At 38.8% G+C, this 235,634-nt stretch overlaps 6 protein-coding genes across 12 annotated transcripts; 2 read left to right on the top strand and 4 right to left on the bottom strand.

Moving 5' to 3' along the window:
* Positions 1-678: 678 nt before the first annotated feature.
* bcl2b (BCL2 apoptosis regulator b) lies at positions 679-35,747 on the bottom strand. The gene is made up of 2 exons (XM_041803129.1): positions 34,675-35,747; positions 679-3,951 (listed from the first exon to the last, which is right to left on the bottom strand). Exons 1-2 carry the CDS (start codon positions 35,221-35,223, stop codon positions 3,814-3,816), a joined length of 687 nt encoding a protein of 228 aa, XP_041659063.1. The 5' UTR covers positions 35,224-35,747; the 3' UTR covers positions 679-3,813.
* Positions 35,748-36,951: 1,204 nt separating this feature from the next.
* On the bottom strand, positions 36,952-47,715 carry kdsr (3-ketodihydrosphingosine reductase). The gene is made up of 10 exons (XM_041803829.1): positions 47,264-47,715; positions 46,633-46,722; positions 45,012-45,068; positions 44,834-44,899; positions 44,644-44,739; positions 42,905-43,096; positions 41,977-42,060; positions 41,803-41,886; positions 41,602-41,703; positions 36,952-39,480 (listed from the first exon to the last, which is right to left on the bottom strand). Exons 1-10 carry the CDS (start codon positions 47,450-47,452, stop codon positions 39,361-39,363), a joined length of 1,080 nt encoding a protein of 359 aa, XP_041659763.1. The 5' UTR covers positions 47,453-47,715; the 3' UTR covers positions 36,952-39,360.
* A 297-nt stretch (positions 47,716-48,012) lies between these two features.
* Positions 48,013-61,658, bottom strand: vps4b (vacuolar protein sorting 4 homolog B). 2 transcript variants are annotated; one of them, XM_041803863.1, is made up of 13 exons: positions 61,279-61,658; positions 58,831-58,942; positions 58,489-58,589; positions 53,459-53,570; positions 53,012-53,162; positions 52,823-52,881; positions 52,541-52,660; positions 52,239-52,395; positions 51,979-52,127; positions 50,142-50,223; positions 49,839-50,058; positions 49,599-49,739; positions 48,013-49,516 (listed from the first exon to the last, which is right to left on the bottom strand). In XM_041803863.1, exons 1-13 carry the CDS (start codon positions 61,297-61,299, stop codon positions 49,415-49,417), a joined length of 1,527 nt encoding a protein of 508 aa, XP_041659797.1. In that variant the 5' UTR covers positions 61,300-61,658; the 3' UTR covers positions 48,013-49,414. The 2 variants fall into 2 exon arrangements, with proteins under 2 accessions (XP_041659797.1, XP_041659798.1); XM_041803864.1 differs by lacking the exons at positions 58,489-58,589; positions 58,831-58,942; positions 61,279-61,658 and adding an exon at positions 54,450-54,670.
* A 1,265-nt stretch (positions 61,659-62,923) lies between these two features.
* LOC121520525 (laminin subunit alpha-3-like) lies at positions 62,924-161,641 on the top strand. 3 transcript variants are annotated; one of them, XM_041804013.1, is made up of 77 exons: positions 62,924-63,388; positions 63,867-64,019; positions 88,409-88,526; positions 93,235-93,353; positions 93,437-93,607; positions 95,316-95,416; positions 98,168-98,283; positions 99,017-99,135; positions 99,521-99,611; positions 101,607-101,735; positions 105,881-105,934; positions 106,063-106,110; positions 107,213-107,347; positions 110,301-110,435; positions 110,836-110,970; positions 111,250-111,302; positions 111,687-111,786; positions 113,593-113,645; positions 113,794-113,899; positions 114,107-114,206; positions 114,329-114,485; positions 115,254-115,392; positions 115,621-115,763; positions 115,923-116,026; positions 117,619-117,775; positions 118,077-118,240; positions 118,328-118,436; positions 118,520-118,617; positions 119,450-119,651; positions 121,591-121,717; positions 121,962-122,110; positions 123,789-123,904; positions 124,096-124,307; positions 124,392-124,596; positions 127,567-127,711; positions 127,820-127,960; positions 128,265-128,426; positions 131,055-131,156; positions 131,255-131,338; positions 131,995-132,225; positions 137,002-137,115; positions 137,602-137,720; positions 137,813-137,893; positions 138,845-138,945; positions 139,043-139,096; positions 139,195-139,346; positions 140,724-140,834; positions 140,927-141,038; positions 141,172-141,336; positions 141,421-141,617; positions 141,825-141,941; positions 142,167-142,321; positions 142,473-142,614; positions 142,716-142,815; positions 142,897-143,013; positions 143,125-143,295; positions 143,837-143,988; positions 144,098-144,289; positions 144,396-144,544; positions 144,667-144,829; positions 145,978-146,105; positions 146,209-146,353; positions 146,889-146,984; positions 147,099-147,250; positions 147,347-147,464; positions 147,561-147,701; positions 150,045-150,175; positions 150,377-150,511; positions 150,601-150,721; positions 155,539-155,672; positions 155,853-156,033; positions 156,148-156,306; positions 156,391-156,556; positions 157,357-157,511; positions 157,739-157,832; positions 157,926-158,045; positions 159,178-161,641. In XM_041804013.1, exons 1-77 carry the CDS (start codon positions 63,140-63,142, stop codon positions 159,318-159,320), a joined length of 10,215 nt encoding a protein of 3,404 aa, XP_041659947.1. In that variant the 5' UTR covers positions 62,924-63,139; the 3' UTR covers positions 159,321-161,641. The 3 variants fall into 3 exon arrangements, with proteins under 3 accessions (XP_041659947.1, XP_041659948.1, XP_041659949.1); XM_041804014.1 differs by lacking the exon at positions 127,820-127,960; XM_041804015.1 differs by lacking the exons at positions 155,539-155,672; positions 155,853-156,033; positions 156,148-156,306; ... (3 more) ...; positions 157,926-158,045; positions 159,178-161,641 and adding an exon at positions 150,971-151,403.
* Positions 161,642-162,563: 922 nt separating this feature from the next.
* LOC121520593 (tetratricopeptide repeat protein 39C-like) lies at positions 162,564-180,959 on the top strand. The gene is made up of 14 exons (XM_041804118.1): positions 162,564-162,970; positions 166,216-166,264; positions 170,284-170,412; positions 170,496-170,610; positions 170,761-171,163; positions 175,661-175,829; positions 175,934-176,027; positions 176,109-176,216; positions 176,302-176,411; positions 176,500-176,623; positions 176,718-176,815; positions 176,931-177,035; positions 177,138-177,176; positions 180,198-180,959. The coding sequence occupies exons 1-14, from the start codon at positions 162,825-162,827 to the stop codon at positions 180,285-180,287; spliced, it is 1,779 nt and encodes a 592-aa protein (XP_041660052.1). The 5' UTR covers positions 162,564-162,824; the 3' UTR covers positions 180,288-180,959.
* A 4,244-nt stretch (positions 180,960-185,203) lies between these two features.
* LOC121520728 (oxysterol-binding protein-related protein 1-like) lies at positions 185,204-219,112 on the bottom strand. Of its 4 annotated transcripts, none has more exons than XM_041804320.1 (28): positions 218,980-219,112; positions 218,245-218,390; positions 216,310-216,395; positions 216,145-216,219; positions 215,843-215,954; positions 215,680-215,765; positions 215,100-215,244; positions 214,091-214,158; positions 212,477-212,521; positions 212,110-212,183; positions 211,827-211,890; positions 211,620-211,721; positions 211,399-211,515; positions 211,197-211,275; positions 210,680-210,786; positions 197,977-198,145; positions 194,959-195,154; positions 192,617-192,692; positions 190,487-190,621; positions 190,296-190,393; positions 189,993-190,175; positions 189,804-189,911; positions 189,423-189,512; positions 189,124-189,250; positions 188,907-189,023; positions 186,910-187,033; positions 186,730-186,820; positions 185,204-186,329 (listed from the first exon to the last, which is right to left on the bottom strand). In XM_041804320.1, exons 2-28 carry the CDS (start codon positions 218,369-218,371, stop codon positions 186,227-186,229), a joined length of 2,904 nt encoding a protein of 967 aa, XP_041660254.1. In that variant the 5' UTR covers positions 218,372-218,390; positions 218,980-219,112; the 3' UTR covers positions 185,204-186,226. The 4 variants fall into 4 exon arrangements, with proteins under 4 accessions (XP_041660254.1, XP_041660255.1, XP_041660252.1 ...); XM_041804321.1 differs by lacking the exon at positions 218,980-219,112 and adding an exon at positions 218,570-218,766 and having other exon boundaries at positions 214,091-214,095; XM_041804318.1 differs by lacking the exon at positions 218,980-219,112 and adding an exon at positions 218,570-218,766.
* Between the last annotated feature and the right edge of the window lie 16,522 nt (positions 219,113-235,634).

Raw genomic sequence — 235,634 nt, forward strand, 5'->3', positions numbered from 1 at the left:
CTGAGGTGCTGGTAGCCTAATGGTTATGTCCAGACACCTCAGGTACAGAGGCTGCTTTTCTTCAAGTGGGAAACCAAGATTTAAATCCAGCTTCGGCCTCTTCCCTGCATCTCACTCTCTACACTTCCTGATTCTACCAACTTTGTATCTGAATAAATACAAACAAGCCCCAAAATAAATCTGGCAGTGGTCATTTCTATTATAAGACCCGTGCAGCTCTGTTTTCAGCACAAAGCTTCCTGACAGAAAAAAAAAAAAAACACGCCCTCAGCACCAGCTATTTTCCTCTGACTTTAAAAACAGCACTACGCTCATCATTGTCACTTCTCCCTCGCTGACCACTCAAATTCAAGAAAAGGCATGACCTCTGATGCCAACTGACAAGAAAGTTAGAGGTGAAACTGATGTGGCTCGTCTTTTCAAGTGAATAATTTCCAGGTCTACTACTGCTGCAAATGTCACAGGATCCCTTTACATCAGGGGTGTCCAAACTATGGCCCAGGGACCGAAAGTGGCCCGCAGCACACTTTTGATTGGCCCACAACAAATTCTAGAGATAAAATTAAATATGGCCCACATTGTGCTTAACTGCATTGTACTTCTTGTTTTCAGCACAAGGCAGTGCTACCATGTTAAATCTGTAAACAAACATTTTGACAAGAAGGTATCTTGATTAATCACATCTTGATGGATTATCACAGCAAACAGCAGCACCAATAACTTTTCAGTAGCAGAGCCAGTGGTAGCCAGGGCTAAATGGGGCCCCCTGAAATCTGACTGGCTCCCCAAAATCCTGAAAATAGCTATTTATCCTGTGAGCCATAAACTAGCCATTTAGGCCTACTTATTCGCTAAACATGTATTAACTTACATTGGATTAGTCTTACTAACTTTAAAATCCTCATGGCATGGGGTATGAAAGTGGCCCCACCATCCTAATATATTTCTGTATGTGGCCCTCTGTGGGAAAAGTTTGGACATTGTTTTCATGTTTTCTTGAAAATATTACAGAATATTACATTATCTATGTAGCTACATGGATAATGTAGCTTCGTAGCTATGATATCTTTGAGCTAGATTAGCTTAAGCTCACATACCTCAAAGAAATCTTGGCTACCTTGGCTTATCTTGTACATTAATTACATAGCTAGCGTAGCTATGGTAGCTTAAGCTAAAGCTAACAAAGCTAAAGTGAGCCACTGTTCGTGTAACTACTATAAAACATAACTTAATTATATATAATGTAACCCCAGATTAGCCCTTTTACTCTGTTTAATTCATAAAATGTTTTGTCATCTGTAATGTTTGAAATCAGGTAGGAGATAATATTTTCCCATTTCTACTTTGACCTCATTGAGCAACCAGTCATCTTTTTTTAACATGAAAAACATTCATAAAGAAAATAGCAGGACATTGCTCGTTATCACAGAAAAATGAGGACATTAAATGCATTACTGCATGTCCACTTAGGGCTTCCGTACCAAGAACAGCACACACTGTGGGTTGTTCTCATGACAATAGGTTGGTTTATGGCGATAGCTGAGACAAGGTTTAAATCTGGCAGGTGGATATTTTACAGAAAAGCACTGAGTTATCATCAGAGCACGATGTTGACAGAAGTTAAGCTGATATATTACATTAACACTAGACAAACCTTCACTGAACAGACTCAGCCAGGTGAAGCAACATGTATTCTTGTTAAGCTACTTTTTTTTAAATTAAAGATAAACACAAGTTAACTTTGGTTTCCAGCTCTCTAGATCTATACTGTAAATCTGTGGCAGTTTAAGCTGTAAGTAAAAGTTAAAAATCGACAGTATAGCAGCCTTAAGCCAATACGACACATAAATTCACTTTTTAAACATTTTTCTTGTTATCATAGCAGCCAGGAAGAAAATGTAGTTACAGTGTGATTCCATAGAATAGAAAAAGTGGAAATTAACTTTCATCAAAAAATCTGTGATCTGGTACCTCTCAATAAATAGAAAAGCAACTTTATCAATGTTATTTGTAATCTTCTAGCCTATTCTGTTATAAATACAGTTACACACAGTGGGTATTCATGTGTGAGACAGCATCTTTCATCCATGCAACAAAGAAGGTGAAGATTTTAAATGACAGAAAAGAAAGAAAACCACTTTTCCAACTTTGCTATGTACTGAATTCAACAAGATATTTTGGAAGCTGCGTGTGTGCATCCCCAAAATTTTAATCCATCTGTAACACAAGACAAACATCGATAAAAACAGGCTGAGAGGACCGAATCGATGACGGGATGCATCAGCAGAGAAGGAGAAGAGGGACATCTCAGGTTCCAGCACCTGGGACACGCAGGCATCAGTCCCGAAAAAAATGAAAGTCCTGCTGCCGTGGTATTCCTCTCAGCCATCCGTGGCCAGGCGAGGTCTTCTCAGTCCACGTCAACACGAGTCTTTGTTGGAGTGGATTCTAGCATTACGGAGGCACTGTGAGGCCTCAGGGACACGTTTTGACAACCCTCAGTGAGCTTGAACAATCCGACGATGAATGGACCGAGTTAAGAATTTAAATCGCTGCAGCAGAGGTAGAAACAAGAAAAGAATGGATGGTTTTAGAGCTGCTTGGTGCTGATATGTGAAGCATGGTGATGCTTTTAAAGGGGAGTTATTTTAGGCGTTTGCGTCACTTTTTCTCCTGGAATGCATTATTTAAATCTCTCTCGGGGGTCTTTCTTAAAGAGCAGAGCGCAATCTGTTCTTCTATCTTAGATTTTTGTGCCGTGCTCAACTTTACTAGTACTTTACGGAAGCCTCAAAAGGACATGCACCATACATTTTATTTCACTGTTTTCCTAGGATAAAGATTAAATTATTATCAATGGAAATATCAACCTAAATTTGCTTGTTCCAGAAAACTGAGTTAAATAAAATGCATGGATGCATGTCCTTTAGGGTTCCCGTAGTTCTTTGCATCACCTTTACACAGTGAGCATCTTCCTCTGCATCTGTCCTGGAAAACCCCCTGATTTCTAAAGGAAAACCACACAATTTAGGGTTCGCTGCAACAGTCATAACCAGCATAGGAGTGTTCTGAAAACGTCAGTCTTCCTCTACATAATAAAGTCCATGCTTGGTGCATATAATGGTGCTGTGTGTTCAGAGTTCACTGAAGCTGTCTGAAGCAGCAGACATATAACGTGCTGGTCTTAGCGAGACGTTTCCATTATACATTCTGAGCAGCTGTTCTGTGGAGGAAGTCCTTTGAAGGACGGCTGCAGGGGTGGGGGGGCTGGGGGGGGGTAACTGGAGTCAGTCACAGTTCAAATGGGGCTCTTCACCCTAACAAGCAGGGGCGGGGCCGTGGCCGCGTCCTCGCCGGTGTGGGCCGTCATTGCCCCTACACGCCCCCCCCACCATCATCAAGGCCTCAAAAATAGAGGCCCCGCATGAGCTCTGACACATGCAAGGACTAAGCTAACACTCAACAGTCATGCTAAAACGAGTACAGAAGCAGGCAGAACAAAAAAAAAAAATCCTCCTTTCTCTTCACTTGTTCTCAGCTTAGTGCGATTACATCTAAAGCCACCCCTCTTTTCCAGGACGTCCTTTGCTCGATTCAAACCGTGCATCAGGCTGTTTTTGATTTGTGTCTGTTTTGACAGGGGGGAAGCGAGAAAGAAGGAGTTTTTCTGAGGCTTTGAAGAGAGCCAGATTCAGAGGATTCTGAAGGTTGTCTCTGAGGGGTCAGGGGCGTCTTTAAAAGGAGAAACAGGAGGCACGGGAAAAGAGGGAGGCGGAGGAATAAAGTCTTGCTGGTAGAAATAAAGGGGTTTGTTCATTTCTGTGTAAGGTATGCTCCAATGGTGAGGCTAGCCGCCCCGAGCGCTGCAAGACCAAAGACCGTCTTAATGGAGGGCCAGGAGCAGCTGAAGACCGAGTCCCTCTGTCTGTCGTACAGCTCCACAAAGGCATCCTGAAAGAGAGAGAGAGACAGAGACAGGGTTAATTTATCAGAGAATATGCCTTTACTTTTGTTTGCATTCTTCTCCCAGTTGGTTATCTGACAGGCGGAGTCTACAGGAAAACAGCAAAGAGGATTTGGCTGGAAATGTACATGATGTGAATCTTCAAAAAGAAAGACACTGTTATATAACTTGTTGAAGGCCGAAACACACGGGTAATGAAAGTTCATCAACCTTACTCCAAAATTACACTTTAAAGTAGGCGTCTATGAACTCTATCAGGAACCACTTTGACTTGTGGATGAACACAATAATTTCCTCCTTTGAATATAGCAGCAAGATCACAGTGTTCTTAAAAATCCGTCTTACAATCAAAGTCAGTAAAAGCTTGACATTGAAAAACCCAGAAAGTCCTGCTTTTGTTCTAGAGCAAAATTGTGGTTTGTCCTTTGCAGGCTACTGTAGAAAAATGATGGTGCAAAATGCCATACATGTAGCAGAAGAGTACATATTCTATCTATGAAAATAAAATTTTACAGTAACAATTCATTTCTTAAACACTACTGGAAATAAATATCAGGCACAAAAATATACAATGGCTACAAAGGTATTCATCCATTGGATGTTTTACCATTTTATTGATTTAATAAATAAATCATGGTCATTATAATTTGATGCCTTTTTTTGTCAAAAAAGCACTAGAAGACCCTGTAAAGTGTAAAGTTTTTGTCTTAACACACTAGATTTGTTGGAATATGGTTGCCGTAAACATGTAAAAACACTGAGATCTACATGTGAATGAATTCTGGATTTGAAAGTTTGAAAGTTTTTCACCTCTTTTCTGGCTGGGTTCAATTTTGGCGGGGCAAATAAGTGGGCTCATGATGTCACAAGCCCACAGTGGAGAATAACCCCGCCCCTTTAACACTACAATATAAAATCACAGAGTACATCTCAGTACAGTCTGTTTTTAGCTGATGTCATGTCCTTTATTGAAAGATAACAGTCAGTTAAATGCTGTTTTTTGTTCATTGTGAGGTAAATTTGCCAAATCTATCAGCCATAGTGGTCTAGGGATCATTTAAGGCAGGGGTGTCAAACTCAGTCACAGCAGGGGCTGGATTCTGGATTCAGGTCTAACCTGAGGGCCTAACAGGGTCACCTTTTCAACCATAAACTGTCAACCTCTTTTCACCAGTAATAAATTTTGGAAAAAAAAACAAAAACAAAAACAAAAAAAAACAAAAAAAAACAAAAAACAAACTTAGCACTGATGAGAAATGATTTTGACATTTAAAAAGTTAAAAAGATAAGTTTAAAGGCTCACAATCTGAGAAAAGTAAATTTATTAGTCCAAAAAGGTCAAGAACCAAGAAGAAATTGGAATTGGAAGATAATGTTTTTTTATGGCAAATATATTAGAAAGAAAGTCAAAATCATGAGTTTAAAAGGTCAAAATTTGAAATAAAATTTGTAATCATGATATAAAAGTCAAAATATAATTTGAAATGCTCAAAGTGTTCCCACATTCCTGACTTCTTATCTAAATATTTTTACTCCCCACTTTTTCAGATTTTATAATTTAACAAGGGTATCTTAAAGTTTACATTTTCATACTTGAGGAAATCTGCAGACCTTATACTGAAGGGCCAGTTATAACAAAAATATGAGATAATCTTGTGGGCCAGATTTAACTGTTCAACGGACCAGATTTGGCCCCCGGGCCTTAAGATTGACAACCCTGGTTTAAAGTATCATAACAGGAATTTGAGCCAGGAAACGGACTTTGTCTCTTCTCTGGCACAGAGCCAGGCAGCTACACTCTGATCACAAGGTAAACATTCAAATTGTAAGATTTTTAAAATTTGAGAGGATCATATTTCTCCTGAGTGGGCGAGGCTTCAGCTCATTCAACAGACATACCCACACCATCCTGAAGCAAATTTAACTGCCTCATTTTTCATGATTATGAAGCTTATTTTTATAAACTTGGCAATGTTTTATTGGACTGAAATTTGATTTAGGGGTTTATAACACAGTGACCTGTCATACAACAAACCTAAATTCAGATTTAGTTTCACTTTAAAGGGTCTTAGGGTTAGGGTTAGGGAGTGAGTACCTTTCATAGGCACAGTACATCTGCCACTTCATCTCAAAAATCTTAGACAAAGGACAATTGAATATTAATAAACGCTAAGAGCACCTAAAAACATGTCTTCCACTGTCTTGAAGTATCATTTCAAATTTCCAGGGCTGAGATCTCAAAATCAAGGGAATAAACTTTAACTACCAGCAAGGCTGAGCACCACTTGGGGTAAGTGAGAAAACATGATTTTCTCATTTGTGTGAAATAACCCTTTAAAATTCAAATCCCTTGACTTCCACCAAATCTAAGTGGAAATAGAGTGTTATTACACAGTCTCTACAAGTTAATGTTCATCAGCTCTCACACCATCCTACGCACAACCTCAGACGCCCTTCACGCAGAGACACCTCACTCAGACACTAAATAAACATGGGAATCACAACTAAAATAGAGCCCATTCACAGCTGCACGCTGACTGATTTTTGTGTGTTTTTTTTTAGCGTGTGGACGAGTGTTGTAGGCATAAATGTATGAATGTGACTCTGAGGAGCTCTGCTGCTGCCAACAGGAGTTTTAAAAGGAGTCTGTTACAAATTCAGCCTGTACGTTAGACTGCTGAGCAAATACCAGGGCTGTGTCTGTGACGAGGAAATACAGACATCTGCTCATGAGCATGAGCAGTGACAGCAGGAACAGCTGGACAGGAAGTCTTGGCGCTAAGCTTCACACTCACACACACACACACACACACACTCAAATTAGATTATGTGGAACCAAACAAGAATAGAAGCTTGAGTGTATTTTAGATGGGTTTAATATTTGATGTATGATGGTTTCCTTTTGAATATCAAGTCTCTTAGCTAACTGCATTAGTAGCAGTGTTGTTAAGAGCCACATTCGATCCCTTTGATGCCTCTGTTATGAGCTGTAACATGAACTATCAGTGAACAATAGTGAATTGTTAAGTTTAATTTACTACAACATTACTGTGTCAGCTCCCTCAAGGACTGATTATAGTTCTATTTTAATGCATCCTGACTTAACTCAGTTTACCTACAGTAATTATGTTGTGTGAAATTCTAACTGGAATACACACATTCAAATTGACCTTGAGCAAGAAGAAGCAAAACTGGGTCATTTATCCTTCCACAAGTGTCATATTTTAATACACATTTTCCTTTTATCAAACAAAAGCCCACAGAGGACTAAAAAAAAGGAGACATCCATTCTGAAGCGCTGCGGGGAGACAAAAGTATTTCCTGTTTCCCTCTCCTCCCTTTCCGTCCTGCTGCATTCCTGAGGCTGGGGGGTTAGCCCGTGACACAGAGCAGGAAGGATCAGCAGATTTCTCCCACTTTAGGCCCTCTGGTGTCTAAACAGTGTACTCCTAAATCAGCCAGCAATATCTTTAACCACATGGCATTTCCTTTGTTGCAGCTGAGATTTTTTAATTAGCAACGGCTAAAATAAGTACACGGCAATTCTAGCAGCTCTGTGAGACTGAAGTCATCACTACACATGGCTGTTCTCTTCTAACATGCTTACAGTGGCAACGCTGACATTTAAATCCTATAGGAAGATACAATAGTTGTCATTTTTCACCACCATAGCTTGTCATATTAGCATGCTAACATCAGCTAATTCGCTCCAAACACAAATCTCAGCTGAGACTGACTGGTTCATTGTAAGTTTTACATGATTTCAAAGCCTTTGTAATGTTTACTAAGGATCATGAAGAAGTATGAATGATGGGCTTCATGCCAAATTTAACATAACTGATTTATGTTCTTTTTATAATTTACCCAAACCACAAATATTAAAGCTCCTGTTGTGAGTTTTTAGTCTGTTATGAAACTGACTAATATTTATACTGATGTCTCTGTATGACCTAAAAAGCAAACTAGACAATCAGCGCTGAGATTGATCATTTCTATATAGTCATTTTAATGCCTGAATCAGCTGCCGTGGGGTAGGTGTCAGACAGTCATAATAGGTTGTAACAGACAGACTTTTTACAATTTTCCATGACTAAGAATCTCCTATAGTCTTTGGGTAGTGACTAAAATGATAAGATTGTGGATAAAAGCAGCTGAAATGAGAATGGAGAAAGTGTGGGAGCTAGAAATAGAGCCGCTGCACCTTCACATGTAAATGAGGCAGTTGAGAGAATTTGAGCATCTGATTAGAATTCTACTGTGGAGGTTTGAGGAGCATCCAACTAGGAGGGTGTACCCAGAAGTCGCTGGTGGGTTTATGGCCTTGTCCACACAGAGACAAAAATTATATATTTTTGTTTAGTTTTGAAAACGTTAAACACAGGATCATTTAGGAAAGCTAAAATTAAGCACAGAACCACTTAAAACAACTGAAATCGCTGTAGTATATATGCCAGGCCTGTAAGTGGCACTGTAACACTGCCATGGAAAATAGAGAAGAAGATTACAGAGCATGCGTATAAAGCTTTTGCGCCGTACACAAGAACGAGTGGATCTAAGAACGTCTGGTGTATACTGTTCTCAGTGGTGGTAAAGGAGTGTCAGATTTAGCAGTAAAAGACATAATAAGCTCAGTAGCTTCTGCAGCATGAACACAACCCTGTAATCTGCCATTGTTGTTTTGGCCGGACCCGTGCATGCGGCTTAAGTGGGCTATGCTACGTATGACGTAATTATTTCAAGAAAGATGGGGTTGGCTGTCCACATAGAGACGAAACGGTAGGTGTATACAGATTAGTATACACTAATCTAAGATGTAATAAAATATACTATTCAATATGATGCAATATAATATCATACCATACCATATGATATGTTAAGGTATGATAAGATATGATAAAATATGTTGAACCAAAGTCAGGGGCATATTTTACAGTATTAAAAAGAAAATAAAACACTGATCTGAGTAGGAATTTTGTTGCAATCTGTTGGTTATTTACATACTTAAATGTGGAACAAACAAGTGGATCTACTGTCAGCACAATTCATTTATTTCAGTATGGCTCATACTGTGAGCAGAAAGCTTCTTTTTCAGTTTGATCTCAGACAACATCGAACAAGGCCCGTCTTTTAGGAAGGTTATACCCTCTAATCCTTCCCAGGTATTAATTAGAGAACAAGCTCCTCAGTCAGACCTCCAGCTGAGAGGAATGTGTCAGCTGGCAAAAACACAGACTCCATCTTTTTTCCACCTACACCAGGAAAATCACAGTTTGCTGAGGCAACAGCAAATGCATGTGACTGACCGCCAGCAAGGCTCTTAGAAATGGCAAACTCATGATGTGTGTCCTCAATATGTCCCAGACAGTCGGCATAGATTATCATCTATTTAAGTCTGAAACAAAAGCGGGCCAATTACAGTAAGAGGTTTTCAAGAGCGGTGATGGATGTTTAAAAGAATCCCACAAGGGCACGGACGGTAATAACTCCAGAGTGACCCAGGGGAGAGCCGGGAAGCGGAGATAGAGGAGGGAGGGAGGGTGTCAGGTGGATATCATGAGACTGAGGCATGTTCCACTTCAGCTCAGGGAACTTTTTCACCCACATATAAGCAAGCAGTGCTGCCACTACTATGTGAAAATGGTGAAAAACAAACCCTAATACTTATTTTTTACATCCTGTCCTCCTCCTTTTTCTGTGTTGACTTTTATTATGAAAAAGGAAAATAATAATAAGCAGCTGACAAAGGAGGACAGAGAAGGTTGACAGGGGAAGGAAAGGACAATTCATCACATCAACAAAAGACTCTATAATCCTCAAAAACTCATCTCATTGCCTGAAGCAAACCACCTGCCACCGACAGCAGGTGTGCATCTGGGAAATAAAGTCCAGGCTGCAGTTCTCTACAGTATTCATTCTTTGGATCAATGGCTTTATAAAGGTCACAGCCGCCCTACAGAAGCTGAGAATCAGATGGGAAAATGCCTAGCTGGGTTTACAGACTCTGTTTCCTTCGTTTTTACAGCACACAATGAATCCCTTAGAGACACACACATTCAGAGTAACGACTGAATAGTGAGGACTTGAGAGGATCCAGCACTCAGTCATGGGGTGGCAACTTTCTGCTCGAGTGTCATGGTTACCCGCGCTGGAAGCTTCACACATGATTTGCTTTTCCCACCGGTGGGAGAGAGACTGTCCTCGACCCCTGTTTTCGTTTTCGAATGATTTAGACCTCTGGGTTTTTGCTCAGCGTCTTCCTCATGGACACAAAGAGATCGTCTTCCTCCGGTGGCCTTATGCTATCTTTAAGACAACAGGAAATACCAAACATTTGCCAGTTCCTTTGGGTATCCCTGCACAAATGGGAATGATCCCTGGACTTGTGTGGAAGATAATGAGTCATCTTCTGCGCTTGGCTAACTACATTAAAACCCCAAGCTGCTCTTTTGATAAAAACAGAGAAATGATTAGGCTGTCATCTCTGTTTTGGGACAGTTCTGTGGGTAATTGCGGGCAGACTGAGACTGAGAGAAAGGGATGTGGGTTAAAGTTCAACTTGTAATTAAAGTGCTTTTTGTGTCTCTGCTGCTACATTCACCTCTGAACCAAGCCTCTCCTCACGCTCTGTTTATTTTCTAAACACTTGCATAGTAACGCACTGATAATATTGCATACGCCGCTGCTGCCGCCCTTCTTTGATTTCCTAATGAGCATCTTGCAGACTTCTAGGCAGGTAATTAAAGTCAAACAAAACTCTCATTTCACGAGCCGAAGGGGAGTAATGGGAGAAAAAAATGCAAGGAAGGCATTAATGTCCTGTGCAATCGATCTGTTTTTAATGCAGATGAAAAAAAAAAAAAACCTTTCCAGACACAATAGGTGAGACGACAGTTAAGCTCTTGTCTGGAAGCAAGGTCAGGCTCGAGCAAGTCTCTTGAGTGTCATCCATTGACCTGCCTGGCAAAAAAATGAGATGACGGAGGAGTTTGTTGGCTTTCTCATTATCCGGTGAATCCCCTTGTGTCAGCAATGCCAAACAGCTTGGAGATGAGGACACTGAGCCCTTCACTACACAGGGACAATAATGCAATCCTCGGAAACAACAACCTCGCAGCTAAGTGACAACAAACTGGTCAGAGAGCAACACATTTGGGAAATGCACCCAACTAGTACCTTTAATTTAAATCAAATACACATAAAACTCAAACACTGAGGTCAAGGCAGAAAAACAATAGTTTGTTATGACTGCCACCAGAAGGACAATTGTCGACTTTGTTTTTATTAAACAAACTAAACTAAACACCAAACAAGAGTCAATGGCAGAATAAGCTGTTTGGTATTGGCAGAGAAGATTTGGCAAATTTTTCATGGGTGCAACCCACATACTCAGCTCTGCTGCTCATCCCACAAATTCATGTTCCTTACAAATGTGGCATCATTTTAAAGGGAAATAAACAGGCTTTCCAACGGTATAAGATTTATTGCCAAGAAGCATTGTTACAACAAAGAAATAATCTACCAAACACAAATTTCTTTACTTTTTGTTCTAAGTTTATATCATGGCTTAATAAATTAGCTTTGGGCATACTGGAAGGAATTATCTTAACCTCACGACACAGCCAAGCTAGCTGCTTCATCATGTTGTCAGTTTTGTAATGCTAAAATTACCTCGCTGTTAGTTGAAAACCGACAACAATAATTAGCTTACTCAAAGAAAGCAAATATATAATAGTTGTAAGCTGTTATTTCTCTCATCTTCTCAACAGTCAAATTATAGTTTCGTTTAACATTAAGGGGAAGCTTTGAACTGTTTTCAACATTTTTAAATCAAACAGAAGGAGAAAACCAGTTTAGCTCTGTGAAGGTAAGTGATCTCAGTGTAACTTATCAGCATGCTATCAAGCTAGCTCTTCAGAGGTAAGTGAGTCCAAGACATAAGTTTATCAATCTCAGAAAAAAAAAAAGTCAAGCATGACAACTCACAGAAGGCTTATTGCCCTCTTTGTGTTGTTATTAGCCTAAACACACTAAATACAAATACCAAGTTTTATTAAGGAGTTTTAAGCATGTATTTATAACCTTAAAACCTAGCTAAGCTCTCACATTTTCAGTGCGATAATGCTAAAATTAGTGAGAGGGGTCTCAGAACGTACATGTCTGACAGCTCCTCTTACAGAGAGTTGAGACGCCATCTGTGTTAGAACAGAAAGATATGCTAAAACTTTCTGAACAAAATTGAATTAAACGTCTGTTTAGGGTTATGGTTAGGGTAAAGTAAGGGTTAGGAAAAGTAAGAAGTTAAAATTCGCCATGCAAAACTTGATAAAATGTTTAGAATAAACAGTCTGCTTGCAGGAAAGAAGTTTGTAAAATATTCAAACGCAGCAAACATAGCTTATGTAGATATTAGCTGCATATGCTATGTCGATAACACAGCTACATAGCTAATGTAGCTAATGAGGCTTGAGCTAAGCTCACAAAGCAGCTACGTTGCTACCTTACATAGCTATGTATTCTTTGTCTATGTTTGCTAGAGCTCACATTGCTAAACCTTAGCCACTGGCCTCTGTTATAACATTAATCACATAGCTAGTGTAGCTATGTTAGCCTTAGCTAGAGCTAGCAAAGCTAGAGTGAGCCACCATTTGTGTGTCTACTTCTAAAATGGGTCTGTACATAATCAAACATGGCTAAGACATCTGAGCTTGTTCTCTGTTTTATTTAGGGAAAGTTGCTTTGTCTGTAATGTTTGCAGTGTGGTTATTTCCTGAATGTAACTGCCAGACTGCATTTAGGAATAAAGTTTGATTTAAAAAATTAGCGAGCCCACCTTTTTCTTGTACACTTAAATTTGGTTAACTTGCAGGAAGCTAAAAGAGTTACAGCCTGCTGCTTCTCCAAAACTATCAAACCATACTTTAATATTTTTGTTTAATTAACAACAAAGAAAGAAGTTAAATCATTTTCAAAATGTAGCTACAAATGTTCTCTTTGTTTTAACTGTTTGGACACTGATACTCAGGAAGGTATCACTTCAACTAGAAGCCAGTTAGCTTAGCATAAGGCTCTTAACAGGAGAAAGCTAGCACAACTCTTTCATTGTTAGCATTTTGAATATCAGTTATTAATAGTATATATTATATATATTCAGCTAGCTAGCTCATCATTTGTTTAATAGTCCCAGAAGATTAATTGTCACACATGGGTGCCCGATTTAGGCATAGAGCACACCTTGTGTTTTTGTTAAACAAACTACATGTTTTACTAGGAACATTTTAGGCATGCTGGAAGATAGTTTATGACTTAGCCAAGCTAGGTTTTCTCTCATGTTTTCAGTCTTGTAGTCCCGTATTTAGCTACTTAGCCTAGCTGCTATTTGTACACTAATATTTAGTTAATAAAGACAGCTAATAGTTGAAGCCGTGATGATGATGATGAAGCAAATGATTCTCTCATTTGCCTGTTAGTCTATACCTTTAAGACCTCTTTTAAAATTAAGGACAAATAGTGTCAAATCATTTCCAGTATTTCTAATTTGAACCGCTTTGGGTTTAGTGCACTGTTTGGATAATTGTTAGTTGTTTACTATGTTAACTTGGGGTACTGAAACCTTGTTAACTTGGCGTTAGTCATTTCCTGGCATGTGAACACCAGAACCATTAGATAACTAAGGAAATAACTAGCATGAAAAAATACAGCCATTGAGTGCAATACTGGTCCTCTCTGAATAGCCTATATGTTTAAATAGAAAGAGAGAGCTAAAGCTTGGAGACATTAAACCACTCCTGAAACCTCACAGTCCTGATGAATGACATTCAAACAAAAGTGTGATTTCCATTTTTACAGGATAGACCCACCATAAGTGGCTTTAATGAAATTTCATTGACATTTAACATCTTTTTAAAAGACCAGGCTTTTTAGATAGTTCTATAAATTCACCTATTAAAATAACACTCACTTTTATTGCCAGACAAGTAGGAACTTTATAGTAATTTCTGTCTGCTTAATAAAAAGGGAACACAGAGAAAGTCCTGACTTGAATCACAAGAAACGAGAAACCCTTTTTAATTTTCTTTCCCTTTGGTTTTTTATAGGAGGCTCAGGTTTCATATTTGTTCATGTACATTCATTGAATTCGACTGTAAAGGGAGAAACAGCTTTGACGATGGTGGATGCTACCCTAAAGGCTCATAAATATTCAAATTTGCGTCAGCGGCGGCAGCATTTGTGTGTTTACAAAACAGTGCGCTCTCCCGTGGGAGTCAGCCTGCTCTGCTGGAACAAGAAACGTGATCGCCAGTAAATCACCCACACTCCTCATGACACTCTGCGTATTTTTATTGTCTCCATTTTTCATTGTCTGAAGCAGCAGATAAATGAGGACTGTAACTTTACACAGGAGACTTTGGTTTCTTTGGAAATGAATTACGCTCTGCTTGTTTTTTTTTTATCCCATCAAGGAGGAGGAAGAGAACCACTGAAGTTAAACCATCCAATTTGTGCAGTTTTTCTGAGAGTACAAACATTTTTTCAGATGACAAACATATCTGATCTATTTACTTAACCTTGGCTGAGCACGTATTTAATCCTTGCAGGGCCATTCTTCTTGTTGAGACTATTGATTCGTATTGACCAGCTTTGATCATGAAATGAAGCACTAGGTGACCTTGCAGCTTCTGCAGACTGTGCTTGCTATCCTTGTACTTGCTCTCTCTCCTCTCTGCACACCTTACTGCCGCTTGGAGTGTATCATTTACAATCTCTCACTTCTGCATGCAGAGCGAAGAGACATCAAAGCAAAGAGAAAGCCGCAGAGAGACGATCCTTTTCTCTCACAATAAATCTCAGTCAATATCTTCCTTTTATTCTTTCACACAAGCCAGTGCTCTGATTTTGACCTTGAAATCTATTTCAGCTTGGACAATTGATCCAAAATCCTTCACAGTTGCCCAAAAAGTGGCACAATAGCTTCTTCAAATAGATACAGTGCGGCTGAGAAAGGATGTCTACTTCGCCTGGGGACTTCTACACAGAGCCCATCCGGCCCTCAGCGGAGGTGGAAGTGACAATAGTAAAACAGGACAGAAGAGGCAAGCCAGTTGAGCTGCTATAAATATAAAGAAGCTTCATCTTTGCCATTGGTTCAGGGCTGCACAGCCTTATAAAACAACTCATCTTAGATGCCTGGCCTTGCTTTAAAAGGCCACCAATGACGTGTTAGAGCAGAGGTAGAGAAAGGAAAAAAGGGTGGCTGAGTCATCATGCACACTTGTGGAGGCCGGTGTGTTTGGAGTGCATTAAAACCTGGCTTGAGTGGCTTCCCAGTAAAGACAGGATGTCTGCCACTTGGACGTCTAATAGCGCTGTGTTCTCTCAGCGTATTACATTAACTGTTCCAGTGACGTGTTTGTGGCTTCAAATATCCATGTAAGCGTGTGAAAGCCAAAAAAATGGATGCTTTTTCTGAGATGATCATGTGAAAATCTCCATCTAGGGATTTTCTGTTTAAAATCTGCATGCAGGAATGCAAGAACACTCCTATAAAGAGCCATTTGGTGATTTTAAGTATTGTCTTTGACATTTAAAATACGTCAAAGCACTCAGAAGGAGATAAAGGCAAAGCCATGTTCCACATTCACTCTGCAGTTTAGGTTAATGATTGAACAGAAATGGAAAACTTTCACATTCAAGCAGCTTTAAATCAGCCCAGGATGGCTGTGCACAAGAACCTAATCATTTCTTATTTGGATAAACAAAAGAGCGTGGGATCCCCCTCATTGCCAAACCGCTCTGCCTGATTGGTCCAGATAGAAATCTCTTGATACAGACCGTGGGAAAAGCAAGATATCCCAGGTGGCCTGTTGCTTCTCCTGTGACAAACATAGCCCATGGGAGAGGCTCATTTCCTGAGACAAGGGTGGCACGGGGCCTCAAGCCTTAAAAGTCATATCCACTGACCCCTACAGACCTTGAGACCACACAACCGCAGGCTCAAATGCAGTAGAGCTGAAAATAGAGCGGCTGATCAGAGCCAAAACGACTACTGTATGTGCGGTAATGAATGGGATGTGTGGGAACACCATCTGCAGCTTACTTCATGTGCAGTCTAATTGTTCTGGATGTGAAATGAAGTCACTTTATTTTGTTTTTTCTTGAAACAAAGCATTCAGCTATTCTGTTGCGTCAATGTGCTTTTTGTTTCAGGCCCTCATGTAACCGAATGACACAACCCCGATGTTCAAAGAGCTACTTTTTCAGGCAGCAATGACTGGATAGTCTTTGCAAAAGGGCTCGACATTTCAGTAACTGTTAAGTCACTTCCTGTGCCAGATGCTGTGGGGATGACATCAGCGTCTGGTTTTAAGACTATGGCTGCTCTGTGACAGCTCCAAGTATGGTTAAATCACAGAATCTGTGCGGGTAACTAGGGAAAGACTAGAGGCAAGCCAAATATGTAGTCATACTAATACCGTGGAGAAAGGGCGGGAGGGGGAGCAGCAGCAGAGCGCCACAGTTGGTTAGACACTGTAACTAAGAGATTTCTGTTTGTTTTGAACCATTAACTGACTCCTAAATCCTTGCTCCAAGTCTGAGAGGAGGCAAACTGTAACAAAAGGGTGAGTTTATGATCAGAAAAACAGGAATGTTATGATTTTTTCCTTTGATGAAACCCCTGTAATTTTGGAAGCAGAGCCAAACAAATCAAGCGTAATAGAGAATTAAACATGTCAGTAAGGCAGAAAGTATTACAACATCAAAGCCAGACGCCTCTCGTACTCTCCTCTTTCAAACAGGAGACGTCTTGTAAGGTTGGCGGCTGAATAAAGCTTGCCAGTTTTGGCAACAAGATATTGGAGCAGTTTACGTGATTGGAGCACACAGGGACCAGGTTTCAGGTTCAGCAGTGCTCTCCATGTTGCCCATGTAAATGAGAGAGGCCACAGTCTGGGACAGTGCGCCCTGTGTGCAGAGCGGAGGAACATCCAGGAGCTCGGATGTCCAATAATGTCAGAGAAAACAATCATCTGTTTGTGGTGCGGCTCCCTGAGGAATACCTTTGAAGTGGGGACAGGAGGAGGCACAATGAAAAGTCAAAGTGAGGGCAAATACCACCAGTGATGGATAACTGTTCATGTAATGAAACGTGCTGTGACTGGCTTTGAGTTCGTTATGAAAAATACAAAAAAAAAAAACTCTTTAATGTCACAGTATAAAAGAAGATTTCTACAATTTGATGTCAATTTGACAAAAATATTTAATGTAAAATAAGTGACTTAAATGAATATAAAATATTTACTGCATAATTAATCACCCCCTGACCTAATTCAATAGAGGTCCAGCCAATTGGTGCTAATACTCTCACACTTAGTGAAATGGGGATCACCTGAGCACAGTGAATGTGTCTTGAGTGATTGTAACCTGTGTCTGGAAGGTCCAGTCACTGGTCAATCAGTATTCATAGCTACCATTACACCATGAAGCCAAAGAACAAGCAACTCCGAGAAAAGTTTATTGGAAAGTATAAGTCAGAGGATGGATAAAAAAAATGCCTAAGCTGGGCATCCCCAAGAATTCAGCTAAATCCATCACCAAGAAATGGAATTAATATGACAAGTGTAATTCTGCCTAGATCAGGCCGTCCTCACAAACCGAGTGATCATGCAAGAAGGAGACTATTGAGAGAGGCCATCAAGAAACCAATGACTATTCTGAAGGAGTTACAAGCTTCAGCGGCTGAGATTGGAGAGACTCTTCATACAACTGTTGCCCTGGTTCTTCCCCGGTCAAAGCTTTATGAGAGAGTGACAAAGAGAAAGCATCAAATTAAATATTGACTAGAGTCCCCAAAAGGCATGAGGGAGACTTCATGGTCAAGTGAAAAAAAATTCTTTGCTCTGATGAGACCAAACAATGCACATCACCACAAACACACCATCCCCACTGGGAAGCTGGTGACAGCATCATGCTGTGGGGATGCTTCTCAGCAGCTGTCCCTGGAAGGCTTGTAAAGGTAATGCAGCAAAAGATATAAAAATCCTGGAGGACAATCCTATTCAGCCAGCAAGAGAACAATGAGGAGATTTATTTTCCAGCAAGAAACTGGTCTGAAGCATACTGTGAAAGCTACACAGAAATGGTTTAAGACAACAAGGTGAATGTTCTGGAGTGGCCGAGTCACAGGCAATCCAATAGAGAATCTTTTGGCTGGACATGAAAAGTGTTGTTCACACACCTCATCTCCACCACTTTAGTTCTTCTTCGTTAGCTAGAGGTAGGTTAGAGGCAGTATTTCCATTATGGTGATCACCAATGTTTGGCTTCATAATGTCTCTTCAGAAACCTATCAGGATGTCAGGGATACTACATTCAAACAGTCAGTAACACCACTCACACTGCCATAGCAAGGCGCAAATCCACATCCTTGTGAATTCCTACCAAAAGTATAAATGAAAAATGACATAAATGCCTAATTGTATGATGAAGTGAATATGCTAGCATTAGCGGTAGCAACATCAGGGTTACAGAGATAAAATGGGATTGGTGAAGCACTGTGGTTTTGTATGTCTGCTAATCCCTCCAATGTGTATTTTAGCACAGCACTGTCATGAAGCCCTGACGTTAGTTTTGGGACATACTGTATACGCATATTGAGTTTGCAATGGCTTGATATTAGGTATCCCTTTGTGCACTACAGGAGTGTAAGAGCTTGGCATAGTAAGGAATGGTCTATGATCATTTATGGTCACTTCCTCAGATCAGATTGACAATGTGGTTATTCAAAAACGTGTGCTTTGACCCGTGGTAATGACTGATATTACCACATTTAATAAACGTGAGTGTTTAAAAGTTGTTGGTTTTAATCTGCACGTGTGAAGAATGAACATACAACTTCTGCGTGAAACATCTGATCGGTCGAGTAGCATCACATGTAGATACCACAAAGCCAAGAGAAGAATGACTAGAGCATGGGCGTTTAATGTAGACATACTGTAGTTGATACTTGACAATGGTTACAATGGTGGAGTGTTAAAGGGCCGTGTCTGACCAAAATGACTCAAAATAAGCCACAAAGTGGGTAAAGCTGCAGTCATGTGCTCCATTTAGCTGACTGTGAGAGCATGCTAAGATGAACAAAGCCACACATGTGCATATTATGACAAGGTGACACATGTATAAGAGGTCTAGTAGGGGCTGGAGCACTGTGAGTGAGGGCCAGCTGGAGGGTGGGGTAGGGTGGTAATCATGCTTGAGCATGGTGCAAAGCAACTGGGTGTAGTGTTAGTTTGTATTAGTTTGAATTTAAACATTTTAACTGAAAATATATGATAATCTCATGAAATCATACATTTTTAAAGTTAAAACTTGTGATTCCTAATCTTTGTCTGTTTACAAAAAGCAGCTCCTGTTCCTGTTTGGGTATGAGTAATTGACAGTAACACCAAGAAGGCATGATCTTTCTTACTTCCTAAAATAAAAGTCTCTGATTTAAAACACCTAAATTTGTCCTTGCACATTAGCTTGGAACAGATTGTGTCATGCTGGAAGACAAATACGGAAAGAAAAGTCAAGGCTGACATTGTGTAACATGTGACCAAACTTCTCTGTCCTGCCTGGAAGATGAGGTCATTTAAGACAAGAGAAGTGGGGGAAGGGGCACAATATTTATTCTCAAACAGTAACTTCCGGCTGAGGAATCATAAATCCACAGTTGTGTTCACTTGTCGTCTGTATTAATCCCAAGAATGAACCCAGACGTCCTCCTCCTCCCCCTTGTCTCTCCTTTCTCCTCTCAGGCTGGGAACACTGGGGAAAAGTTCAACGACCTCTCTCTCAGGCAACCAGCTGATTTTCATCCAGGGGGGAGAGGAATGAGAGGAATGCATTGATGTGCTGAGACAAACAACTGCACTGTGTGAGCCAGAGAGAGGCCAGATATGAGGAGGAATGAACCTCGAGATAACCAAGTGGACTGAATAGGAGTACGGCTCTGCTGCGGACTTTCATTATGTAATGTAATAACTACACTAACTCCTTTTTAGAGATAGATGGATGCAATTAAAGCCCAATCAAGCAGCTTCTATTCCTGGTCCTTTATTTAATCTTTGATTTGAGTTCATGGTCATTCACAGAGAGTTTTTTTGTTGAAGCATGTTGGCTCACTCAAAGCTGTGTGACCTTCTCTGTCTGTATGCAGAGAGAGCAAAGGGAAACAAGCACAGGCTACCTGATGAATGATAATAAGTCTGCCTATTGTGACGCTGAAGGTCTGCAGTGAAAATGTGCAGAAAGCTAATAAGGCATGGCAGTGTCATAATAGAGGAGAGGGATTTTTTAACGTTTTCTCTGTGGAATAATCCCAGAAAATGTCTTCATTGGTATTCAGGGACAGAGTGGCCTTGGCTCTGCTGCGCAGGGAACATGCTGCATTAAATAAAGGCCTGAATCATACAGGAAATATGTGGTTTTACTGTAAATTCTTGTCTCTTTGACTTATTTTGTGCTATGTGATGCCCATGTGAAGGTTTCATGAGCACATTCCTCCTCTTTTCTAAGTCAGCAGATGGATCAGCTGAGAATCAGATGATAGTTGAGTCAGATGACTTTAACAGACAGCTTTATCCAACTTTGCTCTATAAACTTCTACAGAGTGAGCTTACTCCAATTCCACTAAACTCCTAACAGCATGAACTCCAATTAAACCCAAACCAGTTGCTCTACTTGCTCCATTTTGCTTTGGTCTCTCAACCCTGGTGGCCCATGCACACTTTGCCAACCATCCATTCTCTTTTTTCCAGCAATTACCGCGCTCATCTCAACCTCGCTGCAGCCCATGTGGTGGTAAAAAGTACCGGACTGCCTGCTTTTTTGAGCCGTCTCCACTTGCTTGGCCTTCAATCTCCTCCTCCTAAACCCTGTTAGCCTCACCTTCTGATCAAAGACACCTTGTGAAGTCCAGGAATATTTTTTTTAACCCGTGCTACGTCCTCCCTGGAGTGCAGGAATTTGGCCTTGCATTAATTCCAATCTGGAAACATTGAAGGTCAAAGTGGGTCTGAGTGGTTGCCATGATGGACTAGGCGGTATCAGAAAATGAGTTTGCAAAGCTTGCTGATAATTCAGCGCTGCGATAATCAAAGGTCAACTATATGTAGATTAAAGTAAAGTAAATGCATACTTAATGGGCTCTTTCTTTCACAGCTTTTCACTGCCAAGAGCAGCAAAATTTGAAAGATAAATGAAACACTTTATAGGTCAATTTGCAGAGTTAATTAAATGTCTGGTTGTTAAATTTGCCCACATGAGACTCGTCTAGACATGTCACACTCCTCTATAAAGAAAAAATGACGCCCGACATAACTGAATCCAGGCTTTGTGAAATTTGCTCTAAAATGATTGAACATACATGGGAATAACAATGTCAAAAAATACCACAAAACATCGCAAAAGAAAGGGAATCACTGTCAGGTGTCTGTTTTCAATTCTCCATGTTTTCTTTGAAGTATCCGTCATTATTTGAAGTTGTAATGACAGCCCTACAACCAATTAAAAGTAGCACACCTCCACATACGACCCAGTGAAATTGATGTAATATAACACCGTGTTATAACCGCTCCTGCCGGCAAGCCTCTCCTGTCAGAAGGAGCGTGTAGTTGTAGTCCTCTGAAAACAGCAGGGGTTGCATACATATATACAGCCACAAAGTGTCTGCTCCCTGACAGATTTTGGTTGTAGATCTGGGCAGGTGTTGAAAGTTCACGATGGTTAAGTTTCACGAAACGCTGATCACTGCTCTGGAACTCAGTGTAACTGCAGGAATGTACCCTGGCAGAGCTTTAATCTTCAAACACCAGGGTCGTATCGTTCTCTCTGCACTTCAAACCCAATCAGTTGCCATCAAAGGTGACTGCCAGCAGGGTGGTGCTGGGCGAGAGCTCCCAGTGTGACACACACGTACCCCAGTTGAGAGTCGTCAGCATAAAAGTGCTAAAACATCTTGCCAAGGTCTTTCCATGGAGACGCTTTCTCCTTCAGGATGAATTTCAATAAGTCTTTACAGCCACCGCTTCACTGCATTAATTGAGTCTTTGCTCAAAGTTACCGACACAAACACTCGATCAATACAACATAGTCAAAAGGATATTTGAGCGATGGCTGACCTCACTCAGTGTCCACTGGAACAGATCAGATTTCCAGAGCTCTGTTTGCTCTGCTGGCAAAAAATCACATTGGGGAGGGGGTCAAGAGAATAATTTAGCCCAGACCCCCATGGACGGGGCAGAGAAATCTATTTACGCAGTTGTCATTTTTTGGAAGGGCATGTACTCAGCAAAAGCCAATAATGGCCTGCTGTTTGTTAATGGCCAGTGCTGTGGCTAGTTGCATCGGGAAATCCCAACAGAAATGGTTGTGCTGTGTGTAGATGTTTGTGTGTTGAGGCTGAATGGCACGACTAACAGGAAGCAAGGCACCCCGGGGCCATCTGCTCCCTGCCATGGCTCACATGTCACCCTGTGACAACACAGCATTATTGATTCACACCACCACATCCGCTTCTGTGTGTACATGCTGATGTGCCACGCTATTGTGTGTATGCATATGCCTGTGAATGTGTACACAGCCATTTTGTGGACAGCAAATAACTGATTTGCACCAGTACATCCGCTTCTGTGTTTGCCTGTCTGCGTGTGCACATGGACTCTATAAACTGTGAAGGGTCGGGCCACACAAATCATAAAAGATATTTTGCCATGCAGATAGTTTCCTATTTGAAAGGTTGGTTTGGTGACAGACTTTAACATACATTAACTGTTGAAGCCGTATGCTTTACAAGGCATTTTAGGGTCTTTTGGTTCATTTTTTATTGGCTCAAGGACCCACATGTGATTTTTTTACCTCCCTCCAAAAATGTTCCATACAGATGCTTCATACAGGGCATATAAAAAGTATTCACCCCCTTGGATTCTTTACACTTTCACTGATTTTACAAATCAATCACAGTAACCGCCTTTAAGTGACTCAACAGAGGTCCTGAGAAGGAGTCCTAGTAGTCTAACAATTAGTAAAATTGGGGTCACCTGAGTGCAGTGAATGTTTTTCAAGTGACTGTAGTATAAAAAACACCTGTGTCTGGAAGCTCCATTCACTGGTTAATCAGTATAGCTACCATTACACTAAAAAGAAAAAAGAACATTGAAAAGAATTAGTCAGAGGATGGATACAAATTATTTTTTTCAAGGCACTGAACATCCCTCAGAGTTCAGTTATATCCATCATCAAGAAAGGGAAGGAATATGGCACATGCTTAAATCTGCATAGAGGCCGTCCTCACAAACTGAGTGATGGTACAAGAGCGAGACTAGTGAGAGAGGCCACCAAGACACCTATGGCTACTCTGAAGGAGTTATAAGCTTAAGCAGCTGAGATGGGAGAGACTAGAGTTCACCAAAAGGCATGTGGGAGACTCACGATGAAATGGAAGAAAGTTCTTTGGCCAATTGGACAAGGCGCTGTGTTTGGCAAACTCCAGACACTGCACATCACCACAAACACACCATCCCCACTGTGAAGCACGGTGGTGGCAGCATCATGCTGTGAGGATGCTTCTACGCTGCCAGCCCTGGAATGCTTGTAAAGGTAAAGAGAAAATCCTGAAGGACAATCTTATTCAGTCTGCAAGAGAACTATGGCTTAGTAGAAGATTTATTTCTTCTTATTTAAAATCAATAAAAAGATAAAACATCCAAGGGGTGAATACTTTTGTAGGTGCTATATTTGAAAAGTTGCTTTTGCAGTCTTAATATTTGCAGTTGATTTTGCCTAATGCTTTTCATTGTTTTGGTATCCTTCCATCATACACTTAAAATATCATATGCTAGATGAATAATGCAAAGTAAAGAATTAAGTCAATGACAAGCTGGTGCACACTGTATTCACTCACAATCATCAGTGAATACAGGAAACAATATGGCATAAGCAACTAGTTTGATTTCTTCAAAAGTAGCCACACAATTGGTCAATCTTTTGTTGCTGTTTAGTTTACCACCACAATCCCAAAACACGAGAGAAAAGTAAATATGTTAATCATCTGCACAGAAACAATGCTGTCAGAGCTGTCAACCATAAAGTGAAAACAGAAAACTTGTTTTCAGGATCTGGTAACCTCTAACAACTGTTAAGGTTATGCCATGCAAGCAACAGGCTCTCTCTCTCTGTGAACAAGAAAGTCATTTCAGAGACACTCCCATATGCATTTAAAACAGCAGTGGCTATTGCTGCTCGAGAAATTAATTGAGAATATTAAATCTCTTTTAAACCCTTTTGGGGGCTTGTCCCAAAAATATCTACAGTAGCGAGACAATGAGAGGAACCGTTTAACCTTGCCCTATATTGATATTCCACGCGGCTCACGAGGGTGTGCCCGGTGGCAAAGTCAACTAGCGTCTCAGGAGCCTCCTCATTATCGGGCTCCCACCATGACAGGAAAGGTAGAGAACTCTTTTATCTGCCGTCTCAAATGGTTCATTAGGACTTTTTTTTCCTCATGCAGATTGGTGGCTGGGTTTTGTGATGTGAACTCTATGATAACACAGAAGCAAACAGGACAGGGATTTACGAGCAACATGACAATTAGAGGACCACACAGGAGCTGTGATGGCAACACTTCTATATTTAGAGGCCCTCTCATGTGTCCCTGCATTTTTCAGGAATCAGGAGCGTTACCTGACACTCAAAGCCAGCTCTCAGGGTATTAGCATGTTGTTTTTTGAAGGATCGGGCATGTGGATGTGTGTAAATGAGCAGGTCTTTGATGGGGAAAAGGAAGGAGGGAAAAGAGGAGGGCAGCCAATGAGGTTCTTCTTGAGAGACATCCATTTAGTGTCCGAGTTTATCCACTCCATATATTATTCATCAATGTGTGTTCTGACGGGGGTAGTGGTGCTTTTAAACAGCTCAGGCATGTGTCTCTTATGAAACAGGAAAACAACAGGTTAAGGTGATCACTGATTTGAACACAGCAGCAAAAAGCAATGCAATCAAAAGGCAGAATTCAGAACCACTAATCTGTAGTCTCACATGGGCCTTAAAGGCCTACACATGGAGTTTTTACAAAGTACACAAACAAAACCCACACGCAGACACGTCAGAAGCAAACAGCCTACAGTGTTCCCTCAATGAAGCCTGAACTCAGCTGACATGATCGTCTGACAACAAATTCACACACACCCTTCTTAGGCTGAGCAGGAAAGAAACACCCAGGTCGTCTCCATTATTTATTTACAGCCACTGTTCCCCAGCAGACATTCCTCCAGCTCTCCTAAGGAGGACCAGAAATACACGTACAGGACAGGGTGGAGGGTCCTTTGGGAGAAGCGAGGTCAGGGAACAGGCACAGCACTCACAAAACACCACAATTATTCTCTGGAAATGTAACAGATCTGTGTTTCTCTGTATTGTGAGTCTAGTGTGTTCATGAAATGCTCGGCATGTGTGGAATGGTAAAGATGGTGTAAACATGACATAAAAAGAGAGGGTGTCATGTCAGGCTGAAAACACATCAAACTGAGCATCTGACCTCACATTCCCAGTCAAAAATATGAACAAAAAAAAACCCTCTTTGTTTGCATGAATGGAGCTTTTTGAAAGACAGTGTCTTCATGATATCAGCCTTTTCTATAATTAACACTGACAGCGTGTCTACAGGATGAGGATCCACTTGATTTATTGTCAGAAAATACAAGGAATGCATCTCCAATTTTGAATATAGAAGTAAATTATTCATTGTGGTGTATGCAGCAGCAACAAAACCCTTACGTTTGTTGTTCAGTTTTAAAGGGTGAAAACTGAACTCATAATACTTGACCTTTCTTTGAGGAAATATGACTAGCTGTTTGTGAGAGTGGCCACTGATGTTAAAATGGACTTTTTTCTTTTACAAATGCAGTGAGGAGTAGCAGCTGTAAGTGAATCTACATGTTGTGGTCTTAAAAGCTAAAAACATGCAGGTGAGCAGGCATCAAGAGATGCATTTTCTAAACATGCATGAGCCATTTATGCCTTTTACATATGCAACAACTACTATAACACATGGCTTTCCTTACACATCCACTGTCAGCCAAACATCTACACAATTACTTATTTCCTTACTGTTGACTTAGTTTGACTTACGAGTCACAATTTGCTTTCCCTGTACATTTTAGATTTATGTCAACAATGCATCATCTAAAAATAATTCAGTCAGGACCACTTATTAATTAGCATTTACTGAGTTATTTATAGTTATGGAGCACATGTACCTGCTCTTCCTATGCCAATAAGCAAGAGCAGAGCAGGCATCAGTGACAACAGAATGACATTGACTAAGTCAGAAGCACAATAAAGGAGGAGCTGGGATGGAGGAGGGTTAAGAGAGCAATGATGCCATCCACAATGGATAGTTAGATTCCATACTCACATTATAATTTAGCTCTCTACAGTCATACAACAACCCAAAAATAACTTTTCACACATCAGCATGCTAGCAGGCTTTAATTAGCATTAGCACTTTACTGCCTTATAAACTGCACCACCATGTTAACATGTTACATTAAGATGCTTAACATTGTGAACGAAGACAAACTTGCTAATCACCTGCATGCACACTTTGCATCTAGCATTCCACAGCCTCTTCAGCACCACTATTTAACTCTTAAACATTTGCAATTTAGCATAGCAACAAGGCTATGGACATCATCTTACAGCATCTACCAACAAGATGCTGGCAGACATTTAACTGTTGACAGCCTTATTAAGTAGCTAGCATTGCTGTGTCATCTCTTATGTACTAAGCAGACAAGAGAAAAAAAGGAGTTCAATAAAAAGCAGTTCTCTTGAACTCTCAAACAGAAGGATCAGGTGTCTTAGAAATTCTGCTAGCCAGGTGGCCTATTTCTCTGTATATCACAGGTTTATGTGTGTGTAAGAGGGTGTGTGTTGAGGACAATGTAACTTGATTTGGGTTGGGTCTATCCTGTGGGGGATCCCTTGAGCACAGTCTACAGTTCCACGGGTGGGACCCGCATGTTGGCTCTGCACAGCGAGCATCTGGCTGCACCTCTTCTTCCTCGTTGAGGTTGAGTGGATGTGGGACAGCGAGGAAGTCATTAATCTCCATATAGGTGACATGTCGGCGGCGGAGAGGAGGAAAAAAAGCCAAACAAACTCCCTCACAAAGGAGGCACATGCAGTCATTCTTAGGGAAGAAATCCCAAAGAGATCTCACTTACATCCAATTTGTGTCTCCTACATGTAAAATTGATCTATGAAACACAACTCAGTGCAAAGAAGAGTGTTCGTGGCTATTTTTTCTTCAGTTTTGAGCTGTTATTCCAACAAAAAGCAGTCTGTGTTGACAGTGAAAGGAATGCTATGTTTGTGGACACATGCTTTTCCAATGTAAAGAGCTCTATTAAGTCATGATTGATTCACCCCTCCTGAGCCACAAATCTTCTCTTTGCTGCGCAGCATGCCATCACAGTTGTTTCCTTTTTTCATCTGTTGATTTGTTGTTGTTAATCAGTCTGGCCTGACAAAATTAGAGAGTGGGATGAACTCCTCTTCTTGTTTCCAGCAATCAGAGGCAGAAATGATTACATGTGCAAAAAGCAGTTAGGGGGTTTTCCCTCCCACCCATGATTTTAAAACAAAGAAATAACATCATTTCACTGGAGATGTGAAAATATCTGTTGGACATCTTGACAGCAATGTTATCGCCTGATGTGGATTCTCAGCTCTGTAATGGAGATTGCACAGCACAAAGGAGCTCAGTGTGGAGAGAAGCAGCCAAGATTTCCCCCTGTACTGTACCCCCTTTTTGCTACGCAGGCCTCAGTTGCTCACCATCTGCCGCTGTGTTTACACCCATCAGCACAGCAACTGTAATCTCAGAAATATTTCCTACAGACACAGGCAGCTCAGGGCCGTAACTCTCTAAACCAGCCGACATGAATACTGTCTTTCAGGAACAGGCCCCAAGTCTCTCTGCTATGTGGGTGTCTGAGATGCTCCGAGTACAAAGACCTTTGTTTCAAATACTCAGTCCTGTTAGTGGAAAGAAAAAAGATTTAATCTTGTTTTATAGTTTAGGAAGCATACTTTTAGGGCCTATATGAAGAGAAAAATTCTCAGTGTCTTAATCACTGCCCATATTGTCACGGCTTTCCACGACATTAACATGCATTCAGAAAGTATTCAGACCCCTTTACTTTTTTCAATCTGTTATGTTGCAGCCTGATGCTACAGTAAAAAAAAAAAAACACTTTTGTTCTCATTAATCTACACTCAATACCCTATCATGACAAAGTGAAAACAGAATTTTAGAAATTTTTACAATTTATTAAAAAATAAAAACTGAAATATCACATTTACGTAAGTATTCAGACACTTTTCATTCAGATCTGGTTCCTCCCATTTCTTTTGGTCTTTGCTGAGATTTTTCTACACCTTGACTGGCGTCCACCTGTGGTAAATTAAACTGATTGGACATGATTTGGAAATGCATACACCTTAGTGTGAACTGCTGTGCTAGACTATGTCCATTCTAATATACAGTTTATAGGAGCTTTTCCATATATTTGGTACCAGCTTGATATTGCTGTGCTAGGCCCTTCATTTTCCATTATTATATATACACTGACAGTCCCTCCTCAGTGTAGGTGGGGTTGTCATAAGCAGACTGCTATGATGTCATGCTATGATTTCATACAGAAAGAATAGACAACAGTGAGGGGAAAATGTACCTAGTTAACAGTATGTGGCTTTTTTTGTCACAGCAATAAAACTTGTTTTGTTGCAGAGATGGTTGCAAGCAGCATAGGTGGAGCAAGGGGGTTGCTTACAGGGCCTAAACCCTGAATCTTTTCTCAAAAGAGATAGGTTAATAAAAAGTATGTTGCTGTAGAGTGTTATAAATGATGAATGCAAAAAAACAGATGACAATAAATGAGTGGACCCTGTTAATTGCAACGTATAAATGTTCTTGTAGCAAAACTGAAAATGAATCAAACTTCATTTAACTGAAGAGCTTATACATACACTGCATTATACTGCATTAAATACTAACATTTTCTGCATTTTTATAAATAAATGTCTTGAGCCCAGCATTTTGCTTTGAAGGTCCTTTTTTAACATGAATAGTGTTAATTATTTTGCACTTAATTCCTACCGTTTAATTAAAATAAATTAACATCTGACAATTTTCACCCATTTAAGGTGGCAGAAAAGAAAAGTAATGATATTTTAGAGAGGTTTTAGAATAAATGATGTTGACTGTAAAGGATTGGCTGTTAAGGAGGCATTATCAGTATATAGTTGCATTTAAAATTGCTTGGAAATACTATGTTTTAACTGTCTTCTGAGCAATTTTTTGTTTTTTTTTCTTATTACATATAGTTGTCAAATATCTATTTAGAGTCTTCAAATGGAAATTTCTAGTCAAAAAACATTGCTAAACAGCTAAAGTTGGTATCATGTTACAGGTCTTTCTTTAATAAATAAGAATGTGTCAAGGGGGAAAAATGGATGTGAAGAATCCCATGGCAGTGATCACCTTGAGCCCCAAAATTGCTGAGTGTGCCACTGTAAGGCTGTACAGGGCTTAATGCTAATGTATGTTTGCTAACAGGATGTTTAGCAGGTACATTTACCACGTCTGTGATCCAAATGCAACCTATAAGCATGCTAACATTTCAACTTAGAGGTAAACACAAAGCACACCTGATGGGATGGAATCTGTTTTGTGAAAAGGGGCCCCATGACACCAAATCAGTGCTGTCATGGGCCCTCATCAGTGGAGCCAATCTTAGTGGATTTTCAAGTTTATTAAGATCATAAATTGACAAATAGCTAAGCAAAATGGAAACATCAATGTCTGTACATAATCCTATCAAATCCAACCAACACTTGTTGAGCTATTGCAGTGAACTCTCTCACCATCCAATCTGAAGCTGTTCCCTTTCCAAAGTTGTGAAACTGTTTTCCTCTTTGAGCACATTTTGGCATTTTGCTGCGTGCCGCCCCCTCAGCCAGCCAAATGTCTGAGGTCAACTATGTAATTTCACACGTCAGCCGCTGTCTGCCACTTTGTTCAATCACTTGGTATTTAGTGCACGCGCCTGTAAATAAACACAGGTGCACCGCAAAAGTCCCCCGGCGAGTTCAATTTCTGCCACCACAAAGGATGAATTTATACAAGTGTGTGTCCAGGACGGTGAAAAGGACAGTGTTCTACATCCCAGTAATCAGTGCAGAATGGGAGCTATTTCTACCCCAGCAAGGTTTCACAAATACAGTCAGTGCTTTGTTATTTTTACAGAGCAGATAGTTTGTTTAACTAAAAGTATATTTGACTCACAGGTGATGCCTAGACTCAACAACAATTAGTGGGCATTCCTATTTTTGGGCTGAAATTGTCTGGAAAAACAACAGGAAACAGAGGGGAGCTGATAGAGAGCTGTTTCCACACCACTTTAGCATGTCAAAGTGTCAGTGATAGGTTGATTAGCCCACAGCTTTGTTTTTAAGGGGGTTAAAAACACAAGAATCCCCTTAGGCACACAAAAACACATGGAAAGTGTGAATGACTACAAACCTAACTTGCTTAAACCAGTATTAAACATCAAATTACAGACTGTTCCTTCACAAAACAAAGACAGGCAATTATCCATATTCTGGACAGTGGATTTAATATCTATGACCTTACTGTGGGAGGAGCCAAACTGGATGTAGACCATCAATTGCTTAGAGCTTTATCAGATAAACTTAGTCTTTGCCATTGAGAACAGCTGGAAAAAAAGACCCTTTATAGAACCAATTCATCTATAGTTATCAGCTAAAAGACTGTGAATAAAAAACAATCAAAATTTGGTTCCCCATTTTCAGGACATAATCAGGTCCCTTAAATGTAGATAAGGCTTTGAATCTTTCATTTTTATTAACCCTGTATGGGTCAAGGAACAATATATGTGTCACTTTGGTAGACTTCCTTTGTGGCCTCCCTCTGTGATAAAGTAGAACCAGAATGATTGTTCTCAGCCAACCAGTGGAGATCAGTCAGTGTCACAGAATGTGACATCACAGCATCTGACCAATTAGCAGTGGCCCAGAGCGCCTCAGACTTGCCGTTTCACACAGAACTTCCGAAATGCTGCATTGCACTTCTTTTTGTCCCAAAAAAAGGTCCCTAAAATCTTAACTAACCATTATAAGTTGATGAAACTCACACATTATAAAGGTGAATAGTAGTGCTTAACGTCTTGATGGCAATTGTTTGCGTAAGATTTCAAGCAATTACTGAAATATTTGAGTGAAAAATGGAGGAACCATATTTGGACATATGCCTGTTTATGGTTGTAAGATGTTGTCTATACTAAGACATATGGCCAATTCATCTAGCAACCATACTAAGGGGAATTAATTGAAAAATAACTCAATATATATATGATAGTACTCTATAGTAGTGGTTCTGCACTCTTAGAAATTCCCCCATTAAAAAATGGAGAACAACTGGCTGTAGGATTGCCAGGAAGTTACTGTAAAATTAACAGTATGTTGCTGTAGCTGAAATTTACAGTTAGTTACTGTTTTTTATAAATACAGCAAAAAGCTGTTATTTTAAACCTTAACAGGAAGATACTGTTGAAAAGATTACCAGTTTTTTTATGTTTATTTACACTTTTTCTTGAGAGGTATATTTGCAGATTTTTACTGTGAATTATACCAAAATACTACACCTTTGCTGTGAATTAATTTCCTTCTAGCAAAACTGACAAACTAAAAAAGCACTCAGAGAACGCAGACCTCCACCATTTTCCCTATCTCCTAATAGTGAAGAATCCTTTAAAAATTCCTGGATCCGCCCCCATGTGCCCCCCACCACCGCATTTGCAAATAACTCCCTCCCCGCTGGGGTGGACACATGGTGAAGCAAAGCATTGGCTTCGCTCTGGATGGATAGTCATGGTGGAAGCATTGCCTGCAGGTGCCAACAGATGCACTGACAGTCTCACCCATGGTCTCACTGGACAACTGGAAGTCATGGCAGAGGGTGAATATTCCTCTATTCCTCTCAGCATTGTGAGTATTCTCACTACAATTCGCTGTGTTTCTCTCTGTTACACTCCAACTCGTCTCCTCAACTGGGCGTGCGTCTTTCAAACTCTATAAACCCCAAAACTTTGACGAAAAACACACCCAAAATGCTGCTGTGATATAAGTTACTCATGTCCGCCATCTCCTGGTGTAAAGTGGTAACAGCGCAGACCTCTGCCATCAGCCCTATCTCCCAATAGTACAGAATCCTTTAAAAAATTCCTGGATCCAGGCGGTGATCCGGATCACTCCCAAATTCTAATCAGTTCTTCCTTATGCCATTTCTGTCATTTCCTGAAAATTTCATCAAAATCCGTCCATAACTTATTGAGTTATGTTGCTAACAAACAAACCAACAAACACACAAATGCTGCCGATCACATAACCTCCTTGGCAGAGGTAATAATACATTAAATGAACTATCTGCCCCCCCCCCTTCATCTTTTAATCTGGCCCCCAAAATGTTATGAAATTAAGAAAATGATCAGAAATCAGTCAATTTAAAATTTTGAATTTCAAAGTATTTCAATGAGTACCCTATAAAGGGTTTATGGATAATGTGACATTAGATTTGGTCCAAAGTTTTGATAATGGTATGATATGTGGAAAACTCCACTTGTCTCTAAAATATTAGCTGCAATTTAGAGGTTAATGAGGAAATGTCTGATAGGAAATCTCAGCAACTTGGGGTTTGGATTAACACATTTAAGAAAAGATCTGAACAAAATCCAAAAAACTTTTAGCTGCTTTTTTATGGCAACAAACCATCCCATACTCTATAGTGCTTATGAGGCTCTTTATCTCACAGTGTAGCCACAAATAACTCAGGGGGAACCACCTTTCTGGCAAACATTCAACGATTTTCCGGCATTTCAGACTTGCCAAGAGGTCGAAAAAGGAGAAGCTGTTTTCCCAAAAACCCCACAGCACAAATAAAGCTCTATGTCTGCCGTGTCAGTTACTAAATGTCAGGTAATAACTGAAACACACACCTCAGGAAAGTCCCCACCTAATGGTTATTCAAATGATTGTATAAATAAACAGCAGTGTCAGTTAGACCTCAATCTGTTTCTGCTGAAGTGAAAAAACATCCCTGATATTAAGTCAGATTAGCCAGCCCAAGTGTATTCTCTATTTAATTAAATAAGAGCCTCAATAATATGAAAATTTCCTTAAGTGCAGCAGGCAGAAATCCACCAAAATGACCCAAAATGGAAACATACGCTTTCAAATAATCCTAAATAATCCCCTGGATTAAAAGACTCTTCTCTCTCTGTTTAGTGGGTGCCCAGGAGCCCAGATACAGCTATCTCCACCCAGCTGGAAAACACAGACTATGATGACCTACATTATTGTACAGACTACTGGCACAGGCTCCAGAGACCTGGAGCAGGGATCTCTGCAGCCCAGAACGTGTCAGCTTCAAGGCACAGGTCTCAAAATGCAGACAAAAGAGTCCCAAACTAAATGCACACACAGAGGGCTGCGTGTACAACACAGCGGATTCAGATTAGTGCTCTGTGTTCCTGCAGGGCCCTCCCTCTGTTGCCTGCCTTTGATATGTGGCACAACCTGCCACCTCCAGGGGCAGGGCACACTCAAGGGGAATGTTAAATGGTCCTTCCCTTTGAGATGAAATGTTCAATATGAATCATTGATGGCACCCCCCCACCCCAAACTCTGATAGCTTCCGGCTAAGATAACCTGGCAATACAAATGTTATGCCCTCATTAAGGGCCTCTTTGCTAATTAGAGGCTAATTCATGGAAGACTGCTGAAGCTGAAAGAGGAAGAGGTTATAACACATGATGCACTTTTTATTTTCAACTTTCATTTCTTTATATTAAACGTCATGTGTGGGTTTATGTAAAGGCATAGTGTAGACGCCATTCTGCATTAGTACCTTGCGTTAACGTGTCATATTAATGTGCAGAAATGGCCCTGATACCTGCCCACCTATGCCCAGAGGCCTAAACACATTAATTCAATAGTTTTCTGTTTGCTGACATGTGCCTGACCTCCTCCATCCTGCTGCATCCACAGCCTAATGAGTCACATCACAGCAGCACTAGAGAATAAAGCTTTAAATAGAGGTAAATGATGACGCTGCTTTAGTTTTTCCTCAGTATGATGCATGAAATACTGTTTTTGAACACTTTAGTTCCTTGGATTTACAGTTTGCTCTCCCCTCCACCTCATGTCAGCAGCCACTTGCTCTCCACTTAGACAGGGGCAGGGCTTATTCAGAGCGTCGGGAGGTGTGTGAGAAAAAGCTCTCTGATTGGTTGAAGTAGTTTAACAGCCACAGGAAACATCCAATCTGAAGAGCTAAATTTAAGGCCGTCTATCTCGACAGTTACTCTGTCGTGCGTAAAGGGAACATCAAGAGGAATATTTTAATACTCAACTGCTGCTGTGGCTTAGGGGTTGTATTCAGTAAAATCACTTCAGAATGCGTATTCAGGTCGAACTAATACATTTGTACCCAAATTGAGTGTACTGATTGCGCATCTTCAATCAGACCAATGGAGGACTTTTGCGCCCCCATGGCACACAGCTGCTAAAGCAGATGGAATCAGACCTACCCATCCACCGTTATCCTCTATCCAGCTGTTGAGAGGTCCATTCAAATACTCCGTCATCCACTCCGCGATGTTATCCACCTGCGATGACATCTCCTCCTTCGACGCGCACTCCACGCACACCGTGCCCCCGAACTCGAAAAAGGCGATAATCCGGCCCCAGTTTACCCCATCCCGGAACAGTTCGTCTATCACCTCTGCGAACCTCCTCTGCGCCGTGGTGGAGGTGAGATACAGCTGCCGGGACATCTCCGTGAAGTCCGGCTGGTACAGTCTCTCAAGTTCATCTCCAGCCTCGCGTAGGACTCTGTGGATGGCCGCGTGTGGGTCGGACTGTGGGGTGCGTTTGCAGAGGTGGGGGATGCGCTCACGGTCAGGCCCGGAGCTCGCTTCACGGCACCGGCGGACCAAAGCCGGTGGAGGAGCAACTAATGACCCGTTATTAGCAGCATCTTCGTCCTGGTCATCGTCGAACCCCCACTCGTAGCCTCTTTTGGAGAGTTTATGACAGATATACTTTTCCACAATGTTGCGATTATACTCGTTCGCCATCCCGGCTCTATTTGGCACTCTGTATGGTGAGATATTATCTTAAATATCATGCATTTTGAGCGAATTTGTGCACCGTACACTGCACAGCGCAGGCGGATCCAAAACTCGTTTAGTCAAACGTATCGAGTAATCCCACAGAGGGAGCAAAAGCTTCGCGAGTTGAAGAAAAATCAAGAAAAAAAACGCATTACAATGCTTCAAAAGTCTCCCAATATTGATTCAGTGTCAGCTGCAATCTTCATTTTACCGAATCCTGTAAGGGATATTGGCGACCTTCTCTTTGCATAGAAATCCAATATGCGGAAGAGGCTTGAGTAGTGTTGATCTGTTCCTGACGTGGATGTGCTGCGAAAAAACATGAATGAAGGCCTAAGTTGTACGCGCCGGAAGGAGCTTCAAACGCCGCAAACTGATTTAGCAGCGTTTACGCTCAACCAGGCACGGGCTGTGAGCCAGACAAGGTCGGACTGAGTCCTCTTCCACGATTGCTCTTCATATCCTCTCTTCAGCAGCTCCCTGCCCACCGCCGCCACTGGGCCGCACAGCTCATGAGGTATTTGTGACGTCAACCACGCAAAGTATTTCCTTTGGCTGCGCTCGGAGACTCCTAGTGCACACAGAGAACTGCACTGAAAACCATTCAACCTTTATGTCATGATTGCGTGTTCAAAGAATCGATTTTATAACGGACATCCAGAAAAGTTTAGCCATGTTTATTTCCAATACATGCAGAGAAAGCCTTCAGAGGATCCTGCCTGGTTCATAAGAGCACAGGGGCATCCCAGTCTGCAGAGGGGCTGCTTTGATGTGGTTCAGCCACCCCCTTGTGGATGGAGATTCAACCTTAATGTACAGAAAGAATACATGAAGTTTCCTTTATTCTTAGTTTTAATTTCCAGTATCCTGTTTTTATTCGGCATTATTTCTCTGATGGGAGCACATGCCTCAAATCCTATATTCTTCAAATCTGAGCTACTGTTTTGGAAAGATGAGATTGAATCTCAAACAGAATATTTCAATTCCCAAAGCTCGCTTGCATTCACATGAAGTTGCATACATTATTTCACACAGAAACATAATTATTTCACAAAAAAATAATACCCCCCTTTAGAACTGACTTTTTTGTGGAGCAATTGCACAAACCACTGTTGTGCAATGATGTACTTCAACTTTCAAATGACCACAGCTTGTAAAATTAAGTTAAAACTGAGGTTTATCTTTACATTTGCCATAGAGACGTTGCTTATGTTTGGAGAAAGAAGACGTATCACCCAAACAACACTGTCCCCACAGTGAAACACGTCAGTGGGAGAATTATGCCGAGGATGTTTCTGGAACTGAGAAAATTGTAAAGGTGGAAGGAATAATAAAGACAGGATATGTAAAGATTTATAAAGAAAAACTCATTGCTTTGTCGTCCAACACGACAACAACCCAAAACATATGTTGAAGAATTACATCTAGAAAACCAAAGTGAACGCCACTGACTGGCTGCACAAAGCCCTGACTTAAATCCCATTGAAAATCTGCAGGGTGAACTGAAGATCAAGGTCCATGCCAGATCAGGAGAAGCTTGAGAGAAAGAAGATTGGGCTGGGATTCCTCAAGAGACGCATCTGAGACTTGAGGGCAAAATTATTAGCCCCATCTGTATGATAACAAGGCTGTAAATAAAAGACAATTAATGTAGCACATTTCAACACCCAAAGTGAAAGTTTGAGACAAAACTTTGACTTTCTTCCACAGGTATTTATTTAGTATATCATGTAAGAAAATAAGACAAAGAGATGTTCCACTTCTCACATTTTCTCTCAATGGCACACAAGGTGAAGGTGTTAAGTTTTTTGGCAGAAAAGAAAAACAAGAAAAGAATGAAAAAAGAGTGAAATTTGACTTTCATGTTCAATACTCAAGAACTTAAGCATCTGATGATGATGACACCACAAATCAGGGGAAATAGCGTGACTATTACAGAACTTTTATCTTGACGTCATGTTGAACAAACTGTAAGCATAGGCTTCATTTGCATAGCTTGAAGATTGAATCAAAATGTTAGAACAGAACTGCTTTCATATGGGCTACATTTTCTATCAACAGTGTTGCTACCTCAAGATAAAAGAGAACTTTTGATGACAGTAAATGTACAATAAAGAAAAGCTCTTGAGTGCAGGAAGGTGTGCCTTTAACCAATATCAAATGAGAACATCATCAAACATGAGTCATCCATTCTCACTTTCATATCTTGGATTTGAATAAGGCTTCATTTTGTCATACAAAGACTGGAAAATGACAAAAATACACAAGAACATCTGGCATTTTACACTCAAAGACTAAGTAGTAAATTAACTGGTAAACAACATGTGGGTAAAGCCACATTTTTTTCTGTGGACAGGTCCATTCTTGTAGCATTAGCTTTATCAGTAGTCACATCTTAAGGCTTAGAATGGGTCCCCACACTGCTCCACAGCTTCAACAAACTAACTATGCGATCAATGAATGGAGCAGCAACATTGAAATAAATCTCAAAGAAATGCATTGCATCTACAGAAAATTGTCTTAACACATTTTGGCATTCAAATATTGGCATATTTAAAAATAATATTCCTATGTTCTGATTTGTACGCTTTGTATTAAAGTACATTCTCCCCGTTTGCGATGGACCAAAGGAAGACTTGAAAAAGTCAACACTGTACTTTTTTTCTAACCTCTTTATGAAAAATACGACAAATACAAGACTCTTCAAGGCTTAACAGACATCAGGAGGGATTCAGTATTGTCATAAAGGAGCTACAAAGTCCTGACTGTATATAACAGCAGGTCACAAGCACACAAGTCCCTCTATTGTTTTGGCCTTTATTGTAAAACAATTCTCTAGCGCCCCCACTAGACCTACAGTGACATGACTCGAACCAGCAAGTCCTGCCCTGCCCTGACTTACACCACCCCCGGCAGATTCTGGATCCCACTTGGATCTTGACTGGGGTGGCTTAATATGTGCACTGACACGTAAAACTGCATGTTAAAAAAATACACTTCCTTTCAAGTGTCCAAACTTGGTCAAATTCACAGGTTTGAAGTGAAATTTCCTGTGCTGATTTTATGTTTCTCCCATGTTTTTTCATGGCTTCAACCCATAGTACCTGCTTCCCTTTCTCATTGGAATAAAATTGGATTTTGAGAAAATAATTTGGTGTTTTCATTCCCGAGACGATAAAATCTAATGGCTTTTTTTCTCCCCAGGGATTGGCTCAGTCACAGCATACACACAAACACACAATCCTTTTACCTAGGGCACCCAAACGTCTTCGCCCCAACGCTGCGCCAAAGATTTTGAATATTATCTTACTGGAATTCAGTTTTTCTGTTAGTTAAACCTCACACATGCTCTCTTTATCACTTACTGAAGAGTTCTGTCATGACACATCTTGACTTGGTTCACACACACACAGCACAAAAACAACATTCTACACAAAACACAAGTAGCTGGAAACATGTAGGTCACTCAGTCAAACAGGAAGGTGCTTTGCCCGCAAAGACTTGTGGTATGAAAAAGGTAGAAAGGAAGGGGCCTTGTTTAGTGACATTCTTTCAAGGTGGACCTAGTATTGAAATACATGTAACAATATGAGATAAGCTAAGAGTTACCATTCTGGTTTCACTTCAGCCCCAGTGGGAAGGAACTCTGAGCCATATTTAGCACAACCGGTCAGACAGGCTACCTGCTGCTTCCTCTCTCTGACTAAAAAAAAAAAGACACTACATGTAAAGGTAGGAGGGCCTCTACACAGCAAAGCATTCCTACTTTATATCAGGCTATGAGATGTTTAGTCTGCCCTCTTCCTCTTAAATCAAACCGAACCCCACTGTAAGAAGTAGTTGGGCACATCAAACCTGAAATACTCCGAGAGGGAAAATAAAATAAAAATGAAATCTGTGGAGAAGCTACATGACCAGACGAACAAAGAGTAAACATCTGCCACTTTCTTTCATTCCACCTGTTAGGCTGATATCAGAAATGCACTCAAAGCTTTTTCAGTCTACGGTTGTGCACTAGTACACCTGGAGGAGAGGAAGTGATTGTGGGTAGGGGTTGTGGGTGAAGGGGAAGGGGCTGTGTGTGGCAGGGTAAGGCTGCTGTTACTCCCTCTTGTCAGCTGCTTTCGACTGCTCCCTCTGAATCATGCAGCGGCGCACGATGCTGTCAAAACTCCCCAGGTAGAAGAGGGCGATGGTTCGAAATAATCCCATGGTGACAATCTGATAAAGGATCAAATGAGGTAGGTAAGGTAGGTTCAGTTTACCACAGAGTGCCATTTATATATTAGGCATTACAACAAAAAGCATATAATGTTAGGGCAATTAAAGATATCACACTGAGCACAAACAAGCCATTAAAATCTGGAATATTTTTAAATACAGACAAAAAATAATAATTTAATAAATCTACATTAAACAAAGTTAAATTAAAATACAAAATACATTTAAATATCCTCTAGATCAGCAATTTCAGATCTGAAAATCTTCATTCAACCGTAACATCTTATCTTTATTTCCTAAAGAGAGGATTTCAAAGAAAATTCCCAATTTTCAGAGACATGATTGCCATAAGAAATTATTGGCATAGTCATTAAGTACAATTAATGAGCTACCGCCGTTTACTTTGTCTAAACAGGCAAATGGAAAGTCATCTATGTTTTCTTTCCAAATGTTAATCTCTTAAACTGATGTTATGACTCCATAAACCCTTTCCTCAACATTAATGTAGCATAGTCAAAGGACTACTGAAGCATCACCATTTAATTCAGCGCCAGTCATGATGAAAAGGCAGCATGCAAGTTAAATCTTTGGGTTGTGTTTTGTTACTTCTTCGACGTTAAAAAGCATTTTGATATGTCATCAAGTTAAAAAATGGTTTTAATTTTCAAAATTATATCAGTGGTTTTTCATATAAGGTAGGAGGTCTCTCACAGCCCACCACTGGGCCCTGGTCCATACTTTGGGAAGCACCGGTCTGATTGGGCCATTTGTTCAGCAGGCCTCACAGGTATAGTTCCTTGAAGTTTAAAGTAAAGGTTATAATAGCTTTGGATTTTTCTTTAGTTTTTATTTTCACTCAGTTTTAACTGTTGGTTAAAAATTTAATTTTAGTTTTAATTTGTTTTAGTGTTCGTTTTTTTGGCAATATGGCATACTTGTCAAGGATGAGACCCCAAAGGGCTTTTCACTTTTCATTTTATTGATTCAACTTTGACGTTTGTATAAAACTAATTGCCATTGCCATTGTGTTAAAGTCTTCTTCAATCCAATCAGGCAATTTTCACTCTCCAGGCTTGGGTGTTCAAGTCAGTCAGTCAACTGCTGTCAAAGAAATAAACAACAGAGACTGTGTGGCTAATTTTAGTTTATTTTAGCCAGTTTTGTAAGCACAGAATTAAGTTTTAGTTCGTTTCAATTTTTATTTGGTTTCAGTGAACTAAAACAATATTTGCATTTTAATTGTAGTTATTTAGTTAGTTAGTTTTGGTTAGCTACAATAACATTGGTCCCTGTTCACAGGGTCTTACATTCCTGACAAACACAGACTCACTTACGGATCTAGCCTCCTCAAAACTGATTTTGTAAAAAAATCTAAACCAGAACATCTTCCTTTCTCAAAGATTTATTCTGAGGCTTTTTGGGGCTAATTTGGTAAAGGCAGGTAGTGAGTAGCATCAGAAATCTAGGAGAGAGAAGGGAATACCATGTGGAAAAGAGGCCACAAGTCAGACTCACACCCTGGCTGCTCCCTTGAAAGACTAGTTTCTGTATAAGGGGTACAACCTAACCACTAGGCCATTTGCACCTCGAGAACACCTTGTTGTTCCTGTAGCAGCAACAGTAAAAAGTTTATCTTGTGATGAATGCTTCTTGCCAGTAGCAATGAACTAACATGCTTTTATCAAGGGCTCACCAATACTGGAAAGATTGTGATTGACAAGTGGGTTCAGTTTTAATCAAACGACACAGAAGTAGCAGCATGATTTCTTTCATATTATGTGCTACTATAGTCCTGTGATGAGACAGCTGAGGATGCACACGACTATAAACCAATGCATCACTCAGCCCTATGGTTACCAATTCCACTTGAGCTACTTGACTACAAAGTTCTCCATTCCCTACAGACATAGTCACCCCCTGGTCTTGCATTAGTCAAACGGATTTTGTATAACAATCCATATCAGTGTCTCTCTTAGGATTTAGGCTGCACCGTGTCAGCACGGCCCTAAGCTGCCCCAGAGGCCCATGCAGAGGTGCTGTGGTGGTAAAGTCCAAATTGAGCTTTGAATAAATCACACTACAAAACTTCTTCCTTCATAACAATTTAGTGCATGTTTTTACCTGCTGGAGACCCTCTGTGATGGAGGTGACAGGTGACATTCCACATGTGAGAGCTGAAAGCATGTACCCATCTGGTCCCACAGAGCTGTTGAAGTTCCCCTGCTACAAAAACCAAAGAGAGATTAACAAAACCTTCCAAAATCACTTATATACTGTTTAAGTCTAGACAAGAAGCAGTGTAGGTCAGAGTTAGGGTTTTACCACTGCATCTCGAACGATGATTTTGGCCACTTGGTCTGGCTGGCAAACTCCAGATGTTTCAGAGATTAATTTAGTCTCTAGAGGCTGTTTAGGAACAGAATAAAGGGAAAAATTGGCTTTAAATGGAGAAATGAATTGGGATAAATTACAGCATTATGTCATGGATATGTTTACCTTTGTCTTGTTTTCTTCAGCCAATCCTGGAGTGTCTGTGTCAGGAGGGTAGGCCACAGTCACATAAATGTTGTATGGCTTTATCTGGAGTTAAGAGAACAGATGCACTTACTGAGCACAAAGTCCTACCAATCATGCATTAAAGGAGACATATACCATTTTAAGACAAGCTTAAATTGGTCTGAGGCCCCTAAAAACATGCCTGTGAAGTTTGGTGCTGAAAAAACACTCCAGTATAGGATTTTTGTACGTTTAAAACCCCCTCTGTTTCAGCCCTTCTCAGAACGAGCCGTTTCTGTGTCTGTGGCTTTAAATGGTAATTGGCTGTTTGACTCTGCCCCTGACCACACCCCTCTCAGGAAATGGATGCAGTACTCCTGTTACTACAGACATTTTTATCCAAAAGTTAGAACTTGACTGGGATTTGAACCATGAACCTCCCAGACTGTAGTCAGCAGGATAACCCACTGAGCTATACAGCATCTCAGCTGGTAGTGGAGAGGATCAGTAGAGGAGGGCAGAACTTTCCTCCAAGTGGGGGAGGGCAGACCAAACCTGGGGGCGGGTGCTTACGCTCCTGGTGAGGTCACCAGGAGCTAAATCTGAGAACAGCTTGTTTCAGCGCACATTTTCTGAAAGGTAGAGAAAGAGAGGGGGAGAGGGAATGGATTTTTCTGGTATTTGAGGGGCTTGTGGACAGACCAGGGGCACATATTTGTGTTAGAAAAGCCTGAAAAAGTGATTTTTGCATAATATGTCTCCTTTAACAAGAATTCCCAAGTGCAAAATTGTGGACAAATATGAAAGTTAAAAGCTATGTTGTTTTCACTCAATGCATTATAAAGGTAGTGTTTTTTCTGTTTATTTGTTTTAGATGCAATAAAGATTTGCAAAATATGGATTGACACACAAGAGGCTAAATTCTCACCTCCATCTGCAGTGACTCTGCTAAGCCACGCAGGGCAAACTTGGATGGGGAGTATGCCGTGTATCCAAACAGTCCGATCTGACCTGCTTGTGAGGACACAAACATGATGCGACCCATTCTTCGCTCCTTCATGGTGGTAATGACCGCTCGTGTTGGGTAAACGCTGCCCAGGTAGTTCACTTCCATCAGTTTCTGTTGGAATTGAGATAAAATTTTCACATAATATTATCACTTCGTCATTTGTCAGTGGTACATCAAGGCAGAACATTTTATAATGTACTTTCTGATACACAAAGTGAATTATTTCAGGACTTATTTTCTTTTAAACCTTGATGATTACAGCTCATGAAAAATCAAACACCCCATACGGGGGAATAAAGGGCTGACCTCCATAGGCCCAGCCAAACTGGGGGCCCAACACACATACATTAATATGATCATAAACCAAAACTGTGGCGTGCCCATTCTCTGGGATTGTGGGCGGGCCTGCCTCAAAATATTAGCATATTGAATAAAAGTCCAATTTCTTATCTGTTATTTCAGCCCTGAAAAGAGCTCTAATCAGCTACTTGACTTACAACACCTTTAAAGGTTTCACGAACCTTTAATTTCTTACTCAGTCCAGTACACCCAACCACAATCATGGGGAATACTAACTTAAAATTGTCTATAACAGCCTTTCTCTGCCTTCTGGCATTGTGTGGAGTGCCTTTAAAACACTTCAAATTTCCTTTTCCTGATATCATGTCAGCATCAGAGTCAGCAAATGAATTGGCTTACAACAGTGCACTCTGCAAGAATCACCCAACAGGTATGTTAAAACGCATCAAAGTGTTTCTAAAGGCCTCAACGCCATTTCTTGAAACTATAGGCTTTTTAATTATTTAAAGAGATTGCTTTTGGGATTACCACCCAAAATCCTCAGTTGTCATAGGAACATTTACTGTTCCTTTTATTATCAGTTCAAGTTGACTGAGGTGACTAGAGATTTTTCAAATTTTGTCAACGTTAAAAACACTGGTCTTGAAGACAATCATTTCCCCCCTTCACAAGGAAGGTAAGTCACAGAAGGTCACTGATGAAAGACCAGGCTGTGCTCAGAGTGCTGTATCAAAGAATACTTATGGAAAATTGACTGGAAGAGAAAAGGTTGGAAAGAAAAGCTGCACAAGCAACAGGGTTGAGCTCAGCCTTCAGCAGATTGTCAACCAAAGCAGATTCAAGAACTTAGGAGAGCTTCAAAAGGACTGGAATGAGGCTGGAGTCAGTGGATCAAGAGCCACCATACACAGGTGGTATCTAGGAAATGGGATTAAAGTATCATGTTCCTGGTGTCGAACCACTGAAAGTCTGTATTTCTGTTTAATAAATCCTTTTAGTTTGTTGTAATGTTCTATTTTTTTTAGATAGCAGATTTTTAATTTCCATGAGCTGTAAGCTGTAATAATCAAGATTAAAACAGAAAATCTTGAAAAATTTGTACTTTGTAATGAATTAAAACTATATGGAAGTGTCAATTTGGCAGAAAAATATTACCTTTTTCCATGATATTATAATTCTTTAGATGCACCTGTACATGCTGATTAGATTGTCTTCTTTTATATCTGCCACATTTAAATTTATCCAGTGTATATAGTAGAACTGAAAATTATTTGTTAAAACAATTAAAGTACATTTAAATCAAAAATTCTGAACATAAACCTAACTGTGACTATGTTTTAGATACACAAAATACCTACTTTAAAACGGTCCACCTCCACATCCTCAAACTTTCCAGAAATAGAGGTTCCAGCGCAGTTCACTAACATGTCAACAGGTCCTAGCTTCTCTTGAGCCTGCAGGACAGGAAAAAAAGCCACTTTAACCCTTCAGCACTAAATTATTAAAGGGATCTAAGGTGCTCCATAGTTGCCAAGAGGGTAACCTTACCTGTTTAATCACACTTTCCACCTGGCTATAATCACTGGAAACATCCACTGATATGCAGAGAACCACCTGAGTGACAAAGTCACATTAACCAGTTCAATTAAATGGATGAACACATACAGTCATAACAGGAGCTAAAAGACAGCATCTGAGGAAAAATACTTTAATACTAAACACAAACCTGCTTGTCATTGATGGCAAATTTCTCCACTTCTTTCTTTGCTTGAAGCAATTTAGCCTAAGATCAAAAGAAAATGTTTGATGTAGTGTCACCAATTTACATATTTAAAGTTAACTGGAAACAAGTCAAAAACTTTGAACACTTGTGCATACATGTACTTGATTTAATACCAAAGGATGTACACTGCATGCAGAGAGAAATCAGAACCCTTTCACTTTTTTCAGTTGGAGCCTGATGCTACAGTCTAAAAAAATCATTTTATTCATACTAATCTATACTCAGTACCCAATCATGACAAAGTAAAAACAGAATTAAAAAAATGGAAATTAATTAAAATAAAAACAGCAATATGATAATGTCACAAGCATTTGGATCCTTTGCAAAACACCTAAAATTTAGCTCAGGTGTCTCCCATTTCTCTCAATCTTTGCTGAATGCTTCTATTCCTTGACTGGAGCCCACCTATGGTAAATAAATGGATTGGGCATGATTTGAAAAGGCATACACCTCTCTAAAGAAAAACTCACAGCCGACAATAAATCAGATCAGAGCCAAATCCAAGCCATGAGGTCAAAGGAATTGTCTGCAGAGCTCAGAGACAGAGTTGTTGCAAGGCACAGATCTAGAGAAGGCCTTAGTAAGAGAGGTAACCAAGCCAAGTGGGCTTTCATGCGTTTTGCAATTGGGGGGGCTTCAGTCTAGCCATGCTCCCATAAGACCAGGTTGGTGAAGGGCTGTAGAGGTTGTTGTCCTTTTGGAACTTGCCCCATCTCTGGAGCCATCGAGTTCTTGGTCACCTCTTTTCCTAAGGCCCTTCTCCCTGATTGCTTAGTTTTGCTGGGTGACCACCTCTTGGAAGACTCCTGGTTGTGCCAAACTTCTTCTATTTGAGAATCATGGAGACCATTGTGCACTTGAGAACTTTCAGTGCAGCAGATATTTTTGTAGCTTCCCCTAGATCTGTGAATTGCACCAATCCTGTCTCTGGGCTCTGCAGGCAGTTCCTTTGATCTTATGACTTGTTTTATGATCTGATATGCACTGTCAGCTGTGAGGCCATCTATAGAGAGGTGTGTGCCTTTCAAAATCATCCATCCATCTATCATCATCCGCTTATCTGGGGTCGGGTTGCGGTGACAGCAGGTGAAGCACATCAACCCACACCTCCCTCTCTCCCACATCTTCCAGTTCCTCCTGAGGGATTCCAAGGGACTCCCAGGCCAACTGGGAGGAGACACTGAGGCAGACCCAGAGCTTGCTGGAGGGATAATCTATCCTATCTGGCCTGGAAGTGCCTTTCAATTTCATGTCCAATTAATTTAATTTATCACAGGTGGACTCCAGTCAAGGTGTAGAAACAACTCAGCAACAACTGGTAGAAATGGGAGCCACCTGAGCTAAATTTTGAATCTAATTTGCATTATCTTTTTAAATTTTGTTTTCACTTGTCATGATGGGGGCATTGATTGCAGATCAATGAGATTAAAAATGTATTTTTATCTGTAGCATGAGGCTGCAACAAAAGAAAACTGAAAAAAGTTAGGAGGGTCTGAATACTTTCTGATGCACAGGAGGAGCATATTCACCAACAAATGATTGGTTTACTATGGATTATGCTGACCTCATCCCGAGCAACCAACGTGATGAATGCTCCTTGTCTGTAGCACTCAACTGCAATGCTTTTACCAATCCCACTTGAGCCACCTGTCACCTGAAAATCCAAAAGGGAGAGATCAAAATGCCAAATTTGGAAATAATGAGGATTGTAATTTGAGATGACGTTGGAACTGTACTATATTTAATTGTAAGTTTCCTAAATCAAATGATGGCTAAACAATGATGCCTGCTAGTAACAGAAACAGAACATTTAAAAAGGTATAACTTTAAACAACTCGGACAATAATGAACTTCTTTATTTAGTACCTTGTAACTTTTGTATAGTAATTCCAACAATAAAAAAATAAACAGCAAAACATTTTAAGAGGCTGTTGAGGCCTTGGGGTTAATATAGGTTAACGGTAACAGTAACGTTACAAGTTAACGTTTACTAATGTGGGCGTGACACTGCTTAAAATTTGACAGTTGGTCGCCGTTACATCTGTGGAACTCCATAAAAAACCTTAAGAGCTCAACATTGATTTTTAACGTTAACTCAGCCAGCTTTATACCTCAAGTTAGCTTTAAGGCTATCGTTAATATAACAGCAAGTTTTGCTACAAGAGCAGTTTACGTTAGCACTCTGGTGCACTTACCACGACGTGGGCCCCGTTGAGTTTAAGAGGTTTGGGGCTTATGAGAGGCGATATCATGTATAACAGTAACACAAAGGCAACAATGAAGGCGGCAACTACAAGGAGCATGATGAATGGCAGAAGAAGCCACCAGGAATTGATAAAAAGCCAATCCGCGATCGTTGAGCTCAACCCTTCTTCAGAGGACATGGGTAAAATCTGGCAGTCGTTAGCTTGTTTGCTAACTAGCAGGCCAGCGTCTGGGGTCCGATAACGGAGCTACAAGGCAGACGACGGTCCTGAAAGGGGGTGGCGAAACACAGAGGGTGGAGGAGGAGCTGTTCCAGGGTCTGGCAGAGAACGAAAGCTGTTGAACGGTCAGGTTAAAATACGGCGGTGGACCTTGGCTCCCCGTGACAAAGCAGTCTGCATAAACCAAAACAAATCGAACTGTGCACTCTAAACGGACACTTAACGGCCGTACTTGGTACTTGTAGTTACCGAGGCTAAAGCGTTCCATTGGAAAACATACCCTGGTAGACACAGCATTAACAACAACTCCCATAATGCAGTACTCCCCCGCCCTCATCGTCGCATCCGTTTCCAGTTAGCCACACACCTTCTGCCCACACCCACCCAACCGGCTACTTGGTATGTTGACAATTTAAGACTTTAAACATTTTTATTTACACTTCTGTTGATGAGCTTACACCTCTGATGTAAATAGCTTTTCACTGTAGTGGCTTTGCTTCAAAATAAAAGCACACAACTTTTTATTATGTAGCTACAACTTTTATTTACATTACAGAAATGGAAAACAGAATCGTATGACTGGGCGACCTTTTACACAAAATAAAATGCTGTTGTGTATATGTAAAGACATTTACAGAAAAGAAAAAAAATCTTCCCCAACAAAACTTGGACAGTTTTCACACCTTATGAATAGAAGAGTACAGCTGTATACAGTCTCTTTGAGAGCTTACATGAAATGTGCAAGTATTATACATGACTTAGGTGTAGTGACAAAGCACTGGTTACATATGCAGTATAATCGATTTAGAAATAAGCACATAAAAAGAATCTTGCAAGCTTTTCTAGAAGGCACATGATGCACACTGCCACTTATGGCTACATATATAGCTCATGCTTGGAGATGCATTCCTATGTAGTAGAAGTATACAAGAAGATGATCCCTTTACATGAGCCAACAGTATTCCCACTTCAACACCTCAGTTTTGTTTTCATAAACTTTGCAATGTGACTTTATCTTTATATAAGGCTTAGTTTTTTGCAGTTTGTATATTAAGTATTAATCAGCAAAGCCTTGGGATAGTAACAAAAAGTATATGAAAAGTAGATTGCAGAAGAAAACTGTGAGCTAAGAAAGAATGGTATTCAAAGCTATTGGGTCCTTGTAAAGTTATGTTGGTCTGGCACCATTGGTGATCAACCCTTGAAGACAATTTTTAATTCTAACGACTGAGTCCACAAATACAATGGTCATTTAGAAAGAAACTGAGTGAAGAACCCTAATTTACACAGGTCCTGTGATGCAGCTCTCATCCTGAGAATTTGAATGTCTTCCACATCAAGACATTAATGACATTTCATGCCTGCTGATCCTATGAAGTCAGCTTCACTCCTCTCCAGCCCAATTTTAACATTCCACAAAGAACAGTATACATTATAAAATGCTTGTTTCTATAATTTCTAAGTGATATGTTACTTGCCGAGCAAGACTTATTCTGGCTGGAAGAGAAAGACACAACAGCTAATCCTCATCTTAAATTATCTCAATTCCAATATCTGACTTGCATTGAATGTTGTGTGTTTCTGCCATAAGTTTCTGTACGTCCCTTGGGTATTCTACTCATCCAAACCTTTGGTCTTTAGTGCATACGTCAAACTTAATTCCCTCTATCATAGTGATATTTTAAAGGTCAGCTGCTGATGGAAAGTCTTTCAGTCTTTGGACAATGGTAAATATCTAATAAAACAGGTCCTCAACCTCGTGTGTGGTTATCAAATTGGCAAAACAGAGCAGTAATCTTGCCTATGTTTGATAAACCATCAGGCCTGGTGAATGATTACAATAAGACAGAGAGAGAGAAAAAAAAAAGAGAGACAATCAGAATTCCTTTGCTTTGGTTTGGTTTGGCTCAGCGATCCCACCTAACCCTCCTGTCCAAAGTCGTCTGTGAATTTTTTCAGTTTCTCGAGATCTTGTTCATTGACCGTTGGCTTTGTGTTGCCCAGAGACCTCATCATGTCAGACTGTATAGAAGGAAAAAAATGATGAGAAAGGCAAGGATTGTCCATACATTTGTGGAACCACTCCTTATTTTTACATCCTTACCGTGCATACAACAGGCTCCATTAACTTTTCCCCAGGGACCTCCATCCATGTCATTTCCATTGCGTTGGGATCTCCAGGTGAGCAGGGAGTCAAAAGGTCATCTACAATAATGTTGGGGTCACCCCTTGATGGACCTCGTACCTTTTTAAATTTACATTACGAAAAAAAAATACACACATTTTTCACACTGGACTTGAACTGGACAGAAACAGTTCTTGTAAAAAAAAAAAAAAAACCTACCCGTTTGAAGTGGGTTGCTGACTGGACCTTTCGCACAGGCTGCATCAAAGCATCTCTGACAACGATACTGATATCAGCTCCTGAGTACCCGTCTGTCCTCTTTCCCAGACTGACAAAGTCAGATTCTGTGAGACTGTTGGGGGTCGAGCCTAGGTGGAGCTTGAACATGAAGCTGCGAGCATGCTCTTCAGGCAGCGGGATGTAGATCCTCTTCTCGAATCTTGCAGATTATAAATAGTGTATTGTGAGGAAAAATGAGTGACGATATATATTAGAGAAATGTTACCAAGTAGTAAGAGTTACCTTCTCCTGATGGCTGAGTCAAGGGTCCATGGGATGTTTGTTGCCCCAAGAACTAGAATTCCATCATTGTCTACCCCAACACCTGCAAAACAAATAATAAAAACACTAAATAGACAACTAAATACTTTACATCAAGACAACTGCAATTCCTGGCACATGATGGCATCTTGGGTTTACTATACACAAGTGACCTTATGTTACATGGTTTTAGTTGATGGACTTGACTATTTTCCCATAACTTTTAAGGCTGCTGCTATTGCCTACAGGTGTTTTCACACTGCATTTCCTTTACAGTACCTAGTGAAACTCCATTATAACTATATCCAAGGCAATTTGTTCCGATTCCACAACAGCATAGTCTTGTTATCCTCATTTGATAATTCACATAGTGCTACAACACTGCAGGAGCATGGGAGACAACAGCTCCAATAGCTCTACATACACCCAAGCCTAACATATACTTACACACCATGATGCACCCCATTACAACTCCGTATTATCCAAAGCCAAGGCAAAATATTACAGGGAGGTAGATATGCCTTAAATTGGTACTGTAAAGTCAGCTGTTTCTCAAAGTCCAAGATCCCTTCACTGTAGGAAGGATCCTCCTGAGTCAGGTCCCTCGGAGGCGAGACCAGAATCCTCCCTGGCAACTCTTGAATGCACATTTGGAACAGGCTAGTGAGTGTGCGTGATTATGTCATTGGAACAGTCACGCACATACACATTGGGGTGGCAGAAATCAAAATGCGCCAACTTATATGCTGTCACATCATCATATAATCATAACCCAGCTTCCTCCCGATAATGATCTATTTATTTATTTTTTGAAGAGGAGGGAAACAGTGCACATTGGATTGTGGGTAATTCCTGCGGAGGATATATATGTGCATCTTTGGAAAGTCTCTGTTTGAAGGACTCAGTCCTTGGAAAAAGTCCAACTTCTGTTTATAGGTGTGACCAGCCTCAGCACGCTGTAAAGTTTGATTCTCATCTGAGCAGAAACAAGGTCCCACGTGACTCAGTGTTTATGTGGTATTTAAATGGTTAACTTATCAGTTACTGATCAGTGAACAGGGAGAAATAGATGAAAAGTCTGCCCTCTGCCTACCTCTGTTGTAAATCACATGACTACGAAAAGAAATATTCTAAAGGTTTTCTATTCAAATTACAGATATTCAGAGCAACTAAGAAGCCCTGCCAATCCAGTGTCAGTAGCTGTTACTTGATATGCTAATAAAAGTGAATTCTACCTTTTTTACTTGATGTCCTCTGCTTTGTTTACAACATTTTCAAAAAGATATTAGGATGTAGGAAGGGAATATAATACATTTCCATATAGGAGTGCATGAAACTTGCATTTTAAAGCAGACCAAATACTACTTGAAACCTCAGATTGGCTTTTCATCAGTATTTAGCAGGACTTTTAACTTAAACCCACAATATTTAATGCTAATGACCCAGTCAGCAATTTTCACTGCGTTATGGTGATACAGAAGCACAAGAAGCACCATGTGTAAACAAAGAGTTTGAGCCTCATATACATACACATGTAGAGTCACTCCATCCTGCAGGCTCTGATGTGCTAGTTACTTTTTTGCTGCTGTTCCTCATCTGTCACTAACTCCAGGTCAGTGGAGGATCATTTTTACAGTAACATTATGCTTCACTGGCTTGTAGAAGAGGCATAAAAGGGGGAAAAATAGTTCCATCCTTCACTGGCGATGTAGAAAATGGTTATTGTGAAACAATTTAAAGCTTAGGACAGTTTCAAATAAAATCCTAAGTAAATACATTTATTTTAATTCACTATAACATTCAGTAATCAATAACTTACCTTGCATCTGAACCAGGAACTCTGTCTTGATACGTCGAGCAGCCTCACTCTCATTCTCACTTCTGGAGCCACAGAGGGAGTCGATCTCATCAATGAAGATGATAGAGGGCTTGTGCTCCCTTGCGAGGCTAAAAAGGTTCTTCACCAACCTGCGCGGCAACAAGAAAGTGTCAGAGATATTTCATAGTAACATGCTCCTGGCTGCAGAATATCTTATTTTATGTTGAACCTGTCTTTGTTGAGCTGTTAATATAACTTACTTCTCACTTTCTCCCAGCCATTTGGAGACAAGGTCAGATGAGGAGATGGAGAAGAAGGTGGAGTTGTTTGCCTCTGTGGCGACAGCTTTGGCCAGATAAGATTTTCCTGTACCTGGAGGTCCAAATAGCAAGATCCCCCTCCATGGTGTTCTCTTCCCTGCCAGCCAAACAAGAAGGTAAGAGGTCTTGGTTTCAAATGATATTGGAAATCAACCAACTGCCTCCTTACATATCTGTCCCATGCATGAAGGATGTTTACATGTTAAGCATTTTAGGAAAAAAATGGAAACAAAATTAAGTACCTGTGAAAAGGTGGGGGAATTTGATTGGAAGAATAACAGCTTCTTTGAGAGCCTCTTTGGCTCCCTCTAAACCAGCGACATCACTCCACTTGATGTTTGGTTTCTCCATGACAATTGCACCTTAAAAAGATTGATCTGATTTTACTGAGGAGACTAAATAACGTCTGTATAACAAGTTTGATTTTTACAACTCACAAGAAGTCAGCAAATAGTATTACAAGCTTAGATTTAAACAATAAAATGTCTATTGAGGATGTGATAGCTAAAAGCAACATCACAAACCTGAGAGTTGGTTTTGGAACTTCTTTTTCTCTGGATCATCTCCTTCATCACTTTCATTCCTGGATATCAAAAAATTCAAAACAATGATTGATTTTGTCCTCACAGTCAGAAAAAATCAGCGGTTTTAATCCAGGACTGAATGGCATCACATGCACAGATTTAACCCCACTGCCCCACCCTCAAACACACCCTTTGTCATCAGACTGTGACTCTTTGACAGGCTTAGCGGGAGGACCTTTCTCTTTCTTCTTTAGATACTCCTTCAACTTCTCTGCTCTTTCCAAATATTCGATGCATTTTGCCCGAATGCTCTGTTTTGCTTTCTCACCCTGGGCTTCATCTGTCAGGAAAAAGCACAAAAATGTAAAACTTAATTTCAAACTTGAGTATTTATTGCCAAAAGGGACACAATCTAATTTGATGTTTACCAAACAGTTTGCAACATTATTCTTGCTATCATCACTGTAATGACTATAAACAGCACAGCTTACAAAATGTTTTCAGAGATATAAAGTCACTTCTAGTCAAGCCTGCAACAAGTATGTCAATAAGGATTATTATCAGGTTGTGATTCCTTCTGGGGCAAACAGATGTGATAATCAGACAGTAGTGTCAGTGTTGTGCATTACGCCTTACATTTGACCACATGGAGAAAGTATTGAACTGCAGATTGGTACAAATGCAGAGCTTCCTCGTAGTTCTGAGCTTTATCCTCCTGAGCTGCCTTGCTGGCAAGATCAATTGCTTTCTGAAAGACAGACACATAGAATGGTGTTGGTCATACTTGCACGTGTGGGTGGCAGAAAGAGAAAACAAACACCAAACAGGGTGATGGCAGTGTCCGGATGAATGATTGCAGCTTCTCAAAAATAAAAAGCAAATGAAAACAAAAAAATTAACAGAGGTAAGAAATCTGGGATGTACATTTGAGGCAAGCTCTCTTTAAACTATATCTACTGTAATCCACACAGTGTTACATCATATTTAATGGTGTATTTGCTCTATGTGGGGGTGACATTTCACATGACAGGGGCCTAAACCTGACTTCACATGTACTTTCTTTCACTTCCTTTTGGCAAGTAAAGCTGTAATAAACGTAGTTAACTTTAACATAAGTCGTGGTTGTAACGCACTGAGTACCGAACGTCACAATTAAAACTTCTCTTTCTTTTTGAAGTGGTTTGTTTTAAAGCCAGATCACACCAGATAGCGCGTTAGCGACATTAATCCCATCAGCTGCCTTGTTCGTCATTACGTGCTCATACAACACAGTGATTGACGAATTTCACAGCATGTAATCTACATGTACGATGGAAGGTACCAACCATTATGTTACATAATCTGTAGTACACCATGACACTTCTGGTAGACTTTTAGCAGACACAAACACACGGCCGATCAATGCTGAAGTTAGCTGCGTTAGCTGACAATGCTAATTAGCAGCTAATGTTAGAAGTGACACTGTAACACCGTAAAAGCATTTAAGTCGAGAAGAATCCAGAAAAAGTAAGTTAAAGTGTTGACTGATAACTTTTTGAGAATTCCCTTTAAATTCTGTTCAGAGACGTCAACAACTGTCAACTTCTGTACTCGTTTCAGCCAGCTTTAGGGTTGGTCCTCAACTTACCTGTAAATTATTGTTGGTAGCCATAAGGCCCGATCAGTCGTCCAACAATCGAAAAGGAAACAACAGCGCCGCGGGCAAACAACTTTTAAACAAACTGTTTCAGAATTAAATCTTAAAATTAGACTTTCTGCGAGACCATCGATGTTTTACAAGGCTTGTTTTCGTTTCTTGGATCGCTCCGAATACGACCGAGGAAGGAACTTCCGCATTGAAAAGTCGATACTTGCGTGTACGGAATGCGGTGACGTCAAGACGTATGCAAGATACAGCTCAGGGCATAGACTCGCAGATGAGGTTTTATTAACAGTCAATCGATAAAGCAAAGGGCCGACTTTTTAATTTTTAAAGATTGTATATCTAACACTACGACAAAAAATAAATTAGACTACTCTGTAATTCGATCGATAATATGTTAAATTCACTCTGAGAGCAGAGGACCTGCTACTGTCAAGGACTGTTTAGATCAGCGGTTCTCAGCTGGTCAGTTCCTGATGTACTATGGTCTTATTGGATGTACACACCAAGACAAAATTGTTCGTACCCTTCTGTTAAAAAAAAGAAAAACCCACAATGGTCACTGAATTAACTTGAAACTGATAGAAGCAGCCTACTATACGTAAACATTTATTGAAAATTAACTAATGAAAATCAGACATTGATCTTGAATTGTGGTTCATCAGAATCATTAAAAAAACTAATGAAACTGGTCCAGACAAAACTGATAGTACCCTTAACTTAACATGTCTTTCACAACCTTTTGAGGCAATCATTACAATCAAGGGATTTCTGTAACTCTCAATGAAACTTCTGCACTTATCGACAGATACTTTAGTCCACTCCTTATGAGCAAACTGCTCTAGCTGTCTCAGGTTTGAAGCGTGCCTTTTCTAGACTGCATGTTTCTGCTTTTTCCACAGATATTAAATTGGATTTAAATCAGGGCTCATAGAAGGCCACTTCAGAATAACCCAATGCTTTGTTCTCAGCCATTCTCAGGATGTGTGTTTTGGATCATTATCCTGTTGGAGGACCCATGACCTGACCTGTGACTGAGAGCAAGCTTTCCGACACTGGGCAGCACATTTCGCTCCAGAATGCCTTTACAGTCTTGAGATTTCATTGTACCTTGCACAAATTCAAGACACCATGTGCCAGATGCAGCAGAGCAGCCCCAGAACGTAATAGAGCCTCCTCCATTTTTCACAGTAGGTATAGTGTTCTTTTCTTTGTATGCTGTATTTTTGTGTCCGTGAACATAGGGCTGATGTGACTTGACAAAAAGCTCCAGTTTTATCTCATCTGTCCAAAGGACATTCCCCCAGAAGCTTTGTAGCTTGTCAATATACATTTTGGAAAAATTCCAGTCTTACTCTTTATGATTTTCAGTCAACAGTGGAGTCTTCCTCAATCATTCTCCATTCAGTCTGACTCAAACAGGGACGGATGGTGGGTTCTGACACTGATATACCTTGGAACTTGAGTTAACCTCTAATTTCTTTTGAAGTTGTTCTGGGCTCTTTGGTCAACATTCGTATTATCTCTTTCTTGAATTTGTTATCAATTTTCCTCTCGCCATGGCCAGGGAGGTTGGCTACAGTCCTGCGGACCTTAAACTTCTGAATAATATGTGCAGCTGTAAACACAGAAACATCAACCTGCTTGGGTATGGTCTTTCAGCTTTTACCTTTAAGATGCTTGTCTATAATTGTCTTTCTGATGTTCTGGGACAACTCTCTCCTTAGCTTTTAGTGATCCATATTCAGTGTGGTACACACCATGATACCAAACAGCACATTACAACTTTTCCCCCTTCAGACTGACTGATTACTAGTTTAAAGACACCTGTGCTACTAATTACAGGACACACCTTGGTTTAAAATGTTCCTGTGGTAAAATTATTTTTCATCTTTTTGAGGGGTACCATCAATTTTGTCCAGGTCAGTTTAATTAGTTTTTTTTCAATGATTCCAATGAACCACAATTCAAAGGCAATGCCTGGTTTCACATTAGTTGATTTTCACTACATTTTTATTTATTATTACTTTTGTCATTTCAAGTTATTTCAGTAACCACTGTGGGTTTTAATGGAAGCGTACTAACAACTTTTTCCATGTGTGTTCATCGATACATTTTATTTTACTCTGATTTTCCATTGAATTTTTTTTTTTTTTTTTTTGCAATATCTAGACTCATATCACGCCTTTTCTGGGGGGAAACAAAACTGATTTTGTCATTTAATGTGTTAATTGCTCAAAATATCAAGAAAACAACCATCATGGAGAACAGAGGTAAATACAATGTATTCATTCATGTTAATTTAAGGTTTCTATAACCTCAAGCATGTTTCATTCTTTAATTCAGTAATTTTTTGTTCCATAAATGATATAAGCTTTGATATTCTTTGTGAAATTAATTTAAGTTGTTGAAAATGTCCAGAGTTTTGGTCTCTACTGCTCATTTTCTGAGGCTTGACCTGACAGAATAACTGTTTTAGATCACTTTAACTGTTGGATCGCACAAAACTTTCTGCAACTAAATAATTCAAAATCTGAAATTATATTATTCAGTCCACAACAGCAACCTTGGTCACTGTGTTTTGAATATCAAACCTCAAGCCTCATTCATTATATTACATTACATTACATTACATAACATTATATTATCTTATTCTGTATTTTATAATATTAAATAATATAATAAAATATTATATTATCTTAATATTATATAATATAAATATTATATTATATTAGGCTTCTCATTGGTGTTAACAGACACCACATCACCTCAATTTAGCTTCCCTACATTGGCTCTCAGTTAATTTAAAACTGATTTTAAGATTTTACTAATTACTTTTAATGCATGTATGGGTCTGGCTTCAAGCTAATATCTGAATTATTAACCCCCTGTGAGCCAGCCCGCAGCCTTAAATCCTTGAGTTGGGGCCTCCTTTTGCTCCACAGTGAAGACTTAAAACCCAAGGTTATCAAGCATTTTCCATCAGGGCCCCTTGACTTTGGAATGACCTATCTGAGGATATACATCATGCAGAATCAGTAGCATCTTTAAAATCACTTTCCAAACTCATTTTTTACAGACTTGCTTTTATGTGATGTCTTCTTATTTTGTTTTTATCTTCTATCTTCCTGAATCTAGGCATACTTCAACTCCTCTTAATATTTTACTTGCGTTTGTTCCTTGTTAATCTCAATTTATTTCATGTCCTATTGGCTATGTTTTAATTGTTATTGCCATCCTCTCCCAATTTTTGTATCTCTTTTACTGTTTTACTTCTCAATACCTTTGCTATTATATTTATTAATTTTACTGACTTTATGTTTATAGACCTATTTTATTTGGATTTTTCCCTTTATATTTGACCAATTTACTGACTTCTCTTGTGAAATTGTATTGCCTTTTACTGATTTTATCTTTCTTTTTCATTGTATTTATCTTTGTTTCTCTTCTAATTTTCCACATCTTCTTAGTTTTGGTCCTCTCAGTCTCTACCTGTACTGATGTTGTTTGTGTCATTATTCTGCTATCATTGTCTTTTGTTGGGTTCTGTTACTTTATTCCTCTGTTTGCTTTTTCACATGTCAATGTTCTTTGAAAACCCTTGTTTTTAAAAGTGCAATTCAATTAAAGTTATTATCATCATAAAATGAAAAACTGTGTGTGGTGCTTTGGACAGCTAATTTGAGATTGACGAACGGCTTTTCTTACATTTGCCTTCTGGTTGTGACGTATTTCTTAATAGAAAACCTATGGGTCATACACCCAAATTAAATTTGTTGAGCCTCTAAAAGTGTTAAATTAAAAACATAATACCAGATTATAGATGCACTGTTATTATCCTCATTTTGAAATGAAGCATTAGCTATGACACACTGGAATTAGCTCTTCAATTTAAAAATATCTTGAATGACTTTTAAAATGTCCGGTTCAGCTTATCAACTCCATCTGGAACCTTTTTTAATAGGACAAAAACTAATTATAATTATTTGTGGAAAAATCATATATATTTCATTCTTATTGCAACCTCTTTCTTGTCTAGGTACTCTTGTAGTTCCTCCACTCTGTCCAGGTATTGTTTGCATTTATCTCTGAGCTTCTGGTTGCCATCTTTACCCTGTGGTTCACCTGTTGAGATGAAGAGCACTCATTAACATCATTCTGCAACATAATTATTGTCAAGACCTTTTATAAACTATTGTAGCAAGTTATGAGTGCACAAGTTTAGGCTGTCACATACACAGATAAAAACATATTAGTTACTACTAATCAATACAGACTGTTAGGATGACAGGAAAGGCCCAATTTATTTTCCATAATGTTTAAGAGTGAATCTTGGGAGCATTTTCCTCTAGCCATGGTGACGTACGTTTTATAATATGGAGGAAATATTTGACAGCATGCTGGTAGGAGAGGATGGCCTCTTCATAGTTCCCAGCCTCATCTTCCTGTGAAGCCTTCTGTGCCACTGCAATAGCTTTCTAAAAAGACAGAAAAATTAATCAATAGGTCAGATACCTTTGGAAATCATGTTTGTACAAAAACTCCCAAAATACAGGATCCTCAAACTTAGCGAGATTACATTACTTCAGACACTTACAGACATAAATTGCAGCCAACACAAAAATACAGACTTTCAGTGCCTATAAAAAGTATTTACCCTCTTAGATCTTTTACTTGTAGCTCATTAAGAGGCCACCAAGACACTTTTGACTACTCTGAAAGAGTTGCAAGCTTCAGCAGCTGAGCTGGGAGAGACTCTACATGCAACTGTTGCCCCTGTTCTTCACCAGTCTAAGCTTTATGGGAGAAAGGCAAAGAGACAGCCACTGATAAAGAAAACAGAGTTTGCCAAAAGGCATGTGGGAGACTCCATGATCTTTTTTTTTTGGATTAAAAATTTTTATTGGTTTTCATTTAACATTGAATACATACAGACAGAATCCTTCCCCAGTGCCCACCCCTGGTCATCACTATGGATACAATCAGTCTTGGTTGTAAGCCTCGATAACTTTCCATCTTAAACATGGATGTGTTAAATTATCAAAATAAAAACAGAAGATTCAGACCATACTCCAATAAAACAGGAACAGTAATGTTAGAACAATAATGATCATAATAAAATAGTCTTAAAGAAAAAATGAAAGAAAAGTAAAATGTTCCCTTGATAGTTGTCTTCTTCTGTACAGTAGTATTAAAAAAAAACAACAGGTAGATAAGAAATGTATAAATTAAAAAATGATTATTAAATAAAAGCTAATAATAACTAAAAAAACTAAACTAGAAATAAATAAATAAATACAGACATCTCATGGAATATGACCATCATCATAAACCCCCACAAATTTCAAATATAACCTTCCAAACTGTTTACAGGACATCCTTTCAAATGCTGCCACTCGGGCCGTTTCAGCAGTCCATTCTTGGAATGAGGGCACAACCTCCATCTTCCACCCTCTGACCAGAATCTGTCTGCCTATCAGGACACTTGTTTGAATCCAACTTTTAACATGTTTTTCATATCCATTTAAAACTGAGTCATCAACTAAAACAAATAGTCTGGGACAGAAAGGGATTTGAATCCTTGTAATATCACTAAAATTGTTATGTATTCTGTCCCAAAATTCTTGTACTTTGTCACAGGACCATAAAACATGCAATGGCCTAAGACTCCATGATCAAGTAGAAGAAAGTTCTTTGGTCTGATGCGATCAAAATGGTGCTTTTTGCCCATCAGACAAGACGCTATGTTTGACTGACACCAAACACTGCACATCACAACAGACACACCCTCACCACTGTGAAGCACGATGATGCTGCCACCACCGTGCTTCACCACTGTGAAGCACGGTGGTGGCAGCATCATGCAGTGGGGATGCTTCTCAGGAGCATCATGCTGGCGACTCTTTAATATTTTCTTATTCATCACATTTAATATTGTTATCACAATATACCCCCAGAAACCACAGAAATTTGGGGTGGCCAGATGGGGCCACTGAAAATCTTGGGGTGGCACAACAAAACCAATATCCATGACTGAATAATTTAAAAGTTTCTGCAATGCTTTTGCATGGACTATATTTAAAAAATTCTATTAGGAGGGATCTGTGAAGGACATAATAAAAAAGATTATCAGGTTATTTCTTTTTTTCATAAATGGTCCTCTGCCTTTGTTACTGTCATCTGTCCAGCATCTATCTTTTTTTTACCATTACCAAGGTGATGGTCAACATGGCTGAAGCCCCCACTGTGTTCACCCCTTTGTACACACATTAATCCTTTTATTTTGGAAATAAATTGTCAGCGCTTGTAAGGTGTTGGAACTGTTAAATGTAGTCTAAGTCCACTGTAGGCCTAGAATATATCTGTAGCCTATACAACATTTCCCTGAATAAAAACAAAGAGAAACTCTGATCAGCGTTATAAGCTTGATCTAAAAATGATGGCATCTTATTTTAAACCACTTAATAAAGTAGACAAGTTTTCACAGACTACCACTGAATCTGTGGAGTTGCTGTGAAACACTATTTATGTTCAGTGATGGAAGAAAATGAGCAAATGGAAATAATGACCAGTAACTCCTGCTCTCAATCTAAGGATTGCTAAGACTTTTACAACAGCAGAAGTAATACTGAGAACGCACAAAAATACATCAAGAAGGTCTTACATTGAATCCTAATGAAGCACTTGCCAAAATGAAAGCTGTCAGACATCAAACAGCCGATAGCTCAAGGCTACACGATACGTTTGAGTTAAGTTAAAGCGGCACTCCGCAGACAAACTAGAAGCTTTCAGTTTTAAAAAAAGGCTACCCTACCTGTAAATTAGTAGGCTCCATTCAGAGTCCTGTGAGAATCAACACACAAAGCAGTCACACCGTGTTGCCCGCCTGTCTCATGTATGTCACTGTAAAACAAGTTCCTGTTTGCTTATCACTCCCTCTGCTCTGACACGAGCGTCCCAGAAAAAGAAGCCTGTTCAGTCCGAGGAATGGCAACAATGCCGAAACCCTCCTGCAAGTGAGTCACGGCGTCTAATTGTTGTCGCACAAGTTACAGAGACAATGGAAGTTGCTGAGCCATGTTTTAATAACCATAACAGACTGACGTAGGCTAAAATGACTAAGGTAAGGACTCTCGTTGACGTAACAGTAACACGAAACGTAGAACAAGTAAGACACTATCTGTTGCATGTGTAATATAATATGGTAGCTCTGATTACCGACTGCAACGTGACATGTAAAATCCGCGACTTTTGATGAGAACCAAATTCCACCTTGTTGTAATGTCTGGTCTCTCCACTAGATGGCGCCATAAGCTAATTGCAAAAGTGCAGTCTGTCTGTAAGATACCGCCTTGTAGTGATGGGAATTTAGTGTCCTTTAAGTGATCCGCATCATTTGGTTCGGCTCAGGAAGAAGAACTGACTCTTTCGGCTCCCAAACAGTTCTTTTTTCAGGTGCAAGTTATGCTCATTTAACCAGCCAGATTTAGCAATGTCATCACATATGGTTATTTGTGCCTGTATTTTAGTCCAGTTGTTCTTAGTTTTTTGAATTGATGAAAATACCATGCTATTATTTTATTAAATATACTTTACTGCCCCCCCCCAAACCCCTTGTGGGTCAAATTAAATCTGCTCACTAGCTGGAATGTATGAAACACCCAGTATAATTAATGTTGTACCATCAAGCTTATCCCTACTGTGAGATATGCCTGTGGAAGTTTGTAGAAAAGATTATTCCTGCTAATCAATCAGATATCACAAAAACAACTTACATAAAAATAAAACCAAAAATTGTTACAATGATATAAAACGGCTCTCAAACGGGATCCGGCTCTTCTCGGTCACATAAAAGAGTCTGCTCTTTGAACCTGCTCGTTCATGAACGACCCATCACTACCACTTTGGCTTTTGATTTGGAGCTCGAGGGACCATGCTTAATGAGGTAAAAAAAAAAAAAGGAAAGCACTTTAAAAAAAGGATGACAATTAAGGTTTTACAGTTAGAGGCTTTACTAATTATCAAGTCATTATCGTTCAATTTTGTGTTCGCAGTTCTTAACCAGCCATTGCACTTGCATTTAGCCTACAGCTAAATTTATAAGGCTATAGCTTAAATAGTAGGGAAAATAGGCAAGAAGCTGCGCTTTTTGAATTTCAAGCCTGTAAAAGATATAATTTTAAGATTCTTTATGACTACATTTTAAATAATATGAAAGTTTTGTTTTGTAAATGTTATCATTTGCACACTAAACGTGTATATTTTTTTCTTGTGTTTGAATGTCAGAGATTTACGAAGTGTTTAAAGAAAATAAATTAGGCGTGCAGCTGGGTGACGCAGTGTAAACTGTGATAGGAGACCTTTGGCCCCCCTCGGTGGATTAGCATCGAGCTCCGACCGTCGACAGCCTGACACCTGATAGCTGCAGAGTGGCGCTCAGTCTGCTCAGGAGGAAGAAGGAGTTGGTGTTAGTTTGGAAACATGCGGCGGAAAGAGAGCTTACCGCCAACAGAGGAATACCAGCTCATATCTTTTTCACTGACTGTAACCAACGTGCTATCTCATTGAGAGAGCCTCGCGCAGCCTATTAGGCGTATTTTATGGAGAACTATAGATGACAAGACCTGCACGCTGCGGGTTGCTCTCAGCATCTACTGGGATCTTTACTGTGGATCATGGCAAGAGGGATGACGGGAGCTCATCTCCTCGCTTTATTTTTTGCTTTTTCAGTAACACTTTTCAGGGAAACAGATGGACAAGAAACAGGCTATAGTTTGAGTCCTCCGTATTTCAACCTCGCTGAAGGGGCGAGTATCTCTGCCACAGCAACCTGCGGTCAGGATGAGGCTGGGGCACCGAGATATGATTTGTACTGTAAGCTGGTCGGAGGACCTACTACCGGAGTTCTTACTCAGAATATACAGGTATGAAAATCTTGTTTTCACTTATGCCACACAAATGAAGATGAATTACAATGGAGTTGGGAATGCATGATCACACTTTTACACTTTGTTTAAACTTTATTACTAATGCCTACGTATTTTGTAGATATGTTCCCGTATGACTCACGTTGTTTCGTTGTAAAAGCTCTGCCTGCAAAGTTGAAGCTGCCAGAAACTATTTTACTCCATTGTACTTGAGTTTTGTTCAGGAAATGGCCTTTTCAAAGTGCACTAGTCCCCTCAGGAGTTTCTCTGAAAGGCCCCGTATTACTGTAAGAACAGCAATTTGACATGCACATACAAAAACTTAAGTTTGTCCTGTGGGTGCAATACTTTTTAGTTGGGTTAGATATCTGCCAGTGCCTGTCTTTTCCTTTCATTCTAAACCTGCATGTAGTTGTTCTGCTGTAATTATTTGGGTGTGTATGTCTCTGAATCTAAACAATCTGACAACATTCAGGGTCAGTTCTGTGACTACTGCAATGTGGCTGACCCTAACAAAGCCCACCCGGTGACCAACGCCATCGATGGGACAGAGCGGTGGTGGCAGAGCCCTCCTCTCTCCAGAGGGCTGGTTTACAACGAGGTGAATGTAACCCTGGACCTTGGACAGGTAAGATTATCATACTTTACTGTGCTGTGAACAGCTGTTTACCTGCTGCTGCCTGCACTGTGAATAATGATTGCTGTGTGGTGACAGGAAAATGTAGCACCTGGATGTTGCAAAGGGGAGTGAAGGAAAGTGTTGGCTATTGTTTTGTTGGCACCTTCACTGCTGTGAGATTAAACATTGTGATATTTTACATCTGATTCTGCCTTGTTTTGACCTTTTTTGCTGCGGTTTCTTTAAGCTAGGTGCTTATAGGGAAGTTGTTTGACAGATGTTGTTTCATTCACAAGTGCTCCAAATGTGTTACTAGATATTATTTTCAGTTTGAGCCTCATCACCTCAGCCAGCGGTGATCATGTGATTAATGTGCTGCAGTTGGATGCTCGCCAGGAATCAGATTCACGCCCCTTTGGCAGGCGAATATGCTTCCATCACGACCCGTGTCTTTGGCAGGACTTTGGCTTACGGCCCATAAAATTGCACCTCACGCTGAATTATCCACTGTGAGGAAAGAGAGGAATTCTGTCTTGCGATTAGGGATCAGAAGAAATCAGATTGGAGGAGTGCAGGTGGAGGCCTGGATCTCTTGTGTGAGGAGGGTTTTGACTAGCTTTGGAGTGGACTACAAAAAGAGAGAGCTACAAAGGCGCTCCTATTCGCACGTGTTGCATATTTGCCTCCCAGTGGGCGCTGTGTCTGACAATGGGTGGCGGCTTTTCTGTCTCTGTTTTTAGACAGACTGGGCTGAGCAGAGATCCTCCACGACTAAATATAGTGTGGGCATACAGGAGGATGGACACATGCAGGGCCTTCAGGGATGTCTGACTTTAATACGTGGTAATGCTCAGTTTATTTGGGAGTGGGGAAAGCAGCATTATTGCATTACAGTGTGCTAAAAAGAGCATGGCTAGATCTTTGGCGATGGCTACCAACTGCATATTACAGCCCTCCCTCATTGTACCACCACCTCATGAACAAATAAAAACACACACACCTGTCACACACATTTTTCCCTTTTTGGTGTCTCATGCAACAACCAGGACTGTAAACAATGCTCACCTGCTACTGTTTCATTTGAAGCCGCATGGTTGTTGTTGTACCAAAGTCTTACATGCGTCCTGTAAATTCAGAAAGTAGTAGTTGGGTCTTCTGCATATATTCTCTAAAGGAAAGATTTAAGCCAGAGCTGGGAGAAATAGTGGCTTCTGCAGTTAAAAATGTGTGTGTTTGCTTTCCTTCATTGCTCTCTCCAACTTTACAAATGTAAGCTCATCCATTACCCAAGCCAGGACTAAAGCTGTCAAGCTTTTCTACTGTTCAATGTGAAGCTTTGATTGCTTTGTTGGCTTTTTTCAAATCCACAGGATAAATGATGTGTTCATGGAAATATGTGGGCTATATCCCACTGAATGGGTTTGTGGTTTCTTTCAAGACAGATGCAGGTGGCTGTTCTGGTCTGTTCCATACAGTGCTCAGTACATGTATTATAAAATGGTAGAGTTGATGTTTATGTTTAAAAGCTGAGGTTCAAAGAGAGAGGCTTTTTTTTTTTTTAGAGATGTTTCCGGTTTGTCTGTCAGGAGGCTTGTTTCAAGCCAGGTAAACTAAGTATAAACTCATCTAGTTAAAAGCAATCTCAACATGAGTCTGACTTACACATTAAACCAAAAGTGAGCCAAAAAATAGATTTTGAGCCAAAGAAATCTGTGTTTAAATTCACTAATGATCTCTCTCAATATGGAAATGTTGCCCTGTGCGTTTATCTGACAGTTTGGTTATCTCTGGATTGTATGGACCACCTTTAAATGAGTTGTCACAAAATTATGTAAAAGCAATCATAGTCCCCAGATGATGAATCCCATGGCTCTGAAGATTCTCTGCTAACCTCTCGTTCCACCTTAAAATGACACATTTAAGTCGTAACCAAATGTTTCAGCAGCTATAGGAGGGACTGTTGTAAATTATTGGGACTGACATTCATGCCACCCAGAGGATACGCTGTAATGACTTCATTGATCCCCTGGTGCTCCATCTTGCACCATATTCTTGTCAAAAAGTTTAATTTGAAGGCACTTTATAGATATTCCCATCCATCAGCTTTCTACTTTTTGGTAACATGATTGACAGCCTGCATGCAGAACATAAGCATGTTTTTATTGCATGTTAGCTTACAGGAGTTAGCATTTGCTGCCTAGCACTGCTGTGCTCTGACAATGATTCTAGCAGGGCTGTAGACTTAGCTTTGGTTTTGCTGAGTTTATTCTCAGTAATAATCTTGGTGCAGTGACTGAGATTGTAAATGCTGCTAAGAGTACAAGTGTAAAGGTTACTATGGTAACTATGACAAAAGGGTGGGGATCTCAGGGTCAGTCACAATCTAAATATATGATGTGATGTTGCACAGTGCAAGCCAGCACTAAACACAATACCTTTCCCATGATACAGCAATTCTTTACCAAACAATATATTGCAAAAAAAATCATGATATATTACAATATCTGATTAACAAAGTATAAAATGCTTGAAATATCTTCCTGTAATAAATGATTATCTTATCCTAAAAGATAAGGAGCAGGATCAGTGTATTTATTCACTGTGATCTGGTGTCAGTTTCACCTTTTATCAAATCTCAATCAACTTCTTTTCACTGCCGTCCAACAACCAAACTACGCTGGGGGGCTCAGCTTCTCTTGGATACAGGTAGTGGGAGCTCCAAGGAAAAATAGTTGGGAACCACTAGATTTGCTCTTTTATTACCTATCTTTGCCCTAGAAAGCTTGCATCTCTGATACTTAATCTGTGGTTGGGCCTGTGGTGATTGTTGTGAAGTTGACAGACACATAGTCTGCTTGTCGCTCTCCTTTCGTCTGCCTGTCGCTTTATGGCTTTAATTAAGGAGTCTGTCCAATCAAACCAGAGCTCCATAAGTCTGTGAAATCAGTCTGTCAACAGTCTGTCTTCAATCTGTCACACCTGACAGAACTGGTGAATAAGACAAGCACATTGCATGCAGCCCAATAATTGTTTAATCATAATTGTGGGAAGCCAAAAATGTGATTGAAATCGAAAATCGATAAATTGCCCAGCACTAGAAGACAGTGAAAAGTAGCACATCCCCTGTTGGCCTGGTGTGTGTCACTTTGTATCACAGAACGTTATGTTGTTGCTTGCAAAACATAATGATGACTGGAAATGGTACCAACGCGCATCTGTTTAACATTGATATCGGCCCTCTTGATAGATAGTCGTCATCAGCAAATAATGTGGGAATGGACCAGCTTCAGTAGCAGATCTTTATTGTGTCATTTGAGATTAAGTATGCAGAAAGTCTGCTTCCAAGGAGAGACTGACTATTGGGCACAAGGAGTGACGTATTAGACAAATTCTGTTCTGTTTTTGTGGTCTAAGTGGAAATGTTGGCATGTTGTAGTGTTACATCAAAAGAAGTAATGAAAAACACAGCATCAAAATCAGTGCAATACATTCACTTTTTGTGTTGGTACATCTCTAATGAATGGGGGAGAATTTTTCAGGGCCATAACAGTGCTTTTTCTCTAGTGCTTTATATTGGTTCACCATTATCTAGGCTACAGTGAAGTTTTTAGCTGAAAACATAGGGATTGAAAATTTGTCTTATACACAAGATCTATTTTATTTTATCACACAAGTCAGGATGATGATATAATGCTGCTTTGATGTTTTGTCACACCCCTACTATGGCATGTTTGGTCATAATAGAGTGTTGTGAAAAGTATTTGCCCCCTTTTTGATTTCTTATTTTTTGCATATTCATCACACTTAAATGTTTCTGATCATCAAACAATTTTAATATCTCACAACCCAAGTAAATATCGAATGCAGTTTCTAAATAATGATTTTATTTATTAAGGGGACAAAATCCAACCCTATCTGACCCTCTGTGAAAAAGGAATTGCCCCCTGAACCTAATAACTGGTTGTGCCACCCTTGGCAGCAATAACTGAAATCAAGAGTTTGTGAAAACTGGTGATGAGTCTTTCGATTCGCTGTGGAGGAATTTGGCCCACTTTCTTCACAGAAATGTTTTAATTCAGCCATATTGGACACACCACAGCATCTCAGTTGGATTTAAGTCTGGACTTGGACTTGTCCACTCCAAAACCTTAATTTTGTTTTTTCTTGAGCCATTCACAGGTGGACTTGCTGATATATTTCAGGTAGTTGTCCTGCTGCATAACCCAAGAGTGCTTGAGCTTGAGGGCCAGATGTTCTCCTTCAGGATTTTCTGGTAGACAGCAGAATTCATGGTTCCATCAGTCACAACAAGTGGTCCAGGTCCTGAAGCAGCAAAGCAGCCCCAGACCATCACACTGACACCACCATGTTTGACTGTTGGCATGATGTTCTGATGTTCTTTTTATCAAATGCTGTGTTATTTTTACTCCAGCTGTAACTGGCTGCACACCCTCCAAAAAGGTCCACTTTTTTCTCGTCAACCAGAATATTTTTCCAAAAGTCTTGGGGATCATCAAGATGTTTCTTGGCAAATGTGAGACGAGTCTTTGTGTTCTTTTTTGTCAGCAGTGGTTTTGGCCTTGGAACTCTCCCATGATGCCATTTTTGCCCTGTGTCTTTCTTATGGTTGAGTCATGAACTCTGACCTTAACTGAGGCCATTGAGGCCTACAGGTCTTCGGATGTCTTTCTAGGTTTTTTGTGACCTCCTGGATGAGTTGTCGTTGCTCTCTTAGAATAATTATGGTTGGCCGATCACTCCTGGGAAGGTTCACCACTGTTACCAGTTTTCTCCATTTGTGGATAATGGCTCTGACTGTGGTTTGCTGGAATCCCAAAGCCTTGGAAATGGCTTTGTAACCTTTTCCAGACTGATAGTTTTTAATCACTTTGTTTCTCATTTGTTCTTGAATTTCTTTGGATCGTGGCATGATGTGTTTCTTTTTGAGATCTTGTAGCCTACTTCACTTTGTCTGACAGCTTCTATTTAAGGGATTTCTTGATTCAACATATCTGGCAGTAATCAGGCCTGGGTGTGGCCAGTGAAACTGAACTCAAAGAACTGTGGTTAATCACAGTTAACTCATGATTTAACAAGGGGAGCAATTACTTTTTCACATAGGAAAAGATAGGGTTGGATTTTTTCCCTTAATAGATAAAATCATCATTCAGAAACTGCATTTTGTTTTTACTTGGGTTGTATTTGTGAGATATTAAGATTGATTTGATGATCCAAACATTTAATTGTGATAAATCTGCAAAAAGAAAAAAAAAAAAAAACAGGAATCAGAAAGAGGGCAAATACTTTTCTTGCTTACTATCTTTGTCTGCCTTCTGCCACACAGTCAAACAGGTATGAATAATGACACCACACCTATGTGCTAACTGCTGCAGATAATCTAATCCAAACAGGAAATGCAATGTAAGAAATACTTTTTCTTGGTGCTATATTTATGATCCTCCTCGAAATTCTGGGTACTGTAATGGCATAGGTATTATATAGTGCCCCAAGCTCTCAAATCTCCTCTGGATAAGCCCTACATCTCAGTCAGCAAGTACAAGATAGCTGCTCCTTGTTTTTCTGACTTCTTGGCTTTTGACCTGTGACCCATGAAAATCAGAACTTGAGACAGGAAATTATCTCATCGACCTTTGGTTGGCTTCTGAGTAGAAAGCAGTTATATTAGCCATGTTTACTCCAATATATGTAGGTGTTAAGCGTGGATGTAATTTATTGCTTTTAAGTTAAGATTTATGTACTATATGTTTACTCTCATACTATTTGTCAAACCAAATGCATTCATATGTCCACAAGCCAGTAAACATGTCTTGTCAGCTCTGTTATAAATGTATTCTGCATGTCATCACCAAAATACTGGCAACTTTTCCAGGAACTTTTGCCCTCGTTAAACTATTTACAGGACACAGTAGGCAAGCCATTGTTCTGGTAAACATTTACACCATGTATCAGACTACCAGTCGCTCCTTATTTTCTGGGGAATGTATTTTAGGAGCCCTGACCACATGTGCTTATCTGCCTGAGTGAGCCCCGAGTCAGCCATGTGAGTCAAACATAGCAAGGCTTACTGCTGTCTGTCTCCAATCTGATGAGACTGAGCTGTTTTGGTGTCAGGCACTGAATCAACATCAAACAATATCAGTTTAGAATAAGGTCTGACCAGTTGGATAGATCAATGTCCAAGGGACTTAAATTGTATTTTTACTCTAAAGTTAAGGCTGAGGATTATTGCTGCTGGTGACAGGTGTTTATTGTATTGTTGATGGATTTTTGTTTCATTGACTTTGCGGCTGTAAAAGGCCAAATTTCAAAACACGATTGCTGTTTTTGAGTGAATTATAGGTTATCGTTTGCTCAACATATTGTTATGTTTGGTTGTAGGAGATGTAATAAGCACAAGAACACTGGCATGCTAAATTTAGAGAGGGATCTGGTTCAGGTTAGTGCAGTGTCTTTGGCACTGGTTAAAGTTTTGCAATCAACAAGAGACAAAGCTTCCAAGAACTCAATTTTTAGAGACATTCTCCTGGAACCTAATCTCCTTTTCTCAGGGGTCCTTCTCCCACTAAAGTTGGTTTGAATGTTTTATTTGCAGCCGTCGCCCCCTTTTGTGTCCGAATCCTTCCAGGCAGTATTGTGTGACATCCTTTCTGCGCTCCCAGACTCTCACAGAGGTTTGGTTCTTTTTAAGCCCCTCTGAAAGTGACCTAGCCCTCTCATTTCACTTAACAAATGGATGGAAATGAAGAGGTGGTGTAATTTGGTGGTGAGAAAGTACTTAAACAGAAAACAGACACACAAATGCACAAGTTTAAGGCTAAAACCCTCCACTTTCCCTTGACATTTGTCCTCTCCTGAGTTACAAGCGTGTATAATGCTTATGCATGTATGATCTTGGCCATACAGACTTACTAACAGGTTAGTCTCCTTTTAAAGCGTGTGTTTTAGTCTCCTTTTAAAGCATGTGTTTCAAGCGTAATCTTAAAAAAAACTAAGACAAATGATAGATCAAGTCTTTTTTTATAACCAATATATTATTTTTGTTAGTGGAAAGGTTATTACTTATTGAAGTTATTATTTAGCCTTTATTTAACCAGGAAAACTTCATTTAGACAACAAAAATCATATGCAAGAGTGCCCTGGTTGTAAAAATTATTGATAATTCAGTGCCTTTCAGTACCATCTCATTTAAAAAGACTTTTACATCTAAAAAATCTTTCAATATTTAGCCATATTTTTAACCAGTGCTGACACTGGAGAACAACTAGAGAGCATTGTCTAAACTGCAAAAATACATTGCCAATATTTGAGAACAGAATCTTTGCCAACATATTTCTGCAATTTATGCAGTATGCATGGTTTTCTTTGCAATTTTTGATGGTTAAAAACAAGAAATGACCTAATATTGAATGACTAGGACTCATATTTGTTGCCACAGTATTAAAACTGGTTTGATTTTAAGTGGAATTGTATGAAACAAAAAATGGGGTATTGTCACAGCTCTGATGATAAAGATTTGTTCATACACTGCAGTTTGCTCAGTCTGGCAGCAGAGACAAAACCCATCCCATCCTACAGCTGAAAAAAGAAAAAAGAGCCTCTCTTTAACCAGGCTGCCTGAGGCGCCAGATATTTACCACTTCTCCAACAGCCACTTCATGCTAGTTAGCTGTATAGCAGCCCCTCTGTTGGACTGCAGTTCCTCCTAAATCTGGAGCCTCTATGTGGGAAAACTTGTGGGGGTTAATGGGGGATCTTTTCACCTTTTCAACACCCACGTCACCCGTTCATATATGGAAATGCTAATCAGTGGTCACAGGTTTACTGACGCAGGCATTGATGCAGTGGGATTTGTTGTAAAGCAGGAGTTGTCCTAGAAATTTGATGAGGTTGTTTTATTAAAAGTAGTATAGCCATTTGCCTGCTTTGCTTAAATTGACTGATCCTTCATAAATATGCAAAATTTCTAAAATTATGTTTTCACTTTGTCATGATGGGCACTGAGCTTAGATTAATGAGATAAAAATGATTTTTTTCAACTGAGGCATCAGGCTACAACATGAGAAAAACAAAAAAAGCAAAGGTGGTCTGAATACTTTCTGTATGCACTGCAAATGTGGTTCAGGCTTAAAACTTAAGTCTCTAAAACACACTTTAAAGTAGAGGAATGAGGATGAACAGCTGATGAAGGTGTGATGGTCCTACCTAAAACTCCACAAACTTAATTGTACATACGGTCGATATTAACAGCCAGTATAGGCCAATATTAAAAGCTGTTTAAATACCAGTTATGAACTTTTATAGCTTATATCTGCTGATGCTGATATCATGCCAAAAATATCTTGCACTCCTAATTTATTTTATTAAGAGAAACAGCATTGTTGACAAAAAACAATAAAAAAAAACATCATACATTGACTATTGATTAGAGTTGTCTCGATTCCAAAGTTTAATCACAGTTACGATACTAGCAGAAATCAAATGATGTTGATACCTCACAGGGGCGTATCAAGGGATTTTGGGCCCCCAGAATGAATATTACACAGGGCCCACTTAACTAACCAAGCAACAAAAGTTGCATCATTTTTACAAATGTCTATGTACTTTAATTTATTTTGAACCATATTTCCCCATTTATGAGCAATAGTTTTACTGTTTTTAGATTAAATTTACTTGGATTATTTCGCAGCACTGGACTACACCATTTGGAAATTCTAAGGAAAGAGCAGGGGCCTCCCTGTATTTTATTTAACTCTGTTTGATACAAATTTTGGTCCATCAACCAATTCCTTTAGTCGCTTTTGATTCAATAATGACACTAATTACAAAAAAAAAAAAAAAAAAAAAAAGCTGATTTTCATTGCAGGCTTATCAAGGGCCCCTCCCTACTGTGGGCCCGGGTAATCAGTCCCCTTTTTCCCCCCTGTGCTATGCCCATGACACCTCATATGAACTGAACTGAACAAAAATAGAAGTCCTGGGCACCTAGTTTCTTGTTTTTAATCACCAACAATTGCAGGCAAACTCTCTAACACTATGCAAAATTGCACTTAATACATTTTGTGTTTCCTGTGATTTTTGCAATTTAGATAGTTTGCAAGCAACTATTGATGGATTATTCTTCTCCTACACATCTGCCTTATGATATATAGCTAGTTTCTTTTAAGTTTTGTTTTTCCCACACTGTTGATTAAAATAAAGACTGTAAGGCACATGGGATAAAAAAGAATCCCAGTATTGAGGAGTTTTAAAACCTTAGCTCCTGATAATCCTCAAAAATTGATTTTCCATTCATTTTACATTTTAGGCTTTTTTGAAAAATCCATAGCTTCTGAGAAATGTGTAGTTGTATGGAGTGACATCACTCAATCAGACATATTCAGAAATAAATAAAGAAGAAAATCCCTTGGCAGCTGCTCCTCAAACTTGTATAATGTAAAGTACCTGTAGAAACTCATGTATCCTGTGTATTCTGCAGCACCTACAGTTAGCTTGTGACTTTTTGCCTACCTCTCTTTGTTACCACATTACTAATTCTGTCATGGAGACAGAGTAAAATACACCAGACTAGCCCTCGCCCCTTCCCCCGCCCACCTGTTGCACAAAGACAAACAGTTGTACATTGCACACTGTCCCGGAGAGGAGGGCTGCAGTGTGCTCTGTCTGTCTGGCAGGGCTGATCCACCCCGACAGAAGGGGATGCCTCCTCACTTTTAAATTGCATTCCTGTGATCTCACATCAGACTCTCAGGAGCGTGCTCAGATGGCTTCTAGGTGTCAAGACTCGGAGCTCACTGTAGATTTAGTCCTCTTGGCCATGAGGCACTCTTTGGTTGGATTAGGAAGTTCAATATTTGTTTCTTGACTGCGCCTGCTTAAAATGTGCTCATTAATGCTTGCTTGCATTTCTATTATGTTAAACATGGAAGATTTAATGTGAGATTTGGACAGGAATAGAAAGTGTAATCTGTACTGAAAATGAGAAAAAAATGTTAATGAATTAAAATAATTCCAAACAAATATGCATGGTTAGGACTGTAAGCAGGGTTTGACGTTAACTTTTTTGCTCACTGGCTACTGTGGCTACTTGTTTTTGAAAAGTTACTAGCCACCGAACATTTCCACTGGCCACAATTGTGTTGATAGGAAATGGTGTTACATGCCAAATTGGGTATGTCCAGTATGAGATGAAGCACATACTCCATCTCCTTCTTTAATGGATACCTAGTTTATACAATTATTAAAACATTGACTTTAAATTAACTTTATTCAAAAAATCAGAAATGCAGATGGTGTCATCTTATTCTCACTCAGACAAATATCCACCAGAGAATGCTAAGGTTGTGACACTGATAAATTCTAGTGGCCAAAGTGGCTAGTTGAAGTCAATTTGGTACCTGCCACAGCTGAAATCAACCCGCATTTGGCTAGTTGGCCAGTGTAAATGTCAAGCCCTGACTGTAAGACATGAGGATAATTTTCTTCTCTCTGTACTTGGAGCTCAATATGTGTACTCATACTGAACTTCTGCTCTTGGTTTTTTTTTTTTTACCCCAACCAGCAGGACAGCTTTATGGTCGACCAAAGCAGTTACTCTTTTTTCTCTTCATCTGTGTTCTGGTTTAGCATTTCAATTATATTGAACTTATTATTTGCTAATGTATAGTGAATTTGATATGTATATACTTGAAATGCGCATAAGATATTACAAATCTATTGGCTAGAATCTTATGGTATTAGATTGGGTGGACACTTGGGTTAAACTATTTTACAAAGAAGTAAAGGAATTAAAGGAATATTTTGGGGTTTTTGAAGTTGGGTTGTATAAGGTACTAGTGGCATTAGCCTCCAGGGATTTCAGGGGAAGCTAGGTTATACAGTGCTACAGACAGGTACAGCTGCTCCACATAAATTATCGAGTTTAAGGTAAAAACAGGCAAAAACAATTCTGTGGCATGAGATCTCATCACACCCCTAGAAATCACTGAAGGCTAATGCCACCACTATTGCCAAGTACCTCACACAACTTAACTTAAAAATTACTGAACTATTGGCCTGTGAGCAAAGGTAAAATTTTTGTCTTGAATAACACTCAAAATAGTTCAGTGATTTCTGATGTCTTTATCCCTTAATATATTTATGTTTTGATAAGATAGGTACACACCCCATCATCTCATATCAGCACGCAGCACCTGCTATTAAAGAAAAACAGCCTCATTATTGTATTAAAGATTTGGAACATGAAATCAAAAACAATGTGCGTATAAGACACTTGGCACCTTATCGAGAAGGCTGTGAGAAATTCCTCACTAGTCCTTTTACAGCACACTTCATTAAATCAACACAATGAGATTATAAACGTGGCAGGCACAGCAATGAGAGAACCTGGAAAAGGGTCACGCAATCTAGTCGAACTTTTTTTTAGGAAACTCAATTCTGCAGCTTGATAATTTGATGCACGGGGACGTTAGAGAACAAGTAGAGGCAAAAGCACTACAGCAGTTAACACTTAAGAGTGCACATTTATCACTCAAGCTCACACATTTTGTGTGGGCTGTAGGGGTCACTACTTACACTACTTACAGCTATAAAAGTGTATCAGTGGACAGCAGATCTCCACAAGATGTGTTGGGTGGCGTGTTTTGGGTCGGGACCATGTGGGACTGGGACAAATGCATATCGCTTAAAATAAATCAGAGTTGAATCTTTCTCACTGCAATTGCAGCATCCAGGTTCAGACTGAAATGCCCATAGTGGGAGAAGGGCTTTCCCAAGGGCTTATCTAAGTCGTCTCTCATTCTCTCCTCCCGGTGTTGTGTCTGTTTCCCCTCTGATATGTGTTTACCCTACCTTAACCTGCCCTGCCTTACCCTAAGTTAACATTTACCTCAGCTTCAGGGGGCAACTGGCCGTATTACAGTCAATCTGGTGGTAAAGACTACAAAATGGATACAATCATCTTGTGTTGTGTTTTGCTTTAATGGACATATTGGTGTTGTCCCAATACAAAGAGTTTCTGCTTCAAAGTTGGACCACACTTGGACTTACAATGGCTTGTTTAAAACATTAAATGTTTCCCTGATTTACTATTTTTTATGTTTAATATGGATGTTTATAAAATAAGAAAGTGTAAAATTGGATTGATGGACCTCTCAGACCATACAGTAGCCCGGTATATATGGATATTGACATAAAAAAATAAAACAAACAGTTTTTCTTGGAGACTGAATTCTAATATACTTAAAGGGACCACTCAAACAGGAGCTACAAAGAGATATTCAGGCTTACATGGAGGAAAACGACAATTGGGAGGTCTCCCCAAGCATACTCTGGGATGCCAGTAAGGCAGTGATGAGAAGAAAATAATTGCAAGATTGACACACTTAAAGAAACTTAGGCTAGAAAAATTGAACAAACTCGAGCAAGAATTAAACAATTTAGAAAGAAAAAATAAACGCAATGTAAATGTTGACACTACTCAAAAAATTACAGACATTGAATGCCAAATAAATGAACTATACTCATTAGAAATACAGAAAAAATTGCTATTCATGAAACAGCGATACTATGAGGTTGGAAGCAAGTCTGCAAAATTTTTGGCTTACAAGCTAAAGAAACTTCAAACAAATAGAGTAATACTCAGAATAAAAGATCCAATTAATAAACAGGTAAAGCACAAAATCCAAGATATTCAAGGCTGTTTTGAATCTTGTGATAGAAATCTATACACTAAAAAGACCAGTAAAGGAGATTCTGATGCAGACACACTCCTAAATTCCCTGAAACTTCCTGTAATCTCAGATGAGCAAAATACAGCTCTGTTGGCAAAAGTGACACTCAAAGAGCTGGAAAGCGCAATAAAAAAAACTTAAGACAAACAAATCTCCAGGATCTGATGGATTTAGTGCTGAATGGTACAAACCTTTAAAGATGTATTATCACCTTTATTGTTAAGAACATTTAATTGGATATTAGAAGAGGGGGACACGCCTCCCTCCTGGCAAGAGGCCGTCATTGCTGTATTACCAAAAGAGGGGAAGGACAAGCTAGAATGTTCAAATTATAGGCCAATTAGTGTTTTAAATCAAGATTATAAACTGTCTACCTATATCTTATTTAAAAGACTTGAAACTATGCTACCTGACATTATCAACTTAGACCACACAGGTTTTATTAGAGACCAACTAGAGACAATATCAGACGTACTTCACACATAATTAACAATATAAAAATGAAGAATATCAAAGCTGTAATACGGGGAACAAAAATGGCTAAATGAAAAAAAAAAACATTAAATGGTATTAAATGCTTATCATGGCCTTTGTTTAACTGCTTTGAAATTGTCTTACCTAGGCCAAGTGGTAATCTGTGGTGCAAAAATGTTGCCAGTGTGGAAGTGCACAAATCTGCAGCTCTTCGAGTATTCCCTAGATGTTGGATTGCAAAAGAGAGGGTCTGTACAGGGGCTGAATTGTTCTTATAATACATGCATAATGCAACACAAAGGCTAAAAGTTGGATATAATTTGGGTGTGGCTGAGGTGACCGACAGCAGGGCATGTTGTTACTGTTTCCTAGAGGGTTCAGGACCCACCAGCACCTTCTCTTTGCCTATTTTTACACTGATTGACTTCTGGCACTAATCCAGGTCACCCACAGAGATGCTTCCCAGCTTGGCTGATCACTTTGTCTTGAACTGAGGAAGGCCTTTAGTGAGCTATAAGATTAAATTATTGACCAGTATAGTTTTCTTAGTGATTATTTTTGACTTCACATGGGAAGGAAAACTGCTTGTAAGAAGTGATCCCACAATCCTGGTCTGCATTGCAGGCTACCCCAGCATTATAATAGCCCCCCTGAAAAACTCCTGAATTCAAGGCAAAAAAGTGAGCTGCAGAGGAGGACAATGCGCACTTAACTTGGATTTGTGCAGTGTGTCTTCATCAACAGATTTCCAAATTTCTAGTATGGAGGCCACCATCATTGACCCTCAGAATGTCTCTTTAGAAACCAGTGGATGATATCACGATGACTATGTTCATGTATTTTACAGTCTTTAACCTGAACACGAAAGTCTAAATGAAATTATGATTAAAAAACACATTAATTCATAGCAAAAATAAAATTATTTTGTGACAAAGGCCTCTATTTATGGAAGCCTGCTTAACTTGTGCCCCACTTGTGGCTGGTAAAAAAGTTGAGGAGTTAGCACTTGTCAGAGGGTTGTAATGGTTCTTGAGTGTGGACTGGAATTGTTAGTGAACAGTGGTCACAGTGGTTATTCATGCTCAGTCACTGCTTGTGTCAACAGTAAATCTCCATTGGCAGGGTAGGGGCACAGGACATTGTAACAGGGCTTTTGCACTTTTAGTACGTACTAAAAGCGGGGTTCCTCCACCGCTGCGTATGCACATATAGCCTAAATGCGCAAATGTGGGGACATTGTCACTTAGATGTACTTGTCAATTGACTAAATTCTCTAAAATTTAAGGTTTAAGCTGTGAGGTTGATGGTTTGGGATGAAAAGAAATACCAATACAGGCCCAGTTATTTGTACCAGGGCTGAAGGATTTTGAAAATTATCTAATTGTGATTATTTTAACTTGCATTCAAATTCAGTATGAAATGTTGTATTGAAGAGAATGATAATTTCCATGCTATTCCCATTTTGTTTCAAAAACACGTTAAAAATAAGGAAAGTAGTTCCACCTAACACGTCAGTCCTTTCTACAGTGACTCAGGTTATAGAAAGTTTTATGTGACGCTGTTTACTGGCAGCCATTTTATTTCTCTTTTTTTCTTTTCTTTTTCTCATTATGGTCATGTGTTTGTTTTCTCATTGTTCTTTCGTTGTTTGGTATTGTTCGGTACTTATTTTTTACATACTTTAAAACTGAAAATTTAAATAAAATATTTTTAAGAAAGAAAAGAAAAAAGGAACGTAGGACTTTTTTAAAAAATTAGTGCCTGGTGTTAGTTCAGGCAGGGTATGGAGTCAAGCGCTGCCATATAATTGAGATCTCACGTAAGCCCTTGTCAGCTGATGCCCAGCTAACTCACTCTAAGCATGCTATTGGCTAATCATTCTCATGCTGCCATATTTAACTGCTCTAGCCATGCTACGCTTTGCTGCTCCCTGTGCAAGCCATTTTTTGCAACCCTACTCCACCCCAGCTCCTCCTTCATTCTACTTCTGACTTAATTAATGTCATTCTGTTGTCACTGATGTCTGCTCTGCTCTGGGCTTTTTACTGCTTCTCTCCCTGCCTTAGGGCTTCCTTGCCTTGTGTTTCACTGAAATTGCTCAGCCATAATTAGTACAACACAGAGAAGTCAATGAAATACATATATCTCTACTTCAGTAGGAACACACAATCTCAGCCACAAGACTTTACAAATCACAGAGATGTAAAGGTGCACAAAAATATTAGTCAGTATGATCCTCTAGTAAGAGATACACATACACATAGAGACATGTATGTGCACTTGCACACACCACTGAACACTCGATATCCTCCAGGCTAATGCCTTGTGAAGATAACACACACAAACACACAGTTGGTGTTGAAAGTCAGGGGTCAACAGATTTAGGAATGTGTCTGTGTGTTTTGTCAAGATTGTATTCACACGTTGCTACATGTGTATTAAAAGAGAAAATGTGACGCTGTTGTTAAAATGTGTTTGGTCATAAGGGACCTGTTGTACTATGTTAGTCTGTTGTTGTGTTAATTGGAAGCCTGGAGGAAATGTGGATACTTTATACTTTGTATATGTGACACTATTATAGAGGGACAAGGTCAAGAATTTGAGATGGGGTGAGAAGGCAACAGGGGGTTGGGTGTCAAACGGTCCGTACCTGTCACAGCTCAACCCCTGACCTTTTTGACACCCACCCACCCATCCATAGCCTCCTCACTAAACCTCCTGGCATGACACCCTGGTTTGAAGCCTCAAGGCTGTAGATTCAGGGAGAGGCAGTGGATGAAGCTGCTCAAGTGTTTTTGCCACAAGCTTGTCAATCTGTTTCATGTCTCTGTACGTCACTGGAATCCTGCTCTGGTGTACTTAGCATGCCGTTGCAATATTTCATTCTCCCTGCAAACAAAATGTAGGTGCTGGGCATGTTTTAAGAGTATGTGTTTATACTGGCAGGACACAGTGATAGAGACAGGCTTGAATTCAAGGAAAGCTGTGCCAGGACAGGCCCTGCCCTCCAACAACTCTCAGTCTGTAGAGACAAAGAGGGGATGACTGGCTGCTTAGTGGGACTTAAGTGGAAGAGTTGTAAAACAAAGTTTGGTGCTCTTGGAGAACAGGAGGAAATAATGTTCAATATAAAAAGAGGAAACCAGGCACTCCGCATGTATAAAATATGGAAGGAAATACTTAAGAGCCTTTATTATAAAGGGCCAATCATTTAAGTCATTGTTTCAACCATGTTGGTCTTCATCAGGGCTCACAGACGCCTGTTCCATTTATACTGAACCTCAGTTGTTTCTGACTAGGGATGGAGATAATAATACCCATAACAATTCCCCTTATTGAGCTGAATCCTTATCAGTACCACTCCTAATGTTTGTTGAGAAGACAAAAATGGTTATTACCCCTGGGGTTTGAAAAATACAGAACCAAGTTTTATACTGTACATATTGGGGATGGAATTGTAACGATAATAAAATTTCATTTCTTGATAGTCATGGCTTGAAATCTCATGGTTATCGAGATTATCTTGGTATTGTTATAATTTGCTGTAAATCTACAAAAAGATACAGATTCATCATTACAAATCATTCAATCAGGTTTTATAGAAAACCCCCACTATGATTTAGATTAGCTGCATTTGGCTACACATGTTTTGTTTGTGTAGATATTAAAAGTAAATATGAAAACCCTATCAAATGTGCATTAACAAACGCACTTTTTAAAAATGTCAGATTGTTTTTACTTTACAGTATTTTTTGATACCATATGCTTTAAATGACAATCATCCATTTTTACTTTTGATAGGACAGGAAAGTACCAAAGTTACCAACAAAAAACAGATATACAAGTCATATTTTCAATCCAAAGCTCATCTGTCTGAGTCCTTACCAATAGGATACCTTGATCTGTGTTTTCCTTTATTTGATGAAAAGACAAAAAACAACAGCCCATTTTAAACTCTGTGTCCTGCGTTGTTGTATACGGCAAGAAGAGACACATGTTAATCAAGGTTAAATAACTTTTGAACCATAATTCATAGACACTTGCTTGTTAAGCTGTTGTAATGACACTATCCACCCCTACTTAGCTCTTAGAGAAGCCTTGAACTTGGGTGACTTTCTGGGGTCTTAAATCCACTGGTATTCCCGATATTGAACATCTTTTTATCCATTTGTAATCAATTTTGATCGTTGATCATTACTGCCATTAGCTTTATCTTTAGCCCCCATATCTATTTTCCACAATGCTTTGTCACAGGCTGTGGCAACCAATGGCCGGCTGTTCCGTCACCACATAATGTTTTGCCAAACAGCACATGTGTAAACACTTTGTAAGTGGAGGAGAGTCTGAGTGACTCATAAAGGACAGAAAGAGACACTGAGAGGCTGTGATGTGTCCCTCTGTGTCACTGCAGACAGGAACCGTTTTGAATAATGACTCAGAAGAAGCCAATTACAAAAAGTGCAAGGAATTTTTTTTTGTAAATATGTGACTCTTTTAAAGACCTTTTGTCACAGAAGGGTTTTTTTTAATCCTTTTGGTCCCAAAGAGATGGGAAAAGAAGTTTGTGGAGGGAAAAAGCCCTAGTCATCAGTGTTTACTGTGTGTAATACATAAAAATCTTTGAGTTTTAATTTCCGTTTAGTTTTTCCTTTTGTCTGTATAGTCCCATAAAATTTTAAAATTCAAGTGACAACACGCAGCACACATATTCTTAAAGCCCAGGTTGTCCTGGAAAAAGGATGTTTTGAGCTTAACTGTGCACCACAGGGTTGATGTTTTACAAGCTGTTTCAGGCAGAAAAGTCCAGGCGAGAAAAAATGGTTAAAAATAGAATATGTCTCAGATTAACATTTTTAAGTTCAAAAGTTCATGATTCGATCAGTCATATCAATTTTATATTGCTGAAAAACAAAAAACCCATTTCACATCCTTACAACTGTATTCATTTGAGTTTCTAGTCAAAAACGTAATTTTCAATTTCTTGATGCTAGATTTGAACATATTGTGACCTTTTATATAGTTTACATTTGCGTTAACATTCACTTTCACTGTCTGTTACTGCATCATGATGTAACTGTAGGCAGCTTGTTAATTGAGCTAATTAACATATATTGTGCCAATTGCAAAACAGATTTTCACATTGGATTCATATTTTTTTTCTTAAAAGGACTTTTGAAATTTGGGAGCTTTTTCATGTGGCCTACTTTCTGAGCGAATGAGGAGCAATGAGATGATTAAGTGCATATTACTACCAAAGGTGCTACATTTGGTTTAATCTTATTCATGATGTATTTTGAGCATATGAAAGTGCTCTTCATGTCTACTTGTTTGTCCATGTCTGACATCGCAGTGTGTGGTGCAGTTGTTAGAGCAGAGGGGATGAACAGAGATGCCTCCTCCTCTTGACATGTTCTTTACGTCCCAGGTTATCCCCATTCACCTCAGTAAACAAACCTAGTTAACATGCTGTGAGGGCATTTTTTAATGCGATATTAGATTGTTGTTAATAATAATGGGTTTCATGATAATAAAGATATATATGGTGTGTGGGGAAATTTATTATGGTTATCATTAATACTGATAGCCATTTCATCTCTAACCCAGGGTTCGATCTCATCCCTATTTCTGTCTGCACTAGCTTTGTTTTTGGAGCATTCTTCTCTGCTAGGGCTGTCAAAATTAATTGCAGAAATTGTGATTAACTAGGGTCTACTACTAAAGCACATATTTTTGAAATCAGGATTAATCACATGATATATTGACCCTTAAAACATACTTTGGTCAATCCACTGAAGCGTCTCCCTGCAGCCAGTGATTAAAGATAAGCACACCACTTCTACTTAATGACTCACTTTACTTTAATACTTGCAGACAGCTCAGTGGACAAGTCAAAACTTATCATCACCCTGTGTTATCAAATATTAACCTTTTGGTTGTCCTGTTGTCCTCTTATCTTCTTTTCAATCTATCACAAGTTTCTTTTTCCATGGTAAAGTTAATGTTAAATCTTGGGTCTGGCTATAAAAGTAGGCCTGTATCCATACAGGAAGTTAAGGCCAGCTCAGACTACACGAATTCAGCCAGATTTAAGCCCGACTGTGACATTGCAGCTTGTCGTCAAAACTGGGGCCTGATTTTGAGAGTCGGGAACGACAAACCGTCTTGTAGTGCGACATAATTAACGACGCGTCCAAGACTCCTTACGATTCCTCACGACCATGATTCAACAAGACTAGCATGTCAGAATTTTTCGTACATCGTCGTATAGTTTGACACCCTGACCTGACGTCAATGACGTGAATCCTGATGTCTAACAACAGGAGAACATTTGCTCCTTATCTTTGCATCATCATTCACAAGATTTACCACTTTTATCACCTTTTATTTCCTAAAACTATGTGAATTTTGGTTTTTTCACATTGTCACATGCATACCTTAGGTTCTATCTGAAGGAGAGCCGGTCCATATTGTCCTCCCCTCGATACATCCATACTTATTATCCATAATTCAATCTGTCATTGCTTCTTATTTTCCTTTTTTGAGCAAAAGACCACTATAATCACAAGGAGCGCTCCTGTTGTAGAGTGATTGACACTCTTTGGCCCGCCCCCGGACAACCTGTGAACTTGCACTCAGTCGCGGAGACGGTGGTGACGTCAGCATACACTGAGTGGTCTGGATCACTCTTGTAGTGTGGCCAGGCTGTCGGCCAAGATGTGACAAGATTTTGGTCGCATAGTCTGACATGGTGCCATCGTGAACAACCAAAAAAATCGTGTAGTCTGAGCCAGCCTTTAGTAACCCTTAATGTAAGACAGTTGATAAATTAAAAAAATGACACAACAGTTTTAAATGCAAAACAGTGGAATTAAAAAAAAGCAAAAGGGATGTGATTAATCATGATTGACTGCAATTCTGAGATTAATCGCAATTTAAAAAATGTTTCTTTTGACAGCCCTATTCTCAACATCACTCAATTACTGCATTAAGTTAAAGCTGGAAACACCAGTGATTAATGTTGCTATATATGAGCTTCAGTGGTATTTATTTGGTTTTATTTGTTTTCGGGGGTCTAACACAACCATGTCTTCTGCAAAAAGCAAAAAAAAAAAATTCTTGTGCTCTTAAGATGCATCATAAAGTCTGCTCCTGACCTTCAAGGCCATCCATAACCTTGCCCCTCCATACCTTTCTGGCCTCCTTCACATCAGCACCCCCTCTCGCACTCTCAGGTCTTCCTCCTCTCTCCACCTCACCGTTCCACCAGCCCGTTTGACCATCATGGGCTCCAGAGCCTTCAGTCGCTCTGCTCGCAGACTTTGGAACTCCCTCTCTCCAGACATCCGTAATATTAACTCTCCCTCCATTTTTAAATCCCATCTCAAAACCCATCTTTTTAAATTGGCATATTCTGTCTGACTGATTTCTTTCAGCCTACCTACACTGTTTCACACATTTTTTTTAACTTATTAATAACTTGTGTAACTGAATATTTTGTAGACTAATTTTATTTCTCTTGTTTTAACCTTTTCTTGTAAGGTGACCTTGAGTGCTTTGAAAGGTGCCTATAAATAAAATGCATTATTATTATTATTATTATGATAAAATTTGAGTTACTGATTTAAGAATTAGGATAAATAAAGCTAATTAAACAACACCAAAGGGCTTCAAGCCAGCTCTACAATCCTCTAATTTCCTATTCTTCCAGAAGTAGAATCAAACAATGTTTGGCTGATAATTGTTGAGCACTGGGAGAATCCCTCATAGTCACCATCTTTGTCTGTCACCATGACAAGTGTAGGAGGAGATTTTCACTGCTGCGTGTCGCTGTCAGCGACAGGTTCCTGAAAGTAGTGGCATGCTCTGCGTCGAGGGCATTAGGAGGGAAGAGGAATGTGACGCTATGTTTGGAATCTGAGATGGGTCTGCATGCCAGCCAGCACGTCTCTAACCACCCCTACCTCCCCCTCTACCATCTCTTTCTCTCTTCCCCTGGCCCTCCCTTAACGTCACGGCTGCCCGTGTGAACTGAACTTCCTCATGGTCCTCAGCAGAAACAGATTATTGATGGAAGGCCACTCTTTTTTTAGCAGGATGACGGCCCACGGCTTGTTTGCTTGGCGTCCACTTTGTTTTTTTTTGCACATCCTGTTGCATGTGGGTGGAATTGGCTTCTGATTAATTTCAAGACACACCCCATTCAAGCGTAGCAAGAGTTTTTAAGAGCCATTTTATGAACTTCCAGACTGTTTTGCCCCCTGGTGATCAAAGGCAACTCAAAAGGTGTTTTTTTGCCTAATTTCATCTCATGGGATAGTATGTTTTTAGTGATTTTAACAGTTTACAGGGAACAAGTTCAGACAGATTGCCCTGCTGACCTTTCTCACCATCCATCAACTTAAGAATGGCTTGAACTTGAGGCTACTGGTTTTCATTTCTTGTGAGCAGAAATCCATCAAGATAAAGTGTATCCTTTTTGACACACTCCATTACTCCACAGCAGAGTCTTTGCTTGTGTTTTCTACTGCTTTGATTCGAATGTTAGCTTAGCTCCCCGCCTCACTCAAGGAGAGATAGCATGCTGACTGTTTCGATTGCTGGCAGGGGTTTTCATCAAGGTGCTGAAGGATGCTAGACGAGTGTGGGCCTGCCTTCATCCCTGTCAAAGGGAACACAGTCTATAGAGATGTTTTTCATTTACATAGCATGCAGTATTTTTGGTTAAGTTTTTTGTTCATTCTATCCCACAGGAAAGTTTAGCAAAAATTCCTACAGTATCCTGTTTTGTAAAATTTTCAGTATCTCTTTGAAATACCAGCACACAGACCTGTGTTGTAGCCTCATAAAAACATGCCAAAGGTGCGGTGATTAGGTGAAGGTGAGGCTTTTATTGATAATGCAGGTGTCACGTGCACATTAGTGTCCCAGGGTTTAAATTTCAACGACACAGACTCCATACCAGACCATAACAAAGAGAGCTATGACTGTCATGATTTACCTTTCCATTGTACAATGGTCAATCAGGCTGAAGTCACCCGCTTTCAAGCCTTGATGAGGATGTTGTTGATCTGCAAAGGAAACATGCTGCACTAAGCCTGACAGAAAGCTCAGTGTTAGCAGAAACAATCATTGGCATCCTCTCCTGCCCTTGTATGGGCTGTATGTTGTGATGATAGCAGGAGATAGAGAGCTCTGAGAACAGACGTGGATCATGAGGGCTTAGCTGATGTCTTTATAGCAACCGGGCTACACCACATTTATTGACTCTATGCTGACAAATGTTGGTGAATTGTGAGTATTTTACTTGAATGGCCACGGAGAAGTGAAACTGCAAGAATAGAAACTCAGAGCAGAAAGCATTGACCTGGATTCAGTCCAGTGAGTAGATTCACAGAAAAGTAGGGGTGTGGATCTCTCCTTCTCAAGACGATTCAATTCACAGACTATGATTCATTAAAATACAAAACAATTCGGTTCTGTCCGATTCGATCTGGTACAACCTTATAATAGAATTAAATTTTAAAAAAAGTTTGCTTTTACAAAAATTAGCAAAAAAGAGGAAAACAAGGTAATTTCATAATAATCTAAGTTTATTTGATCTTATTTATAAAACGGACTAAATACGAGGCCTCCTGTGCTAAAAACCTGAAATTATGTTTTAGAAAATTTTCATCACACCCAGGTGCCCAGATGTCTTACTTTGACATTAAATTGAGAGATAAATATTAAAGTGAGTTTTTACTGGTACATGTTTGTCCTTCTGTACTTATAACCTCCTTAGCATTATTAATCCCAATAACAGTACAAAATAAATATCAAATTTTCCAAAGAAGCACAAATTAAAATGAACTAAAAGTCACAAGGAGATTTTTATAGACAATATCAGTGGGCTAAGATGTATTGATTATAACACCAAATCAATCGCTCCTAAAAACACGTTACGGTTGTAAACCCCGTGAATAAAGGGGCTGTTGTTACAGTGGTAACTGAAGACCTCTCTGAGTTTTAACTCAGAAAGTGTTAATGGTCATGTCTGTTTGTACTGCGTTTAGCGTTAGCATCTTAGCTAAACTCTAGCTCCACCTTCTCAACAGGTGAGATTTATGAGCTGCCATAGTACTTAATCACTTTTCTCCAAAGCATACAGAAAGGCAGACATTTCGAAAGTTAGCCTTCCTTCAGATAAAGTCCACGACTTTTTCCTGAGGTGCAGAACTAAAAGACATTTAGGTGACGACCAGTGAAACACATCCAGCTACCTGGTGAGTGCCTACGGCAAACAGAACTCTTGTTTAAAGGTAAAAGGTCATGCGAGATAACAGACGCTGAGCCAGAGCATGGCGGAACGAGCTCTGAGAACAAGCAGGAGTACCTCAGTGAATCGATCTCTAACGTTAAAAGTGGTCCAAAGACTGGTTCATGACACATTTTTACCGATCCAGGGCTCTGCGGACCGATACACTTGGACCGCTGACGTCACAGACCACTACACAAAAGTAATTTACCTCCGCCAAGGAGTTTATAGTATCGGCAGGGTTCGTTAGTTTGTTTGTTAGTTAGTTGGTTTGTTTGTTTGTTAGCAACATAACTCAAAAAGTTATGGATGGATTTTGATGAAATTTTCAGGAAGGAAATGTCAGAAATGGCACAAGGAAGAACTAAAAAGATTTTGGGAGTGATCACCGTCTGGATCCAGGATTTTTTTTTTTTTTTTTTTTTTATTAAGATTTATTTTTGGCCTTTTTGCCTTTATTTGATAGGACATTGGATAGAGTCGGAAATAGGGAAGTGAGCGGGGAGAGACATGCAGGAAATAGTGCCACGGGCCGGATTTGAACCCAGATTGCCCACATACATGGTGCGCACCTTAACCACTCCACCACTGGTGCGCCCTGGATCCAGGAATTTTTTAAAGGATTCTTTACTGTTGGGGGAGACTGAGCTGCCTTGTTGGAGGTCTGCGCTCTCCAAGTGCTTTTCTAGTTTCTTCTGTGGTGATCTTTTGCATGGATACAACCAATCTCTTTGTTGGGCACACGCTCACACAAGAATGGAAATAAGAATATTTCAGAGTGGCCAATCCTTAACTGAAAGTACAAAAAGAGTACAGGTTTATCCATTATGCCAAAAGAGTGCTTTTTATTCATCATTTTCTTTTTGTTATCTGGTTTTCAGCTCTTCCATGTGGCATACGTTCTCATCAAGTTTGCTAATTCACCTCGCCCTGACCTCTGGGTGCTGGAGCGCTCTATAGATAACGGGAGGACCTTCACACCCTGGCAGTATTTTGCACGTAAGTTCCCATATGAATTTTAAGTGTTGAAGTCTTTATTGTATTTTGAATAACGACACAGTGCTATGTTTGCACTTTTTAAAATTTTGACCAGATGTTTCCAGACATCTCAAATTGAAAACTTAAGGACATGCTTAGCTTAACATTGCTGCATGAGAATTAAAGTCAATGAACAGGGGGGGGGGGGGGGGCATTTTCTAGGCTGATATACAGTGCATTTAGAAAGTATTCAGAGCCCCTTCACTTTTTTTTGCATTTTTCTTATGCTATAGCCTGATGCTACAGTAAAAAAAGAAAATCATTTTTATTTCCATTAATCTAGTTTAATCCCCATCATGACGAAGTCAAACAGAATTTTAGAAATTTTACAAATTTATTAGAAAGAAAAAAAAAACTGAAATAACATACTGGCATTAGTATTTACAACCTTTACAAAAACACTTGAAAAAAAGACTAAGTTAAAACCTAGTATATGGCTGACCGCAACTATCTGGGATGCCTGTTGAAATGCCTGACTGAAATGTGTGTTCTGGCAGAGTGAATTTGTCATGATTGTTAGTCGTTTATTATTTTTAGCCAAAGTTATAGTAAGTGGTTACTGAAATGTAAAAAGCTACATGTTGCCCTGTCTCTCTCTGTCTGGCTTCTTCTGTGTGTGTGGAGATGAACCCTGAGCAGCGTCATTTGCCCTCCCTTCCTGCTTTTCTTCACTGCATCTGAATGGTTAAACACAGACACGTATCTACTCAGCTGATGCTCTTTGTATTCTTTGCTATTACTGCGCAAATGGAAGACAACGCTACAACAAAAGAGAAAAAAACTTCTCCTCTGCACAAGACAAGCTGTCGGTGTGGCTCTGTGCTCTGGTTTCAGCAAGAACAGCGGTCCAGGTTGGAGTAAACTGCAGCTGTCCTATTGCAACACCCAAGCTAAAAGCTAACGGTGGACTACACTAGACAAGTCCTGCGCCATGGAAGAAAGACCAGGAGTGGAGAGAGAACTTTTTTTTTCTGTCACAGAAAGCTTTCAGTGTTGCTCTCTGCACTTGTTTGGATTTAGACACGTAGTCTGGTTCAGACAAAAGTGCCGCTGCAGCTCAGTCCCGGCTAATGACTCCACTAGCAGGCCTGCTAGAGTCATTAGTTGTATACAACAGCTAACCCTGTCCAAACTGATGTTTGTAACATAAATGAATAAATCCTCCTGTTCTCTCAAACCCACAGTGATGGTAACTTAATAAGAACGTAACATTAAGGTTAAATGATTAAAAGTAAGCCTGTTCCCTAAACATTTCTTTGGTCTCACAGTATGTAAAAGTTCATGCAGTTGGACTGTTCCTGACTGTAACAGTTCTCTCCTCATCTCTCTAAATACATTGCTGTCTGTCCTCTACGGGAGGAATTATAAAGCTAACTGGTACTTGGATGTAACATCGTAAATATTTCAGGGTTTGGTAAAAGTTTGAGTCCATTTAACTGGAGTTTGAAGCCTTCGAGGGGTGAGTAGGTCTTTAAGTTAAGTCTGAAGTCACAGACGTGTGCCTTATGAACAGACACACCTCACTCTCTCTGCAACTCCTCAGGAGAAGTAAAATAACTCGTAGTTAGTAGTACTGCCCCGTGTTTAGCTATGTGATGTTTGCAGGTGTTTCGTGTAGCTGCTCTGATATGCTGTTAATGTTTGACAGGGGGCAGATGAGTGTTTGTGAAGTGAGGCTCGAGTTGTGCTACACTTTAGTGATCCCTGGAACATATTCCCAAGATATACGTTCCTTTTTCTAAAAAAAACCCCAGCATTTTAGTCCAATTCAGTCAATTTCCGTGATTTCTACGTTAAATATTAGATTCCGTTTTTATTGGCCAATTACGCAATTACGCTAACACAGAAATCATAGGGCCCTTCATACAGTTCAAAGGAACTGCCTGCAGAACTCAACAGGATTGTTGCAAGGTACGGATCAGGGGAAGGCTACAAAAAATGTCTGCTGCTCTGAAGTTTTGTTTTGAGTTTGCAAAGAACTCCATGTGAAAGCCAAGTGGGCTTTCATGTGTTTTTCACTGAGGAGGCTTCTGTCATGCCACTCTGCCATAAGGCCCAGATTGGTGTAGGGCTGGAGTGATGGTTGTCCTTCTTTTACTTTGTTCCATATCCATCCATGATCTCTGGAGCTCAGTCAGAGTGACCATCGGATTCTTGGTCACCTCTCTTAATAAGGCTCTATTCCCCCTGATTGCTCAGTCTGGTCAGGTAAGTCCTGGTGTGCCAGACTTCTTCCATTTGAGAGTTATGGAGGCCACTGTGTTCTTGGGAACCTTCAGTGCAGCAGAAATTTGTCTGTAGCTTTCCCTATATCTTTGCCTTGTAACAATCCTGTCTCTGAGTTCTGCAGGCAGTTCCTGAAAAAAATGAAGGGGATCTGAGTACTTTCTGATTGCACTGTATGTAATGCACTACATCTTTGCATGCCACAAATCACTTATTTAGGGATGTCGCCCTCAAGTTTAGGATAATACAGCTTAGCTAGTTGCCAAATCTTAAATTCCAGGGATTTGCACATTCTTGACACAGACTTTTTCTATTTTTTGATTGTAAAGAAAGAGACTTGAGGCTGCTTTAGTCTGGTAATTGTCAGAACTGTAGGGGAACATCAGGATTCATGGTCATAGTTTTATACAACATTGCCACTTTAGTCCAAAAGCCCCCCTTTGGTTTCTCTCTGAAATAAGCATAGAAGTCACTTGCTCTGCTTTGTCACCATCATGGTTTGATGTTTAACAAAAAATGTTTTCCAAAGGATAGTTAAGGTCAGTGAGGCTCAGTAGTAATTTGCATATGGTTCAGGAAAGTAATACTATTAATTACCATTAAAACTAGCAATAATGGCCCTAAATTAACCATACAGGATTTTATGTTATCATTGGAAACTTTGAAATAATAACAAAAACATTTCCAGCATGGTATGGGATGAAGATTTTGCAGCATCCACATAAAATCTGCCAGAAAATACTTGATTATACTGGCAGGTGTTTAGTGCAAAAACATAATGGGCCCAACCCCTCACTAAACTTGTAAATGCCACAAAAATGCAGCTTTTATTTTATTATTATCCAATTTGAGCCTTTTTGAAGCCAGATATGGCTTGTGATATATAAAAAATGTGCAGTTGTAATTAATGACATTAACACAGACCCTCTCAGCCATGCCAGAGATACTGCATGTAGAGTGCCAGAGCCTGTGAACTGACACTGCTGAATGAAAAGCAGCCATCTTTGATTCTAATTACACCTGTGTTTTTTCCTGCTGTGACGGATCCAAATATTTGCTTTGAGAAAGACCCACTGGGTGCTCTTTTGTGAAAGAGGAAATCAAAACTTAACAACACAGCTTTCCAACTTTAAATTTATACCAGGATAATTATGAGGTTTTACATTTTTGGAGTGTGTGTGGGTGTGTGTGTGCGTGTGTGTGTAGGTTTGGGGTATCCAAACCCTAAAGTAGCAGGCGGTGGCATTCCTCACAACACCATCAGTCCTTAAAGCTGGACATGAGGATCAGTTTTCCTCCACAAGCACCTTGTCATTACGTTAAGACATACAAGCTGATGTACTATGAAATATAAAAGATTTTAGTACATTTACTCTGTATTGATTTACCTTTCCACTTTTCTTTTACAAATCCTGAAAGCATTCTAATTCATTCCAACAAATGGGAAAAATCCTCACCTTCAAATTGCACAAAAAGAGTTAAAACTCTAGATGATGCAGGACCATATATTTTATAATACACCATATACACCATACACCATATACATTTACACTATAAAATATACACCATAAAAATTACAGTTATTTATTTCTATAAATACACATATACATAGATATATAAATGTAGACACCCGCATATATTTATATATATATATATATATACACATATATATATATATATATACATACCCGCATACACATACAAATTTATATATATATATATATATGTTAAATTAAAAAAAAAAAGGAATATACCGCCTTGCTCATAGTAGTGCAATATATCACAAAATAGATATCGGCACTCCTGTATCACAATATGTATCATATTGATTGACAGATTCTTGCCAATACTCACCCCTATTGTAATTACTAGTTTGTAATGACACACCATTCCCAAACTGCCTGAACGACTTACTTGGAAACATACTCTTGACCTGATGATTCCGAAGAATCTGATTTATGATGTATAATATCCTGGGGGCACCTGAGTTCACAGACTTACTGCACTCAGCTGTGTCATCAGGCTGATAAGCTTATAGTTTGTCTTTGCAATCGTTTTTACTTGATCCAAGTTCATGTTTTTTCAGGATTACTCAAGTCATTACTTTATAGTGCCTGTGAAGGCTTTTTGCTTCCTCTTGCACAAGCTCTATAATCAAGTATTTCCTCATAGTTTGCATATTACGCCTGATTTATTTTCAAATTAGATAGATTGATAGATCAGTAAAGCAACTTTATGTTCATGATTGTTTAAAACAACAGCTACCATTGTTTCAATTTCTAGTTATCAATGTGTTATACAGTACTGACAAGTAAAAGTGTAGCTCAGCCAAAGCATCCTTGTGATATCACCACCATTGCTCTAATACATAAAATGACTATAAAATAAGGCAGACATTAAAAATACCTTCAGTTTTTCTTTTCTCTCTTTTTTATTTTGGTAGATTCAAAGCGTGAGTGTATTGAAAGGTTTGGTAAGCAGCCCAACATTCGTATATACAGTGATGATGACCAGCTCTGCACAACAGATTACTCACGGATTGTTCCCTTGGAAAATGGAGAGGTAACATACGTTTCTGGAAAGCTTATCCAAAATGGCTTTATGGTATCAAAAAGCAATCTTGTGAATAAATGTGTGTTGTCCAGATTGTAGTGTCTCTGGTGAACGGTAGGCCAGGGTCCAAAAACTTCACCTACTCACCACTCCTGAGAGACTTCACGAAGGCCACAAACATCCGCCTGCGCTTCCTTCGAACCAGTACCCTCCTGGGTCACCTGATCTCAAAGGCCCAGAGAGATCCCACTGTCACTCGCAGGGTGAGTCTGATACTGCACATCTTCTCACAAAGGTGTTATGTTGGAAGAGTCATGTGTACCATTTGGACAAGATGAATTTACAACTCAGCACCTGCTCTTCTGCTTACTTTCTGCTGACACAAACACACAGACTCATCTTTGTTTAGGTCCATCGCCAAATCTGTCTGACTATTCCTCCTGATAACTAATCTTACTTAAGACTGGAGTAGATATTTCCAACAGGTGCATAATATGACCTTTTTATTTAAAGCAAAACAAAATTTGACATTAAAAACCCTGCAGCCTTTGATCTGAAATCCTCTTTAATTCTCTTTTTATTAGAACAAGATTCAGAATGTATCATTCAAGCTTTGTAAAACGTCACATTAACATCTCAGTTTTTTAAACTATAACCAACAATTAAAGAAAAAAAATCAAGATATGATCAATTGCTTAAAAAAAGATGCTATAACAACCTTTGACTCTAAGTCACAAGGACTTGTTTTGATATTTTTTCCCTTTAACTAGGTCAAATAATAATTACAGGTCTGTGCTATTGAAAAACTAGAATGGCCGTCTGAGGCGGCAGACCCATGCCTAAGCAGCGCCACTGAGGAACTCACGCTCCCATTGATTACTATGGTGTTCAAAATTGGAAGTCCGAGAAAAAACGAATCTAATTGATTCTTCCCTGTCATGATCCCAATATTCCCTGAAAGTTTGGTGAAGATCCGACTTTCCATTCTCGAGTTACCTTGTACACATACAAACAAACAAACAAACAAAGAAACATACAAAGATATGGAACCTTTTACATAACCCCCTTGCCAATTTCATCAGCATGGGTAATGATATGAAATTTTACATTTAAAGTACAGTGGGAAAAAAATCAAGAAACAAAAGACTAAAACAACACAAACACATACTAATAATTTTTACATTTTTGCTGTGAACCTAGGGGATCTACAAGAGGTTATTTTTGTTCTTGATCTTAACTCAGTTAAAATCGGTCTAATCGATGATATAAGCTCAATCCAGTTTTTCACACAACTCAAAACTTGTCCAGCTCCAGTCTATGAGAAAAAGTTGACTTCTATATAGTGTATCTTGTATAACTGTTTATCAGTCCTCCACCTTGGGTGTATCAGTCTTATTCCAGTTTTTTTGTTATGGCATTTTTACATTTATTTAGCATAATCCTCCACATACATTTGTTTGCAGTACAGTTTAGCTCAGGGTTTATTTTTTTCAAATAAAGTACTTCAAATAAAGCTGTGATTTTCATCCTTAATACCTGTTCCATTTGTGTACTTCAGCCCAAAACAGCTTAAGTGATTTGAAATCTTGTGCTTTGGTTTATGTGGTAGTAGCTTCTTATCTCCTGTAAATTAGTTTGATTTCAACAGTGAAATAATGCCACAGGAATCTATTGTAGACATTATTCCAGAAATGTTACTCAACATTCCTGTCTCTTAACCTCAGTCTTCTTTATTTGACATGTTGTTGGCTGTGCTATCAAGTGCTTTATTGTGTCTTATCTTTTCTAATGCACTGATTCACTCCATAAAAGTTGCCTTAGCTCAGAGCTAGTTGACGTTTGTACTTGTCAATGTATGTGACTCACGTCTTCTTCCAGACATTTTTTCTAGCATGGGTAGAGATATTTTACTATAATTTATCCTGCATTAATAATGATGTCTATAAAAAAATGTCCTTTTTATGTTGACAGTATTACTACAGCATCAAAGACGTCAGTGTTGGTGGACGCTGTGTCTGTCATGGTCATGCACAGGTGTGTGGTGGAGAACGTAACCGGGACAACTCGAACAGGTAAGTTGCTTTTCGAAAACAGTGCTACCAGACACATTTTGAAGCATTTTTCATTACTCATTAATCTCTACCTTACCTGCCGCTTCATAAGAATTTTAACGGTTAACCTTAAAGGTAGACTATGCGATTTTTTTTTCCACTAGGTGTTGTAGGAGAGCAAAGCCTTGAAAATGTAAACAAAGAGGAGTTTTTGACACACCTCTGCCACTTTGAAGCCTCCCCCTTTAGCCTCTGTTGATCCTAAACACCGATCATGTACAAGTTTATATGTAACGTTCAAGGCAAACTTTACTGCTAATATCTTTTTTTAGCTGCAGTAAACCATTTCACGAGCTCTTCTTATCCTGGCCGGTTATGTAATAGCATCAATTCAACATGAAAACATCAGCTTCAAACAAGACTTGGGTGATTTGAGATAAACAAAGTTTGAGACACTACCTGATTTGAGTAGAGCTACCTCCGTCTGCAGCCTCCATTTATTAGCAGCAGGCTAACATTAGCACGCCTAGCTTCCATTCATTTGTACCCCACATTTATTTCAGCCGCGCTATCACACTCAGCTTAAATGTCCAACCATAAGAATAGTGCTGTGTCAATAAATCAACACTGGACAAATGTTGAGACAGTGCGCGCAATGAATGAAAAGATGTAGCCTACTTAGGCATTCACGACAAGCAAAGCCAGTTCTGAGTCATGCAAGAGCTTTTTAGCGTCGCGTAGGGCTCGCCACCGAGGAAAAGCAAGTCCGATATTAACTCTAGTTTTACCTCTCGCTTTGTCAGAGGGTTTCCTAGACAAATGTCGAGGCTTTTTAGGTGGAGGGGAAGTCAGTGGCAGGCCTTCGGTCGGCCGCTTCGGACTGGAGTCTGCCATTTACACTCCTCTCAGCTGTTTGGGTGAAACATTTACCTGCAGCAGCACTGCTGCCCCTGGGGACGGATCTAGGAGGAGAGGGGCATGTGCCAGAGGAGAAGGTTACCGCCCCAATCCGGTCCGGACAAAATTATAAACATCCCATGTAAACAAAACTACAGGGTACCGAAGTTTTAATTCAGTGTGTTGATACTGTACTCAGAAAAAAACATTTACATTGCATATGTTTGATTTTTATTATATTTAAGTGTAAAATGTCAGATATTCTACCTTTAATGTGTAATGTTAACTAGCTAATGTTTCATTTGTTCATTCATTAACAAGGAGAAGACTATTTTTTTTCCGAGGACTCCTGTGAATAACTGATATACAGATCTGACTCAGTGCTGAAATCAAAAATAAGCTAAAACCACAAAGATAATCCTACATTCAATGATGATGGTGACATTGAATTGTTCTCAGGAAGTACAGTTACCTCACATGCTCCTGCATTGACATCACCAATCTGATTAGAAGACAGAGACAATGGAAATAGTTTGTAAAACGGTAAGTTATGGACAAGCTTTGTACCACAGCTAAACCACAAAACAAGATAACATTCACAGATGCTTCTTTTGTTCATTGTTTGCTTGCAACTTTGGCATTTTAGATACATTTGAACTGTTTCAATTAGTAATTACAGCAAACGGTCAAATGACTGCACATTTAAGCTTCTGTTGTCAAGCTGTTTTGGTTTACCTGCCCTGTGATTTACCTTTTTTAACCCTTTAATACCTATGCCTCAAAATTTCTGTCTGGAATCTTTTTCTGATTTTAAGCATAAAAAGCCCAGTTAATATTCTGTCAGTGAGTGCCTTTGCTCATTTTTGTAGAATACTTAGAACCTTTAATTGTCTGGTTATTTATATATTTCCACATGTTGGCTGTAAAGCACCGTTTTCTCAGCTTTCAGAAACCACTTGAATTTTTCCGATCGCACAAACCATTATGTGATTTTGGTAATGCAAAGTGTGCTTGCCCAAATGCGTCGCCGCAACACAATAGGTAAAAAACGGTTAATTATTCTTATTGATGTTGTTTTCTGAAATCAACATTCAAGGTTTGTTTTCAAAAAAAATATTAAGATGTAGCACTTCCCATGCACAAGATGACAATAACACAAAGTTAGCATAGGCTTGCACAAAGTTAGCACTAGCTCCAAACTTAAAAACAAAAGAGTGCATAAGTCAAATGTCTACAAGGGGGGTGCGGCTGAGATTGCTTTAGTCTATCAGGGAGAGATGTGTATTTGAGATGTAATTTTCCTTAAAATTGATCATACAGTGTTTGTTTAGGCAGGGGTCAAGTGCTGCCATTATTGAGATCAAGTGATCCTGGCCGTGTCAGATGCTCTGATCTCAGATCAGTAAAGTGCTGTTTTGTGTGATTACACGGAAGCAAGGTTCATATAGGGGACAAACAAATGTAGCTCTAGACACAGGATGTCCTAATGCGGGACAGTTGACAACCCTATTTATAGGGTAGACAAGTCAGATTATATGCAGTTTATGCAAAACATGAAAAAACACCAAGTGTTCACTAACTACTGGTTTAGTGTCTGAGACAAAAACTGTAGGCAGTATGGTTAACTAAAATACGTGCCCAATAACTTTTCTGTTTTGTTTTCATATGCTGTATAAAATCCAGCTACTTTCTATCATGCCTATCATGAAGTTGGTAAAAAAGTAAAATATTCATGCCTTGTTTGCAACATGTTTGCTATCCACAAGTGGTTGAAGAATTAGCCCGTTTATATTTCAAGAAAGAATTTTGATTTTGAGCTGCAGATTGGATTTTAAGCATCACTAAGCTTACAGGCATCTACTCTCTTCTTAACAGGCTCCAGTGCGAGTGTCAACACAACACCTGTGGGGAGTCATGTGACCGCTGCTGCCCTGGCTTTAACCAGCAGCCATGGCGTGCCGCGACTGTTGACAGCCCCAATGAGTGTCAACGTAAGTGAACATGTTCAGTGGGTTCATTCAACAAGTAAACAAAACCACAGTGTGCTACTCCCCACGCTGCTGGCTCTTTGAATTACAGCCCCCTGAGTGGACTGAAGTGTCCTCTTGCCTCTGATATTCAAAGCCTGTTGTGGATGCCCTCATATGGTATTGTACAGAGTCTCAGTGAAGAGCTGAGAGGACATTCCTCATATGGTATGTGTGATGATCAGCATAGCACACAGCTAGCTCCAGGATTGCTGCTTTCTTTACCTTGCCCTGTTAGCCAGGTAGCTAGCTATGCCCACTCTAACTCACTAAATAGTCCCCCTTGCCAGCTTATCTATGAGCTAACCAATCCACCAGCACAGCCTGTGTCAGCTGGAGTCTAATTGCTTTGGACTGTTGACAAAATTTCCCCCTTATGAAACATGACCTTGAAGCAGCCACAAAAGCAGAGAGTGAAAAGATGAAGAAGACTTATAATCCAATCAGTGCACTCATGCAGTGGAAATGTAGCCTAACCCTTCATAAACATTAATGAGACACAGCAGTGGTTCACAGGAAGAGGATGTGCCCCCTTGTTTAGTTTGGATTTTATAGTTTCTCTTAATACTTAACAACCAGAATCCTTTTTGGAGAATTAGTAGCTTAAGGTGCTTAAATACAGACGGGGGAGGTGATTTGCTGAGACATATAGAGTAAATCTGTGTATGTGTGTGTGTCTCGGGGGTTTCCTCCTCAGCCTGCCAGTGTTTCTCCCATGCCTTTGACTGTTATTACGACCCAGAGGTGGAAAAGAGGGGAGCAAGTTTAGACACCTTCGGCAGGTACGACGGAGGAGGAGTGTGCATCAACTGCCAGGTATGAAATGCATGTCAAGTCTAAACTGATTCCAGTGTCTGTATGTGTATGTGGTTGTGGGGGGGAGGAGGGTAAAAAAAAGGGAAAAATTCCATGTTGTCTGTGCATATTTTTATGTTGTACTGCATAGAGAATTTGATACTGTATTATTAACACTGCAGCTTTAACAAGTGGATTCATGAGGCTAAAACAGTCTTTCATTGACATGCATTATTTCACACAAGCAGGACATTTATTCTATAACTTTTTCTTTTAGCACAGTAAAGCTGTATCATTTTCTTTCCTTTAAGACAAAGGGGCCCCTGTGCTCAACCAATTTAATAACTTCTCCCATTAAACCTTTTATACATGATTTTTTTTACAGTATGTTTGTGCTCTTCTTTAGCACAACACTGCTGGAGTGAACTGTGAGAAATGCATTGAAGGTTTCTACAGACCTTATGGAGTTCCCCCTGAGTCTCCCACTGGATGCATACGTAAGTTGATGCTTGGAACAATGTATACATATACAATGCATAAAGTTCCCCCTTTTTTGTGTTTTTTCATTTTAAACTGTTAAAACACTCTTAACATGCAGTAAAATGTGTTTTATCCATGTTAATTATTTTTCCGTCGTTGAGTTATGGTTATAAGGGTTGTCTCCGTTTTTTAAACTTATTTGGCCAGGAGCTCCTCGTTTTAGCTATCTACAGTCTCATCTACAAAGCAGAAGTCCCAACATGCAGTAAAATGTAAATAACTGCCATATATTAAAAGTTCTAAGTATTGTGGAAAAATGGGCAAAAGCACCTACTCACAGGACATTTTCAGGGCCTTTTATGGTTAAAATAAGAAAAGAGTCCAGAAACTCAGGTTTTAAAGCGTTAGCAAAGGAAAACACCAGAGAAACTCGGGAACAAGACAAATCGTATTCTGGGTCATGACAAGATCGCGAGCCAGGCTTTCTTGTCCAACATCAGTGCCTGACTTTATGAGTGCTTTACAGCAGTATTTCCCAAACCTTTATCCTGGTAACCTTCTTGTAGATGGTATAAGCCATCATGACCCAATAATTTAGTCTGCTGTACATTATTGCTCATCAAGTCTGCCTTCTATGCCATCGTTGGTTGATTGGTTGCGCTGATGGCAAGTGCTAGCTTGGATAAAGTTAATTCCAGCCTCAATCTGGAACTGACCTGGCTCTTTCTGTTTTATGAACCTGGAAGAAGCCACTTTACCTCTAATAGGCTACCATGCTTGGCCTGCAATGGTTGCTTGGTCTCAAACAATGTGTTTCTTTTTTTATTAGCCAACCATCCATGACTGTGAGCTCAGCTGTTTTGCCATTCAATGGCTGTTAGAGCCTTGTCTTGTATTGTATTATGGTGGAGAGGTGTGAGGGTGGAGCTCCTCATGTGGCTATAATGTGTATTGCAGACAACCTTCCCGTTAAATACTGTAACAAGGAATGAAGGAATGAAAATTCATTTCACGACCTAAAAAATCTCCTCCAACCAACCTGTGGGTCCTGACCTAGACTTTGGGTACTCTACAGGATGAAGGGGCCAAATCCCCACAGACATACTCCAAAATCCTGTGGAAAGCCTTCCAAGAAGAGTGGAGGTGGTTTTAGCTGCAAAAGGGGGCCAACTCCATATTCAAGTACATGTATTTGAATACAATGTCATTACAGTCCCTGTTGGTATAATGGGCAGCTGGCCAAATACTTTTGTCCATATAGTGTATTGAGATTCCCTTTGCGAGACAACAAAACAGCACACCATATTAGTAAGCTGCACCAAGTAAAATAACATCCACACAATGGTGACACATGATGTGAAGTACAGGGGTTGTGATATATCTGCATCTAGTCACACATGTCTTAACTAGCTTATTGTGCTGTAATGCAGAGGTATAGGAGCAGGAGAGAGGAGACTTGTCTTCTTGTTAAGATGATGCTATTGGTAAAATTTAAGGATGCAGAAATTTTGTTAAATACAGTACATGTCAATCTGCTGGCGTTTGACCCTCAAAATAATTGATGAACAAGTTATGGTTAAATATGGGCATCAGTTTCTTGAGACAGGCAGCACTTCACAAACAGCACTGGCACCAGCGCTTGCATTATTGCTCAACTGGGCTCTGCTCCTGTTTACATTAGTTTAATGGTGCAGGGTTGTTCCTCTGTGTATAAATAGCTGCCAGTCGTGTTTGGACTTCAGAAAGTAGTGGATTTAAACTGGTTGCCCTCAGCGCTTTGAAAGTCAACCATAAAACCACAATCTCAATTAAGTCTGCTTAGCAGGGGAAGATGTCACTTACGACAAAACAAGAGTTAGGAAAGGTTGAGTAATCTTTGCTTCTCAGACCTCCCATTTGACAAAGGATGGATGGTTACAACAAGTGTGGGTTTGATTTAGAAACCATTCTTGCAGTTTTTATTTGTATGCAAATCATTTTCAATCTAAATCTAAATCTTTCATCCTCCTCAGCCTGCAGGTGTGGTGAAAGAACGGCTGGCTGTGAAATGGGGTCTGGAAGGTGTATCTGCAAGCCACAATTTGCTGGAGAAAACTGTGAACGATGTGCTGAAGGATACTATTACTACCCTCAGTGCATTCGTAAGTTTTTTTTTGCTTCATTGTATCACTGGACTCTGAGATTTTCTAAGGGTGGGTGGTTGACTAAATAAGGAAATATGATACACATTGGTGAACATGGTAAATACATTGGTTTGGTGTCATATGGCATGAATAATTCTTGTAGTAACTACTTTTAAGGGCAGTGTTAATGGCAGAGGAGTTAACCTTCCTCCTGCCCTTTGGATCAGAGCAAACTTAATTGTTAAACAATTTATCAGCATATACATTCATACTCAGGAGATACTGAACCTAGCAGTGGATGACTGGAAACCGTTTCATATGTAGCTTTCTAGACTTATGTCCATTGGTCTTTCAGTTTCCCTCCAGGGCACAAATAAGCCTTTTTGGATTATTGTTATAACACACTTGTATAATTATGCCTTAAAATTCTTGAGGGCTACATGCAGATGGATGTATTTACATGTGACAGTATTAACTTGATCACATTCCACATACCAAAACCCTTTCTAAACAAATGAGTAAAGATATCAGACACAAATAGAGAGAATTTCCCTCCTTTATTTAACTCTACAAACTCGAGGGTCTGCAGGAGCACACAGATAAGCCATCCGTTTTATGATCTGTCACTTTTGAAAAGTATTCTGTTTTTTTTTGATGGACTTAGGACTTTACACGGTTCCTGCTTGAACTTGTTGTAGCATTCAGCTTCTGTATTCCTGGAATGTGAATAAGTCTAATTGACGGCTACCTGTTTTTACAGAGATGGCAATTATTTTAAATTAAACTTTCAACAAATTATCCTCTTCAGTGATCCTCTGATTGAACCTGTGGTATTATCTTAAGATTTCATTGTTTCAGGTGATACCACAGGTAGTTTTTACAGTCATAATGCAGGTTCCAGGTGTGTTGTCTTTTATGTCACATAAACATGACATTAATAGTACACTGCATCATAAAAATACCAATACTTATCCTTAGATTTTATGGGCAATAGATAGATTTATTACGAGATGTTGTTATCAAACTGGATGTCTTTTCTCTGAGATGCAACAGACTAGTCTTAGCATGTTGACAGAGTTATTAGAAGGCTTTCTGGGTCCCAAGAGTTCATAGAAGTTATGTTTTGGATACAAGAGTTAAAAGTCAGTGATTGCTGGAGGAACTGTTTGTGTTTTGGGAGACATGTATTTGCTTTCTCGTAAAAGTTTGATAAAGGGATTGATACTACTGTTTTGGTTGAATGGTAATGCAAAAGAGGTAGTAGCTAGTTGGTTTGCCTGAATGTTGAAGAAAGCGGGAAATAGACTGGCTCAGTCTAAAGGTATCAAATATACTTCACCATAATCCTAAACTATGATTGTCTTTCTTCACAGTTAGAGGCAAACTATAGATTGTTTGCAGTCATGTGATCCTGATAATGTGCAAATGTCAGATGGGAGGCAGAAGGTGAAGAACACCAGTTAGAAATCATTAGAAATTGAGGGAAGTTATTATGCTCTAGGTGGACTTGTATGCTAAATTTATTACTTCTGCCAAGGAGGCTATGTGATCGGATGGGTTTTTTTGTTAGCAACATAACTTAAAAAGTTGTTGATGGATTTTGATGAAGTTTTCAGGAAATGGCATAAGGAAGAACTGATTAGATTTTGGGAGTGATCCAGATCACCGTGTTGATTCAGGAATTTTTTATTCTGTACTATTGGGAGATAGGGCTTATGGCGGAGATCTGCGCTATTACCACTTTACACCAGGTGATGGCGGACATGAGTAACTTCAATCCCTGCAGCATTTTTGGTGTGTTTCTATTCAAAGTTTTGGAGTTTATAGAGTTTGGAAAACGCACTCCTGGTCGAGGAGACGAGTCAGAGCGTAACAGAGAGAAAGACAGCGAGTTGTAGTGAGAATACTCACAATGCTGGGAGGAATAGAGGAATATTCACCCTCTGCCATGACTTCCAGTCATCCAGTGAGACCATGGGTGAGACTGTTAGTGCATCTGTTGGCATCAGCAGACAATGCTTCTGCCATGACGGTCCACTTGTAGCGAGGCCAATGCTTTCCCTCACCGTGTTTCCACCCAACCGGGGAGGGAGTAATTGGCGAATGCCATGGTGGGGGCACGTGGGGACGGATCCAGGAATTTTTTAAAGGATTCTTCACTATTGGAAGATAGGGCTAATGGTGGAGGTCTGCGCTCTCTGGGTGTTTTTCTGGTTACATAAGGTCCATATACCTCGAGTATGATCCCTTAACTTTACAAAACTGTGTTTTTCCTGCTAGTTTTGATTTGCTAGCTGATTTGCCTGGTATGGAGGCAATTGATATCACAAATGACGTAGTCCTGCAGACGTCCTACCCACGTCTATCCAAATGATGGGAGACAAAAGTCTTGAGGAGTCTTGTACTGAGCTAAGAGACTATCTGCACTCCCTCGTATGGTTCTAAGTGTGATTTTAATATGGAGATAAAGAGCCAGTTGAAAGTCAATAAATTGGCTCTTGTTACTGAGCTGAGCCAAATGATCAGCGTCTCTAAAAACAGATAATTTCCCAACAAAACACAAGCAAGATCAGGGATTACTGTGCAAAGCTATGCCAAACTGTACTAAGGCAAACTGGACCGCTTGGTGGAAGTGGACCATACAGGGGTGCTGTCTGACTCTGCTCCTTTAGGCTTTAGATGAAGGCTTCTAATCCATGGCTGCTGCCATTTCTCTGTGAGCTTTTTAAACTTTTTGCCTGAATGTGTCTCTACTTTTGGGACTCAGAGTTAAGACTGTTTGTTTTTCACAATATGAACCATTGTCAGAGCCATAAATGGCCCAAATCTTTGGCTATTTGAGCTTCTCTATCCAGAAACTAATTCTTGCCCCCATCAGGAGTTTTTTCTGATGTCATCTGCCAACAAAATATGTCTTGTTGGGCTTTTTTAGCCCTCAAATCATTTGAGCCTGCATCCATTATGAGTTTTTTTCTGCACAAGCAGCCAAAGTGTAAAAAACGCCCTCAGCATCATCCCTTTTTTTTTTTGCTGCTTTATGCTCAACACTCTTCATAGTGGTCAACTTTTGAAACTCTGTTTCATTCATCAATGTTATTTCACTATTTTTTGAGAGTACATATAGAGCTTTAACTAACTCTTTTATTTTTTGATAAATCTTCTTTGCATAATTTTTAGATAAAAGCAAAAAATAAGTATACAGAGCAATTAAAAACAGATTTAAGGGTTACCACCAAGGAATGCAAAAGTGTTTTGAAACACCCTACTGAATCTAGCAACCGTAAGCTTTGATGACAAGTACTCTGAAAATTAGGTCAGTGGTGCTGCCAGTGCAAAAATCAGCAAGTGGACACAGGCCCTTGTGCGCTAACCCTTTCTGTGAATATAAATAGAACAAATATATCATACGTAATGTTAATCATGCTACTGGGATGTGTCTATGTGTTTACATATGCTTCATCCCAACATTGCAAAATTTGGTGCCCTAGATCAGGGGTTCCTGAACTTTTCAGCCTGTGACCCCCAAAATAACAGCAGCAGAGACCAGGGACCCACACCCTCCCTGGATGTGGTAAAAGTGTACGGTTTTACACAAAGCATTTACATTTAAGGGAGTTTTTCCTGCACATTTGGGCTGATATATGCCTAAATGGGTTTACTTTAAATTGAACTCACTTTAGAATTTTTTTTTTACGGTAATGGATAAATATGCCATTTTAAATCATTTCAAATTTCTCTTTGTTTTGTGGAAGGCATCCCACGACCACACTGTAGTGTGTTGCAACCCCCCTGGGGTCAACACCCACTCTTTGAACCTCTGACCTAGACAACCCTGTCTGCACCCCTGCCCACTAGCACCACCAAGCTTGCATTGTCCACAAGTTGTTGCATATTATAGCTCTTTTTTTAAACTGGAATACAAAAGCAAAATGTTTTTGGTGTTGATGCACAACATATTTAAAGTAAAAGGAGTGTTCAGTGTATCATTTAACTTTTGGCTTGAATCTGATATGATAAAAATGTGATAGTGTTCCCCCCACATTGCATTGTGGTCGGTTGTTTTTAGGTTGCAAAATCAGTCCCACACTGCAATAAATAAAGGTGACGCTTGCTGACTGTTTCCAATCTGAGGTTTTAATCTAGTGCCTCTCCTTTGCAATCAGGTTATCCTGTATACCCTGAAACAACCACCAAATCCCCCGCAGGACCAATTGTGGGTAAGTTTGCGAGACAAGCTTTGGCAGCGTCTTACACCACAGATTGCATGACTGATGAGTTAAAACAATCATTGAAAATTAAGTTAATTTTTTAAGACTCCATCCTGTCTTCTTTTTTCTACATATAGTACCCACCGCCTGCCCTCGGGGATATTTTGGCTCACCCAGCTGTCAGCGTGAGTGTGATAACGCCTGATGTATTGTGGTACTACAGAGGTGTTTACATGCCAATGCTATGCTAACTGCTCTGGTTGCTTCTTCCCATTTAAAAGTAGTGTACCTAAAAACAAACTGCTGGTACTGTATCCTCTTTAAGAGCTGTTTTTTAGGGGAGTCCTTGACTCTGTAGTTGTCTGAGTCAGATTTACTTAAAGCAGCCCAGGTAGTTAAAGGGACTTTAAAGGACCACACAAGGCACCATTTAGTCTGACTGGTTAAATGTTTAGAACACAGACTAAAAAAATTGTTGACGCATACAAAGATAAAGGTCAGATCATATCATAGGCCGAAGGAAAACAGCCAACTGGATGTTATGGTTGGTTTTAAAGTGCCTGTGTTGTAGTATTTTCAGAATGAGAAAATGTGTTGCCCAGTGACAGCTGATCTCTTGCAATATTCGAGCACTGATGGTCTCTGATTGTCTGCATCAGTGGGGATTTAAGTTTGAGTGCTCCTCTGTAATCAACTGGGACCTTTCAGTGAGAACTAACCAGTCTATTATTAGTAATTCCCCCTGCTCTAAATTCCCTTTTCTGGTTTTCTTCAAGCTGGGAAACCAATTATTATTAATAATATGGTATTTCTATTCAAACAAAGACCTTTAGCCCTGGGCAGTTTCTGTCTTACCATTTGTCCGACAGTGAAAGCAAACACTAACTTTTCCTCAGCTTGTCTTTCATCCTGTGGGCTGACTGAGAGGGAATTTCATGAGCAGCCTGTAAAAAGCTGATTTTAATGTTTGGGAGCTGCAGTGGCCGTCTCCCTGGTGGCAGCTCTGTCCTTTTGCCAAGTCTATTCACATACCAATACCAGGCGAGACTTGGCAAGACACAGGCACTAGGACAGCCGTACCACTGTGCGCCACGTTACGAGGAAAGTCCAGCTGAGGAAATCCTTACTTTTCTTGCATTTTGGTCTAAAGAAAAAGCTCAGCCTCATTAGTAAGCAGACCCCACAGTTCAACAAGGGCACACATTTGAATCTGTATAAGTAGGGAATTAATTTGTTTACTTTTGTTGTTGTTGTTGTAACAAACAAGTTTTATGTCTGTGTTCACAGAGTGTATATGTGACTACAGAGGGACGACGTATAGTGTGTGTGATGCCTCTGGCCGATGTCTGTGCCGTCAGGGTGTGGAGGGAGAGCGCTGTGACCGCTGTCGACCAGGATACCACTCTTTTCCAAACTGCCAGGGTGAGAAATAAGAAGTAGAACCCTCAAAATCAACTAAAAATCTGAAATAATACTTTTAGAACTTAAACCACCTCACAGTATTCAGCCTTGGTCCCCTTTCTGAAAACGTCAGACCCACAGCCTGAAACCTGGGGGTGGTGTTTGACTCAGACCTCACCTTCACAACCCACATCAATAAAATTGTCCAGTCATGCTTCCTCCATATCCAAACCATTGCCAGAATCAAAACAATACTCACATGGTCAGACCTCAGTAAGTAATCCATGCCCTCATCTTCTCTAGACTCTCTTACTGCAATGCACTCCTCTCTGGTAACAATAAAAAATCCCTCTCCTGCCTCCAGCTAGTTCAGAATGCAGTAGCTAGGCTTCTTACTGGTTTTAACAGACACTATCACATCACCCCCTTTTTAGTTTGTTTACTTGGTTCCCTGTAAGTTTTAGAATATATTTTAAGATTTTACTCATAACTTTTAAAGTACTTAAGGGTCTGGCTCCAAGCTACTTATCAGAACTTTAAACACCCTATGAGCCAGCCCGCAGCCTCAGATCCTCAGACAGGGGCCTGCTGGTTGTTCCAAAGTCGAGACTTAAAACAAAATGTGATAGGGCCTTCTCCATCAGGACCCCTCAACTTTGGAACGACCTGCTCAGGGAGATAAGGAGTGCAGAATCAGTGAAATTTTTTTAATTACTTTTAAGAACTTGCTCTTATGTGATGTTGTCCTCTTATTTGGTGTTTATCTTCCATCTTCCTGAAGTTTAGCACATATTTAAATCCCATTTAATATTTTACTTGTTTTTATTCCTTGTTCATTTCAATTTATTTAATTGCCACTTGGGCTGTTTTAATTGCCTCATATTGAAAGCGTCAGATCCTCAGCTGGGAGCTTCCTGGTCATTCCAAAGTTGAGACTTAAAACTGGAGGTGATAGGGCCTTCTCCATCAAGGCTTCTTGACTTTGGAATTACCTGCATGAGGAGATAAGGCATGCAGAATCAACCACCTCCTTTCCCTTCTTAAAACTCAATTTTTACTGACTAGCTTTTATGTGATGTCGTCTACTGTTTTTTAACTGTCTGCTTCATTTTTTACAGTCTGCCTCCTTTTTAATTATTTTTCCCACTCATTGAGTTTTCTACTTCTAATTTCCCAATATATCTTAATTGTAAGTAAAGCTTTAATTTATAATCTGCTCTTTTCTGCCGTAATGCCATGATTTAGGTCTTATTGCATCTTTATCTTCCTTTTCCTTTTGTAGTTTTTGAAATTCAACCACGTACCATCACTTTTATTGTATTTACCTAATTTTGCTTTTAATTCTGTTTTACCTGATGATGATGATGATGATGATGATAATGATAATTTCACTTTACTACTTCTGTCCTTATTTTTTAATTCCATTCTTGTTTTTGTTTTTTTTTAATGAATCTCCAGTCCTAGGTCTCTACTCATGTAGTTGGGAACCTATGTTGCCTGCATTCATTGAGGTTATTTGTTTTTTTTATGATTCTGGGTTTTATTATGTATTTCTTTTACGGGACTGTCCTTGGGTTCTTTTAATATGTCTCTAGGGTTTTAATGATGTTTGGGTTAATAATGGCTAAATTTTTCATGGGCTCTTTTGGTATTGGGGTTCCACACAAATCTGAGTGAAAGTAAACATTCATAACTGCAAGCTTTCTCAAGACTGTGTGGGCGTAGCAGCTCACATTTTGAATGACAGATGGCCATGGAACACTGAGTTACTGTAATGACCAGAATGTAGGGTTAATGCTGTTTATTCACTTGAAACATTTCAGCTTCACTTCCCAGCATTTAAAAATTGCAGTTGGGATTTGGTTGTGCCATATCTTATGTATTTATGGTAGGACCTAACCGCGGACTGCCATGTAGCTGTGACGTGAGTGTGTGTTTGAATTGTTGTGAACATATTTCTGCATTTGAAAGTCTACACCCTGGTTAAGACAACCTCACTTTTTCTGGTGTGTTTCAAGGGAAAATCCTTTGTGCTATATTTGGATTACTACGCTACTTGATAGAGAGCCTACTGCTATGAGCAGGGCTACTTGGTGTGAAAGACAAAGCTGTTTGGCAAAGCCTGGAGCTCTCTGGGCAAGACTAGTGAACCAGTTTTGGGGAAATGAGGCATATGTTGGGGGGCTGGTGTATGTCAACCATTTACCAAAACACAGCCCACTGTTCCTTCGATTCCACTGCAGTTTGAAAAGATTGACAATTTGCCATCTTCACCAGGGATGTGCAGAGTGCAGACAGACACGCACAAGCTATAGAGAGTAGGTCAGTCAGTGGAAGTCTCTGCAGATATAAGCACATACAAGTGAAATGGATGCTAAAATACCTTTAGCCTAAGATGGTATGAATTATGAAATAGAAGCACAACAAGCAATTTGAAATAGTAGCTACAGTTGTTTACAAACATCTTTAAAACAATTTCACTTAGAAAGTATTGATTTAAAGGAATAGTTTTTCCATCATTTTGTTCTTTTAAAAGCACATGTATATGGTTACAAACAAACAGTATTTTATGGGGCATACAGGCTCGCTGTGGCTCAGGAGTAGAATTAACCTTTCTCAACCAGAAGGTTGAATGCTCAATCTCACAAAATCCAGATTTGCAGCTGCTTTAGTGTGAATATGTATGAAGGTGAATGAATATGGTTATTAGTGTGGGAATGGGGTATGAATGTTTAAGAGTTACCTGCATTGTAAAAGCGTTTTGAGCAGTAACATTAGAATAGCATAATACAAGCTAAAGTCTATTTACTATTTGCTATTTTAAGCCTTTTCCTGTGCACATTGTTAATATTTTATGTGTTTTTAAGTCAATTTTACAAAGACATTAAGTAACTACTTTATTGTTTAGATAAAACTTCTAGTTAATTAAAAACAGGGAGTATTTATCCATTAAGATGTCTTCTTCCTCCTGCAGCGTGTCTCTGTGATGGTGCTGGCGTTTCTGACAGTGTGTGCGGTCCCAATGGTCAGTGCGTTTGCCTTCCTAACTACGGTGGACTGCAGTGTGATGAATGTGCACCAGGCTACTATGGATACCCGGACTGTGCTGGTGAGTGGGTTTGATCCCTGCATGTCCACCATTCCTACTATAGATAAGCCAGCTGAGTATGTGTAATGTTATGGATGAAAAATGCTGCTGCTGGTTTCATTGGCCTTACTGTGGCCTCTTCTCATGACTCTGTGGAGTGAACATCCTCAGCCTCCCACAGAATCCCGTAAAACCTGTTTTTGTCATCCCCTTGGATTTATTTACAACATTTCAGTGAGATGGAACATGAGATATATATGGATTCTTCCTTTTAGGGAATCATTTCCCAAGAATAGACCACTGGGAAATCAGATTTTGGGAGAAGGAAAAACAGGAGTGATTGAAATTGACCCAACCATATTAATGTAAACATTACAGACTATTATTCTGGTGTTTACTTCAATGTGTTTTGTTTCTTCAGCCTGCCGATGTTCACCGGAAGGCTCCTATGGTAACGTGTGCAACCAAGTGTCGGGGCAGTGCCTGTGTCTCCCAGGGGTGGTGGGTCAGCAGTGTGACCGCTGTGCCTCTGGACTCAGGTTCCCTCAGTGTTCAGGTGACCCAACAGGGACTATCCTATACAAAATTCATGTTTTTTTTTGGACTGAACATTGGTAGCATTTAGACCAGTCATATTTAACCTGGCATTGTTTTTAAGTAGAGGTCAGTAATGCTCTATGTTGAAAATAGTACTTCTTTTAATATGTTTATCATTCTCTGCTTTTCTTCCTTTCATATTTTAAAGGCAAGAGTTCGTTCGACCTAACATTAGATGTGGAAACACAATTTAAATGCTCTTGTTTTCACTTTGTTGTGTATCTTTTTGTTCATTTAGCCCCCATCAGCTCATGTAACCTTGCAGGAACTGAGGTCGCTGATCCTCAAACGGTATGTTAATGTCAAAAACTTTTAGTCTACCAGTGCCGGTGTTTTATTAGCCTTTATAACAGCTTCATAGCTGGCACAGCTGTGCTTCTAAAAACCTCCACCAGCAGACTTTCAAAGGAAGTGTGTTTCCTGTCAAATGTAAATGCAATTAGATTCAAGGAAAAGAGACTTCCTTCCAATTTGTAGAAGATAAACAATACGTTTCTGGAAGGTCTATTTGGCCTCTAATTTTACCAAAGCTCACGCTCATTTCCAGTAATTCAGAAAAACAGTCAGTGCATTACAATACACAAATGTGTGTGGCTAATTTCACTAATTGTAAACATTTCTAACGCTTCCACAGCAGTTCTCAGCACTCCTAACATTCTCGATCTGTTGTTTCAGGGCTCCTGTCGCTGCAGACCACACGTAGAGGGAACCCTCTGTGACAGGTGCAAACCTCGCTACTGGAATCTGGCTACAGACAACCCTCGTGGTTGTATAGGTAAGACACGGTACATTTCAATTTAACAGAGAGCTATCATGTTCAGCTGATCTATCTTCCTAAAGTCCCCAGTAAGATTTTTATTTCCAACTCACCTTTATTTATAAGGCACTTTTCAAACATAAAAGCAAGAAGCTAAAAGTGCTTCAGTGAAGCACTAAGGAACAAAGAGATGGAAGTAAATACAGAGCTTGACAGCAAGGGATAAAATCAGTAAAGGCAAAATATGAAATAATGCCAGTAATAAAGTAGTTTTGAAATAAATCAGTATCAAGAAATAAGTAAAGACTAGTGAAGAGGAAGCTGAGCCAGAAGGCAAAGCTTTCAGTTTACTGGTCTATCTTTGAGATTACTGATACAAGCGCTCAAAATGAATTTCCTCATGAGAGTGGCAAGAGATAGGATAAGGAGCTTGGAGTAGAGCTGCTGCTCTTTTGCATTTAAAGGAGCCAATTTAAGTGGTCTAGACATCAGATCAAGCTGCCTTATGGTTGCCTTCTTGTGGAGGTTCACAGGGCACGTTGAACTAGAAGGAGACTAGAAATGAATTGGTTACTGATATTAGAGATAACTGTGCTAAAATTCCCCCATGGACATATATATTATATTTAGATTTTTAGTAAAAGTTAGAGATAACCGTACTTTAATGTCACGGTAAATAATGTCCAGACAGCATGCTACATACAGTTGAAACCAGAGGTTTACATATAAAAAGACACACCCTTTTTTCTTACTGACTAGCATTAAATCAGACTAAACTTTTCCTGTTTTAGGCCACTTAGAATTACCAAAATTATTTCTATATGCTAATTGCCAGAATAGTGACAGAGAGAATTAATTTATTTATTCTTATTTTTTCTACTTTCCTCAAAGTCAGAAGATGACATATACGAAGATAAATATGCTTTTAAACTGTTTGGGAAAGCCCAGATGATGGTGTCATGGCTTTGGAACCTTCTGAACCTTCTCATAAAATCAAATGTTTCTGGTGCACAGAGTGTGTGATCCACTTTCTTCTCTCAGGTTAAGATTAAGGCTGCAGCATGTCTAACTAGCTGTACTATCTGACCACTCTCTGATCACTGACCCATGCTGTATTAAATCACCAGTAGCAATCTGACAGAGCACTGATATGGGTCTTGGCCCCTCTTACCCAGAGGATATGTCAACACACCCCCTGTCAACAGGGCTGGATTTGCCTTCCTGTCGCTCAGAGAGGAGCTAAGGAATAACACATAAATACAGGCAAATTCCTGCTTTCAGAGTGAAGCTGTGAGATTTCTTGCTGTGACTTTGCAGTAATGAGTACCCAGCAGGTAATTAAAAACAATGCCCCAGGTATTTTACTCTTCGCCTTTAAAAAATCTCTACTAATCCACTGAAAATACTTAATAAGGGAATAATAAGAGGCTCCTGTTATCCAGCCAGCAGAGGAACAGCTTCATTCTTTGTCCAGATACCTGTCTTATGTTACACTTCACTTCGGTAGCAAGAATGTTGTCACAACCACACAGCCTGAGGACACAAGAAGAAGGAAAAAAGGCTTTCAATATCCCAAGAATGCCTCTGGTTGACTGTGGCCGGACATTGAGGGGATGTTTTTTTTTTTTTCTGGGTTGAAAGCAAGCTCTAGCAGTACATCTCAGGACCTTTGATGTGCAGATCTCTGAAGATTGTGGGGCTTTGTGCTGCTGTGGTTCACCCATGAAAGTGACAAAATCCTGTAATCAGAGTCTATTCACTGTAGATCCCCCTTTGTATTTTCATAACCTTTCCCCCCCTCTCTGCCCCCTCGTCTCATACCAGAGTGCCAGTGTGATCTGAAAGGGACCCTGAGTGGTGTTGGAGAGTGTGAACAGGTGAGTATTTCATTACTTCCTTCACAGACACACAGCTACAGATCTGTTAATCAAACCTTAATGCAGATATGACAAATACTACACAGGCTGTGTTGCTCAGCTACAATGATTCTGATGTTTATATTCTCCTGATGATCTGCTTGTGCAGAAAAAAGGACAATGTCACTGTAAGCCAAATGCATGTGGACTTGCATGCGACACCTGTAAGGATGGATTCTTCCTGCTCCAGAAAAAGAAGTATTTAGGTTGTCAAGGTAAGCAAAATGCTGTTTGAATCCTCTATTTTGGTGCTGTGATAGACTAGGAATTATGCTGAATGTAGTCCCTAGAACATGTAATTACTTTTTGGTCTGTTTAAGGATATCTTACCCATCTGAGAAAACATTGTTTTGCCACATCTGTGGCAATACTTCACACTTAAATACCTGCAGCTTTAGTAATGACTTTTCTCTCTCTGATAGGTTGTGACTGTGATATTGGTGGTTCAATTGACACAGCATGCGATGAGATCACAGGACAATGTCTGTGTCAAAAGAATGTAGTTGGTCTTAAATGCGACAAGTAAGATCTGAGTTTCTTTAATGACATCATACACTAGTTTTCAGACTCAGTTTTATTTGAAATCAAAGAATAGTCAGTATCTGTCCAGCATGTTTTATTAAGAAATACTTGTATCTCCTTAGGCCTGCACCAAGCTTCTACTTTCCCACTCTGCATCAGCTGAAGTATGAGGTTGAGGATGGCACCACACCAAACGCCAGACCAGTGCGCTTTGGTTACGACCCTCAGGAGTTCCCAGACTTCAGCTGGAGAGGTTACGCTGTTATGTCTCCTGCACAGGTGAGTATACACTAAACCTATTTATATTTCAAGCACTGACGCAGTCACTCTGATGACTATACTATGGATGGGAAATGTCTTTTTTCTGCCTTTCCATTTCAGTCTATTCTAATGCTTAAATGATTGTTTGGCTTTAATCTTTGCTCTGATTTTCCTACTTAATGGGAGTGGAATTAAATATTGATTCTACGTAATTGTCATGACTCATTGTGGCACCAGTATTGACTCACAGGTATCAGTAGTCAGTACTTAAGAAATCATGGCCCTAAGAACAGATTCCTGCTAATTTGACTCATCACGTTACTGCTCCTCACAGTGGAGTTTAGGACAGTGCTCAGCTCAGTGCACTCAGCCTTCTGTTTCTCAGGTCTGATGTGAAGACCTTCTCTCTTTGGACTAACAATATCTCTCTTTAGCCGGAGGTGATCCTACTGCTTACCCTTGCCTTTCCTGGCCCTTTCCAAATTGTAATGCGCTACTCCACCCCAAAACAAAAAGGCAGAGCACGAGTAAAAGCAAGACTCTTGGTGGTGGATGAAGCTGGCTTTCATTCTTGCTGTGACTGTAAGTTAAGGGCTGGTCTTCCTTTGCCATTTTTTTCCCCTCTCTTAACCGTTGCTTGCTGTCTGTTGATTAACCCACTCAATTTGCTCAAGTTATCTTCCCACCTGTCATGATTTTTTAACCTTTCTCTGAACATTGTAACACCATATTGCCCACTAACTTTTTGCCATTTCAGTCAGTTGTGTGTCACTGTCCTCTCTGCAGAGTGAGGTCAGAGTAACAGTGCATGTTGACCCAAAAGATGGGAGTCAGCACTTACACCGAGTGGTTCTGCGGTTCACTAACCCTAGTGGCACCAGTGGGACAAGTAGCATCAAAGCTACCAATAACAGAGGCACTGCAGGTAAGGCTGCCTCTGGTGTCAAATCACTTTCTAAATTCCAGGTACATTACATAATATATCATGAAACAGAAACTTTAATTAACCTAAATATCCCATTTCTTTTTTGAGTTTATGTATAATATTATGCATGATTTTTTCTCTTTGTTGCCATTGATGCTCCACTCTAAATTAGATTCCCCTTCTTGTACTGTGTAGCTTTACAGTCATTTTTTTCTTGCTGTTTGGCAGGGTCTGAGCAGTCCAAGGAAGTAATATTCCCAGCAAGTCCTTCCCCATCCTTCCTCACTGTCCCAGGAGAAGGCTTCGCTGAGCCTTTTGCATTGACTCCTGGGAAATGGATCATTCACATCAGGGCAGAGGGGGTTCTTCTCGTAAGTTTAAAAACAGGACAAAAATGTATAAATGATCATGTGATAAAAACAAGACAAATACCATGTACTACTGCACTGTTTGTTCTATTTTCATTTGTTTATTAAAGAAAATAACATATGCTTCAATATATACTGTACATTGTTACCATTGTTCTCTAGGACTATTTAGTGCTGCTGCCTCAAGATTACTATGAAGCACCTATACTGCAGGAAAAGATAACCGAGCCCTGCACATACCTCCCTGCTGCAAACAAGGACGCAAAGTAAATCTTTAAATTTTCTGTTCTCAGTGTTATATAACTCAGGATCAAGTTTGATTTTACTAAAACTGACATGTTTTGCTTACTGCTATCATAATTATGAGGACATATTTGTGATTTTGGCACACCATTTTTAGACTGCTTTCTTACTGCTTTGTTAAATCCTAGTATGCAGAAAAGTTGACTATGCACTGAACAGGAAGATATATGATTTATGTTTTATTTTGATCATGCACCACAACCACATTAACAATGCACAATAAGTGATAGACATTTAAGCGACAGTAAGCAGCACAAACACTCCAATAGAAAAAGAAATTTCCTCTGTAACCTCTTATAACACTTCTAAGCCCTTCCCACCAGATTATTTACCAAACATGGCATGTGTTTTTGCCATAGTAACTTTTTAACAAGTCATTTCAAAGAAATAACAATTTTCAACTTTAAACAACAGATACAATTTTCTACGCAAGTTGCTTGATAATACCCAGGTAATTTCTTTATTTTGGTCCACTAAAATATATTGAGTTCTTCTTGCATAATGTTTAGGGTTAAGGTTTGAGGGTTAGGGTAGGGGTAAAATACCACCTGATTACCAGAGAATTACCACAGTATTACAAGGAATTACTTGATAATCAATACATTATTACTAGTTAAATATTTCTGTAATATTTTCATGTTTATGAGTTATTACTTAGTAAAAGGCCAATTTATTACAAGTTAGTTACCACCTTATTCTTAACAGTTACTAGATAATTACCAATTACTACAACTACTACTAATAAAAACAACTTTATTTGTTAAGCACCTTTAGAAGAGGTTTGCAAAGTACTTTGACAATAATCAGAATTACAAATAAGACAAAGCATATCATAATATAAGCATAATAACACAACAAGAAAGACAAAACCTCAACAACAGAAGAAAAAAAAGAAAAAATCAGCCAACAGTGTAACATCGAACATCATAATAACAAAGGAGATACATTATAAAAAAAACAGGAACATATCAAGTCATTTCAAAAACCTAGAAACATAAAAATCCAGAGGAAAAATCAAATTAAATTAAAGGTACATAATTAAGGATCACTAAAATTAAGTGTACCCCAATTTCTATACATCTCAAAAAAGAAGAAAAAAACAACTGGTTTGCAATTTGTATTTTTCACGTGGTACCAGAATTACAACTTTGGATGGACCCAGGTAATTTTGGCAATGCTCAATAATATCGAAAGCTAACCTGTCCGCCCTGTCTAACATATCCAATATTTTGATTTTTAAGAATATGCTGGAGAGGTTTCTCCAAAGCATTAAACCTATGATACAGACGGTTTTTTGTCCCCTGTGGACTACTCATGAGTCAAATAGCCCATAATTTTTCATAGCGAGTTACCTAATAGGTGCTGCTCTTATTGCCTAATGCAAATAATGTTATCTTGTGCATTTATAGTTATAGAGGACAAAAATCCATAAATACATTTTCAAAACACTGTTTTTAAATGTAACAAAACTTTCTTTTTTGTGGGGAAGATGGTTTATATTTATAGTAATGAGAGAGAGAGAACTGTTTTCCTGACTCTCTGTTTTTGCTGTCAGCTGTCTGTTGTATAAGCATGTGGCCATGGATGGCTTCAGCTCCGCACTGGGGTCAGTGGGAATACTCTCCAACCGCAGTGGGCGCAGAAGGAGGCAGGCTCGAGTGCGGCGTCCCACCCCAGATCACCCTGAGATGGCCAGTCTCAATGGCAGACAGGTGTGGTAGAAGGCCTGGATTTAAGCCTACATGGTTCTACCTTTGCTAGATTCAAAGCTTACTTTCAGTATTGCAGCGATCACCTTTAAAGCAGAGATAGGTTGAATGCAAAAGTTTAAAACAGACCTGTCAGCTGTTTTAAATGCTGAATTTCCTATAGAGACTACCACTCAGTTAAATAAAAATTAGAATATTTAACAAAATTCTTTTAAATTATTCAACCTTACGGATTTACCTGATTCTGTTTGTTCTTTTGTCAAGGTTTGTAAAAGTAAAATAAAATGACTGTTTGATCCTGTAGACGCAGCTTCAACTAAGTCTGCGTGTGCCTCGCCCTGGCCTGTACGCCTTAGTCCTGGAGTACGCCAGCGAGGTGGACACCGTACAGAATGTCAACATACTCATCAGTGGGCAGTCAGGAGGCCAAATCCCAGCCAGGGCCAACATTTACAGTTGTGCATACAGGTGTGTCTTGTTTTTCTTCTGTCTTCTTAGTTTGTTAATATAATAATGGCCTTGAGTTATAGATATTTTGTGTTTTATACCTTGCAGCTTTTTATGTCGGAGTGTTGCAGTTGACAGCAACAGTCAGGTGACAGCGCTTCAGCTCAATCACAAGTCGGAGATTCTTCTTCAGACTTCTACCACATCATTCCTGCTGGTGAGAGAAATTCTTCCAGGAAAGCTAAATGAGCTCAGTAACTATATGAAACATGAAATACATTCCTCTCTCTGTGTCTGTAGTATAAAGTGTATGCAATACCTGCTGAGGAGTTCTCCATTGAGTACGTGAAACCTAAGGTGCTGTGTGTCTCCACTCATGGCCGCTTCACTGAAGACAGGTAAGTCACCTTAAATGAACTGCGCTGCGTGTTTTTAATAACACAGTCACACAGAGGACTTTCAACACCTATGAGTGTAAGCTGCAATTTAGGAGATGAAAATACAAGGCGAAGCCTCTGTGGCTTGTTGTGTAGTGTTTAAACAAACATCTGTTTTCCAGGTGTCATTGCTCACATTCCTCCTGCTAGTAAAGGTCATTTACCTGAGGCTGAACTCAGGGTCAAACTCTCTCTTTCCCTCCGCCTGTCACACTGAATTTACTCTCACTGTGAACCTAACTGTCAGGTAGATGGTACAGTTACACATGTGTTTACAGCTGTCAGTTTGCAGTCCCTTAATTTAAACTGTCTAGTAACTCCTCTTTAGCAGTGAAGCAAAGCCCCCACACAAAAGAATCTCTCACTATCTGTCACTATCATTACATGTTCTGTTATCTCAAATATCTAAAATTCTTTTCATTTTGATGTATGCAAGTTAGGAAACATGTTTTGACAAAAATAAGTCTTTCCTTAAGAGTAAGAGGGAAATTCAGGCAAAATTTGTAAAAGTTGACCAAGTATTAAGCAAGTAAGAAAAAAGAGGATGTGTGGGATGCTTTAGCTTAAAAAAAATGTACTGAAAGTGATGTAGAATTAATATTTGATGTCTGGATTTATCTACTTTGCTGAATGAAAGTGTGATAACCACATGGTGTTAAAATTTTAAGATGTAACCTGTCTGCTGACTCCTCCCCTTACCACTCACATTTTTCTGCTTCTGTTACACCTTGCAAAAATTTAAACAATATATACAGGCTGTCATTTAACATTTGTTGCTTTTTAATGTTTTCAGTCGCTACTGCATTCCAAGTCAATTTGAGAAGCCGACCTCAGCCTTCATTTTCTACGCTTCCCGGGATGGACAGCGTTCTCCAGCCCCGGTTGCTTCTCCCCAACAAGGAGGACAGAGTGTGGTCTTGAGGTTGAAACGGCAGAAGGGGGCGTTCTCTGTGCATGAGCCTCAAAGTGACGGGATATTACTGAAATTCCCTCAGGTAGAAATGATAACTCCTTTAAGCTTTCCTAGAATAGATCCTACTGCAATGAGTTAGATGTCCTCTCTATACTGTATGATAGATTAACGGGGATTTATATCCTGTTTGGGTATTCAGATATCAAGTGATAACCCTTAATGCTTTGTTTGGATACACCTCAATGTGTACAGATAATGGAATGATAATTGAGGTTGTCTGTGATACCTTCATGCAGATTCAATTCGTGGTTTATACGCACTGCATGCTGGCATGCATTTTAGTCCCATGATTAAAAAAAAAAAACAAACATTTTTTTTGTTTTGTTGTATGACACGGACGCACCAGGCCAAATTTCATTAATGAAAAACATCTTTAAGTTTATAAAATTAACCTTTAAAATCATGAAAAATGAGGCTGTAAAATCTGCTCTAGGATGGTGTGGAAGTATGGTTGAATGAGCTGAAGCCTCACCCACGACAAATTTAATCCTCTCAGATTAAAAAAAATACCACAACCTGAATGGATAACTCCTCTGTCCTATCTGTTGCTATGTTAGGACTAAAGACAAGTGAAATGTGGATAAAAACACACCTTCAGCAGGTAAGATGTTTGATCCTGCTGCATATGGTTTTACTTAAAGATAGACAAGCACTCTAGCAATTAGCCTTCCCCTTGACCTTATTGTGAACTCAGATCAGAGCGCAGCTGCTTGGCTCTGTGCCAGAGCAGAGAGATAGAAACTGGGAATTAAATTTACTGTTTTCTGGCACAAATCTTTTTGTTATACTTTTCATGGCCTGTAGGCCACTGTGGCTGAAAGATTTGAGAAATTTACTACACAATGAACAAAAACACAGCATGTAGCTGGCTATTGACCTTCAATGAAGGCAGTGACATCAGCTAACAACGGACTGTACTGATGAACAGCTCAGTGATTTTCTATTGTTGTAGCATTAAGGGGACAGGGGGATTCTCCATAGCAGCTGGTGATGTTGTGGTCTGCTATATTTACCCTATCCACATAAAACCGAGCCAGGAAAGATGTGAAAAACATTTCTAAATCCAATATTCAGCCACACATAGATGCCAGTGTTTTCACATGTTTATGGCAACCTTTTTCAAACATATCTTTTGTGTTGAGACACAAAGTTTGGATTTCACTTTACAGGGACTTTAATGACCATCCTGTTGACTGATGTGATCTGTGGTATTTCACTTGTAAAAATCAAAGCATGGCTTTATGTCCATCTGGCATCACTCCAAGTGATGGGAATTCCAGGTCTTTATAGAGATCCAGATAACTAGTCTCAGCTCGATAGTAAAAGCTGACCTTCCTATTCCGAAATGGCTCTTTATATGGTACAATTTTGCCTTCCCTATTCCTAAAACAATAAAAAAATGACAGAACAAGTAAAGCACCTCTTAAACAGGAGCAAGCTCCCATTGTTCACACAAGGAGCCAGCTCTGAAAACCATCTTGTCTGCGAACAACACATCATGATTCACACAGAACTTGCTGTCTTGAACTAAGTTGTCATTTTAATTCAACCTGTACCACACAAGATTTATTTGCTAAATAGTCTTGACCATTTCCTCTTGAAGTGTGTTCATGATATAATGATGGCAAAAAGCTGCCATCTGAGCCTCTGAGCTTGCAGTTTATTCATCCCAATTAATTTGTACCGCCAGCAGATTTACTGCACACAGTGTTCAGGGATATTAAGGCTCAGTAAGAGAGCCAGGGAAATAAAGTATGGACTGTTGCTTGCATGGGAAGCAGGCTATGCATACATATGTACTAGTCACTTGGTATCTGAATGCGCAAAATGCATTATTTATCCTTAATAATGCATTGTCTTAGCAACTCCAGAGTAATCCAGTGAAGCTACCTCTGCTGCAACATTATTTTAATTTTCCCCATGACTGTTTGACATTAAACGACCTCTCTGTTTTTTTCTAGACGGAGATCAATTTCATACCTAAGGTGCCCCTCCCTGGCAGGTACGTTGTCGTGCTCCATTACCAACAGCCTGAGCACACCTCCTTCCCTGTTGAGGTACGAGTGGACGCAGGGCGTGAGTACAAGGGTGAGTGAGTTCACAGGAAGTTGTCCGCTGTCTTATAAAATTGAATTTAAAGGTTTAGTGTGATTATTCATGCAGCGTCTGGGAAATCCTTCTCAGTGAGAGGGTGACTCCTCCTGAGGAGCAGATTAAGTCCCTGCGCTCATGACAAGATGATCAAAGACCCTGTACATAATTCCCTATATGGCTTTTAATGAGGGATGAGTAATTGTGCAGCTCTCTCTTTAACTTTACTCTCCTCCTGCAGGTTCAATAAATGCTTCATTCTGCCCTGCAGTCTCTGGCTGCAGGGACGTTGTGATTGCTGGTGGTCAAATTGCCTTAGACTTTGAGCCAAGTCCTTGGCGGCAACCCAGCATCTCTGTCAGCGTACCACAGGGGAAGACTTTGACAATGGTCAGTAGTTTCTGTCAAACATAAAACAATAAAGTCTGTTTATAAAGATGACATGAGGGCTTTTAAAGTGAAGCTAAAACATTTTAAATGCCCCTTACTGATTAACTGCACTGTAAGTCATCAGCACTACCTCCCCTAAGTTAACGGTGTAAACTGTGGGTTGTATTGGAGTGTGCATAGGTCAATCTAAATCAGCAAAATACACCTCAGATATGTTTTGTCTCACACATGGTTTCAGTTATTAGAGCTATCCCTTATACTACTAGTTATGTCCAAGTTTTTTGAGAATTTTAGTTTTCCTTAGCAATTTGATGCTATTAAAAGGAATTCAGCATCATGATTGCCAGCTCTTTGATGAACGCTGCTCTTCTAGTGCTGTGTGCAACACATTAGCAGATTGAAAAAGGAATGTGAAGAGAAAACATAACGAACACAAACACTAAAGTCATTTGGCTTTCCATAACCTCAACCATCTGCTTCAGGATAACACATAAAGCTGTACTGTAAAGGGCTGTGATGGAAGAAGAAGAAGATTGCCATTTAGTCAATCAGATAGATTTAGTGTTTTGTTTTTGGTCAGACAAACTAATGCCTAATAATGTTAGTTGAATACCTTTTTTTCCATGAGGAAAACTAGACTAAGACTAAAATGTTAGTGCTGTGCTGTTTGATATTCAAAATCCATGGTACTTCTCCACTATGCACAAAACATATGCTAATATTTTCATCAGTGTATTTTAAAGTAATTAAAGAATTGATAGCTCGTTAATGTAAGCATATTACATTTTATTAACTTTACAATATTGCTCATCAAATTAGATGAAAGAAAAATATGCTTTGAGTAAAAGTAAAGACTAAAATGGAAGGGCTTTTATTGACTAAAAGTAGACTAATTTCTGGGTTTTCATTGACTAAAACTAGACTAAATTATAGAGGTTAAAATGGACTAAATTGTGACAAAAACTAAGGAACATTTGAAAGGAATCCAACATGATAAGACAAATTCAACTTAATGAATAGATATATGCATCTCTTATGTGTATAATGAATACCAAACTCGTCAGATATCTGCATTTTGAGAAAATCTAAAATTATGAAATTACCAGGAGGCTGTTATGTTTCAGCTGGCTAAGTAGTGTGATGTCATAAGGTCTCAGCTGTCCTCTGCTGTACTATTTATGTGCCTTATTCACCAATCAAATCTATGTAATACAATTATGATCACACTGTTAGTGAGGAGAAAGTCATGAAGACCTAGCTCTCAGTGTAAATCAAAGTGAATGTAGTCATTTTTTTCAAATAAACAATGTTTACAGAGACTAAGGTCATTAAACATGGTGTTAAGCATGTAGAAGCAGAGCATTTAAACATTAAATGAGGCAATTTGGACTAAATTCTGATATTGAGGGCATGAACTGATTTATATTTATAATATTGTAATTTTGTCTGATCATGTAAACCTGCTGTTCTTCAGGTTTTGTACTGAGCATGCTAAGGTCCTGTGTCCTCACTGTTATACCATAACCCCAACATCAACAATGAAGGGACTGTGCTCTATCTGGCAGACCCATACTGCTTTATAAAATAGAGGTTTATCTCACTCTGAATCATACTGATATGTATTTAAGAAATAAAAAATTACTGATGTGTGTTTTTTATGTCTTATGGTTTTGTATAGGATTATGTCTTGGTGGTTCCTGACAGCAGTTACACCCCAGATCTCCTGAAAGAGAAACCCCTGGATAAATCTGTAGATTTCATACAGCAGTGCCGAGAAGAGGGCTTCTATATTGAGTAGGTATCAGATCTGTGTGTCTAAGCCCCTCATTCCACCTTTTCTTCCTTTTTTTCTTTCTGTATTCACCTGTGAAGTAGTTTACTGTGAAAATATCACAGGGAAAGTTTTTGGAAATGCTGCCCTCTAGCTGTGATAGTCTCATGTCAAACCACAACTGTATTTGAGAGAACTATTTCTGTCCTTGTAGCCCAAGAACTTCTTCACAGTTCTGCAAAGACTCTGCTCGCTCTCTTGTAGCAGCCTACAATGATGGAGCTTTGCCCTGTGACTGTGACAAGTCTGGCTCTACTGGCACTACTTGTGACCCTGTAGGAGGACAGTGTCCCTGCAGGCAGCACGTCATTGGCCGACGGTGCACAAGATGTGCAACAGGATACTTTGGCTTCCCTTACTGCAGACGTAAGTTAACAGTTAGCTGTGCTGGTTATAATCACTAAATGTTTTTGTCTTTCTGACCGCCTTCTTTCTCTCTCTCTTACACAGCGTGTGAGTGTGGCCGCCGGCTGTGTGACGAGGTGACAGGTCGCTGTATCTGCCCTCCACAGACTGTCAAACCAGCCTGTGATGTATGTGAGACGCAGACTTTCAGCTATCACCCTCTGCTGGGCTGTGAGGGCTGTGAATGCTCTCCTAATGGCATCAAAACCGATGCAGGGTCAGACTGTGATCGCATCACCGGCCAATGCAGGTAAGACGAAGCCTACAAAGTTACAGATATCTTATTTCAATACTAGGTATTATTCTTAAATGGTAAGTTTAATGTATTTAACATCTCTGACACATGCCAGTAATGAATTATAGCTCTTATAGGGGATGAAAAAGCAAACTATATAGTCATGTTGCTAAAAACCTAACTGAAACAAAAAAACGTTGTTCACAAAAAACATCAAAAGTAACTATTGAAAAGTTAAAAAGGGGGGAACAATATCCTATTTAAAAAACTAAAATCCCAAAATATAAATGAAAAACCTCCTCTGGGTTATAGAAGCTCCATATAAGCTCAAAACTGGCCTAGTTCAAGCATAAACTCTAATTCAGGACAGAGTTTATGTGCTACTAACATTTAAACTGTTTCACCAGCTGTGATCTCTCCAATGTCAGCAAAAGTCTCAACTCAAACACCGACACCTAACCCGCAGCTCCTTTAGTCTTTAAAATCCAGTTGTCATTGTGACTTGTTCCTAAGGCTGGGTTTCTAAGAGGATGAGGAGGAGCAAAGGATTTGTTTTAACATGAGGACCACTGTGATACATTATATCCCTTAGAAATGTATACTGATTTTGTTATATGTTGTCACCCTTTTGTTGTCACTGCATGGATAATTCCATCTGCCCAAAACAGAGTGTTGCTAATCTATCATTTTTTTTAGTTGAACATTTCATAACTTTATATCACTGTTTTATAACACACAAGCTGTATATTAAAGTTAAGGGCTTTAGTTATTACATAACCCTGATACTATAATGCATTTTACATACTGTTGTCACTCTTTGGAGCTCTTCAGCATCGGTTATCAGAAGTCAATTTCATAAGTTAATTTGTTCTGAAATAGTAAGACACACTAGGAATCAATGTACCAAATTTTGGGAAAGCAGACCTTCTCAGTTTGGTAGGATGTTATTCATTCTTCTTCCACAATCAAATTTTTCATTGCATTTTTAATCCATCAGTCTATTATTCCAGTGTGAAAGTAATTTACACTCTAGGGCAGTGATCATCAACTCGGGGTCCGGCGGTTACATTAGGCCCCCACATCCTCTCATCAGGCCTCTAAAAGATTATTAAATACAGAAATATAGAGCGGAAAAAATACTGTGTATATACAGTTTTTAAGGTATCTTTTAATCCATACAACTATCAAAACAAAACTCAAAACTGTGGAGATTGAAACAATCTTTTCTGGATTGGTTCAATGATTGATCCATTTCACAGAATTCCACCTGTCAGCCACTGTTAGCAAATATGATGCAAGAAACACATGCCTAGCAGTTATTCTTTGTTGAAACTATGGTTTTCATTCAATTTCAGGCATCCTGCCTAAGAAATAAAACTAAAGACCTGTTCCTTGCATTGGTTTTAGCCAATATGCACACAGCATGTAAGCATCAAATTCAGTTATGGAGAACAGCCCCAGAAATACTCAGCTCAGATACTTCGATCATCCCTTGTGGCTAGCTAGCTAGCTTGATCTCACTCTCAGAGGCTAAAAATGGCATTCATTTGAAAGAAAGTGTCTCTTTATTTGAAAGTCTGGTCCCTAAAGTGACCATCAAGGAAAAAGTTGGTCCTTGTACAAATGCAGTTGATGACCCGTACTCAAGGGACAACCCAGCAACTGAGGAGGGCAAACAAAGGAGTATATATAGTGGCTGGCTAATAAGCAGAAGAGGCAGGTGAGTACTGAGAGCAGTTGCTGGTAATCAAGGAGCTGAGAGTTACCTGAGGGCAGGCACTGAAATGACAGGAGATGTTAGATTTAAAAAAGAACAGGAAAATAAATGCATATTAACTGGACGTTACATAGGGGTCCTCCCTTGAGACATTTTTGGAGAATCAAAAACTGTTTTAATGCTGTTTCATTCACTGTTGGCCTCTTATTTATATTCAAAATACAGATCCTAATCATTGAAAGCAATTTTAGATGTATACCTCTTACTTAAAGCACACCTGTATCTGGCACGAGGCCCCTGGCTACTGCCTACCTCTTATATCAGGTCAGGTAGGGGGACATATGCCAGTTCGGTACGTTGCTGTGTCAACTTTGGCCCTGTGCTGCTCTGGCCTCCTGATGGCTATCGTCCAGTCCCATGACCTGTCCATGATGCACTTGGTCAACCCTGAGGCTTGGTCCAACCAACTTGGTGAGTTGGATCAGGCCTGGGAAAGCACAACAAGTGCCCATAGAGGTGCACCTGTCGCTCCAGTATCCAGCAGCTGACCGTTCCTTTCTGTTCTCCCTCATATTACAACAGCTGTACTTATTTACACTTAAAACTGATGTGATACAAGTTAGGTTACTAGTTAAAATGCAACTCTGTTAACAAGCTAATTAGTTTTAGTGCATGGTTTAGTGTGAACAACACAACTTAAGAGAGAACTGATACAGATCTGCTGAAACACGCAACTGTGGTGTTTCTGTTTTCTATTTCATATTATCTTTAGGTTTACTATAGTCTACTGAATGGTTGAGTGCAGAAAATTGCACAAAAACACACAATTTACATTATTTCTTAGTTTCAGCAATTCTATTTTTCCTTTTCCTTTCTGTACATTACTCAAACTGATTAAAATAAACCTTCTTTTATAATTTTTGTTTCACGCTGTAATGTGAGGACCAGAGCTACTTACAGACAAAAAAAGTCAGCAAGATTGGCTGGATGATAAGTTCACCATCCTGTCAAATACATGAAGTCTTCTGTTTTGTTTTTTATGCTCTTTTTGACTCAGAATAATCTCCATCATCCAGGTGATGTCTCTTTAAACAGAGATTTTACAGACTGCATGGAGAACAGTAGTATAATGCAGTTTATTATAAAGACTACCAAAAAAGCTCTTAATGTTTTGCCCTATTAATGCAGTTGTATGTGTGGTTGGTTTTTCTTGCTTGTTTTAGAATGATATGACCTTTTCTGAAAATGTGTCTGTATCTTTTATGTAGTTGCAAGCCCCGGATCGGGGGTCGAAAGTGTGACCGCTGTGCTCCAGGTTATTACCGTTTCCCTGACTGTTTACCCTGCAACTGTAAAACAGGTGGCGTCACAGCTGATGTGTGCCACCCAGACACAGGGAGGTGTCTCTGCAAGGTGAGTTCAGTTCATAAAAATGCAGGAAAACACTCTTTACTTCTGTTTATGTTTAATTATTTTTCCCTTGCCTTTACTCTCTTTCTGCTATTGCCGCCATGTTTGTAGAAAAATGTGGCTGGAATCAGGTGCGATACCTGTCGGGAAGGTTCCTTCTTTTTCGACTCGTCAAATCCTCATGGCTGTACAAGTTGCTTCTGCTTTGGGGCGACTGACCGCTGTCAGAGCTCGAGCAAACGCAGGGGGAAGGTGTGTTCGCTGTTCTTGCCTCTGCTTGCCTATAAATGCCTTTGGAAATTTTATGCCTGCAGGGCTTTCTGGATGATAGCAGTTATGTGGTGATTCACGTCATTTGTTTAATGAAAGCTGCTCTCAAAAAAATATTGGGATCTGGGTGGGGAACCATTCTTTGATTCAAAGCCACCTCTATTTTCAAGTTATTCTGTTTGTATCATATTTATTTATGAGTTTTAAGAGTCTGTTCTCACTTGTGTGGTGAATTCAGTACTAATTTAGGAGGGATCTTCTTTAACCCTTAATATTCTGTTGCTAGTTTGTGAAGATGCAGGGCTGGCGTTTGGAAAAACCTGACCAGGAGGAGGTTCCCACTGTGCTTAACTCAGCCAGTAACACCGTAGTGGCTGACATACAGGAGCTCCCTCCTACTATCCAAACTCTTCACTGGGTGGCACCAGCGTCCTACCTGGGAGACAGGGTCAGTGAAAGATATGGATGCATGTTTACTAATAGCTGTACATAGTAATTCACAAAAAGCTCATTTCCACAGTTAGTGCTTTATAGTTTTATCATGAAAACTCAACTTTTCAGATTTTGCACAAATCCGAGTGTCTGGAGTATCTACTGGCGCACGACGTGAAATAAACCAACACAGCCCTTTGTTTGAGGTTCACCTTTGTCTGAAAACATGAAATCTGCATTTAAAGAGATACCTACAAAAACTGAGCAATCTGAGAGAGGCTATTTACAGCTTGTTTGTACAGGTTCCAAGTCCTTCTCTGATGTTTTTTACATAAGAAATTTTGGCGAAAGCAAGGCTAGACATTTAATTTCAGACCCCAGGAGACAGTGTTAAAGGGATACTTCAACATTTTGGCAAATTCGCCCATTGCCATAATTCCTATAGTCTTAGTAATAGGTTTGTTTCCTTTAGTTGTCAGTGCAAGCTGTTTCTAGATCTGGGGGGACCGATTTCCCAGCTGCACAGCTAACGTTATGGAAGCAGACGGTATTTTTTACTTTCCCTCATCAAACTAATCAAATACACAATCCAACAACTCCAAAACGCTCTCGTGGACAAGTTGTGATCTGCACATTCACCATGCTACCTCTGTACTTTAAGGCATTTTTCCATACTTTTGTGTTCCTTGAAAAGCAACTACATTTAGAGGTTCTTAGGAGGTGCATCTACCCTGGAATTTCCCTCCTTTTACCCCATCAGCCACATCATTTGCTCTAAGCTGCTTTCTTAGATTTGTTCATAAGCCATAATAATATAACCAGCAATGATAATATATGGCAATGTTGAAGACAAAAGTTGGTATGTTATCCTCTTCATTTTAAGAAAAACATGGTTTATTTTAAGAGTGATGAGCAACGTCTCTGATTGGTTGATCCTATTTTTATCAGAGAACATCTGCATTTGCCATGACTAGTGAATCAATGGTTGTTTTCAACAAAAGACATTTTAAATGGGGGAATAAAGATAAGTGATCATGTAGGACAGCTTTTCTCAACAGGGTTGCCATGCGCCCTTCAGAATGCTTTGAATGTACCAAGAATGATCACTAATATGAAGATCATTGGCCAACCCTGCACAAATAAAATGGTTTCAAACAGTGTTCATTTTTGCAGCTGTTTGTTATTAAGTCTTAGTCTCTAGTTTTAGAGTTTAGATTAAAATGTTAATTTCAGCGATATATGTTATTTTTAATCTTTATGGGTTTTGTCAGGTTTCTGTCTACTTATTATCTACCCAATAAAGTTTTTAGTCCAGTTTTAGTGAAGAAGTCTTTACATTTTAGTCAAGCCATTTAGTCAAGCCATTTTTTTCTTTGAAGTAATTTGATTTATTTAATTGTAACAATAATGTAGATATTAACCCCTCAAATTACTACACTCAATACTTTACTTAAATATATATTTTCTCAAGAAAATACTGATATACTCTACATGCAGAATGGAGAAATATGGATTTTGAATGTCCAAAAGTCCAGTACTAACATTTTGGAGTTGTTTTAGCCTCTTTGATGAAAACTACACTTACTCAGAGTTTTTGTCATCAAAGATCTATTTTTAGCTAGTCTTAGTTTAGTCTTCCTCATGGATGAAAGATAGTTGACGAACATTTGTAGTCTACGTTGTAGTCAACAAAATCAACACTGGTCTCCTGAAAGACTAATGTAGGAGCCAGGATTTTTTTTTTTAGTTTTTGCAGGTGTCCGGGGGGGAAACACATTAAAATGTGTTGTTAATATTCACATACATACAATGCATTTTGTCCAAGCCATTAAAATAGTTTTAAAAGAGTTCTTTCACGATTTATCTTCTTCTGTTAGTGCATAAATCCTTCTACAGTCATGGGGATGTAAAATGTTTGTTTTTCTAATCACTTTTTTACAGGGGTGACTTAAGATTTTTGAAATGTTAAGGGTGCCGCAACAGGAAAAGGGCTGAGAAAGGCTGATGTAGAAGACAAGCTTGTATATTATGAACCTCATTTTAAGAAACCCATGGTTTATTTAAAATCTCAGGCAACAGTACTACATTAGCCACAATCCTAGTGCAACACAATTGATTGAACATGATTGGTGGAGCTGCATATTTCAATTGTGAGCTGTTTTTAATGGAGATAATAGTCAGGTAAAAAGTGGGCAGTAACTGCTGAACTCTGTGGGGAAATTTTCAAATAATTCAGCTACATTAGATGGTTTCAATCTGTAGAGAGAAGTGCCGGTGCACATTTAAACACAAATGTAGAGTTTAAATAGTTCCTGCTAAAATATTAAGATTTGCATACACTTTAATTTAACTTTGATTTTTGTAGCATCTATCAGCTGCATTCAAGCTGAAACTAGTTTACTAGTTGTGGGTCATTCTGTTTTTTTTTTTGTTTGTTTGTTTGTTCTTTTTCTACTTTCATTGAATTATTTATGTTGACACATGTTTTGGGGTTCTCAAAATCTTAAAAAGCAAAATACTCAAGTATTAAAACCAATTGTGGAGAAAGAGCTTTTTTTTCTTCTAGCTCATATCTATTTTTCAGTGATCTCTGCAGTCTCTCCACATAAGCTGATGGATATCTGTTTTTCTTATTTTGTCTCAGGTTTCATCTTACGGTGGTTTCCTCACCTACCAGTCCAAGACCTTTGGGATTCCCAGTGAGGGAATGGCTTTAATGGATCGTAGGCCAGATGTGGTACTAAATGTGTGTAGTGCAACCATTTTTTTTCCACTCTTGCACTTTATAAATGTTTTGTTTCAGTGGCATAATCACAGCTTATTATACTTCTCATTATGTCTTAGGGTCGGAATATGACCCTGATCCACATGGCTCAACAAGTTCCACTACCAGACCGGCTGTATCAGGGCAGAGTCCAGCTCTTAGAGGTAAAGTACCCACCAATTCCTCTTTTTGACTAAGATTCTGAAGCACCACAAGGCTTTTACTGAAAATTAATCACATGGTATAAAAGTGGTAAAAGAGGATAAACTGCATGCTTATTTTTAGGATTTTGTCAGTCCACCAAGTGGTCTGGTTCAGTTCAGTTTAGCTTTTGGGGGGGGGGGGTTCCATTGCAGAAAGATGGGTAAGGTACCAAAATAACCAATCTGTACCATCCTACTTTTCTGACACTATTCTGTTGTGGTTTCAAGATTACCTTTTCAAACCTAAAGGGGGGAGCTAGACATGCTGCTTGCTTACCCCACTGCCTCGAGTAAAAGTATGGTTATCAGGATTTATTGTATCAAACCATACCAAACAGTACTAAATTGTACCCAACTGTACTGAACCAAACTGGACCATGTAATAAAAGCACATTTAAGTTGGGACTAATAATAATGTTAGAGGACAGGTGGAGTCACCAAAATCATGAAAGTTCATCCTCAGAAAACTCTACATCTAAATCTGATGAGTTGTGGTCAGATTTCTAGCGATGCGTCCTTGTACTAAACTGATAAAATGCATATCTTTTGTGTTATCATGTAACAAATCTTCTAAATATATTTTTAAATGATGCTTAACAAATGTCTGTTGTCTGCAGGGAAACTGGCGTCATGCTGTCACCAATCGTCCTGTCTCCAGAGAGGAGCTGATGATGGTCTTGGCCGGTCTGGTTGGTTTGAGGATTCGAGCGCTGTACTTCACTCAAAGCCAGAGACTCGGCTTAGGGGAGGTGGGCCTGGAGGGGGCAACAGATGCCGGGACTGGTGGTCCTGGAAACACTGTGGAGGACTGTTCCTGCCCTCCTGAGTACACCGGAGACTCCTGTGAGGTAAGAAGTTTGAAAACAGTAAGGTATGCCCCTCATTTCTTTTAGTTTTTTTTTTTTTTTTTTTTTTTAATCATTGACTGTGTACAAAGGTGGTCAGCTGACAAAAACACGACAAATAACGGCAAAGTAATTTATCTTGAACAAATTAATCAAGCTTTCAATGTCAAATGAACATTTAAAGCTTTTTAGTGCACAACACTACAGTAGATGCTTAAATACTTTTTGTACTTTTTCCACCTATGTACATGGAGCTCGTGAACAAACCACTAGACCACTGGCGCCCCTCAAACCCATATTCTGTCATTGTGGTCAGTTCTTATCATGCTGATTTATGTCATAATGTTTATTGTAACAATAAGCCATTTAATGATCGACAGCTCTATTGGCAAATGCTGCTCTTTGCAAAGACACTTTTCTTTTTTTTTTGGGACTTTTTGACACTTTACAAAAACCTAACACTAGAGTCATGATGTTTCCCTTAAATGTAACCATCTGCTTCATGTCTACCCAAGAATCTGTTTTACTATTGACTGCACTGACTTGAGGATCTTTTCTGATTTATGAATAAATTAAATGTGTGTTTTGGTTAGTGGAAGGTTGCTCCACTGCTCCACTAGCCAAATCCCTTCTTACTACAAAAAATACCACCATCACAGTATGTAAGAGCCCACAGCAGGGTGCTTTGGCTTTACTTTTGTACAGAGGGGTGAGATAGAAACATGCCGTCCATGTTTTTCCACAATGTTTTTAAATTTCTTTTTGTGGTTGAAATGTGAAAAGGTTTGGTGTAGTTAGATTTAGAGTTGTATGTTTATCCAGGTATGAGCTGTGGTCAACTTTTAGATAAAGTTTATTGGACTAAGATATTAACACAATCTAGCTGTACAAAAAAAGCTCATTCAAACAACCAAAACAGATTTTTTCATCCTGTCTTATGTTTCAGAAAGAAGACATCTTGCTTGAAATGAAAAAATACTTACCTAAAACTGCTCTACCTTAAAATCCTCCCTGGTGTTTTCATTTCATAGAAAACTGAGGTGGTATAAGGATAATTTTAAGATCTAAGAAGCAGGGTGGGGCGAGGTATTTATTAAGAAGACGTTTTGTCATATTTTAGGAATTGGTTTACCTCCTCATACTTTAAGGGTGTCCTGACACGCCTGAACCAAAGCCCACACCCCTTTCCTCTCCAAAGAAAAAAAATTATCATCATCTGAGGCGCCTTGGGTGGAATGCACTGGAAAATACCGTCCAGAGACCTACGCAGCTAAATTGTGTAGCCCCGGGGCTGGGATATGATGCACAATCACGCAGACATAATATTAGTGACTATACGGCTGTAATCACTGGCATGGCTACAGAAATGTAATCCAAACAAGCCCTGATGTAGTTGCTAAGGAAAAGCTTTACTCTGATTCTTTTTTATCCTGGGAATGGTGCTGACTTGACTTAGTGTGTTTGTGCTTCTCAAATCTGATTTGTACACACATGATTGCAGCCCACAAAAGCTGATTAAAAATTGAAAGGAGAACCCACCAATTAAAAAGTGTTTTTTATGTAGCAGAGAGCTTTTATTATTGGAGAGAAGGATAAATATCTCTGAGTTGCAGTGATCTTTTTCTTATTTGTTGCGAGCTGTTACCATAGATGTGGTTTACTTTCTCTGTGTGTTTGTGAGACATCGTCTGGTGAGGTGTGTTTAAAAGGAAGTTCATTATATGTGCCTGGAGGTGGTATGACGAGGCGCCGCACCTTAACACACAGGGTGTGGCAGCTGGCAACACATTGTTACTCATAAACCTGAGTGTGTTCACCTTAGTGCACCTACAGTGTGCAGCAGAGAGTTCGTGCAGCAGACACACCCAGTTGTGTCTGTTGTGTGCTTGAGGAGTGTGATTCAGGTGTGAGTTTGGTGTCTGAGGATGTCTGACTTTCCTTCAGTCATATACACTCACACGAATACTGTTACAAAACATACACATTCTCCTACACAAGTATATACAAATTATTAGTACTAGGGCTTTCAAAAGTTTATTTTATTTTTTAATCACAGTTTTTCTGAGTTTCTGTACTTAAGTCCAATTAAACACATTTTAACCCCTTAAAGCCTGTTGTATCATATTTGATACATACTTTTATGATACCTCTATCTAATCAATATGATCAATAAATAACTAAAAAAAACTCTTTAATACAATCTAACAAATTATAAAAATGCCCTCAAGTGGATTATAAGTTACCAAAAACACCTCATGTATTAAAAGAGACACAAAAAATATATATGTTTAATTTTATGGAAATTCAGATTTTTTGGATTTCAGTAGAAAGTGAAATAAACATTTCAGTTCCAAAAAATGAGAAATTTCTGCCTGCTATTTGTGGCTTTAATGGGTTAAAATGTCACTTTTTTGCTTTTCATTTTAGTTTGTGTAATTTTGATTTTTCTGCAGTCTTAAATCAAGGGGAATTAACTTCCTGTTTGGTTACAGACCTGCTTTTAAAGGTAGAGCAAAGGTTTTAGCTTGAAATTAACCACAGAAAAGGAACTTGTTACAGATTGAAAAGAAACAAGGATAAATGTTTAATATCACAAGCTGCAGATTACTTTCTACTTGTCTGATGAGCTGTTAGTTTTTTTGAAGTGAATAAGACTTTAAAGAGCAGTGGTGGACTTATTCAACATTGCTGGGGCTGCAGAAAGATGCTGCAGTGGCTTAACTAAAGTGTGTTTTTTACCTGCATTTTTTTTAGGTTGACACCTGAACACAACTAGGGCTAATCAATTTGGAAAAATGATATAATTGCATTTTTTCCAGCAATAGCAATTTAATATGCAGCTACTTTAAGCTAGTCATGAAACCCAAGCAATTAATTATTCTATATTACAAATGATCACCATACAGCAGGCGACATCCAAAAATACATAAATACATATAAGCACATATAAAACACATTAACACTCTGCCCAAGTGCATGATGGGAAAACTCTGCCCACATATCCATCTGGATTTGAAATGGCAGTGGACAGAGTCAGGTCAAATGACTCCCTACAGAGTTACACAAACACTGGTAGATCAACGCTATTAAATAACTCCAACACTGAAAACTAGTTCAGTCAGAATGGAGTTTAAACTACACTTTTGGAGTGAAAATCAACTCTAAAATGTTTTACACTGAAATATCAACTCCAGTTTTTACCATGTAGCCTGTTGTGTGATGGCTTCAGAGTGTGATAAATCAGTGTTAATTTTTTAATCACATTTTTCACTTCTGTGATTAATTATCTGAAATTAATCGCACATTTTAACAGCACTAGTTTGTTTATGTGTGACTGCTTGTACTTGGACCCACAGCTGGCTGAATGTGTCGCAATCATTTTCTCGTTTGGGCGCGGGCATGTAAACACATGCATGCGTGTACTTGTGCCCCTGCACTTGCTCATGCTGATCTGGTAGACTGACTCAGGTGGGACGTGGGGCGTGTCCTCTGTGTGTGTGAGCGTGTGTGCTTAAGAGGCTGAGGCAGCAGAGAGTGGAGCATTGTTTCACACAGACTTAACGAGAGGAATGTTGAATACGCACATGGATAGACCAAGGTTTAAAGAGGTTTTATTTCAGACCCTGCTTTGTTGCACTTTGATTGGACTTTGCTGCGCTGGACACAGGGCCTTCCAAAGAGGGGAGCGGCACCGTTTTGCAAGACATCGTGACCGATGGGCTCAGAGGATACAATATCCTTCACTTAATGATCAGGGAGCTCAGAGGATAGAGTACCCATCGGTGAATGATCAGGGTGTACAGGAGGTGCGATACCCATTGGTAAATGACAGAGGACAGTGGGTTCACTATCCTTCTGTGAACGACAGCACGGCCAGCTCTCAGATTCAGGTAAAAATCAGAGTGTCTTGTTGTTAGAGTGTGTTTTACCTCAGCTTTCGGACTGGATGACTGCTGACTTGACAGCTGCTATCTCTAAAAGCAAAGGGCGTACTTCCACCTATAAGTGTTAATTGTTAATGAAACTGTATTCAAACAATCCTTGGCAAAAGTGCTGCCTGGGGGAAAAGTTTGATTTGTCGTCTTTGAATGACAGGAAAGAAATCTTGGGTAACAACTGTATATTTTTATAAAATTTAAGCAGATGGCAAAAGTGTTCATTGGTATTGTGTGATACATTCATAAAGGATTGGCAGTGTGATAATATGTTACCCAAGAGAATAAATATGTTATTAGTGATTTAGTTCTGCCTACTCTAAAAATAGTTGTACATATAAAAAAATGCTTATCAAACCTCAAAATAATTTTGGGTGATATAAATCGATGAAAAGGCTCTTGTCTTGGTTTTTCAGATCTGTTAAAAATCTCTAAAATTATTGTTTTTCCTCATATTTTGGGGGAAATTAACATTTTTATGGGATGAAATTTAAATTAATTGATTACAAGTAGAAGTGTATATCGGTCTGCACTTTAAATCAGTCCTCTCTCTAAAATGTACATTTGCATTTGTATGAAAATTACATATGAGTACAATGAGGGAAAAATATAAATGACTGAAAAATATGCCAACCTATGAAGGTGTAGACTGAAGCTGAAGCTTCATATACCCACACTTCTTACAGTTTTTATTACCCTGGTCTAAAAGCAGTCATTTTATCTATTCATTGTTTTATGATTTTCAAAATTAAATTTTAAGCCTATGCATAAAGTTGTATGCTGACATGTGTGAGTTAGATGTAATGAATAATCATATTTTCATATTTCTGTTTTCCTTTTGCAGAAATGTTCTCCAGGATACTACAGAGACAACAGTGGGCCTTATCTGGGCCGCTGTGTGCCCTGTGATTGCAATGGTCTGGCTGATGAGTGTGAAGACAAGACCGGGAGGTGTCTGGTAAGAAACACACTCATCGCTCAACACTTATCAATCTCTATATAACCACAAAGATGAAGTACAAACATCAGTGTGAGCCACAGTTTAGTAAAAGCCTCTCATCTTCAGGTTCTACATGTTGTCACTTCTTTTTTTGATAAAGCTCACTGATCTAACTTTTGAGGCACTTCACAGCCATTTTTTTGTGGGATGGTGAGCCTTCACTTATTCCAAAACTTCAACACATCTCTTTTGTGTTTTTGTTATATAATGCACTCAAGACTGGGCCTGTAGTGCAATGCCTGCAGACATCCACACCCCAGCAGCTCAAAGCCAAATGGACACAATCAGCTGTACACTCTCTCCTCTTTGATTGATTTTCATGTTGAAATGCCTCATCTTCTTCCCCACATGTTTTCATTATGGCTTGATGCTTGGTTATTCATTAAGTAGCATGTGTGTTAAAGACTTAAGACTTTGTCTGTTTATCTGTTTTACTGTTTTCAGAACTGTCAGTACAACACAGCTGGAGACAGATGTGAGCGCTGCAAAGAAGGTTATTATGGAAACGCAGCTCAGAGGACGTGCAGAATCTGCCCCTGCCCATTCAGTGTGCCCACAAACAGGTGAGTGTAAAAAAACCCCAGTCCTATGAATAATTCATGTCAAATTGTGTACCAAGAATGGTCTTATTAAGTGCATTTTTTTTCATCTGTAGTTTTGCTGAAGGTTGCAGAGAGTTGTTTGGGGATGTCAAGTGTATTTGCAGAGTAGGATACACCGGGAACAGGTGTGAGAGGTGAGTTGTTTTAAAGGCTATGAAACTGTGTTTTTCTGCAGATAATGTCTAATTTAGAATACATTTTTTATAGTGCTTTTAATTGATCAAAAAAATCAATCAAGTTAATCACATCACTATGCTGAGATTAGTCATGGTTAATCACAGCATTTCTTCAGTTTTAGTAATTTTTAGATTTTTAAACATTCTTATGATCAAGTGTTTATTTTCATTATTTTAATTTTATGTATAGCACTTTGAAAGCGCTTTTAACAAAAAAAAACTATTATTATTATTATCATTATTATTATTTTCATTATCTATAAATCAACTTTTAAGATACTACCATTTACTTAGATAATTTTGGGGACAAATCCAGGTCTACTGGACTGTGCTGGTGTAGCCTGACATTATTGCTTAATCTTGTGTTGTTGTTAGCGTCTTTGCTAACATTCGCAACATTAGCTATCGTGGCTTGATCTCGTGTTGTTGTTAGCGTCTTTGCTAACATTCGCAACATTAGCTATCGTGGCTTGATCTCGTGTTGTTGTTAGCGTCTTTGCTAACATTAGCAAAGATGCATTTTTTTCCCGGAGGTGGTACTTCAGACTCTTTGTGCTTCAGTGTAAAGACACTTCATCACCGCAGTATGTACCCACAACTTTTGTTTCATCCAGACTTCCATTAGGCAGCTTTTTAAATTTAAATTTGTAGTAATTTGAAGTAGACCTGAGTCTGTCTCCTCCTCACTGCTGGCTGCGTTTGACCTGCCTTTAACCTTTTCACCTTAGGGACGTAAACATCCACGCAGGAGGACTACGGGAGGAAGTTGTGGTCAAACATAGTCATATGATTAAATTGTGTTTTGTTTTTTAACGCATTAAGCTTTCCAGATTAATCACAAGCATTGACGCGTTTATATTAACAGGCCTAATTTTTTAAAACATGCTCTTTCTGTTGTCTTTCCCATAGGTGTGCCCCTGGCTACTATGGTGATCCTCTGACTCCAGGGGGACGTTGTCAGCCCTGCAGATGCAATGGCAATGGAAACAACTGTGATCCAAGGACTGGGGGTGAGATTGTGGACTCTATTAATCCACTTTTACACTTTGATTCAATTATTGTATCTGGTATTAAACATAACATTTAACTTTAACACTGTTACTCCAGTTTGCAAGAACACGCTGGAACCAGGAGACACAAACACGGATGAGCGCTGCCAAGGTGAGTTAACAAGAGATCAATGCATTTTACTACAGCATACAAATAACAATAAATTGAGTGTGATCTTTTGCTAATCCTATTTGTCATTTTTATTCCAGAGTGTGATAACTGTGCCCAAACTCTGCTGCATGATCTGGAGAAGCTGGATGTGGAGCTGGAAAGAATCAAGGCTCAGTTGGACAACGCCACAGCCAGTGCCTCCTCTCAGGACAGGCTGAAGAAGCTGGAAAAGGCTATTGCAGACACCAAGGTAGCATGGCAGTGAGTCTGACTCTGTACTGCAGCTGTAAAGGTTACAGACAAGGCTGCAGACGAGAGAAATAGCAAAACATGTTATTTTAAGAGGCATACAATATATTCATTTTAAATGCAAAAGCCAAGAAATGACATCTTAGATTAATACCAAAAATTAATCTATAAGCACATTAAAATCCTAGAATTGCACACATAACAAAGATTGCGCAGATTTTTGCTGAAATGTAAGAAATGTAAATAAATTTTGTTGCACTGGCAGTGTGTCCAAACAAGTTAGTATCCACATCACTGGGTTCCAGTGTTTATCACTGTGGTTTGTCTCTCCTTATTCCCATCTGTAATCAGTAGCCCTTTTTCAGAGTGTTTCCAAAACTTTTTACATGGAGTGCTTCCACAACAGAGTGTTTATGTCATTTTTATTGTGTTACAGCATTGCAGGAGAGTGAGAAATCACAGCATGTAAACACATAGCGGGAGCTCCACATACATAAACAGTCAGACATCAACACACACTGCTCCTTAGGAGAGAGGGGTGGTCAATTAAAATTATAACGGCTAAAAAAAATTACGTCAAAAACAAAAAACAGTTAAGTAAATGAAAATGGCTTAGAGAAATCCAGAGAAAATATTAGAATATTACAAATAGAATAACAAAAAATGAAAGAAATAAAGATATCTGTAAAATAAAAACCCCTCAAATATCATCTATAAAGTAAATTAAATTGGCTTATAAAAACAAGTAAAAAGAATAGAATATCATAAATTAAATTGGATAAATAACATTTGATATCAGGAAAAACAGCTAAATTTTAATGGCTCAAAACTAAAAAAAAAAAACAGAAAAAACAAAGGAATAATATTACCATAAAATAGATTAAAATGGATAAATATTAATATTAAATTAGAAAAAAAAACAAAGGAATATTATCAATAAAAGAGAATGGCCAAAACTAAATTATTACAAATGATAAAGCTGTATTAATTATAATAGCAAAACAAGGTTAGAATGAATCTTAATTAAAAAGACAGGTATAATATAATCCACATTCAGTGGCACTTAAGGACAAAAGCTCACTCCCTGATGCTCTTGTGGAATGGATCCGGAACATTTAAAAGGGAATGATTTAGCCTAAGTCTGACTGAAACATAAAATGAAAGAATGGCTCTGTGACTTTCACATTAAAGGCAGTGCATGATTACAATGCTTTGAACAGGCAGTCTGAATATACCAACTGATACAGCCACATCATTTGAGTGTGTATGCATTGTGTAGTCATTAAAAACAGCCTCTGCTAGTCTCAAGCTTTCCTGCTCCATTTGAGTTTACCCTCATGCATCTTTCTATATGTTTCCATTTATTCATTTTCTGTAGATTCTCGTCAACAAATTCACCTTCACCATCAACAATGAAAAGACCAAAGTCAACCAGCTGGATGAAGACACTGTCACACTCTCAGATGACATCAGCTCCCTCAGAGACAAGGTACAGAGCTGCAGTAAAGGCTAAACTGTTCATATCTGCACCCCAGAATAAACGTCAAATTAATGGTAAATGTGTGTATTTATTTTGTCCAGGCAGATAAAAAGGCTGTTGATGCTGACAAGGCAGTGACAGAGGTTGAGAAAACACACAAGAGAGCCAAAGATCTGGACTCAGAAATTCAAAACATGCTCAAGAAAATCAAAGGTAAAGAGAGAGTTGAATTCAGCTGCAGTGATGGTTTATCTTCTTTCAGTGTACTGTAAATCTCATTTTTTTCTCTTTTGGTCTGCATACATAGACAATCAGAGCCTTATTCTTTTTCTCTTGTCTTTTTAAGCTCTTCTTGACCAACTCAAGGAAAACACCCGCGGTGACACAGTGCCTAATGAAAACTTGGCTAAAATGATGGAAGATGCTGAGCGCATGGTAGACGAGATGGAGAAGAGGAACTTCACCCCTCAGAAAACAGCTGCTGACAAAGAAAGAGATGAGGCCAAGAAATGTACGATCCCTCAATATTTATACTCTTAACCTTAAAAGAACATCTCCATAGACCTTATCTTTTCTATTCTGTTCTGTTCTCCAGTGCTGGACTACATCAAGTCTAATGTGAGTAAGCAATGTGATGTGAATGAGGCTGCAGCAGAGAAGATTGGGGACCTTCTGAAGGGTTATGAGGACAAGCTGAAGGACCTGGATAAGGCTCTGAAAGAGGCTTCGGACAAGGTGGCAAAAGCCAACACCAAGAATGGGCTCAGTGCTGATGCCCTCAAAGAGCTTCAGGTAATGGGTTATCTGTAATTACAAAAGCATGGCTTTGCTGGTTAATGGTTTGAAGAGAAAAAGAGTATTCTTTATTTGTTTCATAAAAAATGCAAAAATAAGATCACACAGAGCATATTAGTTAATTGATTTAAGCTAAAAACTCTTATACATTGTTTGTTATTGGTTTACAAATTAAGTTGTGCTTGGTTCATACGCTTCCTACAGAAACGCATTGACAACTTAAAAAATGAGCGGAATACAGTGGAGCAGCAAATGAGGACGGCAGAGGGTGAGCTGCAGAAAACAAAGGCTCTGGTGGAAAAGCTGTCTGACAGCAAAAAAGTAAGCTTTGCATTAGTTTACCCCTGTATTCAAAAATACACATTTAAATACTTGTGGCTGTTACATTAAACAGCATCATCTGTAATCTCACACCAGCATGCTGTCAGGTCCCAACATGCCATCCAAGATAAAAATCTGTATTTTTGCTGCTTGTGCTCTGACGTGACATAAATGGCATTTCCTTCTGTTAAGTAACATGCACCCTTTTACTCTCATTCTCTGTAGGAGTATGAACAGCTGGCAGCACAGCTGGATGGTGCCAAGACGGATCTGACAAAGAAGGTGAACGACATCGCCAGAGCAGCAGCTCAGGAGGACATCGTTGAGAAGGCAGAGAATCATGCAAAGGAGCTGGAAAACCTGGCAAAGAAACTTGAGGAGTAGGTTCACTATGTATAAAATAAAGACACAAAATGTCAACATAATCTGAGGGTCCAATGACATTATTGACACAATGATGTTGTGCTTTAGGCTGTGTGAATCTATGCAAGCATAATCTCTAATTTTAACTTTTGATAATCTCGGATTTAGTGGTGTCAAGGTCGCAAGTGGGCGTGATGAGGTGCGCAACGCTAAAGACGCCATTGATGCCTACAAGAACATCACAGATGCCATTAATGCGGCTGAGGCTGCAGCCAATGACGCAAAAAATGCAGCAAACAACGCTTTGGATGTAAGCTACAAACTTGATGAGTTAAATATGTTGTTCCTAGTCTTTTGATATGATTAATAATTTTTTAGGTTTAGCTGAATTTTTTTTTTTTTCCCCATTAGAATGTAAAAAACCAGAAGCTGACAGAGCGAGCCAAAGCCCTGAAAGAGGATGGAGATGAGCTGCTGCAGACTGCAAAAGAGACAGAGGAAGACCTCAAAGGTAGTTTGCTGTACATTAAATCAGATGCTTTGTAAGATAACCCATGAGCTTCATTAATAATAGTTTTTTATTTTTTTAAAGATGTGTCAAATGGTCTCAAAGATGTGAAGAAGCGGCTGAGCGATGCTGACAAAAAGAAGAACGCTCTCCAGAATGAGCTGCAGGATGTGAAGAATGGATTAGATAACATCAACAGAGGTAGAGCATGAAAAGAAGTTACTTTTTTGGCATGAACATTAAACGGGCTTTGTCTGTATCTGTTGGATCTTTTTTTCAAATGTTTCCCTCATTATGTCTCTCTTAAATCAGACGGCATAGCTGACACAATTAATGAAGCCAAGAGGAAGGCAGAGGCTGCCAACAACACAGCCAGTGACACTATGAACCGACTCAATGATATCAAAAAGGAAATGGAAAAAATCAAGATCCCCACCGGTGGCGCAGGTCTGGATGGTGTGCTGGATGACGTTGACAAGTCAGGTGAGTGGCACGCATGAAGATACTTTTATTGGGGTTTTTTTTTTGCATCAAATGGTAACATTAAAAAATTAACGCTATAAAAGTTCAGAATTAATGGTAAAAATTAGAGCTGCACAATTTAGTAATAATGTTCGATTGATTTTACTAAAATATTGCGATTTGTGATCACTATTGCAATAACTATAATACATAAATGGTATCATGCGTAAGCTTGCTTGGTTACCAAGGAAAAAGCAGAGAATAAAGAAAGTGTTCAAGTATTTTTCTCAACTCAAAACAAAAATATTAAGTAGCACAAAAAATACAAAACATTAAGTTTATATAGTGCTGCTTTTAAAGTAGTGGTACTATTAGAAACTTAAAGACCTTTCTGCAGACTTTTTTGTAAAACTTTCAAATACCTTTTAATACAAAAATATTTGCAGCCTTTTATGTGAGTATGTAATTGCACAGCCTGACATTGCATTGCAATTGTAATAAAGTAAAAATGTCTCTTTTTCACTTTATTATTTCATTTCACACTTTATTCTTCTGATTGCAGTGAAAGATCTGTTGAAAACCATCCCATCTCTTAATGATAAGATCTCAGAGGTGGAGAATCTGACCTCACAGATCTCACCGATCAGCACCATCTCAGAGAACATCAAGAAAATCAAAGAACTCATTGAACAAGCCAGAGATGCCGCTAACAGGGTGAGGTCCCACTCTATTAAAGATACTAAAGTCCTAATTAAACCAACACATGCCCTTTCTCTTTTACCGCGATAACCCTAATTTTCCTGTTATAACATCTCTTCTCCAGATTGGGGTCCCGATGAAGTTCAAGGGCGATGGCTATGTGGAGATGCGCCCACCAAAGGACCTTGAGGACTTAAAGGCCTACACCTCTCTGTCTCTGTCCCTGCAGAGACCTGAAGGCAGAGGAGACGGGAGACGCAGACGCAGACAAATCGAAGACAAAGGCATGTTTGTGATGTACCTCGGCAACAAAGATGTAAGTAACTGAAAAGACTTTCCATGAACTTTAAGTGTGTGTGTGTATATATATATATATATATTTTTTTTTTTTTCCTTTAACGTAAACGAATGGTGTCCTTTAGTCTTCGAAGAACTATATTGGGATGGTTTTGAAGGAAAACGTGCTGTATGGTGTGTACAAGCTCAATGGAGCCGAGTACGAGATGAAAACACTTCCTATCTCCCAGTCTGCATCTGTGCCTGCCACGTTTGACAGAGTAGACCTACGCAGGTAAACAGAAAACTAAATGTGTCGTAATAAATCTGTTTTCACTCATTAACATCCCAACAGCTTTGCTGTCAATGAAGGAGATCTTTAATCATTGTTGAATGCCACTTTTTTTTCTCATTTAGAATTTACCAAGATGCAGAGATGACCATGACTAAGGAAATCACTGCAAACAATCCCCAAAAGCCGTTTATCACCAGCCAGAAAGGACAGCAGAATCAGAACCTCCTGGACCTGACTTCTAGTGATGTGGTTTTCTATGTTGGAGGTTATCCTGATGATTTCACTGTAAGCAGCACAACAGGAATAATGTTTATATTCTATGAAACACATTTTTGTAGTGCTCCTATATTTCATCCAGAGAATCATGCACTTAAAACATCCAGGCCTAAAGCATTATTTTAAGATTTTATAAAAATTAAGGGTGGCAGTATGCATGTAATTGGTTTGCAACTCAGCCTTTTAAGAGAAAAGAAGAGGCAACCATGGCAAACACCACGTCAACATTTGTTTATGTTCTGTGGGGAGAAAGGAGTCTGACCTGCAGACTACTATGGATTTTTTTACCTGCATAGTCTTATTGATTTATGTTTCGAATGCTAACAAGGTAGCAAAAAAACTTGTCTATCAGTAAGAATACACAGGTGGAAAACCGTTTAAGGAGACCTGTTTGGAGCCTGTTTGGCTGCTATGGATATTTTAGTTGTTTTTGAGATGCCAACAACAAACCTCATCCTACCCTCACATCTACTATGCAGCTCAGAGGATGAAATAGGTCTTTGCAACTTCATTTTGAAGGGACGGGAGACGTTAAGAATTGTCTTTACAACTCTACTCCCCGACGTTGTGAATCCAGGCTTGGGTCTCTAATGTGAAACCACCCTAACTTAACGTTCTTCACTGGAGCTTTAAAATTAATGATTACAGAGATACGTTAATAGTGGGAAGTGCTTTTCAGTCTGTTAAGACAGCTCTTCTGTTATGACTCTGAAGCAGCTTTATAGACGTTTACTTGCAAGGTTAATATAGTTTTACATATTCATTTATTTTTCTTTTCTTTTACAAAAGCAGGTCCGTGTCTAAACAGGAAGTTAATTTTCCTACGTTAACACTGTAGAAAAATCCCAAATGACACAAAAACAGTTTTGGCTGCTAAAAAGGTGAAACACTAAGGCTTAGTGTCAAACACTAAGGCTATTTTTTACCTAATTTATTTTGTTTTATTTTAGTTAATTTTGTAAGCACAGAATTTTTTTTTTTATTTAGTTTCAGTTAAGTAGAAAAATGTTTACATTTTAGTTTTACTCATTTAGTGAGTTTTAGATTAATATAATAACTGTGGTTACTTGAGCTGTATGAAGCTGCTTTATGATAAGTGTAGGATCCAATGCATTTGCACACATTTTATTCAAGCATTCCTCTGTTTTGCCTCACAGCCACCAGATTCTCTGAAGTACCCCAAATACGAGGGTTGCATTGAATTCTCCTCCTTGAACAACAAAGGGGTCAGCCTGTATAACTTCCAGAAGGCTGTGAACATCAATCAGGAAACTCCCTGCAAAAGGTACAGTAGATCATTAGTGTTAACAGAAACTGAAACACTTTTATTTTTGACTTTTATGCCTCCTTTGTAACTGCATGCTGATTTTTTTTCTCCTTTCCTCCAGATATGCACCTCAGTTAGAAACTGAGTTCTATGAAGGCACTGGATTCAGCAAAGGGATCATTAAAAATGCAGGAGGTTTCTATACCTTTAGCATGTCCATCAATACTCGATCAGAGAATGGTCTGCTCTTTTACTTAGGAAGTGAGGTATATCAAAGTTTTTTAAATTTCTTTATTTGTTTTAATTTCTTTCTATCACAAATACTTTTAACATAAGCATCCAACCTTGTATACATGTATAGCCTTATCACAATGTGTATTTTATTTATCTTCAGTTTTCCTCATTTACCACATGTATTACCTTTATTTTGACTATTAGTTTTCTTCTTTGGCTGTTAAAGTTTCTTTACGTCCTGACTTGTCTTTCATCAGCCAAATATCATAACTGTTACTCTTTTTTGTATAACAGCTGTCTCTACATCTATATCTTGTTTTGTTTATTCCCTATTGTCTTTAGTGTTATTTTTTGTCACTTTATTTCATCAGTGAACGTTATATTTGTACTTTTTGTCACTTTATTTATATCTCTTCATTGATTGGTCCATCTGTTCTCAGAGAAGGCACAGTCGTTTCAAATTGCAGTTTTGTAAGATGGATCTGGCCACTCCATTTGCTACGCAAGGTTCAGAAAGATTTGAACATTTTTACAAGGAACTAATTACTCTTTCCCTTTCCCACATAGGAAAAATACCTAATTATTTCGATGGAGAAGGGTGCCATTGTTGTACGAACTGACTCGCTCCCAACGCCAGTTACACAGAACGTCAAAGTATTCCCAGTAAGTTATATTCTTGTACTTTTCTGCAAACACTCCGGTTCTTTCTCGTCAATAAAAATCCCTTAATTGTAAATGAACATCATTCCTAATTTTTCTTTCTACATTCTCTTAAAGACGGAAGACATGGAAGTCCTTAACATTATCAAAACTAACACCAAAGTAACAGTCAGGATGGGAAAAGGAAAGTCAGATGTTAATTTCCCGCTAAGTAACAGTGAAATGAAGGAGTTTTATTTTGGTGGTATCCCACAAGACATAAGAGAACGGTAAGTTTCTGTTCATTTAGATCCCATCATAATTTTATTGTGAAGTTTTTTTTTTTTTTTTTTTAAATCAAAGCTCACTTCTGTTTCTCCCTTCAGACATAACATCAGCATGCAACCATTCAAAGGATGCGTGAGGAATATGAAGCAGGGCAGCAACACCTTTGTGCCCGCTGAGCAAGTGGGCGTCAGCAAAGGGTGCCCAAGTGATGGCTTGGTAGGATGATTATGCCAACTACAAATGTTTATAACTAGACCAACTCAAAGTTATAGGTCCACTGATTCACTGATCCTTACTGTCTGTTTTTTCCAGATCCCACGTAAAGCAGAGTTTAGCTTGGGTAGCTCCCTGTCAGCTAACCTCGCAGGCTTCAGTCTGGCTGGTGATGTCACCATGTCCCTCGGCTTTAGGAGCACGCAGAATCAGGGTCTCATCCTGCAGGACAAACAGCAGGTCAGTCACTGCACTTTACCCAAAGCAGTGTATGTTTTTTTAAATTGATAAAAGCAGTGCAATGTCATTTCCGCTCTCCAGAGTGACCACGCCTCCATTTGGGTGAAAACAAACCCCGAGACGGAATGGCATTATAGTAAACAGTGGTTACACTTTGCATTTTGTCCTTCAAACCATTTCAAAAACATAGTGTTTAAATAAATTGTTCATCCTCAAAGGACAGAGGAGTGCAAGATAAGAACTCTGTGGCTTTGGGATGAAACTAGAGAAGAATAAAGAGGAACTAAGGGAGTTGTGCTATGTTCCCATTGACTTTAAGACACGCTATCTCTGAGACAGCAGGAGATGTAATCTACCTGCCTGTGAATATCTTCACACATTCACATTCGGTGATATATTATTGTTATTATTATCTTTTTTTTAGGATGATTTGTATAGCCTGTATTAACTGGGACAGTTGAAGAGATAGGAAATATGGGGCTTAGACCTGCACCAACCAGTGCTGAGACTGGGAATAGACACTGCGACTAGTGCACTGAGCACTGTAGTCTCTGTATTTTGGCACCCACTGAGCTAAACTGGCACCCTAAAGGTTTATTTTTGAGCTTTCTGTGCCTTCATTTTACAGAGAAGGACAGTTGATAAAGTTAGAAAAAAGGATGAAAGAGTGTATAAAGAACCCAGGTTGCCTGTTTATATGGGGTGTGACCTAATCACTAGCCCACTGATCATCAGTTGGGGCCCGGGAGTCACATCAGGCCCCCAAAGCTTCCCATCTGGCCCCCAGGAGATTAATGAAATTCAGAAAATGTGCTGAGAAAAGAATATACTGTTGCATATAGGGTGCCTTTTCCCTCTGTCCCTACAGATATTAGAGTAAGCCCCAAAATAATTGAGATTGTAACAGTTTGTTTTAAAGATTGGCTTAACTTTGATCAGTTTTACAAAAATCCACTATTTTTCACTGCCTGAAAATTTAAACAAAAGATCTGTTTCCGCCATATGTTTTTTTTCATCAATCATGATGCGGCATATTTACGTCAAACCCAGTGATGGACTGCATGGAAGCCTCAGAAATATGTGGCTGTAACATCTCAGTCGCCCACTTCTGGGACTGAGTTCACTACTAAAGGCTCAGAATAAGTTAAATTTCAACGAAAATAAAAATATTTAAAGAATAATATGTTAATTAATAAAAAAGTTTATTTAATTTAGTTAATGCAATAGTGTGGCCCCCAAAGCGACTGCAAAGACATGAGCTGGCCCTTGAACAAATGTAGTTGATGATTCCTGCACTAGGCCATCTGTGTGCACACATTCAGTAATGTATAATTGGCTTTGTGAAAGTGAAAATACAACTCATTTAACATGGTGAAAAAAAGACACGTGATGTCAGTCTTCTCTTTTTCTTTGGTTCGTGGTTCAGTCACACTTCTGTAAGAGTTAAAAATTCATTCAAACAGGTTGTGAAATGGTCAAGTCAGCTGATTGGTGAGCCACAGCTCTATCCAGCATCCCTGACAGTTACAGATATACAATACCGATATCTATGTTAAATGATGATTCCAGTTCTTTACACGCAGAGAGTTTCAGCTTTTCCCTTCTGGACAGTGGTCTTTAACTCCAAGGTGCAGGACAAAGCGGTATAAAAACGACTTTGTTCCTTCTGCTATCACTGAGCTACACAAACTGTAGCCACTTTTTGGAAAACATGTATTTATATTTGTATAGTTATGTATAAATTCTTACATTTGAGTCTTAGACTTGTCCCTGCCCTGGCTCAGTTAAGACTTATTTGTGATTTTTTATTGATGGCATTGGTTGGTACTTTGCTCTCTTCTTTTGGCTTGATTGATAAAGCCTTAGGAACTTTAATCTCTTATCTTTCTCCCTGTTTATTGTTTTGTGTCACTTCCGTCTTGTTGTGACCTCTGTGCCATAATGGATGTTACAATCTCGCTGGCTGTAAAGAAAAGTTACCTAATGGCACAAATGAAGTAATCTGAACCTGAACCTGATCGCTGGTCACAAGAGATTAGGCCGTTTGTCCAGTTTTACAGAGAGAGAATTCTAACAGACAGTCTGATTTTGTGAAGTTCCTGTTCAGAAAAGGCAGCATTTTTATTTTTAATTCACTCCTTTAGTAGCTCTTAAATGCACAGTTTTCATGTTATAAGTGTTTAAATTGCTAGAGATCCTGTCCTAAAAGGAATGTTTTCATTCAGAAAGGGGCAGGGTTGGCATTGATTAAGCAAAGTACCAGGATGGTTTGCTATCATATATTGGCTTTGTAAGATACTGCAGGCAGACTTTATTAATATGTTTGTTTTTCCTGTTTTATAGGCTAATGGCATCAATCTTTCATTGGAAAATGGCTATGTGGTTCTCATCTTCAACGACAAGATCTGGAAATCAAATAACCAGTACAATGATGACCAGTGGCATTATTTGACTATAACTAAAAGATCAGGAAGGTATGAATAATGTGACATTCAAGCATATTGCTTATCTAATTGGTATTATTTTATTTGAATTAGAGAGAGCATTAAATGTTATAACTTTTCTCTAAAGTTTTATTCAAACTCTTCAGAATTATAATACAAAATAAACAATAGCAACTTATAAGCTTCTTGATTTCTGACGTAGTCTAAATCATTTGATTATGTTCCACACAGGATTATGATGATTGTTGACGATGAAGATGAGGGTAAGGAACACAGTGGCAGCACTTTGATTCCTGACACAAGCGGCACCATGATCCTGGGAAAAAACAGTTTCAAAGGATGTATTTCCAACCTTTACACAAGGAGGTAATCTTTCATAATTTAATAATATAGAATAGACACATCTACCGTTGGATATTTGACAGGCTTATTTAATTTGTTATATTTGTTTCCAGACCAGAAAGTCTGTTCCATGCTGAGGACTTCAGCGCCTTTAAAGCCTCCGGAGAAGTCTTGCTGGATACTTGTGCTGTCGAAAATCCTGCTCAACTTATGCTGGACCGAACTTCTAGAAAGGTGAGTGTTTGTCTTATATGCCAAAATTTAAACCATAAAAGAACATTTTTATTTTAGCATTCCTCACATTTCTTGCTTTATAATAATACATGGTGAGATGATTCCAGTCACTGACTGTAAGTCAGACCCATTAGGTATATCTTTCTCTTCTATATATTCTGTATAAATATTTAATGAACAAAAATACATCACATAGAATATGCCTCATGTTGACTTTGTTTACATTTTATTTTGCTGCCTCATTTCCAGAGATGAAGAAGAAGGAAACCTAAGACCTGCTGATGCTGACAAGAATCTATAGTTTTAATATATACAAGCTTTCATCACCATGTTATGTTGGTTATTCACAAGCTCATCCATCTGCAGTGTACTTGAATAAAAAGGTTGCATGAACTTTCACAATAATCATTGTTAAATGTGTTGTATCTTTGTCTATTTTATTTAAAAATCTACTCACTGAAAACAAAACTGAAAATCAGCTCATGTCTTGTTTTTTTTCTTTCTTTCTTTCTTTCTTTCATGTAACTCGACAATCTACATCCTAACACCAATGCTTGCTTGAAATGATAACATCATTTAATAAATAATTACAATTTATTTAAACAAACACAGTCAAATTCCTTAACATTACCTGATTCACCTGGAAGAAGTCATTTGAATATATTTTTGGCTTTTATGGTTTTCTTTCTTTGACATAAAACAATGAATTTTGCATTTTTAAATTCAATGTACTAAAAGTATTCTAAAATTGAATGCACTTCATTTTGGAAATATATGCTGCAGTAAGCCAAGAACTCACGGGATTTATGTTGTTTTCTTGTGAGCTTTGGAAGCACATGCTACATCACCATGCCTTGAAGTGAAATATTGTGATAACACAACCACTAATATTGTTTCAAAAGCATGAAACCAAAGCATAAAATCACTGCAAAATGTTGAATGGCAATCTTATTATAAAGCTGTATGTACAGTGCTTAACAAATTTATCAGACCACCTGTCTCAGAGACCATCCAGCATCATGAAGTGCTTTAATGCAGACTCTTTATTTTCAGTGAGCTCTCCACGTTTTACCATTTTAAACAGGAATGAGGAATTTCAAACTAAATTCACCTCTTTATACCCAAATTTGAGCCGGCTCACTGGGCTATTCTGAGAAGTCAGGAATGAATCAAGCATACATTTAACCACTAAAACTAATTATTCTGTTAAGGAATGCAAGTAAATATCTATAAGTTGACATATTCATTAGAAATAATAATGTGCTTTACTATTTTTTCAGTTTTTTTGTAAATCAGTAAATTTGAAAATTCATGGATGACAAAAATAATTATATTTTAGCATTAAAAATATCATTTCAGTTAAAGAGCTTCTACATATTGGTGTATTAACCATTGCAGAAACTTAAAAAATGACTGGTTTTACCAATTTTTACCAATGCTGTTAATTTAGGGCAGCTGTGACATAAACCTTACTTTGAGTGGTGGTCAAATAAATTTGTGAATTTGTACTGTGTATCGAGGGCCACTGGTTCAAGTCCTGGAGCTAAGAGTGGAATTTGGTGGTGTCTGAAGAAGTGCGAGCTCCCAGTCAAGTTCCCCTCTCTCTGAAATCTCTCCATGTCATGACCATAAGATTCTGTTTGTGCATGTGTGTAATCCTAGCCCATATGCATGTAGCAGGTTCAACAACAGAGACTAAATTTCCCCTTAGAGGGATAAATAAAGTATAAGGGAAAAATGTGATCATGAGACTAATAAGGACTTGTCATAACCACACTCCAACAAGCTTGCAGACCCTATTTGACCCTACAAAAGCTTTCCTGATGAATGAATTCTCAGCTGCTGCATGAGTTCACACAAGTGCATTAATCACCACAGTCTACACTACAAATGAAGCATGAACACAGAGCCAAAATATTGAAGAAATGCTGCTCAGACAATCAGTCATGATTCATGGGCTTCTCTTTGTTGCATTATTAAGTATTTCATCACATCAGGTGTTTGGTATGCTTCGTTATCAGACCCTCATCCATCATCGGTTTTGCACAGTACAAGGCCGACATAAGCAATTTTAAACAGGCATTTCTAGGAATCTATTAACTCAAATATAAATGGGAAGTTCAAATTATGTGTCAACTGAACAAAAATTCAGATAAACAGAAAAAGTGTGACAGTATTGATCATGAAACCTAAAGTAACCACTGGCCAATCATCAACACTAACAGCATGAATAGTGAAATTACATAATGTTTAGTATCTGCTGTATTTCTGTCTAGTGTTCACAGCATCTCTTTATTAATTTTGTTGAGTGCTGGCACAATTTCATCGTCATTTACACAAAAGCTCAAATTTCACTGAATTTATCTTCACAACTTGTTTGCTCTGTCTGCAGACTTCTCATTGGTGCATTTCCACCAAGCAGTCTGGTTTGGTTCAGTGTGGTTTTGTACGGCTTGCCTTCCATGGCAGATGTGTAGTGTCTAGCCCAACCCTTTAGAATTTGATATCGACACTTGGCACCCCAACAGAAAGTTGCCCAAAATGTAGGACTGTACATATCAGTTATTTTGGTGCAATTCTAAACTTTTGACAGTAAAAATGTGCATACAGTGACTTTAAAAAGTATTCACCCCCTTGGATGTTTTACGCTTCAATTGATTTTAATAAATCAATCATGGTCAATATAATTTGGCTTTTTTGACAGAAGAAGTTAAAAAAAAATCCACTTTATTGTCAAAGTGAAAATGGCTTTCTACAAAGTAATTTCAATTTGATAAAAACTTGTAATATAAAATTAATGACAGCATAAATATTCACCCCCTTCATTTGACTGCAATCACGGCACTGCCGTCTGTGTGGACAGGTCTCTTTTAGACTAGACGAGACGTCAGCACATTAAGAATATCCTTTTAAGCAGTGTTATCGAAGCAAGGCACTACGGACCTGTTTCGACTTGTGATCTTATTCAGCGTTCCGTTGTGTGTTGCTTCAATAAAACTGCTTAAAAGGACATTTTTTGAGTGCTGACGTCTCGTTTTCCAGTAAGTCCTTTTTTTGCCGTTTTTTGTTTAGAGGGCACTCCTATTTTTGCTTTCCCTCTACCAGGCTAGCTCATCTGAACTCCATTTTTCTTTGCAAAACTGCTCAAGCTCCATCAGGTTGCACAGAGATGGGATGTGAACAGCCTTTTTCAAGTTCAGCCAGAAATCATCTATTGGATTGAGGTCTGGGCTTTGACTCGGCCACTCCTAAACATTCACCTTGTTGTCTCTTCACCATTTCTGTGTAGCTTTAGCTATATGCTTCAGGTCCTTATCTTGCTAGAAAATGAATCTTTACCCAAGCCATAGCTCTATTGCAGACTGAATAAGATTGTACTACAAGATTTTCCACAATCATTTTACCCGCTAACCTTTACAAGCCTTCCAGGGTCGGCTGCTGAGAAGCATGCCCACAGCATGATGCTGCCACCACTGTGCTAGACAGAGGGGATGATGTGTTTGTGGTGATGTTATTGTATTTGGTGTCCACCAACCATATCATCTTGTCTGATGGCCAAAAGGAACCATTTTGATCTCATCAGACCAAAGAACTTGACAGTGGAGTCTCCCTGATGCCTTTTGGTGAACTCTAGTTGAGATTTAATTTGAGTTTTTATCAACAGTGGCTTTCTCTTTGTCACTCTCCCATAAAGCTTTGGCTGGTGAAGAACCTGGGCAATAGTTGTTGTATGCAGAGTCTCCCATCTTAGCTGCTGAATCTTGTCACTCCTTCAGAGTAGTCATAGGTGTCTTGGTGGCCTCTCTCACTAGTCTCCTTCTTGCACACTCACTCAGTTTGTGAGGACGGCCTGATGTTGGCAGATTTACACATGTGCTTTATTCCTTCCATTTCTTGATGGTGGATTTAACAGAACTCCAGGGAACGTTCAGTGCCATTTTTTTGGTATCCATCCCCTGACTTGTTCTTTTCAATAACCATTTCTCTGAGTTGCTTGAGTTCTTTTGTCTTTATGGTGTAATGGTAGCCAGGAATACTGATTGGTCAGTGACTGGATCTTCCAGACACACGTGTCTTTAAACTACAGTTACTTGAGACACATTCACTGCACTCACATGATCTCCATTTCACTAATAGTGAGACTACTAGTACCAGTTAGCTGGACCTCTGCTGAATTAGGTCAGTCATTTTATTTTTATTTTACATTATGTATTTTTATTAAATTGGCATAACTGTAGGAATTTGTTTTCCCTTGGACATGAAAGAGTTTTTTTTTTTTTGGTCAAAAAGGCCAAATTATATTGACCATGAACTGAAACATCTAAGGGGGTGAATACTCTATAGGCGCTGTAATTGTGTGCTGCACCGAACCAGAAAGAAATGGAATGCTTGGTGGAAATGTAATCATGATAGGCAAGTACATTAATGGACTTGGGAGAGATGGAGCTTCAAATCCTTTTTAAATCAGTCAGGTTTCACTAAAGGGAAGTGTGATGGGCATTTCTTACAAATTATTTATTACTGACAGTTTGCTGGCTAAATATTTCAGCAAAAAATACCAAATAATTAGCAGATGGAGTGATGTTGTCAGCTTGCATCAAATCATTTTATCTAATTTATTGTAAATGTTCTGTTTAGTCCTCAATTTGGTGCAATTTAAGTATATATGTAGTTTATTATTTTTGTTACTTTAACCACTTTAAAGTAAACTTCCCTCTTACTTTTTTCACAGAGCTGAACCTTTGTGGAGTCTTCCTGAACTCCTTTGAGCAAGCAAAGATTTGATTGTTAACTTCTTTGTATTTGTCTTGTTTTAGGAAAGTGTGATACAGCGGAAAAATGAGAGTCTATCAGAGTGTGCGTTACCAGCTATGGTTCAACATGCTTATCGCTTGGGTGGTCCTGTTAGCAGCCTAAGCTACAGTCTTCCTCTACAAGTCCTGCAGCCCAGGTGAGATCCTGTTTACCCTCCTACATAGTTTTCATGTTGACACACATTTACTGTTGTGGCTGATTCATAAATGAAAAAAAGTGTCTCACTCTGTTGCCCAAAGAATGGTTCCAATTTTGCAATCCAACCCAATCCAATAGTAGAAACACTAAAGATGTTTTTTTTTTTCTCCCTCTCCAGGCCTCACTTTTCCCTGGATATCAGGACCAGATCTCCTGAAGGCCTGCTGTTCTTTGCTGCTACCAGAGGAGGGCGCTCTCACCTCGCCCTTTATCTATCCAAAGGCAGGATCAGACTGTCGGTGGGCAAACAGAAGGAGATCTTCAACAGAGAGAAGTACAACGATGGAAGGTGGCACTCTGTGAGTGGACTTTTATCAGACATATGTATATTTGCACATATAGATATATTTGCAACCATTTTTACATCTACTTATGCATAATATTTTGTTGTTGTTTGAATTTTCTGTCTTCAGGTCATTTTCAGTTTGGAGAAGAAGAAATTTCGGTTGGTGGTGGATGGGATCAGGGCTCTGGATGGTCAGCTGACAAACTCTGAGCTGACTGCCATGCAGCACTTTGTGTCTCCTGTGTACCTGGGCAGCGCTCCAGAGTCTCTTCATAGAGAGCTAAAGGTAAAACGAACAAACAATTAAACCACACATTCTCATGGCTATCTGAAGTTTTAAAATTTGAATTGTTTTTTTTCTTAATTTTAGTCGAAGGCCCTCCCAAAGCACAGTGTCTCCGGCTGTATCCGCAGCTTTAAAATGAATGGAGCACCAATGTTGAATCCAACCACAAACCATGGTGCTGGGCCCTGCTTTGAGGGGCAGACACAGAGAGGAGCTTATTTCTCAGGGAATGGAGCACATGTGACTATCAGTGAGTTTATCTCTGTAAATCTAACTGTTAATACTACAGCATGTTTTTTAACTAATTGCCCTTAGGTCCTGTTGATGAACAAAGGGAATCACAAGAACATGTTTGCCTCCTCCTGAACATGGTAGCAAATACAAACAAAAAGCTTATGTGGATTATTCCATCTTCTTCATAATTACATAATTAATAATCATGCTTACTTTAATACATTCTGTATGTCTCACCTCTGCACTATGGGCTATTTCTATTTATCTTTAGATTTATATTTCGATGATTAAGAATTTCAAGGCAAATGCTTGGCTTTTAGAGACATTGACATTATTCAGAAAGTGTGTGTGTGGGTTCACAAAGAGAAATTAATGATCTACAGGCCAATTATTTTATTTTTAATCAGGCGTTTACAAAGTCACTTAAATTTTCTTTGTGGCACTTTTGTATTAGCATTACTGTCCACGAGGGCACTGATGCATTCTTAAAATCAGTAAGGGAGTGGTGTCACCAATGAATTTAACACCAGTTAAACTGTGACACCAGTTCCATACATAAGACAAAATAAATGGCAAAAAACTTACATGAGTTGAAACTTTCTGCTGTGTTTTATAACTCCGCAGACTAAGAAAATAACGTGATAATTTTTTTTTTAATAACTTCTTCACTATCAGTTTTTAGTTATTGTACATAACTTCTCATGGCCAACCTGCAGTACCTCTGGGGCCCACTAGGTGGGCCCTGGCCCACACTGTGGGAAGCATTGTCCTGTAACATAGACAAAGTTGATAATGCAGATGTTTTTCTGCTTTCAGACAACACCTTCGTTATCGGTTCCAGTTTTGAGCTTCTGTTTAACATTCGTCCACGGAGTCTGGCTGGACTCCTGCTACATATTGGTGATTCCAGCAGGACCCAATATGAACTTGCAACGGGACACTATCTCACTGTGTACATGCTCAGAGGAGAGGTAAGGCCTGACACACTTAGCCACCTCAGTGATGATGCAACATCTATTCTTTTATCTTTACTGTAACATGGCTATAAAAAATAATTCTGGCAAATCAAGACTTTGGTTTAATAAGTCTAAGTTGATAAATACTTCTATTTCATAATAAACATAGTATACTGTGCTCTTTAATGTTTTTCTCCTTTAAATACAATTCAAACCATGTTTGGAAATGTTTCCATTTACAGGTATTTGCACAAGCGAACAATGGTCAAGGGGAATTCATGGTGAGGGTGAAGCCAAAATCTTCCTTATGCGATGGAGGGTTTCATAAAATTTCAGGTAAACTGTCAAAGATAATCCTCACAAAACATCATTGAAGTAACAATGCTGCTATAACAATGTAATCATCTTTACTGGTAATGTGTCTTTTAGTGATCAAGAGGAAAAATGTTGTGCAGCTGCATGTGGACACAATAGACAATTACAAGATTGGTCCACCATCTTCCTCTACATCTTTGACCAAATACTCCTTGTATGTGGGTGGCATTCCTGGTAAGTGTTAAAATGGGAGTTATTCTACTGAGATTTGTTTTTAAACTTAGTTACGCATCAGTAACATTTGAAAATATCTCAGAAATAAAGTGATTCTGCAGCCATGCTGTTCATAGTAAAAAATTCACACATTATAATTACTTTGTCTTATATCCTTTTTTCATCATTTATTGCCTTTATTCTTGTATTTCTTAAACTTCATTCATTTGTTAGTGCTTTGCGTTTGGATATATACTTGATTACTCAGTTTAATTCTTTTTATTTGCATGTATTCTGGTTAATCTTTTGCGTGTGTGTTTTATTTTGCCTTTTAATGTCCCCATGCCAGTGATAGCTGAGGCTGAGACATTATATTTTTGGGTTATCTGATTGTACTTACACAGATCAGTCATTATTATTGTTGTTATGAAAGAGAGAAAGCTTTGAGGAATTTTCTTCAAACTTTGCACAAATGTCCACTCTGACTCAGGGATGACGTGATTAGATTACAGATTATTTTAGTGATCCCCAAAATTCAAGCCTTTGCTCATCTGTGAACATCTGTTCTCTAAGGTGTCATTTTAACACAGATACATCCCGTGGACAAAGTATTTGGATGCCTGACCATTACACCAAAAGCGATTATAATGAAATTGTATTCAAATACAATACATGTGCTTTAATATGGAGTTGGCCCCCTTTTGCAGCTATAACAGTTTTTACTTTTCTATACACGCTTTCCACAAGATCTGGAATGTTTTGTGGGAATTTGTGCCCATGCATTCTATAGAGCATTAATGAGGTCAAGCACTGATGTTGGATAAGAAGACCTAGCTCAACCTCACAACCTCTGTTCCAGTCTGTCCCATAGGTGCTCAGTGGGGTTGAGGTCAGGGCTCTGTACGGGCCAGGCAAGTCCTTTCATGTAAAAAAAACAAAACAAAAAAAAAGTAATAAACTGTAGCCTAAAAGGCCATTTTTTTTTTAAAGTTAGCAATCCAGGTTTTCATATGACTTTTTAATAAAATTTAGGATTTTTTACAAAATAGACTTTGACTTTTATCCTACAAGTTTACATGCAAACAGCAAATATCAAATTAATATGTAGAAAATAAGCTGATACTCTTACCCACGTGTTACATTTCTGCTGTAGATATGTCAGTGCACCAGATGCTTCCTGTCACATCGTCCTTTATGGGATGCATCCAGGACCTGAGGATCAACAGTGAGCCGGTCTCTTTCGACAGACTGTCTGGCGTGTTTGGTCCAGTCAACCTCAAAGAGTGTCCTGGCTGAAGGAGCATCTGATTCAGCACCACCATGCAACAAAACCTGGGACCATGTCACCGTTAGCCATGTGCAATCTGTTACCAAGACAGAGAATGTGTTTGTGTGTAAGATTGTATATATTATAAGGAGTATGTGTGGATATGTGTGTGTGTTTTTGAAAGTGTGTGATTCTGTTTGTAAAATAGATATGTCAGGAAAGGATTACAGATCCATTGTAATTTTTGCTCGGTTAAACCTTTCTGTATTTATTTTGTGATCAAATCATGTATTGTGGCACAGATAGACAAATGCTTACTCCAACAGTTGTTTTACAGTCAGATGTGTTGATCCATTCATTTCAAATGATAAGTTTGTGATTGGTTAGGACTGCAGTGTGAGCAGCCAGCACTTTAAGAAAACAAATGACACCTTTGTGATGGTGCTGTAATGAAAATCAACACTGATAGTGTAGATTTTGTCTAAAGTTTATACCAGAATTTGTACGTTTACACCCATGGTGCTCAACAGTGACATTTCAGGGTCTGTGTAACTATTTCTTTTTACTTTCTGGATGCTTGCATGTAGAATTTTTCATTTGAGCTGGTTTATTTGGAATGGAGTCTTTACACAAGCTATGAAATCACATGTTTCTACCCCATATTTTATACTGTTATTCTGAATTCATTTTTCATATTGCATTCCTTTTTTCTCACATTACAATTTCTGTGTAGCTTTAAGTTTCAGATAAAGCAGAACACAATTTGTGAGTTTTACTGAGCATTGTCTTTAAGTTAAAAACTATCTAAATAGATGCCTTTTGCATAAGTCCTGCAGTTCATGTTTGGGACCATAACTAAATAGAGTTGGAAAACTGAAAGTAATATAACCCAAAAGATGAAGGAAGATGAGGAGATGTTTGAAATTCCCCAGCAAATGTTTACTTTTACTTCTCTGTACATTTGTGTAAACATCTGTGATATGAAATATGCATGACTATTGGACAGTTTTTACATGCATTCCTGTCTCGTGACCACTGATTTGATATCCATTTTGTAATCTGTGCAATTAACGTGCTTTTTAAATACTGCTCAGTGCCATAAGTAGGTCTTGAGAAACGTCTTTTATCTTATGTTCATGCTGATATCTTGCATTACTTTATGTGTTGAGACATGCATTCTTTTGCAACATGTATTTGATTAAGAAGACTGACAAATATCATTTGCAATTTTCATGAATACATAATAATTTGAAAATGAGTATGATGAAACTTTGACTAAGATAGAAATATAATAAATGAGATAAGGGAATATGTGTAAAAACATGGAAATAATATACAGTGACTATAAAAAGCATTCAACCTTTGGATATTTTACCCTTTTATTAAATTCATTAATCAGTCAAGGTCAGTATAATTCTAAAAAGCCTTTTTCAGGCCCAGCCACAAATTGTCTACTGAATTTAGATCTAGGCTTTGACTCAGTCACTCCAGAACATTCACTTTGTTGTCTTCAAACCATTTCTGTGTAGCTTTTGTTGTATGCTTTGAGTCATTTTCTTGCTGGAAAATAAATCTTCTACCAAGCTGTAGTTCTCTTGCAGACTGGAAGAAGCTAGTCCTTCTGGATTTTCTTATATAATGCTGTATTATTTTACCCTCTGCCTTTACAAGCCTTCCAGTGCTAGCTGCTGAGAGGCATCCCCACAGCATGACGCTGCCACCACCATGCTTCACAGTGGTGGGGGTGTGTTTGTGGTAATGTTTTGTGTTCGGTATCAGCCAAATATAGCATCTTTTCTGATGGCCACAAAGAACCATTTTGGTCTCATTAGACCAAGGAACTTTCTTCTACCTGACCACTGAGTCTCCCACATGCCTTTGACAAACTCTGGTGGAGATTTAATGTGAGTTTTCTTCAACAGCGGCTTTCTCTTGTCACTCTTTCATAAAGCTTTGACTGGGCAACAGTTGTTGTTCTCCCATCTCAGCTGCTGGAGCTGGCCACTCCTTCAGAGAAGTCATAGGTGTCCTGGTGGCCTAGTTTTCTTGCATAGTCAGTCACTCAGTTTGTAAGGACGACATGATGTTGGCAGATTTACACATGCCATATAACTTCCATTTCTTGATGATGGATTAACTAAATTCTGGGGATGTTCAGTGCCTTGTTTTTTTCTATCCATCCCATGACGTGGTCTTTTCAATAACATTTTCTCTAAGTTGCCTGGAGTGTTCTTTTGTCTTCATGGTGTAATGGTATCCAGGGATACTGATAAAACTAGTGACTGGACCTTCGAGACACAGGTGTCTTTCTTTGTACTACAGTCAGATGAGACACATACACTACACTCAAGTGACTCCCATTTCAAAAAGCCACATTGTATTGACCATGATTGATTTATGAAAACAATAAAATGGTGAAACATCCAAGGAGTTGAATACTTTTTAGTAAGTTTGACACAAAGACTTAACCTAAAAATTGCATCTCTTGTTTTAGCAATGCTTTTGGTATTCATTATGAACATCTTGAATTTAACTTTATTTCAAAATGAAAATCAGGACTTTATAACGTAGGCTAGATAAAACAAAGATAGTAATAATACATTTGCCAAAATTAAAGGCTACTGTATGTGAAGAATCTTTGACACCGCATGAATGCAACTACAATTCAATCATAGAAAAAAAATCAATTATAGCGAAGATTTTTTTAAAATGATACTGTTTAAAGATATTGCAATAATGCGATTCATGTAATTCATAAAGCTCTCTCTGTTTTCAATAATCACCTGCAGTGACCTCTTATATCCACTCTTCAAGGCTCCTCGGCAGAACATCACGCCCACTCTATGATGCCTTCATGGAAGTCTAAGGGGAAAATAGTACTAACAGGTGCTGCGCCAGTCTAAAAGTGTTGTTAATAGATTTGTTTGAGCATTTGGTCTTTAATCCTTTTTATTATCAATATGAAGGGTCACACATCAACCTTGGTGACCCATGGTGGCGATTCACGTTTGGCCGGCAAGAAATTGTAGTGAGACGGAAGGTGTGTTAGCGAAGTTTCCTTACACAAGAGAGACGTTTATGAAGGTACACAGTAGGAGAAAAAAACAGCGCAGACACACGGAAAAAAGTATTTTCTGCTTGTAGAGTACAGCTCTGTCATATAGTTATTTACGGTCGTCTCATTAAGTGTTTATTTGCTGGATACTAAACATTGAAAAGCAGCAATTCCGATTGTCATTTAATGCATCACATTTCCTGTCTGCGGTCAGGCGGCAGAATACGGAACAGCAGCACGCAGACCACTGGACCGACGGCTTGCACGTCCGCTCAAGTTGTTAGCCGTTACTTAGTTTAACCCACTAGTTTATTAAGCTCCGGGCCGTTGAAGATGAATGCTGCTCCGTCTTCTCAGAACTGCGCCATTGACTGCGACTGTTTTGCTTTGAAGTAAACTCTAGAAACCTACCGCACTTCCCCTCCCTCCTTTCCTCTCCTCCGACCGCTTTCAGTCTCCGCCGGTGTCGGGTGTCTCAATGGCGGACCCGACGGAAGCAGCACCGGGGAGCGTGGAGGAGGAGAAGACGGACCGTATCAACGACGCAGAGCTGGCACTGAAAGGGATCAATATGCTCCTCAACAACGGATTCAAGGAGAGTGATGAGCTCTTCAGGGCATACAGGTCTGTGAGTGTGTCTGTCAGAGACGATGAGCCGTCTTTCTCTGTCCTTTCCGTTAACATGGCAGTGATCAGTGGGGAGCGTTAAATGTTAAGGCAGGTGTACCTATAATTACCACCGTTAACCTGCACGAGCCAGGTAGAAACATGCCACTGTCTATGATTCATTAGGAAAACAAAACTCCCAACATCCTCCTATCACGCTCCAGTGTAGCAGCATATGATCCGGTCACAAGCAAGAGGGATTTTTTTTTTATTACAACGTGCCAATAACCACAACTACAGTGGACTTGTGATGCTATAAAACAACAAGGACTTTGTTAACATTACAAAGAACTTCAATGTGTGGTTACAGGATGATCCAAGTGTTGGGACCATGGCAGGGATGCGGTTATATCATAAGTGATACATTTGTCATTTATGGCAGGATTAATCGATTAACTAATTGTTTTGGGGGGTTTATGAACAGTAAAAATCCAAGTAAAAATTTCTTTCTGATTCACTAGTTACGTTTACTAGATAACATCATTACATTGATTAGATACAACAGATATGTTGTATCTAATCAGATATGTCTGCCAATGTTTTTTTTTTTTTTTTTTTTAAACATGGTATTGTTTGATGCCAGTGTTAAATTGATGTTATTAGGGATGTTCCCAGTTAAATAATTCAACATCTAATTCTACAAATAACAATTAGCCTACGTTAAGCTAACTAGTCTAAAGTAGAGAAAGCCCATTCTGTACACATAATTACCCTGTATAGGGTATATGTGGAGTCTAAAAAAAGTATTAAAAGTTGATAAATAAATTTAGCAAAAAAATGAAGGCTTTGAAAACGTATCAATAAGTCTTTGATGCAAGGCCATTGGGTCTTTAATTTTGTAGCTGTTTTAATTTTTTTTTATTTTTTGCCAAAATAGTTTGTGGGTTTTTGTTTTTACATTTACTTTTAATCACAAGTGAGACTCTGATGGATCTCCACCAGATCTGACATCAGACTGCAGGCTAAAGCTAATTTTACAAGATTTTGCACATAACAAGCAGCTTTGCAATGAAGCTTTTGCTTAGTGCAATACTAGCATGGATATTCATGCCAGCCCTTCTGGCTCCACAATAGCAAAAACTATCTGCATTGTTTTTTCTATGTTGTCACATTTTTATTTACTGGCTAACCAATGAAACTTGGTCTTAAAATATATCAAGATGGTCTTGAATAAGGTCTTAAAAAGTATTCAATTTAATGTCATATTTTTTTGTATATACCCTGCTGTAACAATAAACTTAACATAATGGTGAGAAGTTTGTTTACAGAATGTGGCTAATGTTAGCAGAGCTAGCACTGACTGCCTTCAATCCTCTGAGCAGGTAAATGTTCCCATTCCTGTGCTGAATATTGTCACACAGTGCATCGGTTATATGTAGGGATAAGTATCGAAATCCTGTATCGACATCAGTCTTGTAGGTACCGATACCAAAACATCTGATACCTACCCCACTGTATTACTACACAGATATTAATTCTTTATTTTGACAAATTAAAGGCCAGAAAATAGGTGGAATTTGTGTGATCTATGTGTTAAGTTACACTGATTTCATTTTCTTATCTCCTATTTGACTGGCATCTTATAAAGATATTTCTGTGAATTATTTACAGTACCCTGCATACTCCCACTGACTTTTAACGCCAAATTTTCCTCCCAAAAGGGTCAATTCATGCACCATCCAAGCACCAGCACTGTATAAAGAGTACTGTATTGATTAAGCACCAGTAGCAGAAATAACCCAGACAATACCCATCCCTAGTTATATGTGAGTATAACCTGACACAGCCTTGGATAACATTTTCTAGATCAAAATAGTGCACTGTTCCTATGGAATGCTTTCAATGTTTTCAGTTCACTCTTGTTTACTAGTATAGAGTATTATGGCAGCAAGGCAGTAGCCATTATGAACAGCTACAGTGGCTGCGGGTGGCTTTGTTACAGTTTAGATTAAGTCTTTTGCCAAGATTGTGGGCTTGAACTGATAAATTATGAAGAATTAGTATAACCATGCTGACTATCAAGAGATCTGAATTTAAGAGTTTAGCAGACTAATTGCATGTATCCCTAACTGGTGCATCCTTACACTCATTGGATAGATTAACCTTAAGTCTCTTTGTAAAACTGTGCCAAAAAAAAAGCTATGTTTCCTATCTCAAGATTATCAGGCTTCTTAGCCAACCATACTTGCTATTCAGCTTCGGATAAAATCAGTTACAATATGTATTTAAACAAAGTATAATTTATTTCTGTTTGGGTCACGGATTGAAACTACAGTCATGTGTGTGATGTGAATATGTTAATGTTCCTTTAAGGAGCTGCTAATCAGGTAAGCATTCCTGTCATGCCGGTGAATGTCAGAGACTAAATGTGTCATCTTTGCCAGCAGGTTTCTTCACAATCACAACCAGTTACGCATGTTAGACTGTTGTGCCTGCCTTGTTTCATCTCTCCAAAAAAGTCTGGATATGTTTTTCAATGTGATTTTAGAATTTAAATCTGCAAATTTTCCTTCATCTCCAACCTGATTGGATGTGGTACAAGTTAATTAATTTGATGTATTTTTTCAATATTCCCTTTCCTATTGTGTGTTCTTTTTGTTTAGTATAAAAATAACCAAAAAAAGTAACCTGTGATTGTTCATAAATAAATGTTTTTAACCTGAAACCACATGTAACTGACAGGATTTCTCTCTGCTAATAAGGCTGATTATCTTAGAGATGGTTTTACTTTCAACTCAAATGTAGCTACCACAGAAGGGCAAACCCCTATGTGTCCAGACACCCCAGTGTGGGTTTAAATGTCATCCTCTTTTACTAATTGCACTCAGCACTGGGTGTCATCCTGCTTTGATTGTATCAGCAATAAATATAATGGAGGGAAGTGAAAGACACATACACAGCAACTAACAAAGAGCTGGTGACTGCATTTGATTTCCAAGTGTCCTGCTAAGGTTCCTCTGACTTTATGTAGTTTGCATTTTAAGTTGTATGGGGCTTTAGACATTTATTCCAGTAACTTTATTGCTTGTGCATGACTGTCATCTTGTGCCCCATCTTGTCCTGACAGCCAATCAGTCCACTTTTATGGTATTAAACAGGTGGTGTTGATTCTATCAAGGAGCTCCTCGTATGTCTTGTAGATCACCTGTTTACAGAGCACGCCTCTAACTGCCACATAACCTGCTCTCTGTCTCCTGTTTCAGGAATCATAGTCCTTTGATGAGTTTCGGGGCCAGTTTTGTGAGTTTTCTGGTGAGTCAAAAGGCAATACTTGCCATCTAGGCTACTGTCTTTTTTAGTTCTGTGGTTAAGTGCTCCACTTTTAAATATGCTTCAGTTCCTCATGAAGACTGAGGAACAAATGCCTGAACACATGCCTGGCAAAACTCCTCATGGAGGTGCCACTGGCTTTTTTATTTTCTGTGCTGAATGTTGTTGAATGTTTATATATATATATATATATATATATATATATATATATATATATATATATATATATATATATATACAGTTGAAACCAGAAGATTACATACACTGTATAAAAAGGCACATAACCATTTTTTCTCACTGACATTAAATCAGGCAAAACTTTTCCTGTTTCAGGTCAGTTAGGATTACCAAAATTATTTCTACTTGCTAAATACCAGAATAATGAGACAGGGAAATTTTTTTGAGAATTTTGTATTACGTTCTCCAAAGTCAGAAGAAAGTGTATGACGTTTTGTGTATCCTTTCACAAGCTTCTCAAAAGAGTTTTCTTGAATTTTGGCCCATTCCTCCTGACACAACTGGTGTAACTGTGTCAGGTGCTTGCCTCCTCCTCTTCAGCTCTGGCAACAAAATTGAGATCAGGGCTTTGTGATTGCCACTCCAAAACATTGACTTTGTTGTCCTTAAGCCACTTTGTAACTAATTTGACAGTATGCAGCAAAACACCCCCACAACATGATGCTTCCAGCTCTGTACTTCACAGTTGGGAAAGTGTTCTCAGGCTTGCAAGCTGTTACCCTTTTCCTCCAAATATAACGATGGCCATCATGGCCAAACAGTTCAATTTTAGTTTCATCAGACCACTGAACATGTCTCTAGAAATCAAGGCAGTTGTCCTTGTGTGCCACTGCAAACCGTTATCTGTCTTTCCCATGTATTTGGCGTAAAGGCTTCTTCCTCACAGAGTTGCCTTTCAGCCCATGTTGGTACAGGACTTGTTTCACTGTGGATAATGACACTCTCTTACCAGCTTCAGCCAGCATCTTCACAAGGTCTTTTGCTTTTGTTCAAGGTTTGGTACTCATATTTTGCACCAAAGCAAGTTGACCTGAGGTACACAGAACCCGTCTCCTTCCTGAGCGGTGTTTCTGAGCAGTGTTTATACCTGCATAGTTTGAACAGATAATCCTGGCACCTTGAGGCATCTGGAAATTGTGCCCATGAATGAGCAAGACTTGTGGAGGTCCACAATGCTCTTCCTGATATCTTGGCTTAGGACTGGGCAATATGGCCTAAAATTGATATCCTGATATATTTTTGCTATATCCTGATACACAATATTAATTGGAATATTTTGAAATGGTCTCTCAGCAGCTGTATAATGTTAAATTCAGCCCCAAATGACACTAGTTTTGTGATAAAAATACTGTTCTATTGGATTTTTAATAAAATTGTTCGCAGAAAGTAAAAATCAATATAAAGTCAAATTTAGCAGTTTTATTTTGAAAAGGACTTCATTCAATCTTTTACTAATAAATCAAAAATAGAGGGAGCGACACACATCAACTGCCTCACCTATTGTTGCGGAGAGAGTGAAACTAACATGTTCAGCCTAAGCAAAACTGCCAACAACCTACTTCCAACTGAAACTACACAAAGCAGATTCCTCTTACCAAGTAGCTTCTCCCTATCTCAAAGATCAGAGCTTGTTCTGCTTATGTTTACTGTTGCTGTTTATAAAATGATTATTTTCCTCATTAAGGGTGAAACAAACCTACACAAAACTCACCAATCCTGCATGCAGTAAATGGCCAAAATCCTGCAGTCTAGTCCACCGTTTGGGCTCTCAGTTGTGATTATATTAGTCCATTATCTGTGCTGATGAACACTGGACCAGTTTCTGACAAGTTCATAACATCAGAGCGTCTTTAGACCTTATTAAAGAAGCTCTCCTGTGTGATCATTGGGGAAAAAACTTGTCTGGAGGCAGGAACATTTTAACTCCTCGTTGTCGGTGTTTTGAACTGTAAGGTTGAGATAAGGCTCCGTTGTTGTGGAGAAGTGGATCATGTTTGTCCGTTGCTGGGCCGTCTCCTCTCTGACATGTACGACTCTGGCAGGGTGTTTGCGGCAAAATGCTCGTGCCCAGGCAAATCTCCTATTGTGGGTTAAGTGTCTTCTCAACAACACTGGACTTATGTCTTTAGCAACGTGTTGTGTTACTGCCGCCGCTATCTCAGAGTCATCTTGTGGCGTATTTTAATGAACGACTGCTCAACGCTGCAGATCTAGTGCTGTTTCTGTCTCTAAAGTCAGCTAACTACCTGCTAACTAGCGACGCTGCTCTGTTTACCTTCCTCTCCCTTGCGTCTTGCTGCTGATGCACATGTGCAGAGGAGTTCCCTGGATGGGCGGATGAAAGAGTGAGAGCTCTCTGCTGTGAGAGATGCGTTCAGGGACAATGGGAGAAGCTAAACTCCAGCGAGAAATGCACGCTGACGGCTCAAAACTGCCATTTAATTTATACTTGGATATTCGCGATATAGTCATTTTGTACATCGCGGGTGGCAAAATTTGGGATACATTGAGTATACTCGATATATCGCCCAGCCCTATCTTGGCTGATTTGTCTGAATTTTCCCATGATGTCACACAAGGAAGCAGTGTGTTTGAGGTGTGCCTTAAAATACATGCACAGCTGTGTCTCCAATAAACTCAGATGCTGTCAGTTAACCTATCAGAAGCTTCCAAAGCCATGACGTCATCTTCTGGGCTCTCCCAAATTGTTTAAAAGCGTAGTAATAATAATAAATGTAAACTTCTGACTTTGAAGAAAATAATAAAAAATTCTGTCTCATTATTCTGGCATTTAACAAATAGAACATAATTTTGGTAACCCAAAATGACCTAAAACAGGAAAAGTTTAGTCTGATTCAGTATCAGACATTAATAATTTTGTTTATTAGAAATGTTTTGTGCTGTAACGTTATATTGATAAAGACCCAAGATGAAGCCGTGCCTTTACAATAGCCACTATACAGTATCCACATAGAGCCAACAAGCCCCCAGTTAGTGATGAATGTAATCTGAACCTCACTCCATTCTCCCCTCTGTTCTTTTACCTTGAAGGAAAATTATGATCATTAATTAGACATGGTCCATTGTGTCTTTAGCACACAGTATGGATCTCTGTCAAGTCCAAGTTTAATTTAAGCACTTAGTCTGTTTTCCTCTGTTTTCATTCATTCCCCATTGAGCTAACAGTCATGTTTCAGAATGTTTTGCCACTCAGCCTGACTGATCAGGGATGTTGCATGTTGAAAGTGTCGTTAGTGCATACCCTCTGTATGGATGCAACAATAACTCAGAAAAAAAAATCAAAGGCATCACTCGTAAATCTTTTTGTGGAAAGTAAACAAGAAATGTTTTGGCAGTATGCTGTAGCTCACTTCTTCTAACACCTAACTGGCAGCAGTTTGTTTTACAGCAAGCTAAAAACTCCTCATAAGGGCTCTGAGGTAAATTTATGCATCATCCTGATGTTTTTTTTTAACATTATCACGCTGTTTCCTTGTTGTTTTATATATACGAAATCTCAGCTGAGATCATGAGATCGACCTAAAGGGAAAAACAAAGCTAAAGAAGTCTCAAATGAATAAAGGAGCAGAGCTTGCACCCAATTGTTTACTCTTTCAATTCTTTACCAAAGTTGAGAGGTACTTCTTTGAAGATTTAAAAAAATAAATATATAAAAATAAAAGTTAAAGAAAAAAAGAAAACACATCTACATCACATTCATAGGCCTCTGCAAGGTCTACAATCGCAACACAGTGAAAGTACAGTGCTGGATCAAAAACCATACTTCATGCTGTAACAGGTTTGAATAAGCCAAGATGACCAGACACTTAAGAAGTGAAAACACAGAGAAACTCTGAAAGACTCTACAAATATGTTATTGCTGGTGAGATAACAGGGAGATCCTTCACCTTGGGGAATAATTCATTTTATCAGGACTTATTATGAAAGGATTAATCATCCAGTTCTCCCCCCTCTTTTTCCAGAATGCCATGATGACGTTTGAAGAGGAGAAAATGCAGATGGCCTTTGAGGATCTCAAAGCTACAGAGAGACTGTGTGAGAGTGAAAACACTGGTGTCATTGAAACCATTAAAAACAAGATCAAGAGGAGTGTGAGTAACTTTTTCAACATTTAGATCACCAACATTTGGGTTTGTGACATGTGTTATAAAGAGTGAGGTGTTTCGTTGGGCAGGTGGACTCTCAGAGGTCGGGGATGGCAGCAGTGGACCGACTCCAGAGGCAGATCATCATTGCAGACTGCCAGGTTTACTTGGCAGTGCTGTCCTTCATCAAACAAGAGCTGTCATGTAAGAGAATCTGTAGTACTTGTTGCTTACTGAGGCACACTGCACATTTATTAGTGTGAAACAAAAATAGAGAGCTTTAATGATGCAGGAGGCCTTTTTATGTGGTTTTTGAATCCCTGTAACAGCATGACTAACATCTGCCTTTTACAGCTTACATCAAAGGAGGCTGGATCCTTCGTAAAGCCTGGAAGATGTACAATAAATGTTACAGCGACATCACACAGCTGCAGGAGGGCAGCAGAAGAAGAGCTTCTGAACAGCCAGCAGCACCTCCTATGTCTCTCTCCGTCTCTGATCAGTCCTCTCACAGCCGCTCCTCCTCACCCGGGCCAAGCCCTGCCCACAGGCTAGACGGCATCAGCCTCGAGGCTCTGGACCGCCTCAAAGGTTCTGTCAGCTTTGGTTATGGCCTCTTCCACCTCTGCATCTCGATGGTACCACCTCATCTGCTGAAGATCGTCAATCTGCTGGGCTTCCCTGGCGACCGACTCCAAGGTCTCTCAGCACTCATGTACGCCAGTGAAAGTAAGGACATGAAGGCCCCCTTAGCTACGTGAGTATGTGAGTGAGTGCGATTGGGTATCTGTGTTCAGGATTTACCTCAGGCATGATCATCAATTAGGATGATGAAGTAAGAAAGCATAGATAAAGAAAGTCTTTTACTTTCTGGTGTCAGTTGCATCAGTGAATCTAAGATGTTCAGGTACCATCATCAAATCCCCTGATACCAAGTACCCCTCTGTGATTAGAGGGATCAAAGAGATACATATATTTATTCATAGCATCAAACATTTATCCTGTGTGGAAGAAAAATTTTTGCTATTTTTGTTGTTTGTTAAATGTACTGGAGGAATTCAGCAAATAAAGTCTAAAAAAAAGTGTTATTATGCCTTGGCTGGTTTGAATTTTCTCATCTTTGAATGTTAAATACAGCCTTGTTTGATAGGAAAACCCACATTTTTTTAGATTACCTAGCATAGGAAAAACAAAGGAAAGATTTGTAAAGTGACAGGTTTGATTGTTAGAGAGCAGGGTGATGGGGGATGTGCAGATGGCCTAGCGATTCGGTCGTGCCCCATGTATGCTGGCACCCCAGATTCAAGTCTAGCCTGCAGCTCCTTTCCAGCATGTCTCTCCCCCAGTCTTTCATCCCTGTTTCTGACTGTCCACCACTCTCCTCTCGAAATAAAGGATTTAAGGACCCAAAAGGTGTCAGCCAAGACAATAAACAAAACAGCAGTTATTATCATTTCCCAAGGCTTTGAACATGTTTACAGGGAACCATCCATTGAAAATGTTCTTTTTTGCTTTCAGATTCAAAAAAGTTCTGTGTGGATGGCAAGGGCTGATGATGGCCACAATGCCTACAGATCCTCTTAAACTTGTTATCCAACAAGGAAAAAGCTGGCCCCTTCACAAATGTAGTCGGTATCCCCTGATCTATGCAGTAGTAAGGTTTTAACCTACAAAAATGACTAATAGATGAACATTCGTGTCAATGAGGTGGGTTTGCTACTTCAAGTCACCCTAAACCAGTGGTTCCCACACTTTTCCTGTTGGGCCCTCCTTAGGCAGGTGAAAATATTTTCAGCACCCCTCCTACCCCTCACCTTACATATCAACATGTAAAACATGTAAAAGATGACTAACGCACAGACATTCACAATTTTTGCAAACAAATTCCTTTTTTTTTCAAGAATTGACCACAACATTGAACCTACGATTCTGAACCAATTTTTTTCTCAGTTTGAATGTGCAAAATTAGGCTCAGGAACCAGAACCGGCACGGAACCTTGTCAGTCTGAAAGGCCTATGAGAGACTACTGCTCTCTGTTCATTTTCAGTGTCCAGCTTTGATTTTTTTTTTTTTTTTTTTGTAACTGAGGCAACAGCAGAAAAACCTTTCTCACATTGTTATGATAAAAAGAGTGTGGCCAAGGCCCTCGAGCCTAGCAGAGGATACTGTACTACTTATCTACTCCCATCTTCACTAACCCCAGCTACATGCAAGAGGTGGTGGGGTTGGTGTAATTCATAATAATACTTTCAAATGTACCAGTTTTTCTCTTGGCCCATTTTCCTCTTTTGAATCATTGTCTTTTAATAATTTCTTCCCCTCCAGTCCTTTGCATTCTCATATACAGACACCCAAAACCTAATAATGAATTTATCACAGAATTCTCTGAATTACTTTCCCAAAGTACCACCAAATTTGACAACCTCCTTATCCCCGGAGACTTCAACATCCATATATGCTGTCCACCTGAAGCCATGACACGGTATTTCACCAATTAACTGGAATCCTTTGGTCTCCAACAGTATGTAAAAGGCCCAACCCATGTAAAAGGCCATACCTTAGATTTAGTCCTCTCACAAGGTGTTTCTATCATCTACCCTGTGATTTAAGATTTTCTCCTTTCTGATCACAAGGCAATCATATTTGACCTAGACCTACCATATTTTCCTCCTGTCTGCCCTGCTCCTCCCTGCTCCAGAATGTTAAATTCCAGTCCAGTTTCAAAGCCCTCTATAGTACTGAAACTGCGTTGAAAATAACAAATGACCTTATTCTAGCTGCAGACTCAGGAGACTCTGGTCCTTCTGCTCCTTGATCTAACTTCAGCTTCGCCACAGTTGATCATTCCACTCTCTTAAACAGGTTACACCAATGGAAAGGGGTCTCATGGTCTGCTATAAACTGGTTTTCATTTTATCTATTCAACAGATCCTTTAGCGACTCAATTAATAACTCCTCCTCCTCTGTCCCCTTATCCTGTGGTGTCCCCCAAGGTTCCATACTTGGCCCAATTCTCTTCTCCATCTACTTGCTCCCGCTAGGTCAGATTATTCAAAAACATAATATCTCTTTTCACCTCTACACAGGTGATACCCAGATCTACCTTCCACTTGAACCCAATGACCACAACAAATTAAAAGACCTCAGTAACTGTCTCCATGATATAAAAACCTGGATGGCAACTAACTTCCTGCAACTAAACAAGAAAAAAACAACAGAGATAATCATATTTGGTCTACAGCATCTCACTGACAGTATCTAATCTCATCTTGGTCCACATCCCTCTCTGTAAAACCACATGCAAAAAATCTTGGTGCCATATGCAATTCAGGTTTAAAATTTGACAAACAAATCAATCATGTAGTCAAAGTTAGTTTCATGCAGCTCCATATTATCTCCAAACTCAGACCAGTTCTCCTCACCTCGGACTTAGAAAAACTAATCCATGCATTCATTTCATCCCGTCTCCATTACTGTAATTCACTATGTTTTGGTATCATGCACTCCTGTCTTTCCCGGCTTCAGCTTGTCCAAAACACAACAGTAAGAATCCTTACAAGGTCAAAAAAGACAAACCACATAACACTCATTCTTTCTTCCCTGCACTGGCTACGTGTCACCTACACAATCAATTCAAAATTCTTCTGTTTGTCTATAAAGCACTAAATGGTGCTGGTGATGATGGAACTGAGGTCATCCAACAAACAACTACCACCTGTCCAGAGGACCAGGACAAAAAGTTATGGAGGCAGGGCTTTTTCTATCTGTGCCCCAAAACTTTGGAACCCCCCCATCCACCTTACATCCAATTCTCTGCAAATACGGAGATTTTCAAAGCAATCTGAAAACTAAGTTTTACTCACTGGCATTTAACTGTCCCTAACTGAACACTGGCTTTTCTCTTTAAATTGTGATTATTATTGTTGTTGTCATAATAATTACTATTATGAACAGTTGTTATTTTTATCGCTTTTGAATTTGACTAATCTTCTTCTGTTTCTTTTCATTATTTTAATGCTGTCCTCTCTAAAGCACTTTGGATCAACTGTGTTGTGTGTGAAGTGCTATATAAATAAAGATGATTTGATTTGATTCTTATCCACCCGAATCACAAATGCAGAAAATGTCTTGGACTTGAACTGCAGTAACATGGTTGAATCTGAGGTGACATCAGTGAACTGCTCCTCTTCTGCAGTGCTGAAGTCATCAGCTGGTGCTGCTTAGCCTTGACTTGCCCCCGTCATGTGTGGGGGCCCACAGCCTACTTTTGGAGCCACTGCCCTAAACTAACCTGACTTGCCAAATTGTCTGTTTCATGTGTCATGGCTTATATTTCACATCTATCTGGGCAACACCCCATAGACGTTCTTTGGGAAGAGCTGAACCTTTCAAAAAAGGCCCAGAGAGGAGGAAACTACACACTGCAGGTTTATCATTGTTCACTATCAGTGGAGTCAGTTGGTAAATTAAACTCTTGCCAAAGCCGGTCAGGAGATGAGCAGACACATCTATACCACCAAAGAAAGCTTTCAGTGCTGTTCTTTGCTCTTTTAATAATACAATGTTGTTCAGTTCTGAAAAACTACAACTACTCCCATGCTAATGTCTTCATTGGTCGACGTTGTTTACTGGCTTGTAGTACAACTAAACTATGCCTGTTGCAAATGCCCCTGTCTCCTCAAATGACACTGAATGGTCTGGCCATTTTCTGACAGGGAACAAGAGCCGAGTGCAACTGTTGTTATAGTTCACCCACCCATTCCCACTTGACTGTAACCACAATGTGCATGTGTGAAAAGTCTCTGTTTTCATGGGGAACTCAGTATGACTGGTTTACATAGCAATGACTGCTGTGTCGTCCTTTCTCTGGAACCCGTTTAGGAAACTTTTGGACACCCAAAATGCAACAAAATGTTACAGCATTTGTATAAAAAAGCTGTAAATCTGAGGGCTTAAATTGGCAATGAGTGAGCAGACTAATGAAACATGATGTCAGATTGCTGCATTAAGCCATGTTCTAGCAGAAACTTTAGACATCAGGGCTTTTCTGTATGTTGAAAAATCAAGTAGTGAGCCACATGAAAATTACTACATATAAAACAAATTTAAAGTCAGCAAAACACAATTGGGGGTTAGACAATAATATTTCAAGTTTTTCTTTTCAAATTGTTCAGTCTCTTGCCTGGCTGACTTTTTTTTGCTGCAGACTACATAGAACCTTTACTCATTCCAGTCCTTGTGCCTCCATTATAGCTTGGCCCTCCTGTGGTACCACACAGTAGTGCAGCCCTTCTTTGCTCTGGACGGCACAGACACACAGACAGGCCTGGTAGAAGCCAAATCTATTCTCCAGAGGAGGGAGGCTATCTATCCAAACTCTTCTCTCTTCATGTTTTTCAAAGGCAGAGTACAACGCCTCGAGGTAAATCCATTTAAAGATAGACCTTATTACTGCTTGATCGCTTGACTTGGTAAAAAAAAAACAAAAAACAGTAACTAACACCACAATGTTCCCCTTTTTTACAGTGCCAGATCAGCAGTGCCTTGACATCCTTCCGTGATGCCTTAGACCTGGCCTCTGACCAAAGAGAGATACAGCACGTGTGTCTTTATGAAATAGGTACTTTTCCCTCTTTCAGATCACAAAACGTCTTACCCAGCACAAGTCTGAATCTTAATATTTGACTGTTGAACATTTCAGGCTGGTGCAGCATGATTGAACTTAACTACAGAGAAGCCTACATGGCGTTTGAACGCCTAAAGACAGAGTCTCGCTGGTCTCAGTGCTACTATGCCTACTTAACAGGAGGTGGGAACAGTACAAATGAGCAAGGCTTTAAATGCATTTCTTTTTACTTTCTTTTTACTCTTAATCATTTTTTGTTTTTTTCAAGTGTGCCAAGGAGCCACAGGTGACCTTGAAGGAGCTGCTTTAGTGTTTAAAGATGTTCAAAGACTCTTTAAGCGCAAGAACAATCAGATAGAGATGTTCTCCTTGAAAAGGGTGAGTGTGGGTCCAGCTGAATTTTGTTGTGCAAATTTCTGATGCAAAATAACATTCAAGTTTGTGTCCAAACTTTTAATTCTATCAGGCTGAGAAGCTTCGCTGCCCCAGTCTGTCCAAAGAGCTCTGCATCCTGTCTGTGATTGAGATTCTTTATCTGTGGAAAGCTCTGCCCAACTGCTCCCCTGCCAAGCTGGAGACAATGGCACAAGGTATTGGATTTTAATTAAATCAATGTTTTTGTGTAAACTTCTTAGTTGAGTCATTGGGGGATGTCATGAATGTACTTTTTTTCTCTTGTTTTAGTCCTGCAGGGGATTGACGATGCTTCATGTGCAGGCCTGAAAAACCTGCTTCTTGGTGCTGTTCACAAATGTCTCAATAAAACCAAAGATGCCATTCAGGTATTTAAATCATCTTATTAACACCCCCTTGTGCTTAAAAGTGTAACAGAGCTGATGAGATAATACTGATTTATTAATAGCTACAACAGACACTTTCTATGCTGTTTTACTGCAGTATTTCCATCTTGCGGCAAGGGACGAGGTGGGTCGTCTGAGCAACTCTTATGTGCAGCCTTACTCCTGCTATGAACTGGGCTGTGTGCTGCTCAACACCCCAGAGGCAAGTGTTTTACTTCAAGTGTACAGGTGGTGGAAAGAGAGACTCCCTTATCTGAGATGAAGAAGAAGTCATGCCATCTTATTATTTTATTCTCTTTTCTAGTCTGCAGGGAAGGGCAGGATGCTAATGCTCCAGGCCAAGGTACAGTAGCTTTCCTAAGTGCTTTTTACTTGAAGATTTATATTTCATGCTGCTTTCATTTGCTTTGTTCCTGGTAGCAAGTTCAGCAACCACAATGGATGTCATTATTACCTCTGCCAAGGAGGTTATGTGAATGGCAGGGTTTGTTAGTTAGTTTGTTTGTTAGCAACATAACTGAAATAGTTACGGACAGATTTTGATGAAATTTTCAGGAAATGTCAGAAATGGGATAAGGAAGAACTGATTAGATTTTGGGAGTGATCCGGATCCCCGTCTGGATCCAGAACGTTTTTAAAGGATTCTTTACTATTGGGAGATAGGGCTAAAGGCAGAGGTCTGCGCTCTCCGAGTGCTTTTCTAGTTTGTTTACTGTGAAAAATTTTTGGTAAGACAAATGCTTAGCCATTTTAAAAGATGGCATTGCTACTAGGGCTGAAACAATTCCTTGAATTATGATTTGATTTGATTAAAAAAAATTCCTCGAGGCAAATTATCTGCTTCGCTTAAATCAGTAATGTAGCTATATATGCCCATACTGTAAGCTTGGACATCACGCCGTACAACACAGTGCTCAGTTTGTGTCTGCAGACTTCAGGGAATTTCATAAACTTCTGTGATTGACCTGACGGTTTCGCAGAAGACAGTCAGGCTTCACGATTCAAGCGCTCTCTCTCTCTTCCGTGTGCATACGTTATACATTTAATTATAAATTATTCAAAATTCAACGGACTGACGTCTTGATTGCAGCATATTTTTCAGAAAGTTTCAGCATCCCAAATAATTTGATAAGACTTATATTGATAATAAATTGACACCAATAAAATAGAAACAAGCTATTGACACATTGAGTGACTGAGACTAAATAGGTTAAAGTAGGACTCAACAGGTCATAGAAACATCATTACCCTTAAAATGTGTTCTCCATGTCAGTGGATGGTCTTAAAAGGTCACATTTTTATGGTGGATGAACTCACAAACAAAAAGTAGGCCATTTTCCTGTACTCTAAAGGTTCAGCTTTCAGATATTATCAGACAACTGTGTGAATGATGGAACTTTATTTGTTGCTATAATGTGAAATATTACATCCATGCATAAAGTAGAGGATGTTAAAATGATGAAGTGTCCCTTTACTTTAGTAACAAATTGGAAAATAAAAATAAACTATTATAGAAGAAATAAAGTATTAGCACCCAAAATTTCCAGGGAGAGTATCCCTTAAACCCCAAATATGTAATTATTTAACTTCCTTTCCTTGTAACTTTAAGAAATGTAAACTGTCATCAGAACTTAATTGTACTTTGTAAAATGTATTTTCTTTGGAGAATCTGTTAATAACAATTTTTAATAAAGAAGTAGTACATTTAAGGGACCCAGCTTCTTTTCTCATTTGTCTAGTACTACTTCTCTTGAAAAAGCAAAAGTGACTGATTTAAAAAATTGCAATATTTCTTATTAGAGTACTTGATTAATTGCCAGAAGAATCAATAGAGTACTTGATTACAAAAAGAATCTTTTACTGCAGCCCTAATTGCTACTAAAAAGCTACAGTATGATGTAAGGTCAGTGTGACTTCTGACCTCCAAAATGTAATCAGTTCACCTTCAATTCAACTGTATACTTGAGCCAAATTTTCAGACCATTAAGCACTATTTATTGTGTGAATAATCAATATAATAGGACATACCTGGGCAACAAAACACACCTGTCAGTTACATGTTCCAGTCCTTTTGCTCACATAAAAAATGGGTGTGTTTAAACAAAGAGTGCTATCTTAGTTGTGTATCAGATCCAGATGTAAATACCTGGAAATAAAAGCTGAAATGTTGATCTCTTGTCTCATATTCAGCCCACAGTTCCAATACTTTTGGAGCAGAGTGTATTTGAGTTTTGCTGTATCAGTGTCAAGAATGTTGCATTTAAGACCTTTAGAAAGGGGCAACAACAAAGTGACAACTGAGATCCATGTTCTTTCTAACAGTGAGGGATATTCTTTGGCTGTGTCCTAATTGCCTGCAAGCATCAGATATCACATGACATTGCCGTTTTTGTTTTGAATGTGGAAATGGAAGAGTTGTGGTTTGTGTTGACCAGCCTTCAACAGCAATGGGCTGCTTAGTTTTGCCTCTGTGATGACATGCTGACAATGAATAAAGAAAAAGACTTTAGCTGATGTAGGTCTGTTGGTCAGATGTAAATATCTGGAAAAAAGTAATATCTGCCAATACAATATTTCACTTTATAAGTTAATATCTGGCACCATCAATGTCATACCAATAATTTAATGCCCTCCTACTATTAACGCACAACTATCTCCACTTTGTAACAGTGTTGATTGAGGAAAGTGAAAGAAATGCTAGAAAATCTTTGTAAATTGACACTCCTGGTTCCTTGTCACCTCCCTCTTTTTCTTGTTCCTTGTCCATGTCAACATTGGAGGTACAGGAAATAGAGCAGGGCAATGAGAAAAAAAGAAAACACTGAGAAAAAGTCAAAATCAACAGTTTATTTTAAACTTTTCAGATGGTAAATAGTTCAATTTGGTTTGACTAATGTTACACATGCTAGCATCCTCAGCTTCCAGTCCTCGCATGTTGAAAGTCCACATTCCTGTTCTAAATGTGTCACATTGCTCCTATTTTATAAAACCCATTTGTGAACATGGCAGTTCTAAAAGCCTGCATCAGCTCATGTCCACGCATGTGCAATAAGCACATCTGCAGGGCTGTAATGCAGCCTGTCAGACTGAGCTGTGTTGGGGTTGCCTGGTGCAGCAGCATCGGCTTTGTTAGAGAATGATTGGCAGCCAACTTTGATGCAGCTTGGGTCTCCCTCTCTTTGTCTGTTGCTGTGAGAGCGAACCTAGTGTGTCTCAGCACATGAGCTCAGAGGCAAGAGATCTCTGCGCCTTTTATGTTTACTCTGTCTCATGTAAAGCAGCAAGTGCTTGTTAGAGGGCAGTGCACACACAAAATGAAATATTTTATTCCCTTCTATTTTGTCTCTGTTCATGGATTTTGCAGGAAGACTATGCCGGCTATGACTTTGAGAACAGGCTCCATGTCCGCATTCATTCAGCTCTCGCCTCAATGAGAGCTGCAGCACAGCCTTGACAGTAATCTTCACCACAAACAGAAATGGAAGAACATGTCGTTTAAAAAGCTACAATACCATTCTGGGCACTGAAAGAAATAACACTGTTTATTTGTTTTTATTTATTTAATTTTTTATATTCTGAGCCAATGCATCATGTGAACATGTGCGCAACACGTACTATAAGTGTTCTCTGGGAGATTATTTAAAAGAGATGTCTTACTCTCTTTTATTGTTCTGCACTGTAAATGAATGGTTTTATTGTTTACATGGTTCAGTTCAAAACTAGATGCCAGCTCACTCAGATGAAAATCTTTACATTTTATTTTAAAAACATAAATTCCACAGAGAGTTTTCTAAGTAGAATAATGGCACAAATCAAGTATTAACTCCTGAAGTAACAGTAAGGGAAAAACTCAGCCTGTGACTTCAAGAAACAGATGTTCCTACCATTTTAGTGTTTGCTTCTCAAAGGTTTTACTTGTCCAAACCATGATTTTTGTTTTTTTAGCACACACTCTTTTTAAGCAGATTTGTTTTTATCAGTGTAAATATCTCTTTTAATATCTGTGCCATTATGTTGTACCACTTTTAAGTGGCCTAGAAGAACAGCACTATAACTGTAAACTGGTTTTCCTTTATACTGTTTGTTTTACAATAAATAAATGGATATTGTCAAATGAAATGGTGTTATATTTTTCTGCAGTCATGTTAAGGTGGTTAAGGTTATCATGTTAAGGTGGGTCACCAGCCTGGTTAAAACAAACCCAATTATGCAAATCCACAGTAGCTCCTCACATGTGATAATAATAATCAGTGAGCAGTCACCCAGCCAAGCTGTAGCTGAAAGTCTATGTACAGAAGCCCTAAGCAGACATAAATCCGTTTTTATTTCAGGAAAAAGTTTTGCCTTTTGATGCAAATAAAAAAACTTGTTTCTGCTACTTTATGCAGATAATGGTGATGTTCTATACATGCATGAATTTTCTCAATGTCTTGAATCCTTAGACACTGTTAACGATGGGGCACTGAGGTTTACTACCAAGTTTAAGTCCATAACTCATAATTGTACTCAGTATGATCGATTTGTTTGGCCTCTTACAACTCGTTGGCTAAATCATTGGCATATCATTTATAAGGTTTGAGTAAATCAGCTTCCATCATACTTATGTGATTTTGTTCATTTGAAAAGTGCTAGAAGCTACAGTCTTCACTCTTCGACTCATCCACAAAATGTGCTTTTGCTGTCTGTACTCGAAATCCATCTTGAAATGGGTAAAACAGGGATTCGGGTACACTGCTCCTGCAGCCTGAAATCTGCTACAGGAGACCTCATGTCTTGAGGAGCTGGTCTCTGTAAATCGTTTTAAAGGTAGATTTAAGGCACTGGAGGAAGATGTATCAGGTTGTAGATGTTCTGATTGATGACTTTCTGCTCTGTGACCCAGAAATTGTTTTTTCAGTGATTATTATTGCTGTTTTTGTGTCTGCGTCTTTGTTGATAGACACATTGAAATAAATCAAATGAAAATTTTCATTTATCTTGTCTTGGAAAAACAATGCTGATTATGCTGTGAAACGGAAATAATTCCAGATTTAATAGACGAGGACCAAACAGGGTTCGTTAGAAATAGGCAAACACAAGATAACGTAAGACGGGCTTTACATTTAATGGAGTATATGAGTAAAAGCAAAAATAAATCAGTTGTCCTCAGCCTGGATGCCGAAAAAGCATTTGACTCAGTACGCTGGAAATATTTATATTTAACAATGCAACGTTTTGGATTTAATAATTCGGTAATCTTATTCCTAAAAAACATATATCACTCACCTACAGCCAGAATAAAAATAAATGGTAATTTATCTAACCCTGTGCCACTTGAAAGAGGCTGCAGGCAGGGATGCCCCTTAAGTCCAGCTTTGTTCGCTTTGTTTATTGAGCCACTAGCTCAGGCAATAAGGGAAGATGAAGAAATAACAGGAATATGGATTGGGAAGACAGAGTTTAAGACGTGCCTATATGCAGACGACGTATTGGTCACTCTTTCCCAGCCTGACTCAAGTCTACCCAAACTAATGTCCCTCTTGAAAACATTCGGTCACTACTCAGGCTACAAACTAAACATACATAAAACACAAACTATTTCATACGACTACAGACCCACAGCACAAATAAATAACATTTGTAAGTTCAATTGGGACAAAGAGGCTATTAAATACTTGGGAATTAATATCCCAAAAGACTTGAGCAAGATTCATGCCATTAACTTCTTAACAACTACTAAAGAGATAAAGGCTGATTTGAACAGATGGACTTTATTACCATTAGACATAATTAACCGAATCAATATAATAAAAATGAATATATTGCCAAGACTACTTTTCCTTTTTCAATCAATACCTGTAGAAGTACCACCAAAACAATTTATAGAGTGGAAAAGAATGTTTTCTGCATTCATCTGGAAAGGCCTAAAACCACGGGTAAGATATAAAACATTAGAACTTCCAAGAGAAAAAGGAGGATTATCCCTACCAAACATGGAGAATTACTATAAATCAGTACACCTCAGATGCCTAATTCACTGGTGCAATCCACGTTACTATGCTAAATGGAAAAATTTGGAATTAAGCCAACACGATATACCCCTACAGACATTATTGGGAGATAGAAATCTTTATTTAGCACGAAAAGAAAACCTAAACTGCTGGACCAAAGCATCACTTAACGTCTGGTTTGGTCTGTGCCGAAAATTGAAATTGGAAAATCATATTAAGGAGCTACGATGGGTGGCATTTGACAAGGACTTTAAACCTGTCCAGATGGATGATCGATATAAGCAATGGTTATTTAAAGGCATCACAACATACAGTCTAATTTCTGATAAAGGAAGATTTGATACTTTTCAGCAACTTCAGGACAAGTATCAGTTAGAGAAACAAGACTTTTTCAGGTACCTTCAGGTCAGAACCCACTTTAACAGCAAAATCAAAAACACAGAATATAGCAACACAGACCTAATCAATATTCTGAATGATGCGTACAAAAATAAATTCACTAGTAAATTGATAGCCAAAACATACTCCAGTTTACAATCATACAATGAAACTTCTACACTGTATATCAAATGTAAATGGGAAAAAGAAGCTGAAATAATTATCCTAGAAGAGGAGTGGCTGAAAATCTGTAAAACACAGTCAACAACTTCCAGCTCAGACAGCTGGAGGGAGTTTACATGGAAAAATATGATTCGATTTTTTATCACTCCAAAAATGAAGTCACAACAGAAAGATCAACCAGGAATCGGACAATGTTGGAGGGAATGTGGAAACATGCTGGCAGATCACTTCCACATCTTCTGGGACTGCCACATTATACAGACATACTGGCTAGAAATAGTAGAACATATGAATTGTATTTTGGGTTTTAAGCTAAAATATGATTTTTGTACAATATATCTTGGAAATATTTCTCCTACAGGTAACCCTAGCGACACATATTTGATTAAAATTATGTTGGCGGCCAGTAAAAAAGCACTAACAAGAAGGTGGCTTACTAAAGAACGCCCAAGAAAGGAGGAATGGATAGATATTGTTAATGAGATATATAATATGGAAAGATTAACTTTTTCCCTGAATTTATGTATGGATACATTTACTAATCACTGGAGGAAATGGAACAGTTATTTTAAAAAAAAGAGGCCCCTTAACACAATATAATCATCAGAATTACATACAAAAATGGGATCATTTGAGAAACAGAGGATGTCAGAGGGTGTCAAAAAAACTATGATTTTGGGCAAATATGGAGGCAGGAGTTCTGGCCTGTAATCAAAGACAAATATCAATACATTAATGAATTAATATTCAACGCATACGTACCTGGGTTCATGTTTGAGCATATGAACTGTTTTCAATGAATGTAATTTATTTAATAAATTATGGAGCAAAGTAGTGCCCCCTAGCAAGCACTAATAACCTCAGTAAAGTGATAGAAGTCATTTATAATAGTCAGGCTGTCTAAATGTAATTTCTGCGTTTGCTTTATGTAACTAAAGGGACTCTTTGTCTTTGTTTTAATGCAATGAAGTGACTTGAGTGGACACGGTGTAGGAGAACATATACGGGTTGAAAAAGAAACGCAGCTGAACCTGAATCTCCCCTCTGTGGTTATTTAAAAAACAAACAAACAAAAAAAAAAACAAAACACACTTGTAACCCATTGACCTTAACAACTCCTTCTTTATTTATTTATTTTTTTTAATACTCGCGTTATGATTGAATGGTTTCATTACTGTGTAAGTCTGTGCTATCCTATGTTTTTCTATCCATTTATTTACCCTATATTAAAAATGTAACCCAATAAAAAATAAGTTTAAAAAAAAAAAGAAACGGAAAACGGAGTCAGATTGAATGTATGTAGCACTTCTTCCCAGGGTTTCTGTAATTTGCTTAGTAGTTAAGTAGTTAACTACTAAGTAGTTAAAATTTTCAGAAATTTCGGTTGTGATTTTTCATTAAGGAGGTAGAAGTTTGTACAGAGAACAGGTCAGTTGAGAACCACTGATATCAATGAGTCAGAAATACTGTTGTTCCTTGTGATACAACTCAGTAATATGAGAATTGTCTATTTCAAAAGTCAAAAAATCAGCACATTCAGTTAGGATTTACTGCAGAACAGTTGAGCTGGACTGCATTCATTTTGCAGTATCACAGGCATAGATTTACGGCCGCAGTTCTCCTCAGAATCCAGGGATGGATTGTAAAAAAGAACTTACTGCATAATTTATTTATGAATCATAGAGACCAGAAGGCCAGGACAAATTTTATGATTGATAAAAGTTTAACAACTAGGATCTGAATAAAACTATACATTGACATTTGAATACCACTCATCTGACAACACAAATACATATCACACAGAATGAAGCGAGTTCAATGAACATTAAGCTTTTATTTAGCAACAATAGAAATTTGGTTTTTATACCTAAAAGTTTAATAAGAGACGAAAACTACCAGTTGTTTATTACTACAGTAAAGGAATCTTCAGTGCTTGATTGTAAAAGAGGTAAGGCTTGCATAGTTACAGTGATAGACATGCTTTATTCTGAAAGCTAGACCAATAACTCCAGGAATATTAGTAACTACACTTACCAAATGCAAGACCTTTACACACACACACACACACACGCACACACACACAACTCAGTAAGTACAAAGCCTGTTTCTCTATTTGAGTATAGTTAGAAAAAGTGCTACTTTATCTACAGTCAGGTAGATGTTATGTGCAACACTGTTCATCTCTATTCACAACTATACAGTTCATAATTAAGGTCTTTTAAAGTCTTTAAAGTTTTTAGTTAGGTTAGTCCTATTGTTGTACGGCCCATGATTTTCCCTGGATGTCACATTTTACATGAGTTCATCTTTGCAGAAATATTGCTAGATTTATGATCAATTGCTAACAGGTGAACCTTTCTTCTAATACTTATCAGTGAATTATAAGATGTATGAACAAGTAGAATCAAAGTTTTATAAAACTGTAACTGTTAGTGATTTTATCTCGTACATCTGCACTGTTTGTAAAATGTGTCATGACCAGCAGGAACCATGGACAAACTACCAACAACAAAATACCAAAGTTGCTTTTTCATCACTCTAGCTAGCTAACATAAATATTAGTATTTCTAAAATACATTCTATTTCATGCCTATAACATATTTAAGTGATTAAGGGCCAGAGAGGTTTTGTGCTTTATTGTTCACACATATCTGCTATATGCCTCTGGGTTTCTTTGTTTCATTTTTAAGCATGTTATGACAACCTTACCCTCTGTTCTGTACTTCTTGACATTGTTGCTTGTGATAGGAGGCTCTAGCACAAACAAGAGTACAGAAAATGAAGTGGAAAGGTTGTGAAAGTAGACATCCATGTCCTTGGTGTTAGATTGTAGTTCTACTTATTAGTAGATGTCAGGCATCAGGGTGTAGTTCCTGTCCCAGTAGCCTTTCAAGTAGAGCCAGTCCTGAGCTTTGTTGTGAGGGTTGGGCCCCTGCTGAAACCACCTGCGGGTTTGAACAATGAGAACATGAACTTAACATAATTACACTTTGGGTTAAAAGAAAAAAGTGAAAAGCACACACCAGAACACAAGACTACTCCATAAATTCTCTAAAAACTTTATCTGTAAGTGCAGTGTCTCAACCAATGCATTTAGTAACAAAACGTTGCAGTGGTGCTTTTTGTCCTGAGGGGGGTGTTGTAGTTCAGTGTAGCACTTCACACCACAGAAAAACAACAGGAAGAAGGCAAAGCTTTGAACCAAACCTTGGACCGAGTGTAGCATTCCTTCTCAGATATAATAAGAGGGATGCAAACAAATAACACAAGACAACAGGGAGGCAATTAACAGCACTAATTAGCACAGAGGGAAATTACATTACATCATACAACTCCATGACTAACCTTGTTTTCCACTCCTCTGTTGATTTAGTGCGATTTTTCCGAGCCATTCTTTGCTTCTCCTCAAGTCTCTTCTTCTCTACACTCGCCAAGTCTGAAGAGGCATGAATAAAACACATGTAAACCACTAGATATGATATTATAGCTTATAGTAGGGACTAAAATGAGGGTTATATGATGTACCTATATCTCCATTCTCCATGGATCGGATGTCAGGTCGGAGACGACTATCTGTTGAGGGAATAACTCCCTCCATGCTCTTCTCCAGCTCATTTAGGTGCATCGCAAATGCAGAAAATGCATAGAACTGACCAAAAAATAGGTAAAAGTTTAAAGTACCACAGAGAGAAAACCAAATCAACTTTCATAAAGCATGTTTAAAAACAGCAGTATCCAACCAAAGTGCTGTACAATACATAAAAAAGAAAACTATGAGAATCAAAACAATTAAAAGCAAGCTCTCTACTCTTAGTTTAAATCAGACAAGCAATTGCCAAGAGGCTGGGTCAGACACTCCAAGGAGCCTTAAAGTAGTTTTATAACTGTATATTTATATATATAGGAGGGGCTGCCATTCAGCACATTTCAAAACAAACACTGCCACCTTTAAGTCAACCCTGTATCCTTGTGGAGTTTAAAAATGAAGCCGGCAAACAAGTGCAAAGCTCAAACACAAACCCCATGTTCAAATGCTCATTTTTACAGAAGAGAAAAAATTATTACAGCCTGGTTAAAAAAAAAAAAAAAAAACAATTTTAGTTGGCAGAGTTCATGTCCTAATGAGCACAAACTGTATAATAGGGTGATTTTTTTAGAACAAGTCTGTTTCTGTTTTAAAGAGTATTTATGCATAAGAAGGGGCCTGGCTGATATGAATACAAGCAGGCACTTTGCAGCTGTTTGTCAGGATGTTTAGGTGCCTGTTGTCAGTTTCTTTGATGACTTAAAGTTAGTTTGTGACCGTGGGTTCATTATGTCGACTGCCATGAACTGATATCCAAAAAACTGCTTAAGTGACCAGATGAGTGATACCACTCAGGCTTTGCCCAACTCTGTTTACATCCTATGATTGAGACTGATATTCTCCCTCTACCTGAAAAGAGTCAGACGCGGCAGAATTGTGCACCAGTAGGTAGAACAGGGATAATTGTCTAATACAGAAAGTTGCTGTTTACTATGCCGGTAAGAGATGAGAGCATTTTGAAATGGTTCTGAGCTGAAAGACTTGATTTTACATCTGCTTTTGCCTAGGAGCCAAAAAAAAGAGGTGTTAAAAATCAATAGGAGGTTTCAGGCACTGTCCCTGATGTACTGTAACGGGGCCAGGACACTTTAAGTTGTTCAAGGGGACATGACGACTCACCATGGCCCCATGTGTTCTTATACTGTGCAATTTTTAGCTGATTCAGACATATTTTGAGTTACACGACTCACTTGGAAGTCAGGCTAACTTTCAGCCTGATCTTGCGCCCTTTGTTGTTGTGTCAGTATACATGGGGACATGATGACTAACCATCGCCACATTACTTCCTGCTCCCAACTGGTAGTATGAATTTCTGGTATGTTTTGGTCGTATGGCTTTACATACTTGCACAATAAGCAAAGAAACCCAGCAGAACCTTAACTTTGCAGCATGTTTCCTTTAGAATTACCATTAAATGGCAGAATAGCCTTTGGATATGCCTTCACTAACTGCAATAAAGGAAATAAAGTAGCAGGAAAAAGGACTACCTGCAGACCTCCAACTGACAAAGTATAGCCTATTTGTTATCATTAACTGCTAGTTGTGTTTGCTGTCGATACTGTTTACTTGTGTTAGAGAGATGGCAAGGGTGTTTCCATCGCTGTTTGTAGCTATTTATAGGCTTGAAATCATACAGTGTATGCTGGCTTAAAGGAAGCATGTAAACTGAGAACAGAAAAGGGTATAGGATGGAGCCTTGTGGTATACCATGCTACAATGGCTGGTGAAGAGGTGGGCTAGTCAAAGTTCATGTAGCAAGTTATTCTTCTTCTACTTATATAGGAAGTAAATAAACTCAAGAATTTAATACAAGCACCAACCCAATGTCAGAGGTAACAACAATCCACACAAATTTGGTCTCAAGCTATTATGTCTGCTTTTCCATTTCCATAATAACAAACTGCTCCCCTTCAACAACTTTTATTTCCCTTTATACCTTGGCTGAGTTTTCTGGTCGAGGTGTTATCTTCCAGATGAGCTCGCTCCCAGGGATGACCTGGACTGTCTCTGCGTCTGGTGGAGGCATCTCCTCAGGCTCCTCATCCACGCTGCTCTGGGTCCACAGTGAAGCACATATGGATACACGCTCATGTTTTAGCTGAGTCTTGTGGAATCGAAAACATCACTTACTTTAGAGAAGCATATCCTAATACCTGTTTATTGCCTTTTTTGTCGTCTGAATTCTTTTTGTCAGTCTTTTTGTGGGCCTCAAAGGTAGCAGGGTCTACTGTGTAAAGACACTCGGTCCATTTGCCGTATATTGCACAGAGTTTCTTTTTGCTGCAAATAATCAAAGAAAATGTTAATAATACAGCTTAAGATACCTTTAGTAATTGATACATCATTAATTTTACCACAATATTGAAGCTCTTCATGATTTTATTCCTTTTCTCAAAAGTACGATTCAAGAGCAGATGAATAATAAAATCAGTGGTAATTAGGAGAAGAGTACCTTTTATCTAAGATGTATCCCTCCACTTTATGGAGCTCTTTTCCAAAGAGGCCACAGGGTTTGAAAGTCATGCTGCATCTCTCTCCAGTCCTACCACAGAATGACAGACCGTTTAGCAATTCTCTTTCACTGTTCTCCTTCTGCCGAGCTAAAGGCTTTCAAACATTAATTATCCTGCTCTTCTGTTCTAATGGCAGCCGTCCCAGTTCTGCTTCCCATGATCAATAAGCTGAATATGAAAGTAGAACGCTCTGCTGCCGAGCAAGGAAAGAAGGATGTTCATGCACCCAAGACTCGGTGCATGCTAATTAGTGAGGAGAACATTTACAGACAGACAGACAAACAGGGAAGAGCGCTCTAAGAGAAGGGAGCGTCTATTACTTGTGATTGATCACTTCCACGCTGCCGTACTGCTCGATCCAGAGCTGTCCCACGATGATATTGTGTACACAACAGGTGGGGTTTGTCCAGGTGTAGGCCTCATTATATCTGCAGAAACACACATTATATAAGATGCCTCAAAAGGAACCAAATCAGACATGCAGAGCTGTTTTAAGAAGATGCACTCACTTCGGCAGCTCCAGTGTGATCACTCCTTTAGGCTCAGCTTCTATGCTCTTTCCCCAGAATTTGAGTTTGGGGTAGATTGAGCCATGGAAGACGAAATCCTCCTTCAGGCCCTCAGCATGAAAGGCACTGACTGGAGGGTGGTGGCTTACTTGCTCTGAAACCCACCTAAAGCCCAAATCTTCCCTGTGGTGGAGAGCAGAGATATATTTGGTAAATAAATCAAAATATAAACAGTTTCATACATAGGTGTGCTCTGAAACACATCTGTATACTTGACTCGCTGCTTTCAGTCTGAAATCTGACCTTATGAGCTCATAAGTCTCCCCCAGTAATGGGTTGAAGGGTTTTCCAGTCCTCTCCCATTGTGATGCTACAGCTGACACAGCAAATGCTGCAACACACTACACAGCAAATATTTATGATAAAATAACATCAGGAAACTTTATAGTGTTTGACAAAAAAAGTACAAGAAGTCTGAAATGGTCTTGTGGTACCTTCATCCTCTCAACAGAGTCTGTTGTAGCATTGGCCTGGTGGATGAGGTAGGTGTGCTCCATGTATTCTGTTAACCGCTGCAGGAAACTCAGAGGCTCATTGAAAATCACAGGCATGGCAATCTTTGATAACTCCTGCAGGAAATACAGAAAAAAAGTGACAATCTAGAAGAAGGGGTTATATCAGGGCTAAAGTGTTACTAGTACCAGGGTTCAAGTGGAACAAGTGAGTGAGATTGTCAGAATCCTTTTTCATTGTCTGAAAAACACAGCTTGATGAAAAAAACATTACTGAAACTTTATTGCTTGTATTAAATGTAACATACCGTGGAATACCATCTTTTTTGTATTTTTGCACAGATTTGGAAATCTTGAATATCTACTGGCCAACAAAATGTGAAATAAGCCACATAGCTGTACCTGAGAGAGGGGCAGGTTGAGGAGGAGCTCATTTGCATTTAAAGAGGCACAGCAGGGGCTTTTGAGAGTTGGTTTACGCAGGGTCAAAACATCCTTGTGGGCTTGAGCTATGTATATTATATTTTGCCCAACCTTAGCACAGAAGTTTTAGTTGGATCAAGGCTGGGGTAAAAGTTAGAAAAGGGGTGTCATATTTCACTTTTAAAATCAACTAAAGTCAAACATAGTTACAGGAAATTACTTCAAATTAAAATGGCTGCATAGCATTTAAAATGTAATTGTGTTTTTTGTTTTTCTCACACAATACTTTTTCAATAGATGGTACGCATGTGACATCACAGGCAGCTTTTAAGTAACTACATCTTGATGATGTTTACCACAGTCAGTCCAGATCTTCATCTGATAGAATATGTTAAAAGAAATGTTTGGTCTTGTTGACACAAGATGAAGCTGTGCTCTTAAAATAGCTACTACTAGCATTCAAAAGAAGCCAAAAATATAAGCTAAGCTATGTCCAATTAACATGATTGGTTTTATATGACAAAGACAAAACACAACATAAGGTCCATCAATATTTATCAGGCTATAACGTAGCCTTTGTAAATTAACATGAATTCTATTTGGTTAAATACTTAATTTTTTTTCTGTGAATGCTTCATGAAGTGAATGTAGTCATTGCTGTAATAGTTTGTAAAATATAATATGAAAGTTGAGAGTTGTAACGTGTGAACTTGTCACATTGAAATTTTTAAGTTGGGTTAAAAATTGAACTAGATTAAGTAAGGCAACTGTGGTACATTGATCTTGTTATGATATAGGCTAAACCACAGATTTTTACAATCAGTTTTCACAACCAGAGTGATCTTTATGGGGATAAGCTAAAGAGAGAAGTAAATAAAACACTAAAATACAGAGAAACATCTGATCTAAGGCATCGTAGTATTAAAACTTTAATATGTTAACTCAAAAATGTTAACTCAATTTCACATCCATCTCGGCCGAACCAGGCTGATGTGTGCCTTCGGGCTCTGCTTTGCGTCCTTAAAATCAGGTCAATATAGCATCAGAAAACTCAATTTATGACCAATGTGCCATTACGAAACAGTTGTGTTTCAGACCATTTTGCCACTCAGCCTGGCTGAACAGTCGTGTCACCTGCCAAGAGTGATGTCAGTGCATAACCTCTATACCATTAAAGCAACAGTATTTAACAATAACTTGCACTTTTGATCTAATCTAAACTCTGAGGTTTGTTGTGAAAACTTTGATCTTTTTCCTTAAATGCACACAACAACCTAAATATGGTTTGCATGAAGAGATGAATTAACCAAGCCATGTTAACCTCATCAAATGACCACATGACTACACTCATACACACTTTGTACGTGTCCCATGTGTGTCTGTATATTGACTGTATATCTTCACCACCCAGTTGAACTGCACGACTCATTAGCCACATTTAATTAGAGAATCAAATATTAAGAGATGTAATTAAAGGTAATTAAATCCAGGCTGGAGCAGAGTGAGGACTGACATCCCACAGGACTCCAAGACACTGAAACTAATGACTAGACTCCTAAAACCCACCATACGTTATAGATAATACAAACAGTCATTTATCACAATATCTAAGCTTTGTTTTTAAATATCAGTCAATTTATGCACAACAAATAAAAGACAGTCAGTTTAAGGGGAATCGTCTCTTCTTACCATGCCAATGCATTTTTTCAGGATACTCCAGATGCTAACCTCATTCCTGGAGAACATGGGAGCTGGCAGACATGTTCTGTGTGACAAATGACAAATAACTTTATTTCTAAAGCAGAATTCAAATCATGGCAAAAATGGGCATTATAAGTGGCAAAAATGGGTAAAAAGTGGCAAACAGGATTAAAGTGACAGGTATGGGTGGAAAAGGTAGTGAAATGGGATTAATAAGTATCAAACATGGCTAAAAAAATAGGCAAATGTGAATTTCAAGGGACAACAACTGGTTACAAGTAGTAAAATTGTGTTTAAAATGACAAAAAAGGATCAAAAGTAGCAAAAACAGGTTTAAAGTGGCATAAATAGGTGGAAAAATTCATAAAATGGGATTTACAAAGTGGCAAAATTGGGTTAAAACAGGCAAAATTGGGTGAAAATTGTGCAAAATTGATTAAAAGTGGCACATAAAAGTGTCAAAACTGGGCAAAGAAGGTGGCACCAATAGTTAATGTCAAAATCAGAACCCAACAATAGCATGAAGTACTTTAAGCTCTAAAATGAAGAAACCTTTAGCCAGCACCCATGCTGCCATCAATGCTACTGATCCAATATGCATTGATATGATCAATAAGTCGTAACTGGGGAGGGCCTGTTCTCTGGGGTTGTCGGGGGCCCAGCCGGCCTACTGATCACTTTTAGTCATCAAACAGATAGATCCTACCAGAGGATCCAACACTCCAGTCACAAGATAAAAATTTACAAGATCAGAAATATAAGATGGTGCCTGGACTTGTATGGCTTCAACACATTTTTAAGTCAACCTCTGTTAACCTGTTAACCTCTGTTATTCATCACAGAAAGTTACGAGAGGATTTCTATTACTTCCCATATCATAAAAGTTGCAGAGCGGAGAACAAAGCTTGAGCCTCCATATTGGAACAAAGTCATCAGACACCTGTAAGCTAATGAGCTTTCAGCTGCTCTGGTCTCATGCAATACTCATGAATAGATGTAGAAGAGCATGTGTTATCAAGACACAACTAAAATTGCACCTAAAGCTTGGCTTGAAAACATAACTTGTATTACTCACTTTTAAGGAGTTTTGACTAATAACTCTAAATTTCCTCTGTTTCTTTAACTCTTGGTCTTAGCCTGTCTCTCTTGAGTATATCTGGTCCATGGTGTGCGTAGTTTATCCTTCAGCTCTGCTTACAGCTGTGCCATAGATTTTTTTGCAGGTACATTGTGTGGAGGCAGATGGTGTTGAACCACTTCCACAAATAAAAGCCATTACTTAAGCTAAAAAAACAGAGGTAGGGGAGGTGGGGGTTTGCTCCATGTAGGATGAAGCATGTAGTGATGTATGGCAGACTATTCTTTTAATGGCACATTGTTTTGTTTCAATAGCCCCACTTTCATTAGGATTTTTATATGGACTTGAATAAAAAAAACTGGCTCATGACATACTTATATGCTCCAGTTTTACCAACAAAGTGCCCACATTGAGCTTAGCATCTTTAGTTTTTGTGTCAGTTTTCCCAAACTGTGGCTTTGCACAGCACAACACATCAGCATTTCTAGTCACATTTTTGAGGAATTCATGGTACAGTGTCATAGAAGGGGGGAAATAGTGAGAGGAATGTTAAACAACTAGAATTAAGCTCCTCTACAGGCAACCAGGGACACATGCGTCTTTGAATGACAGCAGGTACTTCCAGATAAACAGACACCTTATAAATCTTTCATGCACAACCCAATCACACTCACACACAAGCACAAACATATATGCACACAGAGCTAGCCAGTTAGCTTTCCAATTCCTTCTCCAAGCCAGCACATGCTAAATTATTCATGGATCACTTGTTGAATTAAGGCCAAGCCAGAATGTGCATCCAACGGAAATAAAAGAGGTTGTCAAATCTTCAGGAAAAAAAGAGAAATCAAAAAGCATTAAAGACCATGCGCCTTTCTGATTGTTCGCTTGGAGAGTTGGATCTGTCAGGAAAAACAAAACAGGCTATTCTCAGTGGAGTGGGTGCTCAGACAAAAACACCTGATTATAAAAACAGAGCAGAGTGAAAAGGTGGTATCCCATTACACCAGCTCTTCCATGCACAGACCTATCCTCCTGCTGATTAAGGTCTGAAACCTGTCATGATTAAAAGACACATATTTTATTTTTGATTTGATATCCCACAGAATCCTGCACCCAGCTGTGATTGTTCATCAAATAAACATGGGATAGGTTTTCAGGTGAGCTTCTCCAACATCACATTTCCACTCGTCTCTTTGCCATCATTCAAGCCAATAAACAAGCATGACATCATAACTGGAGCATGTCCCACCTGTGCTTCTCCACTCCGTTGCACTGGGCTGATTGGTTGTCATGGTTACCCTCCCCTGACATTCCGGAAGGCCCCCCGAGCGTGCTGGGATGGTGGCGGAGGCTGCTGAGAAGGGGGGTGTCTCTCCCCTCGTCCTCTTCAAAGGAGTGACTGGCCACAGACAGGAAGCCGCTCACAGAGAGCTCCGAACCCGACTCTACGGAACGACAACGGGGGGCAGAAGCCGGGTCATGCCAAAGATGCCAGGTCTACGATCACACACATGCACACAGACACCAATGCAGACACATACATACATGCAGGCTGGAGCAGCCGGCTGACAAAGCTACAGCCCTGAACAATACACTGTCCGCAAATAACACTTGAGCTTGATTTCCTCTCCAACCTCCCCCGCCCTGCTGCCAGCTAAACCCCACCTGAGGATTGTGTTCCAATGAGAGGCCACACTGAGGCTTCATTTCCTCCAACATTGTTTGCTCTGTGCTCATGGATGCAGCACTGTCAGTGACATTACAGGTTCTGTCACACACACAAAGAAAGGGGAGGACAGAGTGGTATCTATGCTCTCCTCAATGACCTCAGCACATGCTAATCGGAGTTTCACACAGTGTTTCTTATAATGACATGAATAACAAACTAAATAATGAGCTGGATTTTTCAATCCTGTCTCTGAGATCTGCAGGCAGTTCCTTTGACCATGAGTTTTTGCAAAGGGTCTGAATACTTATGTCATTGTGATGTTCACAATTTTTATTTGTAATAAATTTGCACTTTGTCATAATGGGATACTGAGTGTAGATTAATTAGAATAAAAGTGATTTTTTTTTACTGCAGCATCAAGCTGTAACATAAGAAAGTCAGAAAAAGAGAAGGGGGTCTGAATACTTTCAAAATGCACTGTATATCAATACTAAGGCTGTCAAATGGTTAAATTTGCATTTCTGTAGTTAATTTTGTTTAATCTTCCCATTTTGTAGATTGTGCAAGTGCTTTGACGGCGCTTCCAGTGCAAACACAGAGGTGCACTTTTAAATGCGTTGTCCCTTACAACAAGAAATTTATGAATGAAAAAGTCTGTTTTTTGTTTAATTAATACACCTTATAAGATGCTTTTTTATTGAACAGAGTCCTCAATTCAGAAGAAGGCTACAGAGGTGGTTGGCGTTGAGTAGTGTTTGTCTCCACTTGCAGGATCTGTCTAATGTGGGGGAGGTTCCATGTTACAAAGGTGAGTTTAAGCAACTTAATGGCAGCCCCCATAAGGAAAGACATGAAAGCACAATAAGAAAAATTAAGAATAATCTGTCTTTGGGGGAAATTATTTGAAATACTATAAGACCTCAATTCAAAAAAATATATATCACAGAAATGATACTTTTTTAAATCAATGTAGATATTTCAGTGCAAAACATTATACATGTTTTATCATGAAAGGGACAATAAAAGATGCAATTAATCACAACTTTAAAAATGCTCAGATTTGGACCAAAACTACAACATTTTAATGTTTGAGTGGCTGAAATTTTTCTAAAATTGGGTTGTTTCTCACTAAGGAGGTAGTTGTGGGTCCTGAGGCCAGACCAGTTGAGAATCACAGTCTCAGAATACATCAGAAAGTTTCTATAGCATCAGTAATGTACTCTGAAATACTTACCAAGGGCATTCTTCTCATTTTTCATGAAAAAAATAGATGACAATTTTCTGTCACATTCATCTAACTCACCTCGATAAACATCTTATTCCAGATAAAACATAAAAAATACTACTCTGATTTCAAGGAGCTCCACAGGTATGTTATTTTTTGCCTCTTATGTCTTGAAACAAGGTCTTTATCTCTGCTTGTAATGGAAAGTGGCTTATCATTAACAAATTAGACATATTTGTTAGAACTGGACAAATACACTTACTTGGATTAGAGTTCTTGCAGTGTTGTGAATGAAAAGCATAAGAGGAAAAAGGTGGTGGTGGTGGTGATAACCATAGTTTAAGTTAGATGTTAAACACTGAATTTCAAGCAGCTGGACAGCTGTATTATTTACATTGTGTAACAGCTGAAAGAAGATTAAGACTAGCTGCATAAACACTGTGTATGTAAACAAAAACATGTAAATGAGTCTTACAAATTTAGCCCCACATTCTCAAATCTCATTTATACAGAGCACAGTCTGACCAGTGGATAACTCAGGCCGATCTATGAATTATGCAGACTCCTGAGAAAGTACACAAACACTTGCTGCAGACAGAAGTCTACTGTAAATAAGGATTTCAGGATACAAAGATGCAGACTTTGCATATAATATTTTGCAAAATATTGTAAAACTTAGTTGCTGGACTGAATCTTACTGGTGGAATGAATTCTTTTCTCAACTTATTGTTATTACTATGAAAGTAAAGTGAGGACAGTCAGATGTGAAGCTGTTTGTGAATGAAAAGTGAGGCACTACTGGAGAAAACTGTTCTAAATAAATATGTAAAAACAGATTTCAATTCTCAGAGTTTACTTATAGACAAAGTTCTGATTTCACTCATTGTTATTCTAATTTTGCATTGTTTGTCCTTAGGGCTGCACAGAAATATCAAAAGCCAACCACATAAATCATAATCCACGTTTAATGTATAGAACTGTGCATAGCCTACTATTTTCTCCATCTCTTTATCACACTCTTGCGCTCTATTCCTTTTCTGATGCATCTCCATACTTCTTTTAGCTCTATGGCTTAATAATCAAGTGAAACAAAAAAGAATCTGAAACCTGCCCTCACAGTGTGACCCAACAACATCTATTAAACTACACTTAAAACCTTCAAGCGAAGCTTTGCAATGCAAGAATTGAACAAATCTCAATGAAACTCAACATCTAATTTGCATATTTAAATGTTCAAAAGACAAGGTAAGGTTTGACACTTAATTGTCTTATTTATGACCTGACCTAAACAGTTCTAAGAGGTTCTGCACTGATGGTTGACCTAGTGTGTAACATTTGACTTCAAAGCTGGTGGTAACTCTGGAGGGGCTGACCTGAGACAGCGTCATAGAAGTCATCATCAGTGAGGGTACTGAGAGTGGACAACGTCCTGCTTTTACACAGGGATTGCTGGAGTTCGTGGTGCTCAGTTGCCACCGTCTGCAGAGCCTCAGTGAGCGCTTTATTCTTCTCCTCCTCCTGCTCCAACTTCAGGCTCCACACCTGCAAAAACACAACCACCAAAAAGACAAAAACACATCAGACGCAAGGTGAAATGAATAAGGATTATATAAATAATATTTCTAATCGAGGTGCATCTCCTACAGATAAAACTACTGGCTGATTTGTTTTCTACTGATGGTTTGATTGATACAAGATATTGATTTGCTTTGCTACAAAATATGTTCTTCTTTGTGGTTCTGATGGCAGGTCATTGTCTCAACCCTGCCCACAGATCTGGTTTCCTTCAGTTGGAACTGAACACCCCAGTCTCCGAGAGCTCTGTACCTCAGGATTGAGTTTCCCTTCAGGGCAACCTGAGCTAGGGCACAGTGTGACAGACCAGATCAATGTTTCCTACTGTCTAACACCGCTGTTGTAGATCTTTCACTCACTCAAAAGGAAAAAAGAAATTAAACAAAAGTGTAAAGATGATACCAAAAGTTATATTAGAAAAACTTTAAGAGTAAACTTGTGAACTTTTACTGTGGCTATGCTCCACTGGTCATAGAAATGGAGCACAGCTTGCACAGTTTAAAAAGACTAAGAGTCACCTTGAGGAAGGCAGCTGAGTCAGAGAGAAACAGGAGATTGTAAATCACACGATAAATCTAAGATGGCAAAGCGTGGCCAATGCTTTCTTTAAAAGATAAAAAAAGTTCATCCTCATCTCTCACTGTGCCTCATGTATTATCAGTGGTGTGCACAGCCATGCACAAAGGAACATCTGGCCACGCATCTTCTGACATGCTCAAGGTTCAGAACAGTTCATGCTTGTAATCAGAACTGCTCAAGTCAACAAATGTACAAAGCAAACTAGAATTTGAATTGGTAACACAGCAAAGTTTAACTAGACACATTAAAACTTCATGTTGACTTAAAAGAATAGAACTCTTTAAATTGGTTACCATCTCTGTCACTTTGCTTAGACTGAGCTTTTGAGTGAACACAATGTAAACAGCTGTGACACAGCTCCCTGCAGGCGGACTCATCATTGTTCTTGACGAGAGCATCATAACACCTGACCTACTTGATGGACAGATGGCTGCAATCATTAATGTACAGAGTGAAAAGATATATGACTAGGGCACAACCTTGTGGAGTCATGGATTTATATGTACAGTGCAGAACCACTATGGGCATTGTCAACAGTATTGGATTATTTGTTTCTTCTAATCAGCAAACCTCAACACTGCAGATCATCAAATTTTTACAGTTATTGATTGTTTATTATCCACCAAAGTGAATCAGAGCACCCCTGGTGAGAGCTAAAGGTTAATTATGAAATCAAATACTGCAATACATAATGTCTTTTGTGCTTTAGTATTGATTTAGCTTATCTTTATCATCAATTCAGAACAGAAAGGTGAGAATAACTGATGTGCAACAATATGCACAGATTTTTACTTTTTCTTTATGTTTTTAAAAGTCCAATTTCTTATTAGTCATTTCAGTCCTGAAAAGAGCTACCATCAGCTAATTAAATCAAAATGCCTGCAAAAGTTTCTTGAACTTCTGCTGCTCTCTTTGGTTCAGTACACACAACCACAATCATGGGGATTACTGCTGACTTGACAGTTGTCAAGGAGACAAACACTGACACTCTCCACAAGTAGACTAAGCCACAGAAGGCCATTGCTGAAAGGGCAGGCTGTTCTCAGAGGTTGTATCAAAGCATATTCATGTAAAATTGACTGGAAGAGAAAAGCATGGTAAGAAAAGATGCACAAGCAACAGGGATGAGCTGAGCCTTCAGACACTTCTCAAACAAAGCAGATTCAAGAACTTAGGGAAAATTCACAAGGAGTGGACTAAGGCCAGAGTCAGTAGATCAAGAGCTATCACACATGGATGTGCCCAGGAGATGGGCTACAAGTGCTGTGTTCCGAGTGATAAGTCACTCCTGAACCACAGACAGCAACATAGGCGTGTTACCAGAGCTAAGGAGAAAAAGAAACCAGAAAGGAAGAAATAACTTGGTCTTCACAACATCACAGCAGTGTCACGTACTGCTGCCTCCATGCCACAATATATTAATAAAGTAATTCTTGTAAAAGAGCCCTGAAAAAGTGATGAGTGCATAATTAAGCGTAAACTCCAGAAGGTCAACAGTTCTGCATGATAAATCCTTTTTTGATTGGAGCGTTTTTACCCTTCTAATATTTTAACAGTGTGGATTTTTCATTTTTGGGAGCTGTAAGCTCTATCATCAAGATTAAAACAAAAAGTCTCGAAATCTTTGCTTTGTGTGTGATGAATCTAGAATATATCAAAGATTCACTTTTTGAATTAAATTGTAGAAAAAAAGTCCACTTTTTCCACGATATTCCAATTTTTTTAGACTTGGTGTATATACTGGATAACTCACAATACAATACCCTTCAAGAGGCTTGTGATACTGAAAATGTCATTTTATGGCAATTAAGTGAAAACTGATATATTGCAAGACAGTCATGCAAGGATCAAACATAATATGGAGTACCTGAAAAAGAAAACATGCCTGGAAAATAGAAGAGGTTTACTTGTGCCAGGAGGGCCAAATTGAACAAATACATGAGGCCATTAGTTGCATCAGCTGCACTGCTGCCATTACATCTGGACTGTTGGTCATGTACTGAATCTCACCACCTGTTCACCATGATGAAATCCATGGGAGTTACTGTATATGTGACGTGTGTATTTTTGTATTCATGTATTTTTCTGAATTGCCCCTTGTGGACAATGAAGACTTTCTCATCTAATCTAAGAGTGGATCATATTCATTCACTGCACTTTGGTGTCAGTTTTGAACACAGTAACTCTTAACTAAGCTCTCAACTTCTTTTCAAACACAAACCTACTGTTGTTCTTTTTTTATCACACCATCTTCATCCAGTCCTCTTTGGGTAGTTAACATTAAGCTCATCATGAGGAGCTAAAGTGGAGACAAATTAGCAGGGATATCTGTAAAAAAATTTTTCCCAGTATTTGGCAATTAACCATGCAAGCTAGTACAGTGATGTATTGCTGTATCAATATTTCCTCCCAGGCCTATTTTGTGCTCTACAGACCACCTACAGTGTAGCTCACAAGTAGCTTGTTTCACACATTTCTCAACAGCTCTTCGACACCTAATGTTACAGACAAACTCAACACTTTTACATTGCTGTTATCACACCTTCTACACTGTAAACTCACCCTCTTTTCTATATAGAAACTAGAACAAGGTTGATGTTCATTTCATGGCTGATAAACACACAAGTCTCTTTCTTGTTTTATCTCAATAAATCAGATTCCTAACATATGAAGCGAAAAAATTTGCTGAGGAATTTCACTGGCAGGTGGATACTCAAACAGCAGAATATTCAACAAATTGTTGCAAAGAGCATCATATAACTGACGAATAGTTGCACAGCTACTTTGGAAACGGGGATGATTCATATCAGTTGAATAGGGGTGCTCAGTTTCTAATGCTACATATATTTGTCTGTTTCATTCAAGTAAATTATGACTTATGGTCTGTCTTGGTATAAATACCTACTCATTGATGCAATTCTTAAAATAACTTTTAACCAATCTCCTTGACAACATTAGAGATAAACAACATTATCTGCGAAAGCTTTTAACTCATTATGCCTTTCTGCAGCTATTTTAAGTTTTTTTTTAAATATTTCTGTCTATATAATTCAGAATGTTGCTGTGGTTTCTATTCTACTGTTCATGGCTGTTGCTCTGTGGCAAAAAAATTTCACACTAGTGTTAAGAAATCTGTCTCATAATAGTCATTCCAGATTTCCTTTAATTTATGGCAGCAATTGATTTACAAGAAAATACAGATTAAAATCCAAGCCATGTGTAAGCCTGTTTATTATCTAAAGGTTAATTTTGCAATCTTCATACATACTAATTTGATATTTGACTGACAGCAGAACACTGACTTTCCTATCATATATTGAATTGTTTTTCCACATCTACAGTTATGGATGAAAGTATTGGCAACCCTGGATTATTTCCAGAAAATACACCATTTCTCCCAGAAATTATTGCAATTACAAGTGTTTTTGGTATACACGTTTATTTCCTTTATGTAAAAATAAAGGAAGTTGAGGGGTATAAGAAGCTTGTTGATGGTTGTAAAAAGCGATTTGTTTCAGTTATTTTTTCCCAAGGGTGTGCAACCAAATATTAAGTTAGGGTGCCAACAATTTTGTCCGGCCTAGTTTTGAGTTTTGTGTAAAATTTTGTCAATTTTGGATTTTTTCTTCAGTTTTTTATTTTTGTGTGTTTTTCCAATGCACATACATAAATGAAATAAACGTGTATACCAAAAACATTTGTAATTGCAACAATTTCTGGGAGAAATGGTGTATTTTCTGGAAAAATTTGTTTATGACTGATTAAGATGAAAAGTTTAATATTCTTCTTCATGTGTTACATTTCAAATGTAAGGAAGAGGATTATGCACTATGCACTTTGAGATTTAAGTCGAAATCACAAGAATAAAATCAAAATTTGAAAATAATGTTGAAATACAATTGGAAAAAAAAAGTTGAATTTTCCACGTTTTTGTAATTTCAACTTTAATCTGGAAGTGCACAGCATTTTTTCCCCTCACCTCGGGCTCCAATTCGCTTTCATACAAATGAGACTATGGCTGAAGTGGCACAAAAATGGACAATTAGTCTATTACAGGCAATGTCTGGCCAATCAAAATTAACTATGTAAATCCTTAGTTGGGGAAACCCCCAGTAGATACTTGAAGGAAAACATCAGCTCTCAAAAATTAATTATATCTATACTTATGTTTGGTACTGGTTGATTTATAACCCCCTTGGCAGATATCAGCCAATAAGCAAACAACATGACATACACCACTGTCAGTATGTCTGCTGTGCAGCACCAAATTACAGCTGATAGCTTGTGAACCTTAGTGCTGTTTTTGAGGAGGTTTATCATAGAGCAAAAGAAGTCATTTAGTGGATAAACTTATTTGTTTTTATGGAAGAAAAAAAATTAAGAAAAGCCAGCAGTGTTGGGTTATCACACAGTCTCTGGTAAAGATCAGCTGTAACACATGCTCCAGTGACAAGAGGAAGGATTAGCAACAATTTACATACATCAAATTTCATAGCTCAACTGAAAAATAGATGTAAAGAACTCTACAGAAGTAATGAAAAAGCATCTGTATCTGTATCATCTGTATTGTTTGAATTATTTCAAACATTTTTAATGGCATTACACCTATTTTTCACAATCAGTGCATCTAGCTACTGGTCATTTGACCAATCTATGATCATTAAAGAGCTTATAGTCAGCACATTGTGAGACTGGCTAACAAGACCGATTTGAAGTATAATATCTGTGTCCAACAAAAAAAAGATTGTCCTTACAAAGCCCAGACAAATGTTTGTTGTATGAGCTCACTGTACAGGAGTCTGCGTTAACACTGCCTGTCCCGGGCACTTGGCTTAAGAACCCATCAAGGGACAGAACACTTTGTTGTGTAACTAACCATCCCGGCCAGCTCTCCTGCTCTCGCTGCATCCTCTCGTCTGAGCACAAACAGCTCTATTTTAAGCTCCGCTGAGGCTGTATGCTGTAGCAGTTGCTAGAGCCTGGGAGGGATGCTTCTCCTTGGCCAACACCCCAAAGGGGGGAGCTTCTACTTTGTTCTAAAATGTGCTTTCTCTGCTGAAGGGGAAACAAATCTCAGAGGCAGGTTTATAACACCTCTACACAGTGCACTGGAATAACTGTGACTGTATATCTCACTGCACATGATGTGTGACTGCCGGCAGTGTAGAAGCTAAAATGTATTTGGTTTGAAGGTGAGTTGAGCAGTGATGCACAAAAGTCATGCAGTTTCCATTTGAACAGGTATCTCCAAACGCACACACATAACCCTTAAGTTTCAAAGTCAAGGTCTAAAGTACAAACACCTTTCATTTGTACTGATAAATGAACAAAGAAGGACATCATTGCAGGCACCAACAGAAGTGAGCAATTATGCTCAATGTGGGTCAATAACCCGTGTGGTGATAAATGACATAAAAGTCAAATGGTGCTTTTTGCTATAATCAACCCCCAAAGGTTTAAAGACAAATGCAGCCTGTAGATACTAGAAACTGAGCAAATGTAGAGAAAAAGATATAGCACTGCCCTTCTTCTTCCTACAGAGCCACACAAACTGATAGATCAGCTTATCTGTGTGTCACCACTAAGTGGCTTCATGCTGTAAGCCTCCATTTGTTTTCCTGACAGGTGTGGAATACTGAAACACCAAGAAATGTTTGTGATGTGCATATGAGACTAACTGTCACAACCCCCTAGAGTATTTCTACACTGCATCGCCCATCTGCCTCTCAATCATCACAACATTGTTGTGAAGAAGCAGTTATGTGCACTGAACACTTAAAATCAAATGTACAGTAGTCATCACAGTGCTCCCTGTCTGTGTTGTTTAAAGCGGCACTCTAACTAGCATAGTTAAGCTGCACAGCAGCTGCTGAAATGGGTCACACTACATACACTCTGCTTAAGGGTGACACTGTAATTGCTGCAAAACCCCATGCATCACGCTTCTCAATGTCATATAGCCCGATGTATCAACAGCTTTGACAGCATCATGTTAGGATGAATACAAAATAAACAAATATGCCTGTCGCAGCTATAGAATTATCAGCGGCAGCAAAACAGGAATGTGGGATTAGACTTAATGCTGCCTAATAGAGCCAATCTCAGCAGTGTAGGAAATATAATCCAGTTAGTGGATGTAATAGCAGCTTAGCCTGAGACCAGTGGATGTAACATGCGTGTTAAGCCCTTTCCTTCATATTACAATATCAGGGTATAATAGATTTATTCACTGTACATCGTTTTACCACTTTAAATACTTGTTGTCTGATGACACTGCAATGAACTTGTTCATCCTCTCAGTGATAACAGTGCCATGTTATTCTTTGTGACAGGAGAGCAGCTGCTGGTAGTTCATACAACTATAACATGGTTAAGCAGTGCACACATCACTGTGCAAACATGCTGCATGTGGGCATTGTTGCACAACAATATGTCTGGTTGACCATGGAGCAGGAATTTACACAGTCTGATGTCAAATTAATCAGCTGTTTTAAAACAAATCACCTTAAATAAAGTCTCATACATCTATTTAAATACAACCTAATGATTTGCAAAGTGTTTCAGTACAAACCTTATGGTTATTGTGAATTAATAAGTTATCTCAGCATTTTTTGGATGTAATGCAAAGCATATGTGAATTGATGAGGACATAAAGAGGAGACCGGAACCAATTTTTTTTTTTCTTAAAGATCCTGTGATTAATTTTTGGGTTGAATTAATTTTAGCACCCCCTGTGGACAAATCAGAATGTCTTATCTCTCTGCCTATTTTGTCTTGTCTTTATCTGTTGCTTTGTTCTTGTGTTTGCTTCTGCACATGTCAAAGCACTTTGTAAACCCATGTTTTTAAAAGTGCTATACAAATAAAGTTATTATTATTTGCCTTGTACATTAGTATGAGTGCTTTCAGTCAAGAAATCCCATTATGCTCTTTTAACAGTCAAACCTAGCACTGTCTACATTTTTCTTGTGTGATGCATATCGTCTTGTCTAAAACCACAGTCATACTATACGTTTTCAGCACAATAAAGGTTCATTTGTGCTCTTCATCTGAAAACCAAACTGCATTCAGTTCGTCCATTCTTTGTTCTTCTAAAGCCAGATACAGAACAAATGTGACAATATCACCACCTAGGTAGGGGCAGTGTTGAGCAATATCACTGCACAAATTTCTGGATATGAAATAAAAAAATACTATTCACATGGGATTAATATGACCCTTGGCCATCCGCTAATTTATGAATTACCCCCTAATGCCGGTGTTTGTTATGGTGCATTCGCACGGGATAAGAAAAGTCTGCAATGTTCTAAAATTAACTACATTCCTGAATGAAAGCACGAAATTACTGAATGGCTGAAACAATGAAAACAGTGAATTTTTATTTTAAAAATTCATACAAAAAATGCTATGTCCTGCACATCGTATTCTGCAAATTACAGACATGCCAATTTGCATGGGAATAGTATTACCTGTTGCCCTCTGTGTGTGCTGAGATACGTTAGGTAATTTGGTCTTGAATTTTTGCTCTGCAAATTACAGACATGGTTGATTTGGCTAAAAAAACAGACATCCAACGAGATAATTAAAAAATAGCAGTGCTGCCCAGGTAATACTAATCCCATGTGAGTAGGGCTACAGTAACCATTGTAACGGACCAAAAAAATCATGTAGGCTGACCTAAGCTTTACAGAGGCAGCATTTAAAGCAATTCAAAATAACCTGTTATATATTTTCATTCTTCAACTGTAGATTCTTGCTTGCTTTTGTTGTCATTAGTACTAATTTCAGTTTCATAACCTACTAAAACCTCCATACAGTAGTTTTAATGAAGCTGATGCAGAACAAATGAGCTGCTGTATTTTAACCCTCAATCTTCACCATCCTAAATAAATCCATATCTTAATTAAACAAGATGTAATTCAATCTTTCTCCATGCTCTTACTTTGATTGAACTGAATATTTTGCAAGATCACCAAATCAAAGAAGATGGAAAGAGCAGTGAGGCATATAGTATGACTTCAAAAATGCCCAATTTCACTCTCAATTCACATCATTAAATTCACAAGAATGACCTCTGCATACTGATTAAAAACTTTCGCCCATGCCAATGCTTCAAACCAACAACACTTCAAACATCAGAATAAATTCAATCGTTGCCGAACTTCAAACACTGGCTAAGTCATGAGGGAAAAGCCCAGTGCAAACACATCCAGCTGTTTAGATGATGATAAAAAAACATCAAGTGAGACACAAAAACAAGTGTTTGCTTAGTACCTGTGCAGAAACTGGATGAGAGTGCCGTCAGCGTCTCCTCTTCCTCCTGCTTTCGGATGCTGTGGCATGTGGAAGTGTGCCTGCAAGCGTGTGTTTTCACTGTGTGAGGCTGAATGCGTGTATCTCCAGCTGAGCCTGTGAATATGCACGCGCTTCAGTTCCCTCGCTCAATGCACAGCCTTCGCCTAAAGCAGGAGTGTGTGGATCCAAGTCCAAGGATGTGTGTGTGTGTGTATGTGTGCCTGTGCTGATCTGCAGGCTGAATGCAGACCTAAGCATAAAAACGGATCTTGTGAGTATCCTTCCTACAGACATTGCCAGTGATTACAGTACTGTTCCACTGCTCCCCCCAAGGGCATGGTGCAACCACTGGGACAGGTGGACGGGGACATGAACACATGCAAACTTCAAACCAGATTTGTATGAGAGAGGCAATGTAAGGGGGAGGGACTTAAGGATTTTGTAATCATTTCATATCATTTTTTGAGCCAATAAGAGCAGAGCATGTGGGTGAGGGTATGTGAGACAATGGGATGAAGATTCATACATTCTCAGTGAGCTGCAGCTAGTAAAAAAAAAACTTCAAACACAAATAAACATTTGACAAAGACAAACACTTTCAGTTCAGTAACAAGCATCCTAATATTAAAGCATAAAGGATTAGCCACTTCAAAATTTTACAACAGAGAAACAGTAAAATATGTATAAGAAATGCTACATTGATTAATTATAGCCTAAACTCCAAAGCAGGGTTGTAATTCTTGAGTCTAACTTAAGTGCGAGGGGGCTGGCTGCTGACTGTTCATCTCTAACGGACACTCTCACATTTATCTGAGATTCCGTATACCTCAGAAAGGAAGCGCCAATTTGCAACTATTTCCAGTTTTGGATATTTTTTTCTTTGTTAAATTCAATCTTATTCATAAGATTGAATTTAACAAAGAAAAAAATTACCAATCTTATTCATAAACAAAGTCTGGCAGTTACCTTCATGACATATCCACATTGCAAAATTTGCAGACTACAAAAAATTTCATAAATAAAATAGAGAAAAAGAACAATGGTCTAATCCGGGATTAAATAACGTACAGACCTGTTTTTGAAATATTTACCCGAACAGCGGCTAGCTTTAGCTTTGTTAGCTTTAGCTATTGCTAACATAGCTACATTGTTAACATTACTACATAAGCCAATGTAACCAAGTTAGCTTTAGAAATATAAGCTTTTAGCAAAATAGCAAACACTAACTTAGCTACATAGATAATGTATCTACACTACTTACATAGCTGCTTTGTGAGCTTAGCTGTAGCAATGTTATTTATAGCTAAGTTAGCTAAGTAACATTAGCTTTAGCAAATGTAGCTAAAGCTCTCGTAGCTACATAGATTTTATCATTTTCTAACTTGTTGAGCCAGCCAAGTGATGCCCTCAGCTAAGGCCAGATGCAGGATGATTTCAGATTCTTCCTAGTCTTTGCACTTTTCAGCCACCATGGATGATGCATAAAAAAAGACTTTACAGCAAATGCAAGCAAGAGTAGTCCAATTTGTTTGGATATAGTCATGGAAGAAAGTATTGGCACCCCTGGAATATTTCCAGAAAATACACAATGTCTCCCAGAAATTGTTGCAATTACAAATGTTTTGGTATACACGTGTTTATTTCATTTATGTGCATGGGGGACAACACACACACAAAAAAAAACAGAAGAAAAAATCCAAAATTGACACAATTTTACACAAAACTCAAAAGATGAACTGGACAAAATCACTGGCACCCTTAACTTAATATTTGGTTGCACACCCTTGGGAAAAAATAACTGAAACCAATCGCTCCTATAACCATTGTACCACTCTTCTTTTGCAAACTGCTCCAGGTCTCTCAGATTTGAAGGGTGTTCTTGCAACAGCAATTTTGAGATCTCTCCATAGGTGTTCAATGGGATTTAGATCCGGACTCATTGCTGGCCACTTTAGAACTCTCCAGCGCTTTGTCTCCAACATTTCTTGTTGCTTTTTGAGGTTTGTTTCAGCTCATTGTCCTGATGGAACACTCATGACCTCTGACACAGACCCAGCTTTCTGACACTAGGCCCTACAATGCAGCCCAAAATCTTTTGATAGTCTCCAGAATTCATGATTCCTTGCACACAGTCAAGGCACCCAGTGCCAGAGGTAGCAAAACAACCCCAGAACATCCTTGAACCTCCACCATGTCTGACTGTAGGTACTGTGTTCTTTTCTTTGTAGGCCTCATTCAGTTTTCTGTAAACAGAACAGACAAGCTCTACCTTAGTCTCATCTGTCCCCAAATGTTCTCCCAGAAGGATTGAGGCTTACTCAGGTACATTTTTGCAAACTCCAGTCTGGCTTTTTTATGTCTCTTTGTCAGCAGTGGGGTTCTCTTCCGTCTCCTGCCATAGCGCTTCATCTCATTCAGGTGACAACGTATGGTCCGAGCTGACACTTTTGCACCCTGAATCTGCAGGACAGCCTGAATTTGTGTGGAAGTTGACTGAGGATGTTTATCCACCATTCCGACTATGCTGCGTTGCATTATTTTGTTAATTTTCCTCTTCCGTCCATGTCCAGGGAGATTAGCCACAGTTCCATGGGTTATAAACTTCTTTATTATATTACGCACAGTGGACAAAGGGGTTTCAAGATCTCTGGAGATGGTCTTGTAACCTTGAGATTGTTCATATTTTTCCACAATTTTGCTTCTTAAGTCTCACATAATTCTCAGCTCTTCTTTCTCTTCTCCATGCTTGGTGTGACACACACAGGCACACAACACAAAGGTTGAGTCAACTTTTATACATTCTAACTGGCTTCAGGTGTGATTTCTAGATTGCCAGCACCTTTTATTTGCCACAGGTGAGTTTAAATGAGCATCACATGATTGAAATAAAATGATTTACCCACAGTTTTAAAAGGGTGCCAATAATTTTGTCCGGCCCACTTTTGAGTTTTGTGTAAAATTGTGTCAATTTTGGCTTTTTTCTTCTGTTTTTATGTGTGTTTCCCATGCACATAAAGGAAATAAACATGTGTGTACCAAAAACATTTGTAACTGCAACAATTTATGGAAGGAATGATGTATTTGCTGGAAAAATTCCAGGGTGCCAATACTTTCATCTATGACTGTGTAAAGAATTATCAAGGGGAAAAAACTTAAATTTAACAAACATCCATCCAGGATGCGCCCATGAAAGTTAGGCTCACAGCCTTTATAGGTATAAACTAATTTTAAAAACATGAGAGATAATAGACATGAGGAGTTTGAACTAATTTTGGCATTATACTCCTTTGAATGCACACACTGGACAATAAGCCAGACTGTAAGACCACATACCTGCTGTTTGTTCTAACAACAATTTCACATTGGAGATTCCACATAAATGAAATCTCACAGAAATGTACGCGTGCAAATGTGATTTTAGAAGAAAAACAAACATGGATGATGATAGACATCTTCAGCTGGCTGTTCTGAGTTACTTGGACTGGATGATGTTGCTGACTTAGACACAGAGGACTCAAGACTTAACAGAGTCAAGGTTAGGTGACTTGTCTACAAGGAAATGTGTATAAAATGGTGCTTTTCTATGTGTGCTCAGGTTTGACTGGGGTGATTACGACATTTTCCTACCTCCTCTTGCTTTGAGAGCAACCCAAGGCACTGATGGAGAGCAGCACAGGTGTCACTGGAGAGCTCACTGGTCTCTTTGGCTTTCAGTAAAAGAGGTGCAGCCAGTTCTTTTGGGAAAAAAAAAAATAAAACAGATGCATAAAAATTCCTGGTTATTTGTCAACTCTACCACATAAAATGGGGTTAGGATTTCAACTTTTGTTGATCTTTTTGGTTTGGTACTACTAATATCCAAGCAAAGTGTGCTTGTGAACCCTTCTTACAAATTGTGGGTCAATTAACTATGAGCAGTAGAGCTGAAGCTCCCAACTGAGTTGTTTTCAAAGGTTTAGAAAGCTCAAAAAGTCCAGTATTTAACATAAATAGCAATATGATATGAAGTTGAAAAATGCTGCAATTGAAACATTTTTCCCTTCTTCAAATTAATGCAATACATCAAGCACTAGTACAAAATCAGTGAAGCTTAAATTGAAATGGATTAACTCTACAGATAAGCATCCAGTTTCAAGATTCCTACCATAGTTCTCCTCGTTCTTCACCATGGACAGAAATATTGACACTTCACCCTCCAATTTCTGCTGGAGAGCGTTAGCTGTCTGAAAAACACACCAGACACAAGAGACACTTAGACACTTGAATCCTGCTCCACGAACAGCATTTCATACCTGCTCTAGGCTAACAATACACCTTATGAAGACGGCTTGAGCTTAAAATTCTACCTGAAGTGCTTGTGACAGATTCTCCACTGAGTCTCCAGCTTCATCAGCGATTATTGGTTCATGGGTGAAGTTGCGAGTGCTGTAGGACGAATGTGCCTCAAAAGCATCCAGCCATCTCTAACTCAAAAAATATCAATAATAGTCACAATGCTGACCACTATTGACAGATTGTTTAGTGTTAGGGGAAAGAACAGCAGCACAGAGAAGGGATCATGTCTCACTTTTCTTGTTGCCATTGAATCTGTCTTTGAGGGGACTTTGAAATAATGAAGAGTGTCATCAAAGCACTTGAGCATAAAAAAGCAGTGATCCCATGGTTTGACCTGGAATAAAGAGAAACAAATTGCTTAGTCATGTTTTCTGTAATGCATGCCAAAGATCCCAACAGGCCATATGACTAAAACAAACCTCTAAGCTTCACTACCTACCATGCAGTAGGACTGTGTAAGAGATTTGCAGCCCTGTTTTCTAACCCGACCCTGTGCATCAGCCCTGCAAAACAATACAGGAGCAAAGTGATACAGGAATTCATATAACAGTGCACACTGAGCTCATATTTGGTTATAGTCTTTACAGCAATTTTGAATTTTTATCACTTGCATTCAATGCAGACAACAACTACATAAAGGTATGCATACACACAATAAAAAAGACATAGTACAAACTATACTTTAAGCTTTGGGAAAACTGAGAACATAAAAGCTATCTCACTGTCTGTGGTACCAGGAGAGGGTTCCTTCCTCAATTACCACCCAGTGGGATCGCCATCCCAGAAAACGTGAGCTCTGTTGGAGCAGTGAGCCAAAAACATACGATACAACCACAGTAAATCATACAAGCATGTGAATATATCATATCACAGTAGCAAGAAAAACTATGATACAGATCTTTATTCATGATTAAAAGAAAACACTGAACCCTAAAAGAAAGCACTAGACAGTCTGATGACTGGTGCTATATTTGGATATCATACTGGCTTAGTTACAGAATAAAGTATTTGCAGACAAATATAGAGTAGTCTGAACAAAAAAACTGCCTGAAATGTCAGTATTTAAAATGCACTTCAGCATCTGGCTACCTTCCAAAGAGGGCCTTCCATCTTCTTCACCCCAGTGCTCACATCCTTGGAAAGAAAGCAATATTCTCAGACTTGTTTTTATGTAACACCAGAACACTCATACAGCTGCTTGGCATACTTTCAGCGGACAATTCTTCTTTTTTTAATCCACTTAAAATCTTAGTGCTTAGTTTCTTCACTCTGACTATGCAAAGCTCTGCAGTGAAGCTGTGCCAAGTTTTTCAGACATAACAGCAACAGTAAGGACTGCTGACTTGCAAGGCCATTTCTCCATGGACACCAGACCTAAAGTGAACATGCAGGAGACGTGTGAAAATTGCAGAGACATGGTCATGTGCACCTATATTTAGACCAGGTGTAGCACAGCAATCTTCGACAAAGGTGCAGAGCATACAAAGTGGTGACTTTACCACCAGAGAGTACATTTTTTTTTACGGAGTGAGAGAAATCATAATCTTTTTTCATCCAGAATCCTTAAATGGACTCAGTATTTTTTCAAGATGTATTAATTAGGGCCTGAGCACAAAACCTCAGTGCAAGAAAATCTAACGAAAATCTTAACGTGCCCCAAAACTCACCAAATCATTTTAGAAAATTGTCCCCCAGTGGACATTCTCAAACATAAGGGGACTGAATAAGAGCTACATGCATGAAAACTGGTACACATATGTATTTTGACTAGATTAAAAAAGTCTCTTGGGACCTTCCTCCTTAAATGTACAGGAAAGTCAGCTTAAAAAAAATGGCAATTTTTGGTAATTCTTGGTGCCATCATTATTGCTGCATCTGAAAGAATACTTACAGATTCAAATGGACTGCCTCCAGATTTCTTATGCTCAATCTAGACAAGATAAACATCTAAAGGTATGCGAACCAGGAGTTTGCACTGAATGGTGGGGCCCAACATCAGAAAACTATATTTCTATATTTTTTGAAGTGTACCAGCTATTTTGATTCCATATAGTGCTTACGTAAATCATCACGAAACTTCACAGGGATGATCACAGGTTAATCCAGAAGACATTCATGAATCAATATTATTACTTTGTCACAGCACCCCCTTCTGCCAACTGAAAATTTCCTCTATGCTTTCTCTTTTTTACTTTTTAAAACAACTTCAAACATTCAGCTCCCACACACCATTCACCATAGGCATATCATTTTGGGTCTGCATATGGATCATCTTGAGACCTACAAAATAGCCGCTTGGACCCATGTCCAAATCGCAAAAGAACGTACACGCGCTTCATACCAATCAACATGTTTTTTATGGTGACAAATTACTTTTTTCTGTTCTGGGAGTTGGCATTACTATCATATGGAACATCTGCTTTCATTCAAATTTCACATGAACAATCATGCATCAGCATCTTGCTTTTGTGTGTGTGTGTGTGTGGGGGGGGGGGTCTACTTCTTTCGGTTCTACTACAGTACACTGTACGGTTCACCAACATCCCAGCATCAGCCGCACACCCCAGCAAGGGCCTGAGTGAAAGGGCTTGCTTAGTGCTGTTTGCAGCCCTAGTTTGATTTTTTTAATGGAATATTCTGGTCTTAGGTGTAGGCAGCAGCAACTAAAAACAAACTTGAAAAAAAGAAAACTTCTAATGATACCTTATCTTGATAGGAGGAAATAATCAACCTCAGTTCATCAGTACGGACCAGGTCTAATGGTGTCTGTTCTGCAACACACTCAACCATACAATGATTAATACTTTGTCATTAATCCTTTAACTGAAAAAAACGGGCATTATTTACAGAAGCACTTAAGAGGAACCCTTCATATTAAGACATTGACTTTCTTTACATTGCCATTCGTTTGTTTTAGATGTATGTTGTACAAAGAAACAAAGTAGATTTCTACATTTTGAGAAGATTACAAAAGTAGATAATAAAAATGTAGGCTGCCATTACTGTGCAAACACTCTGAGTAATGATAGGAAATAGTTGTAGTGCTCTTTTTCCCTCATCTATCTGCTTGCTCTAATACTGATTTGATTACAATAACTTTAAGCTTATTGTCCCCTTCACCAGAACAACACATGGCTTGAAATTAAAAAAAAAGAGGCTATAAGAATGACACTCCACAGAAAGAAGAGCAGTGCAACCTTTCGGCATCACTACCCAGAATGTATTGCACAAAATCAAACAGTAAATGGACTTAAGCTTGTATCGCTTTTCTAGTCTTCTGACTACTCAAAGCGCTTTTACACCACAGGTCACACCTACCCGTTCACACCCATTCACTCACTGAGGTTGCAGATGCTGCTTTGGAGAATTGGCCATCAGTATTCGCTAATCCCATGCATATTCCATACCCATTTACGCGCCACTGATGCAGTAGTGACACACTGACATGTGAATGCAGGAGCTGGGGATCGAATCCACAACCTTCTAATTATGAGACAAACAACTCTACCTACTGAGCCACAGTCGCCTATTTCTAGATCTAGTTTTAGATTTTCTCAAAATGTAGAAATTCAATGTTTATCCTTGTACATCCTAAATAAGAGGACACCAATTTACATTTTAAAAAGTCGGAATGTCTTAATATGCAGGCTTCCTGTTGTCATTGTGAAAAATATTATGGATTTATAAAAAAGATCAAAATTAAGTGCCATACCATTGTTGTTTTTTATACTGGGGCAGGCTCCAGATTTGAGAAGCTTTATAATGCACTGCTTCTGCCCTCTGTAGGCTGCACAGTGTAATGGCGTGTTCCCCACCAAGTCTTTGCAGTGAATGTCTGGAGCTTCTTGTCCACTGAGCTGAGGAAAAGAAAAGATTTGATAACAGCAAAAACTCAGAGATATGGATGTAAATGTTCGAAAATGAACATTTATCCATGTGCACTGTGTAGATACTGTGCAATCACTTGCTTAACTCATAGAAAAAAAGGAAACAGAAGTCCTTATTTAAATATATATATATATATATATATATACAAAAATACTACAGAAAATGCTCTCTTCTGCAGAAAAGGCCAGAAGAGTAGGTAGCTGGGATAGGTCCTATACTTCAAGGTGCAAAATCCAGCATTTGAATTTGAAAAATTATGTAACCCTGTACATTTTTACAATCTTGGACATCATAACATTTGTCAGTTACAGTACATTAATTTCTGTACTCCTCCCTCTTTCAAATAGATATAGCCAACACTGTCTTATATTCTGACAAAGCTTTTAGAAAGTCCAGACTCTAACCAGTTTGGACACAGTGGAGATGTCCCCCTCTCTGGCTGCTTCCAGAAGCTTCTCCTCCCGTCGTCTTGTCTCCCTTCTTTCTGCAGCTGCACAAACGAAGAACAAAGGCTGTAGTAATGAGAAGCCAGCAGCCTTTAAAGAACAGTCTCACATCATTTCATACCCTCCAGCATTGTAATGATTTCATCATCCTGAGTGACATCTTTCGGGATCTGAGCTGTTCCATTGATTATGTTGGAACAGGCATCATACCGTAGGAGCAACAGGACAATTTCCTTTAGGGTTGAAATAAAGAAAGTATTAAACTTTTCATCACATAAAAGCAATGACAGGGTAAAGAAAAAACATCTTGTGTTTTTAACTGACATGTTGCTCACATTAGGGGAGGGATAACTCATGTTATATTGCAAGCAGAATCCTCTCAGCTGACACACAAGCCAGCAGAGAAGAACATGATTTATTTACCTTTCTCCCAGTGTAGGCTGCCTTGTGCAGGGGTGTGTCACCCATGTTGTTTTGTAAATTAGCATCAGCACCTGCCTGCATAAATTAAATCAGCTAGTAAAATACACTGATTGCAATACAACACATAATATACAGAGTAATATGTTTATCATGAGCTACTATCACCTTAAGTAACTCCTCCACAACATCCCTGTGACCAAAGTAACAGGCCAGATGGAGGGCAGTCCATCCTGCACTAGCTTTAGTTTTAGCTACAGTGAGAGAATAAAAACCATTACAATAAAATGTAATATATTACAAGATAAAAAGAATGAAAGAAAATTATATTTAACAGTAAATATTAGTCAATAAAAACATTGTATCACCTGTAAAGTAGCGCTAGCTGGCTATGAAAAGAAGTTTTGATGTTAAAAAGAAACACACCTATCAGCAACATTACTCTAGTTACCCATTGTAGCAATGGTCCAAGTCAAAACTATAGTCTCTTTAGTTAGAATGTCAAAAAGAGATTCAGAACATATACACGTAGAAATAACATTCAAAGATATGCAAGACCTTATTCATTCTTCAGATATCTTTACATTCAAGTTTATGTGGCCATTTAAACATTCAGTTGCCAGACTGGGTCTGCTCTGGATCTGTTAATCTTCCACATTAAAATGAGCATTTATACCCAAAATTACTTTCCTTATTTTGTCACCATTTGTGTGAAATAATCTCTTAGTTTCAAAAATCTATGATCCAATTATAAATACTCATGATATTTTGGATATCCATTACAAAAAAATCAATCCAAATATCCATTTCTACAGCAGTAGTTCTCAACTGGTCAAGCATTAGGACCCACTACCACCTTTAAGAGAGAAATCATGACACACATCAATCCAGAAGGGCGTGCATGTGCAAATTTGTTTTTTACCCCAATTTCCAGAGACAGCTAGGAAATTTAGTCATTTCCTCATTATTTTGGTATATATATAGCGAGACAGATAGATAGATAGATAGATAGATATGTACATATACATATATATTAACATTCTGTGTGTCAACTTTGAGCTTCTGTACATCATGGAGTTTTTGCCACATCTTTATTTTCCATGCACACATTTGTGGAATCCTGTTGAAGGGTAAATAAGCTGCCATTTTAACATAAAATTAGTTATTCCACAGATGGATTTTAAAAATCCTTCTTCTAGATAAGATCATATTCTTACCAGTGAGACAGTATTCGGGCATATCTGGAACTACTTTCCAGCTTTTAGAAATTATATTGTATTTCATCATACTTAAAATGAAACTTCTCCTTATCAGCATTCAATCTAAGATAAGTATCCTTAAACCCTTTTAAGTTTAAATGGCACTTCTAACCTTTATAGTTTGAATTGATATATGCTGCAAATTACTGTGGCTCAATTCTTTCAGGAAAAAATGAACATTTCAGACATCCACAACCTTATGCTTACCAGGACAAACATGCATTGTGCTGGGCAATTAATCACATTTCAATTTTAATTCTGATTTCTACTCCTCATAATCATGAAAAAGGATAATCCAGATGAAATCACCACCAAGGTTCTATCATAAGCAATTACTTTAAGATATTTACATTTTACCCTCATTTACTATTTACATCTTTTGGAAGTATTCAGAATGTAAAGCAATCCTGTGTGATGAATCATGATCATGACTTGTGACATTACTGAGCAGCCCTTGTGCATTGGGCTCCTAATTTCAAACGTCTAAGACACAGGAAGAACTCCTGTTTTAGTCACAACAACCAATAGTTACTATATCCATATATATCCACACAAAAAATCATTTCAGCTATGCACATTATGTGTTATGACTGGTTAAAATTCAAAATTGGACATCAACAGCTGGCATAATAACCAGAAAATATCCAAGAATGTATCACAGATCCCTGTTGATGTGTAAATAGGTCAGCATTGTAATATCAAAAAGGTTTACTGACCATCAACACTCTCACTATCGAGACTAAACTTGGGACAATAAGACATGCTATTAATGCTATTTTTTTGTGTCAACTCAGTCAAAAAAAAGAATGTTAAACTGGCTAATTCGATTCTTATAATCACTTACACCTGCAGTTAAGGTTGAGAGAGCTGTTTTCGTCCGTTCTTAATTGAAGGAGTGTCCGAATATGAGAACAGCTGCCCTTTTTAGCATAGTGGAGAAGCTGATCCTCAAGAGAGTCTGCCTCCATCATCACTTGACTCCCTGTTGCCCTGTGATAAAGAATATTTTAATCGTTAGTGCACACATACAAGGCTTATTGAAAGAAAAAAACAGTAGTAACTCTCAAAGTCAAATTAGGTCTTTGGGGGCCCATTTCAGTGCGTAGCTTGTCGTCTACAACAATGTAGGCTTACTTTGTAATTCAGTCTTTAAGCTTTAGCATGTTTACCTTCTTCAACCGTTTATAAACCGTTAAACCGTTAAACCAGCGACAAAACGATCCGACATGACATTTGGAGAGACCAAAACATAAGAATCTCTACCTTCTATGACCAACAACTACGTCTCACCTACAAGTTCTAATTTTTAATTTAAAGTTTAACAAGATTTAGCAGATTCATGTTTTGTTTGGCAGGAGCTGAGAGACAGAAACTGCACAGCCGAAATCTGATCACGTCTCCCAGCTGACAGCCGTTGGTGGACGTCACGCGACCAAGCTGTGCTTGTCTGTGTGCACAGACATAGCTAGCTAACTTTAGCCTACAGGCTGCTTGGTCATCCCTAAAATGATTATATTCCCTACTACTCAAGCTAACAAATAAGTCTGTGTCACAGAAAACGAATGAACATACTACTTACTCCCACTTGATTTTGTGCGCTTTTCAAATGTGTTCTTTTTTTTTCAACGTCTTCCTTCTCTGTCCTGGCAAGAATCCTAAGTTACCTTCATCAACAGGTGAGTGGCAGGTGCAAAGGGGCTTGCCAGGAATTGTTTGAGTTGTAAGATGGATTTGAAGTTCACCAAATATCTGTAATGCATGGCAGGCCTGTACACATAATTGGCTGGGCCCCTGAAAAACCCAGATAATGAACCCTCCCCAGCTGTATTTTATTGATGATTATACCAATGGATAAGTAGCATTGGTTCTAGCATCCTGGCTATTTATTCGTGCTACTTTTTAACTTCTTCAACCATGTTTTCCACATTTTTTGCCACCTTTAACCCATTTTACCGCTTCTTTTCGCCATTGTTTTGGCACCTGTAGCACGAACAAAATTGCCGGTTAAAACTATGGATTTTTCTGAAATTTTCCTCTCCAAAAAATCAACAAAAAATACCCTAGAATTGCAAATAAATTACCAAACACTGCTGTGAATATCTTTAAACCTGTTTTTAAGTGCCTGAGAAGAAGTACCCCAAAATTTCTCAAAATTTTCTCTAGATAATTCAGTGAAACGTTTCAAAGCCCCCCCAAAAAAACAAAACAAAAAAAATTAACTTCCTCAAAATTACAGTCATTTTCTTACTTTTCATGAAAAATACCAAAACAAATTCCTTAAAATTTCCATGAAAATACCTGAATAATCCATTGCACATTTTTCCAACAATTCAAGCTAATTAATCAAACTTAAATGGACCCTCTGACATATTCCTCAAAATTATTAGAACAGAAATTATTATTCTGCTGTAGGAAAGTTGAAATGTAATATCCTCGTATTTGTATGCAGGGTCTTAGGAGGATGCAGTTATAGAAACTGTGTAACCATTAGTGTGACCAGCACAAGAAAAGCAGTGCTTGTTGTACACACTGTTTTAAGTTTTCTTACACAACGTAGCTATAGTGAGCATTTGCTGTTGTGATTTGGTGTATTGTTTACAATCTAGCAGAGTATCTCTAGGAGTGAGTATTTGCACACTCACTCATTCACCAACAACTTTCCAAGATTTTTCTTAAATTTGTTTAGAAAATTTCTAAGAGAAACTTAAGTGGAATTCATGACACATTTTTAAACTGCTGAGTTTGCACCTGGGTTCGAGAGTCGATTAATGCCAGGTGCCAATTAGCATAGAGATGCACCCTTTTTATGCCCATATAAGGGCACAATGACAGGCAGCATGCAGGACTGAGAGGATGAAGCAGGATGTCAGTAGCATCAAAGTTGAATAAATCATAACAGTAGTTGGAATACTTTGATAGTTCTAGAGTGAAGGTAGTGTCCAAAAGACACCAAAAGAGGAAGATGGAATTATATTTAAAAATATATTTTTAGGTCATTTTTTCTTTGGTTTTGTTTGAGTTTTTTTTACATCGAGTATGATTTGATTAGAATGTACATTCATTCTACAACCAAATGCTTTAAATAGGTGAAATATCATCATTTGAACACTTTAAATTCCTGAAAAAATAAACTCCCAAACGTGCTAAATTTAAAAGACCCACCAAGACCTACCGTGCATGAAGGTGCAATGGCCCATTCAGTGCTGCTTGCAGCCCTAGTATTTATTTTGAAATTGATGCTGGTCTTGAGTAAGTTGTGTGCGCACCAGATTGAAGTATTTGCCACAAAAGGTGATGTCCACAGAGGCTTAAACTGTTTCCTTTGTTTCTATGTGAGAGACAGGTTTGTGAAAGAATAACACAATAAAAACTCCACATCAATGACAATTTTACCGTCCCTTAACTGGGCCTGGCTGTTGTTGAAAAGGTCTTGGAAATTTTGGGCTGGGGTATTTTCTCTCAAAAACTGTGTGTGGACATACTTAAAGGTCAGATTATGTGTTTAATTTAAAGGTGCTGTTTCAAGCAATAGGTGCCTGAGGTGTCAGGTGAGGCTGACAGGGTTTTTTGAGGTCCTGATGTTAAGCGCACATCTGTTAGGGAGGACTTAAAATATGCATTACCATCACAAGTCACTAGTGAGAAGAGAGATGTCTGTTTGTGTGTAAATTAACCTAATCACGTTTACTGTTAAACATTGGCCTGCAGTTGGATTTTGCAAAGGATAAAGAATAATTTATCAGCAGTCAAGTCTGAGAGAACACATTTTATGCAAGTTTACTTTGCAAATAATGCTGTTAGCTCTCAATAAAACCAAGGGTAAAAAATACAGCAAAAAAATAAAACCAAACCAAAAAAAACAAAACAAACTGTTTTACTAAAACATAGGGCAGACATTTTGTAGAAAACCATCTTTGTTAAAATAACAATGCTTTGTTGTCAGTTCTAGGTGTCTTTTTCATTTTGATATAATCATGACTGTTTTGCCAAAAATGATTCTGACTATCAGAGGGAAAATGTGCTCAATATTTGTCCACTCACATGTTTACACACTGTGGGCAGCTTCATGCTGGTGAAAAAAAGCCTCTTTACAGCTTCCTTTTATTTTCAGACAGTGTTTATATCTGGCTGTATTGTCAGGCTGTAAACACAGCTTGAATGCTGCTGTATGTAGCTGATGTTTTGAGAAATGCATCATTGGTCAAAGGTGGCCTTTCATACCATTATGCTGGAGCTTATTATAATTTCCTTTAAGGTAAAGGGGTGTTTTATTGATCTTATTGCAGTTACAGACCTGCTACCTACACTGGTCCAACACATTAATAAAACCTGGACTGAGAACTGGTTCCTCCTTTGCCATCAAAAACAATCGGCTCTACATTTCATCTGTTAACAAATACCAATGAGTCATTATCTCCAGGACTTATTCATTAAAGTGGTACGGAAGTTATGGAAACACAGACGTTATTCAAAGCATATTCATCAAATCAGGTCTGGTGAGGGAAAGAAGCACACTGGGCTAGTTCTCTCTAATTAGCATGGCAATTATTGTAAGCTGTCACAGTTCTTAAGCAACAGGGTGGACCGTGTGTGCTCCAGAGCGTAATCCCTCACAAATTACAAGATAATGGAGGCAAAGAGAGGCCACTGCTTCAAAAGAAAACCAGGAGATAGAATCCCCAGCAGGGACATTTTAGGGACAGGCGAGAGAGAGAGACGGGGAGTGAGGGAAAGGTAGGGAAGAGAAGGACAGCATGTATTCCCTTCACACAGAGCAGTCTGAATAGGAAAGGGCTTCTTTGAGTGCTAGTTAAGTGATTGAATATAATGGAAACAGGTCTGATAAATTCTTCTTTCAACACATTATTCTCCCTGTAGTTTAGACAAAAATAAAGGAGAAAAATAAACCCCATAGAATCTTTGAGATTTCAGGATGTGCATGTATGTTTCACAGTGCACAATTTTGGCCCTTTTGATAATTGTAGATACCCCATGTTGTCAAATATTACCTTCCTCTTCATATCCATGATCACTACTTTTGATGAGTAGCCAACATTTTGGAAAAAAAAAAAGAAAAAAAAAAGAAAAAAAAAACGAATTTTCTGCCATAGCATATTTTTAACCCTACACTGTGAACCACTAGTGGAAATCAATTTTTTGAGTATGACTCAAGTTGAAATATATATTGTCATGTTTCTAACCCTCTCCCATTTTCCCTTATGTCTTTCACATATTTAGTTGATTTGATTATTTATAAGTAACAAAGACTGATTGCTGCACAATGACCCAGCAAGTGCTTATTCACTTGAAGTTGTTGAAGTTGGTCCACAAGTGGTACTTCTCTAACTGAGTGGGTAACTTCATTCATGGTGCAAAAGGACTGCGAATAAGCCATATCCAGAAGTCTTTTATTTGTTGCATCAGTTGCACTGTAATTAGATGCAACAATGCCTAGGTATTGCCCCTGATGAATAAATAGATTAAAAATTAAATAATGCCAAAATGCATTCTGGGAAACTATGCAAATTATGTGATGATTGTCAATGACAAAAAAACACTTAGAGTGATCAAGTGCTGTTTACACAAAGCTAAAAATGTGTTATATTAACTCAGAAAAACAGCTGAAATAGCTATTTGGATTTTTAAGTTAACACAACTAATTTTTTAATAGCGTGTTATTGTTTGGTCCTACAGTGCAAAGCTGCCACAGGAGAAGGCACGGAGTTGGGTGTAACGCTTTCATTGTGTTACAGTTCAGTTTAATCTTGAATTTTGGGTTTATGGTTTGATTAAAAATCTATTTTCAATTCGGACCAAAGTCTGATGTACAATACATTTGCTCTGTGTCACAAAGGGGTGCGTTCTGCTTTAGTCTGATGTGCACTAAAAAGATGTTTATTATTATTTAGCATTAAAAGAATGATAAAGGGGTGCAGGTGGTCAAGTGGTTATGGCGCGCCCCATGCATGCGTACGGCCCAGGTTTGAATCCGGCCAGGGGCCCTTTACCACATGTCCCCCCCCCCCCCCCCCCCGCTCTCATCCCTGTTTCCGACTCTGTCCACTATCCTCCTCTGTCAAATAAAGGCACAAAAATGTCCAAAAAATAAACCTTAAAAAAAAAAAAAAAAAAAGATAAAATGTGTTAAAGTGGGGGTATTATGCCTTTTTTTCAAGGCTTTACACATCTCTCTGATACCCATGTAGTAGCTTCACATGGTTTACAGCTCAAAAAACTCCTCAAGTTTCTCACACTGGCGTCCTGAAAAACCCTTATTTTAACCTCCGTCTGTAACGCTTCATTTTCGCCGCTCTCTTTACCCCCCCCGACCTGCTTTCCTCCGATTGGCCAATTCTCCGGAGGCTGGCCGGTGGTAGGACTCAATGTTTTGTGCCTGCCCCCTCTAATGTGGCTAATTTGCTATGCTAGTATTTGAAAACTTTGAATGAACCAGTCCAACTGAGTAAAATATGACAAATTTTGATATACGTCCGTACGTGTTAGACCGGAGTCTGACGCTGATAGTTTGGAGAGAGAGGGGGAAGAAAACCAGCAGCAGTGAAGGATAGAGAAGGACGTATCTGTTTGGTAAGTGTTTAATTACTGTGTTACTAAATGGCTAAATGGCCTTGTGGGGGCAGTTTGTTCTGCTTTGCCGGCAGTACAGATGAACCAGTCAGGAGATCCTATTGCGATGACCTCATCAGTTCGTTCCATTGAAATCTCGGAAGATGTCGGAGAGATTCCCAACGAATCGTTTTCATCAGTTTACACTCTAATTCCAAGATTCCTGCCACATACATTTATCTTGGGTTTGAAAATTTGCATATGTGAAGTATGGACACCCAACATTGTGACTTTATATTTATGTTTTAAAAATCGAAAAAGTAAAATACCCCCTCTTTAGAAATAGTAGGGGTTTAACGATGTAAATATCAGGGATGCACGGATACATAAGTTTGCATTGGTTACAGTTGATATCAGCCCTTATGCCAAACATGGGTAATTGGTAAATCATGCGAGCATGAACTGATGTCAGTAGCAGATGTTAATCTGCTGTCATATCAGCTGAAGGCTAACATCAACACACCTCATAGCTAATTTAAGGAAGAGATTTATGTTTGGGCACTGTTGGAAACTCTGATCTGTTTTTATCATCAAACTTAAGATAAAATGTTTTCACTGTAAGAGTGTTACACCAAATATGTAAAGGAAACTGATCAGAATTGTTATTTTAAACATTGGTGTTGACATTGGCCATGTTTTTTAATAAACAGTGCATCACAAGTAAATATAAAAACTGCTTCAAAGTTTAAATTTATTAGGCTAACCCTTTACTTGCTAAATATTAATATGATTAAAATGTGAGGACTTAAGCTAACTGGGTATTTATCATTACTTGCTTGTTAAAACTGTTTATATCTAAAGCTTTATTTACTGATGACACTGCAGGGGTAGAGGACTTTTGGGATGAAACAGATGTTGTATCCTGGACCTTATCTTTATTGTTTTGTCAGATTAAGATAGTAGATTAAATCACTAAAATGATACTGTACATTGTGCAAAGGTCAGCAGTCACTGGCTGTTGTCACTTTTTTTCTAACCCTGGATGGTGGCATATGATAAAAGCTCAGGAAGTTGAATTGTTCCTTCAAGTACTGCACTGTCATTAAAAATACCGTGGACGAAAGAATACATTTTGTACCACTTGTAGAAATTTAAAGATGAGATTATGATGTAAATCTTTTTTTTTCTCTTACATACCTGTAGCTTACCGTTCAAAATCCACAACATTGGCAACATTTCAATAATGAAACATGTCTCTTTAATCTAGCCAGTGTGCAGAGGTTTGCATGTAATTTTAAATGATTAAAAACAAGAAGTCAAACAATACTTGGTGCCTAGGACTTCTATTTTTGTTTCCATCACATCAAACAGATAATAATATTATTTGATTTTTACAATTATTGTTTCAAAGTTCATACTGACCTTAGCTCATTCATTAGTTACTGTAAACTGAATTGTGATTGAGATTTGAGATAATCTCCAAAAAGTCATGAAGCACTCTTTAGGAAAACACACCCCCTTGCAGCTGGGATATATCGCTGTGCTGCCGTTACACTGTATATTCAGCATGGTGGAAAATGCATGCCTCATTTACATATGTGATCTGTGTCTCCATATTCTACCTGTATAGAAAATGAACTGTTGGTTTGTTAATGCACAGACCGAATTAGATCCTTGCCAGGTGTAAATGTAATCCAAGTAACAAGAAAGAAATTTGCTCAGCAGACCAATTCAGACCAAAATAATCCCTCTCATCATCACTTGAGACCAGACAGACATATGCAGCAGTATTTTATTACACAGAGACCATTTACTCTGCTGGTACTTTCTTATTTTTTCAGAAAAACTGTGGGTCGTGAGATTGTTTTAACCCTGTTTCTCCTGAAAGTGAGACCAGAGAAAATGGGTTTCTGTATTAAACCTAATAAACAGGTGCCAGATTTTAATCATACATGAGAAGAAGCAACTGGTGTAACTGAGAGGAGGAGGAGAAGCCAGCTTAGAGTTTTTGTTGGTGAACTGCTCTCAACAAATTCCTCTCAAAGTGCCTATAAGTAAATATGGCTAAAATGCTGGATCATAAAGCTCTCTCAACACAAAACTGACTCTCAATTAAGTTACATTCACACTGCTTGCCTTAATGCTCAATCCTTATCTTTTGCTCAGATCTTTTTTGTTTGTTTGGTTGTTCACACTGTGACCAAATTCTAAAAAATCAAATATGTGTCCGATTTACTACCACATATAAAGGTGGCCCAAATCTGAAATGAAAAGATCAGACTGAGTGTGACTTGTGCTGTTTACACTGTCAGAAAAATATCAGATATAAATCACACATGAGCAAAAGAAATCAGATTTGGGTCACTGTTAAATGCAGTCTGAATGTAGTCTTTAAGTGACCATTTTCCTTGGTTTGAACAGGAACAACATATATGTTGAAAAACCCACAAGCCCAGGCTGACAAATTTTTCTAATTTACTGTAAAAGTGTGAGAAGAATTCAGATAAGACTAACACTGGCTGATAGACTTTCCATTATACTACACATATCACATGCTGGTGTTAATGAGGCCACTGGTTAACACCTGGAGAGTTAGAGAGGTGATAGTGAAGTCTTCTGAGCTGAACGAAGCTCTGCTCGTAGATGTGAAAGATATGTCTGAAAAATATAAAAACATACACTATATTGCCAAAAGTATTGGCTCACCTGCCTTGACTCGCATATGAACTAAAGTGACATCCCATTCTTTATCCATAGGATTTAATATAACGTGGGTCCACCCTTTGCAGGTATAACAGCTTCAACTCTTCTGGGAAGGCTTTCCACAAGGTTTAGGAGTGTGTTTATGGGAACTTTTGACCATTCTTCCAGAAGCGCATTTGTGAGGTCACACACTGATGTTGGACAAGAAGGCCTGGCTCTCAGTCTCCGCTCTAATTCATCCTGACGGTGTTTTATCGGGTTGAGGTCAGGACTCTGTGCAGGCCAGTCAAGTTCATCCTCGCCAAACTCTCTCATCCATGTCTTTATGGACCTTGCTTTGTGCACTGGTGCACAGTCATGTTGGAACAGGAAGGGGCTATTCCCAAACTGTTCCCACAGAGTTGGGAATATGGAATTGTCCAAAATCTCTTGGTATGCTGAGGCATTCAGAGTTCCTTTTGCTGGAACTAAGGGGCCAAGCCCAGCTTATGAAAAACAACCCCACAACATAATCCCCCCTCCACTAAACTTTACACTTGTACAATGCAGTCAGACAAGTACTGTCCTCCTGGCAACAGCCAAACCCTGACTCATCCATCAGATTGCCAGATGGAGAAGTGTGATTTGTCACTCCAGAGAATGCGTCTCCACTGCTCTAGAGTCCAGTGGCGGCGTGCTTTACACCACTGCATCCGACGCTTTGCATTGCACTTGGTGATGTATGTCTTGGATGCAGCTGCTCCGCCATGGAAACCCATTCCATGAAGCTCTCTACGCACTGTTCTTGAGCTAATCTGAAGGCCACATGAAGTCTGGAGGTCTATAAGGATTGACTCTGCAGAAAGTTGGCGACCTCTGCACACTATGTGCCTCAGCATCTGCTCACCCCGCTCCCTCATTTTACGTGGCCTATCACTTCATGGCTGAGTTGCTGTTGTTCCCAATCGCTTCCACTTTGTTATAATACCACTGACAGTTGACTGTGGAATATTTAGGAGTGAGGAAAATGCACACACTTTTCTTCAAAAGTGTCTTTCTCTTTGCCTCTCTACCAAAAAGCTCTGACTGGTGAAGCCCCCAGACAACAGTTTTTGTATGCCAAGTCTCCCCATCTCAGCCGTTGAAGCTTGTAACCCTTTCAGAGTGGTCATAAATGTCTTGGTGGCCTCTCTCATTAGTCATCTTCTTGGACAGTCACTCATTTTGCGGGGATGGCCTGATCTAGGCAGAATAACATATGACATATTCCTTCCTTTTTGTTAATGGATTTAACTGAACTCTGGGGGGGGGGGGGGGGGGGTTCACTGCCTTAGTAATGTCTCTGTATCCATCCCCTGACTTATACTTTTCAATAACCTTTTTTTCTGAGTTGCTTGGATTATTACCTCCGCCAAGGAGGTTATGTGATCAGCAGGGTTTGTTAGTTAGTTTGTTAGGAACATAACTCATAAAATTATGGATGGATTTTGATGAAATTTTCAGGAAATGTCAGAAAGGCATAAGGAAGAACTGATTAGATTTTGGGAGTGATCCAGATCACCGTCTGGATCCAGGAATTTTTAAAAGGATTCTTTACTATTGGGAGATAGGGCTAATGGCAAAGGTCTGCACTCTCCCAATGCTTTTCTAGGTTTTTTTAATTTTTAATTTTTAATTTTTTTTGTTGTCTCCATGGTGTAATGGTTGCCAGGAATACTGATTGATTAGTGACTGGACTTTCCAGACACAGGTGTCTTTCACCATTGTGAATTCAGAGTCTCTCCTATCTCAGCTGCTGAAGCTTGTTAACTCCTTCAGAGTAGTTGTTGGTGTCTTGGTGGCCTTTCCCACTAATTACTAATACCTAACTCGCCTAAGGCTCACTGCCTTGGAAATTTTTGTATCTATCTCCTACTTATGCTTTTCAGTAACCTTTTCTCTGAGTTGCTCGGAGTGTTCTTTTGTCTTCATGATGTAATGGTAGCCAGGAATACTGATTAACCAGTGACTTGACCTTCCAGACACAGGTGTCTTAATACTACAGTCACTTGAGATGCATTCACTGCACTGAGGTGATCCCCATTTCACTAATCATGAAAATAGTTTTGGCTTATGAGGGGTTATAACATCATTATTCAGACCTCTGTCTGGCTCACTGCTGAAACGGGATAGTCAAGTCTGACTGATTTATAAAAATCTTAAATGTGTCAGCTTCTCCTAAATTTGCTTTCTTAACCCTCAGCATGTTGCATTATGGTCATTTAATATTTAGTGAGTGTTTTTTATCTATGAATAGTATAAACATTGATATTTTTGATTTTGCCTAGTTCAATAAAGGTTAATGTGAAGGAATGGGGTGTGGAGATGCAAAGATTAGACGACTTGGAGATTTTGAATATGAGATGAAAAATTTTACAAGTCAAATAGTGTGATGACGAGGCACACCCACAGCATCTCAATGAGCCTGTGTGGATGTGGAGCATGCTGTAAATGCCAGCAAGCCTTCATCTTACTCTGGCAGACCTGCCAAACAGACCGAGAGGCTGTGAAGCTTCCAAATACAAGTTCAGCTGTCTCATTAGTGAGCAGCATTTATTGTGTAAACTTTGACAACTCTCATGTGATGTGGAGACTGACGCTATCACAAAGGGATTCTGTTATGATCAAACAGCAGTTAGCCTTTAGCATAGCTGCAACCCACATGTTTAAAAGTTGGATTTGGACTGTTTGTACATTATTTTATTTGGTTATCCTTTATCCATTATTGTTTTAGTATAACTTACTACTGTATTAACCAGCCAAAGCATATTTCTGTCCACCAGAAAATAACAGCTGTTGATGCCACAGTTGAGTCAGATCTCATCCTGAATGTTTTCTCTTAGTAAACATTTGCTTCTTGTGTTTTTGTGACTTTGGCATTCAAAAACAGTTGGCATTTAATCAATTCCTCAACTCCGGCATCCTTCTGACCAAGATGAAGCCAAGTCAGAAAAAATCAGTTGAAAAAGATTATAATTCTTTCCCAAAGTAATCCAAACTGCTGTTGTTTTATAATTTGGTTTGCTGGTTGTGAAAATACTCTGCTAGTGAGGTAAAGAGACAGAACTGTAGAAAACATAAAACCTCTAAGACTCTGTGTGAACTAAGGTGGTGGATAAGCATTGATACTTTTTGATAACTCATATTTCAAAACTGGTACAGTCTACATTGTTTTAATAATCAATAGTATCAAAATGTACTGAAGCTTTATAAAGCTACATCTATTTCATAAAATAGGTGCGTGGGAGAAGGATAAATCTATCGGGAAATTACACGAAGACTCCTAAACAGGAGTTTCCCTGTGAAAGTTAACACCAACATAAGTTTGTTTGAATCTGCTGTTGCCATGTAAACAACACTGATCACGTTTCACACTAGACAGAGGAGAAACTGGCACACAGTGTGACTTTATAGCCCCTAACCTTAAAATCTGCACATAAATGCTGTAAACAGAGTTTCCCTTCCTTCATCAAACTTCACAGTTGGCATGATGTAGTCAAGCAGGTAATAATCTCCGGGCATCTACCAAACCCAAACTTTCACTCGGGGCAAAGACTCACTCTCACCCAGACAGAGCAATCCACCATTTTCCAGCAGAGAAACATATCGTCAGACTTGGAGGTGCAATATAGATGTGTGACCAGCAATTCCTGAAACTATCAATTTGCTTCTGCAAAGACTTTAAAAAGCTGTAATTCAGGTTTGAAAGGAGGAACAGGTTGTGCACTGTGCATGTGATTATTCTAATTTTAGCAGTGATTATCATGGATAGACACACTGTTACAGTACGGTAGCATCAGTACTCCAGCCCAGCACACAAACACAAACACTTGAGTATTGGAGTAATGGAGAGCCACAGCAGGGCTCAGTATAATCGGCAACACTAGAGCCAGCGTGTACCCTCTGTGGCTCTGCTTTGTTTCTGAGTGCCCTCCACTTCCAGATGACTCGCTACACTTGCACCTGCCAAATTGATTGCTTCCCTAATACACTTTTCCTTGCATTGTGTTTAATACATGCAGCAGTTTAGCATGTTGTTAACAAACAAGACATAATGATATTTAAATAAAAAAAACCATGTGGAGATGCTGCTTGTAATAACTTACTCCACTTTATGTTGTCAAGAATTCTTAAAGCATGACCTTTAAAGTAATGATGTCATTTAGATGTACATGAATCTATGAGCTTTCCGTTATGAAAGATGTTTATTTACCTATTGGAAATAATATAACACCAATCTGTCCAATGAAAATAAAAATCAAGAAAAAGATTAGAACAATTTCTAACACAGAGAAAACCTTGATTGTTTTTTGTTGTAACAGTTCCTGTCATGTCATGGTGGCTGCAACAACATAAATGCTGGGAAAGACACAAATGTGTTTATTTTAGCCATTGGTTACCTGGATGTGTGAACTGCTAATGAAAGCTGCTGTTATGTTGGTGTTTCTCAGTCATGTTTTGTGCTGCATATTTGTGATGACTGCAATTGTTCTCTGCCACCTGGTGCTTATTTTGTCACCCAAGTGCCCAACATAACTTCATGCCCCCAGCCTTAGACCCATATACAGCACCTTCAAACAAGTATTTACGCCCTTAGATGTTTTAGCCTTTTATTTATTTTATAAATCAGTTATCAGTCATATAAGAAAAACTAACCTTTTTAATGTCAAAGTAAAAACAGATTCACTCCTTAATAGTCCACCAGTTGGTGCTAGCAGTCTCATAATTAGTGAAATGGAGATCACCTCAGTGCAGTGAATGTGTCTCAAGTGATTTTCCTATAAAGACACCTGTATCTGGAAGGTCCAGTCACTACCATTACCCCTACCATTATTTATTTAGTAAATATCGCCATATTGTATAAACCCCAATATTGTGCATTCCTAGTCAAACTAAAGTTTTATGTTCAAATGTGGGTCTTTTTAAAGGATTTCTTGCAGGCCAATTCAAAATGACCAAGGACCACAGTTGGCCAATAGCCCATAGTTTGGACACCCCTTATATATTAACTGGTATTCAGAGTAATAGGAAAATATTCCTAACATTATTAGAAATTAATTAAACACTGTTAGAGTTTGGTCCATATTGAACTATCAGACTGGGTTCTGATATTTATAGAGCTAATGTAAATGAATTAATCCCTCTTTTCTATTGAACACAATGTAATGATAACATGAGTACTATTGGAGTTAAATGGTAATTAAAAAATCTATCTCCAAACTGTGTCTTTACCCTAAAAATACACACAAAGTTTATGCAGTGTTGGATGTATTGATCTTCTCTTCCATGCTCCTATCTGTCTGTCCGTGTTACATTGGACCTGTATGCTAAATTCAGACGCATATTGTCTTGTTAACCAAACAGCAGCAGCTACGATATTCGTGAAGGAAAATACATTAATCTTTAATCAGAACTTTGTGCAGACTGAGAGCTGTCTTCTCACCAACAGCCAACTCACTGCCTCCGTCAGTGCATTATTGGAGAGGACGAGGAGAACAGAGAAGTAAGATAGGAGATACTCGTTTTTAGCATCATCTAGCCTACGTGCCTTAATATAAAACTTGGGATTATAGCAGCGGTCCTCTTCAACATAATGACACCTGTACTGCGTCTGCCCTGAGCCATCCCCGTCTGTAAGAGCAACAAGTCACTCTCTCACCATCGTGGAGCGTGGCCGCTCACACTCCAGACGATGGGTTACACATGACGGGAGGAAAAAAACATTGCGCTTGTATCTAAAAGGTACCAGAAATAAGAAATAAATGGACTGGGCATGAAATTCAAGTCTCAAATCAAAGTGGAGTGAAGTTTTTGGGGCAACAAGTAAACCTTATCTGCACGCTTCTCTCACTTTGTCATAGCACCTGTGCGATGAGGAGTGAAAACCTCTTATCACTGACCAATTTTCTTGTAGCATTTGCGACATACATGTTGCACTGTACAGCCCTAGTACCACGTCACCTAAGCCAGGTGTTCAATAGTAAAGATATAAAAACACTTCAGTTAAAACAATAAAGGCTTTTAAAAACCCTCGATGAATAGATTAAAATTGGTTTTAAGTAATAGATATGGTTGACCTTTTTTGGTTATGAAGAACAATTGGGAATTTTTCCCTTTATAGGCAAGGGACCATATGATCACTTCTGTCAACTTCCTTCATGGCCTCCTGCCAACTGTCTTTGGTACAGTAGAACCACAAAAATGTTGCTCACACCAGCCAACCAGTAAGCAGTTGGGAGACTTCATGGTGAGTGGTAGAAAGTTATTTGGTCTGATGGGACAAAAATGTTGGTTTGACCATCAGACAAAATGCTATGTTTGGCAGACAACAAATACTGCACATCACCATAAACACACCATCCTCACTGTGATGCACAGTGGTGGCAGCACCATGCTGTGGGGATGCTTCTCAGCAGCTGGCCAAGAAGTCAGCCCTGGAAGGAGGGTACAATGAATGCGGCAAAATACAGGCAAGTCCTGGAAGACAATCTTTTTCAGTCAGCAAGAGAACTGTGGCTTGGGAGACGATTCATTTTCCAGCAAGATGATGACCTGAAGTGTTACAGGGAAGCATTTGTAATTTTATTGTCAAAACAGCCAAATTATGTTGACCATGTTGATTTTTAAAATCAATTAAAGATAAAACTTCCAAGAGGGTGAATACTTTTTTAATAGGCACAGAATATCAAATGGAAAAGATTGTCCATTTGGTTATCTTGGTATTTGCAGACAGACACAGGAGGAAGAGAGACTGAGAGCAGATTGCCCACTTCTCAGTAAGTCTCAGATTGTGTTAATCTTTGAAATGACTGAAAAAGCAATAAAAACTTGGGCAAAGGGACTTTTTTGCATGTGTTCTCATCAAATTGACAAAGCTACTGTGGACCAGTGTTGGTGACATCAGAGTACAATTAATCAGCATAGGCTTTTTTTAACAGCATTTCCCCGCCTTCTGATGATTTCATTGAAACTGATCAGAAATTTGATCATTTTTGATCTCTTTGTGTTTTGTAATTTTTTTTTTCCTCCTTTCAACGTTCAGTACCAAGTGTCAGGACATATTTTGATTTCTGGAGACTAACCTACTCCACTGATTTCCCATCTGCTGTTAAATGTAAATCACAAACAATCATGCTTTTAGTCATTATAAATGATTTTATCACATCTAAAGCGCTCAAACACTTATCTTGTGAAAAAAACTGACACATAAGTGACAAAAATAACAGCACATGGTGACACCACTAAATCAAGAGACCGTACAACATTTTCTAAGGAGATGAGTAAGACAGACATTCCACTGTAATTGAGCATGTTGTGAACCAAACCAACGAGGAGTCTGAAAGAAGCTACATTTAAACTCCTACGCATGCTGTGTCCTCTCTCTGTTTCCTGTGTGACGTGTCTTCATTCTGTGAGATGGTGGTGGCTCCATTTGTGGGGAAATTGTAGTAATTCAAGCCGGCCTCCTTCAGTCACTTCTGCTGTTCTGTAGTGTTTCTCATTTCTCTGGGACCACAGCTGTGGGACTGACAGGATTGTAACAAAATGCAAATTAGGTTGACAGCTTCCTCTACTGTGTGTTCTGATGTTACGGTAAACCAGTCTGCTTTTTTACACTTCTGTTTGAAAGTGACTATGTTTCTGATCGGCCTACTCTTTAGCACATGCACACCAAATTCAGTTCAGTGAATGTCAACTTTAACTTGATATGAAACACAGGATTTGTAGTGTACAGTACATTGTGTGTGACATGTACATTTGTACCTTTCAATTGTATGTGCTACTGTAAATAAGGTCCTATTTTTATGAATGGGGCAAGAAACATGACTAAGCCAAAGCTAACTCTAAAGACATCAATTCAGACTTAAAGCAATGAGATCGCTGGTATTTACTTTGCTGTAACCTCCAAAATAACAACTGTCAAACAAAAGTTAGCTCTATGTTTACTGACTGAACAAGAGGCATTTCATAACTGCTTATAGCACACAAGGTAAAACAGCTGAGACTTCTCTCAGTGTACCACTACACCTAAACCAGGTGTCTGATAATATGGGTAAGAAGCCATGTTCAGCCCTCAGTGTGTATGTGTGTGTATATATATATATATATATATATATATATATATATTTACCTTTATCATTCACATAATATTTTTTCATTGCGCTTATAAGCGTGCAGTGAGCACAGGCATGAGTGCATGCATGTAGCAGTACAGGGTTTGTAATTTCTGTGCCAGCTTTGGCCAATTTTTATGTACAAAAAGTACACAATGAAAGGCAGCTTGTAATGCCTTGGAGGAAGACAGTAACTGATGGAGGACAGTCTTCATAAAAGTAAAATATTCTGTTAATAATGTTTCAATACAAAGAATAAGACTTAAAAACCCTGGAGTATTTGATTAAAATGTACACTTTTACCAGGGGGAGATGGCATGATCTTTTTGGTAAGGAGAAAAAAGATGTTTTTCACCTCTCCATCACATTCTGGTCAAAGGAGCAGGTTAGACTTTTTGTGAAAAATTTGACATTACATCAAGAAAACATAATGCATGAAAATCATTGTTGTGATTACACTGATTGATTAAAAACACTTGAATGAACTTAAAAAGCTCCCGTCTGAACATTTGGGCCCAGTTAGAAAGTGACAGGACCAATCAGCGACTAGGGGCAGTACTTTCAGGTACAGCGGAGTCATGACGTAAGCAAGCAGCAACAAGAGGCCGGTGCAATATGGTGGAGAACTTAGCGTGGATGCTGCTAAAGCGTCACTTTTATCAGAACTTGACGACATTTCTTTGTTAAAAGAAGAGCAAAGAACAGCAGTGGGTTGTTTTCTACTCAAAAACGACAAAAGTTGTGTACTGACATGCCTACAGTCGCCATGGTTCGCGTTATTCCTCTGAAGCTGCGCACGCGCACCTTGGTCGCGGCTACGTCACGTGTTTTG

This window comes from Cheilinus undulatus, linkage group 13 (genome assembly GCF_018320785.1).
Source record: "Cheilinus undulatus linkage group 13, ASM1832078v1, whole genome shotgun sequence".
NCBI classification, from domain to species: Eukaryota; Metazoa; Chordata; class Actinopteri; order Labriformes; family Labridae; genus Cheilinus; species Cheilinus undulatus.

Bases quoted from the DNA above. Each gene is read 5' to 3' on its own strand.
- bcl2b (XM_041803129.1), bottom strand. From the start codon at position 35,223: ATGGCGAACGAGTATAATCGCAACATTGTGGAAAAGTATATCTGTCAT. The intron at 3,952-34,674 runs GTAGGTCTGATT...TCTCTCTTTCAG, and splicing joins TAGAGGATAACGGTGGATGG to GATGCCTTTGTGGAGCTGTA.
- kdsr (XM_041803829.1), bottom strand. From the start codon at position 47,452: ATGTCCTCTGAAGAAGGGTTGAGCTCAACGATCGCGGATTGGCTTTTT. The intron at 43,097-44,643 runs GTAGGTATTTTG...CAATTCCAACAG, and splicing joins TGGAGGTGGACCGTTTTAAA to AAACTGATGGAAGTGAACTA. The intron at 41,704-41,802 runs GTAAAACCCTAA...TGGTTTTTGTAG, and splicing joins TCATCGTTCGAGATGCAGTG to CAGGGGAACTTCAACAGCTC.
- vps4b (XM_041803863.1), bottom strand. From the start codon at position 61,299: ATGGAGCCTACTAATTTACAG. The intron at 53,163-53,458 runs GTAAGGCGTAAT...TTTTCCTGACAG, and splicing joins CTTTCTCCATGTGGTCAAAT to ATGAAGCCCAGGGTGAGAAA. The intron at 49,517-49,598 runs GTAAGGATGTAA...CCTTCTATACAG, and splicing joins TGGAGCCTGTTGTATGCACG to TCTGACATGATGAGGTCTCT.
- LOC121520525 (XM_041804013.1), top strand. From the start codon at position 63,140: ATGGCAAGAGGGATGACGGGAGCTCATCTCCTCGCTTTATTTTTTGCT. The intron at 118,437-118,519 runs GTGAGAGAAATT...CTGTGTCTGTAG, and splicing joins CTACCACATCATTCCTGCTG to TATAAAGTGTATGCAATACC. The intron at 143,989-144,097 runs GTGAGGTCCCAC...TCTCTTCTCCAG, and splicing joins CCAGAGATGCCGCTAACAGG to ATTGGGGTCCCGATGAAGTT.
- LOC121520593 (XM_041804118.1), top strand. From the start codon at position 162,825: ATGGCGGACCCGACGGAAGCAGCACCGGGGAGCGTGGAGGAGGAGAAG. The intron at 171,164-175,660 runs GTGAGTATGTGA...CCTCCATTATAG, and splicing joins ATGAAGGCCCCCTTAGCTAC to CTTGGCCCTCCTGTGGTACC. The intron at 176,624-176,717 runs GTATTGGATTTT...CTCTTGTTTTAG, and splicing joins GCTGGAGACAATGGCACAAG to TCCTGCAGGGGATTGACGAT.
- LOC121520728 (XM_041804320.1), bottom strand. From the start codon at position 218,371: ATGATGGAGGCAGACTCTCTTGAGGATCAGCTTCTCCACTATGCTAAA. The intron at 212,522-214,090 runs GTATCATTAGAA...TTTCTTTCCAAG, and splicing joins TTTCCTCCTATCAAGATAAG to GATGTGAGCACTGGGGTGAA. The intron at 210,787-211,196 runs GTAGGAATCTTG...TTTTCCCAAAAG, and splicing joins GAAGAACGAGGAGAACTATG to AACTGGCTGCACCTCTTTTA.